At 45.6% G+C, this 249,592-nt stretch overlaps 4 protein-coding genes and 4 long non-coding RNA genes across 15 annotated transcripts; 5 read left to right on the top strand and 3 right to left on the bottom strand.

The window, feature by feature from the left end:
- Positions 1–2,320: 2,320 nt before the first annotated feature.
- On the bottom strand, positions 2,321–16,370 carry TXNL4A (thioredoxin like 4A). Its single transcript, XM_039463778.2, has 3 exons — positions 16,026–16,370; positions 6,296–6,399; positions 2,321–2,753 (listed from the first exon to the last, which is right to left on the bottom strand). The coding sequence occupies exons 1-3, from the start codon at positions 16,176–16,178 to the stop codon at positions 2,582–2,584; spliced, it is 429 nt and encodes a 142-aa protein (XP_039319712.1). The 5' UTR covers positions 16,179–16,370; the 3' UTR covers positions 2,321–2,581.
- An 18,590-nt stretch (positions 16,371–34,960) lies between these two features.
- LOC141580756 (uncharacterized) lies at positions 34,961–52,844 on the bottom strand. Of its 3 annotated transcripts, XR_012513055.1 has the most exons (3): positions 44,663–52,844; positions 36,577–37,598; positions 34,961–35,429 (listed from the first exon to the last, which is right to left on the bottom strand). It is a non-coding gene; the product is annotated as an uncharacterized LOC141580756 (long non-coding RNA). The 3 variants fall into 3 exon arrangements; XR_012513053.1 differs by having other exon boundaries at positions 34,961–37,598; XR_012513054.1 differs by having other exon boundaries at positions 34,961–37,580.
- Positions 52,845–53,936: 1,092 nt separating this feature from the next.
- On the top strand, positions 53,937–66,669 carry RBFA (ribosome binding factor A). Its single transcript, XM_003925972.4, has 7 exons — positions 53,937–54,213; positions 56,864–56,906; positions 57,852–58,028; positions 58,717–58,829; positions 62,602–62,686; positions 64,456–64,526; positions 66,033–66,669. The coding sequence occupies exons 1-7, from the start codon at positions 54,056–54,058 to the stop codon at positions 66,412–66,414; spliced, it is 1,029 nt and encodes a 342-aa protein (XP_003926021.1). The 5' UTR covers positions 53,937–54,055; the 3' UTR covers positions 66,415–66,669.
- Positions 66,670–73,445: 6,776 nt separating this feature from the next.
- On the top strand, positions 73,446–95,555 carry LOC141580755 (uncharacterized). Of its 2 annotated transcripts, none has more exons than XR_012513052.1 (3): positions 73,446–84,931; positions 85,934–86,024; positions 92,677–95,555. It is a non-coding gene; the product is annotated as an uncharacterized LOC141580755 (long non-coding RNA). The 2 variants fall into 2 exon arrangements; XR_012513051.1 differs by lacking the exon at positions 92,677–95,555 and adding an exon at positions 89,787–91,919.
- Positions 95,556–105,975: 10,420 nt separating this feature from the next.
- Positions 105,976–142,015, top strand: ADNP2 (ADNP homeobox 2). 5 transcript variants are annotated; one of them, XM_074383221.1, is made up of 5 exons: positions 114,868–114,953; positions 130,673–130,793; positions 131,368–131,457; positions 133,634–133,803; positions 136,571–142,015. In XM_074383221.1, exons 4-5 carry the CDS (start codon positions 133,777–133,779, stop codon positions 139,748–139,750), a joined length of 3,207 nt encoding a protein of 1,068 aa, XP_074239322.1. In that variant the 5' UTR covers positions 114,868–114,953; positions 130,673–130,793; positions 131,368–131,457; positions 133,634–133,776; the 3' UTR covers positions 139,751–142,015. The 5 variants fall into 5 exon arrangements, with proteins under 5 accessions (XP_039319578.1, XP_074239323.1, XP_074239321.1 ...); XM_039463644.2 differs by lacking the exons at positions 130,673–130,793; positions 133,634–133,803 and adding an exon at positions 105,976–106,187 and having other exon boundaries at positions 114,833–114,953; XM_074383222.1 differs by lacking the exons at positions 130,673–130,793; positions 133,634–133,803 and adding an exon at positions 105,990–106,191 and having other exon boundaries at positions 114,833–114,953.
- Positions 142,016–150,652: 8,637 nt separating this feature from the next.
- On the top strand, positions 150,653–214,938 carry LOC120361654 (uncharacterized). Its single transcript, XR_012513050.1, has 3 exons — positions 150,653–151,460; positions 213,251–213,343; positions 214,199–214,938. It is a non-coding gene; the product is annotated as an uncharacterized LOC120361654 (long non-coding RNA).
- On the bottom strand, positions 159,524–247,357 carry PARD6G (par-6 family cell polarity regulator gamma). Its single transcript, XM_039463643.2, has 3 exons — positions 247,117–247,357; positions 204,431–204,653; positions 159,524–161,934 (listed from the first exon to the last, which is right to left on the bottom strand). The coding sequence occupies exons 1-3, from the start codon at positions 247,186–247,188 to the stop codon at positions 161,099–161,101; spliced, it is 1,131 nt and encodes a 376-aa protein (XP_039319577.1). The 5' UTR covers positions 247,189–247,357; the 3' UTR covers positions 159,524–161,098.
- Positions 161,919–189,871, top strand: LOC141579915 (uncharacterized). Its single transcript, XR_005577806.2, has 2 exons — positions 161,919–182,689; positions 188,938–189,871. It is a non-coding gene; the product is annotated as an uncharacterized LOC141579915 (long non-coding RNA).
- Positions 247,358–249,592: the final 2,235 nt, after the last annotated feature.

Here is a 249,592-nt window from a genome sequence, read left to right as displayed (position 1 = left end):
AGCAACCACTAACCTGTCTCTATGGATTTGCCCCTTCTAGAAAAGCCGTATAAATGGAATCACACAATACGCAGCAACGGGCTTTTCACTTAACCTAATGATTTCAGTGTTCACCCAAACTGTAGCACGTATCAGTACTTTCATTTCTTTTTATGACCAAATAATATTCCGTTGTTTGGATGGACATTTTAAACATTCCTCTGTTGATGGACACTTGGGTTTCCACATTTTGGCTTCTGTGTACAAGTTTCTATGTGGACATAAGCGTTCAATTCTCTTGGGTATGAAACTGCTGAGTCAAACGGTAACACCATGTCCATGAGACAGGGTCTTGCTCGGCTGCCCACGCTGGAGTGCAGTGGTGCAACCATGGCTCCTGCCTCAGCCTCCCGAGTAGTTGGGACCACAGGCACACACCACCATGCCCAGCTAATTTTTTGTAGAGACAGGGTCTCACCAGTTGCCCAGGCTGGTTGAGTACTCCTGGGCTCAAGCAGTCTGCCTTTCTCAGCCTTCCAAAGTGCTGGGAATACAGGCATGACACCTGCACCCAGTCCATGTTTAACTTTTCAATGACCTGCCTGCCTGTTTTACCATTTTCCTACCAGGAGTGTGTGAGGGCTCTAGCTTCTCTACATCCTTGCAAATGCTTGTTGTGATCTCTTTTTGAATCTAGCTGAACTCGTGGGTATGAAGCGGCATCTCACCGTGGTTCTGGGATTTGCACTTCTTAAAAAGCAGTGATGCTGAGTGTCTGTGTGCTTACCAGCCATGTTTCACCTCTCTGGAGAAACACCAGGAGTGTAATACTGAGTGTCTACTCCATGCCAGGTTCTCGAGGTCACTTGGATGTTCTCCCTGGTCCCTCGCTCTGATACGGTGTTACACTCTCTACTTCATACATGGAAAAATCAGCACGAGGGAGATTAAACTGCAGATTTGTGTTTGAATTTTAAATCCACTTAAAAAGCATAGCATACACTCATTTGCATGTGTGAAGAATGTGCTTCATTCTGTAAGTACCTCTATTTTCACAACAGCAATCAATCTACTCACAGCAGTGAGCCCTGTCACCACTCCTGTGCCCAGCAAGCACCATGTGCTTCCCTGTGTTTGTATCTGTGTGCAGGGCAGACACTCTTATCTCCCTTTACCAAGAAGAAAATGGAAGCTCAGAGAAGGTACCCTGCCTGAGGTCACTCGGTGGGGACAGAGCCTGGGCCTGAGGTCAGAGGGCCCCCATCACTTTCACGTCAAAGTGTGAGCATGCTGAGACGGGACACGAAGATCCCAACCAACCCCATCCACACTGCTAGGGTAAGGGGGCAAGAGAAACGTGAGACTGTAATAAGGAAATTTCTTTTTTCTTTTCGTTTTTTTTTTTTAAACAGAGTCTTGCTCTGTTGTCCAGACTGGAGTGCAGTGGTGCGATCTCGGCTCACTGCAACCTCTGCTTCCTAGGTTCAGGTGATTTTCCTGCCTCAGTCTCCTGAGAAACTGGGATTACAGGCACGCATCACCACGCTCAGCTAATTTTTGTATTGTGAGTAGAGACGGGGTTTCACCGTGTTGGTCAGGCTGGTCTCGTGCTCCCGACTTTATGATCTGCCCGCCTTGGCCTCCCAAAGTGCTGGGATTACAGGCGTGAGCTACTACGCCCGGCCAATCAGGAAATTTTCTAACTATAAGAACTGAAAATGCCATGGCTTCTACAGAAAATATGTTTACATCAAATACAATCTTGGGAAAAATAAAAAAATAGATCTCCTACTCCTTAAAGGGAAGGCTCTAAACAACAGTTTATTGTACCGTTTTTATAACCAAAGTAATAAGCCTTTGGATTCTGTCATGGGTTGAACTGTGTAACCCCAAAACCTACATATTGAAGTCTTAACCCCCAGCACTTCAGACTGTGACTTTTGTGGACACAGGATCCTTGCCAAGTGTCATTAGTTAATATGAGACCATGCTGGAGCAGGGTGGCCCCCAATCCAACACAAACGGTGTCCTCAGGAAAAGGGGAGATTTGGAGACCAGCACCCACACAAGGAGGACACCATGTGACCTGACAGTGAAGGCCAAGATGGGGCGAAGCACCCACAAACCAAGGAACGGAAAAGATCGCTGGCAGCCCCCAGAAGCCAGAGAGAGACCTCAGTGGTTTCCTTACAGCCTCAGCAGGAACCCACCCTGCGACGCCCTGATCCTGGACCTCCTGCCCGTGAAGACGTGAAAGCTACATCTCTGCTGAGCCCATCCAGTTTGTGGCTTGCTGTCACACAACCCCAGCAAACAAATCAAGTAGGCAAAACACAAAGCCTTAATGGATAAACACCTTCATTTTACTCCAAGGATAAGAATTAACTTTGACTCGGAAGATCAGTCATCTATTCGGGTTTCCTGGGAACAAACAAGTAGGACTGCTCCTCTCACGTGCTTGTTTATTTCAGTTAGTTAAGGCCACGGAATCAATTCCATCTCAGAGGTCCTCCAGCCCTGGAGCTCCAAAGGCTTTGAATAACTTAAAACATTTCCGCACGAGAACAGCTGCGCAACACTGACCGCGCAGACTGAGGGCGCCTCAGTACCGGTACTTGGTGGAGTAGTCCTTGGGGGACACCACCAGGCCGCGGCCTTTGCGGGCCCCGCGGTACACCGTCTCGATGATGTCGACCATCTCCTGCTTGTCCTCCATGGCCCAGTTAATCTTGTTGTTGTTGCCAGTCCCCAGGTCAATCATGATGTGCTTGTTCCTGCAGAGAAACACGGACATCCATTCTCATGAAACCTCTTTAGAACGTCTGTGTTTGTAAAAATGCAACGCGTTGTCCACCATGCTTTTTCCTGCATTTTTCTGTATTTAGGACAAATACTCTAAGGGGAAGTCAAAAGGTCAAAGGAGGGCAGGCACAGTGGCTCATGCCTGTAATCCGGGCACTTTGGGAGGCTGAGGCGGGAGGACCACTGGAGGCCCAGAGTCCCAGACCAGCATGGATAACAACACGAGACCCCCATCTAATCTGCACTCATTCACCTGATAAAAACTCAGTTTTTCACAGTGCTCTTCTGAGCACTGACATAAATCCTATTAAAATCCCTACAAGGCTGGGCGCGGTGGCTCACGCCTATAATCCCAGCACTTTGGGAGCCCCAGGCGGATGGATCGCGAGGTCAAGAGATCGAGACCATCCTGGTCAACACGGTGAAACCCCGTCTCTACTAAAAATACAAAAATTAGCTGGGCATGGTGGCGCGTGCCTGTAATCCCAGCTACTCAGGAGGCTGAGGCAGGAGAATTGCTTGAACCCAGGAGGCAGAGGTTGCAGTGAGCCGAGATCATGCCACTGTACTCCAGCCTGGGTAACAACAGCGAAACTCTGTCTTTAAAAAAAAAAAAAGCCCTACAACTATGAAATGAAGATGACATTTTGCATGTTTATGGTTAGGGAAGCAAATGACTCTTTACTTTTCTTTCAAGAGACTAGTGCCTTTTCTCAGGAATACTTGGATGTGCTTTACAAGACAATGATATTAACCCTTTGTTGTACTGGCATACATTTATCCTGGTTTGCTGAAGTTTCCTTTTTTTTTTTTTTTTGAGATGGGGTCTCACTGCCGTCCAGGTTAGGGCACAGCAGCAAAATCAACCGCCTGGCCCAAATGATCCTCCCACCTCAGCCCTCCAAGTAACTGGGACCACAAGCATGTTCCACCACACCCAACTAATTTTTAGTATTTCTGTAGAGACAAGGTATCCCTAAGTTGCCCAGACTGGTCTCAAACCATGGCCTCAAGTGATACTCCCACCTTGGCCTCCCAAAGTGCTGGGATTACAGGCATGAGCTACTGCACCTGGCCTGATGATTTTTCTTAGAGACAAGGTCTAGGTTGCTAAGGCTGGACTCGAACCCTGGGTTCCAGTCCCACCCCAGCCTGCAGAGTGGCTGGGCTGCCAGCGTGCCCCACCTGAAGACTTGTTTTTAATTTAACGTTCAACTCCACAAGATCATGCATTTGGCTTCCACCCACTATTCCATGAAAAGTATTCCCTGTGAAGTCTCTAGTTCAGGGAAGGCAAATCTGATCAGGCTCCGGACCCCACCTCTGGCCGCCCCCTCACCCCCCATGCTGCAGGCAGGCCCTGCACACAGCGTGCACCAAGCTTCTTCTACACTGACTGGAAGCTGCCCGTAGTACCTTCCCTGCAGCCCTATCTGACTTGGGTGTACTCCTTCAGTAGTTACATCTCATAAACACCTGCCTCCTTTCACTTCTTCAGTACCCTCTGCTAATTTACTCAGCTGTTTCTTCTATCAGACAAAGTCTTATAAGAGTGGAAACCCTGTCTTATCTGACATTAGGCCCTAGTACTAGACCACAACCTGGTGGGGGCTCAAGTTGTAAGTTTGGTGCATAAAGTACCATTTGTCTTAAAATTCTGAGTCACAGAAACAGCAAAAGGAAGTTTCATCTCCTTTTCTGAGTACACATCAGTTCTGAAAACATCAAACAATACTAAGTGGCTACTGCTGCCACCCAAGGCTGTTCCCTGCAGCCTCCTTGCCCCTCACAGCATCTCCAGCCCCCAGCTGACCTCTGCTGCACACTGTGGGGGACAGAGACCTAAGATGGCCCTCCCTGTTCTCACCTGAAGAATTTTGAGGGGCAAGATAGTAAGGCCTATATTGCCTCAAACGAAATGTTAACATATGGGACTTCGGGAATGCCTGGTGTGAGCTCGGAAGGAAGTGAGGAGTGTGTTACTGGGAAATGGAGAAGAGGGGATCCTTATTACAGAGTGGCCGAGGATCAGGGACATGGGGTCTGCAGTTATGGGAAATCAGAGTTCACAAGCAACACACTTGGGATAGTTAGCTGTGGAAACTTCCAAGCAAAGTCTCGGAGGTGCTGCCTTCAAGAGCAGAAAGAAACAAATTGGTGTAAGAACTATTAGCAAAAGGAAAAAAAATCTTTAAGCCTCTCCAGATGGCCAAACGTGCTGAAATTGAGAAATGGCTGCTGAATGCACAGCAAAGGATGAGGGTCGGTCACGCAACCTTTGCTGAAACCTAGGAAAGATCCAAAGTTCACGAGAAATGCAGGTGCACTCAGATCTTCTCAATCAAACAGGAGGTAGCTAGGAAGCCTGAGGGCATGTCCAGGGGAGGGTGTCCCGACACCCAGAAATGGAAATGCACCCAGAAACACGGCAGTGGCTCACACATTGGCAGCCTGAGGTGGGAGGATGGCTTGAAGCCAGGAGTTCAAGGTTGCTGTGGTCGCACCACTGCACTCCACCCTGGGTGACCCCATCTCAATAAATAAATAAAACGAGGTGATTATCCTGGATTATTTGGGCAAGTCTAATCTAATCACAGTCCTCTAAAATCAGAGCATTTTCTCAGGCAGAACTTTTCGGGAAATCAGAGTCTCTCGCAGCAGAGTGGCCTCAGCTAACAGCAGCAAGGCAGCAGATCCCAGACCCACCACCACAAAGAGCCAGACTCTGCCCACAACCCAAACCAACCCCAAACACTCCAGGTAAGCACCCAGCCCATGGTTCGGACCTTGTGAGACCCTGAGCAGGAATCCAGCAGACCCTGCCTGGATGTCTGACCTAAGGAGCTGTGAGATCAGAAAAGAGTATTGATTTTAACTGCTAAATGTGTGCTAATTTGTTACAACGAGTATAAAACTAATACATATCCTACACAACCCACCTGACCTTCCTCACCAGGTAGGAGGCCTCACTGTAGGAGAATGGACTAATGCACACACAGCTAATTCACCAACCTCTATGGTAACTATGACAAGTAAAAACAGCATCAGATGGTGATTTCTTTCCCAATTAAATTTCCATAATGAAATTTTTGAGCTGTTAAAATAATCTTGTATTTACAAGCAAAGTAATTCAGGTGTTCCTCTTGGGTATAAAAAAAGGCCACTAAAATCAATGATATCATATTTAATACATTAGTTATTTTACAACACATTTTTGATCAACAGATTATAGTTAAAGTTAGCTAAAATGTCAGTAAAATGTCTTTCATTGAATTACACTTTATTTAAGTTCCCGGCAAAGTTATTTCAAAAGGGTAATTTGCTACTGAGTAAATGCTAAAACTAGAATTGTTACTTTGAAAATTATTTAAAGGATTCACACTGATTGCCTGGTGATACAAACAATATTGGAATATGACTAACCAACTTCCTTCAAAATAAAATAATCTAAAGAGATCTTGGTTACATTAAACTGACAAAATTCAATTTCAATAACAACTTTAAGATAACATACCTGAAGAAAAACATGACAGTACATGGATCGTATAACTCATACATTTTGTTGAAGTCAGGTACTTCCGTAATATCCACAAGATAAATAACTGCAAAATTTTTGACCTAAAAGGCGATTAAAAAAAAAAAACAAAAAACTGAAAAAACACACACTTTGCCTTTCACTTTATAAAAGCACACCTGAAAAAACAAAACCAAGAATTTGTGTGGACAGGGCAACTTTTGTTTTGTTTTGTTGAGACAAGGTCGGTCCCTGTCGTCCAGACTAGAGTACAGTGGCGTAATCATGGCTCACTGCAGGCTCAAGTGCTCCTCCCGCCTCAGCCTCCCAAGCAGCTCAGATCACAGGCATGTGCCACCATGCCTGGCTAATTTTTTGTAAAGATGGGGTTTTGCCATGTGTCCCAGGCACAAGTGATCCTCCCACCTTAGCCTCCCAAAGTGCTGAGATTACAGGAGTAAGCCACCATGCCAGGGAAAATTTCAAACTAATTCTTCAACGTTTTCCCAGTGCAGCAAACACGTGAGGAGATCATGAGACTCTACTGGGACCTTGGCCACTGGCTCCTTCTACCTCACGTCACCATTTCCCAGAATAGCCCAGGAATTAAATTTCACTCAGGTACGAGTCATGAAAGCCCTGCAGAAAATGTCCACAGATACATCATTTATGATGATCTAGTAGTTCATCCATATGAACTTTCACAAATTTGTACTTTTATAAATACATAGTTACATGCATGTCACAGCTGCTCTAAAATAGAATGCCTGTAGTATCCTGCCATCATTTCCCCTCAATTAGTTAGGTTTGAGCACTTGCAAATACTAACAGCACCCCCAATAATATTGCATATAACAAATTTTCTGTAATTTTTTTAAATTGCAAGTTTATCAGAGATTTATAAAAGCCAAAAAAATAAAAAGAAAATAAGATCACCTCCAATCCCAACACCCAGGAGTGACTGCTGTTCCTACCTTTTTTTTGGATGTCTCTGGCTCTGCTGCCCAGGTTGGAATGCAGTGACGTCTGAGACCTTGGCTCACTGCAATCTGTGTCTCCTGGGCTCAAGCAATCCTCCCATCTCGGCCTTCCAAGTAGCTGGGACTACAAGCACGTAGTCACAACACACCTGGCTAATTTTTGTACAGACAGGGTTTTGCCAGTTTGCCCAGACTAGTCTTGAACTCCTGGACTCAGGTGATATGCCTGCCGTGGCCTCCCAAAATGCTGGGATGACAGACATAAGACACCACACCCAGCAATATTTTTACTGTATTCTTTCCCATCTTTCTTATGGATATATCTTTAATAATTTGTTCATACTATTTCTGTTCCTACATAGCAAAATGTGGTCATATTGTGATCATACTACAGTATTTTATAGACTGCTTTAATTATGAGCATTCTTTTACATACATTACCTACTTTCCAAAAATGGAAGACTTTTATGGCTGCGTGATTCACCAAATGGCTATGCCATTACTTTACCATTTGATATAGTTTGGATATTTGTCCCTGCCCAAAGCTCAGGCTGAAACTAACTCCCAGTGTTGCAGGTCAGGCCTGGTAGGAGGCACCTAGAGCACGGGGTGGATCTCTCATGATCCTCTTGCTGCTGTCCTCAGGTAAGGAGCTACGGTTGTTTCAGTGTGTGACATTCCGCCCCAGCTTTCACCATGCGACATGCCTTCCGCCATGATTGGAAGGTCCTGAGGCCTCCCAGAAGCAGGTACCAGCACCATGCTCCCTGTAGTCTGCAGAACTGTGAGCCCATTAAATCTCTTTTCCCCTAAGTTTTCCAGTCTCATGTATTTCTTTGCAGAAATGAGAGAAGAGCCTCCTACACCATTCTTCTGTTATTTTCTGATTTTTCATTAACATCAATTATTTACCTGTGAACATTTTCCCCCTTAAATCTGTATACATATTTCACTATTTCCTAAGGACAAATTCCTAAAATTCTGGAACAAAGAATATGACATTTTAAAGTCTCTTTATAAATACTGACTCAATGCCCTTTAGAAAGCTTGTAGCCACTTATATGTTATGAGTTAAACTGTGTCCCCCAAACAGCTGAAGTCCTAAACCCCAGTACTGAGAGCATGACCTATTTGGAAACGGTACTGCGGACGTAGGTAGTTAAGGTAAGCTGAGGTCATCCTGGAGTAGGCGGGCCCCTAATCTGCTGTGACTGGTGTCCTTACAGGAAAATGGGCACGTGAAGACAAATGGCCACGTGAAGGGGCCCTGGGGGCACCAAGGACTACAGTGACGTCTGTAAGCCTAGGAGCTCCAAGAGGCTGCTGGCAGCACCAGAAGCTGGGAGCAGTACCAAGACTCTCCCTGGCAGCTTTCGGAGGGACCCGGCCTGGACAACACCGTGATGTTGGACTTCTGGTGTCCAGAATTGTGAGAAGTTTCTGTTGTTTGAAGCCCCTCAGCTTGCGGCGTCCTATCACAGCAATCACAGGAAATCAACGGGATATGTACAACATTTCTCCACATAAAACTAATTCTTAAAACCTGATTGTAACTTACAGGCAAAATAATAGTATCTGGGATTTGCATGAAACATGCAGCCTAATAAAATGAGGGGTAACACAAGACTAGCCAAACGCCAGCAAGTGTTGAAGTGGAACAACAGGAACAGAGGGGTTCTCCACATTCTCTATTTTTGGGAATATTAAAACAAAATTAAGATGGAAATTTAAAACACGGAGCAGGGTGGGGAGAGGGGGAGTGAGAAAGCTCACACCTCACAAGGACTCTACTGGCCTCCAGCTTTGGTGAAGAAAACAGTATTGGAACTCCAGCATAGGGCACACTGCATGAGCGGTGTCTCGCCATCCACCTGCTTTCAAAACCCCAACGTGACGCCTGTGTTAGACATGGGCCCCTCTGGGTGCGGTCACTCTGACAACACCCGTTTCTGAAACTCTGGTTTCCTGCAATGCCCATGGTGAGAATGTGTTGGTCAGGTTGCCAGAACCCAGTTTTATTTTCGTGGCAAACTAATAAACTGTCTTGGTTTGACTTAAACAAAAAGTACTTCCCTACAGAAGCTAAAATAAATATGCCAATAAAATAAAATTTTCACAGGCATTAGGAAAGTCAAAATAATATTACATTTTTATCCTTTCAATGCCTTGATCAGGGACAGATACAATAAATACCAGTAATGTTAGGTTAACTAATGGAATTACCTTGCAAATATTAAATTACTTGAAATATCATTTGGACAGGGTTGTAAATTGTGTACTTAGAAAAAAGAAAGGTCACAACAAATTTTTATCATCCCTTTTCTTCCATGTAAAAAATAGCAAATATTGTAACTATCTGTGGTTTTCAATAATTTGTAGGCATTTAATAATCAGAGCACAGGGCCAGGTGAGGTGGCTCACACCTGTAACCCAGGTCCTTGAGTTTTCTCAAACTCAGTATGTACATAACTGAACTCTTCAATCTGTGGGACGGCTTTTGGGAGGCTGAGGTGGGCAGATGAGTTGACGTAAGGAGGCTGAGACCAACCTGGCCAACATGGTGCAACCCTGTTTCTACTAATAACACAAAAATTAGCCGGTGCGGGGGTGCACGCCTGTAATCCCAGCTGCTTGGGAGGCTGAGGCAAGAGAATTGCTTAAACCCAGGATGTGGAGGTTGCAGTGAGCTGAGTTACGCCACTGAACTCCAGCCTGGGGGACGGAGACTCCTTCTCAAAATAATAACAGCAGCAGGGGCCGGTGCAGCAACAATAATAACAATGAGAGGGCAACTAAGTAAATGTAACTAAAGATACAAATGTGAATCTCCTCTTGCCTTCAAGCTCTGGCCCACTGCATCAAACCCAAGACAATTCTAACGGAAGCAAACTTCCACGTCAAACTCATGTGCCGCGAGAACCTGGATGTCCTGATTTCAACACAGGCTTCATGAACATTCGAGAATCCACTATGTATCAGGCACTTCTCACTCATGGATTCTAATTCTTTCAACACCTCTAAAGAGACATCGCTGATGTTTTAAGTGAGGAAATTCTGGCTCAGAAACGTCATGCAACACCCGGCCATACAGGGAAGGGGCAGAGCTGCGATGCACCCTGTCTGGCTCCAACGCCTGAGCTCTGGAGACAGATCCTCCACCAAGCCTTGACAGAATCAGCCTACCCACAGGAGGCAGGGGCAGCGGCAGAGTCACGGGGTGGTGGGGAAGAATTATCCATAGAGAATTCCACATGGAAATAGAAAGATACGGGAACAGCAGCCAGGTCTCAGATCCAGCACTGGGGCAAGGAAGCAAAGGTGCAGGACAGTGGGGTGGGGCGCGCAGGTGGTCTGGCCCACAGAGGACCTTTTCCACTTGGGGGATTCTGGGCTATGTATTTACTTACTTCTAAGAAAGGAGAGATTGAAGAGTTCAGTTTTGTACATAATGAGTTTGAGAAAACTCAAGGACATCAAGAGAAAAAGGCCCTCCAGGTAGTGACTGGCCTGAAGCTGTACAAAGAAGTCTGGGCTGGAGAGAGCTACCTTACCGCTGCCACCTGCACCCAGCAATGACCCCAGCCAGGGCGGTGGGTGCCAGGAAAGGCTTGGGAGTTAGTGCTGAAGCCCACTGTAGAGCTGGGGGTAGGAAAGGGATGCCAGGGAGGCAGTCTCCGAAACCAAGGCAGGAAACTCCAGGGAGCTGTGCCGAGTGCCCCAGAGAGGTCACCAAAGGGGACTGGACAGGACAGGGACACTACAGAGGCTGAAGAACTCAGGAACAGAGGACTTCAGCGTGGACAACTTTCAAGAAGCGTGGCTACGGAGAGAGAGAAGTTGCTGTGGGACTTGGGAGTTGAGATAGGAAAGGCTGGAAGAGGCAGGCAGAGGGGAGCTCCCCAGACCCCAACTCCCCTCTTTTCTTGGTGAAATGGCATCTGTGAGGTGACTGGAGAAGCATGAGCTGAGGGCAGACATCAGCAGACATCCAGCAGCATCTGCTGGTGACAGTATTTCCACGGTGACCGAGCACTTGGAGGAGAAGCTGGGTGAGTGCAGCCACACTGCTCTGCCAAATCATCCTGTGACTTCCTCAACAAACGCTGCTTTTTTCCCCCCAGACAGGGTCTCACTCTGTCTCCCAGGCTGGAATGCAGTGGCATGATCTCGGCTCACTGCAACCTCCACCTGCTGGGTTCAAGCAATTCTCTTACCTCAGCTTCCCGAGTAGCTGGGATTACAGGTGCACACCACCATGCCAGGCTAACTTTTTCTATTTTTTTTTTTTTAGTAGAGACAGGGTTCCACTGTGCTGGCCAGGCTGGTCTCGAACTCCTGACCTTGTGATCTACCTGTCTTAGCCTCCCAAAGTGCTGGGATTGCATCTGTGAGCCATCGTGCCTGGCCTGCACGGGCTTTTTAACACAAAAATTAAACACCCCAGGCCGGGCGCGGTGGCTCAAGCCTGTAATCCCAGCACTTTGGGAGGCTGAGGCGGGTGGATCACGAGGTCGAGAGATCGAGACCATCCTGGTCAACATGGTGAAACCCCGTCTCTACTAAAAATACAAAAAACTAGCTGGGCATGGTGGCGCGTGCCTGTAATCCCAGCTACTCAGGAGGCTGAGGCAGGAGAATTGCCTGAGCCCAGGAGGCGGAGGTTGCGGTGAGCCGAGATCGCGCCATTGCACTCCAGCCTGGGTAACGAGCGAAACTCCGTCTCAAAAAAAAAAAAAAAAAAAAAAAAAAAAAAAATTAAACACCCCATTTGGTATTCTCACCCATCATAAGATTTAGGAACAGTGAAGCCCAAAGCACTACTGTGACAAACTTTTCCCACAAAATGGAAAGACAGCTCAAAGGTACAGGAGTGAAACTGTCCCTCTTCAGAACTGTGCATATAATCAGCTGCTAAATAGAAAACTTTTTTTTAATTTTTTTATTTTTGGACACAGTTTTGCTCTGTCGCCCAGGCTGGAGTGCAGTGGTGAGATCTCAGCTCACCACAACCTCTGCCTCCTGGGTTCAAGTGATTCTCCTGTCTTGGCCTCCTGAGTAGCTGGGATTACAGGCATGTGCCACCACACAAGCTAATTTTTGTATTTTTTGTAGCAACAGGGTTTCACCACGTTGGCCAGGCTGGTCTCAAGCTCTTGACATCATGATCCACCCACCTCGGCCTCCCAAAGTGCTGGGATTACAGATGTGAGCCACCGTGCCTGGTCCATCTTATTTTATTTTATTTTTGAGACAGCGTCTCACTCTGTCGCCCAGGCTGGCATGCAGTGGTGCAATCGGAGCTCATTACAGCCTTCAAGTCCAGGACTCACATCCTCCTGCCTTGGCCTACCGAGTAGCTGGGACCCCAGGCACCTGCCACCATGCCCAGCTAATGTTTGCATTTTTTGTACAGATAGGGTTTCACCACGTGGCCTGGGCTGGTCTCAAACTCCTGGGCTCAAGGGAACCACCCACCTCCGCCTCCCAAAGTGCTGGGAACACAGGCGAGTGACACACTGGCCAGCCGAAAACTTTATTTTTTATTATCACTTCATCAAACGAATTGCCCCATGCTTATTAGCAAACCCTAGGCACCTGTGAAATCTTTAAGCATAGCTCTGTTTCCAGACTAATTTTCTTCCTGAAGTTTACAGCTCAACTCTAATCCAGCATGAGGTCAAGTGGGCCCTGCAGAAGCAGCAAATCCATACAACGCATCTAGGAGAAATCCTATCAAGTCCCGCCTGAACATCTGCAACTTTTACTCACTTTAAAACAGCTGGGATATCCAGACAGGACTCATAACAAGATAAGGAAGACTCCTCATTGTCTGCCATTTCTGCACAGGGAAATTTTTAAACAGTTATATTGTTCTTTATACTAAAACCTTACATTTCAAAAAATTCCTGTTGAGCTTCCCCAAAAAGGGCTTCCAGAATCAGGAAGTCATGTTTTACCCATATACTAAGAAGAAAATAAAACCTAATAGCCTTTTAATGCATTTCAGGTTTGCACTTTTTTTTTTGGAGACAGGGTCTCAGTCCTGTTGTCCAGGCTGGAGTTCAATGGTGTAATCACGGCTCACTGCAGTCCTGAGTTCCCGGGCTCAGGTGATTCTCCTACCTCAGCCTCCCAAGTAGTTAGGACTACAGGCATACGCCACCACACCTGGCTAATTTTTTGTATTTTTAATAGAGAAGGGATTTCACCATATTGTCCAGGCTGGTCTCAAATTCCTGGGCTCAAGTGATCTGCCCAAACTCTTCTCCCAAACTGCCACCAGTTTATAAGGGTGAACCACCACGCCGCGCCTAGATTTGAGCTTTTAATAACTAAACTGTAATATTTGCATTAAAAATAAAAGCAACCCAAATTTTTGCACAAAAACAAAAATCATTCTATTTTAAAAGACCAAAAAAAAAAAAAAAAACCAAAGTGAGCTCATTAAGTGTGTGTCCACTATGCATGTCCACTAGTGATAACAGCGATTCAGTCTGTAACCGACATAAAGGGAACTAGGGAAAAAAAGCAAATCTGCCAAAGACCCTAAACACTTACATAAACACCTAAACCTGTTTCCTAGGTAGGAGCATCTTGCTGAGCTCTGCTTGGATGTGATGAGACAAAAGCCCTCACATCTCCAGCTGTCCTAGCCTCAGGCGGCCAGGCAGCAGGATTTGAACACCACCTGGTATTTATGCCACCACTTGCGAGGTAGAAGAGTGAGAGGTTCTAGAACTCATAACTCAAAGTCAATACAGCAGTGATTTACCTATTGGGAAACTGTTCTTAGTCAATTCTTCGCTGGATTTCCAGTATCTGCCCTTGTCCACGACAGCTCAAGCAATGAAAAACTGATGCGGTCGCACTACCTCACTCCTCATCACTAATCCCTGGCTGGCAGGACCCCCAGTGTGTGAGAGAAGTGCTGCTCTCCTGAGTTCCCTAGGTACCTCCTCGAGTGGTCAGCGACCTGGTGTCCAAGAGGAAGGGGCTGGGAGACGGCTGGTTATCAAAGCACTCCTCCTCTGTCCATGACCCCCACTGAAGGGTTTCTCAGTGTGTCGTTCAAAGTCAAGTCACATCGAAATTCCCTGAGGGGCTGCTTCTTTTAAAGAAGCAGCCCCTCAGGGAATTTCAAGGGGCTTCTTTAAAAGAAGCAGCCCCTCAGGGAATTTCGATGTGACTTGACTTTGAACGACACACTGAGAAACCCTTTAGAAGAAGGGTTTCTTTAAAAGCAGCAGCCCCTCAGGGACTTTCTAGACTTCACCCACACCCGTAGAATCAGAATCTCTGATTCTTGTGATAACTAAAGTATATCAACAGCTCCTAACATCATGCCTCTCCTACTAAACAAGAAATAGGAAAAATTAATAAATGGCAGTCCAGATAGTCTTTCCTTTCCTGAATATAAAATATATCCTTTTATCTGTTAGTCTTTACTCAGAGGAGTTATTTTAACCAGCCTACTTTAGCATTTGTGAAATAAAAGATAGCTTCTTTTACTCTTCATTTAAAAGAATAACCTCTCAAATCACTTATGGAAAATTAATATGGCAGGTATTTTATTAACACCCTAGTATTTTTACTCTTTGCCCTATTGCTACAGCTGTAAAACCGAAATAAAAGTCATCCTAAAATTGCTATGAGGAACCAAAGAAAAAGAAACAAACCTCTGGTTATAAAATACTGTCCTACAAGTTTTATCGTTAGCAAGTAAGTGCCAAGGCCACTCAGTGTACTAATATTAGAAATTCAGCCGGGCGCGGTGGCTCAAGCCTGTAATCCCAGCACTGTGGGAGGCCGAGGCGGGTGGATCACGAGGTCAAGAGATCGAGACCATCCTGGTCAACATGGTGAAACCCCGTCTCTACTAAAATACAAAAAATTAGCTGGGCATGGTGGCGCGTGCCTGTAATCCCAGCTACTCAGGAGGCTGAGGCAGGAGAATTACCTGAACCCAGGAGGCGGAGGTTGCGGTGAGCCGAGATCGCGCCATTGCACTCCAGCCTGGGTAACAAGAGCGAAACTCCGTCTCAAAAAAACAAAAACAAAAACAAAAACAAAAAAAACCACAAACATTAGCTGGGCATGGTGGGGCGTGCCTCTAATCCCAGCTACTCAGAAGGCTGAGGCAGGAGAATCGCTTTAACAGGGACCCGGGAGGCGGAGGTTGCAGGGAGCCGAGATCGCGCCACAGCACTCCAGCCTGGACTACAGAGCAAGACTCCTCCGTCTCAAAAATAATAACTGAGAAAACTAGTTCTAACAAAGCATATTTCTATTTTCTCCTGTTTTTTTTTTTTTGCATCTTAATCACTCTAAGCTATATATCATACGACAAAAATCGTGGTGGGATACAGAAAACACCAATAGAAAAACAGACTTCTTACGCATTAACATGGAAGTTCTGCTTCATATATACAACAAATAAATAAGGTGCCAAAAAAATGACACCCTTTTAAAGTAAGGATCCGCGCTCTTAATAAAATCTGCAAGCGTATTTTGTTCACGGCACTATAAGTTTGGGGAAAACGCCTTATCAACGGAAACAATTCATTCATTTGAGGGGAAGGGTATCATAAACCTTTCAAACCGAAAAAATACAGGCGCTCCCCCCAGAAAAAGGCGCGAGCCGCGGGCACAGTCTCCGGGAGCGCTCGCCCGGACGTCCCCGCCCCCGCCCCTCCTCGGGGAACGGCTCGCGCCCCCACGGGAGGCGGGCAGGGCGGGGTCCGGCGCGCTACCTTCTCGGCGATGCTGTACAGGACCTCGTCCATCTTCATGCACGTGGGGTCCCAGTCGTGGCCGAAGCGGATGACGACCACGCGGTCCTCCTCCGACAGGATGGCCTGGTCCACCTGCCAGCCGTTGTGCAGGTGCGGGAGCATGTACGACATGGCGGCCCGCGCGCTCGCCGCGGCCTAAGGCCGGGCGCCAGGGAGCGGGCACAGCCGGCCCTCGTTCCCCGGCCCCCGCCGCCCCGGGGCCGGCGCACTACACCCACTGCCGCCCGAACCAGTCAGCTCCACTGGGACTGCCCCCAGGCGGAAGCTCTGGGCGCCCACGCACCGACGCCGTGCGTGCGAACGTCATGCGCGTATGGGCGCCGTGCGTGCGGACGTCATGCGCTTGTAGGCGCCGTGCGTGCGGACGTCATGCGCGTAGAGGCGCCGTGCGTGCGGACGTCATGCGCTTGTAGGCGCCGTGCGTGGCGACGTCATGCGCGTGTAGGCGCCGTGCGTGCGGACGTCATGCGCGTACAGGCGCCGTGCGTGCGGACGTCATGCGCGTAGAGGCGCCGCGCGAGCGCGTCTTTGGCCGGGTGGGACGCGTTTCGTGCTTTCCTGAAGGTGTCGGAGTGGCGGTTCCTCTCCGGCGTCCCGGCGGCCTGGTGGTTCTGAGAAGCCCGGGCTCGCCCGGCCCTGTCCCAGCGCACCCGCCCCGAGGCCGCCGGCCGCCGCCCGGGCTGCCCCCCGGTCACGGATGGGGGCGTCTTCAGAGGCCCGGCATGGCCGTCCTGGGCGAATTTTCTTCCGTGTCGGGTCGTCTGTGCCGTGTGGTAGGGACGCGGTTCACGCGTGTCGTCTGTGAAACCGGGTCGTGGAGACGGTGTCGTCGTTGCTGCGTGTCCGGCCGCGGCGGGGCGCGGCGGGGCTGGGCGCGCCGTCCTGGGGGAGTGGCGCCGGCGGGCCGGCTGCCGCCGCTCGTAACTCCAACCACGTCGTCGTCTTTGTCTGTTTTCTACAGAAAAAGTGACTTTCCTTTTTGGGACGGAGTCTCTGCCGCCCGGGCTGGAGTGCGGTGCTGTGGTCTCGGCGCCTCCCGGGAGAACCCGGCGGCTCTCACGCCTCAGCCTCCGCGGGAGCCGGGACCGCAGGCCCCGGCCCGGCCGGTGTTTTTGTGCTTGGTAACACGGGGTCTCGCCGTGTCGGCGAGGCTGGCCTCGAACTCCTGACCGCAAGTGACGCGCCGGCCTCGGCCTCCCGAAGCGCTGAGACTGCAGGAGGGAGCCGCGGCGCCGGATCGGAAGCCCCTGTTACTTCACGGCTTCGGCGCAACCTGCGGCACCTCCGGGCCTGATCTTGCCCCGTGGCTTCGCTCACCAGTGGAGCTCCCCAGGCCCTTACCGGTGCCAGGGAACTTTCTCAACGCGGGATGAGTTAACATTTGTCTTTTTAAAATAAAACCTCGAACCTCTTTCTTGTTCTGAGAGCACTTTGGGTGCGTGCTAGAGACGCTCCCTGGCTTGCAGACTGGTGCTGACAGTGGAATCCTGTGTACTCTCTGGCCGTCCTCGTGGTCCTTTGAATGACGCTTAAATCACAGCCGAGCGCTGTAGTTCACGCTTGTAATCCCCGCACGTTGGGAGCCCGAGGCCGGCGGATCACCTGTGGTCGGGAGTTAGAGACCAGTCTGGCCAACAGGGCGAAACCCCGTCTCTACTAAAAGTACAAAAATGTAGCTAGACATAGTGGCGCACTTGCGATCCCAGCTACTCAGGAGACTGAGGCTGAGGCAGGAGAATCGGTTGAGGTTGCAGTGAGCCGAGATTGCGCCACTTCAGCCTGGGTGACAGATGAGACTCCATCTCAAAAAAAATCCAAAAAACACACCACCACCACCAAAAAAATCATGCAGATGCTGCGATGTCTCATATGGGCTGTGGCATGGTGAGAACTGCAGTCTGAGGAGCCTGCTGGCCTGCGGATAAAAATGGGTTCCATGTTTGGTTTCCTTTGGAGCACAACACCATAAGGTGCTTTGATAATATGCACCCACAATTTAAATGTTAGAATCACAAGTGCAGCTCACTGCTAGATTAAGTTTCTTTTTTTAAATAGGGACGAGGTCTTACTATGTTGCCCGGGCTGGAGTACAGTGGCTATTCACAGGCGCGATCCCACTACTGATCAGCACGGGAGTTTTGACCTGCGACATTTCTGACCTGGGCCGATTTCACCCCTCCTTAGGCAATCTGGTGGTCCCCCACTCCCAGGAGGTCACCATATTGATGCTGAACTTAGTGCAGACACCCCATTGGCCTAGCACAGTACAGCCCAGAACTCCTGGGCTCAAGCAATCCTCCCACCTCAGCCTCCCGAGTAGCTGGGACTACAGGTATGCGCCACCGTGCCCGGCCAGATTAAGCTTATTACATAATACAGAATATTTCCAAATTATATACAGAATGCTTTATTGTAGTAAGAATTTCAGGTTGGTAGGGTATTAGAGATCATCTTAATCTCTTTCATTTTACAATTGAGAAAAACAGAGGCACAGAATATAAGCATCGTGGTTGAGGGCTCATAAAGATGTGTTCAGGTTCATCTGTGCCTTGTGTAAGTTATCTCAATAAACTTCAGTTTCCTCATCTGTTAAATGGGATGAAGAAACAAAATCCCCTGTATTTCATAGGCACAAGGTACACACTGGAGAAATCTGAGCCCTTATTAAGGTCAGATTATTGACTTCTAAAAAATTACTTACTGTCATTTTGTTAGTCGTATGGTTCAGATATAAACACAGTTGCTTAACACATCACAAGCATTTTATTCACAGAAGAGTTGTTCCAAGCTAAAGCATAAGAGTCAAATGTTCCCAGATAATTTATTGAAATTCATTTTTTTATTGTGGTTTTATTTATAACAGTATCACCTTAATTTTTTTTTTTTTTTTTTTTTTTTTTTTTTTTTTTTTTGAGACGGAGTTTCGCTCTCGTTACCCAGGCTGGAGTGCAATGGCGCGATCTCGCTCACCGCAACCTCCGCCTCCTCGGTTCATGCAATTCTCCTGCCTCAGCCTCCTGAGTAGCTGGGATTACAGGCACGCGCTACCGTGCCCAGCTAATTTTTTGTATTTTTAGTAGAGACAGGGTTTCACCATGTTGACCAGGATGGTCTCGATCTCCTGACCTTGTGATCTACCCGCCTCAGCCTCCCAAAGTGATGGGATTGCAGGTATGAGCCACCGCACCTGGCCCTATCACCTTAATTTTTAAGGGTATTAAGTACATTCATATTATGTAACCATCACCACTATCCATCTCCAGATACATCTTTAATAAACATTTTGGTTGAGATCTAATCCATGTACTATAAAATCTGCCAATCTAAGGTGAGGTGGTTTTTCATTGTTGTGGAACCAATACCACAATCTGATTTTAGAAGAATGCTGTCACCCCAAAAAAAACCCTATACCCATTAACAGTCATTTTCCATTTGCCTCCCATTCCCTTAGCTCCTGGCAACCACTAATTATTTTCTGCCTCTATAGATTTGCCTATTCTAAACATTTCATATAGATGAAAACACAAAATACAGAGTCATTTGTAACTGAGTTCTTTCATTTAACATAATGTTCTCGAGGTTCATATTATAGCAGACAGCAGCAGCTATTTTTTATTGCTAATTAATGCGTCATTACATAAAACAAAAAAATTTTAAATCTATTCCATTATATGGGTATACTACATTTTATTATCCAACAGTTGATTGACATTTGGGTTCTTCATTTTTCGACTATTATGAGTAGTGAATGCTGTGAACATTCATGTACAAGCTTTTGTGTGAACTTAAGTTTTCTTTCTTTTTTTTTTAAAGACAGAGTTTCACCATGTTGGCTAGGCTGGTCTAGAACTCCTGACTTGGTGATCCACCCGCCTCAGCCTCCCAAAGTGCTGGGATTACAGGCGTGAGTCACCGCGCCTGGCCTGACTTAAGTTTTCGTGTGGTAACTGTTTAACATTTTTATGTACTGCCAAATTGTGTTCCAAAGTGGCTACGTCATTTTACATTCTCACCAGCAATGTGTGAGGGTTTCAGTTTTTCCACATTCTTGCCCATACTTATTATTTATGTACCTGTACCTTGTGAACTCCAAAAATCTGAGACAGGCCTTGATTAATTTAGACAGTTTATTTTTCTGAGGTTGAGGACGTGCCTGTGACACAGCCTCAGGAAGTCCTAACGACATGTGCCCAAGGTGGTCAGGGCACAGCTCGGTTTTATACATTTTAGGGAGACAGGAGACATCAGTCAGTATATGTAAGAAGCAGATTGGTTCAGTCTGGAGAGGCAGGAAGTCTCAAAGCAGGAAAGGGGCTTCTAGGTCACAGACAGGTGAGGGGTGAACAGTTGCATTCTTTTGACTTTTTGATCAGCCTTTCCAAAGGAGGCAATCAGATATGCCTCTATCTCAGTGAGCAGAGGGATGACTGACTAGAATGGGAGGCAGATTTGCCATGAGCAGTTCCTAGCTGGAAGGGACCCAAGATAATTTTCTTTTCACAACCTTGTATTATGGTCATCCTGGTAGGTATAATAGGATATTGTGGTTTTGATTTGCATTTTCCTAACGGTTAGTGATTGTTCCTCAGTGGCCAGGCCTATACATATCTGCCCCAAAGTCAGAGGAAGCTGAGAGGCCAAAGAAAGAGCCTGGCAAATCTAGTTCCTTAGAGAGAAACATTTAATAGGAACTTAGGAACAGAAACCACATCTGTGTCTCTGGCAGTGGTGAGAGAAGACAGTCGATTCCCAACCATCACCCCTAGACCCTGGGCTTACATGCCATGAAAGGAAAATCTTGCAACCCCAAAGTCATTAAGCCAAAGAGAAAAGTTAAGCTGGGAACTGCGTTGGGCAAACCTGCCTCCCCTTTGGTTCCTGAATAAGATGCCTACAAGATGAAAACCTGCGTGCCCCTCACCCCGTATTGTGCCCTGAGGAAATTCAGAGTGAGCTCCAAGATTTTTTCCCTAAGGTGGCTCTGTTAAAATTTCGCCGTGGTAGTGAAAGCTGATAGCTTACCTTTGTAGGTAGTCACCCCCCACACACACCACCAGATGCAAATGGATATCTGAGTGTTCCCCGCCCTGTTTTGTCTATGTTGTCTTATGTAATAATGCAGATTTCTCTGCCCCATTTGTCTGTGTCATCTTATGTAAAATAATAATAATGCAGATTCACTGAGCCAGACAAAGGCATGAATGACTATTTTTCCCTCCCTGCCTCTTGGAAACTGTGTACTTTTCAATATCCCACTCTCCCCTTTGAATCTGAAGGCCTCAAAATCATCTTTGGAGGAAGGCATAGATCTGTCTCCCAACCACAAGTCCTCACCTTTGGCAAATAAGCTTCCTAAAATGACTGAGACTGGTCTCATCATTTTTCTCGATTGACATCTGGTAACCACTAAGGGAACCTGAGTGAAGCTGGCCCAGCCGGCAGCTGCTCTGTTGGTGCTTGGTACTGGTCTGGGCACCTTGTAGCTGTTATATCCGAGCGAGTAAAGAAATGCACAGGTTTGAGTTACAAGTCCTTTATTGCCGGCGACCGAGAGACGGCTAACGCCCAAAATTCTTTCAGCCCACGTTCCCCCTAGGCACTCGCCCACCAGGCTCACGGCCGATATTGGTGGCGGGCTAATGCAGAGGATGCTCCCTTTGGCCACTCACCAACAACGAGGTTCAACCCAGGCTCAACTAGAGACATCTGTTGAGCGGCTGGGTTGCATGCCCATTTTCCTCGTCTCTGCTGCCTTTGCAGAACCATGGGTAACTTTGTCCTCTGTCCCTCCCTCCTCTCCGCTGGCCTGTGCTCTAAAGAACCTCAAGCCTCATCAACTGTCTCCTGACCTAAAACCCAAATGTCTCATCTTCAGTAACACTGCATGGCCACAATACAAGTTAGACAATGGCTCCAATTGGCCAAGAAATGGCACCTTTGACATCTCTATTTTATAAGATTCAGACAATTTTTGTTGCAACATGGGCAAATGGTCTGAAATTCCCTACATCTAGGCAATTTTTTGCACACCAATCCCTCCCTAATCTCTACTTCTTCTCTTCCCTTCTGTCTGCCCCTCCTTCCTCTGCCAATAACCTGGAATCCCCCTTGTCCATCAACCCTTCTGACCTTTCTCCTCCCTGCCTGCCTGAACCAGGCCCTAATCCAGGACCTAACCCCACCCCAGAGCCTTCCTCCTCTTCCTCTGCCCACAACCCACCTCCTCATGCCCCTCCTGTCACCTCCCACCTCATACGCGGCCCGGCTTACAGTTAGTCCTGCGGCTAACTCCGCCTCTGCCCAACAATTCCCCATTCCAGAGGTGACTGGAGCCAAAGGCACAGTTAGGGTGCATGTTCCTTCCCTTTATCTGACCTTTCCCAAATCAGCCACCGGTTAGGCTCCTTTTCATCAGATCCTCCAATGCTTTACCCAGTCCTGTAACCTCACCTGGAGTGACTTAAATGCCGTTCTTACTTCTACTCTTACCCCGAAGAACACTTAATATGCATTTTATCACCCAATCAACCCCAACATTACAAAAAGGTACAGAAATTACAATCTGGTCCTCAAACCCCACAATAGGACTGAAGCAACCTCACCTTCAAGGTGTTCAACAATGGAAAAATCTGCCCGGCGGCACATCTCAGAACTGCAGACGCTGCCTCCTCCGTAGGACAAACCCCAGCCACACCGCCGGCTCACAGAGACTTCAGAGCACCCAGACTGCAGCGCATCCAGCCACCCCTCCCGGACCTTGCTTCACGTGTTAGAAACCTGGCCACTGGGCCCAGGAATGCCCGCAGTCCGGGACTCCTCCTGAGCACTGCCCTGTCTGTGCAGGCACCCCACGGAAAGTCAACTGACTCCCAGAGCTCCTGCAGCTCCAATCCTCGGCTTGGCGGCTAAAGACTAACTCTGCCCTATCTCAGAAGCCCCCTGGACCATCACGGATGCTGAACTTAAGGTAACTTAGAGGGGAGGACAAGTCCATCCCCTTCTTAATCAGCACGGAGGCACCCACCCCACACTGCCTTCTTTTCAAGGACCTGTCTCCTTGGCCTCCATAACTGTTGTGGGAATTGACAGCAAGGCCTCCAGGCCTCTCAGACTCCCCGAATCTGGCATCACTTAGGCCGGCACTCTTTTCCACATTCTTTCCTAATCATCCCCACTGGTTAGGGATGGATAACATGAGAGTCTCATGAGATTGTGATGATCTCCTGGGGGGACCAGCCTGCAGCGTATCCCAGCGAAATTGTCTGCCTCCTTGACTGTTCCTGGGCTACAGCCACACCTCATTGCCTCCCTCTTACCAAACCTGTGCCTCCATCAATAGCTCCCCCATCTTCCCCAACCTTAACCTAGGGTGTAAAACACCGTCTTCCCATCCGTTGCTACAAGTCACTCACCCCTCATCATCCCCTTAGGACCTAACCACCCTTACCTGCCCCGCGCCAGTACCCCATCCCACAACAGGCTTTAAAAGACATAAAGCCTGTTATCACCCATCTGTTGCAACATGGCCTTTTAATTCACTCTCCTGCTTCTTCAGCATCTATACTCAGGGGTATTGCGTATCCTCTTCGAAAGCCCAAATTTCTTCCCCTATCCTAGCTGTCCAAAACACCGGACAAATTCTACAGGCTAGTCCAAGACCTCCCCCTCATCAATTGGATTGTACCTCCCATCCACCTGGTTGTACCAAACCCCTACACCCTATCTTCCATACCCCCTTCCACAACTCACTATTCTGTTCTTGACCTCAAAAATGCTTTTTCTAAAGCCCAAATTTCTTCCCCATCTGTTACAATCTTTCGCCAGCATACAGGAGCTCTCCCTGCCAACCGTATCTAGTTACTTTCCCAAACCCCAACCCCATCCACTAAACAACAGCACCTCTCCTTCCTAGGCATTGTAGGATACTTTTGCCTCTGGATACCAGGTTTTTGCCCCTGTAACCAAACCGCTTTATAAACCTACAAAATGAAACTTATCTAACCCCATAAACCAAAAAAATTTCCCCCATTCTTCTTTCAGTCGCTAAAAAAGGCCTTGGAGACAGTCCCTACCCTCGCGCTCTCCAGCTCCTCTCAACCCTTCTCTAGCTACACAGCAGAAATAAAAGGCTGTGCCATCGGAATTCTTACACAGGAGCCAGGCCCAGAGCCTGTAGCCCTTTTGTCCAAACAACTTAACCTCACAGCTCTGGGCTGGCCCTCATGACCATGCGAGGCAGCAGCTGCCGTCCTGATGCTCTTAGAATCCCTCAGCATCACAGGCTCCGCCCCACTTACCCTCTGTAAAGTTTTCTTTTTACACCGCACGCATTTACTTTCTGCACACACCCTTCACCTTCTCCAGCTTTATGCAGTCGCCCCTACTACTTAAACCACACCTCAGAAAGCCTCTGTTTCTATTATTTTCTAACTGTGCTCAAATTCACTGTACTCATTTACTTTTACATGCCCTGCTTCTGTTTAAGTTGCCAGTTTACACTTTTCCTCCAGGCGATCACAGCTAATATTTCACTCTTCATCTGGCTCAGTTCTCTGCTCATACCCAATCTTGTTAATGAAAGTCCATGGTTACTTACAGATACCCCAGGTTTCCTCACACACCCTGAAAACAAAAGCTCTCCCTCCACACAGTTACCCCACCGAGCCCGCTACAACCTTTAACAGCCGCAGCCATTGCTGGCTCCCTTGGCACTTGGGTCCAAAGCTCCGGTCCCTCAGAACACTCTCTCCCCTTTTCAGTTACACTTCCAATTCTAAGCCAGAGGAAAAAACTCTGTGATTCTTACATCTGCCTTCCTACCAACTGGACAGGCACTTGTACCCTAGTTTTCCTTACTCCTAAAATTCAGTTTGCCAACGGGGACAAAAGCCTCCCTGTTCCCCTTGTGGTCCCGACAGGACGCAAGTGGGTCATTCCATTGATCCCCTTACTTGTAGGTTAGGAATTACTGCTGCACTCAGCACAGGCCTGGCCACTTGAGTGGGCACCTTCTGTAGCCTTTGGTGATTTCTCTGCTCGCATTGCAGAATTAACTCAGTCATTCTTCCCTCAAGGTCAAGTAAATTCCCTAGCTGCAGTTGTCCTCCAAAACCTCAGAAGTCTTAATTTACTGACTGCTGAAAAAGATCGTTGCCTATTTCTAAATGAAGAATGTTGTTTTTATGTAAACCAGCCTGCCCTCGTATATAATGCCATCAATAAATTAAAGACAGAGCCCAAAAGCTCACTAATCAGGCGAATGGTTGTTCTGGACCTGGCTGGACTGGCTGGACACTCTCTCACTGGGAGTCAAGGCTTCTTCCAATACTTAGTCCTCTGATACTATCTTTGTCCTTCTCTTATTTGGACCCTGTGTTTTTCCAATTAATCCCTCAGTTCCTACAAAACCGTATACAAGCAATAACCAGTCAGTCAATACCTCCTACATTCCCTGGACACATTTTCTCATTGTCTTGGTGATTAACATTTGGCTTCTTGCTCACGCATGTAATCCCAGCACTTTGGGAGGCCAAGGTGGGCAGATCACTTGAGATCAGGACTTTGAGACCAGCCTGGCCAACATGGTGAAACCCTGTGTCTACTAAAAATTACAAAAATTAGCCAGATGTGGAGGTGGGTGCCTGTATTTCCAGCTACTCAGGAGGCTGCGCCAGGAGAATTGCTTAAACCCAGGAGGCAGAGATTGCAGTGAGCCGAGATGGTGCCACTGCACTCCAGCCTGGGCGACAGAGGGAGATTCTGTCTCAAAGAAAAAAAAAAGTAGCTCCTCACTACTTATGCAAATTTCAGCAGCTGGCTTGAATTTCTCCACAGAAAATGGGTTTTTCTTTTCTATCTCATAGTCAGGCTGCAAATTTTCTGTACTTTTATGCTCTGTTTCCCTTCAAAAAGTGAAACTCCCAGAAGTGAAAATCAGGATAACTAACATTAGAAACAGGATGAATTGGCTAAAAAGGTTAGACATAGCTGAAGAGCTGCAGTGGCAAGAGAACTGGACTAAATGATCCCGCTTATGTAAAGTTTAAACACAGGCAAAGCCAAACATGACCTAGAGACACAGACATGCAGTAGAACCATGAGGTAGGGTGAGGGCTGGTTGACATGAGAGTCTCATGAGATTGTGATGATCTCCTGGGGGACCAGCATGCAGGTAACACCTGAGGCCAGTGAGGCATCCTGGACTCGAAGGACGTTGAGCAGCGGCCCTGGCCTCCACCTGTCTCTACTGAAGATACAAAAGTCTCTACTAGAGATACAAAATTTAGCTGGCATGATGGTGCGTGCCTGTAATCCCAGCTACTTGGGAGGCTGAGGCAGAAGAATGGCTTGAACTCAGGAGGCAGAGGTTGCAGTGAGCAGAGATCACATCACTGCACTGCAGCTTGGGAGACATAGCAAGACAATGTCTCAATTTTTAAGAAAAAAAAAATAGGAAGAAGCACTTCCTAAAAACAGCTTTAGCTAGGTATGGGAACACACATCTGTAGTCTCAGCTACTCAGGAGGCTGAGGCAGGAGGACCGCTTGACTTTGGGGGTTTGAGACCAGCCTGGGCAGCATAGATCTTGTCTCTAAAAAGTAAACAAGGCCAGGCACGGTGGCTCACGCCTGTAATCACAGCACTTTGGGAGGCCGAGGCAGGCAGATCATGAGGTCAGGAGTTTTGAGACCAGCCAATATGGTGAAACCCTGTCTCTACTAAAAATACAAAAATTAGCCAGGCATGGTGGCACACACCTGTAGTTCCAGCTACTCAGGAGGCTGAGGCAGAATGATTGCTTGAACCCTGGAGGCAGAGGTTGCAATGCACTGAGATCGTGCCACTGCACTCCAGCCTGGACAACAGAGTGAGACTCCATTTCAAAATAAATAAATGAATAAGCAACAAAAACCCAGCTTTATTGAGACATAATTCTCATGTCATACAATTCACTTAAATTCTACAGTTCAGTGGCTTTTAGTGTTGTTTAAAAACATTTAAATAGGGAGGCTGTTCCGCTGGGGTAGCTTTGGTACTGTAAGTTCCTGCCAATGAGTGGAAGCCCAGGGAAAACCCTGAAGCAGAGGCGACGCTTTACCACCAAAGCTGCGGACTGACCTTCGACAGGGGCTGTCCCACCCTCACCAAGCCGCCTGTCTCCCTTGTCTTCCGGGAGGGCCTCTCCACTGTCCCCCTTCTCCCGCTCCCCACCAAGTGCATCTCCTCTCAGATGTCAACAGGGTCTTCCCAGCTGCTGGTGTCTGGCACTGCCCAGCTCATGAACAGCTGAGTCCTCAATCAACCCTTTAACATTGTAGTGTGCTGCAGTTTCTCTTTCAACAGTAGATTCACAATGTGCAGCCACCGCCAGTCAATTTTAGAACATTTTCATCCCTGCAAAAGGAGACCGAGTACTCATTGGCAGTTGCCGCAGGCAACCACTGATATGCCTTCTGTCCCATGGGCCGCCTGTTCTGTACACTTCACAGATGAGGACTCATGCAGTGGCATCTCCTTGGCTGCCTTCTGTCACTTCTGTCATCGTGTGTTGAATGTTGATTGATAACAACTGCTTGCTTGGCCAAACTGTAGTCAGCTTCTGATGCTTCTCTGAGGCCCATGTGTGGACTTTCTTATAAAAACGGGTTTAGCAAATAACAGTGCCAAGGAATCCCCTGGCACCCATGCCTGGTCACCCTCAATATCTTACCAACATTCTGCATTGTGCTCTTGGCGTCTGACCTCCTGACTTGCCTTCAGCAGGAATCCTGTGAGGCTGCTTCAGCAAGAGCCCACCAAAGCCCCCAGACTCAATGATTCCTCAGCACTTTTGCATCTGCCAACCCCCTCCTTGGTCCTCTATCCCCACATATGCATGGTATATTTGGAATGAAGCCCAGTTCCATCCTAGGGTCTCTTCCCTATCTTGATAATCCTGAATAGGCCATCGGGTGTGGTGGCTCACACCTGTAATCCTAGCACTTTGGGAGGCCGAGGCGGGAAGATCACCTGAGATCAGGATTTCAAGACCAGCCTGGCCAACATGGTAAAACCCCTTCTCTACTAAAAATACAAAAATTAGCCGGGCATGGGGGCGGATGCCTATAATCCCAGCTACTTGGGAGGCTGAGGCAGGAGAATCCTTGAATCCAGGAGGTGGAGGTGGCAGTGAGCCGAGATCACGCCACTTAACTACTGCAGCCTGGGTGACAGAGTGAGACTCCGTCTAAAAAAAAAGGAAAGTTTATTAGAAAGGAAGAATACTGCAAAAGGGTGCAGTGGGCACCTCAGAGAGAAGACTCAGTGTACATTGGTAGATTTTCCTTAGGTGCATTTATGGACCTTTAGGCTGGAGCTTAGGGCTGTAAAATGTCTCAGCATGGCATTCCAGAGATGTTTAGAAATTTTATTTCTAAAAGTGGCCAGGCGTGGTGGCTTGTGCCTGTAACCACAGCACTTTAGGAAGCTGAGGCAGGTGGATCACGAGGTCAGGAGATTGAGACCATCCTGGCTAACATGGTGACACCCTATCGCTACTAAAAATATAAAAGATTAGCTGGGCATGGTGGCGGGTGCCTGTAATTCCAGCTACTTGGGAGGCTGAGGCAGGGTAATCACTTGAACCCGGGAGGTGGAGTTTGCAGTGAGCCGAGGTGGTGTCATTGCACTCCAGCCTGGGCGACAGAGCAAGACTTCATCTCAAAAAAAAAAAAAAAAAAAAAAAAAGATTTTATTTACTTATAAAAGTTGAAAGAAACCTGGAATTGAAGCTGTGTCACTTGTCTGGGGTAATACTCAAAGTTCGTTACCTCACTCCAACGAAATTGAGGACAGGGACACAAAAGGAGTAAGTTTAAGAGTGGAAGTGTAATAGGCAAAAAAAGAAAAGTTCCCTTGTGCAGAGGGAGGCGGGTTCTGAGAGGATTTCCCCCTCCGCATTAAGATGCAGGTGGTTTTATAGATGAGCTTGAGGAGGTGGTGGTTAATCTACACTGGGCACAGAGGATTGGTTCGACCAGGTGTGCCATTTACATAGCACCAGAAGAAGCTGGCCAACTCACCCTCTTAACGCAAATTTTTTATGCAAATGGTGTCTCTACTTGGCTGGCACCACAGTGCCTGCTTTTTTACTGCACATGTGGCGACAAAGAAGAGGGAAGCGGAACCTCCATGTTGAGTATACCTGGCTTCCAGGTATCCCTTTTCTGTTGGCACAGCTGCCGGCATTTACCTCTGCACGCTTCCAGCTGGCTTATCTGTGTCTGCAGCTCGATTTTACAGGCTGCTCTTTGTTAGAAGAGAATAATTTGGGGGCTGCTTTTTGTTAAAAGGGAAGCCTTATTGAGGACTCTCTTACCTTCACTAACTGCCTAGATGATTTCTTTTTAGCTTTTGTTATCAGAATCAGATGCTGTCTTTAGATACTAGGGAAGTTTGATTACTTCAAATTCCCCAGATAAGGAGTTTTGCCTGTGGATGATCTGTTTGATGGTCACCAGGTGACCTTTGCTCCCTTCTAAATTGCTCACTTAAGAAGTTTTGTCCCTGGGGCCTGTTCAATGGTCAGCAGGTGATTTCCACCCTCCTCACAGCCTGGGCAACATAGTGAGACCCCATCTCTACAAAAAATACAAAAATTAGCTGGGCATGGCAGTGCACACCTGTGGTCCCAGCTACTCAGAGGGGCTGAGACAGGAGGATCGCTTGAACCCAAGATGTCTAGGTTGTAATGAGCCTTGATTACACCTCTGCACCCCAGCCTGGGAGATGGAGTGAGAGACCCTGTCTCAAAAGAAAAACTTTTTCCGTGTGTTGTGAATGTGTTCTCCTGCTTCCCTGTGACTTTGTTCATTGGAGACTTGGCTAAGTATCCAAATTGTTTTTCAGATTTAAATGTTAGTAGCTCTCATTCATGGAAAGTTTATGGTCTGCTCTTTTAGCCCTGTGGTGTTATCTTTACACCTGTGGCATAAGGCTGGTTAGTTTTATGTTTGAGAAAAATGAGTCTGGGGAAGTGCCGCTGCCATCCCACAGCAAGCAAACAGCCCCCTCCACACTCTCCTCTTCCTCGTCTCGTGCCTGATCCTCTCCTTTCGTCATCTTTTCTTCCCTCACCCCATCCTTGTTGTATCTCTTTTTGTCTCCAAAGTAAAACAGTATTTTAATTGGTTGCATTTTTTTACCACCCGTTTTTAACTTTAAAAATATATTCATGGCTTTCCCCGCCTCTCCCCTTCCTGTCTTCTCTGCATTAAATTCATCCTCTTCGTACTGTTACCTGAGTGCTTCCCCCATTCCCCCTACCCCACCCCACCCCACCCCACCCCACTGTAGGCAATTCGGAGTGGTACAAATGTTTCACATCCATCTCCTGAGACTGTATAAGAGTCTGATTTTCCTTTGAAGTAAACAGTTGGAAGTTCATTCTACTTTATTTTTCTTTCTAGGTCTCAATATTCCAGGGGCTTTAAAGAAAGAAAGTCCTGTATTTAGAGCCTTGAGTCTGAATTTCAACAAAGGTAATGCTTTCTTTTTTTTTTGTAAATCAAGCAATTATCTTACAAGAAGAAAATGACTAACTTTCACGGTTTAGCAGCTCAAATGGAATGGTAAGAGGAACATGCGGAGAGCAGTCAGACAACGTCAGCGCCTGAGCTATCAAACTCTGTTAGGCAAGAGCAAAGCTGTAAACATTCTGACTTTTCCGTATTTCATGGAGGTGCTTATCCTCTGACTGCACAAGACGCAGGTGGTTAATGACACATCTGCTCAGCTGTGCACCCCTCTTGCTGGGAGGTCCCTGCCTGTGGATCCTGTCAAGTTTGTCAGGACAAGACGCCAACAGGGCTGTTACCAGTGGTAAATTTATACGGGTCTGCAGCAACTTTATTCTTGCCTCCTTGGAGGAAATAATTCGGCTGAGGGGCAGAAGTACTTTTAAGGCAGAGGGACAGATCAAGGCCAGATTTAGAGAAAGAGAGAGAGTTTATTACAAAGCTTTAGAGCAAGAATGAAAGGAAGTAAAGTACACTTGGAGGAGGACCAGGCAGGCAACTTGAGAGATAAGTGTCCCGTCTGACCTTGATTTGGGATTTTATGGGGTTTTGTGTTTCTTCTCCCTTGATTCTTCCCTTGGAGCCGGCTGTCTGCTTGTGTGGTGCCCCCCAGAACTTGGGAGAGGCTGTGTGCACCCACTACTTCAGCTGTAAGAATATTGAGAGTTTGTCTATGTTGCATTACTACTGTTTACTGAAGTTGTACACATGCTCACTTGAGGCATTTTTCCCTTAACGGTTGAGTGTTTCTAGAGGAAGGTCAAACACCAGTTAAACCCCACCGTTGTGCCTCTTGGTGCCATGCTTGAGCCCACTCACCCAACTCCTGATCTTACCAGGAAGCTGCTGATCACCAGCTTCAGGTGTTTTCTGTTTTGGAGACTGCCTTTTCCTGGCTCCTGCTGTGACCAGTTATTAAGCAGTGCACCAAGATGTAATCGTTTTTGTTGTTTGAGATAGTAATTGGAGGTTTTTTTACCTCTAAGAAGATTAAGGAGCACAGACACAAAGGTGAAGCTGAAGCGAAGATTTAATAAGCAAAAGAAGGAAGCTCTCTCCCAGTAGAGGGGGGTCCCAAATAGGGTGGACACTATGAGTCTCGTTCTGGGTTCTTTGTGAACTGGAAAGGGAAGAAATGTGCTTAGTCTGCAGGCTGTCTTGGTGAACACGTGACTTAGCTTGGCCCAGGACCAGTTAGAAAGCTTGGCCTGAGGCCAGGTGCAGTGTCTCATGCCTGTAATCCTAGCACTTTGGGAGACTGAGGTGGGCAGATCACAAGGTCAGGAGATCAAGACCATCCTGGCTAACACGACAAAACCCTTTCTCTACTAAAATTAAAAAACTACCGGGTGTGGTGGCACGCACCTGTAGTCCCAGCTGCTTGGGAGGCTGAGGCAGGAGAATTGCTTGAACCCAGGAGGTGGATGTTGTGGTGAGCCGAGATCGCACCACTGCACTCCAGACTCCCGTCTCAAAAAAAAAGAAAAAGAAGCCGGGCGCGGAGGCTCAAGCCTGTAATCCCAGCACTTTGGGAGGCCGAGGCGGGTGGATCACGAGGTCGAGAGATCAAGACCATCCTGATCAACATGGTGAAACCCCGTCTCTACTAAAAATACAAAAAAACTAGCTGGGCGTGGTGGCGCGTGCCTGTAATCCCAGCTACTCAGGAGGCTGAGGCAGGAGAATTGCCTGAACCCAGGAGGCGGAGGTTGCGGTGAGCCGAGATCGCGCCATTGCACTCCAGCCTGGGTCACAAGAGCGAAACTCCGTCTCAAAAAAAAAGAAAAGAAGCCGGGCGCGGTGGCTCAAGCCTGTAATCCCAGCACTTTGGGAGGCCGAGGCGGGTGGATCACGAGGTCGAGAGATCGAGACCAACCTGGTCAACATGGTGAAACCCCGTCTCTACTAAAAATACAAAAAATTAGCTGGGCATGGTGGCGCGTGCCTGTAATCCCAGCTACTCAGGAGGCTGAGGCAGGAGAATTGCCTGAACCCAGGAGGCGGAGGTTGCGGTGAGCCGAGATCGCGCCATTGCACTCCAGCCTGGGTAACAGGAGCGAAACTCCGTCTCAAAAAAAAAAAAAAAAAAAAAAAAAAGAAAAGAAAAGAAAAGAAAAAGAAAAAGAAAAGAAAAAGCAAGCAAGCCAAGCGTGGCCTGAAACCTTGGCCCAGAGCCGATTAGGAGCTGATGATTCATAGAGGCTCCTTCGCTTGGCCCAGGACCCATTAGGAGCTGAGGTGAAAGCTTGGCCCGGGACCAACGAGAGGCCAAACTTACAGTCCAAAACCAGAAAGGAGGTTGCCTACCCAAACCCACCGAAGCCCATTGTGCCCATGCCCACAAAATGAGAAGAAACTTCTTCCTGGGATCCCACCATCTATACAAAGGACAAAGGCGTTTTTATGCCAGGCCTTGTTCCCTTGAGTGAGCCGGAGGTTTGTGCAAGTTTTTATTGAAACGGAGGTTTTTCCATCTGTGTAGCCAGGGGCAGGTCTCTGGGCACAGCACCCTGTGCTGCTTCCCTTATTCATGCCTGCAGCTTCATCTCCCCACACCCCAGGCTGCTTTTATTTTATGTGAGGATGAGGCACTGACGCATGGGCTGGGGACTTTCCAAGGACTAAGACTCCCCTCTGGAGTAGAGACCCTAACTGCTGTTAGGGAGATTAGGCAATGCTTTTTTTTTTTTTTTCTTGCTACTTCCGCTACAAAGGGGCATTGTGTGGGGAAGAGCAGCTAGGATTCCTCCTGGGGTTGGTTTGAGGATTCTGGAAGAAAGGCACATCCATGTGTGGTTTTATTTGGATTACTATTTGGTGCTTGTTAGCGTCTAGGGAGAGGAGACAATTTGGGTTATAGGATTGTGTGTGCAAGCCCCAGATGTTAACATAAAGCATGTAGGGAAAAGAGGTTTTAGTAGGGCAACTAACCAGGTCCAAAACCAAGACTGGAATTTATTAAAAAGGGATTGTAGCCAACTGGGACTAGAGTTTGCTTTTTCCCTTAATTCGTTAATGACTTTAATTTGGTTTTTAAGCACTTGTAAATCTTTCTCTGTAAGTGTTGATCCAGAAACAGCATGTTTTAGTTAAGAGTGCAAAGGCGCCCCCTACTTCAGCTGTGAGGACACAGTTAGTCTATTTTGCATGACGACTGAGGCTAGCGAATTGCTGGATTGCTGTTGTGCTTTTACGGTTGCTACAATGCCTTCCACCCTTGTTGCATTGTGATAGAAAGATGAAACACTGACTTTCTTAAGAAGTGGAATACCACCAAACCAAGATAGGCCTTTGGTTATTGCATGTCCTATTGCTGGTTTTTCTAATACAAGATTGTCAAGTGCATGTCCTTTTTAGTTTTTTCTTTTAGTTAAATCTCCATATGATGGCATAGAAATAAGTGATCTTCTGTTCTGGAATGTGCAAGAGAATGCACTTTCCAGAAAAGAGGCCATATTAGGGATGTTACCTGACAATGCTACCATGTTAGTAGGGCTTAAAAATAACACACTGGGGACCACTGCCACCATAGTGCATGTTCCTCTCCAGTGCCAGGGAAGGATTAAGTGTAGCCAGGAGCCATAGGGAAAGTAAAGCCCTGTCCCCTGAAGGGATGGTTTTATGTTGCGGTTTATGAGGGTTTCAGCTAGATTTAGTCCACGCCTTATTAGGTTGCCTTCCCTATATCTAATGGGAGTATCTTTAGGATAAGGATATCCATTCCTAGTATAGTTATCCACAGTACCACTTGGAACTTTACATGCTGGATGGGAAGAATCTTTTTGGCAAATAGAGTTTTGAAAAATTAGAGACACAATATGCCCTGGCCAGTATCTTAGACAACCCTCCTTACAGGGTCTATTGGTTTAGTCACCCCTGTTAGTCCACAAATTTGCAGATAACTTCCATTAAATATTTTATTATTATTTTTGAAGCAGAGTCTCACTCTGTTGCCCAGGCTGGAGTGCAGTGGTGTGGTCTTGGCTCACTGCAACTTCTGCCTCCTGGGTTCAAGCAATTCTCCTGCCTCAGCCTCCTGAGTAGCTGGGATTATAGGCACATGCCACCAGAGCTGGCTTTTTTTATTTTTTATTTTTTGTATTTATAGTAGAGACGGGGTTTCACCATGTTGGTCAAGCTGGTCTTGAACTCCTGACCTTGTTATCCACCTGCCTCAGCCTCCCAAAGTGCTGTGATAACAGGTGTGAGCCACCGTGCCCAACCTACTTCCATTAAATATTACACAAGGGTCTGGGATTTCATGTGTGGACATCTTTGGGAAGAACTGGATTACTTTGTTTTCATACTGCTGATAAAGGCATACCTGAAACTGGGAACAACAGCAACAGAATAGATTTAATTGGACTTACATTTCCACATGGGTGGGGAGGTCTCAGAATCATGGGAGGAGGAGAAAGGCACTTCTTATATGGTGGCAGCAAGAGAAAATGAGGAAGAAGCAAAAGCAGAAACCCCTGATAAACCCATCAGATATCAAGAGACTTATTCACTATCTTGAGACTAGCACAGGCCCCCATGATTCAATTAACCCCCACCCCCGCCACCATGTCCCTCCCACAACAGATGGGAATTCTGGGAGATATAATTCAAGTTGAGATTTGGGTGGGGACACAGCCCAATGATATCATTCTGTCCCTGGCCCCTCCAAATCTCATATCCTCACATTTCAAAACCAGTCATGCTTTCCCAACAGTCCCCCAAAGTCTTAACTGATTTCAGCATTAACTCAAACGTCCACAGTCCAAAGTCTCATCAGAGACATGGCAAGTCTCTTCTGCCTTTGAGCCTGTAAAATGAAAACAAACTAGTTACTTCCTAGATAAAATGGGGGTACAGTCATTAGGTAAATACAGCCATTCCAAATGGGAGAAATTGGCCAAAACAAAGGGGTTACAGGGCCCATGCAAGTCAGAAATCCATGAGGGCCCTGCCCCTACAGCAAACTTGTGTCTGGGCATCCAGGCATTTCCATACATCTTCTGAAATCTAGGCGGAGGTTCCTAAATCTCAGTTCTTGACTTCTGTGCACTTGCAGGCTCACGACCACATGGAAACTGCCAAGGTTTGTGGCTTGCAGCCTCTGAAGCCACAGCCCAAGCCGTGTGTTGGCCCCTTTCCACCATAGCTGGAGTGGCTGAGACTCAGGTCACCAAGTCCGTAGGCTGTACACAGCACGGGGACTCTGGGCCTAGCCCGCAAAACCATTTTTCCTCCTAAAATTCTGGGTCTGTGATGGGAGGGACTGCCATGAAGACCTATGACATGCCCTGGAGACATTTTCCCATCGTCTTGGGGACTAACATTCGACTCCTTGTTACTTATGGAAATTTCTGCAGCCAGCTTGAATTTCTTCTCAAAAAATAGATTTTTCTTTTCTACTTCATCATTAGGCTGCAAATTTTCTGAACTTTTATGCTCTATTTCCCTTTTAAAACAAAATGCTTTTAACAGCACCTGTCACCTTTTGAATTCTTTGCTGCTTAGAAATTTCTTCCACCAGATATCCTAAATCATCTCTCTCGAGTTAAAAGTTCCACAATTTTCCAGAATGGAGGCAAAATGCCACCAGTCTCTTTGCTAAAACATAACAAGAGTCACCTTTGCTCCAGTTCCCAAAAAATTCCTCATCTTCATCTAAGACCACCTCAGCCTGAATTTTATTGTCCATATTGCTATCAGAATTTTGGACAAAGCCATTCAACAAGCCTCTAGAAGGTCCCAAACTTTTCTACATTTTCCTGACTTCTCCTGAGCCCTTTAAACTGTTCCAACCTCTGCCTGTTATCCAGTTCCAAAGTCACTTCCACATTTTCAGGTATCTTCTCAGCAACACCCACTCTACTGTTACCAATTTTACTGCATTAGTTTGTTTTCCTGCTGCTGATAAAGACATAACCAAAACTAGGAACAAGAAAAGGTTTAATCAGACTCACACATCCACATGGCTGAGGAGGTCTCAAAATCATGGTGGGAAGCAAAAGGCACTTCTTACATGGCGGCAGCAAAAGAAATTGAGGAAGAAACAAAAACAGAAACCCCTGATAAACCCGTAAGATTTCAAGAGACTTTATCATGAGAATAGCATGGGAAAGACTGGCCCCCATAATTCCAGTACCTTCCCCTGGGTCCCTCCTACAACATGTAGGAAATCTGGGCAGTGCAATTCAAGTTAAGATTTCTGTGGGGATGCAGCCAAACCATATCAAGGACCATATGTTATTTATTACCTGATAATAAGGTTGACAAGGGTTGCCATTTCTGGCTAGATGGTTACAGTTTTTCTATAGTGTCTCCCAATGTTTGGTGTCACCCTTGTTCCTTCTTAGTCTCCAGATCTCTGTACTCTTAGCAATTATGAGCACATTTTTGCAATATTTAAGGTTTCCCAAGTATGGTTCTTTTCCTCCGCTTTTAAAGCAGAAGGCATTTGCTATCTTATTAACTTTACCTAGTTTAATGGTGTGAGTCTTACCCTCAGGGGGTGTGGGTTTTTTGGGGGGTTGCATTAAAAATCCTCCCATACCATGTTTTGTTTATATCTATTAAGTTTTTAATGGTTAAACCCAGCAGAGGTAACCCCAAGATAGTGATATGGTTTGGATGTATCCCCACCCAAATCTCATCTTGAATTGTCACAATTCCCAAGTGTCGTGGGAGGAACCTGGTGGAGGTGATTGAATTGTGGGGGTGGGTCTTTCCTGCACTGTTCTCATGATAGTGAATGAGTCTCGGGGAATCTGATGGCTATAAGAAGGGGAGTTCACCAGCACAAGCTCTCTCTTTGCCGGCCGTCATCCACGTGATATGTGTTGTGTTGTGCTCCTCCTCCTTTCCTTGAGGCTTGGTTGGCTGCACAGGTTTGCACCTGTCGTGGACCGTCCGGACGGGTAGGCACGTCTGCCCGGGGGTCTCTCGACCTGCAAGAGGGTCCCAATACCTGGAAGAGGGAGTGCGCCTGAGAAAATAATAAAGACAGAGAGAGAGAAAGCGAGGCGTCTGGAGGGCTGATAGGCTGTGCCTAAACAGCAAATTTTATTTTTCAAATGCCAGGAATAAATACACTTTCTTGGCTTTTGGTTTACGTCATAGCAAGAGGAATGTAAATGTATGCCTCACATGGCCTACACAATAGAGAAATCAGATACACAGTGGTTGCAAGAGGAAATGCAAATGTATACCTTACATGGCCTATACAATTGAAAAGTCAGATACACAATCAGTGGTTGTAAAAAGTAACAGAATTTCCTGTAATCACAAAGCTTGTTTGCATCCAGACATTATTCCTCCTGGCTGCAGGTATCTCCGGTTTGATCTTGTTTTAGAACTGAGATGTGAAAAGGTTTTCTGGTTTTGCTCATCAGAATATCTCTTAACCGGATTCTCCTTTGTCTACTCCTAACTCAACTTAACTCAATTTCCCCATTCAGGAATCTCTGAGTCAGGAATCAAAGCCATCCCTTATGGTGGCATTTGCTTTGCAAATATCGACAGTTAAACCATTAGGCAGTCAGGTAAGTAAAGAAAAGGTTAAAACTTATTCTTAAAAGAGCGTCATAAAAAAGGTTAAAAAGCAGGAACCGGTTGCCGGCAGGGGGTCACTCGGTCTAGCAGCAACGCATAGTTTTAGGCCCAAACGATATTGTGGTTGATATTAGAAACTGATCAATCATCTTTCAGTTCCTATATTCCGGATAGCTCGACTGCCTCCAGTAGGAAACTGTGTTTGGGATCAAACTCACCGTATAGTGAGACTCACGCCTTTTAGGGGTCTCACACGGGAGTGTTCCCCACAGGCACCACTATTTATTTACAATCAGGTTCAGGTTCTCCAGTTTCCTCTGGGAGGAAAGTGGGTGGGTTTGGACAAGGACAGGTCTTTACGTGAGCTGCAGGTTTTTCCAGCAGCAAAGCTTGATATTTGAGGAGGTGATTATCTGTTAGCCAGATACTTCCTTAAGAGAATAGCAGTACAGCTACATTATGGGGTGTGTAAACAGGTTATTCCTCATAGTTAACTCAGCCATGCAACTGCAACTGCTCAGAGGCAAGCTGGCCATTTTTTAGCCACAAGGTTAAGCTTTTTGCTTAGGTAACCAACTGGCTGCTGGGCTGGACCTTGGGCCTAAGTTAAAACTCCCAAGGCTATTCCCTTTCTTTTTGAGACATAAAGATTAAAGGCCTTCCCTATAGGAAGACTGAGTGTGGGTGCTTTAAGTAAGGGTTGCTTTAGCTGATTAAAGGCCTTTGAGCCTCAGGTTTTTAAGTTAGGGAGTGAGTTTTAGCTGCTTGAGTTTCTTTTATAAGGTGATATCAAGGGTGAGCTATTACTTACCCAGGTATTAACAATTTACAAAAACCTGTAATGCTCAAAAATCCTCCTAGCTGTTTGAGTGTTCTGGGAAGGGTAAAGGGGGAAATAGTCTTAATTATCTTCTCATCTAATGTTTTCGTTCTTTCTGACAAGACTAGATCTAGGTACCTCACTGAAGTTTGAAAGAGCTGAGTGTTAGATTTGGAAATTTTATATCCTCTACCTGCTAAAAAATTTAAAAGAACTTTAGTGTCTTCTTGAGAACCCCCTCTGTTGGGGCACAGAGGAGAATATTATCTACATATTGTAAAACTTTAACCTGAGGATGAGAAAACTCAGAGGTTTTTGATCATGCTTGCCCAAACAGGTGGGGGCTGTTTTGGAATCCTTGAGGCAGTACTGTCCAGGTTAACTAGTTAGCCTGGTTGGAGGGACATTTTTATAGCAAACAAGTATTGGGAGTCAGGGTGCAATGGTATTCAGAAAAAGGCATTCTTTAGGTTTAAAACTGTGAATCATTTAGTTCCCGCAGGCATTTGAGATAGCAAAGTATAAAGATGAGGAACCACTGGATGGATTGGAACTATAGCTTTATTAATGGGATGGAGGTTCTGAACCAGCCTCCATTCTCCACTGGATTTCTGTACCCCTAATATTGGGGTTTTGCAACACTCAAGAAGGTTTTGTGCTTTTAAATTATTAATGATAGCTTTTAGGTTTTGTTTTTTCAGCTTTTGGCTTTAGGGGGTACTGCTTTTGGTTAGGGAAGAAGGTGAAAAAAATTTTTTAAGACCGCATTAGGAGTGAACATGATTGCTAAGATGGTGAAATTTTTAAGGTGAATTTGGATCAGTATAGTGCTTGTAGCCTGGCCAGTTTTCCCTTGACTTGCCTACACCTCTGGGTTAATATTGGTTTTTACTAAGGGGAGGACAAAGAGTTTGTTCTGGAGCCATAAGGAAGGTGGCTCCCATATGGGCTAGATTATCTTTACCTAGTAAAGGGGTGGGACTTTTACGCTGATTAAAAACGTATGACTAAATAGCAAGCTCCTCCAACTGCAACTGAGAAGCTGTGAAACACGTTGGGTTAAGGGCTTTCCCAAGACACCCAGCACGGTGGTGCTGTGGGAGGAAAGAAGGGATGAATTGCAGAACACAGGCCGGCTCCAGTGTTGGGAGGGAAGTTCACCTTCCTCCCTTCTACCTTCAGAATTACCCAGGGCTCCTGAATAGTGATGACAGTTTGACCCACTGCAGCCGGGGAATTAATCCCTGGGACTCATTAGTCTTGCTGGACCATTTGGGAAACTGGTTCTGGATCCAGTGACCTATGTCTCTGGGAACAGTTGGACTTCCAGTGGTTTCCACCACAGGCTGGACAGGGTTGAGGTGGCTTCTTCTTGATGTCTGGGCAATCCTTTTTGAAATGCCCTGGTTTGCTACACTGGTAGCCATTAGCGGATGCACCTTGGGGATTCTGGATTTTACAGGCCTGTAATGCAGCCACTAGAGCGTGTGTGTGTGTGTGTGTGTGTGTGTGTGTGTGTGTGTGTGTGTTAATAGTTCCTCTTCTTCTCCTGGGCCTCCTCCAGGTTTTTATTGTAAAAGACTGAAGTGGCCACTTTACAGAGGTTCTTTAAAGTACTATTTGGACCTGTGGCCAGTTTTCTTTTGATATTAAGGGCTTCCTGAGTAATAAATTTATTTTTTAAGATTAACTGTCAGGCCGGGCGCGGTGGCTCAAGCCTGTAATCCCAGCACTTTGGGAGGCCGAGGCGGGTGGATCACGAGGTCGGGAGATCAAGACCATCCTGGTCAGCAAGGTGAAACCCCGTCTCTACTAAAAATACAAAAAATTAGCTGGGCATGGTGGCGCGTGCCTGTAATCCCAGCTACTCAGGAGGCTGAGACAGGAGAATTGCCTGAACCCAGGAGGCGGAGGTTGCGGTGAGCCGAGATCGCGCCATTGCACTCCAGCCTGGGTAACAAGAGCAAAACTCCGTCTCAAAAAAAAAAAAAAAAAAAAAAGATTAACTGTCACTTAACAGAATCAGGAGATTGGAAGGTGTTTTTTAAGCCTTTTAGTATGCACATCAGAAAGTGTTTTTCCCCCCATTCATTTATAGAACTGTTGGGATTCCAATTGGGATTTTCAAGGGCTACTGCCTCCCTCCCTGTTGGGAATAGCGGTTTTGCTGTCAGATCACCTTTCTTTCTTTTAGACTTCTTCCTTTAAACTTTTAGCCAGGCGCGGTGGCTCAAGCCTGTAATCCCAGCACTTTGGGAGGCCGAGGCGGGTGGATCACAAGGTCGAGAGATCGAGACCATCCTGGTCAACATGGTGAAACCCCGTCTCTACTAAAAATACAAAAAATTAGCTGGGCATGGTGGCGTGTGCCTGTAATCCCAGCTACTCAGGAGGCTGAGGCAGGAGAATTGCCTGAACCCAGGAGGCGGAGGTTGCAGTGAGCTGAGATCGCGCCATTGCACTCCAGCCTGGGTAACGAGCGAAACTCCGTCTCAATTCCGTTTTTTTTTTTTTTTTTTTTTTTTTTTTTGCAACAGTTAGTGTTTGGATTAAAAGTAGCATATCATGTTTTTATCATGTTTTTAAGTTAAACACTTGGATTAAATTTTAGAAAGCCTCTATATATTTATTAGGGATATTAGAGAACCTGCCCAGGTCCCCTTTTATTTAAGGTCCTGCAATGAGAAGGAAAGTTAAACCCTAGTAGCATATTGTCCCTTGGACATTTCTTGCAGGGGCAACAGTGAAGTTGGGAATTTCTTGAGGGGCACTATCAGAAGAGCTAATGCTTTGGCTACTGGGAACCTCAAATATATGGGGCAGGTAGGGTACCCAGAAGTTGCATTTGAGGGTTCCCCAGGGTTTGTTTTGACGCCAGGGAACTATCCTTTGAAGGCTTGATGTGACTGCTAAGACAGTGGGGTTAACTGTACAATGCTTAAAGATTTGGGTTTTCTTGCAAGGCAAAGAAAACCTGTACATTGGGAACCGCCAACCATTTGCCCTTTTGCCTACAGAAGTTTTAGTAGTTGAATAGTATAGAAATCAAGATTTTCCTCGGAAAGCCAGGTTTGTTTGTTCCCAAGATGATAACAAGGCCACACCCCTGTGTAATAGAATATAAACCACTTGCTCTGTAGAGTCTTAGGATTAAAGGAGTTCCAGTGATTTAGAATGCACTCAAGGAAAGTATAGACTGCAGATGAAACCCATTTAAAAAGAGAGTGGGAGATGAGGTGTTCCTTAGTCCCCTTCCTCCATTTGGTGTGACACAGGGTGGAAGGACAGAGAGAAAAAATGTTGCACTTTTGCCCTTCTCTGCTTTTGTCCTTTCCTCTGGATCCTGGCAACCTCATAGGTGCTGCCCCACGGATACAAGAGTGACCTTTATTCATGGATCTGGAGGAGCTAGTAGGCATGACTAGTCATGCTTAACTGCTCAAAGCACTAGCTTTTTGCCCTGTTGGATTCTTAGACCCACTCAGCCCAAAAGGCTCCCAAGGTGTCCCACAGGCATGGGAGAGATTATGTAGTAGTTGGACTTGGGCAAGACTCTTTAATGGAGGGAATGTTTTATCACCATATTTGGCATTTAGATTCTCTTGCTATGGCCTCAGTGAAAAACTGGAATCCCACAGAATGGGACTGTTTAACTTCCAAACACAATTTTTTTTTCTTTTTTGGTTTAAATTCCAATGTAGTTGAATGCAGAACAGGTGCCTTAAAAAAATCATTAAAATTGAATGGCTGCCCTTCCTTTGATGGGGATGGTATTGAAGTTAAGACCTGTTTTATTAGGATAGCTTTCTCCTGGCTGTTGAAAGTGGATTTTTTCTTCTGTTTGTTTACAAGTAGGATGTGGGGTCTGATCACTGATAGAGGGACATAAAAGGCAAAAGAATTAGGAAACTAGAGGTTTGGGGAGGGCTGACGAGGCTCCTCGTGGAGAAAAATCTTATTCCACTAGGTGGCGCTGTAGGGTTGCAAATGTTACTAAGTTAAAAACTCTGACTCCAAATTCTTTTCAGGCAAAAGTTAGAAAGAGAGGTTTGGGCGGGGCGCAGTGGCTCTCGTCTGTAATCCCAACACTTTGGGAGACCAAGGCAAGCAGATCACGTGGTCAAGAGCTCGAGACCATAGTGAAACCCCGTCTCCACTAAAATACAAAAATTAGCTGGACGTGGTGGTGTGCACCTGTAGTCCCAGCTACTCAGGAGGCTGAGGCCGAAGAATTGCTTGAACCCAGGAGGTGGAGGTTGCGGTGAGCCGAGATTGCACCACTGCACTCCAGCCTGGCGCCTAGCAACGGAGTGAGACTCTGTCTCAAAAAAATAATAAATTAAAAAAAATGAAATTATTTTCCCACAACTTCTTAGTGCCAGGGGAAAAGAAAGAAAAAAAAAAAAAAGAAAGAGGTTTGGAATTTGATAGGCTGTCCGCATAGCATAACCTGCCTCCAGTATAAGAAAATTAAATTGTCTTATAAAGGAACTATTTAAATTTATTGAACAATGCTCAACTTTTTTTTTTTTTTTTTTTTTTTTTTTAGACAGAGTCTCACTCTGTGACCCAGACTGGAGTGCAGTTGCGCAATCTTGGCTCACTAGAACCTTTGCCTCCTGGGTTCAAGTGATTCTCCTGCCTCAACTTCTTAAGTAGCTAGGATTACAGGCACCCATCACCACACCTGGCTAATTTTTATATTTTTAATAGAGATAGGGTTTCACCATGTTGGTAAGGCTGGCCTCGAACTCCTGACTTCATGATCTGCCCACTTTGGCCTCCCAAAGTGCTGTGATTACAGGCATGAGCCACCATGCCCGGCCAATGCTTTTATATGAAGGAAAAAAGAACCCAAATGGAGAGAAGGATATTCACTTGGGGTGAAGTATCCTCCCATGTGTTACCATGAATGTTTATTCCTGAGGGATAAAGAGACCTTACTAGGTAAAAATTTAGACTGAAATATTGAATTCCCTATTTCTAGGAAGTTACAAAAAGAATAACTTTTTTTTGAGATGGAGTCTTGCTCTGTTGCCAGACTGGAGTGCAGCGGCACAATCTTGGCTCACTGCAACCTCTGTCTCCTGGGTACAAGCGATTCTCCGGCCTCAGTCTCCCAAGGAGCTGAGACTACAGGTGCATGCCACCATGCCCAGCTAATTTTTTGTATTTTTAGTAGAGATGGGGTTTCATCATGTTGGCCAGGATGGTCTCAATCTCTTGACCTTGTGATCTACCTGCCTCGGCCTCCCAAAGTGCTGGGGTTGCAGGTGTGTGCCACCATGCCCAGCCTAACAATAACTTTTTGAATTACATTCCTGATTACTAATACACTGACTTAACTTTGCCCAGCAAAATTATATCCCTGGATTGCAAAACCACCTGCAACATTGCATACAAAGAAGGGATAAGAGACATGATAGCCACAAGAAGAAAGAAGGAAAATGCGATACAAAAAGACTGGTAATCCCTGGGCTGACACCTGACAGGCTGATGGGGACTGGAGTTAACTTAAGGACCTTTAGATAACACCGAAGCATAGTCCCAGCCAGAAATCTTCAGTTGCCGTAGGACCTGCTTCCAATCTCTGATGGCTAGGCCTTCCATGAAAGGAAACTAGATTGGAATAGACAAGAAGCCTTGGAAAAAAGGGTTAAAGGTTTGCTTTTACTCACCCTTCGCATGAATTCCGTCTTTCCAAGACAATGCCCCAAAATATGTTGTAGTCTCAGCAACGCACCAAGATGTAACAGTCTCTGTTGTCTGAGATAATACACAGAGTTCTTTGTCCTACCTCCAAGAAGATTAAGGAGTGCAGGCACAAAGGTGAGGCTGGAGCAACAGTTTAATAAGCTAAAGAAGAAAACTCTCTGCCAGCAGAGAGGAGGTCCTAAACCAGGTGCCTGCCCACTTTAAGGCCCATTCTGGGGTTTTTATGAACTGGAAGGGGAAGATGTGCTTAGTTTGCAGGTTGTCTTGGAGAACGCGTGACTTAACTTGGCTCAGGACCAATTAGAAAGCTTGGCCTGGGACTCTGGCCTAGGACAAATTAGGTGCTGAAGTGATGATTCATAGAGGCTGCTTAGCTTGGCCCAGGACCTATAAGGAGTTGAAGTGAAAGCTTTACCTGGGACTAATCAGGGGCTGAAGTGGTGATTCAGAGGCTGGACTCACAGTCCAAAAAAGGGAAAGAAGAGTGCCCACTGTGCCCATGCCCAAAAAATGAGAAGAAACTTTTTCCTGGGAGCCTACTGACTATAAACAAATGACAAGGACACTTTTATGCTGGCCTTTTTCTTTTAGGAGTGACTCAGAGGTTTGTGCAAGTTTTTATCCAGATGGGCCGAGGCTTTTCTCTCTGTAGCTATGGGCCTATCTCCAGGCACAGCATCCTGTGCTAGTTCCCTTATTAGTGCCTGCAGCTTGATTTTGTTTCCCCAGGCTGCTTCTTATGTTACATGGGGATGAGGCACAAACCCATGGGTCAGGGGCTCTCCAGGGACCCTTCCCTTGTTATATCTATGGCAAGCTAACTAATTCCTTTCATAATCTCCGAAGACTTTTCCGTACTCATCACACCAGCAGGGTTTCCCTTTAGGGTAACCCAGCCAGGGCCACTATGGGCCAAGGGACACACACACACACACACACACACACACACACACACACAATTTTGGGAACCCAATCTTATTTAGCCAAAGAGAAATGTCAAGCTGGGAACTGGATCATGCAGACCTGCCTCCCTTTTGGTTCCTAAATAAGATGGCTATGAGATGAAAGGCTACACCCCTCCCACATTTTGCTGAAAAGAAAATTGCTGGTAAGCTATTAAAACTTCACTATGGCAAAGCGAATTAACAGCTTATCTTTACAGGTGCAGTTACCCAGGCCTGCCAGACATAAATGCTTATCTGATTGTTCCTCTACCCCATTTTGTCTGTGTTGTATCTTACGTAAAATGCGGATTCCCCATATTTTTCCTCTGCTCCCTTTTGTTTATGTGAAAACTGTGTTTCTCAATATCTTGCCCTTTCCCCTTTAAATCTGGAGTCCTCAAAGTCATCTCTGGAGAAAGGCATAGCCCCATCTCCTGAGCACATCCTTAACTTTGGCAAATCTCCTCAAGTGACTGAGATTTGTTTTGTCACTTTCTTTGATTGACATCTGGTAACCATGAAGGGATCCTGAGTGAAAGTGACCCAGTCTGCAGCAGTTTGCATCTCTGTGCTTGGTACTGGCTTGGGCACCTTATAACCTGAACAAACAATTTGCTGAAGTCTGGGACCTCTTTGCTCCAGGGATCCCTGAGCTTCCAACGTTTCTCGGTTGGGGATCTGAGGTTTATTTGCTGTTTAAAAAAAAAAAAACCCTCCTCTTTGTGGGAGTTTTTCCACTTGTTTTCATCAAGAAAGGTGAGTTGTCTGCTTCTGCATTGGCAGAGTGTGGTCTCCAGCTTGGGCCCCGTCACTAGGTAAGAAACTGGTTTGGAATTCTGTCTTGCAAATTCTTTAAACGACCAAAGTTAGCATTAACAACCAGCTCGTGCTAACTTCCTGCTTACACTTGGAGTGCTCAGAAATCATGTTTTGTGTGATCACTGTTAGTTTTGCTTAACTGTTTTTGTTGCGTGTGTGTGTGTGTGTGTCTGTGTGTGTGTCTGTGTCTGTGTGTCTGTGTGTGTCTGTGTGTGTGTCTGTGTGTCTGTGTCTGTGTGTGTCTTGTGTCTGTGTGTCTGTGTCTGTGTGTCTGTGTATGTGTGTGTCTGTGTGTGTGTCTGTGTGTGTCTGTGTCTGTGTCTGTGTGTCTGTGTCTGTGTGTCTGTGTCTGTGTGTCTGTGTATGTGTGTGTCTGTGTGTGTCTGTGTGTGTCTGTGTATGTGTGTGTCTGTGTGTGTCTGTGTATGTGTGTCTGTGTGTCTGTGTCTGTGTGTGTCTGTGTGTCTGTGTCTGTGTGTGTCTGTGTCTGTGTCTATGTGTGTGTCTGTGTGTGTGTCTGTATGTGTGTGTCTGTGTGTGTGTGTGTGTGTGTGTCTGTGTGTGTGTCTGTGTGTGTGTCTGTGTCTGTGTGTCTGTGTCTGTGTGTGTCTGTGTGTCTGTGTCTGTGTGTGTGTCTGTGTGTATCTGTGTGTATGTGTGTGTCTGTGTCTGTGTGTGTGTGTGTGTCTGTGTGTGTCTGTGTCTGTGTGTGTGTCTGTGTGTGTGTATGTGTGTGTCTGTGTCTGTTTTGGTCCTTTTCCTTATCAGATTTGACCAACTCTGAGCCTTGTAGCTCATGAGTGTGGAATCTTCTGCACTGAAGAAACAGAGCACTTTGCTCCCCTCAGTCTTTTAGGGCATTCTCAGGCAACTGAGAATCACATGAGGGTGTCTGGGAGAAACACTCCCTAAGAAGTGCAGCAGCTCCAAATAGGTTTCCCCTTTCAGAAGAACATATTTAGGGTCTAATCTCAGAAGGAACCGACCCTTCCTGCACCTTGAGCCCCTAACACATTTGTGCCAGGTAGCCATGACACAGGTAAACCAAACTGGTTTAGGAGGTAATGGCTTTGAAAATCCAGGTCCACAAGCAGCACATTTTGGGTCCGACACATGACCCGACTTCACCAATTCCGAAGGGGAGCTCTAAATTACGGAGAACAAGGCCTCTAAGACCCCTGCAGCTGCAGAACACAAAACTCCCCATTTAGAAATTCTGGCTGGATTAATGCAAAATACTTATGGCAGATTGTCTTACAAATATTTAACCAAGTGGACCACTAGAACTAAAGCAGATTCTAAGTTACAATGACCTAAATGCGGATCTTTTGAGATGCCCAAATTAGTGTACCTGAGACCCAGAATGGAAAATGCAGGCACAACAAATAAGCAACCAGAATGGGAGAGTTCTTTTCAGTGGCATACAGAGAGTAGCAAAACGGGTGAAGACTGCCTCATCTCTCTATAGGAGGCAAACAAGCAACTTAGAAATACTCAGGAACTCTCTAACCCTTTACCTCTCTTAAAGACATCCTCGAAATCCCTTACTCTCCACTTGGTGACTCCACCTACACGCCCACTCTACCCTGACTTCTGTGACCTTCCCCAGACCAGATCTGTCCCTCTTTTCTCCTTCATGTCTAACACTCGCTCAACAGAAGGCAGTCAGGAGTCTGACTCTGAAGCCCCCACCTGCTGATGATTCCCTGACAACCCCAGTGGCAGTGTCTCATCTGGAAGATGTGGAAAAGGGGGACCCTATAGGGACTTCTCTCATAATCACCCCATTTCAGGAACAACTGGTAACAGATAGGGAAACCCCAGCCATTATCTACCAACCTTGGTCAAAGGCTGAATTATGAGGCATAAAGAATTTCCTGACTCCCATAAAGATCCAATCAGGTTTGCCCAAGAATTTGAGCTCATTATCAGAACCTATGACCCAGGTCATTCAGAACTTTATCAGCCAGTCCACATGTTGGTCTCAGAAGTTAAAGCTAAAGAATGGCTAGAAAAAGTACAATGGGGCTGAGTACAGTGGCTCATGCCTGTAATCCCAGCACTTTGGGAGGCCGAGGTGGGTGGATCACGAGGTAAAGAGATCGAGACAATCCCAGCTAACATGGTGAAAACCCATCTCTACTAAAAAGGCAAAAATTAGCTGGGCATGGTGGCATGTGCCTGTAGTCCCAGCTACTCAGGAGGCTGAGGCAGAATAATCACTTGAACCCAGAGGCGGGGGTTACAGTGAACCGAGATAATGTCACTGCACTCCAACCTGGTGACAGAGTGAGACTCTGTCTCAAAAAAAAAAAAAAAGTTAAGAAAAAGCACAACGGTCAGATCCTATAACAGATTTGACCCCTGAAGGCCCAATAGAGCCACAACAATCAGCCCCCCAAAATCCAGAAGACAGATGTAAAGCCCCATGGGAATGAGCACTGACTCTGCTAAATACTGTTCCTTCAGTGTTCCAAACGGTTGTGGACTAGGAAAAAATCCAGCAATGCCGCTAGAACCCAAAAGATCAGTTTTAGATTATTTCACACGTTTTGATAAAACTTTTAGACAATATTCTGGGATATCAGGTGATTGCACTGAAAACAATAAAAATTATACATTATTAAATGCAAATTTCTTAAGCAGACTAGATGATGATTTAGCTACCCTTGAACAATGCCACAGGATAAATTGGGCCAAAGAAAGAACTAATGAACTAGTTAACTTAGATGACCAATTATCCCACCCTATGATAAAAAGAAAAGCAGAAGATTGCTGGAGTTATGCATGTACAGCTAAAGCAGTTATCTTCTCAAACTTCTTAGCCCCAGAAATATTTTAAACTGTCTTGATCTGAGAACCCTTCCCTCCCAGTCTGTTGCTATTGTAAAAGACCGGGACACCTTAAAAGGGATTGCCTTAGGCTGAAATGAAAGAAAAGGGAGGAAAATACAACTCAAGAAGATTAGGGGTGCTCCGAGGAAGTACAGGAGTTTCACATCTCCAAATATTCTATCCCGAAAAAAAAATCAGGAGAGAATAATATAATAAACCATGAACTTACAAATGCCTTACAGGCATAACTGCATCTCTGATAATTCTCAGCTTATTTAGAAACCGTATTCCTCAGAGTAATAAAAAAGTTAACGTGGTGGGTATGTCTAATAAAACAATCTTCTGCGTTAAATCCAAACCTATACCTTCCCATTTCATCGGGTTCAGCTCCCCCACCACAGGCTCTAAGTGTGACACGCTCTGTAGGTCCCATATGTTTCTTACATGCCCCGCAGCCCTTGTCAAGCTTTTGGGCCATGATCTCCTCAACATCCATAATGCCGTTACCTCTTTTTCATCAAAAGGTGAAATTTTTAAAGAATTGGAGCTGCAGGACCCAAAAAAATAAAATAAAATAAAATTTAAAGATGTCCCAATGATGTACCACAATTTAGTACTAGTAATGTTCAAACATCACCTTGTGACCAGGAAGATGAAATGGAGAGAGAGGAGGAAATATTAGGAGAGAAAAGAAGACATTAGAATTAAAAGTAGGAAACAATAAAACTCCTTTTAGCTTCCCCAATTTTGCTGTTAATACCAGAAGCAGAACACTTGCTCCAGGATGTCCCTTTCCACTTCTGGTCTCAGTGAAATACAGATATAGGGAAAATATTCTCAGCCACTACAATAAAGGTAGAGATAAACCTGAAGAAGCCCCTACCCAAACTTAAACAATGTCCTCTACAGCAGGAAGCCATAGATGGAATCGACCCTATCATACAAGATTATCTGAAAAGGGAACTCAATATTCCCTGCACAAGTCCCTGCAAGAGCCCTATATTCCCAGTAAAGAAGCCAAGTGGGAGAGGATGGAGATTTGTGCAGGACTTGAGGGCAATAATATCAGGATACCCAGACACCCAGTAATCCCCAACCTACAAATCCCTCTATCAGCTCTGCCCACCACCAGCCAGTGTTTCTCAGTTGCAGATCTCTGCAGTGCCTTCTTCAGTAACCCGGTAGCTCCAGCCAGCTCCAGCCAGCCAGTATTTGTTTCCCTTTACTTGGAAAGAACAGCAATTAGTGTGGACTGTAATGCCCCCAGGGTATACAGAAAGCCCTACTCACTTTTCCCAAATACTAAAAGCTGATTTGGAGGATTTAATTTCTCCCCAGGGCTCAACACTAATTCCTTACATAGATGCCCTTCTCCTTTGTTCAGACACACTATCTTCCCCTCAGGAAGATAGTCTATACTCAAATAGCCGCCAAGGGACACAAAGTGTCCAAACACAAACTTCAGCTATGCTTACCACAAGTTAAGTATTTGGGGGCATGTTGTCTCAGTCAAAGGACTGAATATTAACCCTGACAGACTGAGAGGAATTTTAGAATTTTAGCTTTCCCAATGCCTGTCACTAACAACTTAGAGGATTTGGGGTCCTGGCTGGCTATTACAGAAACTGGATACCAAATGTCTTCCTTATGACTCAACCTCTGTAGGCATACCTAAAAAATGAACAACCTGATCCCATCTTGTGGACTCCTGAGGGACAATCAGCTGCACAACAAACAAAGGAAATTCTGACTAATGCCCCAGCCTCAGGGCACCCAAACTACAAATTGCCTTTTTCCCTTTTCATACACAAAACTGGAGGTACTGCATCCAGGGTACTGATCCAGAAACATGGTGATCATCAGAGAACTATAAGCTATTAGAGCCAGTACCTGCACCCTGTGGCTCGAGGGCTGCCTCCTGGTGTGAGAGCATAGCAACCATGGCCTTTCTGTACGAGTCTGTTGAAAAAATAATTATGGGTTTCCCCCTTACCATTTTTGTGCCGCATTCTCTTGAGACCCTGCTAAACTCTCATCATACTCAACATGTCTGTCAACTGGTTAGCCTCTTATTAGATTTTACTTTTACCATCTTCCAATATTACCATTTCCCGCTGTAATAATCTTAATCTGGCCACTGTCTTGCCAGGCCCTTTTGACAAGACCCCTCATGACTGTGTTCTGATGACTGACTGACTTCTCACCCCCAAGACAGACTTACAAGAGATGCCACTGGATAATGCTACGATAGAATGGTATACAGATGGGTCTAATTTAAGAGGAGAGGATGGAAATTTTAGAGTAGGGTATGCTGTGGTTTCCTTACTACAGGTAATTGAAACCTGTCCTCTTCCCCAAGCCAGATCATCTCAAGTGGCTGAACTGATTGCCCTGACCCATTTGTATTTTGTCAATTGGCAAAATACAAAGTTGCAAACATTTACACTGACAGCTGCTATGCTTTTGGAGTTCACATGACTTTGGGATGCTATGGCAAGACAGAGGTTATTTTACCTCCTCGGGGCAACCCATAAAAAATGTACAACATGCATCAGAGCTGTTAGAAGCTATTCTAAAACCAAAACATTTGACAATTATGAAAATCCCAGCCACCCAAAATCAGACACCACAGAAAGGTAACCAGTTGGCTGATGCCACAGCTAGAAGAGCAGCACCAGAGCCATCAGCCCCAATCCAGGAAATGGCCATAAAACCCCAAACACTTAGAAACACAATGAAAAAACCCAGAGCATAGCTTCTACCAAAGAGAAATTTACTTGGAAATGGGTATACTTTTCTCCCAAAACCGAAATATAGTGTGGACCTAATAATAATAAACCCATTATTCCAATGGGATGCCAGGTGTCCCTCATGGAATACATTCATAATCTAACCCATCATAATCCAGATAAAGTGATATCCCGGTATAGACAGTATTACCAGAAACCATCCTTCACAGTGGTACAAAAGATTTACTCTTGATGTGTTATTTGTCTCAAATACAACACAGGAAAGCCCCTCCATGGGGCCTACGGTCATTTTCCCCTTCCAGCTGGACCTTTGGAGGTATGGCAGCTTGATTTTGTTCAGCTGCCATCATCTCCAGATTACAAGTATGTTTTAGTTATGGTCTGCATGTTTTCCCCTTGGGTTGAAGCTTCTCCCTGCAGGCACGCAACAGCCATGGCTGTTGGAAAAATCCTACTAGAAAAAATTATCCCCCGTGGCAAGTCCCATGTGAACTTCACAGTGACAGGGGAATTCACTTTACTGGCCAGGTTATCCAAAATATTTGTAAAACTTGGCCCGTACTTTAACATTTTAACATGTGCCTACCATCCCCAATCCTCAGGCCTAGTGGAGAACCACAACTGGCTAAATAAATTTCCTCAACTGATTGAGACTTGTCTCATTTTCTTCGACTGACCACACACACGCACATACGCACACACACGCGCACACGTACACATGCATGCACACGCACGCATGCACACACACGGACGCGCGCACACACACGCATACGCACGCATGCACACACGCACACGGACGCGCGCACACACACGCACACGCACGCATACGCACGCATGCACACACGCACACGGACGCGCGCACACACGCATACGCACGCATGCACACACGCACACGGACGCGCGCACACACGCACGTACACACGCATGCACACGGACGCGCGCACGCGCACACACACACATACACGGACGTGTCTCACACCACAGCAGCCGCCTCGGGGCGCCGCAGCCCACGCACCCCCAGCGCTGCGGTCACTCTCTTCTCCGGCCACGCCGGGGGAGCGGCTTCCCCGCTGGGCCACGCCGGCTCCGGGGCGGCGGACGGGGCCGGGCCGCCTCTGGGGAGGGCGCCCGCTCTGGGGTCTTTCTCCGCGGAGGAGGCCGCGCAGGAGCAACCCCGGGGGACCAGCGGCGGAAGCGGACGGACGCCTCGCAGCCTCCCGCCCACAGCGGCCCTGCCCGTCTCAGCTTCGCCGCCTTCGCTGCTTTGGGCCGCGCCCGCCCACGTCAGCTCCCTGCTTTGAAGCACAGCGCTCCCTCGCCCCGCAGCGCCGCAGCCGCGCGGTTCCCGCGTTTCCCCGCGTGGCGCACCCTGCGCGCAGTCCACGCGGCCACCCGACGCCGCGCTCTGCCCTGTCCCGCCTAGCCAAGGGCTTCGACCCGCCCCCTTTGCCGCCCGCTCCCAGTCTCCGGCCTAGCGCCGGTCGTCGCCCCGCCCCCCGCTCTCCGCGCCCGCAACCCTCCCCGCACACACCGTGCCGACTCCCCGCCAGCGCACGGCCCACCTGGCGTCGTCTTCGCCCCGCCCATTCACCGCCCACCTCGCGGCAGTCTTCGCCCCGCCCACCCACCCACCGCCCGACTCGCTTTAGTCCTCGCCCCGCCCATTTCACCGCCCACCTCGCGTCAGTCTTCGCCCCGCCCATTCACCGCCCACCTCGCGTCAGTCTTCGACCCGCCCACTCACCGCCCGACTCGCGTCAACTTCACCCCGCCCACCCGCCGCTGGCCTCGCGTCAGTCCCCGCCCCCCCTCCGTCGTCGCCCCGCCCGTCACCGCCCGCCTCTCGTCAGTCTTCGCCCCTCCGCCGTCTTTGCCCTGCGTGCCTTGCGCTCAGTTTTCTCCGCGCCTCGCACCGTCGCCCCGCCCCACACGCCGCCAGGTCGCGTCAGTCGTCGCTCTGCGCCTGCGCCGTTGTCTCCTCGGTGGCGCCCGGGCCCTGCGCCCGGCGATGTGGGCTGCGGCGGGCGGGTTGTGGGGGTCTCGCGCGGGACTCCGGGTCCTGCTCCGCAGCCGCGATGCTGCGCTGCTTCCGGACTGTGCGCGGGGACTGCACGGCTCCGCTGTCTCCTGCAAGAACTGGCTCAAGAAATTTGCCTCGAAAACCAAGTAATGCGGCGGAGGACGGGGTCCCCGGGCGCGCTGTTCCCTGGCGGGGGAGGTCCCCGGGCGCGGTGTTCCCTGGCGGAGGGAGTCCCCGGGCGCGGTGTTCCCTGGCGGGGGGAGTCCCCGGGCGCGGTGTTCCCTGGCGGGGGGGTCCCCGGGCGCGGTGTTCCCTGGCGGGGGGAGTCCCCGGGCGCGGTGTTCCCTGGCGGAGGGAGTCCCCGGGCGCGGTGTTCCCTGGCGGGGGGAGTCCCCGGGCGCGGTGTTCCCTGGCGGGGGGGTCCCCGGGCGCGGTGTTCCCTGGCTGGGGGGGGGGTCCCCGGGCGCGGTGTTCCCTGGCGGGGGGGTCCCCGGGCGCGGTGTTCCCTGGCGGGGGTGTCCCCGGGCGCGGTGTTCCCTGGCGGGGGTGTCCCCGGGCGCGGTGTTCCCTGGCTGGGGGGGGGTCCCCGGGCGCGGTGTTCCCTGGCGGGGGGGTCCCCGGGCGCGGTGTTCCCTGGCGAGGGTGTCCCCGGGCGCGGTGTTCCCTGGCTGGGGGGGGGGTCCCCGGGCGCGGTGTTCCCTGGCGGAGGGGGTCCCCGGGTGGCGGTGTCGGCGCAGCCGCGTTCCCGCCCCACGCGGCCCGGGTCGCCAGCTCCTCGCTGCTGAGGTCTGCAGCAGTTCCAGCCCTCCCTGTCAGCAGTGTCGGTTTTTCTGTTCGTGGGCATGTGTCGGGTTAGAAAGCAGAGCGACAACCTGTGTTTATTTTGATTCTTGTCTCCAGAAGCATTTTTCAGGAAATTAGTTTCAGCAAATGAGGGAAAATGAAAAAATATAAGAATTTCCTTGTTAATGTTGACTTTCTGTGTGGATTTAATTGGAAGACTAACTTGTCATGATAATTAGTGTTTTTAAATGATGAAAGTTAAGTACAATAAAATATATTGACTTTCTGCTAAGTCTGGCAGGGGGGTGTATGTTTTCTACTTTAATACACTACTTTTAAGGCAGTTTTAGACCCTACAGAAAAATTGCAAAAATAGTATTGAGTTCCTGTGTCCTGGCACCCAGCTGCCCGTGTGTTAACGTCGGACTTTAGCTTCTGACGTGGTCGAGTTAATGAGCCGATATCGATAAATCGTTGCTAACTGAAGCCCGTACTTTATTCACGTTTCCTTGGTGCTGCCCGCTGACCCTTCCTATCCTAGGTCCCCACCCACGGTCCACGTTACCGTTACACTGAATTGTCTCCTTAGGCTGGGGTAGTGTCCCAGACTGTCCCTGTTTTTGATGGCTGTGCCAGTTTCGAGGGGTATTGGTCAGATGCTTTGCAGGATGCCCCTCTGTTGGAATGTGCCTGCTTTCCTTATGCTTAGACGTGGATTATGGATTCTGGGGAGGAAGACTACAGAGGTAGAGGCCATTCTCGCACCCTGTCCAGGGTCCACGTTGGCCGTGATCCGCTGGCTGAGGTGCTTGCCAGGTGTCTCCACCTCTTTTTGTCCCCTTTCCCTACTATGCTCGGGGAGAAAGTCGCTGTGTATAGCCCACGCTTAAGGAGTGGGGAGTTTTGCTCGTAAGTGACTTGCATTCTGCTGGGGTCTGCAGCAGTTCCAGCCCTCAACTGTCAACATTGGCAGTTTTCTGTTCGTGAAACTGTGTTGGGTTAAAAAGCAAAGTGACAATATGTGTTTGTTTTGATTCTTGTCACCAGAAGCCTTTTTCAGGAGGTTAGTTTCAAGAAACGAGGGGAAAAAAAAAAAAAAAAGCGGATGTGTCTCTTCTCCGCCATTAATTCATTCATATCACTAAGAACTCGTCTCATCTTACTTTATTTTGTTCAGGTGTTTCTAGCTCTGGCTCTCTAAGCTGCTATGTCCTGTTTGCAGACCCTGTCATTGTGGGGTTTTGCTGGGTTTTTGTGTGCATTGAACACTTTCCTACCTTCTGACACTATAGGATGCTCCAGGCTTATCTTGCGTGTTTCCTACCTCAGCCTTAAAATCAGCCTTTTTGCCGAGGAGCCCTCGTCCCTTTTATTGGAGAGAGATATTATAATTCATGTGTGCCGGGTGTGTTCATTGCTTCTGGGTGTCTGTCTTTTGGGCCATCTCATCTGAGGAAAGAGTATACATGTTTCTGCTAACCCATGTGTAAATATGCACCTGTAAACATTTCTGTGTATAACCATCTGTCTCCAACTCCAGAGCATTCCATGTGGATCATTCTAGCCACCTCTCCTTGCTTATCTGTAAGTCCCACTCCAGTAGTGAGCTGAGCATGACTCCCACCATCCATTTGCTTAAGTGTTCAGTCTCAGTCTGTGCCTAGAACAGTATCAGAATCCTTTACCTGAACTTCCATGGGAAACATCTTTATCAACTAGAGTATAGTGTTTCTGTGCAGTTCGGTAGGTGTCTTTTTAAGATTCCCTCTATATCTTTGGGACTAGAAGTAGAATTTAAGTAAAATTTACAAGGTTGAATTAAAACCATCTTCAGCCTCTTCCCCACAACTCATGTTGTTATCAATTAAGTATTGAAATTTTTAAAGGTGGCCAGTAATATAATGTCTAAGCTTAGCCCCTTACAAACGGTTGTGGTATCATAACCTCTTAAATCGGCTTATGTAACTTTTTGACTTTGCCATGACTAACATAATGTTTATTTTCTCCCCAAAGAAAAAAGTTTTGGTATGAAGGTCCTTCCTTGGGCTCACACTTGGTGAGTATAAGCCATGAGCCACTTTATAATCTTGTTGGGAGTGAGGGTTTAAAAGTTGGCAAAATTGGCTGGGCGCGGTGGCTCAAGCCTGTAATCCCAGCACTTTGGGAGGCCGAGGCGGGTGGATCACGAGGTCGAGAGATCGAGACCAACCTGGTCAACATGGTGAAACCCCGTCTCTACTAAAAATACAAAAAATTAGCTGGGCATGGTGGCGCATGCCTATAATCTCAGCTACTCAGGAGGCTGAGGCAGGAGAATTGCCTGAACCCAGGAGGCGGAGGTTGCGGTGAGCCGAGATCGCACCATTGCACTCCAGCCTGGGTAACAAGAGCGAAACTCCGTCTCAAAAAAAAAAAAAAAAAAAAAAAGTTGGCAAAATTCTTACCTGGAGGTCTTCTATTTCTGTATGAGAGGGGACAGTGTCTGTGTGGATGTGACCAGATGCCATTGGTAACATGGAGCTTTGACCTTAAAAATATATATATACTGACATTAATGTTTTCTGGAAAGTTATATCTTCTATCAGATTATAATATGGTAATGTCCATTCAGTTTTTAGTGTCTGTGTACCATAAAAGTTTATGCAATATATGGCTCCCATTCTGAAAAATAAATACATCACATATGCTAAAAATTACTGAATTATTCCCTTTAATACGGTCAACTTTATGGTATGTGAATTATATCTCAACAAAAACTGTTTTTGAGAAAATATTTATTTGTAGTACTTTTAATCTTGGAGGCTTATCCGGTAAAATCTAAAAGGATCCTGGTTTATAAAAAACAAACTTTATGTTAATGAAAGCCGACAAGGCTGAGAGTAATAGCTGTTGTTTATCTGGTTGCCCATCAAGCCCTTCCCCAGCCCCTGTTGTATGAGTGGGTAAGTTTGGTGTAGAGTTGTAATGCTGCCCTTGGGGTGTGCTCTTCGTCTTGATGGAGACTTACAAACCATCCAAGCTGGAATTCCTCACGAGGAGCACCTCAAAGAAAACCAGGAAGGAAGACCACGTGCGCCTGAGGGCCCTGAATGGCCTTCTCTATAAGGCACTGACAGCACTGCTGTGTACCCCTGAAGTGAGTCAGGAGCTCTATGACCTTAACGTGGAACTCTCCAAGGTAGGCTGCGTGGCCAAAGAGAAGAAATGGGTTGAGACAGCAGGCCCGGCACTTACTTTACCTGGCCCAGTGTTGCCTGACAATTAAAAAAAAAAGACTCTTTAGCATTTATAAAGTTTTAGTTCTGGGTTGCAGAAATGATAGTCTGATCATTGGAGTCCTGAAGACAGATGGTGGGTATTGCTGTGCAGAGGCGGATGTCTCGCTGCAAGGCAGGATTCCTGTGACCAAACAGCATCTGGCACATTGTCAGATAGTAGACAGTCTAAGCCTCCCATGGGAAGAGGGTGCATCTGCATGTACCTCAGTGCAGAGGTACAGAAGATGACTTCCTCCGACCCTCTTAGAGTGAGTTCAGCTAAAGGGAAGTCATCAGGAGAAAAGACAGCTTCGAGCATTTTTGATTAGCGTCTCAGGGCAAGTGGCTGTGAGGCAAGCATGGGGTCACGATTCGGGTATCATTCTGCAAACTGCGGGACCTGGTGAGGAGGAGAGGGAGGTTTTAGTTTCTGGGGCCCTGCTTCACCTTGGGGTGTTGTGCAGCAGAAGGTGGTGGCCTCTGGCACCATGCCAGAGCCCTGTCTTGGGTGAGAGGGGCTCTGCAGCTGTCGTTTTCATCTCCTGGATGTTGTTTGTCTTGAAAAACCATGTCAGCTAAAAAATGACCTGTGTGGGGCTGGGGTCTCAGGTTTCTCTGACTCCAGACTTCTCAGCCTGCCGAGTGTACTGGAAGACAACTCTCTCTGCTGAGCAGAACGCACGCACGGAGGCTGTCCTGCAGAAAAGCGCCGCGCCCATGAGGTGATGCCCTTTGCTTTCTGAATGTACTTGCTTTTGCTCACACCTTAAATTTCTCAGCTGTTTCACTTGTAGATGGACTTTAACTTTTCATTGAGTATTTTTGCTTTTAAGGAAAATTTTGGAAGCATTTTTTTGAGGTTCACAGTATAATTTGCATTTTCATATGAGCCATAATATGGGGTAGCATTTCTCAAAGTGTGCCAGAATCCCTAGGGATCTGGAAATCCTGTCAGGGAGTTCATTAGGGTAAGATGTTATTTTCCCTCTCCTGCTGTGGGTGCCGTGCCGCCTGCCAGTGCTATAGGGGCATCATGCCGCATACCTATAGTAAAAGACAGTGTCATGTTACTTAAGAATATCCCAGATGAGGCTGGACATGGTGGCTGTCGCCTGTAATCCCAGCACCTCAGCAGGCCGAGGCAGGAGGATCTCTTGAGGCCAAGAGTTCGGGACCAGTCTGAGCAAGATGGTGAGACCCTGTCTCTACAAAAAATTTAAAAATTAACCACACAGTTGCAGTACACACATGTAGTTCCGCCTACTCAGGAGGCTGAAGTGGGGGGGTATCCCCTGGATTTCTGTCACCTCTGGAATTTGAAGTGACAGTGAGCCATGATCATGTCCCTGCATTCCAGCCTGGGCAACAGAGCAAGACCCTGTTTCTCAAAAAATTTTTTTAAAAATATCCTAGACAGTTAATTAAAAAATGTTAATTTTATTAAGTCTTGACCCTCGAGTGTGTCTTTTTAATATTCTTTGTGATAGGAAGTACATGTAAATCACGTACATGTAAATCACCTTGCATCTGGAGAGTGCTGAACAGAAAAGCATCAATGAGCAGACTGTTGAGGTTAGGGTGTTTGGCAGACATTCTTTAACAAATGAGCGAGTCAACCTACCACTTTAGGGCAAACAACTGACTCTATCTGTTGCCAGTGATAAAACTGAAGCTTTCAAGTGAAAATCAGAATTTTAGGAAACTTGTATCCACCACTGTGAGCTTCACAACTTCTAGATACTTGAGAGTCTTCTGATGAGATTGGCAGTGACATTAACAAACGTGCTGTTAAATGATAAACTGTGTCAACACTTTTAAAATCTGTGTAACTAGGTGAACCATTGTTTTCCAAATGACCAGTACATGAGGTTACAAAACCATATGCTGAAAGAAGTCATTCAGTGTGAGCCAGATGGTGAGTTTTAATGTAGCAGAGTGTGACAGGTTGGTTGGTGTAGTTTCAGATTCCTCATTCCAACTGACCTTTAATTAATTTATTTATTGGAGATGGAGTCTTGCTCTGTCGCCTAGGCTAGAGGGCAGTGGAGTGATCTTGGCTCACTGCAACCTCTGCCTCTTGGGTTCAAGCAATTCTCATGCCTGAGCCTCCTGAGTAGCTGGCATTACAGATGCCCACGACTAGACCCAGCTAATTTATGTATTTTTAGTAGAGGTGAGGTTTCACCATGTTGGCCAGGCTGGGAGTATGTTTGTTGAGTTTCTGTGACAAGGAAGATCCATACTTTCTAGGGGTTTTAAATTCTCTCTTTCCCAACACATATCTGTGAGGCCTGATTTTCTTCTTATTTTCTTTCTTTTTGCTTTTTTTTGAGACAGGATCTCGTTCTGTCTCTGAAGCTGGAGTACTGGGGCGCAGTCAGCCTCAACCTCCCAGGCTCAAGCAGTCTTCCTGCCTCAGCCTCCCATACAGCTGGAAGCACAGGTGCATGCCATCACACCTGGCTAGTTTTTTTTGTAGAGATAGGATCTCCCTATGTTAGCTAGGTTGCTCTCCAACTCCTGGGCTCAAGCAATTCTCTGGCCTCAAGCAATTCTCTGGCCTCAGCGTACCAAAGTGCTGGGATTATAGGCATGAGCAATTGCACTGGCTTTTCCCAAATTTCAACAAGAGTAAGGACAGGGTGCAGAAGCAGCAATGAGATCCCAGCTGTCTTCCATGAAGCTGGCCTTGGAGAATGTGCAAATATGTAAACAGTGCCACACTTCTCTTTGGTTTTGAGGGGGGTAGAGTGTATACTTTTTTTCATTAAAAATGTCTATGTAAGCGTTTAGTGGGTTTTTAATGACTTTAAAAAGACACAGCTTTTAGATTTCTCAGTTTTAGTTTCTAGTATAGTAAATATTGACAGATATAACCCATATAAACAAAAGCTCTTTGGGATCTTCAGTAATTTTTAAGAGTATAAATGATCCTGAGACCAAAAATTTTGGGAATTGCTAAGCTGGGTGATAATAAAGAAATCATTCCATTTCCTCCTCGGTTTTAAAAAATGCAGAAATTGGCTGGGCATGGTGGCTCACGCCTGTAATCCCAGCGCTTTGGGAGGCCAAGGCGGGCAGATCAACTGAGGTCTGGAGCTCGAGAGCAGCCTGAACAACACGGAGAAACCCTTCTCTACTAAAAAATACAAATTAGCCAGGCATGGTGGTACATGCCTGTAATCCCAGCTACTTGGGAGGCTGAGGCAGGAGAATTGCTTGAACCCAGGAGGCAGAGATCGCAGTGAGCTGAGATCGTGCCATTGCACTCCAGCCTGGACAGCAAGAGCAAAACTCCATCTCAAAAAACAAAACAAAACAAAAACCCAGAAATCCAGCCCACTGACTAGCACTCTCAGAACTGGATTCCTTCCTTCCTGCCTCCCTTCTCATCATGCTCCAGGTTTAGGATGGGGACAGAAGTAGAAAAGGTGACCATGTGTGGGCTTTGTTTCAGGCACCCTGCCTGGCTTCATTACCACCGACACCCAGCATGATGATGCCCAGGAGTCTTTCTTAAACTGCATGTCAGAGAGTGCTCATTCCATTTCTTACTGTTTAACAAAACCAAGAAAATGAGATATTCTGGACAAGTGTTGAAACAGCATTGTTTCAATTTTTAGGTATCAAAAATTCAGTTGAGCCAAATTTCCCTCTTCCCAACTCCTGTGGTCACCCAAGATTTAGGGTCAAGGTTTACCATAGCTGTGTACCAAAGATCTGTGGTCACGGCTTTCATTGATTATATGTGCCGTGCCTGCATTGGCCTAGGTGTGCATTGTGTGATGTGCGTGATGCAGGTATCATTTCTGTGTCTAATGTCTGGGAACCTGAGGGTCGTGTAGTGCCAGTGCAGGTCCACTGAGTGCAGGAGGACACGCTGTTAGTGCACAGACTCTGGGACCCAAGGCTACGGTGATGAGTTCGGATCAGGTTATTTATACAGATCTCACAAGTTGAATTGAGAAAAGTCAAGGCAGTTGCAGTTATGATGCATGTTGCATCCCTTTTGTGATGTGGTAATTGGCTAAAGATGACTTCTTTTTTTTTTTGAGACGGAGTTTCACTCTTGTTACCGAGGCTGGAGTGCAGTGGCGTGATCTCGGCTCACCGCAACCTCCGCCTCCTGGGTTCAAGCAATTCTCCTGCCTCGGCCTCCTGAGTAGCTGGGATTACAGGCACGAGCCACCATGCCCAGCTAATTTTTTGTATTTTTAGTAGAGACGGGGTTTCACCATGTTGACCAGGATGGTCTTGATCTTTTGACCTCGTGATCCACCCGCCTCGGCCTCCCAAAGTGCTGGGATTACAGGCTTGAGCCACCGCGCCCGGCCCTAAAGATGACTTCTGAGCTGACATTTTCATTTTTGAGTAATACAATAAATCTCACTCCTGCCTCTTAGTGACATCTTAAATCTTATGTTCAGCATTGTCACACCTCTCCACTGAGTGTCGTGGTACAGCTGTGAGGGTCTACACATTCTCTCTCCTTAGGCACCTTTTGATGTCCCAGCAGACCCTGAGGAATGTGCCACCAATAGTGTTTGTTAAAGACAAGCGAAGTGCAGCTCTAGCTGAGGTAAGGCTTTCAAAAAAACTTTTTTAAAATTTAAAATTTTAATGTTTTTATTAGAGACAGAGTCTTGCTATATTGCCCAGGCTGGTCTTGAACTCCTGGCCTCAAGTAGTCCTTCTGCCTCGGCCTCCCAAAGTGCTGGGATTAATAGGTGTGAGCCACTGGGCCCAGCTGATAACTAAGTTTTTATACCATAAACATTTATATGAGCAAAATTTTAAATTTAAGTTTTAAATACTGAAAAGATAATGTACAGTTAAAGAGATGAAACCACTGAGAAAGGAACAAATGAAAAGTAATGAAAGGGGATGCAAATGAAAAGGCTCCCCCTTGCTCCCGTGTCCCCATTCCCAACCCAGGTCCCCAGAGGTAATTGCTTTTTCTGCTTTTTATTGTTTTATGCTTTTCACTATAGCTCTGATTCGAAAACACAGTCTCTGTTTCTTTGTGTATAAACTCGACACAGCCAGAGTTGCCCTCCCACGCTTGTCTCCCCCCCTGCCCCCACACACACCTTTCGGCATGGATCTGTCTGCTGTCGTTTCACACCATTGGGGCTTATGAGACTTAGGTCTGTCCTGTAACCATAAGTGCTTTTATCATTATTTTCCTTGCTTTAGAGATGGGTTAACTATAAAGATTTAAAAACATGTAAATATATAATTACCTGGGTGGTAGTTACCTGGTAGTTATTAAGGTATGTTATACCTTCAAAAAGTCAATAAAAAATCAGCAAATAGCGTTTGCAGTGTTATTGTTCGGTTATTGTTATTCACTGTAGGGCTAGACTGCATTTGGATCTGTAGAAGAAAAAGATCCAGTTTGACATTTTTGGTTTTTCTTGATCATTGTACAAGTAACACTGAAAACATTATACAAGTAATGAGCTTGACAGATATGTGATTTCCCTTGCTAGGAAAAGAAACAAAGGAGTGAAGTTATAGTCTCTGCTGTAAGGAATCAAGGACAGTTTAGTTCATGGCAGTGGGCTGTGAGGGCATCAGCAAGGCATTCCCGGGGCGGGCGAGCCAGTCTCTGTCTGAGCCCAGCACCTGAGGCTCCTGCCTTTGTGGAGGGTGGTCCCATCAGGTGTTGTGGCTTCCCTTCCAGCACGGTCACTGGACAGGGGAGGGCGTGTGCTGTGCTTGAAGCAAGGCAAACACAAGGCAGGATGAGGACATCCCCAGAGGTAGGGGACCGGCAGGCAAGGGTTTGGGTGGAATGCAGAATCCAGCAGAGTTTGTGGGCCTTGCCCTGTTATGGGTAGCATCCAACCTGCCCAGATGAGGAGTAGTTTTCTCTTGTAGTTTAGGCGCCCAGCTTTGTGACTGTCCCTATCATCTTTTGCCTTGTCTTGCTGGGAGGCCTTTGTCCCCCCAAGCACACACATTCTGTGGCATAACCGAAGCATTTTACAAAACTACCTTAGAAACTAGTTAACGGTTAGTTGTTTAATTCAACTAACATTTAATTGATTTCTTCATAAATTTGGCTAACATTCACAAGTCTAAAACATAGTTTTAAAAAAGCTTCACTTTGTTATCAGAGAAAATGTGTTGTTAAAGTAACAGTAAGGTATTTGAAAGCACAGGCTATTGAACAGTTCCTAAGTATTTGGGAAGAGTCGATAGAAGGAATTACGCAAAGTCTAATCAAAAGTTCAGTGGTCAAGGCAATACAGGAAGGTGCAACGCTGATGTTACGTGGAGCCCAGCTCTAAGTATGGCGGCGGGGATGTGGCTAACTGGTTTGCCCTCTGTGTTCCTCTGCAGATTGATCAGTTACTGGCAGTCGTAGACTTTGGACCTCCGGATCAAAGAGACGACTTGCGAATTGATTTCAGGTGATGCGTATGGACGCATGTTTTGATTCCCTGGGGTAGATTCCTAGTCATGGAACTGCCGTTTTCCCCAGCAGCTGCACAGTTCCACATCCCCAGTAGCCTGCACGGTCCCCTTGGTACCTGCTCCCAGGGCCGGCAGTCCACGTTCACAGGCTGTGCTGTGGCCTGGCCACGTTTACACAGTGAGGGCGTCAGTGGTCACCAGAAGTGTCTGCCATGAGTCCTCCAGTGAGGAGAGGGTCTCTTGTCCTCTTCAGTCACTCAACACATTGTTATTGAGTGCCTACTGTATGCCTGGTCTAGCACTTCGGCTGCAGCTGTCTTTGGAATCCGCGTTTCACTAGGGGAGGCCGAGAGGAAGCAGTAAACATTCACAGACGGGTCAGTCACACGTGAGGAACGGAGTAGAGGAAGGTGGGGCTTGGGAGAGCAGGCCGGGGGCATGGAAGTTTGGCCTGTGCATGTACACACACATAAACAACTTTTCCAAACAGTAGTGGGAACTGGCAGAGCTTGCAGGTACTGAGGTGTTTGTGGAGGGCCCCATTCCAGGCCTGCAGCTGCTAGAGCAGGCCTTGCCTGTGGGCCTTACACAGCAGTTTCGACATCGCCTGGGCACCTGCAAGAGTCAGGGTTAACCAGCCTGCCAGGTGCATACCTGAGCTGGAAGCAAAGCTCCACACTGTAGCAGGCCTACCCTGACTGGGTCAGCAAGGGGCAGTGTGGGGGCAGCAGGTCAGGAAGCTGAGCCCAGGGTTTTGGAGACTTTCCAGAGTGGAGCCTTGGAGGATACATGGCTGTGGCATGGCTCTGCTTAGGTGTTGTTCACCAAGAATAGACTCTTCATGGAGGTTAATGAGTAGCAGATCTGATAACGCCACCTGTAATTCTGCTGGTTTAACTGATCTGAGGCACTGGCCATGCTTGGAGAAAAAACTTGCTTGGAGAAAAAAGTTGCAAATGCATTTTTTTTCCCCCGAGATGGAGTCTTGTTCTGTCATCCAGGCTGGAGTGCAGTGGTGCAATCTTGGCTCACTGCAACCTCTGCCTCCCAGTTTTAAGTGATTTTCCTGCCTCAGCCTCCTGAGTAGCTGGGTGTACAGGCGCCTGCTACCACACCTGGCTAATTTTTGTATTTTTAGTAGAGGTGGGGTTTCACCATGTTGGCCAGGCTGATCTTGAACTCCTGACCGCACGATCTGCCCACCTCAGCCTCCCAAAGTGCTGTGATTACAGGCGTGAACCACTGCACCCGGCGCAGGTGCATTTAATGCATACAGGACAGGTGCATCTAAGACTGTGCTGGCCAAATGCTTCTAGTGCTGGAGAATGCCAAAACCAAAACCCACTTTCCTTCACTCCTGTCTTCAGTTACCCTCAGACTCTTGGCAGGGTTCACAGGCGAGCAGATGTAGGAAGTGTGTTGCACTGTTGTGTTGTGGCGACAGCACTGGATTGGGGGCTTGGTTTGTGCTTTGTGTGAAGTCCCCTCTTCTCCCTTCCCAGGAACCCTGATGCCCCGCGACCCTGCGGCACCACAGAGCCTGCCACAAGCTCCAGTCTGTGTGGGATCGATCACGAGGCACTCAACAAGCAGATTATGGAGTACAAAAGGAGGAAAGATAAAGGGCTTGGGGGCCTGGTGTGGCAGGGGCAGGTGGCTGAGCTGACAGTGCAGATGAAAAAGGGAAGGAAGAAGGCCAAGCCCAGCCTGGAGCGGGACAGCCCCCTCAAGAGTTACCTGTTGGAAGAGGAGGGCGAAGATGACCTGGACCTGGATGACGCCCCAGAGTACGAATGCTGCGCCCCAGACACAGAGGAGTTGGAGGCTGAGAGAAGAGGTAGTATAGCAGAGGATGGCCGTGGCTGCAGAGCCAGGGGGGAGTAGATGGCGTTGCGTCAGCTCTGGGCATCCCATGTTTGCAGGGAAAAGCATTGGCACGGGATGCAGCATGTTGCTTCATGGAGGCAATTGATGGAGTTAAAACCATCTGCTCTTCTGCTGCTTGGACATTTTCTAGCTTTTCCATGTATGTAAACACAATTTGCCCTAGAAAAGTTACTGTTGTTTTTAACCCCCATACACCATGTGTAATGTAAAAAATAAAGGGCCATATTATTACGGATTCTCACAAAAAGAAAATGGTAAAATCGTGTCTCTGAGATGCTGGCATGGCCACCTCCACCTGCAGAGCCCTGCTAGGTGCCAATGAGTTCTTGGCCCAAGGGGTCAGACCACAGTACTGGCTGGGATGAGAACTGAACCTGCAAACCTGAGGAGAGCAGAGGGTCCCCAGGGTCTCCCGACACCCCCAGAGCTGCTGCACAGGCACGTGGCCCTGGGTCTCCATCTCTGGCCTCTTAAGCACGGCTTTGTGCAACGGGCTCCACCACGTTCAGGCCGTGGTTGGGCAGAAAGCGAGTTGGCAGGTTTGCTGCGGAGGCTTCCTGGACGAGCCTGGCTCCTGGCGTAGTTCCGTCACCTGAAGTAATAACACTTTTCCCCTGGTGGCTATAGCCACCTAGTGTGTTTTCTAATCCATCCAAATATGCAGCTTACTTGGTCTTTGCCTTCTAAAGAGCATGTGACTCGGAGACACAGGCTGTAAAAGGCATTGCTCGTACTGAATTCTTTGTGTCACCTCTAACACAAGGCATCATTTAGCTGTTTATCAGAAGAGAAAACACAGATGCTACCCCTTGTCAGCTACTGTTTAGTTCGGCTTCCCTCTTGATGCCCTGGCCTCTCTCAGCTGTCAGGTTCTAAATTCAGAATTCTTAAACTCTGTCAGGTTCTGCACTATGAGTCAGTGTCATCCCTCCAAGCCCTGGCTTTTTGGTGGTGCAGTGCGGCTGTGAGGATCAAGATGGCACACGGAAAGCATCTGTCCCAGGGTCTGCACATGACAGGTGCCCATGGTGCGGGAGCAGAATCTGTGAAGCAGCAGTGGCTTTAGTCGCTATGCTCCTGCCAGCCTCCTCACACAAAAGGAGAAATGTCCAAGGGATGGCAGACCCACAGCACTGAGCAGCCTGCTGTGCTGACCACTCGATCCAGGCCACGTGCTGCAGACGGTGGCTGTGGGTGAGTGATGAGGCCACTACCCAGAAAGGTGCTTGTGCACTGTGTGGGGTAGGAACTGTAGGAGTGCTGCAAGATGCTGACTTCCTTGTTTTTCATTTCATTTGTGCTCTGGGGCTAAGCTGTGTATAAGTCATCAAATGGCAGAAGCAAGATTTTTCTTTTCAGATCTATGAAATTTTTTGTTTATACTCTACATTCTTCCTATATCGGGATGGGTAGGCCACTGCCTTAGGCCACTTAGAAAGATTTAGGACAATTTGTAAGCATAGATGGAACCCCACATGATGGTATGAGTTGGAGAGAAAGAAAAAAAGGGAGCCAGAAATTAGGCTACGAAGTGTTCATCACACATGGAGGCTCATGCCTGTATTATAGCACGAGGCAAATGCGTAGCTCTAGGGTTTCTGGTAGCCAGTTAAGGGGTGTATGTGTCTGTGGTTAGTCATTATATAGGTCAGGATAATGAGGTGATACTACAGTGACAAACGGCGGATGTCCCTGGCTTAAAACAACCAGTTTGCTTCGTGCTCTCGGTAAGAGACCCTCGTGGGCTGAGGTCAGGTCAAGGCATTTTGTATCTGATGTTAGCGGAACATGGCTATGTGAATTCATTTATGTATAGGAGACCTCGCCATCCTGATGTTGGAAATGCATGGTGATGATTACAAGCACAACATCTTTAAAAATGTTTTTTTAGGCCTGGCGTGGTGGCTCATGCCTGTAATCCCAGCACTTTGGGAGGCCAAGGCGGGCGGATCACGAGGTCAAGAGATTAAGACCATCCTGGTCAACATGGTGAAACCCTGTCTCTATTAAAAATACAAAAATTATCTGGGCGTGGTGGTGCACTCCTGTAGCCCTAGCTACTTGGGATGCTGTGGCAGGAGAATTGCTTTAACCCAGGAGGCGGAGGTTGCAGTGAGCCAAGATCACACCACTGCACTCCAGCCTGGTGCCTGGAAACAGAGGGAGACTGTGTCTCAAAAAAAAAAAAAATGTTTTTGTATTTCCCTAGCAAGATAATGTCAGGTTCTGAGGCTCTGTGCTTGACCATGATGACTCCATGAGAAAACAGCAGAACGCCAGCTTTGCAGGTGCATCCGCAGCACTGCTGGGCTGGGAGCAGGACCAGTGCTTGCACCAGCGCTTGAGGGTTCCACGTGAGGGATTCACATTGCAGCACCACCTGTGGAAGTCAGGCCCTGGAGCACCTGAGCTGAAATGCTGCAAGGTGACTCAAAATGGAGACCGAGCCAGGCATGCCACATTTGGGAGGCTGGGGTGAGTGAATTATTGCACTAAGAAACTTGGGGCCAGGCCGGGCGCGGTGGCTCAAGCCTGTAATCCCAGCACTTTGGGAGGCCGAGGCGGGTGAATCACGAGGTCAAGAGATCGAGACCATCCTGGTCAACACGGTGAAACCCCGTCTCTACTAAAAATACAAAACATGAGCTGGGCATGGTGGCGCGTGCCTGTAATCCCAGCTACTCAGGAGGCTGAGGCAGGAGAATTGCCTGAACCCAGGAGGCGGAGGTTGCGGTGAGCCGAGATCGCGCCATTGCACTCCAGCCTGGGTAACAAGAGCGAAACTCCGTCTCAAAAAAAAAAAAAAAATGTACAAATAGTTATTATATGGAGATCTCAAAAAAAACCCCTACAATCTCATTTACATTTATGTCACTTCTGAAAAATATACACAGGTTTACAGTCCCTTATCTGAAATCCTCAGGGTCTGGGCAGCATGTTGCATCAAAAACGTTAAGATCTACGCAGGTAAATAGTGGCTTAATTAAAGAAAGCCCTTGGGGAAAAGATGACAATGCTAACAAGAATGGTAGTAAAAGCCACCTCGTGCCAGTGCACGCTGGGTGCCAGACACTATTGAGCCTGTCTGTGCACAAACTCATTTCTCACAGCCACCCCATGAGGTCGATACTGGTAGCCCCATTCTACAGTTGAAGCTGCTGAGGCTTGGAGGGACTCAGGAACTTGGCTGAGGCATTCAGGACTGGGACTGTCATGACAAAGGTTCCACTGTTCTCCATGTGCTCCTTGGGGTCTGGGCTTTGTGGCCTGGAGGAGACTAGTCACCCACTTCTTCCTTGCTAACTGAAATCCAGTTGGTTAACAAATCTTCATGGACCTTGGTAGATGCAAGGTCCTCCGTCAAAGCCAAGGCATCAGGGTAGCTCCATTCTTTTTGTTTTTGAGACAGGGCCTCACTTTGTTGCCCAGGCTGGAGTGCAGTGGCGTGATCACGGCTCATTGCAGCCTTGGGAGGATCGCTTGATCCTCCCGACACAGGCTCCTGAGTTCTTGCCAATACTGGGTGTAGAAATGGGCACCTTGGCCTGTGAAAAGTGACTGCCCCCTGCCTCTCAACACTTGCTTGAAAATGTGCCAGTGAGGTGTGAGAGGGCAGAGAAAGCTGGGCCTGGACATCTGAGCCATGAATGAGCTTCCTCCAGTTTCCTGTCCCCTTTCTTCTGTTGGGTGGGATGATGAGGCTCTTTATTGTTTAAGAGAAATTCACTTAGTCCTTTTGTTAGTTGCAACAAAGCATCCTGACAAATAAGATCACTGAGAATTCCCCAATTGATATCCAGATGTGGCAGGGATAGGTATGAGATAACTCATTATTAGACATTTGCACCCAGAGGTAGTGAGTTTATCAGAGAACAGCCTGTCACTTTGGAAAGCAGAGACTGAGGTGCATAGGGGCCGCAGCAGAGTAAAGACAGAGGCTACCATGCAGGATGCTTCACAGGTCAGGCATCGCTGAGTGTTTTGTGTTAACCTGCTCACCGCCCCCCACTTGGGAAAGGTGTTAGACAAGAGGAGAGTGCCCTAAATGCTGTGTCCTTTGCATACACAATGCATCTGATGTGCCCAGGCTATGTTCTAGCAATGTTATTGTGACAGAACAGGTTGTTGCCATCAATTCATCTCAGGTTCCTTCTAGCACATCTGACAGTGACTAGTGTCTAGACCCATGAGGACAGAGACCAGAAGAGACAAAAAGGAGTGGGCAGAGGGAGGGGAAGGCAGAGATAGGCCCAGAGGGTCCCAGGCTGCTGCCCCAGACCTCCACACCAGTGCCAAATTTTGTATTGGCTTCTCACAGCAGTCTTGCAAAGTTGTTCTCAGTTTTCAAATAAGGGAACTGAGGCCAGGGAGCAGTGAAGTGCCTGCAGGGAATCTAACCAGCTGTCAGCTCAGTGCCTCCTACAAAGTGAAGTAGGGGCACATTTCAGAGAAAACTGGCTTAGGCTTCTCTGTTTTTGGTGTGGCCTTCCCTACGAGCAGGTTAGGGACATGAAAGCTCACCCCCTCCTGAATGGGTCCACTCCTGGGGGTTGCCACAGCTCCCCAGATGACATGCATGCACACTAAACACCCAGCAGTTTGGGAGGCACTGATAGAGTGAAGTCCTCCAATCAACCTTATGAGCCTTCTCCAAGCACCTGTAACTGTTAAACTGCTGATGAAACGTGAAATGACTTGACAGGTTTTCAATCTGATAAGCTCTCCTCTGTCACTGTCTCTTACCTTGTTAGTGTTGGTCAGTGGTTCTCAGAGATCAGGGCACATTCCCTGGGGGCTCATAAAACCAGACTGCTGGCCCCTTCAAGCTTCTGGTTCGCTGTGCCTTGGTAATGCAGATGGCCCAGTAGGCAACTCTACAAACATTCGAATATTTTGAGGTAGAGAAGGGAACTTCATCACCCCTTGTAGGCCCCCAGAAAACAGGACCCAACATCCAGTGCAATGCCTGTCAGCCTCAGCTGTGTGTCTGAAACACCTGCATGCTCTCTGAAGACATCTGTGCCTGAAGATGGGCCTGAGCCACTGTGGTAGTCTGAGTATGAGGCCAGCATTAGAACCTCTGCTCTTCAGGTGACTTCCCTAGGCTGACTTTTTTCCAGTGTCATCTTTAGTACAGAATCTCTTGCTCCTATAAGGGCCTGAAACCCTCTGTTAAGAATAGAAGTCCAGTTTTCCTCCTCATTCCATTTGCCCAGAAGGAAAACTTGGTTTTACATCAGAAACTTCAGGTTCATTGAAAATCTGCCAGCTACCTTGAAGGAGAGAGGGCTTGAGTATATTTTGGGGGAAGAATGAGGGGTAGGGAGAAGGGGCAGAGCTAGAAGAAGGACAGGCCTGTGCCACCCAGGCCAGGGTAAGGGGAGCAGAGACCTTTCGGTTACTGGCTTGTGACAGTGAAAGGGAGGGAACTGGGGAGGGCAGGGATCATGCCACTGCACTCCAGCCTGCCAACAGAGCAAGACTCTGTGTCAACAACAACAAAAATTTATTTTTAATTTTCATGAGCACATAGTAGGTGTATATATTTATGGGGTACATGAGATGTTTTGGTAGAGATGCTGTGTGAAAAAGCACATCTGTTGGTGGGGGCTAGGGGAGGGACAGCAGGGGGTGGAAAGGTTGGAGAGAAATAACATGGGGTGAAATGCCAGATACAGGTGACGGGGGGATGGAGGCAGCAAACCACATAGCCACGTATGTACCTATGCAACAATCCTGCATAATCTGCACATGTACCCCAGAACCTACAGTACAAAGAAAAAGAAAAAGGACATCATGGAGAATGGGGCATGCATCCCCTCAAGCATTTGTCCTTTGTGTCACAAGCAATCCAATTATATTTTTAGTTATTTTAAAACGTACAATTAAATTGTTATTGACTATAGTCACCCTCCTGTGCTGCTCCTCCACTGTGGACTCCAAGATCGTAAATGTGTGTGGACACTGTATTTCTAAAAATAATTTTGTAGTTTCTTTTTGCGGAAGGAATATATATTCTTTGTTGAAAAATGTAAAACAGATAACAAAAGAATGAAGGAAACAAAAGCCCCATGTAGCCTCCGCTCCAAGACACTCACTGTTAAATTTTGGTGTCGAGTCAGGTGCAGTGGCATGTGCTTGTAGTCCCAGTACTCAGGAGACCGAGGCAGGAGGATCAGGTGCAATCATTGTGCTTGCAGCTTCAAACTCCCAGACTTGAGTGTGGGACTCAAGTGAGTCTGGGAGTTTGAGGCTGCAAGCACAATGATTGCACCTGTGAACAGTCACACCACTTCAGCCTGGGCAACAGAGTGAGGCCTTGTCTCAAATAAATAAATAAATAACAGAATGTTAAATGAACATGAGTCCCCCATGCCCACACAGACAGCAGCTTGAAAGGCCAGCCCTGATGTCAGTTAATCCTCAGCCCTTTTTGAGGTATGCCATTTGCCCTACGGATGTCCTTTATGGCAGAGGGTCTGGTCCAGAGGCATTTGTTATGTTTACTTGTCCCCTCAATCCCATGCCCTGGAACATCTCTTGGGCTTCCTGAGCCTTCATGGCCCTGACTTTGAGGAGTGTAGCCATTATTTTGTGGAGTGTTCCTAAGTTTGGGCTTGTCTCCTGTTTTCTTGTGATTATATTTAGGACTTGTTTTTTTTGGCAGGAACATCATAGCAGTGATGATGTGCTCTCAGTGTTAGGTTGTACATTCCTGGTGATGTCCACAATGATAAACTGAAGAAAGGGGTGTCTGTTGGGCTTCTTCCTGTGAACTTACTCTTAAGTATGTCTTTTTTGAAACAAATGAGAAGAGAGACACAAGACACCAAAACCTCTGGTATGCAACAAAAGCAGTGCTAAAACAGAAGTTTATAGCATTAAATGCCTACATCAAACATAGAGAAAGATCACAAATTAACAACCTAACATTGCACTTCAGGGAAATAGAAAAATAAGAACAAATAACACTGCCAGGCGCGGTGGCTCAAGCCTGTAATCCCAGCACTTTGGGAGGCCGAGGCGGGTGGATCACGAGGTCGAGAGATCGAGACCATCCTGGTCAACATGGTGAAACCCCGTCTCTACTAAAAAAACACAAAAAAGTAGCTGGGCATGGTGGCGCGTGCCTGTAATCCCAGCTACTCAGGAGGCTGAGGCAGGAGAATTGCCTGAACCCAGGAGGTGGAGGTTGCGGTGAGCCGAGATCGCGCCATTGCACTCCAGCCTGGGTAACAAGAGCGAAACTCCATCTCAAAAAAAAAAAAAAAAAAAAAAAAAACAAAAAAACAAATAACAAACCAAAATCAAAGCCAGTAGAAGAAATAAAAAATATGAGGGCAGAACTAAATGAAGTTGAGACCAAAAGAAAAATACAAAGGATCAATGACATGAAAAGTTGGTTTTTTGAAAAAAGGAAACAAAATTGATAGACTGATAGCTAGATTAACCAAAAAACAAAACAGAAGATTCAAATAAGCACAGTCAGAAATAAAAATGGAGGCAATACAACTAACACCATAGAAATACAAAAGATCATCAGAGACTACCGTGAATATCTCTGTGTTTACAAACTAGAAAACCTAGAGGAAATGGATAATGCCTGGAAACATACAGACTCCTAAGGTTGGACCAGGAAGAAACAGAAATCCTGAACAGACCAATAGTGAGTGGTGGGATTGGATCAGTAATAAAAAGACTCTCCCAGCAACAACAAAAAAGCCCAGGGCCAGACAGATTCACAGCCAAGTTCTACTAGACAAAGAAGAATTGGTACCAATCCTACTGAAAGTGTTCCAAAAAATCAAGAAGGAAGAAATCCTCCCTAACTCATCCTACAAAGCCAGTATCACCCTGATACCAAGCTAGGCATACAACCAAAACAACAACTACAGGCCAATGTCCCTGATGAACTTTGGTGAAAAATCCTGAGTGAAATACTAGCAAACCAAATCTAACAGTACATCAAAAAGGAAACACCACAATCAAGTGAGTTTTATTTCAGGGATGTAAGGATGATTTAACATACACAAATGAATAAATGTGATTCACCACATACACAAAAACAAAAACCATGGCCAGGCATGGTGGCTCACGCCTGTAATCCCAGCACTTTGGGAGGCTGAGGCAGAGAGATTACTTGAGATCAGGAGTATGAGACCAGCCTGGCCAACATGGGGAAACCCTGTCTCTACTAAAAATATAAAAATTAGCTGTGCATGGTGGCACACATCTGTAATCCCAGCTACTTGGGAGGCTGACGCAGGAGAATTGCTTGAATGTGGGAGGCAGAGGTTGCAGTGAGCCGAAATCTCACCACTGCACTCCAGGTTGGGTGACAGAGCAAAACTCTGTCTCAAAAAACAACAAAAAAAGTTCATCTCAAATGATGCAGAAAAGGCTTTCAATAAAATTTATTCACCCTTTATGATAAAAATCCTCAACAAACTAGACATAGAAGAAATATACCGCAAAATAATAAAAGCCATATACTACAAACCCATAGTCAATATCATACTGAATGGGGATACACTGAAAGCTCTCTCCTAAGAACTGGAAAAAGACAGGGATGCCCATTTTGACCACTCTTATTCAACATAGTATTGGAAGTCCTAGTTAGAGCATCCAGACAAGGGGAAGAAAGAAAAGGTATCTAGCCAGGCACAGTGGCTCATGCCTGTCATCCCAGCACTTTGAGAGGCTGAGATGGGTGGATTGCTTGAGCCCAGGAGTTTGAGACCAACCTGGGTAACATGACGAAACCCTGTCTCTACAAAAAAATACCAAAATTAGTTGGGCATGGTGGCATGTGCCTGTAGTCCCAACTACTCAGGTGGCTGAGGTGGGAAGTTCACTTGAGCCCACGAGGTTGAGGCTGCAGTGAGTTGTGAGTGTGCCACTGTGCTCCAGCCTGAGTGACAAAGCAAGACCTTGTCTCAAAAAAAAAAAAAAAAAAAAATCCAAGCTGAGAAAATTAAATTGTCTGTTTGCTCATGATATGATCTTATATCTACAAAACCCTGAAGACTCCTCCAAAGGACTTCTAGATTTGATAAATGATTTCAGTAAAGTTTCAGGATAATAGATTAATAAACAAAAATAAGTAGCATTTCTATACACCAGTAATGATCAAGCTAAGAACCAAATCAAGAAATTCCATTTATAGTAACTATAAACAAACAAAATCCTAAGAATACATTTGACCAAGGAGGTGAAAGACCTTTTCAAGGAGAACTTCAAAACGCTGATGAAAGAAATCATAGGTGACACAAACAAATGGAAAAACATCTCATGCCCATGGCTTGGAAGAATCAGTATTGTTGAAATAACCATACTGCCCAAAGCAATCTACAGATTCAGTGATATTCCCATCAAATTACCAATGTCATTTTTCACAGAATTAGAAAAAAATTCCTAAAATTTATATGGAACCATAAAAGAGCCCAAATAGCCAAAACGATCCTAAGCAAAAAGAACAAAGTTGGAGCCATTGCATTACCTGACTTCAAATTATACTAGAAGGCTACAGTAACCAAAACAGCATGATACTAGTATAAAAATAGATACACAGGTCAATGGAACACAGTAAAGAACCCAGATAAAACCATGTACCTACACCAACTGATCTTTGACAAAGTTGACAAAAATATATACTGGGGAAAGGACATTATGTTTAATAAGTGGTGCTGGAAAAATTGGACAGCCATATGTAGAAGAATGAAACTGGACCCTATCTCTCACCATATAAAAAAATTAAGGTGTATTATGACAAATGTAAGACCTCAAACTGTAAAAATCTTAGAAGAAAACCTGGGACAAACTCTTCTGGTCATTGGTCTAGGCAAACGTTTATGGCTAAGACCTCAGAAGCAAATGCAACAAAAACAAAAATGGACAAATGGGACACTAAAAAGTTTCTGCACAACGAAAGAAATACTCAACAGAGTAAACAACCTATGGAATGGGAGAAAATATTTGCAAACTATGCATCTGACAAAGGACTAATGTTCAGAATTTACAGGGAACTCAACAAGAAAAAAACCCACCTCATTAAAAAGTGGGCAAATGACATGAACCAGAAATTTTTCAACATACAGGCAGCCAACAAAATGTGAAAAAAGTGCTCAACCTCAGTAATTACCAGAGAAATGCAAATTAATACCACAATGAGATGCCATCTTACACCAGTCAGAGTGGCTACTATTAAAAAGTTAAGAAGCAGCAGATGTGTGGATGTGGAGAAAGGAAATGCTTATACTCTGTTGATGGAAATGTAAGATTAGCATGACCTCTATGGAAAACAATGTGGAAATTTCTCAGAGAACTAAAAATAGAATTACCATTCGACCCAGCAATACCACTACTGGATATCTACCCAAAGGAAAAGAAATCATTATACTAAAAAGACACTTGCACTCGTGTGTTTATTGCAGCACTATCACAGTAGCAAAGTCATAGAATCAAGTTAGGTGTCCCTCAACAGATGATTGGACAAATAAAATGTGATTTATATAAAAATACTAGAAGAATTTAGAACATATGTATACACACACACACCATGGAATACTATAAGAATAAAATGTTTTTTTGCAGCAACATGGATGGAACTGGAGGCAGAAACAGAAAGCCATGTTCTCACTTATTAGTGTGAGCTAAACAATGTTTACACATGGACATAGAGGATGGAATAATAGACATTGGAGGCTCCAAAAGTGGTTGGGTAGGAGGGGCATGAGAGATGAGAAATTACCTATTGGGTATGATATACACCATTTGGGTGATGGTTACACCAAAAGCTCAGACTTCACCACTGTGAGATATATCCATGTAACAAAAATTCACTTGTACCCCTAAATCTACTTTTCTACGTATTTCTGTGGAGCTGTTTACAGACTATGTACATGTATATTCCTTATCAAACTTTCATTTTATTTGACCGTTTAATCAGCCTGACTCCAAAGTTTCCTAGTTTATTCAATAGTTATATTCTGTTACTATGTTAATTAATTTTTTAGAGATGGAGTCTTGCTATGTTACTTAGGCTGGTCTCAAACTCTTGGGCTCAAGCAATCCTCCTGCCTCAGCCTCCCAAGTAGCTGAGACTGCAGGTGCACACTGCCATGCCCAGCTAGTTGATTTATCTTCATGCTTAAATTGTCCTCAGTTTGGCAGAGGAGAAACTGTTATTAGTTTCCTGTAGGTGCTAATTACCACAAGTTCAGTGGCTGAAAACAGAAGTTTGCTGTCTCAGGCTTCTAAAGACCAGACAACCAAAATCAAGATGTCAGCAGGGTTGCATTCTCACCTCAGGCTTTGGAAGAAATTCTTTCCTTGTTTCTGACAGCTTCTGGTAGCCTCAGGCATTTCTTGGTTTGTGAGTGTCATTGTTATTTTTGGAAATACAAGCAAATATGTGTATGTGTTTGTATTTCTTTCTTGCAAGGCAGCACATTGCATATTGTTCTGGATGCTGCTCTTTTCACTTCGCATTATATCCTGAGTCTCAATACCAGTAGATAGAGAGTGTCCTTTGAGTTCCATATGGAGTAATTTCCTTAGTCCAGTACGCCTTTGCTCACACCCTTTTTCTTTGTACCATTAAATTGTCAAGTATATTGCATTTCTATACATTATAGGCTCAACAATACATTAGATATACATTGTTTTGTACAATTTCATTTTAAATCATTTATGTGATGAGAGAAGAAAATACAAATTTATACTGTATTTTATAATTACATAATTAACTTTACTGGTGCTCTTTGTGGATTCAGATTTTCATCTGCAGGGCAGATCCCCAGCCCTCTTTTAGCCTGAAGAACTTCCTTTAGTATTTTTTGTAAGGCAGGTCTTCTAGCAGTGAATTATCTCAGTTTTTGTTTATCTAGGAAAGTCTTTATTTCACTTTTATTTCTGATAGTAGCTTTGCTGGATGTAGGATTCTTGAGTGACAGGTGTTTTTTCTTTGAACACTTAGAATATGTTATCCCACTGCCTCTGGCCTGCATTATTTCTGCTGAGAAGTCAGCTGTTGATCTTGTTGAGCATTCTTGCCTTATTTTTCTCTTGCTGTTTTCAAGGCTTTCTCCTTGTCTTTGCCTTTTGGCATTTTTATTATGATGTGTCTTTGGGGTTTTTCAAGATGTATAGATTTGTGTAGATTATTGAGTTTTTGTTGTTAATTTTGGGAAATTTTAGGCCATCATTTCTTTGAATATTTCTCTTCTCCTTTCTCTTTCCTCTCCTTCTTTCTGTCATATGTATGTTGGTGCATTTAATAATGTCCCACATTTCTCTGAGGCATCATTCATTTTTCTTTTCTTCTGATTGCAGGATCTCTATTGATCTGTTTTCTTTTTTATTTTATTTATTTATTTAGAGGCAGGGTCTCTGTCACCCAGGCTGTAGTAAAGTGGTATGATCGTAGGTTACCACAACCTCAATATCATGAGCTCAAGTAATCTTCCTGCCTCTGCATTTCAAGTAGCTGGGACTGTGGGCATGTACCACCACACCTGACTGATTTTTTTATGTTTTGCTGAGACAGGGTTTTGCTATCAATGTGGTTTGGTTCTGTGTCTCCACCCAAATCTCACCTTGAATTGTAATAATCTACACATGTCAAGGGATAGGACAAGGTGGAGATCATTGAATCATGGAGGTGGTTTCCTCCATACTATTCTTGTGATAGTGACTGAGTTCTCACAAGATCTGATGGTTTTATAAGGGGTTTCCAATTTTGCTCAGTTCTCATTCTCTCGCCTGCTGCCCTGTGAAGAGATGCCTTCTGCCATGATTGTAAGTTTCCTGAGGCCTCCCCTGCCATGCAGAACTGTGAGTCAATTAAACCTGTTTTCCTTATAAGTTACCTAGTCTTGGGTATTTCTTTATAGCTGTGTGAGAATGGACTAATACAGCTATGTTGCCCAGACTGGTCTTGAACTCCTGGCCTGAAGTGATTTTCCCACCTTGCCTCCCCAAATGCTGGGATGACAAGCACAAGCCACCATGCGTGGCCTGATCTATTTTCAGATTTACTAATTCTTTGGCCAGGTGAAATGTATTGTTGAGCCCTTCTAGTGAAGTTTTACTTAGACTGTTACACTTTCTGTCTCCGGAATTCCCACTTGGTTCTGTTTATGATTTCTGTGTCATTATTGGTATTCTGTATGTGATTCCGTGTTGTCACATATCTCCTTTTATCATGACTTCTTTTAGTTCTTTGAAAAAACTGTAATGGCTACTTTGTAGGCATTTTCTGTTAAGTCTGACATCCGATCACTCTCACAGGAAGTTTCTGTTGTCTGCTTTATTTCTGGCTTATAGGTCATGCTTTCCTGTTTCTTTGTATGTGCTGTGATCTTTTGGAAACTGGACATTTTAGATCAGGGTTCCTAACCCCTGGCCTGTGGACTGGTACCCATCTGTGGCCTGTTAGGAGCAGGGCAACACAGCAGGAGCTGAAGGGCGGGTGAGCAAGCATTACCATCTGAGCTTCACCTCCTGTGTGATCAGTGGCAGCATTAGGTTCTCATAGGAGCATGAGCCCTACTGTAAACTGTGCATGGCAGGGATCTAGGTTGCATGCTCCTTATGAGAATCTAATGCCAGATGACTGAGGTGGAACAGTTTCATTCCAAAAGCATCCCCTAACCCATTCCCAGTCTGTGGGAAAAACTATCTGCCACAAACCAGTCCCTGGTGCCAAAATGGCTGGGTACTGCTGTTTTAGATGATGTATGTAGCAACTCTGGTTATGAACCCTCTCTCTAGGCTGGTTATTGTAATTTACTTGTTTATTTGTTTAGTGACTGGCTGGCTTATGTTATGGGAATCTGCCTATGCCCAACCCCAAATTCCAATGTTAAATATCTAATGTTCCTCAGGGAACTCAGCCATGAGCATGTCCACAGTCACCCTGGGATTTAGCGGGAGCTCTCTTTGATCAGGGCACGGCTCACTTTTACTCTCTTTTCCTGGCCATACCCAGCTAGACCAGATCCACTAATGGCTCTAGTGTTTTAACAACACTCTGGGTTATAAATCACCCCACATTGTAAACAATCAAATTCAGGATCCTTTGAAGGATAGTTCCTGAGGCCTGTGTTTGAGATTTGTTTTGAACTCAGGCAGGCTCCTCTGGGCTGTCTCTTTTAGCAATTCTCTTGGGCAAACTAGCAGGTCTGCAGTGAGCCTACATCAGCTTTTTGTCCTTTAGCCATCACCTGCACTGTTTTTGGGAGTGCCCTTAGGCTTGCACCTCTCCACACTTTGTTTCAGTGAAATCAATTCCTTTGGGAAGAGATTCTGAGTTATCTGTTTTACAACCTGCTCTCTCCAGGCAAAATCCCTAGAGCTTGGTGGGTGGTGGGGACGGAACCCTGGCAAGCTTCTTTTTGGGTGACACCCATCATCAGTCACCTAGAAGTTGAGATTGGGAGGTGGGGGGTGGGCAGTAGCCTGAGGTCTTCTTGGCTTGCCTCTCCTGTGGTGAAGACACCACCACAACCCCAGTATTTTTAGCGCCCAGTGCCCAAGAGCCTTCATACCACAGATAGAAGCCAGTGTGGAAGGGGACCCTGCCCTTCCCAGGAGGGAACCCTGTCACAGCCAGGAAGGCCCCAGCAGACGTGTGTGTGTGTGTGTGTGTGTGTGTGTGTGTGTGTGTGTGTGTGTAGGAAATGCAAGCCTCTGCACATATCCCTGTGTTTCCAAAATAGCACGAGTGCTTGCCTCTCCACAGTTGCATGGGTGGGACCCTAGAGACAGGGTCAGGGAGACCGGGCATCCCTCCTGAGGGGAGTCTTGAGGTGGGGGTAGGTCACTGGCCTCTCCAGGGTTCTCAGCGCCAGATCCCAGAGTGTGGGGGTTGCAGCATGTTGAGCCCAGCCCCCTGGCTCTGCAGAGCAGACCCCCAGCTGTTGGCCCCATGTGTGGACCCCTGTGGGTGCAGCTAGGAGAGACAGCAGCTGTGTGACCCATGTTTTACAGGAAATTGTCTTCACCTTTTCCGGTACATTTCTCAAAACCACAGCTTTATCCACACCCAAAGCATAGCACTACCAAAACAAGAAAGCAAGCCACCTTCCTCCCTGGGATTCCCCCAGGGCCTGCAGCCTGCCCTCTTGAGGTGATCAGGGCCTTTCCTGGGAGAGTCAGGGCTGCCCATGGGGGCTCAGCTTCCTCTTAGCTTCCCCAAGCACACAGTGCTTGAGGGCTGGACCATGGATGATTCAGGTTTTCTGGGATTTTAGGAATTCTTACATGTGGCCTAAGGGGGAAGGGAGAAATGAAGCCACCATGAGACTGTCTGGGTCCTCTTTCAGCCAACTGTTCAAGTGGTATTTACAATGTTTTTTATTCACCTCACAGTGTTTCTAAGAATATGCTTCTAAATGCAGCTTCTGACAAATAGCAGGAGATAAACATTCATGCATTTCTGGTCTGCATGAAGGGTGTCCTGCAGGAAGAGGGGGTGAAGGGGCCTGGCTTCTGCAGGTGGCCGGGGGCTCCCTGCAGGTGGGAGAGAGGGTGGTGACTTGAGATATGTTTTAGATTTAAGTATTATCATTTATCGTTATTATTTGCATTTCATGGTGCTTACTCAGCATTGGGCAGCATAGATACAGCCGTTACTCTAAGTGTCAGCAAACCCAGTGTCTTATTTTTAAGTGAATGTGTTACAGGAAAGGAGTCCTGATCCAGACCCCAAGAGAAGGTTCTTGGATCTCGTGCAAGAATGAATTCAGGGTGAGTCTGTAGAATAAAGTGAAAGCAAGTTTATTAGGAAAGTATAGGAATAAAGAAAGGCTACTCCATAGACAGAGCAGACCTGAGGACTGCTGGTTGCCCATTTTTATGGTTATTTCTTGATTATATGCTAAACAGGAGTGGATTATCCGTACTTCCCTTTGCAGAGTGTATAGGGTAACTTCCTATATGGAAACCCCTATTCAAGATGGAATTGCTGTGGTTCAAATGCCTCTGACATTTCCCCCCTTCCTTCTACAAGAGAACCCTTAATCCTATGGGTTGCAGAGGGTCACAGATCCATCTTCTGTAACTTCTTCAGGCCGAATGGGGCAATTATATTCCTAACTATTAGGTCTTTTGCATTCAGGGTAGAGAGGAGCTCAGTCAGATGATTCAGTAGGCGAGAGCCATTCATAACTCCAAGTTCTGGCAAAAGATGATATCTGGAAGATTAATAAGTGCTCAATTTAAGAAAACATTCGGTAAGCTTATCCTGCATTCCCACACAGAGCACCACAGCAATATAATCCACAACAGTAAGGCAAAATAAGTAAAATTTTCCCAAGTAAACTAAATAAGAAGGCTTTCCATGAACTGGGCAACTGTTGGAACCAAGCTGATATGGGATCACTAGCTGATTCCAATGTGCCTAGAATTAGAATATTGATTCAGATTTTTATATTACCCATCCCTCTGTTTCTTCTGAGCAGCAGTCAGAGATAACTGGTTGGTTTACAGAAATAAGCAGGGTTAGTCTAAATTACAGGAAAAAAATTCTTAAAAACCACCAATGAGACTAGAATCTAAAAACATGTGTTACCAGTTTTTGAAACATAATTTCTCTTTCCCTAGTCCCCCATTTTCACTAAAGACAAATCATTGTAAAATGGATTTGCTTTATGATACTTGGCCTGATTATTTGTATAAAATGTAGCAAGAATAATTATTTTTCACATAGACTTTTAAAACTGGCTTTCATGGAACTCTGTTCCATAGAAGGAATCTCAGATAAGACTTTTTTTTTTTTTTTTTTTTTAAGCTGAGTCAAGCCATGGTTTTTACCCTCAAATACTTATGAGTTAGGTAAATTTCCACTCCTCTTGAGGTCCCAAGATAACTTGGGGCTCCTAAGCCTGTAATAAAGTGTCATTCTTTACTTATCACAGGTCAGGCACCCTGTACAGGGACTATGTAGACAAGGTATAAGTTTTCCCAAGGGGCTTTTATTGGCTCTGCAAGTCAAGTTTGATTCCTTAAAGGAAAACATACCATTTCAGTCAAAGCATTGGTAAAACAACCAGTTTCTTCAATTGTGTCCTGTTACAAATGAAAACAGATTCTTATTGAATTTATGCAAATAACTATATTGCTAAAAATTAAGAATACTCACAAATAGTTTCCAAATTCTGGAGAAATCTGGTACTGGGAAACAAATATGCTCAAAATTTTGTTCACCGGAATATGCTTTAATTAATTGTTAAAAGCTGCAAATAGCTTAAGTTTCCTTGACTCTGATAAACAAAACAAAGGATCAACACATTTTTTTTTTTTTTTGGAGACGGAGTTTCACTACTCTTGTTACCCAGGCTGGAGTGCAATGGCGTGATCTTGGCTCACCGCAACCTCCGCCTCCTGGGTTCAGGCAATTCTCCTGCCTCAACCTCCTGAGTAGCTGGGATTACAGGCACACGCCACCATGTCCAGCTACTTTTTTGTATTTTTAGTAGAGACGGGGTTTCACCATGTTGACCAGGATGGTCTCGATCTCTTGACCTTGTGATCCACCCGCCTCGGCCTCCCAAAGTGCTGGGATTACAGACTTGAGCCACCGCGCCCAGCCAGATCAACAGCATTTTAAGCAAAGTTGAAAACTACTTCAGACTTCTTCAGTATAGTCCATGCAATTAACTCTAGTTTTGCTTGATATTCATGAACATTTTAACTTTCCATGATTCCTGAAAGTTTTTTCCTCTATTTTAACATCACAATTTTCAAAGTTATCAGAAACCTGCATTTAACTGCTCCTCTCAAAGTCCTGTAGTTGATTATAAAATCACCTTTTAAAGAGGACCAAAACAAGAGAATTGTCTGTGGATGACAAGAATCTTAGGACAGCCACTATTAAAGTCACAATTGATAAGGAAATTTCTGTGGCATATGACAATTTTACATAACAATTATAACTATTAATAACATACACTAAGTCATATCAGAATTATAGAAGTTTCTTACACTTTTGGAACACATACCAATAACATTTATACAAATACAGCCCAAAGAAAGTCAAACATTATTTCATATTTGACAATGCTTCCTGTATGATTTTTATACCTAATAAGCCAAATTTCACCTTCACACTATTTAATATTAATAGCATACAATTAATATTAAACCCAAATCTTAATAAAAACTTATAGACAAATGTATTTAATCTTAATCAGTTTGACCATAAGATTTTTTTATTTTGAGATGGAATTTTGCTCTTGTTGCCCAGGCTGGAGTGCAGTGTCATGATCCTGGCTCACTGCAACCTCCACCTCCTGGGTTCAAACAATTATCCTGCCTCAGTCTCCCGAGTACCTGGGATAATAGTTGCCCACCACCATGCCCCTGCCTGGCTAATTTTTGTATTTTTAGTAGAGACAGGGTTTCACCATGTTGACCAGGCTGGACTTGAACTCCTGACCTCAAGTGATCCACCCACCTGGGCCTTCCAAAGTGCTGGGATTACACATGTGAGCCACTGTGCTCAATCCCTAAGGTAAGATTCTTATACCTTTTATAACCCTTAACGATTTTTTTTTGTTGTTGTTGTTAAAGGGCAGATTATAAGCAGGTTTTTGCCTTAAGAAAAACCTGTCGTGCTTTTATTACAATGTTTAATTTACAGAAAAAGTGAATACCCCTTTAAATTTAGCCAATGTTCATATGCAGAATTTCTTTTACAACTATTTTTTTACAAACCTTCCACAACTTGTTCAAACTTTTAGCTTTATCCTAACTTAAAACAATTCTTCAATCCTTTAGGCAAAAACATCCACATTCCCATTACTTCTTATAATCTTTGTGTAAGAAAGTACATTCTACTTTCCTTACATACCATGGATGTAGAACTGTTTCTTGTGTAGTCTCAAAAGAATGTTAACTCTTAGCAACTTTTACTTTTGGGAAAAACCTTGGTAAGTTAGGGATTTTAATTACATACCAGATGTGGAGCCTAGCCTAGGACCCACCAGACAGAAGTGAGATAAGGGCAGACTCTCCAGTATAGCTAGGGGTGTGGCTCTCCACAAGTCACCATGCCTTATCTAGAGTCAATCTCATCTCTCCAAGGTCGGTAAATTGAACAGTTTTCAAAAGTCAAAGAAGCAGTTTATGACTTTAAAGCATTTAGTAAACTTAATATCTGACCTGCCTAATTTAGACCAAATGTCTTTATCAATAACCTTTAAAACTGTTTTTATTTCCTGAAGATTACTTAAGTCACGTGAACTTAATAAAAATCATTACACTTTTTACTTTTCTGACAAAATATTTGATTTAAGCATTTATTGTTATTAAGCCAATTAATCAAAACTCTTTTATATCACACACACAGCACATATAAATAAAAGATAAAGGACTTGTCCCCTAAGACAGGAAGTGGGCCTTAAACCCGGGCCACCGTTGTGAAAAAAGAAAGGACAGCCGCATAATGACAAGGGCAAGCTCTCAAAGACATACAAGACAAGGGGAAATCTCATACAGGTTTTTTTTTCCCCAGGCATCTGCAACAACGTTTACAACCGACCCGTTTCCTGGGCCGTCTCGAACAGCGGGTTTACAGGAGTCCTGGGCCCGCATTCTGTCCTAAGGTACCCCTCATTATGACAGAAAATACAGAAAGACACATAAAGCACACCAGATTCACTACAGCTGAAGATTAGCCTCATGAATCTTCTTTCCCATTAATCGAAACTTTATGTAGGAGATAAGCAATGATTTTTTTCCCCATTCACTCAACTGGTTTTCAGAGAGAAAGACAAAGAGTGAGCCTAGCACCCGGGAAAGGCTTCTGGGTTCCCTTTCCCTGAGAGACACTAGTGACTGGGCTGGCCGCATCACAGCCCTGGGGGGTCAAGCTGCATCATAAAGGAAAATTATCTTTTCTGCTCTGACCAGAGCAAAATACATGTGACAAAACATAGACAGAAGCCACTCTGCTCAGCACTCCACATCAAACTGGCAAACCTCAAACTTGCCCACAGTTGGACCCCATCATTGTTAATCCAACCTCTGACCAGGAGTTTCAACTTGTGGTTTCCAGACAAGGTGATCATCCTCAGTACCAGAAAAGATGGGAAGCAGAAAGAAGAGAGAGGAAAGAGAGGCAAGCATTGCTGTGGCAGGCCGGGGACGATGAAGAACCCAGGGAGGCCAGAGAAAGATCCACCCATTGCAGTGACATTGAAGCATTCAGGTGGCCGCTTTTCAGTTGTGAAAGGATCTTTTCCAATAGTCCCATCAGCTCTTAAGTTTCTCTTTTGGGGAGAAAAAAGCTCCCCATGTCCCACCATCCTGTACATGCCTGCTTCTGTCACCCATAGCCATTAGCACAGAGTTCAAGACAGATTAATCCAAAGAGAATAGCAGTTAACATCCCCTAGTGCCAAACCCCGTCTTAGCCGAAAGGGACTTTACTAAGAGCGGCCTCTAAACTGCTAAGTTTTAGGAAGGACTCTAACCTTCCTACATTGGGCTTGAAACCCAAGTTTGGTCAAGCGTCCTTGCCTTTTATTAAGAGGGGCCTTTAACCCTCTCTGTCTTAAGAGAGACTCTAACACCCCTAAGTTGGGCCTCTAACCCAATCCCATCCATTACCCGGGTACCCTACCATTTGCCCAAAGTTGGCCAATCAGTGCTACAGTCCATTTCATTTGGGTTGGGGTCTCCTCAGTATTGTCCTTCCGTGGTTCTCCAGAAGGATGTTTCTGGACCCTACCACTTACCCAAAGTTAGCCTTTGGGCCAGAGGTTTCCTTAGTATCATCCCTTCTGTGGTCACCAGAAAGATGTTACTGGAAAGGGGGTCTGGATCTAGACTCTAAGAGAGGATTTTTGGATCTCACACAAGAAAGAATTCAGGGCAAGTCCATGGAGTAAAGTGAAAGCAAGTTTGTTAGGAAAGTGAAGGAATAGAGAATGGCTATTGCATTGACAGAGCAGCCCTGAGAGCTGCTGGTTGCCCATTTCTGTGGTTAATTCTTGATTATATGCTAAACAAGGGGTGGATTATTCATGTTCCCCCCCCCCACCAACACCCCGCTTTGTAGAGCATATAGGGTTACTTGCTGATGTTGCCATGGCATTTGTAAACTGTCATGGTGCTGATAGGATGACCAGAGGTCACTCTCACTGCCATCTTGGTTTTGGTGGGTTTTAGCTGGTGTCTTTACTGCAGCCTGTTTTATTAGCTAGATCTTTATGACCTGTATCTTGTGCTGACCTCCTATTTCATGCTGTGACTAAGAATGCCTTAACTTACTGAGAATGCAGCCCAGCAGGTCTTAGCCTTACTTTACCCAGCCCCTAATCAAGATGGAGTTGCTCTGGTTTACATGCCTCAGACAAATGCTTGAAAGAACATACAAGTCAGTGTCCATGTGCTGGCTTATTGAAAAGTTGATGGTCCAGCCTGGGCAACATAGCAAGACCCCCATCTCTACAAAACATAAAAAAGTTAGCCAGGCATGGTGGCACACACCTGTGGTCCCAGCTACTCAGGAGGTTGAGGTGGGAGAGTAGCTTCAACCCCAGAGGCCAAAGCTGCAGTGAGCCATGATTTCATCACTGCACTCCAGCCTGGCTGACAGAGTGAGACCCTGTCTCTAAAAAACAGTGACAGCCTGGCATTTTTTTTCAATTACATTGTGTCTTCAGAAGCACTAAGCCTAGCAATGATGATAAGTTTATCAGTAATTTAGCAGTAAGTGTTTTCTAATTCTACAATGATATCACTGTAGCTTTTACTAAAATTTCCACCGAGGACCTTTCTGGAAGGTGCTAAAAGGCCCTGAAATGTTAGGATGTCCTCAGCTTATCTCTGTATTCCTTGTTCCTCCTCACGCTCTCCTGACCCTATCTTACCTTGAGTTGTATCATCCTGAAGTGGCAGGAGCACCTGCTTAGTATCTGTGAGCCCTGATGGTTGGGCCAGTGCCTTGATCTTACCCCTTCCAGTGCCTTAAAGGGACAGCCGAGGTTTCGCTAGTGTCTGTGTGGTTGTTAGAACAGAGGGAAGGACAGTAGGGTCAGACGGGCCTTCCCACTGATTTTTGCAGGCCTCCTGCTGAGTGAGCAGGTTCATGGAGTTGCTCCTTTCTGTGCATAACGGAGGCCCATCCTCCCTCACCTGGAGCCTCGTGTACACAGACTGTCCCCTGCAGGCTCCACGTGTCATAATCAAATGTACTACTTTTGCAGCACGATACCAGACAGTTCACATGGATAAATGATAATATTTGGCTCACATCAGGCCAGGTCTCACTGTCATTTAAGAGCTCCAGATTTCCAGAGCTTGCTCCAAGTTGGAACTGTGGACCAGGGAGCCTGAAGGCACGTGGTGTGCATTCCCTTCAGCAGATGAGCTGCAGGAGCTGCGTCCTGTGTGGCTGGCTTCAGATCTGCTTTAGGCCCCTACTTGAGTCTGTTTGTGTCACTGTGACTTGTTGAGAGGATTGTGGTGTCAGCTATGCCCCAGTCTTCCCTCTTTGGGTTTATGTGCATTTGCCGAATGCTGTAAGCAGGAGCTGGAAACCTTTTCTTTCTGGCCTGTCCTGGCTGCCTTCTCCCTTACATCTGCGTGCTGACTGCACACAGGCAGAGGGTCCCTGGCTTCCAGGGCTGGCGCCCCGTAGCTACCTGTCCTCCAGTGCCTGTAACCTGCTGCAGAAGAGGGAAACGTCCCTATGTTTTTGTTTCACTGTTTGCCTGCATTTTCTAGAAAACCTGGCTATCGTTTGTGTTACAAGAAAAACTTGGGGCTGTAACATTCACGCCCTCCCCCCCGACCTGAAACTAGGGAGGAGCGGAGAGGCCAAAGAATGACTGGGTGGAGTCCAGCTTGGCGTGGGCAAGTTTATTAGGACTCACATGTGGGGCACGCATGGCAGCAGCACAGCTCTAGAGATTGGCTAATGAAATATTGGCAAAATAATTGGACCTAAATAAATGGGAAGATATCCCATGTTGAAAGACATTTTTTTTTTAAAAGACAGAGTCTTACTCTGTCACCAAGGCTGGAGTGCAGTGGTGTGATCTCGGCTCACTGCAACCTCTGCCTCCCAGGTTCAAGCAATTCTCCTGCCTCAGCCTCCTCAGTAGTTGGGATTACAGGTGTGTGCCACCACGCCTGGCTAATTTTTGTAATTTTGGTAGAGATGGAGGTTTCACCATGTTGGTCAGGCTGGTCTTAAACTCCTGACCTCATGATCTGCCTGCTTGGCCTCCCAAAGTGCTGGGATTACAGGCGTGAGCCACTGCACCCAGCTGAAAAACTATCTTTTTAAGAGCAGTACTCTCTGAGTGATCTAATGTGCAATACAATCCATATTAAAAGTCCAATGATCTCTTTTGCAGAAATGGAAAGTCTGATACTCAACTTCATATAGAATTATAAAGGGCTCCAAATAGTCAAAACAGTATTAAAGAAGAAAAATAGATTTGGAAGATCCATACTTCTCAATCTCAAAACTACTGCAAATGTCAGTAATGAAAACAGTGTGGTACTGGCATGTGGACATAAGGACCAATGAATAGAATTGAGAGTTCAGAAATAAACCAGACATTTACGGCCAATTGACAAGAGTGCCAAGAACATTCAATGTGAGAAAGAATTGTCTCTTCAACAAATGATGCTGGGACAACTGGATAGCCACATGCAAAAGAATAAACTTGGATTCCTACATCACTCAATATATAGAAATTAACTCAAAATGTATCCACCACTTAAATATAAGAGCTAAAAAAAAAAAAGAGAGAGAGAGAGAGAAAAGATTCTTAGAAGAAAATACAGTGGCAAACTCTATGACTTTGGATTTGGAAATGGATTCTTAGATTTGACACCAAAACGTGAATAATATGAGTAACAAAGAAAAGATAAATAAATTGGCCTTCATTAAATTAAAAACTTTTCTACATCAAGAACATTATCAAATGCCAGGCATGGTGGCTCATGCCTGTAATCCCAGCACTTTGGGACGCTCAGGTGGGCAGATCACTCGAGCCCAGGAGTTTGAGACCTCCTGGGTTCAAGGAGTTCATGAGAGTTAGGGAGTTCTCATGAGCTCTGATGGTTTTAAAGTGGCAGTTTCCCCTGAGATCTCTCTACTGAGCCTGGGCAATATGGAGAAATCCGGTCTCTACAAAAAATACAAAACATCAGCCAATGTGGTAGTACATGCCTGTAGTTCCATCTACCTGGAAGGCTGAGGTGGGAGGATCACCTTATTCCAGGAGGTCAAGGCTGCAGTGAGCTGTGATAACCCCACTGCACTCCTGTTTGGGTGACAGTGAGACCCTGTCTCAAAAAAAAAAAAAAAAAAAGACATGACAAACACAACTGGGGAAAATATTTGCAAAATCATATAGTGGTAAGTATTTAGAATCTAAAATATATAAAAAGAACTCTTGGCCGGGCGCGGTGGCTCACGCCTGTAATCCCAGCACTTTGAGAGGCCGAGGCGGGTGGATCACGAGGTCGAGAGATCAAGACCATCCTGGTCAACATGGTGAAACCCCGTCTCTACTAAAAATACAAAAAATTAGCTGGGCATGGTGGCACGTGCCTGTAATCCCAGCTACTCGGGAGGCTGAGGCAGGAGAATTGCCTGAACCCAGGAGGCGGAGGTTGCAGTGAGCCGAGATCGTGCCATTGCACTCCAGCCTGGGTAACAAGAGCGAAACTCCGTCTCAAAAAAAAAAAAAAAAAAAAAAAAGAACTCTTACAACTCAACAAACAGATAAAAAACCCAAATTAAAAATGAGCAAAGGATCTGAAAAGACATTTCTCTAAATAAGGTATATAAATGGCCAATAAATGCATGAAAAGATGTTCAACATCCCTGGTCATTACGGAATGCAAATTGAAACCACAGCAGGGTACCACTTCATACTAAGATGGTAGTAACAATAATAAAAAGAGCAAAGGTTCACCGGGATGTGGGGAATTAGGAATGCTCATACATTGCTGGTGGAAATTCAAAAATGGTGAAGCCCCTGTGGAAAACAGTTCGGTATTTCCTCAAAAAATTAAACAAAACTACCGTATAATCCAGCAATTAAACACACACACACACGAAATAAAAAACAAAAATATTTCCTTAAAGAAACTTAAATAGAATTATTCATAATAGTAAAATATATAATATAGTTTGGATATTTGTTCCCACCCAAATCTCACGTTGAACTATAATTCTCAATACTAGAGGTGCGGACTGGTGGGAAGTCTTTGGGTCATGGCAGCAGATACTTCATGGCTTGGTGCTGTTTTCACAACAGTGAATGAGTTCTTGTGAGATTTGTTTATTTAAAAGCCTCTAGCACTTCCCCTGCTTGCCTGTGCTTTTGCCATGTGACATGCCTGCTCCCCCTAACACCTTCTGCCATGATTGTAAGCTTCCTGAGGCCTCCCTGTGAGCTGAGCAGAGGCCAGTACCATGCTTCCTGTATAGCCTGCAGGACCATGAGCCAATTAAACCTCTTTATAAATTACCCAGTCTCAGGTATTTCTTTATAGCAATGCAAGCACAGCCTAATACAACATAGAAATACATTCATCAATAAATGACTGGATAAATAAAATGTGGCTTACACATATGACATTATTCAGCCTTAGGAAAGAATTCAGTATTGATTTATGTTACAACTGGATGAACCTCAAAGACATTTTGCTAAGTGTAAGCTGACAGACACAAAAGGTCGTGTATTTTATGATCCCTTTTATATGAAATGTCCAGAATAGGCAAATACTGACAGAAAGATTAGTGGTTGTCAGGGATTGGAGGAAGGGGAATGAGTCATTACTTAGTGGGTAAGAAATGTTCTTCTGCACAATGAAAAGATTTTGAAACTAGAGAGAGGTGGTGATTGCATACCCATTTGAATGTGCTAAATGCCACTGAATCGTACACTTTAAAATGATAACTTGTGTGTTCTGTTTCACCTCAAAATAATTATTACAGCACAGCCTCTGTCTTCGTCTAATCATTTTTACTCAAAATTATAATTTGTCTGATATTTATTAGCCACAACTATACATTGCCATGATCCATTGCTATTTGTTCCCACATTTTCCCCTTCTCTACCTATATAATCAATCTTATAAGGTCCAGTAACTGAGTAAATTATTGGGACTTTTATCAATCTTATAAGGTCCAGTAACAGAGTAAATTATTGGGACTCTTCTGCTGTTTTCCAATCAGTAATGGACAATTACAACCTGTCTTTGATGTTTCCATTCTTGTTCTAGAAATAAGATTTATGGCAGTATTCATGTGACACAGAAGCACATCTGAAAGTAGAGAGAGATATGTTACCCCCTTGCTGGCCGAGTTCCACCACTTTGCTCAGCTATTCACACCTGACATCTTGTTTCATTTTCATACAAAATCTGGACATAATTATTATCCACAATTCTCTGGCCTTAGGCCCCTCCCCATCAGCCTGCCATTGCCACTTCATTCCCTTGGACCTGAAAGGCTCCCGGGCCCCTTGAAAGTACAGGCCCACCAAGAAGAGCATCGCTATCCAGCTTCTGAACCTCCCAAGGAACTTCTAACATCTTGATCTGAGCACAGACCGGAAGCCAACAGAGGGCAGGGGCAAGCGGGTTGCACTGTGGCCGAGGAGGGGACGCTGGGCTTGTGGGCCTCGGAGAGGCAGAGCGGGGGAGGGAGATGAGACTGCACACAGCTTTCGTTGTTTGACATGTCACAGGCCCCCTGCACACGCCACCCAAGGTCTTTTTCATGCCACATCTGGTGCAGGAGGACTGTCTGTGAAATAGCTCTTAGCAATAGCTGTGGATCACTACTGAGAGGGTGAATATACAAATGGACAATGTGCAGACCATCTATGATGGCAAAACCTGGACCCCCAACTTAAAAGTCAAACACATCCTGTGCAGCATCTGGCCAGACTCAGGAATGGGAAGTGACTGCAGCTTCCCTATTTTCTGCTTCTACTTCTAACTAAGAAAGTCAAATATTCTCTACAAACCAACCCCATAAGATGCCTGCTGCCAGGTGGCCCACCCATAGCTTGCTCCTGTTAACAGCCTCTACCCAGGGGACACCCACCCGGGGCCTTCCCATCTTCCAATGGGAAGCTTCCCTCCCCACCCACCTTCGAGGCTGTGCCACGTGCAGTGACAGTGGCTGCCTTCTTGGTGACAGCTTCCGGTGAGCAGCCTCTGCTGTCCTCACTGATGTCCATGGTTAGTGCAAAGGCTCCTCCAGGACACTGCACCACCTGTCGTCCAGACCCCGCCTCTGCCCAGGCACCCTGGCCTTAATGCTGCGGCTCACAGGGAACCCGGCTGGTGACGGAGGCCCAGTCTGAGCCCCTCACTGACGCCATTCTGGACTTCTCAGTTTGGTGCCAGGCCTCGTTCCTGCTTCTCATTCGCTCCATCATGGGGCAATCAGTCCATTGCTCTACTCTTCTGTGTAGTACTTTCTAAAAAGCGGTGTTCATCATAATAAGGAGAAGCATGAGGGGCACACAGGTCAGCCTCACAGACGGGTGAGTCTGCAGCTCTCACCAGACCCTTGTTCACATCCACGAACTGCACTGTGGATCAGCAGGGAAACTGGGCGAGGTTCTGCCATGCAAGGGTTTTGTCCTGAGAACTTGGCTTTTAGAACATTCTTTCTGGTTTTCTGCCTGGGGCTGGGGGTCTGGTTCAGGGTGTTGGGTCTGTGTTTCAAGGAGGCTGTCCGCAGGTTGTGGGCCTGAGACACACTCTGCACTGCTGACCATCACCAGCTCACGGGGCATCCACGTCTGAATCCTCCGCTGACCATCACCAGCTCACGGGGCATCCACGTCTGAATCCTCCGCTGACCATCACCAGCTCACGGGGCATCCACAGCTGAATCCTCCGCTGACCATCACCAGCTCACGGGGCATCCACGTCTGAATCCTCCGCTGACCATCACCAGCTCACGGGGCATCCACAGCTGAATCCTCCGCTGACCATCACCAGCTCACGGGGCATCCACGTCTGAATCCTCCGCTGACCATCACCAGCTCACGGGGTATCCACGTCTGAATCCTCCGCTGACCATCACCAGCTCACGGGGCATCCACGTCTGAATCCTCCGCTGACCATCACCAGCTCACGGGGCATCCGTGGCTGAACCCTCTTCCGGAAAGACTTGTGCTGTTCATGGTCCCAGTTCTCATGCTGATCTTTCTAAATGGCAAAACTTTGCCAAGGGTGACTTGGATTTTCAGTGGCAACTCTGGGAATATTTGGCTTGAAAAACATTGTTTAGTTAAGAGATTCTTTATAGAAGAAAAAGAATAAGATTTCCCAGGCATAAATACAGAGGCCTCCAAATGAATTCTGAATAAAAAAGTATTTTGCTAAGAGATTGTTTGCCCAATGCTAATAACTGACTTGACAAGCTTAAGCAGCCCCTCAGCCGCCTGCCCTCCGTGTCCCCCTGGGCCTAACTCTCCTTCTGTCCCTCATCCTTTCCGGTTTCTCTCCTTCCACACTCCCATCAATTCCTTCCCCCTCTCCCCTGTGTCCAGATGCCCTACCTTTTCTCAACAACTCTCCTACCACGCTGTAACCTAAACTTCCTCTGTATTCCTTGAAGCCAGAAACAGAGGGCTGACACCGATCACTGAAGGCCTTGGATCCAAAGGCCTTCTCCTGCACATCACCAGCCTGTGTAACACCCTGTCTTGCTGGTAAAGGAACCAGATGGATGAGAATGTTGATTTTTCAGGTTCTCCAGGCCATCAGCAAAATTGTTCTCTCTCACTTCCCAGTGGCTCCTAAGCTAAACTCCTTCCTTCCATCAACTTCTCCTGAAGCCACTTGCCTTCGTGATAGAGATTCTTTGTCTTTTTCAGTGTGCCCCTATATAGAGACATTCAGTACCTTTTGTCCTCATCTGAGTAGGACAAGAGTATACCTGGACACTTATGCCTTAGAGACTCAATGATGACCCTTCCTATTTTTTGCAGGTCCTCAATTAAGACTTAAAAGACAACCAGGTGCAGTGATTCATGCTTGTAATCCCAGCACTTTGGGAGGCTCAGGTGAAAGGATCACTTGAGTCCTGGAGATTGAGGCTGCTGAGCTATGATTGCACCACTGCACTCCAACCTGAAATACTCAGAGTGACAGAGTGAGACCCTGTCAAAAAAAAAAAAAAGACATGAAAGATCAAAATTTCCATGTGATTTGGTTCTGACACTATATATAGATGATCTCCTACTTTTCTCAGAGAACAAAGAAACCTGTGAAAAAGATTCCATTGACTTTCTCTCAGCCTTAGTAGAAAAGAGACATAACATTTCAGAAGACACATTACCATTTGGCCAAAACATAGTTACTACTTCGGACATGCCCTATCTAAGGAGGAAAAAGCATTCTCTTCTCACTGACTAATGACTACCCAAGTTTATTCTAGATCTCTCACAGAATGACAGTTGAGAGGATTTCCAGGTTTAGTTGGATATTGAAATGAGCGCAAAATTTTTCTAAAGTTGCAACACTTTCTTTTGTAAATTGACTAAGGACTCAGTAAATTTGCTTTGGGAGCATAAACAGGCACAGGCCTCTGGAGCCCGAAGGAGGCGTTTCAGTGGTCCCTTCCCTTGGCATCCCTAACTGCAGAGCTTCCCGTGGTCTGTTTTGCAGAAGCAATATGCACAAGCGCTTGGGGTTTTTACTCAACTTCCTGGGAACCATCGAAGACCCTGGATTCACTGTGGCTTTACCCTTGATCTGGGTGCAAAGGCTTATTCTCCTTGTCTTAGTGCAGTAGCTGACACTGAAAACTTTTTGAGGCTTCTGATGAACCAGTTTGTATTAGTCCATTTTCACACTGCTATAAAGATACTACCTGAGACTAGTAATTTATAAAGCGGTTTAACTGACTCACAGATCCTCATGGCTGGGGAGGCCTCAGGAAGCTTACAATCATGGCAGAAGGTGAAGGAGAAGCCGGCACCTCATACGGTGGCAGGAGAGAGCAAGAGAGAGCTCAGTGGAAACTGGCACTTTAAAATTCTCAGCTCTTGTGAGAACTCCCTCCTCATTGTCATGTGAACAACGTGGGAAACCACACCGATGATCCAGTGACCTCCCACCAGGTTCCTCCCATGACACAGAAGGATTACAATTTGAGATGAGCTTTGGTTGGGGACACAGAGCCAAACCATATTACAGTTCTCGTCTCCCCATTTGACCTCCTTATTCCTTCTTCCATGCAGACATTGCTGCTGCCTGGGAATGTACACTTCCCAGCCAGCCAATTCGCCTCCTAGGAGATCCTGCTCCTCTCCCTCTCCCCTCACTGTTCACGCTGCAGTGCCCCGAATCCTGCTACTCTCACACCCCTGCCAAGGAAAGGGAGCCTCAAGGCAGTGCTACCTCCGCCAGGGAGCCTTCTGTATTTTTTAGTTTCACTGGAGACCTCGATTGAGAACCCTGACCTAATACTATTTGTGGATGGACTGTAGCTTGAAACTGAAGCTGGAGGTGGTCAGGTAGGACATGCTGTCACCGCTCTATATTCTTTGTTAAGGATATCATCAAAATGATATAGGTAAAATCAACCCTGATGGCCAAGCTCACTATGCTTACCAGAGATCGTCGAACAGCAGAAGTCCAGAGTGGCTGCATACAGAGGCAGCAGGTGGGCTTTGGGAGCAGCACACCACTGTGGGAAGCTTTGGAAACAGAAGAGGTTTCTCACTTCTGCTGGGATCACCATCCAAAATGGGCACATTCAGCAGCTTTTAGCTGGACTCTTACTTCCTAAAGAGGTGAGGCTTCTCACTTCTATTAAAAAGATTGAGGCCTAGGCCAGAAGAGACACCGTGGAAACTAAAGGAAGCGCTAGGTCCTCATGCCAAACAGCTTTAACAAAGGCTGTGATCCTGATCTAAACCTCTAAAGAATAAACCCCTGGCGGGAGTCAGAGGCCATTATAAGATAGCCACTGTTATGGAAGCAGCCTGGTTGTGCTGCTGCTTAGATAATCTCTGGCACTTCCGGCAAGGCCTGTTAGTGGTACTAGATGATTTCAGATGAATATTGGCTAAATTTCTCAATGAAACTACTGTTCACAGTAGAGACAAATTGGTTACAATCTTAAATCAATATTGGTGGGAGAACTTAAAAAAATAGTTGAAGTTATTTTAGGCTTGTGTTATGACCTGTTACAATATAATCATGAAAAAATCCATAAAGATGGAACATGGCCAGGGACTACAATCCCAAGAGCCCTAGGAGCATCTTCAGATGGAGATATGGTTTGGCTCTGTGTCCCCACTGAACTCTCATCTCGAATTGTTCTCCCTAATTCCCACGTGCTGTGGGAGGGACCCTGTGGGAGGTAACTGAATCATGGGCGGTTTCCCCCATACTGTTCTCATGGTAGTGAATAAGTTTCACAGGATTTGATGGTTTGTTAAGGGGAAACCCTTTTCACCTGACTGTCCTCTCTCTTGCTGCTACCACATGAGACGTGCCTTTCACCTTCCACCGTGATCGTGAGGCCTCCCCAGCCATGTGGAACTGTGAGTCCAATAAAACTCTTTCTTCTGCAAATTGCCCAGTCTTGGGTATGTCTTTATCAGCAGTGTGAAAACAGACTAATACGGATGAATTTTACCTGTTTCTGCCCTCCATGAGAGTTGAGGATGTTTTACTTATTGCATGTCTACTTTCAGGGTGGGTTAAATATTTCCTTACCAGAAAGCACAGCCTTTACAGTTCCTAAAAAGCTGCGTGCTTTCATGTTTCCAACCTGGAGCATCTCAGCTTTCACATCAAGTGACCAAGACAAACACTCTATGAAGCCATTATAGGAGAATCCTATAAAGTGTTACCTCCTACCTCCAAACCACAGGGCCTTCACTACCCATATATTCTGAATAGATTGAGAGAGCCAATGGCATCCTTAAAGGTAGGAAAATTTTAAGAAACCCTGGAGCTCCTTTGGCCAAAGGTACTCCCACTCCCCTTCTGGCCATATGGTTCCCTCCTTCAGGGGAAGATCAGTTACCCTCTGAACTGGTTGCTATAGACTGAATGTCTCACCAAAACTCCTACGTTGAAATCCTAACATCCAATATGATTGCATTAAGAGTGGGGTCTTTGGGAAGGGATTAAGTTATGAGGGTGAAGCCCTCACAGATGGGATTAGTGCCCTTATAAAAAGAGGCCCAGGGGAGTCCCATCACTTCTTCCACTGTGTGAGGGTTAGAGTGAGAAGATGTCCTTCTATGATGAACTAGGACCTCACCAGACGCTGAGTCTTATCATTACCTGGATCTTGGACTTCCCAGCCTCCTGAACTGGAAGAAATAAATTTCTGTTGTTTATAAGCCACCCAGTCTGGTAATTTGTTACAGCAGCCTGAATGGACGAAGACAACTTGTAATGCATTTAGGGATTTCACCTCTGATACTAGCCTCTGCCCTGTTGCACCCAGACGAGCAAAACATTGGTGATGTTTAATATTCAACAGCCCCCTTCTAGCACATCTTTCTAAACAGCTTCTTCATGATCTTCATCCTGGAGGTTTTATCTGTTGGAAGAGACATCTGAGAAAATTGCTCTTAAATTTTGTTGGAAAGGACTTACCATCTACGTTAACCACAACCACAGCAGTGAAACTCCAGTCACATTTCACAACTTGCTAAATAAGCAATCCGGAATACCACACAATTGGAAGCCTAATCCAAGAGCAGACCTCAAGCTTTAGAGACTCCCCAGAAGCAGCCCATCTGAGGAAGTAGGCGTCTGACTCAAGACCTTTAGAGCAAGCTCAAATCGTGGAAAGGTTCTGCTCAAGACATTGGATCAAGACTCTGATTCCTGTTTGAGTTTTCATCTTTTGCCTATGATAATTCTTCCAATTTTCTATAGGCCCCTTGCTGCTGTCCACTCATGATGAACCCCCTTTTTTCTCATTTCTTCCTGTTTGTGATAAAGTTAGATCAGAAAATAGTCTAGCACCATTCTCAGATTACTCCAGACAGTAGTCAGTGACCTCAGTCTTACTGACTACAGGGCATGCCACCACATTTCACTGATTAAAAACCTTGAGGCAATTCTGGTTTTAATAAATGAGACACAGAGATTCACAGCTGATGGTGTTTCCACTTGCACCTACATGGATAAAAAGACCTAAAACTAAATTTGTATTCAACAACCTTCATAGAGTGATGAACCAATACTTGCCATCTTAAAGATACCAATAGAGACCCAATTAGCATAACCCAGCTAATGTGAAATCTTGGTTCCAACCTAGTGTCACAGACAGATCCCTTTTTACCTGGATTTCCATGGACCCCTATTGGATACTACTTTCTTTAGGTCCAGGGTTTTTGATGCTGATTGCTCTCATGAACTTTATTTTTTATTTTTATTTATTTATTTATTTGTTGAGACAGAGTCTTGCTCTGTTGAGCAAGCTGGAGTGCAGTGCTGCAATCTTGGGTAGCTGCAACCTCTGATTCTAGGGTTCAAGTGATTCTTAAGCCTCAGCCTCCTCAGTAGCTGGAATTACAGGCACCCACCACCACCCCTGGCTAATTTTTGTGTTTTTATTTTTGTTTTTTTAAAATTTGTTTTTTTTTAAATTTTGTATTTTTAATAGAGATGGGGTTTTGCCATGTTAACCAGGCTAGTCTCGAACTCCTGACCTCAGGTGATCTGCCCACCTTGGCCTCCCAAAGTGCTGGGATTACAGGCGTGAGCCACCTCACCCAGCCTCTCATGCACTTTAGGAATAGAATTCTGAGAATTGTCTGTATATAGAGACTCTAATTTTAGAAATCACCAAAGCTGGACATCCAGCTGATCATTCAGGAACTATACCTGGAGAAAATAGGTTGATACAAACCACCAGAGCAGTGTTGCCAGAAGTAGGAATCATGCAAGTAGAGGAGACTTTGAGAAAATTACTAGTCACTCTGGCAGAAGTATGAACACCACCTCCTGTGCACTGGATGGAACACAGGCCAGTCTCAACTCACTGGTATTCAGGGTGATGAACGAGCACATTGCTCCAGATTTCTTGTTGGCAAGTCATGGCATCTAGCCTAGTGCTGCTGCTAATACTTCTCACTGTACCTGGATGAATGAAACAGGCAACGTCGAAGCGACTATACGATGCCATAAGGAAAAAACTATTTGTCTCTTTAAGGCTGATCCTCATGGCCTATGGGATTTGTTCTCTTGCCCTGGGATGGGCAACGGGTGTTCCCAGTTCAGAAGCATTTTATGAGAACTACTACTCGGTCTTGTTTCGTCATAGAGGTCATGATGCTGTTGGTTGCCTCCTCTGCAGAGTCTGCAACGCTTTTGTGCAGCTGCTCTGTCATCAGATGATCTCCGTGGTGCTACAACAACACAAAGAACAGAGTTCTCATGAAATGATTGCCTATGGAGGCAACCAGACAACCCCCAAGCTGTGAAGACCTGGATCTCTAGCCTCCTCTGAACTGTCCAAACTCTCCAGGGAGAGAATGACTAAAAGCAGAAGGGAGACCAAACTGAATGTGCAGACAGACAACGGTCTGACTGTATAAGATGATCTCTGACCTATGCCTCCGCAGCAATCCACCCAGAATGGCCAGGACTTAGTCAAAGACTGCCAGTTTTCCATGCTCTTATTGTTTCCACTTCCAACTCAGGACCAACCAGAGAAAGCCAAGCATATTTCCAAAGCCAGCAAGCCCACCAAAACAAGTGCTCACCTCTAAAGGCTGCTTCCATCTCTCCATGCCAACAACTGCAGGTTCCCTCCCCTCCGAAGTGTCTCTCAAGGCTGGCCATTCTTTTCATCTTCACTGCTACCACCCTAATAACAGCTCTCAGATGTCATGATCCTCCACCAGGACTGCTCCAGCAACCTCCTCTTAAGCCTCATCCCCTTCCTCAGTCAACATTCCTTTCTCCATAGGACAGCCCTGCTGTCCATTTCAAATGCAAATCTGACCCTATCAACCCAACCACTGAAAACACTTCCTTGGCTTCTCCTTGGTCTTAATAAGATCCAAATGTCTTCCTAGCCTGGCCCCGGCCTCCCCTGTGGTCCTCTTCTTCCTGTGGCCTGCACTTTGGCTGTTCTGGTCTGGCTGTGCCAGCCTCCCTCAGGTGCAAGTCTTCTTGCGGGCTGCCCTCTGCCTGCACGCACTCCCTCTCTGCCTCTCACAGCTCTGCTCTGCCAGTGTCTGCTTATCCTCTGATCCCAGACCTTGCTTCTTTGAGACTGCTGGTTTACATCGCATTTCTGGGTCACAGGCATATGTGGAGATTCCTTTCTCAGGAGCATTGACCAAGGTTTATAATTATATTTTCATTGTGTATTTATTTCACAGATGCCTTTCTCCTCCACTAACCTAAGGAGAGCAGGGGTGGAGTCTGTTCGACACTATTATTGGCGCCCGGTGGACCTACACAGAGCGTATGTAGAATAAAGGGGAGAAATAACCTGGGGTGGTGGCTCACGCCTCTCATTCCAGCACTTTGGGAAGCTGAGGTGGGAGGATTTCTTGAGTCCATGAGTTCGAGATCAGTCTGGGTAACATAGTGAGAGCTGGTGTCTAAAAAACCCCCAAAACTTAGCCAGTCATGCTGGTGCATACCTGTAGTCCCAGCTACTTGGGAGGCAGAGGTGGGGTGATCCCTTGAGCCCAGGAGGTTGAGGCTGCCGTGAGCTATGATCCTGTCACTGCAGCCTGTCTCTAAGAGTAAGACCCTGTCTCTAACAGAAAAAAACAAAAACCCTCAAAAAACGAAGTAGAGAAAGGGTACACGTGAGTTGTTCCCAAAGCTCTCCATTTCTGTGACTCATGGTTTCAGATGAACTCAGCAGTTTCTTAGATTGTACACATGCACCTGCACAGTCGGCTCTGTGTGTAGGCTCATCGGGCTGCTGACTATAGTTGTACACACTTGTGCTTTACACAGAGCCAGTGGAGTGGGAAGCAGGAGCTGAAATCCAGCTCACTCTGTTCACGTAGGTCAGGGCCCTGCTGTGGGGCTGGGTCTGCACAGAGGCAGAGGAACGGACACTGAAACACACATCGAGGCACCTTCATCTTGACCAGCCAGGGCCCAGAGGGCAGCGCACACCCGGAGGGACCCTGCTTTTCTGATTCGCACAAAGGTTCCTTGGCTGCCACAGTCAACTCGTGGGCTCCCTCTGTTCTGAACAATTATCTTACAAATGCCGATGCTGGTTATAGGGAGACCTAGATGAGAGAGTGGGAAGCTCCATGGGCCATCTTCCCCTTTAACCCTCGCTGAACAACTGGAGTCAAGGAATGTACTCTTATACTGCCACCAAGTCTGTGGTCTTGTTACACAGGAGAGGCTGTGCAGAATAAACCGGCATGAGCTGTGACTCGCCTGGTAGATACACCCTGAGGTCCAACTTGTGCCTTTGGTTTGATGACTTCAGTGTCATGCACTTTCCTGAGTCTCTGAAAAGGATCTTGACAAGTCCCCAGGTCATATTGCTCATTCCTTCTGCGGTGGGAGGCACAGTCCCTTTAATCTCAGAGCTGTGGATGGTGGTTTTATACTTGCTTTATTCACCTCTTGAATATTTGAATAGATATGTGATAAAGCAAGTAAGCAAATGTTAATTGGAAGAGCTAAGGGATGGTGTTCCTGAACCATTATTTCAACTTTTCAGTACATTCAACATTTTCATAGCAAAATGCAGGGGAAAACTTAATTCATTTAACATTTAAATCTTATTATATTTACATTCATTAAAATTTATTCTATTTATGACAGTGTTGATGTTGTATTTATTAAAGTAGGCATCAGGGATACAGTGATGAATGAGACGTGGTCCCTATTGGCGCTGCCCTAGAGAGACAAGCAGTGAGCAGATTAACAGTAAACAGGATGGTAAGGGCAGCAGGAGACACACAGAATGTTCTGGGAATGTCAAAAAGTACCTACCACATTTTGGCGTGTGTGTGTGTGTGTGTGTGTGTGTGTGTGTGTGTGTGCTTGTGTTCAGGGAGCTCTTTCTGGGAGTGAGGCCAGCAGAGCTCAGCCTTGAATGGCAATGGAATGAAAATTAGCTCAGGGGGTGGGACAGGAATCCCATGAACAAACACCATGTGGTGTTTACAGGAGCAAAATGGGGCTGGGGACTGACTGGTTGGTTTTGGAGAACTTGTGTGCCATGCTGACCAGCTGGGTTGATTCACTCTCTAAAAGGGCTGACTGGGGAAAGTACCCGAGGCATCAAGCTGGAGGTAAGGTGGGAGCTTGTGCAGGTGTTGCAGGCAGGGGATGACCTGCAGGCAGGGGTGGTGGGGCTGCACATGAGGGAACAGATCTGATGAATATTTGGGATGGAAAACTGGAAAACTGGAGATGGGGAACACACTGCTTGCTGTAGGAGAGGCTGTTGAGGAGAGAACGATGGGCTTAGGTTTGAATGTTCTGAATCTGAGTTGCCTGTGGGACTCTGAAGTGGAGCCAGAAAAATAAAACTGAAATGTAGGAAAGAGGTGGAGATAATGATTTGGAACTGAAAGAACAAAGTTTTAATCTGTGGTCGAAATTAACAAAGGAGAAAACGCAGAATAAAAATGAAAGGTGTGGGAGTTCCAGTACCCAGCACGGTGCCTGGCACACAGGAATCGAGGAGAGCGATGTGCTGCACGGTGAATGAAAACGCCAGCAGGATCCCAGAGAACACGCATTCAAGGATGGGCTGAGGAAGAGATGCAGGCGAAGATTACGAAACAGTTCGTGAGTATGGAGATTAAAGAGCACGTTTGGGGAATATGGGGATGCGGGTGCGGGTTGCTGGGGAAAATCTGTAGGAAAGGGGGATTGGTCTCTACTAACAAATGGAACATACATCCAGAAAGATGGGGCCTAAAATCTGTTTTGGGCCCAACAATTAGGAGGGCACTGGTGACCAAGGTGTTTCTGCAGAGTGGTGAGGGTGGGGGGGAGAGGCGGGCCGGGGGCCAAGGAGACAGACACAGGGACTGCTGTTTTGAGAAACATGATAAAATAAGAGGTCACTAGGGGATCAACGGGAGACTGCAAAGCTTTAACCACATTTTTTCTCCCACCCATAATTTTGCAAGGAAGATATATAGGGACATCATACCCATTTACCACTGTAAATCGTAATAAAATAAAATCATAACTCATAGGCAAACATAAAGGGTGAACTCTCCTTCAATTATGACTTGTATTCCTGTAGGAAAAAAGCAAATTGTGGTCAGGTCATATCGGCCCACCATTTAACACAATTTTAAAACGTATATGGACATTTATTTAGTGCCTATTATGTTTTTAGTCACTGGGCTAAACTGATCAGATGGCTCCCATTGAGAGGGAAAAGTTGAAGTCATGGGTGAGTGGATGGTGAAGAGGGCTGTGAGCCCAAGGCCCAGCCTGGGCACGGCCTCTGCCCCGCGGCGGCTACAGTGGGCCTCAGGGCTGGAGGGTGGCAGCGGGTCGCAGCGGCTCGGTGCTCTGAAAGGAGGAGACCTTGTGGCCTCGTGCTGAAAGCAGCAGGTGTCCTCCAGGGGGCTTCCCCAAGAACGAAAGGCCTGGAACAGCCACCGAGGGCGCGGCTGGGTTAGGGTTAGGGTTGGGGTCAGGGGAAGGAACCCTGGGGGAGGGTTAGGGTCAGAGTCAGGGTTAGTGCTAGGGCGACGTTCAGGGGCAGGGGCAGAATTAGGGTTAGGGTTAGAGGCACTGGGGGAGGCGCTGCCCTCGTGGCCGCTCCCACATGCTCTGCGCCACGAGGGCGTCCGCCAGAGGCCTTAGGACTCTACCGAAGACCTAGAGCCATTTTGAAAGCCCCATGTTTCCACTCATTCTGAGGAATAAACTATTACTGCTACACAACTGATAAAAACCTGTACAAAAGTGAACTTTTAGGTTGAGAGTCATACCAATGTATGCAATTAACCCTCTCCCCACACAACTTACAGTAGAGCTAACTAAAAATCAGAATTCTCAAGAAAAGGTGTCATCCTTTCCCATAGGAATGATGAAGTCAGGGGACCCCAGCCAGTCGGTTCACCAGGACATGTCAATCATGGCACTCTTGTCCCAGTTCTGGGAGCCAAAGTTCTGTCCTCCAATGGCAAGGCAGCATTACCACAGCTGGGCTCCCATTGGCTCTGAGATGTGGGCGGGGCCACCACTCCTGGAGCTGCCACTAGCTCCACCCCCATTCCATGCAAATGAAGTCAAAGCTGTGGTGAGTACATGTGATTGGTCACATGGTTGATGACACACTCTCCCCACCCCTTTAATGACGTCATCACCCACTCAAACTCTCACGAGAGTTTGCACAGATGTGGAGGGGAACTGGCAAAACAGTTCCCTGGGCGAGAAGGGAGTCAGGGGGCCCAACAGGGGGCCCCCATTACCATTTCAGAGCCTCGAGTCCGGCTTTAGCCAGGGGCCCCCGAGGGGCCTGTGGGAAGTGCCAGGGGCCCCAAGCACACTCTGCTCCCATTGGCTGGCAGCGCCGACATGCAAATGAGGGCCAACGTCACTTCCTGAGGCCAATCGAGCGCCATTTTCTCTTTCTGGCTGCGCGGGAGGAGGGGACGAGTCGCGCCGGGGGTGGGCGCGCGCTGAGGCGGGGGTCCCGCCGCGCGGGGCGGAGGCGCGGGCGGGCGCAGGCGGCCCCACGGGACGCGGCGGCGCCCGGCGGAAGACGCGGCAGCGCTGCGATAGGCGGCAGCGGAGACGCGGTGCTCCTTGGGCGCGGAGCGGTAGGTACGGCCCGGCTCGGCCCCGGCCCGCGCGGCGACGCCCCCTGCCCCAGTCCCGGCCGAGCCCCGCCCACGCCGGCACCCGGCCCGCACCCACGCCCGCCGCCTGCCCTGGCGCTGCCCACGGCCGCCTGGGGAATCCCGGGACGTTCTCGGCGCGGGTTCGCGGCCCGAATGGTGCCCGTCGTCCCCCGACGCACCCGCGGCCCGCCCCGCCCGCCGCCGGTCACGTGGGAGCGGGTGCCGCCCCGGGAGGGCGGAGAAGGGGACGGGGACCGAAGGGGAGAGGAGGAATCGGAGAAAGATGGGGACGGGGATCGGGGGAGGGAAGGGGGTTGGTGAAGGGAACGAGGAGTAGAGGGAGACGGAACAGGGATGGAGGAGGAGAGAGGGGGCGAGGAGGTGGGGTCACCCCCGTGAGAACCCCAGAAACGGCCTGCCCGCCCGCCGCAGCCCCGAGCCCGGGTTCTCCTGGAGGAGGGTTGAGTGGCGGCAAATGTAGGGCAGGAGCTGACGGTGACACCTAAATCTGCCCAGGTTTTTTTCCCCGTAGAACGGTTTGAAGAACAGCTGATAACGGGGCCGTTTCTTCACCGTTGAGCTTTTGATGCGAGTATCAATAATTGATATGCAGATGTTGACTTTAAAATAACTTTTCATCTGCCGTGGCTGGTTGCGTTGAAATAGATTACGTTTACAAAATTTCTTCCACATTTGGCTTTGGAATGTTAAAAATTTTAACTGCCCTTTTCAATATTGTACAGATGCAGAATGAGAAGTAATTAAATATTTTTAAAGTGTTTTCTTTGAACAGAAGACGTGCCTGAATACTTAAAACTTACTCTATTTTCATGGGTAATCACTGCCTCCTGGGATCTTGAGGAATCTACTGGCTGTAGGGGAGTGGGGTGGGGTAGGAGAAACGGGTAAGCAGATAACTGACAATGCAGATTGGCAAGTGCTGCAGCAGATACTTGTAGAGGACTGTGGGCATCTGCCACACGCAGCTTTTATCAAAAAAGGGGATTTGGAGTCTGAGTACAGTTTGTGGTATTGAGCAGTCATTAGTGGGAGAGAGGACCACTTGTAAAAAGGTAAGAGCTGTGTAAAGTACATGTTCAGCTATGCTTGGAAGTCGGTAATGTATGTGTAACTTATTTAGAGATGTTCCTGGAGAGTTGGCCATGTATGAGTGTGTTTTAATATTTCAGTTAGAGTTAGGACTTCACTCTGAAGACAGGATTGAGCCCATGGTCCTTAAACATGAAAGTGACAGATGTGTGTTAAGAAGGAAGTGCAGGAGTGGAGATGAGACAAGAGGTTGTCCTACCAGCCCTCTAGTTGAGGAGGAACAGTGAGGGTTAGGACATGTCTGAAAGAGTTGATCACTGTTTACGGGGGGAGATGGCAACTATGCTGGATTTTCAGCTGAAGAGATTCTGGGATTTGGGAGACACCTTTTTTATTTGAACCCAAGTTTGTATGCTGTTCGTTAATTTATGATTGCCCTCATAAGTTCACCAACAGTATGCTGCAAACTTGTGTTCTGCCCTGCCCTTTACACTCCGGCCACACCAGACCTGTTAGGGCAATGTGTTACATAGGTGGAAACAGGTATCTCCCAGTGATTTGAACCCAGATCTTCTTAATGTATGATCCAAATAGTCTGTGTTTTAAAAGTTAAAACAACTTTAAAAACGCAGACTATTTGGATCATACATTCCAATCGTTGGGACATTTCATTTAGTTTTTTGGAGTTAGTTAATAGCAAACTCAGTGCTTATGTGCTATTTTGCATGTATTATTAACTCATTTATCCTCATAGCTATGCTGTGAATTAGGTCATACTTGCCCTGTTTTAGGGAAGAGCCAGCTGAGGCCTAGAGAAAGTGATTTGCTGAAGGTTATGTAGCTCCTAAACGATAGAGCTGATGTAAACTCGAGGAACACAGCTCCGGACCATCGTTTTGGTGACCATTGTTTTGTGCAATTTCAAAGGAACTAAAAATAGCCCCGTGGCTTAAAAAGTATGATTTATTACTATATTATCTGAATGACTTTTTTTTTTTTTTTTTTTTTTTGAGACGGAGTCTCACTCTGGTCACCTGGCTGGTGTGCAGTGGTATGATCTCAGCGCACTGCAACCTCTGCCTCGTGGGTTCAAGCCTCCCTGTCTCAGCCTCCCTAGTAGCTGAGACTACAGGCACATGCCACCACGCCTGGCCAATTTTTTTTTGCAATTTTGGTAGAGACAGTGTTTCACCATATTGGTCAGGCTGGTCTTGAACTCCTGACCTCAGGTGATCCACCTGTCTCGGCCTCCCAAAGTACTGGAATTACAAGCATGAACCACCATGCCTGGTCAACATTTTTTTTTTTTTTTTTTTTTTTAGAGTGTATTTGTTTTCTATAATAGAATATCCTTAAGAGATCATTATACTAAAAATAAAAAAAAGAGAGAAATCCTTTATGTACCCTTTTGGAAAGTAATATTTTCTTGTGCATATCAGTGGAATTTTATGGTAGTTCCATGCCTACCACAGACTTTGGGAATTTAGACTTATTTTGAATTGAGATTGATAGTTTAGTGCATGATAGGTAAACAGTTGGCCACCCTAGTGAGCCTGCTGTTTTCTAATGGTGAAAATACAGATTTTACTGAGCACTAAGAATCTATGGAGAACAGTATGTATAGAGGATCTATACATATGAAAACATTGAATTATTTCCTAGTTAATTCACCACTGGGCATTTTATATGGATCATATATCTTAGGATTGATAAATTATGGTGTAAGAATGGATCTAAGAATGAATAAATTGTGGTAGCTAAGAATGGATAAATTATGGGTAAAAGTCAGCTTCCCTTCCCCAAAGTGATTGGTAACAGTTATGAAACTTCTGTAATATACTTGCATTTTTTAAAATCCTCTGTTGATTTCCCTAAAGCAGTTAGCAAACCGCTTTAAAAAAAAGGGAAACTCCCACCCCCCACCTTTTTTTTTTTTTTTTTTTTTTTAATGAAAAGGTATTTGTGTGTTTTTGTTTAGGAGGACCACAATACCAGTGATGAAATAATGAGAGCACTTTTATTTGAGAACAAAAAGTCCTATTTTTCAAATTCAAGGAAAAAAAAAAAAAGATCAGATTGACAGCTCCTTAGACCTAGTCCCAAGCCTTGAACAAGTAACCACAGAACCCTGCCCAATCGCTGAGAGCCTCATTTTAGTAACCTCTTTCTGAGATTCATGTTATGTACAACCTTGCTTACGTGAATCGGCCAATCTCCAATCACTCTGCTTTAAAAGTCCACCATGTTTCTCAAAACCCTTTGATAAGATCAGCTCTTGCTGTGTGAGTTGAGACTTTCTTGGAAGCAGTAAATATAGCTTCCATGTTTCAGAAAAATATGGGTGATGATCTCTACTTTAGACAATCCTGTTTGTCAGCCAGCTTTTGTAGAAGAACCCCAGAGGATAGAGAGGATAGTGAAACTTTAAGGAAGAAAGAAATCAAGTCTGATAGCGTCTGTGGAAAGCAGCTAGCAAAATTTTTGTTGAGTTTGGCTCTGGCCAAAGAAGCTGGTCTGGGCTAAAAAGTGAGCTTGAGCGTAGTGTTTACAAGTGCATAATGCGGTTATGGCAGCTCTTCTACGGGAGGGTCAGCTTTTGAAGGCTAGAACCCAAATCAGTGCATTTTATTAAATAAAATTTTCATTCTATTTCCTATGATTTTTATATCCTCCCAGTTCTACAATGCTAATAATGATCGTTAAATCTCTCCTTTGGCTGAGACCAGGATACATTTTTCACATAGATAACTTTTAAAAGAAATTTAACCCCTCCAAAACAGCTTCTCAAAAGCTTGTTTGCTTGTTACCCACCAAAAATTTCTCCCTATTGTATGTTAACCCTTTCTGCCTCCCACTCCTTTCCCAGTTTGATTCCAGTCTACCTTTTTGATTTTACTTTGGCTAAATAAATTCAGATGTTTTCTCCTTTACCTCAATCATCCTTTAATGCTAATTTATTCACCTTGTATGTCTTGGGCACCAGCTTTCCATAGCCATTCCCTCTTTTGAACCCCCAGCACTTTCTGCATATCTTATGGTTCTTATCCTGTTTTATTTTATGTCTTTAGTTCATTAGTGAACATTTGCTATGTACTGTGCCCTGTGATGGGACCCTCAAGCAAATATAACATGATTTCTGCCCTGGAGTAGTTCAGCTCAATATGAGAAATAGATATATAAGTAGATAATTGCAACATGGTGAGTAGTGCAGTGGAGTGCTTTTGTGCCAGGTCCTAGGGAGGGATCACTAAGCCTGTCCTTGGGTGGAGGGTACAAGAGAGGAGTGTAGAAGTAGAATTGTTTACTCAGAAATTGTCCTTGAAAATCGTAAGAGGGCCAGGCATGGTGGCTCATGCCTGTGATCCCCGTACTTTGAGAGGCTGAGGGGAATGATTGCTTGAGCCCAGGAGTTCAAGACCAGCCTGGGTAACATAGGGAGACCCTGCCTCTACAAAAAATTTAAAAAAAATAGCCAGATGTGGTGGCACATACTTTAGTCCAGCCTACTCAGGAGGCTGAGGGAGGAGGATTGCTTAAGCCTGAGAGGTTGTTAAGCTTGGGAGGTTGAGGCTGCAGTGAGCTGTAATCAAGCCATTACACTCCGGGCCTGGTTGACAGAGCAAGACCCTGTCTCTAAAAAAAAAAAAAAAAAAAAAAAAGTCTTGAGAGATACTGTCAAATTGCCCTGTAAATGTGTAAAAATTATAATTTTTCTGCTTTTACTACCACCAGATGTTACTAATCTTAATAGTTAACTGTTTTGTTAGTAAAAAATTGATATTTTAAATGTTATTTCTTTATTAGTGAACTTGAATAACCAAATGTTTGCCACTTCAGTTTGACTAATACGTATTTTAGCGTGTATAACCTACACTTTTAAATGTTTTTTGAAATAGTTGCAGATATATAGAAAAGTTAGAAGTATATTATTAAGAATTTTTTTCCCTGAATCATTTAAGTTGCCAAAAAAAGTTGTCACATTGCCCTAAATACTGTTTCAAACAAGAACATTCTCCTATATATCCATAACAAAATCATCAAACTCATTCGAGTGGGTTATATTGCTGTATACCAAACCACCCCAAACTTAGTGGAGTAAGACATTTTACTTAGAAAGCTCATTAGTTCTGTGAGTCAGTTCTATTCAGACAGGGGAGGGAGATGGTTTGTTTCTGGTCCACAGTGTCTGGGGCCTCATCTGGGAAGACCTAAAGGCAGGGGGTGACTTGACAGCTGGGGGCTAGAATCCTCAAGAGGCATCTTCACTCCCATGCTGATGGTTGCCATGGACCATCTCCACATGGTGTCTCTGTGGGCTAGTTGGCACTTCCTACAAACGTGGTATCTGGATTCTGAGCATGATCATCCTGAGAGGTATGTGGCATTTTTATGATCTAGTCTTGGAATTCTCATGGCATTATTTTCTCCTTACTTTATTGGTTAAAGCAGCCACAAAGTTCTGCCCACAGGTCAAGAGGAGGGGGCATAGATGCCCTCACTTTCAGGAGGAGTTTAGGGCCATATTGTAACAGCGTGTGGGTTGGAAGGTATTGTTGTGTGTTTGGAAAATTCACTTTGCCACAGTTTATATCTGTTACTTGATATATGCCCAAATTGTCTCATATCTGGCCTGTGGGAGCCCTTTCAAGCTGGTTAGTTTTGTGTTTTGTTGACATGCCTCATTGAGCGGCTGCTTTATGTTCTGGCATAGGATGTTCTAGGCTCATCTTGTCTTTACCATGGTCCAGCCATTTTCCAAAGGGACTCTAGTTGTTTTTAAAAGGAAAGTAGTATTTGGGAATTAAGATTTGAGCCCTACTTGTGCCCACTGCTACTGGGCGTATAACTGCATCCAGGCACTCTCAGTGGACAGAGCTATGAATGTATGTATGCTCTTTAACTGTCTTTATTTTTATATCTGTGTTGAGAACAGTGAGTTCACTTCAGTAACCCCTAGTCTGGTCAAGTACTACAGAGTTTACTTTAATTGTATGCCTTTTTAGATATTGTTTTTAACAGCTTGAGATACAATTTACATACCATACAATTAATCTATTTAAAGGGTACCGTGAATAGCTGTGAGCATATTCACATCATATATACATCACCACATTTGAGCTCAGAATGAAGAAGCCCTGCTTCCATCACTTTCTAGCCTTGGCAGCCACTGTTGTGCTGCTTTATTTTTGGTGGGGGGGGGAAGGGGGGGAGGGCGGAGGGGGGCGGAGTTTCAGTCGTTGCCCAGGCTGGAGTGCAGTGGCGTGACCTCGCCTCGCTGCAACCTCTGCCTCCTGGGTTCAAGTGCTTCTCCTGCCTTAGCCTGTGGAGTAGCTGGGATTACAGGTTCCCCGCTAATTTTTTATATTTTTAGTAGAGATGGGGTTTCACCATGTTGACCAGGCTGGTTTTGAACTCCTGACCTCAGGTGGTCCACCTGCCTCAGCCTCCCAGAGTGCTGGGATTGCCGGCGTGAGCCACCCTGCCCGGCTTACTGTTGTGCTTTCTATGGATTTGCCTGTTCTGGACACTTCATATAAATAAGTCATACAATATTGTGGTCCTTATGTCTGGCTTATTTTACTTAGCATATTTCCAAGGTTTATCCATATTGTAGCACGTATGTATTTCATTTCTTTTATGGTCAAATAATATTCCATTGTATGGATATCCAGTCATCAGTTGAGGGGCATTTGGGTTGTTTACACATTTTGGTGATTGAATAGTGTTGTTATGAACGTCCTTGTGTAAGTTTTTGTGTGGATGTGTGCTTTTCGTTTCTCTTGGGTGGAATTGCTGGTTCGTATGTTACCTATATTTTTAATCTTTTGTGGGACTGCCAGACTGTTGTCAAGACTGGCTGCACAGGTTACATTCCTATTAGAAATGTATGCGAGTTCCAATGTCTCCACGTCCTTGCCAATGTGTTTCCTTTTTTTTTTTTTTTTAATTAGAGATATCCTGATGGACATAATATTTCTTTGTGGTTTTGATTTGCATTTCCCCAAATGGCTAATGATGTTGAGCATCTTTTTTGTTGTGTTTTATTTTATTTTGTTTTGTTTTGAGACCAGGGTCTCACTCTGTTTCCCGGCTGGAATATGGTGGCATGATCAGACTCACTGCAGCCTTGACCTCCTGGGCTCAGGTGATCCTCTCACCTCAGCCTCCTAGATAGCTGGGACTACAGGTGTGCACCAGGATGCCTGACTAATTTTTTTTTTTTTTTTGGTAGATAGAGGGTTTCACCATGTTGCCCAGGCTGGTCTCCAACGCCTGAGCTCAAACAGTCTGCCTAATCTGCCTGCCTCAGCCTCCTGAGGTGCTGGAATTGCAGGCATGAGACACTGTGCCTTGCCTGAGCATCTTTTCATGTACCTTAATGGACATTTTTCTTTGGAGAAATGTCTGTTCAGATCCTTTGCCCATCTGTAAACTGGGTTATCTGTCTTTTAATTATTGAGATACAAGAGTTCTTTATCTGTATTCTGCTTATAAAGTTCTTTTTTTTTTTTTTTTTTTTTTTGAGACGGAGTTTCGCTCTTGTTACCCGCGATGGCACGATCTCGGCTCACCGCAACCTCCGCCTCCTGGGTTCAGGCAATTCTCCTGTCTCAGCCTCCTGAGTAGCTGGGATTACAGGCACACGCCACCACGCCCAGCTAATTTTTTGTATTTTTAGTAGAGACGGGGTTTCACCATGTTGACCAGGATGATCTCGATCTCTTGACCTCGTGATCCACCCGCCTCGGCCTCCCAAAGTGCTGGGATTACAGGCGTGAGCCACTGCGCCCGGCCATAAAGTTCTTTATCAGAAATATGACTTGCAAATATTTTCTCCCATTTTGTTGATTTTTTGCTTTTTTGATGGTGTCCTTTGAAGCACAAAAATTTTTAATTTTGAAAAAGTTCATTATACCTATTTTTTCTTTCATTACTGGTGCTTTTTGGTGTCATATCTAGAGATTTCTTGTGAAATCCAAGGTCATGAATGTTTATGCTTATGTTTTCTTTTTTTTTTTTTTTTTTTTTTTTTTGAGACGGAGTTTCGCTCTTGTTACCCAGGCTGGAGTGCAATGGCACGATCTCGGCTCACCGCAACCTCCGCCTCCTGGGTCCAGGCAATTCTCCTGCCTCAGCCTCCTGAGTAGCTGGGATTATAGGCACGCGCCACCATGCCCAGCTAATTTTTTGTATTTTTAGTAGAGACGGGGTTTCACCATGTTGACCAGGTTGGTCTCGATCTCTCGACCTTGTGATCCACCCGCCTCGGCCTCCCAAAGTGCTGGGATTACAGGCTTGAGCCACCGCGCCCGGCCTATGCTTATGTTTTCTTATGAGAGTTTTATAGTTTTAGGTCTTACATATAGGCGTGTGATCCACTTTGAGTTAATATTTGTGTATGGTGTAAGGAAGAGGTCAACCTCATTCATTTGCATATGAATGTTCACTTGTTCTACAACAATTCGTTGAAAATTGTACTCTATTCCTAGAGTTTTACCAACCTTGTTAAAAAAAAATCTTTTTGTGTGTTATATATATGTACTTATTACAGCTTCATTTTCTTTCCTTTTAAGGAAAATTTCAAAAATGTTTCAAATTCCTGTGGAAAATCTTGACAACATCAGAAAGGTGCGAAAAAAGGTGAAAGGTATTCTTGTGGATATTGGGCTTGACAGCTGCAAGCAGTTACTGAAGGTAAGAGGAGATCAGTAGTCAATTGAAATTTGGAGGTGAGAGTTGAACTGGGGTTTTTTGAAGAGTGGGTAAGCTTCCTCAAAATGGAAATTGCTATTATTATACTTCAGATGGCTTTGTGAACACCTCCTTTTGTCTTTATGACATAAAGTGAGCTATTTAAACCCTTCAAGTTTTTAAGCTACTTTAAGGAAGGGATTTTTCTAGTCATTAGTTACTAAAAAATTGTTTTTGATGTTTGAGGGAAATGTATTGATTTATTTATTATTTTAGCAAAAGAAAACTAAATTTCCCAGTATTAGAGTGATCAATAAATGGGCATGCATACATGAAATGATAGAGTGCTTTTTTTAAAAAATTCTGATTTGTGTATTTGTATATATGGTCTCAGAAAAGTTAGTTTTCCTAAAATTTTGTCTGTCCTTTTAACATTGAGAATATATAGTTGGCATATATAGTTTTTAAAAACATTAAATAAGAGTTATTGTACATCACGCCTGTAAAATCTCAGCACTTTGGGAGGCTGAGGCGGGTGGAGTCAGGAGTTGGAGACCAGCTTGGCCAACATGGTGAAAGCCTATCTCTACTAAAAATACAAAAATTAGCCTGATGTGGTGGCGGGAGCCTGTAGTCCCAGCTATTCAGGAGGCTGAGGCACAAGAATCACTTGAATCTGGCAGGCGCAGGTGGCAGTGAGCTGAGATGAGTGCAGTGAGCTGGAGCCACTGCACTCCAGCCTGGGTGACAGAGTCTCTGTCTCAAAGAAAAAAAAAAATCTCTTGTATATCCTTGTAGTCATTGGTAATGATATTTTTGTCTCATGTAATCATTTGTACCATTGCGTTCCCCTTCATTAATAAATCTAGTCTAGGACCAGGTATTGTATTTGGTTGTCAGGTCTCTTTAGCCTCTTTTGAATGTCAATTCAATTTTTTAAAGTAGAATTCTGTTAGGAAATGTGTTTTATTTTTAGATAAAATGTCAGTAACAACAAAAGTTTCTCATTCTGGAGTCCTTTGTTTTTGACTTGACTGGAACTGAGCATTGCTCATGAACTTTTGCTTCCTTAGCCTGAGAATGTGCTTACTCATCTGAATTTGTTCACGACTGTTTACTTTTTCTTTCCAACACTTTATCGACAGAGAGATACAGTACTTCACAAGGGAAAATTAAGGGATTTGAATGGCTTAAAACAGATTAGCTGTTGAATTAATAAAACATTATTTTGAGGATAAATTTTTATTATTAATTTGTAGTTAGGCCTATATATTATGAAATTTTTGAAAATTTAAGCAATATGGAAGTTTTTTATAGAAAAATTAGAAACCAGACACAAACAAGAAAGTAAGACTCATGTAAACCATTACCCTGAAATATCCAGAATTAACATTGTTATGTATCTACAGATTTTAAAAAATGGGATGTATTCACATTTTTTTCCTTAAAAGGATATGATCAAATTGTGTAAGATACCATACTAGTGTTTTTTCTTTTTCACTGAACCTCATAGTAAGAACCTTTTTCCATGTCAAGTGCATTTATCCTTAATCCACTACAGCAATTAGAGTTCTTTGTTTTCAAGCACCAGAAACCAATCTGGCCAATTTACACAAAAGGAGCTTTATTAGAAGCCTCTTGGGGGGCTTATGAATCCAAGCTGACGGGAGAACCAACATTGTAAAGAGAAGGAACCAAGGGAACAACCTGTCCATTGTCCTCACCGTGCCTTGCTCTGTATTTCAGATTTCAGAGTGGTATGTCACTCTGCCTTCTCATAAGATTTCTACAGCACATGTGACTTCAGGCTTAGCAAGAGTTAACACCTCCAATAGGAGGCTATTCTTGTCAATAGCCTGGCTGAGAAAAGAAAGCCTTAGGAAAGGCAGACTCTTCGAAGAACCTTGTCTTCTTTTCTAAAGTATGTCTAAACCCTGCTACACATAGAAACTCTTCAGGAGTTGTTTTTTATAAAAATTAACATCCGATCAGAATTTAAATTGGGTCTGGGTTGGGCGAGGGATCCTTGTCAAGTTGCCTGCCAAACATACATTGGTGCCATCAGTACAGGACAGGGATGGTTGCCACCTTGCTGCACACTGGGATGCTACAGCAAGTGTATTCAACCACCTCCCCATCAACCCCTCAATCTGTGCTGGTCCCCTGTTTGGGGCTGCAGTGGAATATGGACCATTTGACAACTTGGTATAGTCCCAGTTGGAAGATGTGAGTGGGAGAGTGGTTATAGGGCTGGGGACCAGGAGGCCAGATGGGCTTTGGGGTGAGGGTAAGGCAGAGAGCAGTATCAGACCTGGGCCTGTAAAGGATAAAGGAGGCAGACCATGTGTGAGCTCCGAGGCTCCAAGCCCTTGGCATATGCTCATGTCCCATGAGAGTTCACTTTTATAAAACACAGATTCAAAGATAAATTGTTAAGAATTCATGATGCTTACCACTGAGCATGAAATCACTTGAATGCAGGCTTTGTGCAGCTGTGCTAGTTGCATGCCCATGGAGCTGGCCCCGACTGATCTTTTTTTTGAGACAGGGTTTTGCTCTTTTACCCAGGCTGGAGTCCAGTGTTACAATCACGGCTCACTGTAGCCTCAATTTCCTGGGTTCAGATGATATTCCCAACTCAGCTTTCTGAGTAGCTGGCACTACAGGTGTGCATCACCGCACCTGGCTATTTTTGTGTGTGTGTGTATTTTTTGTAGAGTCGAGGTTTTACCATGTTGCTCAGGCTAGTCTCAAACTCCTGAACTCAAGTGCTTCACTTGCCTTGGCCTCCCAGAGTGCTGGGATTATACGTGCGAGCCACTGCACCTGGACCGACTGGTATTTCCCAAGACCTTCCCAGGTCTTTTTTTTTTTTTTTTTTTAAATATAATAATTTATTTAAGCTAACATATTAAAATATCATTTCAAGGTGTAATTAATATAAGATAAGCAATTAAATGTTTTCTCCTCTTTCTCTTCTAAGTATATTAAAAATTTTTTTTGCAAAGTATGTAACAAAAGTTTCCATTTTTAAGTGTACAATTCTGTAGCATTGATTACATTTACAATGTTTTGCAACCATCACCTTTATCTAGTTCCAGAATGTTTCATTAACCTCTAATAGACACTGTAATTTTTAAGTAGTAACTTCCTACCCACACTCCCCACCACCAGTCCCTGGTAACTTCTAATCTACTCTTTTGTTTCTTTGAATTTGTCTTTTGTAGGTACTTGATAAAAGTGGGCTCATACCATATTGGTGCTTTTGTGTTTGGTTTATCTGTCTAGCATAATGTTTATAAGGTGCATCCATGTCATATGTATAAAAATGTTATTCCTTGTTATGAGTCAGTAATACTCCATTGTATGAATATACCACATTTTTTTTTTTTTTTTTTTTGAGACGGAGTTTCGCTCTTGTTACCCAGGCTGGAGTGCAATGGCGCGATCTCGGCTCACCGCAACCTCCGCCTCCTGGGCTCAGGCAATTCTCCTGCCTCAGCCTCCTGAGTAGCTGGGATTACAGGCACGTGCCACCATGCCCAGCTAGTTTTTTTTGTATTTTTAGTAGAGACGGTGTTTCACTATGTTGACCAGGATGGTCTCGATCTCTCGACCTCGTGATCCACCCGCCTCGGCCTCCCAAAGTGCTGGGATTACAGGCTTGAGCCACCGCGCCCGGCCGAATATACCACATTTTATCAGTTCATCTGTTGGTGGACATTTGGATTGATTCCACCTTTGGCTCTTGTGAATAATGCTGCAACGAACATTGGTGCACAAGTATGTTTGAGTCACTGTTTGCAGTTATTTTGAGTGTGTATACCTAGGAATGGAATTGTTGGGTCATATAGTTACTCTGTTTAGTTTTTTGAAGAACTGCCAAACTCTTCACAGTGAAAGTACACCATTTTATATTCCTGCCAGAAATGTGCAAGAATTCAGTCTATTCACTCATTTCCAACACTTATTTTTTTCTTCTTCCTCCCTTCCCTTTTTTCCCCCCTCTACTTCCTTCCCTCTGTCTTCCTTTTCCATCTTCCCTCTCTTACTTGCAACCCTAATAGTGTGAAGGGGAATTTCATGGTGGTTTCGATTTGCCTTTCCCTAGACAAATGAGTTGGAGCATCTTTTCATGTGCTTATAAGCCATTTGTATATCTTCTTTGGAAAAATGCCTGTTAAGATTCTTTGCCTGTTTTTTAATTGGGTTGTTTGTCCTTATGTTGTTGAAATACAGTAATTTCCTTATTCTGGATATTAAACTGTTATCAAATATCTGATTTGCAGATATTTTCTTCTATGGGTTGTCTTTTTACTTTCTCGATAACATCTTTTAATGCACAAAAGTTGTTAATTTTGATGAAGTCCAGTTTATCTATTTTTTCTTTTGTTGTTGGTGTTTTTTATGTCATGTCCAAGAATCCATTGCCAAGTCCAAGGTCATGAAGGTTTTCTCCTGTGTTTTTCCTAAGAGCTTTATGGTTGTAGTTCCTATGTTAGGTTGCTGATCTGTTTGGAGTTAATTCTTGTATATTGTGTAAAGTAGGATCCCGGTTTCATTCTCTTATATGTAGATAGAAATTCGGTTGTTTCAGCACTGTTTCTTGAAGAGACTGTATTTTCCATATTGAATGGACTTGGCACCTTTATTGAAAATCAGTTGGTCCTGGATATATAGGTTTATTTCCTTACTCTCAATTAGATTCCATTGATCTATATGTCTGTCCTTATACCAGTCCTGTACTGTTTTTTTGTTTGTTTTGTCCTCCCCCCGACCCTCCTTTTTTGAGACTGTGTCTCACTCCAGGCTGGAGTGCAGTGGCACCATGTTGGCTCACTGCAACCTCTGCCTCCTGGATTCAAGTGATTCTCCTGCCTCTGCCTCCCAAGTAGCTGGAATTAGAGGTGCCCACCACCACACCTGGCTAATTTTTGTTTTTTTAGTAGAGATGGGGTTTTGCCATGTTGGCCAGGCTGATCTCAAACTCCTGACCTCTGTGATCCACCTGCCTTGGCCTCCCAAAGTGTTGGGATTATAGGCGTGAACCTCCGTGCCTGGCCCCTATACTGTTTTGATTTAAACAAATAGTCATTTTATAGGTTTTGAAATTGGGAAGTGTGAGTCTTCCAATTTTATTCTTTATGTCAGTATTTTTCTGACTTTTTGGGGCTACGTGTAATTTCTTTCATATGAATATGAGGATAGACTTCCACTTCTGCAAAGAAGACTGTTGGAACTTTGATACGGATTGTGTTGTACATTACTTTGGGGATTTATTGACATCTTAACAATATTGTCTTCCTATTTGCGAACATATTTATTCTGTTTTTTTAAGCCTTTAACTTCTTTCAACAATGTTTTGTAGTTTTCATTGTGTAAGTCTTTCACTTCCTTGGCTAAATTCATGTAATAAACTCATAGGTATTTTGTTATAAGTAGAATTTTGTTCTTAATTTCCTCTTCAGAGTTTTCAGTGCAAATGTATAGAAACACAGTAGATTTTTGTGTGTTGATCTTGTATCATGCAACTGTGCTGAATTTATTATCAACTCTGGTAGCTTTCTTGTAGATTCTTTGGGATTTTCTGTGTGCAGAGAATCATGCCTTCTGCAAATAAGGTTTTCCTTCTGTTTTCAATTAGGATGCCTTTTATTTCTTTTTCTTGTCTCATTGCTCTGTTAGAACATACAGTACTATATTGTGTAGCAGCAATAGAAGTGGGGTGTCCTTGTCTTCATATTAGGAGAATTTTTGGTCTTTTACTGTTGAATATGATGTTAATGGGTTCCTCAGAAATGCCCTTTATCATGTTGAGGAAATTTCCTTCAATTCCTAGTTTTCTGAGTGATTTTTTTAAATCATGAAAAGGTGTTAAACTTTATCATATCCCTTCTTTGTGCAAGTTATGATAACCATGTGATTTTTCTTCCCCGCTTCATTCAACTAATGTGGTGAATTACATTGATAAATTTGCTTATGGTTGGATCCCCCTTGCATTCCTGGGATGGAACGCACTCACTTGGTCGTGGTGTATAATTGTTCTAATACACTGTTGAATTTGGTTTGCTGTGTCGTTTTGCTAGTGTGTTGTTAAGGATTTTTCATCTGTGTTCATAAGGAATATCAATCTGTAATTTTCTTGTGATGTTTTTATTTGGCACTGTTATCGGTAATGCTGGCTTTAAGAATGAGTTAGAAATTGTTTCTGCCTCTTCTATTTTTTTGTGAAGAGTTTAAGAAAAATTGTTGTTCTTCTTTAAATGCTGTTTGTGTAAGATTTATTGCCAAGGTAAAATGAGGAAACTGAGGCAAGTATAAGAAAATGAGAAGCTAATTTATTCAGCTCCCCAGCCAGGTTCTGTGGTCCAGGGAGTAGCCAAGGAAGTTGCTCCTGGCTGTTTAGGTCATGGGATTTTATGGGGAGGGAAGGCGATTGATTGGCTATTGGGGAAACAAAGCAAAGGCAATTTTATTGGCTGTCAGGAATCAGGAAATAACTGGAACTAATTGCCATTGGTAGGCGGGTGGGACTTTGGGTAAGTGGGCCTTGATTGGTTGTTGGGGAGACAAAGTGAAAGCAATCTTATTGGCTATTAAGAAACAGGAAATGGCTGGGCGCGGTGGCTCACGCCTGTAATCCCAGCACTTTGGGAGGCGGAGGCGGGTGGAGCACGTGGTCAACAGATCGAGACCATCCTGGTCAATGTGGTGAAACCCCGTCTCTACTTAAAATACAAAAAATCAGCTGGGCATGGTGGCGCGTGCCTGTAATCCCAGCTACTCGGCAGGCTGAGGCAGGAGAATTGCCTGAACCCAGGAGGCGGAGGCTGCAGTGAGCCGAGATCGCGCCATTGCACTCCAGCCTGGGTAACAAGAGCGAAACTCGTTTCAAAAAAAAAAAAAAAAGAACAGGAAATACCTGGAGCTAGTGGTCATGGGTAGACGGGCAGGACCTTTGGGTAAGTGGCCTTCCAGGGGCATACAGAGCAGACTGCTACTGGGCAGGGTCTGATGGGGCTTCTTTAAAAAATTTTCCTGCAGGGTTTATCAACAGTGGGCTGGGGGTTGAATGCATAATTTAGTGCTGAATGTGGGCTTGGATCTGGTATGCGGAGGTGGGTGCGGGGAGGCCCTGCGACAGGGCCAGATAAGGAGGTTGGGTGGTGATGTAGTTATCAGAGGCGGAGAGAGATGGATGTGTCCGTTTAACCCTCTGCAAAGCAGCCGGCCTTACAGGTTTTTTTTTTTTTTTTTTTTTTGGAGACAGAGTCTAGCTCTGTCGCCCAGGCTAGAGTGCAGTGACGTGATCTGAGCTCACTACAAACTCCACCTCTGGGGTTCAAGCGATTCTCCTGCCTCAGCCTCACAAGTAGTTGTGATTACAAGTGCCTGCTACTACACCTGGCTAATTTTTGTATTTTTAGTGAAGACGGGGTTTCACCATCTTGGCCAGGCTGGTCTCGAACTCCTGACCTCAAATGATCTGCCCACCTTGGCACCCCGAAGAGCTGGGATTACAGGCGTGAGCCACCATTACCCAGCCTTTAAATGTTTTTTAGGATTCAACAGCAAAGCCACCTGGTCCGGGACTTTTCTTCGTTAGGAAGTTTTTGATGAATTCAATCCCTTGTTACAGAATTTTGAATTTTTTCCATTTCTTTATGAGTATGAATCAGTTTTAGGTAATTAGTGTCTTTCTAGCAATTTGTCCATTTCATCAAGTTAATTTTGTTTGTTCATATACAGTTGTTCCTAGTAATCGCGCGCTCTCTCTGTCTCTGTCTCTGTCTCTGTCTCTGTCTCTGTCTCTCTCTCTTTTTTCTGAGATGAAAATAATCACTCTATGACAGCTCTAGCCACAGGTGGTTTTACCTGTGTTTTTGACTGGCTGGCTATAAACTAATGTGCCCACAACTCCCTCCTTGGATTTGATTAATTTGCCACAGTGGCTCACCAAACTCAAAGCGATGCTTACTTACATTTACTGGTTTATTACAAAGAAAGGATATTAAAGAATCTCAGTGAACATCAAAGAGATCGGTAGGGCAAGATACAGGGGAAGGGGCCAGAACTTCCAGGCCCTCCCCGGGTACTCCACTCTCTAGGAACCTCCATGAGTCCATTTATCCAGAAGCCCACCAAACCCAGTCCTGTTGGGGTTTTTATGGAGGCTTCCTTATGCAGGCATGATTGATCAAATCATCTTAACCTTCACCGTCCTCCTTTTCCTGGAAGCTAGCTGAAAGTCCCTACCCTCTAAACTTGCTTTGGTGGTCAGCTCCCATCCCTGCAGCTACCCAGGAGCTGCCAACCACCAGTCATCTCATTAGCACACAGAAAGACAAAAATTAACAATACTAATTCTGGATGTTTCAGGGTAATGGTTTACAGGTAAGTATTCTTGTTTCTGTGTCTATTTTTAAATTTTTCTTTGAAAACTTCTATATTCCTTGAATTTTCAAAAATTTCATAACATATGGGCCCAACTACAAATTAATCTCACTTAGGAGATTCCAAGGATTTTAGGAGTTGTATGCCAGGAAATAGGGATGAAGAACAAATGTATATTTTGGAATATCATACATGGCATATATTTTTCTATTTTTAGGCCTTTAATCCATAATGACTTTATAGTTAAAGTTTTAATAGCACATAATTGGTCTTGCTTTATTACTCAACCTGTTAATCTATGCCTTTTGAGTATCTAGACCCAGGGGTTGGCAAACTATAGCCATGGGTCAAGTTGGGCTTGCTCTCTGTTTTTGTAAATACGGTTCATTGGGGTGGGGTGCAGTGGTAATCCCAGCACTTTGGGAGGCTGAAGTGGGAGGATTACTTGAGGCCAGGTGTTATAGACCAGCCTGGAAAACATAGCAAGACTCTGTCTTTAAAATAACAAATAAATAAATTAGTCAGGTATGATGGTATTCGCTTGTAGTTCTAGGTAGTCCCAGCTCCTTGGAGGCTGAGGTGGGAGGAATCCTTTGAGCCCAGGAGTTCAAGGCTGCAATGAGCCATGATTATGCCACTGCACTCCAGTGTGAGTGACAGAGTAAGACCCTGTCCCTAGAAAATTTTTTTAAATTAGAAAAAAATTTATTGGAGAAGCTATTCTAATTAGTTTAATATATTGTCTAAGGCTGCTTTTGTGTACAGTGTGGCAGGATTGAGGAATTGTGTAAGACACTCTGTAGGCAGCAAAGCCTAAACCAGGCGTCCCCAAACTACGGCCTGCGGGCCGCATGTGGCCCCCCGCCGTACTTCAGGAAGGGGCACCTCTTTCATTGGTGGTCAGTGAGAGGAGCACAGTATGTGGCGGCCCTCCAATGGTCTGAGGGACAGTGAACTGGCCTCCTGTGTAAAAAGTTTGGGGACGCCTGGCCTAAACTATTAATAACTAGCCTTTTACAGCAGAAGTTTGCCAGTCCTTGTTATTTAATGTGATAATTGATTTGGTGTTTGGTTTTTTTCACTTGTCTCATCTGTTCTTTATTTTTCACTTTACTTTTGGATTGAATTTTTTTTTTTTTTTTGAGACGGAGTTTCGCTCTTGTTACCCAGACGATCTCAGCTCACTGCAACCTCCGCCTCCTGGGTTCAGGCAATTCTCCTGCCTCAGCCTCCTGAGTAGCTGGGATTACAGGCACGCGCCACTATGCCCAGCTAATTTTTTGTATTTTTAGTAGAGACGGGGTTTCACCATGTTGACCAGGATGGTCTCGATCTCTTGACCTCGTGATCCGCCCGCCTCGGCCTCCCAAAGTGCTGGGATTACAGGCGTGAGCCACTGCGCCCGGCCAGTATTTTTTATGATTTCATTTTATCTCCATTATTAGCTTACTAACTATACATCTTTCTTCTGACTTTCTTAATGTACTATGCTTCATCTATAGTATAAGAACCTTATAGCAGTATGCTTTAATTTCTTCTTCGAGCCTTTGTTCTGTTGTTGTTATACAGTTTTTCTTGTACATGCTAGAAATTTTACAATATGTTGTTACTTTTAAACAGTAAAAAAGAAAATGTTGATCTACATGTCATTGATGATACTCTTCATCCCTTTGTGTAGATGTGTATTTCCATTTTGAGTCATTTCCTCTGTCTCCTGAAGGACTTCATATTTCGTAGTGCTGATACGCTTAATTTTTTTTTTTTTTTTGAGACGGGGTTTCACTCTTGTTACCCAGGCTGGAGTGCAATGGTGCGATCTCGGCTCACCGCAACCTCCGCGTCCTGGGTTCAGGCAATTCTCCTGCCTCACCCTCCCAAGTAGGTGGGATTACAGGCACGCACCAACATTCCCAGCTAATTTTTTGTATTTTTAGTAGAGACGGGGTTTTACCATGTTGACCAGGATGGTCTCGATCTCTTGACCTCATGATCCACCCGCCTCGGCCTCCCAAAGTGCTGGGATTACAGGCTTGAGCCACTGCGCCCGGCCCTTGATATGCTTAATTAACTCACTATACTGTCTCTAAAAAGGCTGTGTCTTTCTCTAAGGAAAGGAAAGATATTTTTGCTAGGTGTAGAATTCCAGTTCTTTTTCCCTTTTAATATTTTAAAGATTTCACTTATTTTCTGGCTGGCATTTTTTTCAAACAATGTATTTTCTGTCATTTTTGTTCCTCTGCATTTTTAGTACACTTTGACTATAATGTGCCTTGGTTTGGTTTTCTTTGTGTTTCTTTTGCTTGGAGTCTGGTGAGCTTCTTGAATTTGTGGGTTTATAGTTTTCATCTGATTTGGAAAATTTTGTGGCTTAATTTCTTCAACTAGTTTGCTTCCCCTCCCTCCTTTGTCTCTGATACTCAATTATACACATAAAGTAGTTCCCCCGTATCCTCAGTTTTGCTTTCCAAAGTCAACCATGGTTTGAAAATATTAAATGGAAAATTCCAGAAATGAGTAGTTCGTATGTTTTAAATTCCATGGCATTCTGAGTAGTGTCATGAAATATCGCTCCACCGAGCTCTACTACTTACCTCACTTTATCATGTCACATGAGGCGCCACACAGGTATTGTGTCATCTCACATCACTCCAAGAAGGGTGAGCACAGTACAGTAAGATATTTTGAGGCTGGGCGTGGTAGCTTGCCTGTAATCCCAGCACTTTGGGAGGCCAAGACTGGTGGATCACAAGGTCAGGAGTTTGAGACCAGCCTAACCAAAATGGTGAAACCCTGTCTCTACTAAAAACACAAAAATTAGCTGAGCTCAGTGGCTGGTGCCTATAATCCCAGCTCTTCAGGAGGCTGAGGCAAGAGAATTGCTTGAACCCAGGAGACGGAGGTTGCAGTGAGCCGAGATTGTGCCACTGCACTCTAGCCTGGGCAACAAAGCGAGACTCCGGTTAAAAAAAAAAGATATTTGAGAGACCACATTCACATAACTTTTATTACTGTATATTGTTACAATTGTTCTATTTGGTGGTTGTTAGTATCTACCTGTACCTAATTTATAAGTTTTATTTTTATTGTAGGTATGTCTGTATAGGAAAAAACGTAGTGTGTGTAGTGTTTGGCACTGTCCACAGTGTCAGGCATCCACTGGGGCCTTGGAACATGTCCTGTGCAGATAACGGGGCCTCCTGTATGTTAGGCTCCTTGATGTTGTCAACGGCTCATTGATGCCATTGTTGGAGTTTTTTCAGTTTTTTTCTCCCATTCTCTCTTTCGTTTTGGACATTTCTCTTACTTTGTCTTCAGATTTACCAGTCTTTTTTGGCAGCATCTAATCTGCTTCTAATTCCATGCAATGTATTTTTCATGATAGTGCATTTTTCATTCGTCAAAGTTCAATTTACTATCTCACTTTATTCCACTTCTTTCCTTGCATTATATTTTCTGTAATTTCTTGTTCTCCTGGTTTTGGGCCTTATTTTTCTGCTGCTTTGTATGACTGGCAGTTTTTATTTTTTGGTTTTTGACTGCATGCTGGACATTGAGTTTTATCGGTGTTAGATTTTGTGGTTTCCTTTAAATATATTTGGGCTTTGTTCTACAACATGTTTAAGACACTTGGAATTTTTAAGCATTGCTAGGGTGGGTCTGGACAGCCTGGGACTGTGAAGACAGACCTTGCTATGAGGGCTTGACTCATGTCCCTGTATTAAGGGGTCATTCCCCTCTCCCGGTGGACTCTCTGGCATTTTGACAATTGTTTTACCTTCTCTTTTCACTAGTTCCCACTAGTGAACCAGTGGAAAAGTCCCACTGGTTTTCTCACATGAGAGCATCAGTGCTCAGAAAAAGTCTTCAGGAGACCCTGTGTAAATTTATCACAAGGTCAGTGTTGTGGAATGCCCCTTTTTAATAGTAGTTTATTTCTTTTATCTATTTTAAAATGGTGAATTCTTGCTTTCTATCAGGTGATAGATAATGATTTCATAATTGCTGTGGGGCTCTTAATTCCAGCCATCTTTATTTATTTCTCCTGCTCTAGCAGCATCTTTTAATTGGGTTTAGATTCTTGTGTGTGCTGGTTTTTAAGATGTACTTGAAGTTCCTTTGTATTTCCTAGTGTTTATGCTTATTTTTCTTTGTTTCAAATATTTTTGCTGTTTGTTAGAACCAGAATAAAGGACATGTGTGTTGTATACTTCATCTTTTAAGGTAGTTCATTTTGAAAATAACCTAATTTTCAGTAGGAATCTTTGTAATAACTTGGCTAGGCACGGTGGCTCATGCCTGTAATCCCAGCACTTTGGGAGGCCCAGGCAGGTGGATCATGAGGTATAGAAAAATTAGCCAGAGCCAGGTGTGGTGGCACCACCTGTAGTCCCAGCTATTCAGGAGGCTAAGGCAGGAGAATTGCTTGAACCCTGGAGGTGGAGGCTGCAGTGAGCCGAGATCAGGCCACTGCATTCCAGCCTGGAAGATAGAGCCAGACTTCATGTTAAAAAACAAAGAAAGAAAGAAAGAAAGAAATCTTTATAATAACTTCTTTTTCTTGTTAGTTCTGAATTGACTTGGTAAGCCACATACTAGTGTAGAGTTGAAGGCAATTGTATTAACTATCTTTCTGTAGCTTAACTTTTTTTATGTTAAAAGTAATGATTGTTATAAAAACAATACGATAAACCATGAATGTTAGAAAATGTAGGTAACCATTTCTAATTAGAAAATGAAATTTAAAATGTCACGTTTCTACCATTCAGAGGTTGCCACCATTAACATTGTATTGTTTACCCTTTTCTTTCTGTGTGTTTATTGTTCTTACCCTGAGATTGTATTGATTAGCTATTTTATCACTTGCTTTTTTCACTTTTCTCTGTCTTGTCGTGTATTACATGTTCATCTTATTTAATACCCAGTTCACACTCAGATTTCTTCAGTTTTATCAGGACATTTTTTACACTTGGTTTGTGTAAGCTGGGATTCATTGTGGACCGTTACACCTCGTGGTCGTGTTTGCAGTGCTTTCCCTGACTGTTGGCCACACCAGCCTCTTGTCCTGCAGAGATGCCGCTCCTTCCAGGTCTGTCTGGTACTTCCTTGTAGTGTTGTTTTCGTTTAGTTCCCTGTCCCTGAGCTTCTTTTAAATGAGGTGTTCTACTGAAAGGCCCTGTTGATTCAAGTGAAACATTTTGGCTTAGAATATATAATATATGATGTTCTATGCTTCTTGTCACTGCAGGGACCCCAGTCATTTCGTTGCTTCACTACAGTAGATGGCAGTGTGGCCTTTGTGTGCATTACATTCTTTTTGTGGACTAGAATGTAATGTGTTTAATGCCCGTTGAGAATCCTGGTCCTAGGAGGTAGTTTTATTGGGGGCCTTGCTGTGAATGAGGTCTTTCTGAATGTCTGCTAACAATCACTTGTAGATTGTTAGCAGACATTCTTCTGTAAACTCTTGTTTTACTCAGCAGTTGGGACTGTTTGGTTTCTCTGAAATATAGTGCCTCTGGGAAAGGCAGGATAGTTTTATCCTTTCTTTTGAGCTATCACTTTTCAAAGTGAGTAGTTAGTTAACCTTTCCAAGTGGTGATTCCTGAAATTCGTTTTTTTTCTGAGTTTCTTGGCATTTCTGTGATTCTCCTGTGACTTCGTGTGTTAGGGTTTCTATAGCCATTTGTCTTTTTGGTGCTCAAATGTTACAACATTCTGGTGCTCCTGGTGCTTTTGTCACGACCCCTCCACTAAAGGGCCTATTGAGGATGGGCCCATGCTTTGAGAATTTGTCTCATCTGTCTTTGAGCATTTGTACTTGTACTTTTCTGTAGGTTCTGAAGTTGGCGTCATGAGCTAATTCTGAATGCACTGTCACCTGTCAGGACTGTTCACACCATGAGATTATGGACTCGATACCTCTTTATCCTCCCTCCTTAATACAGTTTTAAGTGAGTCAGCTGTGCTGCACAGGTGAAGCTTCTGCATGCGTTGGGAAGTAGCTGAGAGCAAAGCAGGAGTAGATTTTTACTTCTTTCAACTCAGAGAAAAAAAGTTATCTTGGGCCACACGGACTTTAAAATTTTAACGAGAAATGGAAAATGTTTTTCTTGTACACCTTCTCACTTAGTGTCTGATTTTCACTTTTTGAGACAGTTTTATTTAAAAGCCTCTGCTGCCCTACACTTTATCAGCATTTGGGCCCAGGCCTTTTTGTTTCTCTCTCCTGTCCCCTCCCTGTCATGTTAGCCCCCCCACCTCCCCACCCCCCACATCATACTCAGGTCAGGCAGACACAGTTGGAACTCTCTGCTTTATACTCCTTTACCACTTCACTGTCATTATTCATAGCACTTATCACACATGAAAAACAGTAATTTCTTGTGAAAAAATTTTTTTAAAAATACCTGTGTTTCTCAGTTGTGAAACTGAGAGATCGGGATCCCATCTGGCCCCAGAGTCCAAAAGGAAATATTTGAGGGTTGAGTCAGTGATGATCACAAAAGGATGAGGTAGATTACTGTTCTGTGGAGCTTGTAATGATTTTGTCTTAGGCCGTTTTACCTGCATGCAAGATGGAAGTCTTCCTTCTACCTTTCCTCCCTTCCCCACCTGTTGCCAGCAGGCTTTGGAAGTCAGCTGTTGAACCCCTGCTCTGAGGATGCTGCTGCTGTGGGAGGTCTTGGCTCATGCATTTCTGGCCTCTAGACCCCTTTCCAGGACCTACCTGCTCCTCTTCTCTCCGTGTTCACCTGCCCCTGAGAGTCTCTAATATGCACTGTGTTTCTCACACTACTGCCTCTTTCAGCTGATTGTGAGGTTTTCCTTAACACCCTTGTCTACACTATAGGTCTTTTGCATAATTTTCTTGGCTGTAGCAAGTATAACTTTTTGAGTGAAAAATGATGGATGCTGTCTGAGAAAAAACCCTCTACACATTCTAGATCTTGTTTAACTTCTTTGAAAAACATTTAAAGAGTAAGATAAAAATATACTTTGCTTTCATTCCCTAAGGCAAATGGATTGAACAGTAGTGGTAAAGTATTGTTTAAAAAGAGTGTGTTCAAGGTAAAGATTCTTTTACTTTGAAGTATTTTTTTTGTTTCTTTGTATGTACTCATGAAGCTACATGGGTTTTGGAATCCTTATGTTTAGGCTTTGCATACATATAAAGGATGTAGATATTTATTTGTTGGGAAGTTTCCTCTTTATTTCTTAGGAATCTGTAATTTTAACTTGGATTATTTCAACCTCTTCCTCAGTTCTCATATTAAAGGGTATTCTGTCAAAACTTGCTGAGAGCTTTGTAGTCTGTCTTTTGTATCCAGGGGTTCTGCATCTGTTGATTCAACCAACTGTGGGTCAGAAATATTTGGGGGAGAAAATGGATGGTTGCATCTGTACTGAACGTCTACAGACTTGTTTTCTTGTCATTATTCTCTAAACAAAGTAAGTAGGAAGATGTGCATAGGTTACATGCAAATAACTACAACATTTAATCTGAGAGATTTAAGCAGCCTTGGATTTGGTGCCTGCATGTGGTCCTGGAACCAGTCCCCCATGGATACTGAGGGATGACCATACTTTCATTTCTCTTTTCCCATGTAGATTTCTTAGGTACCAAGTAATCTCTTAAGGTGTTTTTTTTTTTGTTTTTTTTTTTTAAGACAAGAGTATTGCTCTGTCTCCCAGGCTGGAGTGCAGCTCACTGCAACCTCCACCTCTTGGGTTCAAGCAATTCTTCTGTCTCAGCCTCCCGAGTAGCTGGGAGTACAGGCCTGGGCCACCATGCCCGGCTAATTTTTGTATTTTTTAGTAGAGATGGAGTGTCACCATGTTGGCCAGGCTGGTCTCAACCTCCTGGCCTCAAGTGATCTACCCTCCTCAGCCTCCCAAAGTGCTGGGATTACAAGTGTGAGCCACTGTGCCCGGCTTTGTAATCTCATCAGGTTCTTATTAAATATTGCTTTATCTTCTGAATTTACATAATGATCTTTCTCTTTCTTTTCTCCCTTTTTAAAAGGACCTTAAAGGCTTTGATCCAGGAGAGAAATACTTTTATAACACGTCATGGGGAGATGTTTCTCTCTGGGAACCTTCTGGAAAGAAAGTGGTATGTATTTTTTTGTATTTGGTTTTCATGTTTCCTTAAAAGTGAGGAATGAATGTAATTGTGGTCTAAAGAACATCACATGTATTGGGGTTTCCTGGTGAGCGAATGGGGAGGAGGCATAATGTAGCCTTTCAGGGAAGTGGCGAGAAACCAAGTCCAGTATGTGTTCAGGCAGGGTTAGTGATGCTCTGAGATTTTTCTTTGTAGTACAGAGTTGATACAGTGATACAGTGAAACTGTTGTTTGTCCTTGATTATAAGATGGCGTTGCTGTAAGAAGGACGTTTGATTTAATAACTGTTCTGAGTAAAACAAAATGCCACTACATTAAGTGCATACAGTACATCCTTGTTTCAGAAACTAAAGTAAAAATGTTCCTTTTGAATCAAGGAACAACATTTTAAGTAATTAGAAACTTCAAACTTTTAAGCAAATTCAGGCTAAAACATGAGCCATACTGCTAAGTTCTCATCAGAGTGTTTCTGGGATACCTTTTCTATCAGTTGTTAGCACCTTCCTTGGTATCAAACTCAGCTCATCTCAGACTCGATTTGGCTGTTTCCTCTCACCAGCTTCTGTTGTCAAAGTCATGCTGGCCTTGGGAATTTGTACTTTAAAATATTTCTGTGATTAGTTGTTGTCAGAATTTTTTTTTTTTTTTGTGGGGGCACGGGGTCTTGCTAGCACCCGGGCTAGAGTGCAGTGGCGTAATCTTAGCTGACTGTAGCCTCAACTTCTTGGGTTCAAAGTGTCCTTCCACTTAAGCTCCTGAGTAGCTGAGACTACAAGTGCATGCCGCCATCACCAGCTAATTTTTTTAATTTTTATTTTTTGTAGAGGTGGGATCTCACTGTGTTGCTCAGGCTGTGCTTTGTCAGAATTTTCTGTAAAGATATTTTTGTAAGCCACTTTCCTTGAGTCCCATTTTTCAGTTTCTACCCCAACACTCTCCTCTCTACCATGAGATACAAGATTCCTTGAGACCACTGTGATATAGTTCTCCTCCACCTGAGCATAGCTCGCGGCTGCTACAGGATGCCTAATTTAGCTGATCTTGACTTCATGAATCTTAAGCCTCATTGTTTTTCTTTTTCTTTTTTTTTTTTTTTTGAGATGGAGTTTCGCTCTTGTTACCCAGGCTGGAGTGCAATGGCGCGATCTCGGCTCACCGCAACCTCCGCCTCCCGGGTTCAGGCAATTCTCCTGCCTCAGCCTCCTGAGTAGCTGGGATTACAGGCACGCGCCACCATGCCCAGCTAATTTTTTGTATTTTTAGTAGAGACAGGGTTTCACCATGTTGACCAGGATGGTCTCGATCTGTTGACCTCGTGCTCCACCCGCCTTGGCCCCCCAAAGTGCTGGGATTACAGGCTTGAGCCACTGCGCCCAGCCGCCTCATTGTTTTTCTTACCTGAATTCTTACAATATCTTGTAATGTAACTCACAGCATATATAAAATTACATACTTCTCATTAAGAAACATTTTTTGAAATCCTGCTGCAAAGCAGCTAACAATTTTTGAGTGCTTGGTACAAAGAGGAGGTAAAGTTAGGATTGTTTTCCTCAAATAGTTTATGTTCTTGTTGGAGTGAATAGGGCCTTAGGCATAAATAATTTGAATAACAAAGTTATTAGTAACAGATAGATAATAGAAATATTAGAATAGAATAATAGAAATAGATAATATAAATAACAGAATAAATAACAAAGGTAAATAACAATTTGAAATAATAGAAATTGAATGTATTAGATACCACAGTCAGAATAAAGTAAAAGCACTGTTGCCTGGAGTGATGGGAGACTGTGGTATCTGCTAGTTTTAGGGTCGTCTTTCCTAATTGGTCTTCCTGCTTTAATTTCTCCCTGTGGATATAGGACTTAGGAACAGAGACATTTAGGGAAACATAGCAGGAAAATTGTGTAATCATGTTGGATTATGAGGTTCACACTACAGTGAGATCCTCAAGGGCTCATAGGAACAAGTGAGACTTTGAAGTTTTGAGGGCAGACAGGCTTGCTTAGGTGATTATGGGACTTCCTTACCATGGGAGTCTAGAGGAGCAACAGGCAGGTGTGGTGGAGAGATTACACACTAGTCAGCAATCATTGTTTTCTGACAGCAAAGAACTATGACTCCACCACTTCTCGTTAATTATGTCTTCTTCCTCTATTACCAGTGAACTAATGTCTCACACTCGACTGTTTATGATTAGTCACTGTATTAGGCCATTTTTGTGTTGCTATAAAGAAATACCTGAAGATGAGTAATCTATAAAGAAAAGAGGTTTAATGAGGACATGGTTCTCCTGGCTGTACCAACATGGCACCAACATCTGCTCTGCTTCTGGTAGGTTCTTCAGGAAGCTAAAATCATGGTGTAAGCTGAAGCAGGAGCAAGTGAAGTGGGAGGTACTAAAAAATCAGGTCTTGGGTGAAACTAAGTCATACTTCTCAGAGTATGAGAACTCTGAGAGCTCAAGGAGTGAGGACTGAATGATCCAGTTATTTCCTACCAGGCCCCACCTTCAACATTGGGAATCACATTTCCCCGTGAGATTTGGAGAGGAGAAACATCCAAACCATATCAGTCACTGTCCTAGAACTTTAACATGGAGGCTTTTTATATGAACATGTGCTTCCATTTCTCTTGGGTAAATGCCTTTGAATGGGATTGCTGGGTGGTATCACAAGTGAATATATATTTAACTATATAAATGAACTGCCAAACCATTTTCCAGAGTGATTGTACTATTTTATTAATACTTTCCTACCAGCCTTGTTAGAGCTTATTTTAATAGATGATCCTTTGGTTTAATTTGCATTTCACTAGTGCCTAATGATGTTGAGCATGTTTTCATTGTTTTTTGACATCTAGATAGCTTCTTTGGTAAAATGTTCAAATTTTTTGCCCATTTAAAAAAATTTTGGGTCTTTTGTTTTCTAGCTTGTTTTTATACTGAGATTTGAGCATGCCTACAACAAATATGATAGAGATAAATCCTTTATTAGACAGGTGGTTTGCAATACTGTCTTTCAAAGAGGAGAAACTTTTTTATTTTCATGAAATACAATTTATCATTTATTCTTTTGTAGACCATGTTTTTGGTGTCACGTTTAAGAAATATCTGCCTAACCCAAACAGTTATTCAACACTGACAGATATTAACATGCCGTTTCAATAATTTCTGCCAGTTCTTTCACTGAGTATAGTTTTCTTGGAGCATACAGTTTTTCAGTACTATATTTCATTGAGTATAAAACTCACCAGTTTTAATGAACCACTCATAAAACCAAATGATACTTAAACTGTGTTGCAATATGAACGATCAGTTGTAAGGAACTTCCAGATTTCAGAGATGTTAAAATACGAAAAAATGTGTCTCTTAGAATCAGTGAAATAGGTTTTTATTTTAGTCTGTGAGGTCTAGTGTTGTGGCTATTGTCCTAGGCTTATTATATATCCTACCAAAAGTATTAGAACCTAAGATTTTGTGAACTGCTGATAAGACAGTAATGTGTTTTGATAATTTTTCTGATCTGTGACCCAAGAGGAAAAGCTACATGAATAGGGAAGAGGTAGGATGGCAAAATGTTGAAGAGGCCGGGGGTGGTGGCTCATGCCTGCAATCCCAGCACTTTGGGAGGCAAAGGTGGGCAGATCACTTGAGATCAGGAGTTCGGGACCAGCCTTGGCCAACATGGTGAAACCCCACCTCTACTAAAAATACAAAAATTAGCTAGGTGTGGTGGCCCATGCTTGTAGTCCCAGTTACTTGGGAGGCTGAGGCAGGAAAATTGCTTGAACCCGGGAGGCATAGGTTGCAGTGAGCCAAGATCACGCCACTGCACTCCAGCCTGAGTGACAGAGTAAAGACTCTGTCAAAAAAAAAAAAAAAAAAAAAGTAGAATGGGAGTGTGTGAGTGATAATGAGCACACAGATTTAGGAAAGGATGAGAATTAACCCTTGATCACTGTGATGGTGCACAGCCAACTCTTGGGCCTTAGATGAAGCTAGGTCTTAGCTTCCTAGTTTGTGGAACTGGGGTGCAGGTGTTTTGTGGTTCACCAGCTCTGGGTTCTCAAGACTCTGTCATGAGACCAAAGACTTCAGTGTGCTCTCAAGTTATTGCAAACCAGCAAGTCTTACCAGATGTTAGAACAGATTTGCACCTAGTTGTATGAATGTCTGTTTTTAGGCCCTGAACTTGTTAAATTCCCTGAAATGTGCCTTAAATAGAAATTCCATATGGTCAGTGTTGCATTCTGTGGCCCTACCCTTATCTTGGGGTCATCCATAGTGTGAATTTAGGCTTAGTCAGACTTTCTTTACTGTTTATCAGATAGTTTATTGGGTACCTGCATGGGCCAAACACTGTCCATTTCACTTCTACCTTCTCTAGAAATGGGGGCAATAAAAAGATAGTAATGATGGGTTTAATAGTTTGAAAGCTAGGTTAGTTGTAGATAAATTCCAGAGGTTTTAGAATTTGGAGCAAAAAGAACATTGGAATTAAGAGAAATGGGATGGGGGGAGAAAATAACTTTTTGTTGTAGAAAATTAATGAAACTTTAAATATTAATGCTGTTATTAATAATTCAAAGTTCAGGGCTAAGTAATTATATTTGTGGTTTGAGTAGATGACTTAAAATAGGGGTCAGCAAACTACGAGTTGTAGGCCAAATCCTATATTTGTATGAATTAACCCATGAGCCATGTGGCCTATGAGCAAGGAATAGTTGTTAGGCTTTTAAATGTTTAAGAAAAAAATGACAATACTATTTTGTGACATGTGGAAAGTATATGAAATTCAAATTGGTGTCTATAAATAAAATTTTATTGGAACATTAATTAAAAATTATTTTGAGGACTTTTGTACAACAATGTCAGTGCTGAGTACTTGCCACAGAGACTGTACTGTATGGCCCGCAGTCTTAACATATTCAGTCCCTGGCCCTTCACAGAAAAAGCTTGCCAACCCCTGGGTTAGAAACACTAAGTCAGGTTAAATGCCTAGCACATTAGAAGAAAAGTGATCAAATCCTCAGGGACTGTGGAAGGTTGGCATCTGACAGTTTATTCAACTATGCTTAAGACTTTCTTTTCTTTTAACAGAGATATCGAACAAAGCCATACTGTTGTGGCCTCTGTAAATACTCTACAAAGGTGCTTACTTCGTTCAAAAATCATTTACATCGCTACCATGAAGATGAAATTGACCAAGAGCTGGTGATCCCTTGCCCAAACTGTGTATTTGCATCTCAGCCCAAAGTTGTGGGAAGGCACTTCAGAATGTTCCATGCGCCTGTCCGGAAAGTCCAGAACTACACAGTGAACATTTTAGGTGAAACTAAGTCATCTAGGAGTGATGTGATAAGTTTCACATGTCTAAAATGTAACTTTTCAAACACTCTGTACTACAGCATGAAGAAGCATGTGCTGGTCGCCCATTTTCACTACTTAATTAACTCCTACTTTGGCCTGCGAACTGAGGAAATGGGTGAGCAACCGAAAACTGACGATACGCATTCTATAGAGAAGATCCCACCACCTGACAAATACTACTGTAAAAAGTGCAACGCCAATGCCAGCAGCCAGGATGCATTAATGTATCACATTTTGACATCAGACATACACAGAGATTTGGAGAATAAGCTTAGATCTGTGATTTCAGAACATATTAAGAGGACTGGACTCTTGAAGCAAACACACATTGCTCCAAAACCAGCGGCACCTTTGGCTGCAGCAGCAAATGGCAGTGCTCCAAGCACTCCAGCTCCGCCTCCTTGCTTTCATCTTGCTTTGCCACAGAACAGTCCAAGCCCAGCCTCCGGGCAGCCAGTGACTGTGGCCCAGGGTGCCCCTGGAAGCCTCACTCATTCCCCGCCTGCTGCTGGCCAATCCCACATGACTCTGGTCTCCAGCCCTCTGCCCGTGGGCCAGAACAGCCTCACCCTGCAGCCCCCAGCCCCTCAGCCTGTCTTTCTTTCTCATGGGGTCCCACTTCATCAGTCTGTGAATCCTCCTGTGTTGCCCTTGAGTCAGCCAGTTGGACCTATCAGTAAGTCTGTTGGAACTAGTGTCCTCCCCATAAATCAGACTGTCCGCCCTGGGGTTTTACCCCTCACCCAGCCTGTGGGGCCCATAAACAGACCTGTTGGGCCTGGTGTTCTTCCTGTGAGTCCCTCTGTCCCCCCTGGGGTCCTGCAGGCTGTCTCACCAGGGGTGATTTCTGTGAGTCGGGCAGTCCCGTCTGGGGTCCTTCCTGCAGGCCAGATGACTCCTGCAGGGGTTATCCCTGGGCAGACAGCAACTTCTGGGGTTCTTCCTACTGGCCAGATGGTTCAATCAGGGGTTCTCCCTGTTGGCCAGACAGCTCCATCACGGGTTCTTCCCCCTGGCCAGACAGCCCCATTGAGGGTTCTTGCTGCAGGCCAGGTGGTCCCATCTGGGCTTCTTTCTCCCAACCAGTCAGTTTCCTCCTCAGCTGTTGTGCCTGTAAACCAGGGTGTGAATTCTGGGGTTCTTCAGCTTAGTCAGCCTGTGATGTCGGGAGTTCTTCCTGTGGGCCAGCCAGTGAGGCCTGGGGTTCTGCAACTCAACCAGACTGTCAGCACCAACATTCTCCCTGTGAACCAGCCAGTGAGACCTGGCGCTTCGCAGAACACCACTTTCCTAACATCAGGCTCTATTCTTAGACAGCTCATCCCTACAGGGAAACAAGTGAATGGGATTCCGACCTACACGCTGGCTCCCGTGTCTGTCACTCTGCCAGTTCCCCCCGGAGGCCTTGCAACTGTGGCTCCACCCCAGATGCCCATCCAGCTCCTGCCGTCAGGCACCGCTGCACCAATGGCCAATTCCATGCCCAGCATGCCTTCTCCTCCAGTGCTGGTGAATGCTGCTCAGAGTGTGTTTGTTCAGGCTTCCTCGTCTGCAGCAGACACAAACCAAGTGCTGAAACAGGCCAAGCAGTGGAAGACCTGCCCTGTCTGCAACGAGCTCTTTCCATCCAATGTCTATCAGGTTCACATGGAGGTGGCACATAAGCACAGCGAGTCCAAGTCTGGTGAGAAACTTGAGCCTGAAAAACTGGCAGCGTGTGCACCATTTCTAAAGTGGATGAGAGAGAAAACGGTGCGATGCCTATCTTGTAAATGCTTGGTCTCTGAGGACGAGTTTATACACCACTTGCTGATGCATGGCTTGGGGTGCTTGTTCTGTCCATGTACCTTCCATGATATCAAAGGTCTTTCAGAGCACAGCAGGAATAGGCACCTGGGGAAGAAGAAGTTACCCATGGATTATAGCAACAGAGGTTTTCAGTTAGACGTCGACGCCAATGGCAACCTGCTCTTTCCCCACCTTGATTTCATTACCATATTGCCAAAGGAGAAGCTTGGGGAGCGGGAAGTCTACTTGGCAATCCTGGCCGGGATACACTCCAAGTCACTGGTGCCTGTGTATGTGAAGGTGAGGCCTCAGGCCGAGGGCACTCCCGGGAGCACCGGCAAGCGAGTGTCCACCTGCCCCTTTTGCTTTGGCCCCTTTGTGACAACTGAGGCCTATGAGCTGCATTTGAAGGAGAGGCACCACATCATGCCCACAGTCCACACAGTCCTGAAGTCTCCCGCCTTCAAGTGCATCCACTGCTGTGGGGTCTACACTGGAAACATGACTCTGGCTGCCATCGCTGTCCATTTGGTGCGCTGCAGAAGTGCTCCTAAGGACAGCAGCTCAGACCTTCAAGTCCAGCCGGATTTTATTCAGAACAGTGAATTGCTTTTAGTCAATGGTGAAGTGATACATGATTCCAGTTTTTCTGTTAAGAGAAAACTGCCTGATGGCCACTTAGGGGCTGAAGACCAGAGGCACAGGGAGGAGCAGCCTCCCATCCTAAATGCTGATGCAGCCCCAGGTCCAGAAAAGGTGATGAGTGTTGTGCCTTTTAAAAGACAAAGGAATGAAAGCAGAACCGAGGGACCGATTGTCAAGGACGAGGCTCTTCAGATTTTAGCATTAGATCCTAAAAAATATGAAGGCCGTTCTTATGAAGAAAAGAAACAATTTCTTAAAGATTATTTCCATAAGAAACCATATCCTAGTAAAAAGGAAATGGAACTGTTATCCTCACTCTTTTGGGTGTGGAAAATTGATGTGGCTTCATTTTTTGGAAAAAGAAGGTACATTTGCATGAAAGCAATAAAAAATCACAAGCCTTCTGTACTTTTAGGCTTTGATATGTCTGAACTTAAAAACGTTAAACACAGATTGAACTTTGAGTATGAACCATAAAACTTGTAAAAAAAAAAAAAAGTAACTAAAGTAGTAGATAGATTTTCTTCAGTTGAAATTTCACAGTGTTTTCCTCACTGTGTTGGTGAGTCAACCTCAGTGGTTGCTGTGCTGCTCTGCAGAGTTATTTCAGGTGCTGGAGAGACCCCTGTTACCAAGAAGCTAGTAGTAATTTCACGTCTATTGTTTCCTGCAGTTTGATTTGTAACAGTTGTTTTCAGGTTTTTTTCCTCTGTCGTGTAAATGAAATTTTTTGATATTTTATGCACGCCTTGTTTTCCCAGTAGTGTCAGTGTCATATGATAAGAAATTGAAATCTATAAATAATTTTTTTCATTTAAGGAAATTTTAGCCTTTTTCAGAATACTTGATTTAACTGCGAGTGGAAGCATCGATCTCCTTCAGCTTTCTCTGTAGCAGCAGATGATACAGTGAGTGTTCAGAGATGTGGGTACAACTCCCTGTGATGTATAAGGCTCCTTGAGGATGCATTGCATTGCATTAACTTATGCTGATTTCTTTGTCAGATCTTTGCTTATAGATTATAATTTTGTTCTATATTTTTTTAGGCTTGTTCTGATAGCTGCCTTTTTTTTTCTTTTAACCATAATTCATAGAGAATCAGATGTTTTTATTTGTTAAAAGTAGACTGAATCTGACATCTGGTATGCTAGTATGTAGCTCATAAATTCAAGAGTTATTTTACAAATAAAGTTATTCTGTAGATGCAGAACTATTTTTCGGTGTAGATTTTCCCCTTCTTTTGATATGCAGAGTCATTTCTCCATCCAGAGGTAAAACAATAAATTTTTAGTGCCTTTAGAATAAACATTGAAAAAATACACCCAAAAACTCTTCTCCTAACCTAACTACTTATAAACTAGTGAAAGGGAAGGACTATGATACTCAGGAATAAAATTGTCGCCCCTGAGTATGGATATTAACTTAAATTGTAGCATAGATTTTCAGGGGACATGGCGAAGTTTGCAGACTGAGATCTAAGTCTCCATGGTTGGTACAGTAAGTCTTTGACGACGTTTTCTGAAGGTCATGTTTGGTAGGGAAATGGGCTTTTCTTTCTCCGGTTCAGGCAGGAAGCTGTGTCTGGGTGGATGGGATAGCATATTGTTAAACAGTCTCCACTGTTGTCACTGTCCTATTGATGGTAAACCTCGTTTTTCCCCCACACGATATGAAAAAGACTTAAAGCACCAGAATCAGTCATGGAGACCAGCCAGTTTAGACCGTAAGTCCTATTTCTGGTGATACACAGCAGAGGAATCCCTTTACTTTAGGTAGAAATATTTGGAGGATGTGACAGCCTCTCAGAAACTATGATGTGGATTTAAAAAAATATAATACTTGCATGTAATTGCTATACTGTGCACATTTGAGGCAGTTGTGAAACTGGTTTGTGATTGTTGGTGTACTCTGTTGTAAATTCAAAGAGAGCTTGTTGAACTTTATTATTTTTTTTTACCTGTTGTTTTCAGAGTGTCTATTTTGAATTAAAGTTTGTTATACCATTGCAAATAGAACTGTTTAATTCTTTTAAAAGTTAAAACATTATGAATCATAGGAATAACCTCACTATGGGAATAGATACATTTATTTTCTGAAAAACATTACTTACCATTTGTGTGAAAATAAGAACATAACCCTAAAATGCTTAATTACTGGGTCACAAAATATATGTGACTAGAGCGTCCTGATGAGTCTATACTGAGAGCACCCAAAGTGCCAAAGCAGGTGTCACTGGGGTGTCGGTGCTGCCGAGTGTCCGTCCCTGTGTCTGTGTTCAGAGTCAGTGTGGAGGAGGTGCCAGTGAGGAGGCAGCTGCTATCTGATGTGGTTTAATCCTCACTCTTGTGTTGTGCATGTTAGGGTTTCCCAGCCTCAGCACTGCTGATGTTTTGGGTCAGGTAATTCTTTGTCTTGGGTGGTTATTCTGTCATGCAGGATATTGGGCCGTGTCATTAGACCCTAGTAGTGCGTGTGCCTCTGCCCGCTCCCCAGTTGTTGCCACCAAAAATGCCATTGCCACATGGTCCCTGGGAGGGCAGGATCTATCTCCTTGTCGGAACCCTGGTAAAAGAGTTCTGCTTTCTTGGTGCACTTTAGCTGCGGTAGAACTGTTCATGCTGAGTCCTTAATGTTATGCTACTTGCTGGTTACAAATTTTTTTTTTTTTTTTTTTTTTGAGACGGAGTTCTGCTCTTGTTACCCAGGCTGGAGTGCAATGGCGCGATCTCGGCTCACCGCAACCTCCGCCTCCTGGGTTCAGGCAATTCTCCTGCCTCAGCCTCCTGAGTAGCTGGGATTACAGGCACGCGCCACCATGCCCAGCTAATTTTTTGTATTTTTAGTAGAGACGGGGTTTCACCATGTTGACCAGGATGGTCTCGATCTCTCGACCTCATGATCCACCCGCCTCGGCCTCCCAAAGTGCTGGGATTACAGGCTTGAGCCACTGTGCCCGGCCTTTTTTTTTTTTTTTTTTTTTTTGAGACGGAGTTTCGCTCTTGTTACCCAGGCTGGAGTGCAATGGTGCGATCTCTGCTCACGGCAATCTCCGCCTCCTGGGCTCAGGCAATTCTCCTGCCTCAGCCTCCTGAGTAGCTGGGATTACAGGCACACACCAGCTAGTTTTTTGTATTTTTAGTAGAGACGGGGTTTCACTATGTTGACCACGGAGTTTCGCTCTTGTTACCCAGGCTGGAGTGCAATGGTGCGATCTCGGCTCACGGCAACCTCCGCCTCCTGGGCTCAGGCAATTCTCCTGCCTCAGCCTCCTGAGTAGCTGGGATTACAGGCACACACCAGCTAGATTTTTGTATTTTTAGTAGAGACGGGGTTTCACTATGTTGACCAGGATGGTCTCGATCTCTTGACCTCGTGATCCACCCACCTCGGCCTCCCAAAGTGCTGGTATTACAGGCTTGAGCCACCGCGCCCGGCTGGTTACAAATTTTTTAGGCTTAGAGATTAAAATGTGATAGAAGCCGAGCTTCAGAAAGTACATGTGGGAGTTCTTGGAAATGTGAAAAATAAATTTGTTTTTGGAATATGAAAAAGTAACAGATTAATAGTTGTGAAAAAATTTTAAAGTGATAAATTCCAGAAGAAAAGTTTTTGAAGTACAAAAAATTGTGTACTTTATGTATTTAATCTACCTATATAGCAGCAGCTTTAAAAATACGATACACTTGAAGTCTATTCAGGTAAAACACATTTAAATATATCATACTATTTTAGCTTCTCTGAATTTTGTTGCTCTTTTTGTTTTTTGAGACGGAGTTTCACTCTGTCACCCAGGCTGGAGTGCAATGGCACGATCTCAGCTCACTCCAATCACCACCTCCTGGGTTCAGGTGATTTCTTCTGTCTCAGCCTCCCTAGTAGCTGGGATTACAGGCTCACACCACCACTCCTGGCTAATTTTTGTATTTTTGTAGAGATGGGGCTCCACCATGTTGGCCAGGCTGGTCTTGAACACCTGACCTCAGGTGATCTGCCTGCCTCGTCTTCCCAAAGTGCTGGGATTACAGGTGTGAGCCACCGCGCCTGGCGTAAAATTTTTTATTGTAGTTGGAATCTTGTACTGGTGCCCATGCTGGAGTGCAGTGGTGTGGTCATAGTTCACTGCAGTCTCAAACTCCTGGGCTCAAGCTGTCCTCTTGCCTCAGCCTCGTAAGTAGCTGAGGTGCATGCCCACCATGCCCGGTTATTTTAAACATTTTTTGTAGTGATGGAGTTCTGCTGTGTCGCCCAGGCTGGGCTAAAACTCTGGGCCTCAAGCCATGTTGCCACCTTCCATCCTCCCAAAGTGCTGGGATTACAGGGATGAGCCACCGGGCTGTTACCCTTTTTTAGCAGACATTTTAGTCTGATGACTGTTGTGTGCAGTTTTATATTTTTTAGAGTCACTAAACAAAGCAGCAGTTAACTCACTAAATAAGAAAACTTAGCCCCCAAAGTAACCTGGTTTTTAAGGTCTTTTAGAAAATTGCACACATGTATTAACTGTTTGATATTGCTAGGAAAGGGGCTGAATACAGGATAGTCATCCCTGCTGCCTGCTGTGCCTGTGGCATGGCCATGAGCATACTTTCTCACAGTTAGTCTCACAGAGTGAGTGATGGTCTCCCTTCTCTGACCTAGAAGATTGAGGCATGGAGGTAAGTACTTACCTGAGGTGGAGGCCGGTGAGGGTGGACACTGCCAGAGTGATAGCTGAGTGGCTTCTAACATGTATTATCCCATTTAAATTTTACAGTAACCCTATAGGTATTAAGTTGTCTGTGTTTTACAGCGGAACAAATGAGCTCAGTGGCAGAGTTGGCTAGCTATCCCCGTTTGCTAAGAACTTGAGCAATTTCTCTGGACTTCAGTGCTAAAAAGGAAGCTGTTACGCAGAGGGGCAGGCTCATCACTCCACTTAAATTTCAGTTTGCCCAGGATGACATGTTGCTTAGCAGTGGTGCTAGGCTGTCGTTAGACCTGTACGTTGCCCTTTGGGTATCAGGGTGAATTGGGCATCCTGATCCTAGACATCCTTTTTCTGGTGGTAATGTCAACAATAACAACATAAAGATGGTTACCAGAGCAGTTCCTGTGTGCCAGATGCCATTCTGAATGTTTTGCATGTTAAATTTGATGGTGACAATATATTAGTGATGAAGAATGATAGTAGCCCTGGCTGAGTTTGTGAAAACAGCAATAAAAGAAATGCATGCAGTTTTGCTGTTTAGATTCTCTCTCTGTTGAATGTTCATGAACTAAGCAACAAAACTTCCATCTATGAAGTATTGCTGGAAATTTTTTTAAGCTTTCAAAACTTGAGCTGAATTTCTCTTATGGTTGTTATATGTGCAATTTCTTCAAGCTAATTCCTTTTCACAGGTGGTGAAAGTAAATGTTACATGCTTCTGCTTGTAAAGGTTTGCTGTGTAGCACACCTCCTAACTTAGGCTTTTGCGATTAGGCTTTCCATTATGCAGATATTATGAAACAGCTTTAGAATTCTGATTTTTTGACGTTCTGTCCTAATTACTTAGTCTTTAATATTAACTACAAGTTTAAATATATTTTGGCAATATAGAGGTTAAGTAGGGAAGCTATTTTCATATTTTGTGAATGTGCCATAAGAACACACTGCTTAGAACAATACCCAGCAAACACTTCACTTTCTTTCAGATCCTAAACTCAGGAGTTTCTTAATTTATGATCAATGAAAAGTGTAAATATGTGACCTAGAAGGTTGGAAAAATGTTAAAGTCTAGAATATCATCAAATTTTTCATAATATACAGCTAAAATGAGAATTTACATACACTACCAACCTCAAAGACCTATGGTGTCTGAAAGGGATTTTTAAGCTTATCATAGTGTCAGGTTTTAATAAATATTAAAACCTGAATGAATATTAATGAATATTAATGAAACAAAAATGAATATTAATACCAGTCATCCACACAAATGATTCAGATGTACATTTTGAGAGAAAAATATATGTAACGCTGCTAATCAGTAGCTAGTGGTGTTCTTCATGGCCTTTTAAATACTGTGCTTCGGACCCACTTACCTTCATGTTGCTCATAAGATCACCAGCAACATGATTTCTTTTTTTAGCATGTCCATCTCTGAACCAAACATTACTTTTTTTAAAAAAGAAAATACGTAGGGAAGCTTTTCAGAAGGGAAGCTTTCCAATAAGAAGTTAAGGTATTTCAAGTCTAAACTAAACGCGGCCACACAGACATGTTTGCTGTGTACAAACTAAGATTGTGAGGTCATACTTTCAAATACAAATTCAGAATTAATTGCAGTGAATCAAGGTATTTTTTTCAGAAATCGTGCACATCCTACAGTTTTGAACCCATGATATGGAAAGTTAAATGTTAAATACTTTGCCATTCACGTAAAAGTACACTAGGAAAAATAGAATATTAGCAATGAATCATAGGCTTTAATGGTTCAGCGGTTTTTCTGAAGGTAATCGTTTTGTGTTAGATGTATGTATATCTTGAAAGGTAGAGCCATAAAATTCATAAAAACATCCTGTGAGAGTCACAGATCCTGTTCACTCGTTGCACTTCCTGGCCGCCTACCAGGCAGCTTGTTTAGAATGGGAAGACTGATGATACAGAAAAACCATACAAGACAGTTTACTGAAAAGAAAAACAATGCACACTTCAGACATCACAATATATATATAAATAGGATCTCAAATTTGGACTCTCATAAGCTACAAATAAATGCTCTAAAGCAGGTGTCCCCAGATTTTTTACACAGGGGGCCAGTTCACTGTCCCTCAGACCGTTGGAGGGCCGCCACATACTGTGCTCCTCTCACCACCAGTGAAAGAGGTGCCCCTTCCTGAAGTGCGGCGGGGGGCCGGATAAATGGCCTCAGGGGGCCGCAGTTTGGGGACGCCTGCTCTAAAGAGTCCCTGTGCAGGCCCAGATTGGAGGTCTCATTTCAAGGAAAGTGATCTTCGATCCTATAAAGGATGGAAGATTCATCCACCATTTATATTATCTTGTGGAAAACAACTTCTGAAAATAAATGGGAATTTATAAGAGGTAATTTTAAAGAGATTAGGCATTTCTTAGGGAAGATTATTTTTGGTTACTAAAGCATTTTTTATAGGTTTTATATGTGCTTTCAAATGATTAGGTGTATCAATAAGACTACACGAAAGGAGAGGACAGAATTGAAGGTGAGGGCAAGGATTTCTGGAACGCGCTTGGGAATCCCAAGTTTAGCCCCGCCCTGTCCCCTGCTCCCATTCCAGCCCCTTTGGGATGAAGCAGCTCGGGTGTCTAATTGTGTTAGTCCTGAGGCTGGCACTCTCCTGGTGATGTCTCACATGTTAAGAAAATGGGTGACCTCATCCCAGAACTGCCCTTTGCATTCACAGTGGTTCTCTGTGCCCCATTTCCTAGTCACCAACTATTTCCCTTTGTTTTTATTCATAGGTGTTAGCAGTGATCGTCTTTGTCTAATAAGCTCCTGATTTAGAAGTGAGCAGAATACATATATGTCAGCACCCAGTGCTGCACATTTTCTAGCCATTTCCTAGCTATTTATAGCATCAGATTTTTTTTTTGCTTTGATATGATATTCCATGTTTAATTGGTTTGATGAAGGTAAAAGTTGAGATACTAAAAATAGATGTGTTGCTACTGAAATACTAAGCATGGTTTCAATTCAGTATCTATGAAAAAGTTCGGTATGAAATCTGTTTAATAATAAAGTTAGACTGTCTAGGGATATCACCATGTCTATCAGTTCTTACCTATTTGAATCCTACTTAGAAATCCTTAAAACCATTTTTAGAATGTACGTGGTTTTATCCAAATGAAAATTGTAGTTTCCAGGGTCAAAATACTTATCCATAATGTCTGAAGGACTTGGTATAATTTAACAATATCCTCAATCTAATTTCTCAATGCCAAAGAAGTTCTGAGTATGACTACGTAACCACCTTCTACATCTGAGACCTTGTGCCAAGTTCTTGCCACACTATACCCGCTTTTCTGTTTACAAGAAGGTGGGGGTGGGAGCAGCAGGATGGTTCCTTCTGTGTTTCTTAAAAGATGTTCTCCATATAATCATGTTTTATTTTCCATGTGCTAGAAGGGGAGAATGGATCTTTGCCATTTCTTGAACAGTTAATTAGCAAGTTGCTTACCTGCAGTGATCTGCAAATTCATTGGTGCCACACCCTGATCTCCTGAAGGGTTGCCATGGTGGCAGCAGGCCAAGACTCCACAGATTCAGATTCAGAGTTAAGAAAACAGCATATTCCTGAGCAGGACTAGATGTCTTTTTGCTTTCTAATATAAAGTCCATCTCAATCCAGATCATTTGAACTGAAAACTACAGGGATTAGTGTAACTGTCTTGATTGAGAAGTTTTCTTTACACTTCTCTGTAACAAGGTCTTTCTGTCTGTGGTTGCCCCTGGGAGAAGTGATGTGCAGAAGAGAATACCAGGAAGTACATGCCAGAATGATTGTTTTTATTTAAAATCTACCATCCATTAACTTAAAATTTAAGCTTCCACCTACATTTGGCAATGTTATATGCTTCTAACAGTGTTTTCTCACTGTTAAATGTGGGTAACCCCCCATGTAGGCACCGAGGAATGAGAGCTAAGCAGAACCCTGGCAGTTAGGGCTTGAGGAATATCTCACTTTATAGTGTTACTACTCAGCGATTTCCTTTTATATAATCCTTTACATAATCATGTATTAGTTTATAGAAATAGGGCTTGAAGTCTCCCTTTATATAATCCTCTATATATAATCATTACTTGTTGATAGTATGAGTGCCTGAAGAATATTTCCCTACATATATACCTATAATTATATTTTAGTTCATAATCGGAGGAATGCCTAGAGTTGGACACAGTACAGAGCATAGATTAAGGAATAAGCAGCTTATAATTGGAGGAATGCCTAGAGCAGACACAGTGCAGAGCATGATTTAAGGGAAAACAGTTATACCAGGACAAGAATCCATGGCCCAGGCGGCAGCATTCAGTATTGTAAAGATATCCGCTGTGTGGCAGGCTTGGGGTGAGAGCCACTCCTCCTGATAAAGATAAAGGAGTTGTAGGACCTTGCTCCAGTTCTTGTGGAAGGCTGCCCTCAGAACGGCAATCCACCTTGGGGACTGTGAACTTTATCAGCTCTTGCTACTGTGCTGCTTGAAAAGCATCTTCCCATAGAAGCCATTGGAAGCTGCCAGAAGGCGGCGGTAACCTTGACAGCTCTGTCACTGCTGTGTGACTTAAAGCATCCTCCTATAAATCTTCTTAGAAATAATGTTCCCATAGATAGAAGTATTGCACACGGCACCCTCTTCACTGCGCCCGGCCCACCTTCAAGCCTCGGTGACGTAAGGGGGTGGACCCCTTACTGCACACGGCCCTTGCCTTCATGGGAATGGGACCCTTGCCTTTGTGGGAATGGGCCCCTTGCTGTGCACTGTCCACCTCCTGGCCTAGGTGACTTAATGGGGGTGGACGCTATGTTTTATTCCTCAAGCCCTAACTGTGTAAGGGTTCTGCTTAGCTCTCATTCCTCCGTGCCTATATGGGGGGTTACCCACAGTTAAAACATTGGTGCATATGATTTAAGATTATAGAGTACACATACTCTATCATTTACCAGCAACGGTATAAATATTTTACCATAGGGCTAATACTGCAGACCTTTCTTCCTAAAGCAGTAAAATATCTTGGACCACATTTTCCTGGTTATATTACCAGATACACTTATCTCTTATTAAAGTTTATATTGATTCTAGATAACATTTCCAGTAGTAGAAAGATGCTAATGAAAATATAAAGGGCAACTTGGGGCCCAATAACACGATGAGGTGCTTCAGCTGTTGAACACAGTGAAGTAACTGCTGAGCTCGTTATGTTCCTTGTGATTTTACTTGTGTCATTTGAATCTTTCTAGATATGTTGCATACCCCAAATTGGCCCCTGTGTGTCTACTTTGTTTCAGCGGCCTTAGCGTACCCTTTCGTTTATGAGATTAGGAATACCACAAATCTAAAACCTAAGAATAAAAGGTGAGGTTAAAGCAGGTTACTCTGACTCTACATCGTTTTGGGTAAAATGTAATCTTCATTACTACTGTCACATGTGTAAGTTTCTAAAATGTGTTGAAATCGGTCATTAATGTTGGACCGTAAGAGTTCAGGTGGATTCATCTGTCATCACTGTGGGCTCTTGGGGATATGGCTGGCTTGAGTCTGTTTAGATTGCTTACAAGCCCTTTCCGTTGATTTTGTCCATTTTCACTACAGCCCCCATGTTAACTGGTGTTACATTGCTAAGGACCAAAAACGCACGAACTGCCCTAGAGATTTAAATTCTAATATTTGTTTACTTGCCAGGCACTAATGGAAAAAATAATAACCTAAAATGAAAATATAGTAAATAGATCAAATAGTTTTTTTTTTTTTCTGCTGTGAATTCAGTTGGCGTCTGGATATTTGAATAGCCCAATTAAAATCCAACGATCTTGGCAACTTCATTGCTACATTTTAGTGTTTAAATTACAATGGTATTAGAGATAAAAACCAGACATACCTTATCTAACATCCCCCAAACCCATCAATTCTAGTTAGAGAGTCTTCAAGACTCCTATAGACAACTTTGATTTGTAATAAATAGGAGTAACTGTGTGCATTTATGAATAGAATTTTTAACAGTTCTTAAGGACTCTGCAGAGAATCACAGGTTATTTGACGATTTCGTTAAACACGTTTTTGAGGCCGGTCTCGCTGTGTCGCCCGGGCGGGGGTGCGGTTGTGCGGTCTCCGCTCACCGCAGCCTCCGCCTCCCCGGCGCACGCGGGGCCCCCGCCTCGGCCTCTCCACGTGCTGGGACCACCCGCGTGCGACCGCCCGGCCGGCGCGAGGGCTTGGACGGCAGGCCTGTCCTGCAGAACGCTTGCTCTAAGCAGGTAAAGTGTCTAAGGAGAAGTGACCTTAATCCACCTCGCTAAGCTCGGTGGTGTCGCGTCCTCGGTGAAGCCCGACAGCAGGGGCGGCCCGCGGCGCGGTGCTCGCGTGCGCGCGTTCCGAAGCGTCCTGGAAGCGTCGACCGCGGCGGCGCAGCCGGCAGCGAGCGGGCCCTGGACCCCCGGCCTGGGCGGGGCCGCCGCCTCCGAACGCGTCTCTCCGCCTCCCTCGGAAGAGGCGGCCAGAGGAGAGACCGGCCGGGACTGCGCTGTCGCCGGACGGCGGGTGGCGAGTTTCGGTGAAAATGCAGGTGCTTCTGAAGCCCCCACAGAACCCGCTTCCGAGCGACGCGTTTTGCGTCTCCGGCACTCGCGGGGGCGCCCGTCTTCCGACTCCGCCGCTGAGCTGGAGGCGGGACGGGGCGGGGAAGCGGGTTTCCGTAAGACCCACCTCCTTGGGGACCTGTCAGTTTGTCGTTGCCATGGCAACGCCCGGACGAGGCCGCCCCTTTCCATGGCAACAACCTGAGGACCTGAAAGGTACCACCCTTATTCTAGAAATATCTGCGTAATCCGTCGTTTAATTTGCATATAATTAGCTGGGTATAAATGTGAGCGCGGCCCCGCCGCGGCTCCCCGCCGCCCGCCTGGGCGCGCTGCCCGAGGGGTCGCTGCGGTCGCTCCTGCGCTTCGGGGGGCCCGGAGGCCGCGGGGAGGACGCGCTGCCGAGAGAAGCCGCGGGCCGTCGGAGGCTGAGCCGCGGTTCGGGGGCTGCCCGCCCGGCGTCACTCTGAGTCCCGTGCAGGAGGCCAGTCAGCCGCGCCTCCCCAGAGTGAGCACCTGTGGCCCCGGGCCAAGGAAAGGGCTTTTCCCGGCTCGCGGGGCCCTCGCTGGGAGAGGCGGATTCGGCTCCGGGCTCCGTTCCCAGCATTCGCTACCCCAGGGCGGAGACGAAAATGCTGTGACATGTTTAATTCTATGGTGACAACCCTCGTGAGAAAGGAAAGGGAGCGCTCCTGAGGAAGCCCCGCGCCCGGCGAGCGCCCCGACGGGAGAGGCCGAGCCGCGCCGGCGCCGCCCGCGCCGGGGGTGCACCGCGGCTGCGCTTTCCACCGCTGACAGCAGCCGGGCCGCGATGCAGCTCGCATTTGGCTTTCGCGTTCTCCAGCAACCGTGTTCTTCAGTCTGGGAGGCGTAGAAGATCCTGCAGAAGGAAAAGTCACAGGTAAGGAGAGTTAGAAAATCGGGTCATTTCACGGTGGGTGCAGCCTTGCAGCCCACATGAACTTCAAGCTCCAGTTTGAAAGCTGCTGCAGAGGCGATTGCAGGACCCCACGTGGCGGCCCGGGCGGGGAGCTGCTGCCGGAGGAGGCCGGCCGGAGTGCGGACTGAATTTCAGGTAGGAGGACGCCAGCGCTTCCGGAGCCCTGGGCCTCGAGCTGTGCCCTGCGTTCACACGCACTGACTCGAAGCCTCCCCAAGCCGTGGCAGTGCGAGCCTCTCCCTCCCCCAGCTCAAGGCCTCTGGGCCCCCAGGACAGGGGACAGGAGAGGAGACAGCGCCTCCTGGCGCGGGGGTGCCGGGAGCCCTGGATGGCTGCTGTGCCTCCCCTGAGGTTCCAGGTGAGAGCTGGGACTTCTGTTCCGGCCACACCAGCTCCGTTTGTCTCCAGGCGGTGTCGGTCTCGTTCTTTAAACCCTTCTGAGTGCAGCACAGGCCCCGCCTTTCACTGGAAAGGCTTGTTGCCTTGTGTCAGGGACTTTTTATTCTGGGCGTTTCTTTTGGATATCAAATTTCCTGTCCACTCTTGCTTGTCACTCCGATCTTACAGCCCTCTCCCTCCCTTTGGAACACTCTAGTCATTCCTGTTTTCAACTAAGATCCAGACACATTCATGTGGAGAAATTAATGATCCTTGGGTGTGGTCAGCAGACAGTATCAAACCATGCAGTCTTTTAAGGTCCATTCAAACACAGACCTCCAAAATGATTTATTGTTCCACATATTCTTGTCCTAAGGTGTTTTCAGATCATAGGCAAACAGAGCAGTGTGTGTATACAAAAGAATGATTGTGCCCAGAAGTCTTGGTAAACAGGTCAGCTAAGAGTCCAAAATAGATTTCTAGAGTGCTTACATCCAGAAGTGAGTGCTGATTTGCCTTTAATTAATATTTGGAATGTATGGCGTGCCAGGAGGACCCAACTCTGACGTATGTATGTGGGTGGTGAGACTAGGAGTGATTTTGTTGTGTTTTTTTTTCATATTTTACAAATTTTCTAAAATGAATGTGTGTTTAGTCCTCTAAAAATGTAAGTGGTGTCCCAGTTAGCAGTGCTACCAGTTGGAAAAAGTGATTAACCCCATTCACCCATTAATTTATTGTATATAAAGTTGTTGCTGTCATTGTTGAAATTAGGTGCTGCTAGATTGTGCAAGTATCAAAGCTTCAAGTTCAAGAAGCGAAAAATAAGTGGGTCATCTGACTGGTTGTTGATCACTCCAACAGCAAAGTTCTAGGCAATTAATATTTTTGTTACTTTTGAAACATAGTGCAAGGAATTAACAAAAGTGTGCAGGACAGGGACAACTCCTCCCTCACCAGCCTCATAACAATGTTCTTGAAGTCTGCTTTTCTTCTCTACCACTTGCATTTTCTAAGTAGAAAGTGCTGGGGCTTGTACTCCACAGGAGTGGTTCAGAGGTGTTGCTGCCCCTCCATGGCTGCCCTGGCCCCAGCAACCTGAAGGGAGAAGACCACATTGGGGCAGGCAAGGGGCCAGGAGACAGCAAGCAAGTATTATTTTTCCTGTGTGTAGACTCATATTTAATAATTGTTGAAGAAAAAAGCCTTAACACCACATGTCAAGTTTGAATAGAGTTGTCTGATGACCTTGGTCCCATGGCTGACCGGTGACCACCATTATGCCCGCAGAGATGGGATGCTGAGCCATCATTTCTCTTTCCTCTTTCCTGAAATTAGTTCTTATACCACCAGTGGCTTGGTCTCTGAGATCCTGCCTAATGCTGGGGATAAAACATAAATGAAATGGAGTTACCCCTCAAAGAGCTCCCAGCTTTAAAGCCATGACCCTGTGCTCCATCAATGCACAGGAGCAAGGGGAAAGCGGACGTCATGGGAAGAGCAGAGAATGCTTCACAGAGGGAGGCACCACAGCCGACCTCAAGTGTGAAGGGAAGCTGCAGGGGAAGTGCAGAGTGGTCCCTTTCAGGCCAAGCAACAGCACAAAATACCTTGAGATGTAGACATGAGAGGCACAGTTTGAGGACCATGGAAGAGTTTAGGGGCACAGAATTGAACTTCAGGGTTAAGTTCAGGACTTGGGATCAGTCTGATAAGTTTAAACATTCTTGAAATAATTCTGGTAAATAAATGTGGTAAGACAGTGCAGCACTACAGGTGCAGAAGCTTCAGAAGTCTTCCTCTTTCTCCTCTCATCCTCTTCCTTCCCTCTTACCCCTAAACTGAGGCAGAGCAAAGAGGGCTCCAGCTGGCAGAGGGAAGGACTACTGGTGCTTGGAGTTGGCTGTGGAGCCAAGGTATATGCACTCATATGTTTAATGCTATTTACAATAGCAAAGATACGAACGTGAGCCTGAGTGTCTGTCAGTGGATGACTGGATAAAGAAATTGTGGTGTACTTGGTAGAATACTGTTCAGCCATAACACATAACATTGTCTTTAGTGACATGATGGATGGACTGGAGGTCACTATCTTAAATGAAACAGGTCAGACTCCAAAAGACAAATATCATGCGTTCTCACTCATAAGTGGTAGCTAAAAAATGTGTGCACATGGATGTGAAGAGTGGAATGACAGCTGTTGGAGACTTGGAAGGGTGAGAGGTTGGGGCTGGGTGGTTGATGAGAATTTAAGGGATACAATGTTATCTGGGTGACAATATCCTAAAAGCCCTGACTTGACCAGCACACGTTGTATGCATTTATCCAATTATGCACAGACCGCCCCCCTTTTTTTTTAAAAGATCATCAGCTATTGTTAGTGTTAGTGTATGCATGCTGAATAGGGTATCCAAAACTATGCTTGTACCCCACAGATTTATACAAATAAAAAGTGGTTACTAGTAAGGATGACTCTGAGATTTCTTCTTAGATTATTATTGTAGTAGCATTCACCTAAGATACTGTTTCTCCAAAATACTTTCAAATACCAAAATCATGATTCCAAGAAAGTGAAGAAACAGGATGCTTAGAGAAAGGATTGCCTGTTTCTCACTGATTATCTTTCTATGGGTCAGTGGTCCTGAGCAGGGAATATTCTCTTTAATATTTTCAACAGCAACTTTAGTGACCCTTTACGTGTAAGGAGACTTTCATATCTAATTTTTGACAGAGAAATGAAGTCACTTGAACTGAATGACAGTCTGCCTACTGCTGGCTAGAACAGATAGTGAAGGTACATTCCAGAATAAAAGGTGGTGGATGGTGTCTTTCCTTAGCTAGAATTGTGTGGATAAACATTGCGTTTTTAGTTTTTTATTTTTTTGAGACGGGGTCTCACTCTGTTGCCCAGGCTGGAGTGCAGTGGTGTAGTCACACCTCACTGCAGCCTTGACCTCTTAGTATCAAGTGATCTTCCCACCTCAGCCACCTGAGTAGCTGCGACTACTTTTTTTCTTTTAGGCAAAGAGAATACACTTGGCTAATTACCAAAAAAAAAAAAAAAAAAAATTGTAGAGACAAGGTCTGTGTTGCCCAGGCTGGTCTTGAATCCTTGAGCTCAAGAAATCCTCCCACGTTGGCCTCCCAAAGTGATAGGATTACAGGCATGAGCCACTGCACCTAGCCTGCAGTTCTAAAAACAGATGGGGTGAGAAAAACATCAAACAGGTGTGAAGTATGGTTCTGAAAATTATTTGTGTGATACTAGAAATATCAGTCTGCCTTCATTTTCTCATCTGAAAACTAATGGTAAATGGTAAAAATTTACAATATCCTCTTTCTGGCTGTTTTTCTTCTCATTTATTGATAAACAAATTATGTGTTACTGTTTGTTGCCTGTTTCTGAAGCATGAGCTCGAAGGAAACGTTGTTCTACTCATCTGCAGTAAGTAGGATCATTAGTAACTGAACATCAGAGAAAATACGACAGCCTCTGAATAAAGCGCTTATGTTGGCATGGGAAACAAAAAACAAAACCGTAGTGGCAAGCAGAGGACGTGAAGTGGGGTTTCCTTATATGGAAGTAGATTTGGGACTCTGGTACTCTCATCAGTGTCTGTGGTGCTTCTGCGGCGGCCTGGTTCTGAGAAGATGAAGTGGGGATGTGCAGCCCAGTAACTGAAAGTAGATTTGGGGCTCAGATCCCATTATCCATATATGTGGTGCCCTGTGCAGTCTGGTTCTGTGTAGTTCTTTTCATGACTGGTAGTCTCTGTGCCCCAGTTCTGTGATGGTGGTTTTCCATCTCTGATTCTCATCAGTGTGTGCTCATCTTTGGAGTCTGGTTAATTGGAAATTGATTTTGGATGTTATCCTTATTCATGTGTGGTGCTCCCTATGGTCTGGCTTTGTGGAAGTAGATTTTGGATGCTGACCTGTCATACATTTGGCATTACGCAGTCCCATCATATGAGGTATGTTTGGCCCTGTGCCCCTCTTTGCTGCAGTCTTATCATGAGAAAGGAGATTCCATACTCTGATCCTCTCATCTATACATTTGGGTCTCTGCAGTCTGACTTCAGGTGGGTTTCACATAGGGTGTGTAATTTGGCTCTAAAGTGGCAAGACAGACTTTTCTGTCATCACGTCCATGTTGCTTAACAGCTCACATGACAGTCTACCGGAAGTACAATTCTTCTAAAAGAGCTTTTGCCTGGCACTTTGTCTTGGGAGCAAGGGGACTCAAATCAAGAAATAATGTGTTTATCTTCAAAGCTCACTGGGAAAGCAAATTGGAAAATGGCACTCATTTTTCTGTGTTGCAAGAAGAATGTTGAATCATTTCGTTTGATTTTTATTACTGTTTCAGAGTTTATGTCTCTCCTTGGGAACATGTCTCAGTATTGAAAACATTCTCAATACTTTCAAGTTCTTTTCTTTCCATAAGGATAAAGGAGAATAAAGCACAAGATAATTGAGGAAAGGTAAGAGGGAAAAAAGAACGTGTATATTGATTTGGAGTGTCTTCAGGAATAAATAGGAGATATTCAAGGCAGAAAGGAAAAGTTAAGATGACTAGGTTTATCGATGTGGCACCAGAATGGTGGTGGTGGGAGATAATTCAAAAAACGGTATTTGTGCATTTAGGAAATACTTTTGCAGGTTACCTGATGTTAAATTACAATATTGATACCAGCACATAATATCTTAGAGGGAAATCCTATGTGCTTGTTGGATAGGGTCTTGGTCATCAAGTCCAAGCTTATAGGCAAGTCCTATAAGCTTGGGGAATTAGCCAATAGTTCTCAAATGTGATTCCTGCACCAGCAGCGTCAGCATCTCCTGGGAACTTGCTAGAAATGAAAATTCTCAAACCCCACCCAAGATCCTTAAATCAGACCCTCTGTGGGTAATCCAAGCAATCTTTTTTGTCTGTTTGAGACTGAGTTTGCTCTGTCACGCAGGCTGGAGTGTAGTGGTGTGATCCTGGCTCACTGCAACCTCTGCCTCCCTAGTTCAAGCGATTCTCCTGTCTCAGTCTCCAGAGTAGCTGGGATTACAGGCACATGCCACTGCACCTGGCTAGTTTCCCCCCCCCCCCCCCCCCCATTTTCAGTATAGCGAGCATTTCACCATCTTGGCCAGGCTGCTCTTGAACTCCTGACTTCAGGCGATCTGTCCTCCTTGGCCTCCCAAAGTGCTGGGACTACAGGCATGAGTCACTGTGCCTGGCCAGTAGGCACTCTAAACAAGCTGTTTGAGGGGACGAGTATTCATCCTCTGATCTGTTTGAAACAGAAAGTCCCTGAGCTCACACTGAGCAGCTTACTTTTCCAGAAAAGAGCAAGCTGGAAATCAGCTAAGTAGGTTCATACTTTCAGTAGGATGGTACACATTAAGTATTTTAGTGCATTTGGGAACTGTCCATTAGTATAGCCTTATACCTTTTTTTTTTTTTTTTTTGAGATGGAGTCTTGCTCTGTCGCCAGGCTGGAGTGCAGTGGTGCAATCTCAGCTCACTGCAACCTCCATCTCTTGAGTTCAAGCGATTCTTCTGCCTCAGTGTCCCGAGTAGCTGGGACCACAGGTATGTGCCACCACACCTGGCTATTTTTGTATTTTTAGTAGAGACAGGGTTTCACCATGTTGGCCAGGATGGTCTCGATCTCTTGACCTCTTGATCTGCCCACTTCAGCCTCCCAAAGTGCTGGGAATACAGGTGTGAGCCACCACACCCGGCCAGCCTTACACCTTTTTAATAAACTATTCAGACCAGGTGAGTTTTAGTGCTGCCATAAAAAACTTAATACTAGTGCCAGCTTTTAAAATTCAAGGATCAAAAGTTGACCCTATCACATCTGGTTCATACTTGCATCCTTTAAAAACATTCCACAGAGGTACAAGTAACTTACATGGCCTTCTGTTGGAAAATTTAGATTTTGGCTAAAATGGATTTTATAAAACTATCATGGCATTTTCTGAATACTTTTGCACCTTGCCATAAAACTCCCACTCCCTGCGATCATTTCATGTGAAACCATAAAATATTAAATACCCTCACCAAATTGTGAATAAATTCACAATATCACTGCATACTCCGGGGTTTATGATATGGATTATTGGGTCAGGGAAACCCAGCCCTGAGGCCACACCTGGCCAGCAGCCAGGTGCACATGTGGCCTCTGTTCACACTTAAGCCTTGCATCTCATCCTGTGCCATGTGTCTCTGAAACTGGTCATTAGTTTTGGAGTATGTACCCAGTGTTGGCACTTTACCTCTGCCCCATCAGCTCCAGCTCATCAGACTGGGAGGGGTCAACTATCCAGCCACCGGTTTCCCCACCTCTGAACTGCAAAGGCTGCCCACAGTCCAGAGTTGCTGTTCAGACTCAGCAGGTGGCGAGTACTTGTCAAGTTCCTAGTGGGGTGTCCGCGCTGCTTCCAGGGTGCTGGTGCTCCATGAGATCTCATCTATAACTTGCTGAGTAATCGCATTTGTCATTGTAATTTGAATCTTGATGGTGCCAGAACAAGTGTTAATGAAAACTTTGCCAATCAGGGCATATTTAGGAAGTACTGTATAAATATTCAGAAAAACTTTTTCAAAAAGTCTTTGAGAGAGGGTTCTGGACTGCCATCTGTCTATCTGAGCTTGGGCCCATTTTCTCATCTACTTGCCTCAGAGAATGTGTGCAGAGTCAGTGAAAAAAGATGGCACATGATAAGCACTTTATAAATCTGCCATTCTCTTTTTGAGGGATTACTTTATCTCTGGTATTCTCTTCCACTTAGAACACAGCTGAACTATATCATTAATGCATTTTGTTTACTCAAAAGTCAAAAAAGTTTTTATTCTCTGATATATAAAACCAAGGAAATTTTAATACATGATATGACAGTTTTGTGTAAAAGGAAAAAGTGGCAGAAGTACAGTCCTGTGTAGAAAAATACACTTAAGTAGCTGTTCCAAGCAGTTTGTAATTTCTAAAATTATGAATAGCACACAATTCTCAGAGAAAGCCTTATTTCTTTAAAAAAAAATTCACATTTGCTTAAAAACTTAAAATTTGATAAGAAATATAACTTTCCTTCTTGATAGCAGACCCAATTATACAACAGACATTCAGTAATCAGCAATAATTTAGTAAAAGAACATTTCCTTTGCGAGAGCAAGGGCATTAGTTTTAGTTCCACAAAAACCGCTTCTGACTGCTGGGGCACCGAAAGACATGCCTTTCCAGTTCGTCAGAGAGCAAGTCTGGCGGGATGTGGATCCTCACTGGAGAGGTCACCGGGAGGCATCTTTGGTCTTCTCTGTACTTAGGAACAAAAGGCCAGCAATCCATTGCATACAAATAACATCAAACACAGGTGCGGGAATTCACAAGTCCTCAGCAACAGCTATTTCTTACAAATAAATAGCATTCAAGAAGAAAATAATTTGCTTTTCACTTAACAATCAGAAAAAATGAAAATGCTGAGATGCAGTTTTCCCTGTTAGCAGCCCCATGTTCACGAAGTCAGGACAGTTCCGCCACTGACCAGCAGGTGGTGCTGGGCCACAAGGAGAAGCAGCAGGATGTGCGTGGCTCCGACAACCTAGAAAAATATTTTTACCTGTATCTGTATGAAAGATTTGGTCAAAGTTCTCAAAGTGTGAATGTAACATTTTATTCCCAACATTGTATTCAAGCAAAACACATTATATAAAATTTAATTTTAGCAAATATGAACTTCTGAAATTACTAAATGTATAAATGTTGCTGGAGAACAAAGGATGAATTCAGTATTTGTTAAAAATCACTGAATTCCACATGACTTATTACAGTTAAAAATAAGAACTGCCAGTGACCATCTAACCTAGAAATGAAAATTAGCATGTATTAATTGTGACTTACAAAAAGCAATGTCTGTTTCAAGGACAAATATGAGAACTCACATGCAAATGACTGCATTGATCAACGCCTTTGCTGGAGGTGTGTGATGCTTATCCTTCATTTCTGCTGAAAACATTTCAGAAATTTCCCTCAGAGTCAGTCAACCCACAGAATAAGACTGGTTGTCATCTCAGAGGCAACAGAGGCTTTGATCCCAAATGGGACTGCTGGGCCCTGCCTTCCAGTCCAGCAGAGCCACTGCTTCCCACCATGGATTCCCCCTTGAGGCTGAATGGTTCAGCTGTGTGAGTCACAAAAACAGCCCCTGGCCAGGAGTGGTGGCTTACACCTGTAATCCTAGCACTTTGGGAGGCCAAGGTGGGTGGATCACTTTAAGTCAGGAGTTGGAGACGAGCCTGGCCAACATGGTGAAACCCCATCTCTACTAAAAATACAAAATTAGCTGGGTGTGGTGGCATGTGTCTGTAGTCCCAGCTCCTCTGGAGGCTGAGGCAGGAGAATCTCTTGAACCCAGGAGGTGGAGGTTGCAGTGAGTCGAGATCACGCCACTGCACTCCAGCCTGGACAGAGAAAGACTCTGTGTCTCAAAACAAAACAAAATAAAAAGCCCCGGGGATAGTATCACAGCTGTGGGAGATCTCCTGTCCCAGCTGAATTATGACTATGAACAGTGTGAAAATCTGGAATTCATTTCCATGGTTGTACCTATGACAGGTTTGGGTGCATTCATTTTTTTCTCTTGAGACAGAGTCTTGCTCTGTCACCCAGGCTGGAATGCAGTGACACAATCTCAGCTCACTGCAACGTCTGCCTCCTGACTAGCTGGGATTTACAGGTGTCCGCCATCACACCTGCCTAATTTTTGTACTTTCAGTAGAGATGGGGTTATCAGCACAGTCCTCACCTGCAAGTTAGAGCAGAAAGCACGGTGAGAATGCTGAGGCATATTTTGCATGGGCTAAGTTAAAAATGTGAATTTGGTACTTTTAAAAAGTAATTTTAAAGCTTCATTTTAAAAACAAAGTATTTTTGTAAAATTTAAAAAAGCATTTTTTGCATTTGGTCAGATCTTTCCTATCACTTTGCAAAGGCGCTAGGACCTGCACTCAGGCCTGCTGCAGAGTGGGTCTGTAGGCGTTCGTTTTAAGTTCTGTGGAGAAATTCTATAAAAATAGGCAATATTTGTGTTTTCTATCCAGAAGTGGAAGTAAAGAACAGGGTTTTTGTGATCACATAAACAAAATAGGAGGGGGCGCAGTCTGCAGATCCTGTCCCTGTCCTTACCAGGGAAGCGGAGCTAAGATCTGGGGGCCTCTCCGGAGTCTAGAGGGTGACTGCGGGCCCGTGCTCCTCCACGCCGCCTGGCGGCAGTGCCAGGCTGTGGCGCGGGTCGGCCCGCAGGGAGCTGAGCAGCCGCTGGAGGCTGCCATCCAGGGCCAGGTCCCGCTGCAACCGCTGCGCCAGGCCCGCACCATTGACCCGGGAGAGGCTGCCTGCAGGCGCGCCCGGGGCCTGAGAGGACCGCGCGGGCTCCAGCATGCCCTCGATGACGACGTCGTTGTCCTCGTCACTCTCCGCCTCGTCGGGGTGGAAGTTCTGCAGGATGCGCGGGGTGGGGGGACCCCCGAGGCCTGCGATGCTGTCCGAGGGCGGCCCCGAGCTGCCCAGGGCGCGGCCGCCACGCACCACGTTGTTGCGCTGGTTGGCGGGCTTGACGGTGACGATGAGGTTGTGGCTGTTGGCGATCATCATGTCCGTGACCTGGTCCAGCGTCTTCCCGGCCACCTCAATGCCGTTCACCTCCAGGACCTCGTCATTCACGGCCAGCAGCCCAGTGCTCTCCGCCAGGCCCCCGGGCACCATGCGTGAGATGAAGATGCCTGGCACCTTCTCCAGCCCATGCGGGGTCACGCGCACGCTGGCACCATCTCGGATGTAGAAACCCAGTGGCTTCTCACAGCCGTGCCGGTGCAGCCGTACTCGCCGGTGCGTCTCGGGGACCAGGTCCACGTCGATGATGGACGACACGGGGCGGAAGTCGCGCGGGAGGCCAATGTCCAGGTGTGCGCGCCGCCGGGGTCCCTCGTCGCGCAGCGCGCCCAGTGCCCGCCTCCGCCTGCAGAGTGAGCCCGCGCCAAGGCTGCCACGCTCTGCCTCCTCTGTGGGAGAGAGGGCAGTTAGAGGGGACACACAACCGAGCCCCGCCTGAGCCCTCTGCCATGATACACCTGGCACTGCTGTTCCATCCACATGATGCATAAACACCCCAGGTGCATGGGAGTGTTCCAGACCCGCAGGCTGAGCTGAAACCAGGCAAGCTTAAGTGCAGTCCCCTAAAATGGACTCTCTAGCGCTCTCCAAACTGCTCCACAGACACCAAACCAAAGGACCTACAGGCTAAAAGGTGCTAGCAGGCACCTGAAGCAGAAAGAATCAGTGGCAAGTGGAGGGTTTGGGGCATGGCGGACTGGCCAGTGCCTCTGCCTTCAGGGAGGCAGCAGTCTGGACTGGGGACTTAAGCTTTGCCGATTCTCCCATATATTCCTTCTCTCAACTGTAAGACAGAGATTTGTTTAAGGTTAATCACAAGTAAGAGACCCTTCCTGCTTTCTTCTTTTCTTCCTATGTGCAAGCCCCACACAGTGTCTGCTAGCCAGCATTCTAGGCCCCCTGAAGGTGATGCTGTGAGGCGTGTGAGCATTTCCATGCATTTTTGGTTAGCAGCTGATGAGGGGAGATGAGTAGAGGAAGGAGTGGGAGTGGGAGCAGAGGACAGCTGCTTCCCTTCTGTGAGGTCCTGCACACAACTGCCAGCGCGTGGCATGACACATTTGTGGCAGTGTGGAAACTTTACCCTAAAGTTAGGCTACTGCAAAATAAAACCAAAGTCCACTGAATTAATCAAGCAGAAACGTAAGGAGCTTAGTCTAAAGTAAAAATTTTAAGCAAAGAGACTGGTGGCATTTGGAAACTATGAAGAAGGTATTTTCCTCATCTCAGAAAAAAAAATCTTGTTTTATCACTTTTATTTTTATTTGCAGCATCTTTAGTTTTTGACACACAAGGCTCTGTGAGACAGGTGTCTTGGGGAGCAGAGGGAATGGCTTGCTCCAGGAGGGTTGGTCCTGTGGAGTCTGCTGCATTCACGGTGGCCTGCTTCTGGGGCTGGGGAGGCTCACGTCTTTGCTTTGCCAGTGAAAGCCAGGAGGACTGGGAGCCCAGGCAGAAGCAATGTCATCAACAGGCGCTCCTCAGAGCAGAGACCTCCAGGCTCCAGGGGTCAGTCTGGCTTCTACATTTCAGTGAGCAGGCATTATGACTTGCTCTGGGGATGGGGAATGCTGGTTGACAGTTCTGGAAAGGACTTCAAAGACAAATCACTTCCACCATGGAGGCAACATTCAGGCAGCTTAGACAGGAGTACAACGCTCAGGCATCTCGTCTCAACCCAGCAGAGCCCATGGCTGTCCAGACAGCGAGAAGGCCCTAGCACAGGCTCTGGAACATGCTGCAGGCAGCAGGGTGAATGCACTCTGGAGCCGGGATGACCCAGCATGAGGACTGTCTTCCTGGGAGCTGGCATCCCAACCAGCACTCAACGGGTACTGCTCAATGATGGAACCCATCCATCATCACTTATCAGCATAATTTATTACTCACTGACACAGTAAGGTCTGGAAGGACTTTTCAATTAAGATGACTTTTAAAACGACACCTGTAAGCCCTGTTTACCCTGATGTGATTATTACGCATCGTATGCCTATATCAAAATATCTCATGTAACCCATAAATATATATACCTAATATGTGCCCACAAAAATAAAAATTTTTTAAAATAAAATTAGACTTGTAATACTCCTCAGCTGTGATCAGCTGGGCTGAGTGTGCATATGTCTATCGAGTCATTTCCTGCACACTCACAGGAACACATATGGATATGGTTGTCTGTGGTTCTTTTATAGAAATGGGATCTCAGTACCTGGCCAGCAGCCAGCCTCTTCGCACCTCACACTCTGCAAATGCTAAGTTGGTGACTTCGAGGACACAGATGAGTCGATAAAGTCCCTGCCCTGAAGTAGCCATGAAGCTAGTGGGAGAAAGAAGTAGACTGAATTTTACATACGGCCACACAGAGAGCCCTGTGAGACTGGATGTGCCCAGGGTGATGGGAACAGTGTGGGGGCATCAGGGGAGGCGGCACATTTACACTGCCCAGGGGTGTGGGGACCAGCACTATAAAGGTCAAGAGAAGGTGTCAGAGAGTGAGGGGCACAGAGTCCCTCTTCATGTGAAGAAAGACTGTGCCTGTAGGGTCCGTCTGGTCTGGCTGCTGCAGCAGATTGGATTAACCAAGAGCCTGGGACAGAGTGGGTTCTCCCTGGACTAAAAGCTAAACCCAAACAAAGGCATCGGCCTTATGATGTGCTCATTCTAAATGGGAGGGATGTGGATCCACAGGGCACAGATGGAGGTGTGGCAGCTTCCGAGGCAGTGCTCTGCCTGGTTTCCATGGCATGGGTTCTTCCCAAGGGGACTCCTTGGATGACAAATTATACATTTTTAAGAGGGCAACCCCTCTGGCAAACCCATGCCTGCAAGAGCACTGTGGTGTACGTGGCCACCCCCATGTTCCTCCTTTGGGATAAGCCCTGTGCTCAGGGCCATTTGGGGTCACCAGCCCTGGTCTGACCTGAGGCAGGAATTGGGGCCACCCAAGAAAGGTGAGGCCCAGGGAGGAATGGCCTAGGAGAAGAGACTGAGGTTTTATGCAGGGCAGGTGAGGCCTGAGATGCTGAGGGTAGGGAAGTAAGAAATGGCACATGTCCATGTGTGAAACAGCCCGGCCGCCTGTTTCACACACGGGCAGAATGTGGTGAGGCTGGGCCCGGGAGAGGTGACACTTAACTGTTCTAAGCATCCTCTTTCTCTCCACCATTGACTCAGAGTTTCAGACTCGATTCCACCTCCCTCCACGAGCCACTAGCTTTCATGGCTACTTCAAAGTCTCAATTCATGGCCAGCCCTCCCGGGAGCCCCACTGCTGTTCTGCATGGTGCATTCCCTTCCACCAAAACCATGAACCTGTCTGTGTCACAAGAACCAGATGACAGCATCTCACTTATCCCCACAGGGCAGCAAGTGCTTTGGTCGTGGTGCACAGGGGACCAGATTCAGGTTCAAGCCCAGAACTGTGGGATGCAGAGGAGGGCACAGTGGGGACCCTCCTCGTCAGGGGCTTATAAATCACTTAGGTAGACTAGGGTTCCCTGCACCAATAAAAGCAAGTGTGTGGATTTCTGCTTCCCAGAAGTCATGTAGTTCTTCCAATCCCTCCTGCAAAGTGCAACAAAACCCTGGATGTTACATACAAAACAAGCTATGACGCAGGAGAGAACTCACACTAGCTGGGGCCTCAGGACCCGAGAAGCAACATGGCAGCAGCTCCCTGAGTTTTAGCCTCGTCATCCCAGACTTTGGAACTGAAGGCACCAGCAACCTGGCTGCACTAACGGGCACAGAACAGATAGCTCCAACAAAAATCTGTCTGCTCTGTCTATACAAAGATCAGAGAGAGGCACCCTAAAAGGATGGAACACATGTGGACAGTAACTGCCCTGCCTGCTGCACCCCACACACAGCCTGGACCCTAACCTCCTCGAGGCTGGAATGGGTGCCCAACAGCCCCTGACCTTGGCTCCGGTGCTAGAGAGACTAAGCAGGGAGTGAGAACCTGGACTTTTATCTTTTCTCCATGGGCCCCACAGTCCTGAGGGGCCTCTCCTGCCTCAAAACACTCAGGGGCCATCCTAACACCCCCTCCTCCCAGCCAAGTCCCAACTACTCCAAATCCCTTAGCTGTACTCCAGACCTTGAGGGGTATTGCCTCTGTGATGTGCTCTCCTTGTGTCTAACCAGCTTTTAACTTTCATGGTTGGGTGTTTTCCGCTGGGTCCATACTACTCTTCACGTCACATCTGAATGTTGTGTCCACAGTAAGAGGATGAAACTGTTGGGTACTGGGCCTTCAAGGACTTGAGCAGAGGGGAGCCTTGTTTACCCACCAAATGATAATGTAAAATATAATTCTAGCCAACTACAAATCAAACTGTTTGAAGATAGGTCTTTGCCTCTAAAACTTTAGTAAAGGTTTTTTATAAAAACAAAACATGGTGTTGAATTCTTAACCTCCAGGAATTTGCCAGAAAACATTATAATTTGTCATTTCTGCCGGGCGTGGTGGCTCACACCTATAATCCCAGCACTTTGGGAGGATGAGGCAGGGATCACCTGAGGTCAGGAGTTCGAAACTAGCCTGATCAACATGGTGAAACTGATCTCTACTAAAAATACAAACATTAGCTGGGCGTTGTGGCATCTGCCTGAAGTGCCAGCTACTAGGGAGACTGAGGCAGGAGAATTGCTTGAATCCGGGAGGCAGAGGTTGCATAAGCTGAGATCATGCCATTGCACTCCAGCCTGGGTGACAAGAGCAAAATTCTGTCTCAAAAAAAAAAAAAAAAAAAAAAAAAAAACCATTTCCACTGATTTCCTAACAAAGCTACCACTTTGTCCCCATCTGGACCTGCAAACAAATGTTGTGACTGTTCCCTTGTATTTTTCTTTCTGAGATGAAGGCAGGCTGTGTGTCAGTGGCACACAGCCTCCGCTCATGGACACCATATGGTCAGGTTGGCACCTACACAGCACACCACCCCAATCATTAGTGTGTTCCTCCTCTCCGAAGCACCCAAAGCAGAGCAAAGGCCCAGATGCAGGGCTGTGAGCATCTCTCAGCAGCCATACCTGGGTGCTGGAAAGGCCCCACTGTATTCTGCCAAGCAGGCAACACAGACTAGGGCATGTGTGGCATGGCAGACGCTGCTGGTGCGACCCTCAGTCATGGGGGCATCAGGACACCTTATGTCAGTGGAAACTTTCCACCTCTCTTAGAATTTAAAGCCATCAACCAGTTCACCGAAAGCGATTGATTACAACCTTCCCAATGGTCAGATCTAGTCACCCCATATGAAACACAAGGGCTTCGTGGTGGCTTTTTTTTTTTTTTTTTTTTTTTAAAGAGTAGTAGTTTAAATTTTCTGGTAAATGTCCCCTGTAGAGAGTGTCAGACAAGGAGGGGAGGTGCGTGTCCCTTTCATCCTGTCCTGGCTCCGTACATCCTGAGAGCGAGACAGCCCACAGGGCACTCACTCCACACATCCACCTTCCCAGGGAACTTCAGGGGAGTGCACTGGCCCTCCTTGCAGATCAGGAAGGTCTGATCCTCCCTCTACCACAAGGGGGCTGTTCTCACAGAAGTCCCTTCAGGTCCCCTTCTCCATACCACGGCCACCTCTTTGTTTAGGGGCCCCACAAATGGAAACACTTGAGGACCCAACAAACTGGAGCCCCCTTGGATCTTGGTCATCCTGGCCAGACCCTAACATCCCATGCTGACCCCTCTGGCCTTGGCCCTGTGCTCCAAGGGAGTTTCAGTGAATCTACAGGTGTAGAGCTCAGTGTGTCACCATATGGGATAATTACCACTTTTCAGTGCAAGACACTAATCAATCAAAACAGTGAAAGTCAATAATTACAAGTGACTCTCACTGGGCCTTATGGGCCACATCGCCACTCTGGGTCCTCTGTGTGGTTCCTGCCTGAGAGCATCATGGACGTGTGTGCGTGTGGACGTGCGTGCAGGATAACACACAGGCAGTGCTCAGGACAGGGCACAGCTCTTCATGCAGCAGCTCACTCAGGGCAGAAGCTTGGAGCAGATACTCCTGGGGACACAGGCTCAGGGGGTTCAGGGGCCTGGAATGGCCTGGAGAGGGAGGGTACTGTGTGCAACACCCATGACAGGCGAGGCAGCAGCAATGCTTCACCATGTTTCCAGACAGACTTGGGGTCCTGGGAGGAGGTGCTGCAGAGGGTGGAGCTGGGGCTATGAGATGTGCCCAGGCCTGTCCTCACTCCCTCCCGCAGTGTCTCTGATGCTCTGAGCCATGTAGGGAGATGCTAACAAGCACGGGAACATGGCCCAGGATGAACGTGCAGGGAATTTTCGAGCAGCAAGGAAATGTGTCTCCTTATGGTGCAGCACCTCTCAGCAGCAGGCATGCAGACCACCCTGTGCAAAGGCAGGTTCTGAACCCCTGGGCCTTGGTTGCAGCTTGAGGACACTTGGGTGAGGTCAATGCTGTGGGTTCATAAATTAATTCTGAATAACGGGAGGCTAACGAGCTACAGAATGTCTGTTACTGTCAAATGGCTGTGTATGCTGAAAGATGAACACATCTGTAGGCAGGGGGCAGAAGAGCAAGTGGCTCAGTGGAGGAAACGGGCCGACACCCCACAATGAGGAGGGCCAGCAAGTGCAAGCAAGCGACTCTGGTCCTTCCTGAACTCTTGAAGAGATGGGCCGGCCATGGGCTGTACCCTGAACCTCCTTCCCAGCATCCAAGGGCCCAGAGCGTCTTTGGCTCCAACCATCCTGACTGCTTCCAGTGAGAGCTGCGGCTGGGGTGAGAGAACAAACACATCACCTTTTCCTGTCTGCAGAGGGAGGATGCAGGAAAGAAAAGCGCTCGGTGTACAGCTGCTCATACCGCAGCTGACCGCTCACCTGGCATGGGGGTGAGGTGATTGAATTTCAGACAACAATCTATTTCTCCATCTCTTTAAATATAAACCATTGCATATGGACTTCATTAGTGAAAAATTTCAAACTTTCTTAGAAATAAAATTTGTTTTAAAGAATACTGCATTTCTAAAATTCCAACTTGGTTTCTAAAATACCTTTTTACAAGAAAAAAATTGTCGCTGCTTCTTTTTCAAGAAATATGGTAAATCTGTTATTTTCCACAAAGTAAACAATTTGAGGAGTCACATTTTTTAGGCAACTGTCCCACCCTCTCCCCATATCCTGTTTTCAGTCAAATTAAATTATATGTATATGTGTGTGTGTGTGTATATATATATATATACACACACACACATACATATATATACATATAAATTTTTTTGGACAGCCTCACTCTGTCACCCAGGCTGGAGTGCAGTGGCACAATCTCTGCTCACTGCAGCCACCGCCTCCTGGGTTCAAGTGATTCTCATGCTTCACCCTCCTGAGTAGCTAGGATTACAGACATGCACCACCACACCTAGCCATCAAATTAAATTATATTTTCTCCTTCCATTTCTATTTTGAGGTATCCAAAACAAGAGGGGAAATTGAAGTCTGGTCCTCTGAAGCTTTCATGGTTATAAGTTTTCAAAGTAAAGATTTTCTAGGAAACATTTTCCTACAAACAACCCCTTCTGTCACATAAGGGCTTAACCTGACTTAAAACTATCTTGACTCTCCAGTGAGGAACAGACCAATGGAACAGAACAGAAGCCTCAGAGGCAACGCCACACATCTACAATCATCTGATCTTTGACAAATCTGACAAAAGCAATGGGGAAAGGATTCCCTGTTAAATAAATGGTGTTGGGAAAACTGGCTAGCCATGTGTAGAAAGCAGAAACTGGACCCCTTCCTGACACCTGACACTAAAATTAACTCCAGATGGATTAAAGACTTATAACATAAGACCTAACACCATAAAAACCCTAGAAGAAAACCTAGGCAAAACCATTCAGGACATAGGCAAGGACTTCATGACTAAAACACCAAAAGCATTGGCAACAAAAGCCAAAATAGACAAATGGGATCTAATTAAACTCCAGAGCTTCTGCACAGCAAAAGAAACAATCATTAGAGTGAACTGGCAACCAACAGAATGGGAAAAAAGTTTTGCAATCTACCCATCTGACAAAGGGCTAATATCCAGACTCCACAAAGAACTTAAACAAATTTACAAGAAAAAAACAAACAGACCCATTCAAAAGTGAGCAAAAGGTATGAACAGACACTTTTCAAAAGAAGAGGCCAACAAACATATGAAAAGATGCTCATCATCACTGGTCATTAGAGAAATGCAAATCAAAACTACACTGAGATACCATCTCACGCCAGTTAGAATGGCAATCATTAAAAAATCTGAAGACAACAGATGCTGGAGAGGATGTGGAGAAAAACACTTTTACACTGTTGATGGGAGTGTAAATTAGTTCAACCATTGTGGAAGACAGTGTGGTGGTTCCTCAAGGACCTAGAAATAGAAATTCCATTTGACCCAGCAATCCCATTACTGAGTATATAGTCAAAGGATTATAAATCGTTCTATTATAAAGACACATGCACACCTATGTTCACTGCGGCACTGTTTACAATAGCAAAGACCTGGAACCAACCCAAATGTCTATTGATTATAGACTGGACAAGGAAAATGTGGCACAAATACATCATGGAATACTATGCAGCCATAAAAAATGATGAGTTTCTGTCCTTGTAGGGATATAGATGAATCTGGAAACCATCATTCTCAGCAAACTGACACAAGAACAGAAAATCAAACACCGCATGTTCTCACTCATAGGCTGGTGTTGAAAAATGAGAATGCATGGACACAGGGAGGGGAGCATCACACACTGGGGTCTGTTGTGGGGGACTAGGGGAGAGACAGCAGGAGGTACGGAGGTTGGGGAGGGATAACATGGGGAGAAATGCCAGATATAGGTGATGGGAATGGAGGTAGCAAACCACATTGCTCTGTATGTACCTGTGCAACGATCCTGCATGTTCTGCACATGTACCTCATAACCTAAAGTGCAATAAAATATATAAAAAGTAAATAAATAAATAGAGGTCAATTTTATGTAGCTTCATGCAGCCAAAGACCAAAATATCTACCTAAATCACTTAATAAAGTAAAAAAAAAAAAAGGATGCCACTTCCAGAGGTTTCCAGGGTTCTTCTCCTGGATGGAGCCTGTCCAACTGCACTCTGGGGAAGGGAGAGAAACAGGAAAGCATCCCCTTCATGCTCCGGTCACTCAGGAAGGCAGCTCTGCACGCCTGACGGAGTGCGTGGTGTGCAAGTAAGTGACTGGCAGCTCTTGGCCAAAGGCCCCTTTCTGTTTTCCATTAGCCATTCCTGGAAAAGGTGCACAATGTGCATCAAGAGTCCCTCAAATTGCCGCAGCATCTCACAGCTACAGACGGAAGGCCCCAGAGAAGCTGGCTCATTGGTGCTACCTTGTGCCCTTCCCTGTGAAATCACCCAGCCAGGTGTCCAGCAGCTCATCAGAGCTGCTGAGGACACTACTACTTCTCAGTACCAATACCCTAGTACAGAATCCCCTTGACAACGTTGGCCTCTTCCACCCTGGGATCCTAAGCTGCATCAGACAATGGAACATCCAGAACCATCACAGACCACTGTCCAGGACTCATTGGAGCTCCTGCCCATTTGGACAAGCTGTTTCTAAGTGACTGGGGAGGTGTCAAGCCCTCCCCAGTTACTTAGGATGTAGGTTCTGGGGAACTGCCCCCAGCCCCAGCACCAATGTGGGCAAAGCAGGGGCTGTTTTCTGCTTCCCAAACCTTTCCTCTCTGTTTCTCCCATGCCTGGTGAACTCATTGTGCCCAGTCTCCTGAGTTATGAAGAAATGTGAGTGATATGCAGAGTGTGAGCCCACATTATCTCTAAGTAAGGGGCCCTCATGGTTCTCGAAGACTCATTTTGGATTCCACATGAGAAAAAAACAAATTTGCATTTGGAGATTAGCTGCTCAGCTGCTACTGTTGTCCTAACTAGCAGTGGGTCGTATACAGCACTACAAATACCCAAGCTGAGGACACTCAGGGCCAGCCATATGGGTGGGTAGTACTTAGTGACCACCAATAATGGCATCATCACCACCACCATCATCATCAGGACATTACCAAACCTTGCATCACCCAAACCTACTGTATCTTGTGCATTTATCCCAGAGATGATGGAGCAGCACTGAGGCGAGCTGCAGCTCTGCTTCCCTCCTTCTGGCTGGCCAGTCACTCCCAGCACCCAGTCCCTGTTAACGGCTACAAATGAACACAGCTGGAGGCTGACAGATGAACGCATGGCCTGTGCCAGTGGTGCAGACTTTGCTGTCCCTAACACAGGTGGGAGCTTTCTAGCAGGGAACATGCTCTTGAAAAACACAACCAAGAAAGTTCAGCTGACTCAGGTTATGCATGGCCAAACACAAGCATGAAAACATGGGATGCAGCAGCCAACCAGCTGTTCATTCCAGCCCAGCCAGGGCCTCTGCCCCCAACTCAGGACTGCAGGGGCCTCTGTTAACGAGCTTAATGCTTGTCTTTTTTTTTTTTTTTTTTTTTTTTTTTGAGACGGAGTTTCGCTTTTGTTACCCAGGCTGGAGTGCGCGATGGCGCGATCTCGGCTCACCGCAACCTCCGCCTCCTGGGTTCAGGCAATTCTTCTGCCTCAGCCTCCGGAGTAGCTGGGATTACAGGCACGTGCCACCACGCCCAGCTAATTTTTTGTGTTTTTAGTAGAGACGGGGTTTCACTATGTTGACCGGGATGGTCTCAATCTCTTGACCTCGTGATCCACCCGCCTCGGCCTCCCAAAGTGCTGGGATTACAGGCTTGAGCCACCGCACCCGGCCAATGCTTGTCCTTTTTACAAGAATAAATGGCTAGGGACCCAAGCTAGAATGGGCAAATAAATTCAAGTTGGTAGATGGGTCCCTCTGGGAAGAAGTTTTACCAGATTCACGGAGGGGGGAAAATCATACATCTGCAGTTGTCTAAGAATTCCCAATGAAAGGTTGAAATATTTAGTTTTAATAGGTAGACTAGCCAAATACTTTTCTCTTTTTAACAGTTAGCTGTTACAGGAATCTTACGACCAAAAAAATGGCTTACAAGTCCAATCTGCTCACTGTTCTGTGTCACAAAACACACTGACGTGGAAAAGGAGCACCTAAAGGCACAAGCTTACAGCTTGCTCTCAGACTCTGCAGGAACCCAGACAGAGCACCCCAGCCTTCTAGCCTGAAAGTCCCTCCATCAGGGTGGGGAGAGGCAAGGGGTCAGGGGTCCGAAGAAGGGGGTCCTCTTCCATCTGACTGGGATGAGCACTTGCTCAGGCCCTGACCTCAGAGGAAGGCTCATGCAGGGCTACTGGAGAGGATGGAGGAGGTTCCTAGGCAGGGCTGCAGGGACGGCAGGCAGGGAGGCAAAGACAACAGAGGGGGCATGAACCCCAGGGCAGGCGAGACCTCCACAGGTGGAAAAGGGGAGTAGGTGCTTGCACAGCCACCCTCTGAGCCCCAGGCCAGGCATGGTGCATGGGACACTGCCTTCAGCCCCCTCTGGGGCCCACTGGCCTCCCACCCTGAGGCCACAGCAGGGATGAAGCTCATCTAGTCTCTACCACTGAGCCATAGCTCTGTTGGGAAGGCCCCCGGGCCCACGGGGCTAAAGGCAGGGTCTTCATTGGCCTCCAGTATCATCTACAAACACATCACGCAGCGTCCTCTATCACACTGGGATGTCTCAGGCAGCGCCCTCCAGTATGCAGGGATGCAGCATGCGGTGCTCACAGATATCACACGGGTACGTGTCAACGCAGCTCCCTCAGACATGCGGGATGCGTCACACAGCGTCCTCCAACATCACGTACAGATGGATGCCTCAGGCAGCGCCCTCTGACATCACGCTGTATGCCTCACAGGGCGCCCTCAGACATCCTCTTCATGGGCACTCTCACCCCAGTTCCTGATCTTCCCAAGTCTGGCTCTCAGTGTTCCTGTTAAACCACTCGCTTTACTGCTTCTGATTCAACTTTTCATTACCTAAAGTAAGAGATACAGCCTCTTTCTTTCCCACTTAGGATCAGTTAGTCGGTTTTAACTCACCATGGAGAGGAGTAGTAAGTGCTCACTCATCTGCCACACTTGATTTCAAAAGAGGAGCAGCTGCCAGTCGCTCTGCCGTGAGCCACCATGGTCACCTGGCGAATCACCCCGGGCCAAACGCCATGGTCTCGCCTGCCCATGGGCAAAGTGGCTGCCAGCTTAAAATGCAAGAAATTAAAATAATAAAGAAAGGAAGGAAGGAGGGGGGAAGCCTAGGGGAGAGCACGTCTCAGTCTCTCAGTGATGCCATCAGGACGCGCCACGCCCGAGACTTCAGCTGCCAGATCAGCGTGGCCTGTTAGGGCCTTGCCTAGTCCCAGCTTGTCCATGGGTGGTTAAGACCAAATTCCCTCCCCATAATTAAACAACATGTAGACACATACAAAAAATACTGCAGAAGAACTACACTACTGGGTCAAAACACACGCCAGAACAAGATTTCATTTTTAAAGACGACATAAATGTTAACATTTTAAAAGTCTGCCACATAAGGTGAAAAACAAAACATGTTGTGTATTAACAAGAAGTCTCAGAACTCTTTGGTAGTTTTATCTTTTCCTCAAAACTTGAAACCCCAAGGCCTCTCTCCTTGTGGCATCTCCACAGGCATGTTCTGCAGCATGAATCCTCAAGGGATTCTTCTGGGCTCACCTGGCCATGATTCCCAGCACAGAACAGCTCAAGACTACTGTCTGCCCCCCAACTGCCAGAGCAAATCTATTTCCCACCAAGACCAGGACTTTCGGCTCTCAGTCATGAAGGGTGCCCAGGTTGATGAGGGAAGTGACAGCACCTGCTCCAGGACCCGTGTGCACAGCAACAGGCAGCCTGCAGGGCGCATGCCAGAGGCTGGGGTCTGAGCACCACACACAGCGCTGCCCAGGTGGGTTCTGTACCCTCGCAGTAAAGGACAGCCTCAACCAATGAAAACACCACACACTCAAAGACCTAGTTTCCCTCTAAGAAGTGTTTTCGGGAACTTTAAGCAATGTTTTGTTTTCCACAAACATGGGGAAAAGGAACCCTATGGTGCATAATTCTTGATTTACTTTAGGTGCTGTTTCTGGACACAGTGGACTCAAGTGTAGCCAGGTCTAATCTGTGTACTTGCCTCTGGAATGTTCTGCCAACGCCCTTCCCCCAGCAAGATGCTGTGGGCAAGGAGAGGAGGATATTCCTGACCCTGACCCAGGAAGACAGACAGTAACGGAATGAGCAGAATCGAGTTTAAATTTTCATTAGAAGTATTTAAGAAACATTGCATGTTGGTCCTGGTTCTCTATTATTTCTCTCTATTAAAAATACCACCCCAAGTAATCTGTACTCACTACAGAAAAACTGGAAGTAAAAATAATTCAAAATCCCCGAAGCCATAACTCACTCCTAGGTTACTGTAGTCAACATTTGCTGTGTCTTCCCCAAGAAGCTTGGATCACCTCAGGAAAGAAGACTTGGCCATGCCCACTGCCCTCCCTCCAAGCCCCCCTCCTGTGGCGTTCCTGCTTGGGCAGTGCTGCCTTTTGGGAGGTCACTCTGGGTGGGGGTTTCCACTCCTGGGAAGTTTCTGCAACAAAAACCTTCCCCCAGTTCACGTGGGGCCAGCAGGGAGCGCCACAGCAATCCAGCAACAGACACCTGGTTGCTGACATCACTGGCCCATGCTCATTCCCTGCGCATTTTGTTTAAAAAGATTTGAAAGAAAGTTTATATAACATAAAATTAACCATTTTAACCATTAGGAAGTGTACAACTCAGTAGTTTTAGTATATTCACAATATAGTGGAACGAACCATCACCACTAATTACAGAACATTTCCATTATCCTAAAAAGAAACCCCGTACCTCCAGCCTGACACCATTCATCTACTTTCTGTCTCGATGGACTTCCCTGTCCTGGACACTTCATATACGTGGAATCTTACAACACATGGCTTGTGTCTGGCTTTCTTTCACTTAGCACCATATTTTCAAGGTTCATCCACATTGTATAAGGAATTCAGCATTCCACTGTGTTGATATACCACGTTTATTCATCCATTGATTTAATTTGGGTTGTTTCTAGTTTTGGGCTATTGTGAATAATGCCATTGTGAACATTCATGTACATTTGATATGTGCATTTATGTATGCTGTTGTGTACATTTGATAAAGGGGGAAGAATGACAGCATAGTTTGGATGTTTAGTCTGGGCTTTGCAGAGAAGCAGAACTAAGTTTTCGTGTGGACATATGTTTTCCTTTCTGCTGGATATATACCTAGGGGTAAAACTGCTGGGTCATACGGTAACTCTATGTCGAACTTTTTGAGGAACTGCCAGACTGTTTTCTACAGTGGTTGAAACATTTTGTATTTCCAATAGCAGTGTCTGAGGGTTATGATTTCTCTACATTATTGAAAATACTTGTTTTTGTCTGTCATTATCAGCCATCACAGTGGGTGTGAAGTGGTGTCTCAATGCAGTTTCAGTTTGCATTTCCCTGATGACTGGTGATGAGCATCTTTTTGTGTGCTTACTGGCCACTTGTGTATCTTTTTTGGAGAGAGGTCTATTCAGATCCTTTGCCCATTTTCAATTGAGTTGTCTTTTTGTTTTTTTTTAAAATACAGTCTCGATCTGTTTTCCAAGCTGGAATGCAGTGAGGTGATCTCGGCTCATAGCAACTTCTGCCTCCCAGACTCAGGCCATTCTCATGCCTCAGCCTCCTGAGGCTGGGATTATAGGTGCCCACAACCACACCTGGCTAATTTTCGCATTTTTAGTAGGGACAGGGTTTTGTCATGTTGGCTAGGCTGGTCTCGAGCTCCTGACCTCAAGTGGATCTGCCTGCCTTGTTCTCCCAAAATGCTGGGATTACAGGCCTGTGCCACCATGCCTGGCTGTGCTGTCTTTTCTATTGCCATGAGTATTCTTTACATATTCTGAATACAAGTCTCTTGTATGAAAGATGACTTACAAATGCTTTCTTCCATTTTGTGAGGGGGTTCTGTTCATTTTCTCAATAGTGTTCATTGATATACAACAGGTTTTAATTTCGATGAAGTCCAACTTACCTAATTTTTCTTTTTCACTTGTGCTTTTGGTGTTATATTTAAGAAATCATTGCCTAATTCAAAGTAACATCCCTGTGCCATTCTAAGTAAAGTAGCAAATAACATTATCTGTTGCTCTGGTAAAAACAAGCAAACAAAAAACCAGAAACATATGCTTGGGGCCAGGCTTATGAGAACATTTCCATCGGCCTTGGAGAAGAGAGCCCTGAATACCAGGCACTATTAGAAGTTGTCCAGAACCAGCATGACATAAAAGTGAACAAACCAACTATCCAATGTAGAAAGTCCTAATTTAAGAAATTAAGTACCATCATGTTTAGCCACCAGGTTCCCAACATTATGAGCGTGTGATGCATACCAGGAAGCACACTGTTTGGGGCTGCAGAAAAAGTTTGTCATGGCGGACAAAGACAAGACTCAGAACTACAAGGGCAGGGGTCATGGCCAGACACCAACCCAACCTGCTTGGAAAGGGGCAAACCAGCTGGGCGTGGTGGCTCATGCCTGTAATCTCAGCACTTTGGAAGGCTGAAGCGAGTGGGTCATTTGAAGTCAGGAGTTTCAGAGCAGCTTGGCTAACACGGTGAGACCTCATCTCTACTAAAAATGCAAAAATCAGCTGGGTGTGGTGGCACACGCCTGTAATCCCAGCTACTCAGGAGGCTCAGGGAGGAGAATCGCTTGGATCCAGCAGGTGGAGGTTGCAGTGAGCCGAGATTAAGCCACTGCCACTGCACTCCAGTCTAAAAAGAAAAAAAAGGGCAAACCCTGGGGAGACACCACCTAGAAAGGGGCAAGAAGGCAAACACTGATGCTGTTCTTTTTTTCTGTTAAATGAGTTTCTTCAAACAATGGTTCTTTCCTAAAAACCCCTCAAAGTAAAAATAAAGCAAACTCAGACACACTTTTCTCTGCCAAAAGGTAATGATGCCTCAGTTAGAGGTGGCCCCGGAACTGCTCCCCAGCGAGTTTGCTAAGCCCCCTTCAAAGCACATGGCTATTGCCTCACAGAAGCCACTGTGTTGTTAGTCCTGGGGCAGTTTCCAGGTCACAACAGGTCACTAATGCTCAAATTTCCTTGGCTTTGTGGCTTTAGGATACAGGGAAAGGCAGTCAGTCTGTAGAGTCAGGGAAGCTTAGCCTAATCCCAGAGCCACCATCTACTGCCCGGACCAGTTCTAAGCCCAGTGTTAATATCTGTAAAATGGGATGCCCCACCCTCATTCCCACAGGGCTGCTGTAAAACCCCAAGGCTGTGCCTAGAGCCCTCATCTTCTGCACTGCAGCAAGTTCATAGCAAGCCTATTCTTTCCAGGCCCTGCATCCCACCAGGTCCAGGATCCAAGGGTTGACATGGGGGATGAGCTCCCACCACCTCGGGAAAGTCCCAGAGGCTCCATAAAACTTTTCCACCCATTTCCTCCTTGGTCTTCCCAGACCTTGAGGCCAATGACAACTTCCTTTGACAGAGCGGGGAACTGAGGCTGGAGGCCAGTAGGTGACAGCAAGGTGACAGACAACTCCTGGGCTCAAAGTATCCTCTCATCTCAGCCTCCCAAAGTGCTGGGATTGCAGGCATGAGCCACTGCACCTGCCCACAAGTGCTTTTAATCAAGTTTTCCACTATGTCCGCCTGGAGGAAGCTGACACACCGAGAAAGGACTGATGGATGCAGCCCACATTTCATTTATACTCAGGGGTAACAGCAGGACCCAGGTGCTCAGACTCCTGCACTCGGTGATGCAGGAGAATAATCTCTCAAAGCCCACACCCCTTTGCCAAAGTAAAAAATGTTCATTGTAAAAACTCAGACACAATCTCTCATGCATTTGTCCTTTCATTCCTAACCAACACTCAGGGAGTGCACCCAATACGGTGAAGCCTTCTCCCACATGCTGGGATCAGAAGACTAGAGAGCCTGGAGAAAATGGATTAAACAAAGCAGAAAGAAAATGCCCATAATCCTTCTTCCTAACAGTCTAGTACACACTTCCCCACACTATTTAGTGCAACTAACACATACTAGATAGGAAACGCACACTTTAATAATTGTTTTGTTGCGTAAGTATGAACACAATGTGTGTCTTAGCTCCAGCTGCCATAACAAAATACCACAGATGGCACAGCTTAAAGTAAATGCATTTATTTCTCACAGTTGTGAAGGCTGGAAAGTCTAAGATCAAGGTCTGGCATGGTCAGTTTCTGGTGAGGGCTCTCTTCCTTGCCTACAGACAGCTGCCTTCTTCCTGTATCCCCACGTGGCAGGGAGACAGAGATCTCTGGTGCCTCCTCCTCTGCTTATGACACAATCTGATTAGGTCAGGGCTTCATCCTTATGATCTCATGTAACCTTCATCACCTCCTAAAGACCCTGTCTCCAGATACAGTCATACTAAGGGCCAGGACTTCGACATAAGAACCTGAGGTAACACGATTCTGTGCACTACACACACTGTTTCATAACCGTTCTCTTGCTGAGCGTATCTGAGTCACGTTCTCTGTCAGGGCACATCCCTCGTTCCACCACTGCAGGGACGTGCCTCTACCTATTCAGCCCCTAGCAGGTAGGTGTTTGGGCTTTTGCCAGATGTTCACCATCACAAAATAACACCACAGTGAACCACTACACAGATCCGCCGCTGAGGTCCACGTTGTTCACTTCCTAGATGCAGAACTGCTATATTTTACATTAGTGTTTTCTGAGGGCCACTCTCGGGCTTGTTTCTGTGAGATTCTGCAGATGGTACCTGTAAATCCAAAACCTCCAAATGTCCACCAGATCCAGTCACATTGGAGGTGAGTGCCCTGCTGGGATATCATGCTGGTAAGAGGGTGGCAAGTCCTGAGGCGCTTCCTGGAGGAGATGGCTTCCAAAGGGAGAAGAGGCTGGCTGTACCCTGAGGGCCTGTGGTGTGGGGACCCAGAGGTGGAGGAGGACAGAGCTCCAAGACCCAGGAGGAAGAGAGAAAGGTGGAGGTAGGGGCAACTGGTACTTCTTGAAGCAGACAGAAATTCACATTTTTTCCCAGAAAGTATCAGTGGTATAGAGAAGCACGTTGAAGAGGAGGGAATAACATTGTAAAATAGGAATTGGAGCAGGTAACCGGATCAGGTTTAAAGTATGCACATGTGCTTTAAATCAAGTTTTTCCTTGTGTCTCTACCTGAAAGGACTCAACTCACTAAGAAAAGGCTGATGGACACATCGTATGTTTACTTTATACTCAGAATATATATGTAATTTTCAAAACCAGTACCTCTTTTATTTCAACTCCAGACCTAATGTCCAAGTAAGTGCCAGCTTACAATGTATACTTCCTACTCCCTTCAAAATTAAAAACGGAACAAAGGCCCTAGAGCTGCCACACAGCATCTGGTCCTGGGTCTCAGCTTCCACTCAGGTCTTAGCCTCAAGAGAAAGGCAGGCGATAGTTAATGTTGGCCAGGGTAGGGAGAAGGGCGCAGTTTGCTATGGAAGCGGGTGGAGGCAAACATTTCTGTGTGGAACTGGAAGGGAAAAATGGGAAGGAATAAAAGTACAAACCAGCCTTAAAGAAAGCCTCCCCCATATTGCCTGCCGTGCAGCCAAGGCCAAGCTCCCGACAGGGCAAATAGCTCACTACAGCGGAAAAATGCTCCCCCCGGTACCACAGTGGTCACAAGCAAAACATGATCTATGTAAACAGTCCTTCACGATCCTTAAAAACCAAACAGGACACACACACACACACACACACACGTGATAAATTGCAGTCCAGGTGGGGAGTGTGTACACACATGTGCACACACACCCACATGGGATAAGTCAGTCCACATGGCAGTGTGCACACACGTGCACATGGGATAAATCACAGTCCAAATGGGAAGCACGCGTGCGCACACACACACAGACACACACGATAAATCGCAATCCAAATGGGAAGCACACACATATGCGTGAGCACACACCCACGTGATAAATCACATCCCAAATGGGAAGCATACATACACATATACACACAAACACACATGCACACAAACACAGCATAAATCACAGTCCAAATGGAAAGCACACACACATGTACATGCACACGTACGCACACACACACTGGATAGCCCAAATGGGAAGCACACACATATACACACAAACACTCAGACATGCAAACACACAGGATAAATCACAGTCCAAATGGGAAGCACACACACGTGTACACGCACACACACACATGCACACACACGTAGGATAAATTGCAGTCCAAATGGGAAGTACATGCATGGATAAATCGGCAGTCCAAATGGGAAGCACATACATGCACACACGCCCACCACACATGCATGAAATAAATATCAGTCCAAATGGGAAGCACATGCACACACACCTGCACAAGAGAATCACATTTCAAATGGGAAGCACATGTGTGCGTGTACACACACACACACACACACACACACAGGTATGGAATAATCGTGATCCAGCAAGACCACATATTGCCTTAGACAAGAAACTTTCTTTCCGTGCTTGATTCTTCCAGATACAGCTGTGTCTTGCTCCTAAGATCCACCCAGCAGACGAGACAGTACAAGTGAGATGGGGAGACCTGCATTGCATCCCCATGTCTGTCCCAGTGGAGATATCATTGGAAAAGCTGCAGTGATCTCTATAAAAATCTCAAGCACCTGCTCCCAGTAGGTTCAGCGCTGCACCCTAGGAGAACAGGTCTGACTCCTCAGGGAGATGCCTCTGGCCCAAGCTTTGTAAACTTGTACCTTCCAGCCAGACTCCTCTAGAGCTCAGTGTCTGTGGTTGCTGGGCTGAGGGGAGCCCCATTCCTTCACTGGCGATTCCTGCTCCTGGCTGCACCTGCCCTTCCAACAGTGTCTTCCCTCAGGAAAGGCAGAATCCTCCAGCCTTCTGTGCCTGCATGCTGAGAACCCACAGAGAGGAGCATCCCTGAAGAATCCCAGCTTGCAGCCATCCTCCTTGAAGCCCATTTCCAGTGTCCAGTCTGGCTTTTGGTCATTTTTGCGTTAGGGATGCCTCCAACCGTAGCACTTCGGTAAAACCATGTCCCAGCCCCCAGACTCCCTAGCAATGCTGGCTCTTGCCCCAGATTTTCCTGCTAGGATGAGAGAGTGGAGCTCACAGAGTATGAAGGAGTGCTACCTTCACATGGCACAAGCGTCTTTATCTACAGAACACACAAGGCAGAAAACAGATGTCCACAAATCTGTGCAGACGGACACTATGCCGATAGCATGGCAAGGTCGCCTCTCTTAGCCCTGCCCCATCACTTCCTCCCAGGTGTAGGAACAGGTCAACCCAAAACAGCATGAAGGTTTCAAGTCAGTGGCTCCTATTCCAGGGAGAGAGTGAGAAAGGAAGACTAGGAGACAGGCAGAAGAGCCCATCAGGTGGGTGGCGTCCTGCAGGGAGACAGAGCCCAGGGAGAGCACTAACCACCACCGACAATTTCCCATTTCATACAATGTTTTTCAGAGGCCATGAAGAGAAGGAGCTTGTCACAAAGTGCCAATGGGAACTCACTGCCCACCCCTGAGACCTCCCAATGCACCAGCTGGTGAGCACCAGAGGCTGGCCCAGTGCCCACAGCCAAGGTCACATGGTGTGGCCCATGGTGCCTTCACAGGAAGGGCCTGAGGGCTGGCTGCAGTTTTTTTTTTTTTTTTTTTTTTTTTTTTTCAAACTAAAGGGGAACATTTTTCCCTGGTAATCCCCCGGCGCTGAAGTCACTCAGGTGAGCCTCGGTGAAAAGGCCTCAGACACTCAGCAAGTCCCAGGGAGGATGAGCTCATCTCTGGCAGCCGGGCTGGCATGCCCCAGACTGCAGCAACATGCTCTCCCGCCCATGCCTGCTCCTGTGCCAGGGCGTGTCCTGCCTTCAGCAGGCCACTGGCCCCCAAATCCACCACAGATGGCCAACGGGACGTCCGTGACATGCCAGTGCCTCCCCCCACCCAGGAGGCTTGCTTCAGGGTCCCCTACTGGCCTGGACCCAGGTGAAATCAGCTGTTCCATGTAAAGACATGCAGAACCAAGAGGAGAGGTGCAGGTAAGCTATTAGGAGCACGGGTTCTACAACGGTTGGCCTTGCTACTGTCCCTGGCCACTGCCTGTGCCTTCTGGACAGTGACTGCAACTCCTCCTCAGTTAATGAGCACAGTGACAGATCCCCATGCCATGGGTTCCATGCATGGCAGTCACCATCACCACACTAAGTCCAAGAGCAAGAACTCTGCCAAGACACTATTATCATTAAAAGCAAATGGTTTGGGTAATGCAAAATCCAGAGTGATCCTAAAGTTTATGCTTTGGTTAGGAATACGATGGTCAAAGAACTGAAGCCACACGAATGTGCCGTGAGCATGCTACCTGACTCATCTCAGAGGGGCTCCCGGCTGCCAGGAGCTACGCTGTAGCTGGTCTCACCTCCGTCAAGGGAGGCAGAGCCTTATGGGAGAGCCCACTTGTGCCTCGGAATGAAAGTTCAGGGATCTGCAGAGAGGATGGGAAAGGGGAAGCTAAATGTCCTGTGGAAAAGTGGGATAGAGGCCTGGCTGGGCAAACCAGGGCCTGAGCTCACTCCTGGTGATATACTCTCAGCAGCCCAAGTGGCAGAGGGGGCAAGGAGTGCCTGCTACCTGAGGCCTCTGCTTGGGAAGTTCCCGGCAGGAGAGCCAGGCAGGACGTGGGCAGTGACAGCTGGGGCTGGCAGGCAAGGACACGCAGTTGGGAGGGGCGCAGCCGGCAGCACCTGGGAATGCAGCACCATGCTCACAGAGGCTCCACATTGCACTGGAGGGGGCTCTGCTCCACGGTGTATGCCCTCCAGTCCTCACAGGGGCCCTTCCAGGACCAACCCAACCAGTGTCGGGAGTCCTCACCCTCTGCCAGCTGGGGCACACTGCGGCCCCTGGGTGTTTTCAGAATGCCAATCACATTCTCAAGCTTAACTGTCTCTATGGCACTTTAGTGGTGAATGGCAGGGCTGCTCGCCATTTCCTGGAGGAGGTAAGCCTAACGGCAGTTCCCACCAATAAGCTTGGCATAGGCATCACATGCTCCTGGGTCTCACCTTGTACAAGCTTTGTTGGGGGCCAGACGTCCACCTGCAGGTCCAGCCGTTTCTCATCACAACAGACAGCCCACCACAGGGACAGCCACAACTTAGCCCCATGGTTCTGCTCCCAGATGTGGACATCTGGGGACATTCTAGTTGTCACAAGTTGGGGGATGCTCCTGGTATCTAGATGGAAGAGGCCAGGAGCACCGATAAACAGCTATCCACTTGCAGATGCCCCAGGAAAGAAATGGCCGGCCCAGAAGATCCGCCGTGCTGAGGGTAAGAACCCTGGCCTCACATGCACGTTTCCAGCAGGTTGGAAGGTGGTTCCTACAGAGTCAGGCTGTTCAAAGGCCTGAATCTCATTTGCAGTCTTGACATTAGAACATGGGCTGCAATTGGAGAAGGGAGATAAAGCCAAAGGGAAGATTTTTGCAAAACAAGCTGCAGGTGAGCTTGGAGAAGGGCAGAGCCACACACCCAGAGTGGAAAAGTATGCTGATCTTCCCAGTGGCTCTAAAACAACAACCAAAAGACAAAAAACCACCAGCATCCGTCTTCTTCCTTTACAGCCAGACAAATCTCCCTGGCTCTAATGGGTTTCAGGCAGAGATGGCTTCCTGAGGGCAGTGCCAGTCAGAACGGGTGGGGCAGGCCCTGGAGTTCTAATCGCCCCAAGCTGAGTCCCCCATGGCTCAGCACATGATCCTTCGTGTGGCACTCACAGCCCCAGCTTGTGCACTGTGTGGTCGTTCTCTCTCCAAGTACTCTCTGCCTAGGAGCCTGCTTCATCCTGCTTCATGTCTCTGAAGCTGAGAGAAGCCCCTTGTGTGTTTCTGCAGACATTCGCTTGGCTTCAGCACTCACCGCTCCCCAGACCACAAAGGTATATGGGTTTAGCAAAACCCGTCATAATGATTTTTCTTGATCAAAAACAGCCCTAACAATTTTTATACAACTTTTAAATAAAAACAAATGGAAAACACAATAAATAAATCCTCTAAATAAAGCTGTGGTATAAAGTTTAAATTCCCCAAGTCAGAAGTCAGTTGGATGTCCCCGTCTGAGCTGAGAGCACATGACATATAACAAAACCACATGGACAGACAAAACCCCAAATTATAATTCCAGTGTCCTGTGTGCAGTGATGACCACACTGCTAAAAGCACTTTAATTCTTGTTTCTACAAACTTTCTTTTTACACATATGTTAGCAGTCAAAGAGTTCTGTTTTTCTTGGTCCTTTTTATTGTCCAAACTGGAGGAAATTAAGAACCCACCCCAATGCATTTGCCCCTGATGTGAAAACGAAACACTAGGGCTTCAACCAGATGAGGGGCATTTATGAAAACCCACAGCTAAGGTCACACTCAATGCCAAACCCTGGGCACCTCCAACTAAGGTCAGGAACAAGACAAGGGTGTCCGCTCTTATTCCTTTTAGCCTAGGCGCTGGTCATGTGGCAACTCTATGTTTGAGCCTCTGAGGAACTGCCAGGCTGCTGTGACTCCACGTGATCTCACAGAGTCATATGTGAGTATTCACGGCGGCATCATTCATGGTGGCCAAGAGGTGGAAACAACCACAATGTCCATCAACTGATGAACAGATGAACACAGTGTGGTCCATCCATACAGTGGGGTCTCATTCAGCCACAAGCAAGAGAGAGGCACTGAAACAGGCCATGACACGGATGAGCCACACCACAGATGACGACACAAATGATCCACGACATGAATAAGCCATAACACAGATAACACCACAGATGAGCCACTAAAGCATCCGAGTGAGCCACTCACTCACGCTGAGTGAGAGAGGCCAGGCACACAGACCATGGACTCTGTAATTCCTTTCATGTGAAATTTCCAGAACAGGAAAACCGAGAGAGACAGAAAGCAGGTTAGAGGTTCCAGGGGCTGGGGGTTGGGGAGATGGGGAAAGACTACTTAACAGGCACAGAGACTTATTTTTGGGGTGATGAAAATGTCCTAAAACTGACTATGGCATTGGCTGCACAACTCTGAACACACTAAGAAACACTGGATTGGACAAGTTAATTGGCTGGATGCTGAATTATGTCTCAATAAAGCTGAAGAATAAGATGGCTCCTTCCAGCTTTGCAGGAACCTAACTGCTAGTCCCACAAACTTGCCCTCCTAATTGTTGTAACCTTGAATGCCTTCCTAAGAATGAGAGATTTGTGAGAGAGCCTAACCTTTTCCCTGCTTTTAATCTACTCTCCTTCAGCAAATTAAGACTAAAATCTACATTAATGAATTACGATCTGAAATGTGTTCCTTTCCTATATCATCTAAGGGGAGTTACCAGCATGTCCCTTGCTATATCATGGGTGCCTTCCTATATTCTACCCTTAAAGGGGGTCACCTTTTGCCATTTCCCAGGATGAGGGCCTCACCAATGCAGGCGACAGGTTGCCACCAGGAGGCGACCGACGGCTGCACGGGCTGGTCCGGACCGCAGTGGGGACAGCGCCCGGAGTGTGGCCTGGGAAGCCTGTGCAGCGTGCAGACACTGGGACGGTGTCATGAACCACAATGAACTGACTTAGGACACATTTCTCAACACAGTGGCCAGACATTTTTATTATTTTTTCTTCTGACAACTTTGGGTTGCTTCCATTTTTGTCACAAACATGGAGTTTTCAGTCATCCCAGACAGTTCTGCCCTGGCTTCTGTGCAGTACTTCACAGCTTTGCAGAGGGACGGAGCAGTACTTGGAGGATGAACCCCAACCGCTGTCTGCCTGTTATTTTCAGCCCATGGCAAGACAGAAGGAAGAGTGGCAGGAAGAGCCAGCACATCGCCACAGCTGCGGGGCACTAGAATGCACGGGCCCTTGCTTCTAGGTGCCCTCGGTGATTTGCCCAAGTTGTTTCCATAACTCTGACAGCACCTTCATCAGATAGCAACTAAGATGAAAATAAACCAGGAGGAATTAAGGGAGCACATTTAGAACTGACTCAAGTCTGGAATGGACTATCAGGAAAAAAAGATCAGTTTTTTGGTCCCTCCAAATCCATGGTTTTAGGAAAGTTCTGTCACCGTGGCAGCTCTGAGAGCCACGGTCTCAGGCCTAAGCCTCCACCACTGCCTGCTCCTGAGCGTCCACTCAGCCTGCCGACCACCTGACTCTGCCTCCCCATCCTGCCTGGCTGTGGACACGAGGCCGCCTTCCACATGGAGACATGTCTAAGCGCAGCGGCTCTGCCCTGACTGCCACCGAACAGCTCAGGAGACACATCTAAGTCACATCAAGATCTAACGAGACAACCACCTGTCTGCTGAAGCAGCGGAAGGAGGTGAAAGCCACTGGTGGGAACACAGACAAAACCAGATGACTCTGCCAGGCTTATCCCCAGGGATACTTTCTCAGCTTGACTGTGGCGATAGACTCCCAGTGGGAACCAGCAGTGCACTAAGGATGGCTTGAGCTCAGACAGTGCCTAACCCTGCAGCTGTGCGAGGCAACCCCTTTATCCTAGGGTTTGCCTTGGGCTGTAGTCACGCTGCTCGAGGGTAACTGCTCTTTCTGAGATGATGTTAGAAAATCACGCAATCTACAACTAACTGAAACATCCTGTACTCTCTAGGTTCTCAGCCTGGGTATTTTCCAGTACAATATTGCACACACTGACCTTGCATAGTGGGAATCTGGTAAGTGTGATGTGCTTTGCTGGGAGGAGTGGATCATTCCCACAAGCATACAGGTGGCACACTCACAGGGTCTTTCACATACTTATCTTCAGAAGCTGATTTAATTTTTTTTAGAGGCAAGGTCTTACTCTGTTGCCCAGGCTAGATGTGAACTCCTGGGCTCAAGCCAACTTCCTGCCTCAGTCTCCTGAGTAGTTGGGACTACAGGCATGCACCATCATACCGGCCTAAGCTTTAATGAATTAAGAATGAAATTAACTTTTGTTGTCTTTCCTATCTAGTTAAATTTGGAGCCAACATCACCTGAATGTCACACAGCCTAGATGAAATTATTCCAGGCACATGACCAGCAGCCCTGGAACACAAGGGATACACACATGTTCACACCTTCACACACACATGCACCATCACACACATGTACTCTCCCACACGCATACACCCCTACACACACATGCACCCCCCCCACACACATGCACCCCCCACACATACACCCTCACACATGCTCGCACACCCTCACACACTCATGCACCCACACACACTCATACATGCTTGCACCCTCACACATGCTTACAACCTCATACATGCTCGCACACCCTCACATAAACCCACCACGCACGTGCATGCACCCTTACACCTTCACATATGCACCCCCACACACGCATGCCCCTCACACACATGCACCTACATACACATGCACCTCTCACACATGCACCCCTCACACACACGAATCTTTAAACATATGCACCCTCACACATGCATGTACCCTCACATGTATTAAGCACTCATACTCCTCATGCACGTGTGCATCCACACATGCATACACCCTCACACATGCTTGCACTCACACGCTCACATGCCCACACACACATACACCTACACATGCACCTACACACACCCTCATGCACACATGCACCTACACACACATGCACCTACACACACATGCACCTACACACTCATACACCCTCGCACATGCATACACCTCAGCACATGCTCACACACCCTCACACAGGCATACACCCTCACACAGGTATACACCCTAACACATACACTCTCACACACACAAGCATCCTCACACACGCATACACCCTCACACATACATGCACCCTCACACAGGCATACATCCTCACATGCATACACCCTCACACAGGCATACCATAACACATACACCCTCACACACACACCCTCACAGGTGCTCACACACCTCACATGCATACACACTCACACACATATACCTTCACACATGCACTTTACACATGCATACACCCTCATGCATACACACACATGCTCACACACCCTCACACGTGCATGCACACACAGCCCTTGCACACACCCCCAAAGGATGTACACACACATATCTCTGTGCACACACAGACTCATAGCTGCTGTTCTCAGTTGATGTGATAATTGAGGGGTACACATGATGACGTGATATGCAAGCAAGTGCTAATCAGTATTTTGTCTGTAGCTGCTGTTCCTCCAGTTTTAAAAGTAACATAAAATTTTACCCTCTGCTCCTCAAATCTGCATGCTAACCAGTATCTTCTCATCTTTTCTGGTCTTCAGAACCACTTTAAGAAACCAAGGAAGATGTGTGTGAGAACTGTAGTGAAAAAATAATGATAAAATCAAGGAAGAATCCACTAGGAGTCACTCTAATAGCCTGTTGCCAGTGGGGCTGCTTCCAAGGACATGGGGCTGGCTGCTTCAACTTGTTCTCTGGTCCTGGAAGGTCAATGTCCTGCTTTGCACGACTGAGGGGATGGCACACATGGGTGGATGCTGTCAGGTTCTCCCCAGCAGACTCCCTCCTAGTAAGAAATACTCTCGGAACACTGGGCTGAACTGTTTCTCACATTTTGCTTCAGAGTAGACAGAGCTGTGTCCCTCAGGCTAGACATAAGGCCTGTGTGTGAGAAGGAGTCTACCAACTGTGGACACACGTGACCAACACGAGCTTCAGCAAGGGGGACACACAGCATCCACAAAGCAGCCCTCAGTACACCTGGGCTGCTCCGGTTAGATTCAGTTGTGAATCACCACAACTCAGGCATTGTAGGAGAGTCACAAGGAACAGAGGAGACTCCGGCCCCTTCCCTCTTGGTGTGTACGGGCCCCCTATCCACCTCCTGGCTGTCCCATGCTGTACTCACATCACCTACTGTGAGAACAGCACCTGTCTTCACCTGCGGGCTTCACCCCAGCTCATGGATGACCACTGCTGACCTGTAAGATGCTCTGCAGGGTCAGGCACGGTTCTAAGAGATTGCCACATATGTTCTGAGAAAGGCATCATTAAGCAACTGGTTGTTATGCAAACATCCTAGAGCGCACCCAGGCTACCTGGAGTAGCCCATTGCTCTGCGACCACACACCCACACAGTGTGTTACTGTGCTGAATATACTAGGCAACTGTGACACAATGGTGGTTCTCTGTGTATCTAAATGCTTCTAAACATAGACTAGGTGCAGTAAAAATAAAATCTTACGGGACAACTACTGCCTACGTGGTTGTCATTGACGGAAATGTTACGTGCTGCACGACCGTACTCAATATTAGAAGTGAGACGCCTTGGACACAGTAATATCCCTCTCATTTTATAGTATTTCTATCCCTCCTCAGTCTCTGCTACAGTTTAATTAGATACAAATTTATTTAATTATGTGACCCTTCTCAGGACCCATGGCTGGCCCCACCCTGGCCTCTCCTAAGGCCCTGGAGGTGGCCTTATCTCACTGTCTGCATCAGGGACTCAGATTCAAAGAGTGAACTTACATGGGTGTCTTGGGGAACAGAGACTTGGATCCCAGTGCAGGTGTCTCTTCCAACAAGAACACTTTCTTGAGGAGCACAGATGGTCCTGGGCACCTCCTCGGGGTGCCTTCCACCTGCAATTCCTGTCCTGGGCAGCAGCAGTTCTGATGGCCCAAAACCTGGCAGGACCCTCCAGTAATGAACAACAGAAAGAGACCCCTGCTGTGTCGCAGCCCACTAACCTGTGCAGGTGCCTGACCCAGACTGTGCCAGCACAACCACTGCAGCCCTCTTCAGATGCCCAGTTGACCAGAGGAAGGGTCTCTCCATTTCTCCACCTATTGCTCTTGAGTTTTTATGATGAAGGAAAAGAGAGGAAACATGGGCCCCTAATTTCCTACACAGATGCAGTGCAGAGTTCACGTGGCCTCTCAGGAGTCTGCGTCTCAGGAGATGGGCAGCTCCTTGGCCAGTTGCCCTGGCCTGGGATGGCTAGGGTATAGCAAGTGCCAGGCACTTGGGAGAAACCAGCCCATGGGATGACCTTGCGGGGAAGTCGAGCAGGTGCAATCCCTATCATTTCCCCATGTTCATGAGGGTGGTGTGGACTTGCTGGGGCATCTGAACACAAGAGTGACCTCAGGTGTGAGTGCGGACATTGGAAAAATAGTGCCCATCCCATCAGAGGCAGCAGGGCAGACGGTGCCCAGCCTGGGCTGCCTGTCACGCTCTGGGGCAGAGAACCCGGTTCTAGGGGCTGTCCACGTGTCACTTCCACCCCAGATCTGGATTCATGGCCTGGTTGTGATTCACCCTGTATTTATACAACACTACAGCAGTTAGCAAAGAGCACAACTGTAATTCAAACAACCAAAAATAACCATTGGCAGAAAAGCCCATATTTAGAGAAGACCTCCTTCAGCAATTCCCATGGCCAGCATTCAAGACCAAATTTTGCCAGCACATCAAACCAACGGTTTTCTTCTTTCTTTTCAAAGGATATCTCAGAAGCCCAACAAAGAAGAGGCCTGGGGCATGTCAGTGTGGTCCTCCTTGGACTGGCCACTGGTCCCTTCCTAACTCAACCAAGGGCCACCACCCTACCCCAGGTATGGGACCATATCTCTAGATGATAAGCTGGGTCCTACACAAACACAAAGTAAGCTCTTTCTAGCAGAGGACACCAGGCAATTGCTCCTGGGGCTCCTCAATAGGCCAGCCTGAAACACCAATGGGCAAAACACCCTTTTTCCTCCTAGTCTACCAAGAGGACTGCTAACTCCAGAGGTCGTGTCTTACCCACTAACATACACCACGTCAGAAGCCCACCAGGCCAGGCAGGTCACCGTAGCCCCACAGTCCTCTGTGTTGATCTCCCTGCCTGGCTCACAGACCCTTTAGACACAAACAGCTTCAAGCACGCCCCTGAGAGTCCCCCGTCAGTTGCTGGGGCTTTTCTTTCATCTCCAGATGAGACCATCCCTCTCCTTCCAGAGAGAAGGTCAAGCACCAAGCAGAACTCATCAGTTTTTAAACACCCAGATAGAGGCTCAAAGCTAAATCAAATACTATCAGAAGAATTTTTAAACAGCTAGCTTGAGATATCAGGTAGGATAGGATTTATCTACCAAAGAGGTCACTATCTTAAAGTGTACAGTTCGATGCTTTTTAGTATATTCAGGACTCTGCAACCCCCGCCTAATTCTGGAACATTTAATCACCTCAAAAAGAAACCCCAAACCCATTAGTCACTCCCCATCCTCACCTCATCCCAAGAATGCGACTTTCAATAGGTTCATAGATTATTCCAGAGTCTATTCACGCAACTTACAAGTGAAAGGGAACACAGATGCTTATTCTATCCTTTTATTGTACGGGTCGTGTATCATACACACCATTCTGCCCCATGTTTTCCACTTAATATCTTCAAGAGCCTGGATTTTAAAAAAGAAACAAGTCACCTTCTTGCCATTTCTCAGAAGCTGTCTACTATACCAGCAACAATCCAGGCTCATGTAGACAAACCCACAGGAGGCCAGGGGAGGGTCCTGAGGGCAGAGCCTCCTCGGACGGGCAAACTCTGGCAGGGCTGAGAGGGCTACTGTGTACATTGCTTCTCGTCCAGAGTTTGTTCCCAATAGGCACTCTGTAGTCCAAGGAGGCGTCCCTTTAGGCCTCCGACCTGTGGGCCTGATGTGCACAGGCCCATTATTCCACCCCTGACCACCTGAACACACAGCTGCTTCTCCACCCGTAAGTCCAACTGTGGGGAGAAGGCATGGAAGCAGGCCCAGACACAGATCCTGGTCAGTCATCTGATGGCCGTGTGGCTCTGAAAAGTCACACAGCCTCTCCAGGACTCATTTTTGTTCTATATAAAAAGGGCAGCCACCCCTACCTCCGAGAGGAGGTATTGAAGACCACAGACTTGAGGAGTGGAGGGCAGGTGGGCAGCTATTGGTATAAGGTGGGCTTAGGAGGCCTACGGAGAGAACTCCTCTGTGAGGCCTGCAGCCCTCGGAATTCTTTCTTGGTCTCCAGGCAATAAAACAAAATCACCGACCATGAGCAGGAAACAGAGCTCATTAAATCCCATCCTGCAACAACAGACCCAGAAGCTATTTGCCCAAATTCTCTGTGAAATGTGCAGGGTTTCTCCATCTCCCTCCACCTACAGCCCTGGGAACAGGGGACAGGCATTCTGGAGGCTCCATTATACTCCTCTCATCTAACCGTAAAACAACCATGGCAGCATCAGAGTGTAAGAATTCACTGGCTCCATAACACCAGGTAGGTGAGTATTTTAACAGTAACAAAGGGTAAAGCAGAAGTAACTTTAATTTCAGAAGTGCCTGGCAATAGGCAGGAAGGTCAGTGAAGGCTTATTCAAGGGCTTCGTCAGCATATCCCAGATATCTCTAGAGGATCCAGAGCTGAGCACCTGTTAACTTCAAACTGGCTACCTCCCTAGGACCTGCAGAAGAAAATGCTGGGGCAGCTCCCCGGCCACAGCCCAGGCCTGACAGAGCTGCACAAAGCGATGCCTTTGTAGAATTCTTATCTTTCTTTTTTTCCTCCTCTCTGTATGGTTCTTTGGGCTTTATCAATTCTGAGGAAAATCCCAGATTGTGACAGGGTCATTCCACTCTGAGTGCTGACCATAGCTCACCACCAGGAGCCCCCAGGTATGTCCCTGGGCAATGATATGGAGACATAAATTTTCTGCCACAGATGATAGGTTGCAGGCAGCTCAGACATAGGAATTCCTACTGGTTCTTTTATCTGCTCACAATAAATTTTCTTGAAAAATATTTTAACCATTTAGGCTTTGGTTTACAAGAAAACCAAGTCTACAAGGGCCTATGCCACAATTCAAATCTATTTGTCAGACACTTAAGTGGAAGCCTTGGACTCAGCCTAGCGTGGTGTTTGGTTCCTTACCTGTAAAGAAGAAAGCTAGTTTGGATGACATTTAAAATTCCTTCAATTTCGGATTCCTATGATTTTAACATAGCAGGAGACTCAGTGTTTATTAACTAAATGTGCTTAGACGTATACATGTGATAATAAGGGTAGCCAGAAAGAATCATTTGTTGGGAAAACTGTTTAGGTTAGAAAAGACTTGTTCCAAGGTAGGGATTATTTTCCTAGTGCTAACAAACCAGCCTCCAAAGCCAAATCTAAAATTGGTCAAAGGTATCTAACTCTATCGTGATGATTCTGAACATCAAAAACGTGCTTTTTTCATGTTTTCAATGTACAAGAAGGTCAGTGCTAACAACAGAAATAGTTTTCACTTGATTATTAAGGAGTCACTAAAAATCCTGGAGGTGTTGGGGTCAAAAGGCGGAGACTGCACACTCTCTACAAGACACGATATGATGGTGGCCCCTTTGTTCATTCCTGAGAAGCAAGAACATCAATGAACACTCTCCTTTGGTGGTCTCTGAGTCTGAGCCTGAGGTGGGACATACTGCAGGCAGAGGGGCCATATGGCCTCAGCTCCAGATCAAGGGGGCCTTGTTTAGCTGCCACTTGGGAGCAGATCTGTTTTGGAGCCCTTAGGTGAGGCATTCAACTGAATGCCAGCTCTAACTGAAGCCACTGCCCAGTGGGAGCCCAGGTGACAGGGGAGAGCAGATGCTACAGGGGGAGCCTAAAACTCCACAACTGCCGAGGCAGCCCCGGGGACCTGAGTGGGACTGTCACAACACACTGAAGGGTACACTGTACTTTGTAAGCCTCGCAGTGGCCCAGAACACCAAAGACAAGGTAGGACAGAGGGAAGAAGGGTAACAGTGACAGAAAAGCACACCTGGCCTGGAGATGAGGGTCAACCAGTCCCAAATCTCCACTGTTCACAGCTCCTCACAGTCCGCACACCGTGGGCAGGGCCCCTCCTGGCTTGCTGGCTGTGGTAGCTGGGCTGTCAGACCTCGCCTTGCTCCTGCGTGGAGGGTGGAGAGGTGTCTGCAGGGAAGCTGCTCTGCAGCAATGTCTGGCGGATGAAGCACCAACACGTCCGCGTCCTCCTGCCCCTGCTGCCAACATGCAAACACAGCACAGAGGACTGACATCTCGAGAGAGAACTCGCGGTCTAGTGCAGAAAGGCCCCAAGCAGACGGTGACTTAGGCCTCTGAGCTGTGCTCTTTCCTAAGGAAATTTAACTCAGAGACCCACCCAAGCCCAGGGGGCACAGCCCCTCCTCAGCACCAATGCCAGTGCCATGGAAGGCTTGCTCCTGACTCCCGACATCCTCCTCACCCAGGTCCTAGGAGCCTCTGGCCTGGGATGTGGTCAGTGCACAGTAGCTAGGAGCAGCAGCCAGGGGAGGAGGGTCAGCCTCACACCTGGCCTGGGGAAGGGTCCAGGAGCTCCCCAGAGACTTGACAACTCCATCAGCAAGGGAAAATTCTTTCATAAGTGATTTGCTTTTTGAAAAATTATGATCCCTCACCCTTTGATCTGAAATTTCTAGCAAGACTATAGATACATCAGTTATAAACATGCCCCAAAGACATTTTATAGAAATTTATACTTATAGGTACAGAGCTGTTTTCTGGAGTTTGATTTCAATGCAACAAAAAGACAAAATGCTTCAATAGGTACAGTTTCAGTTTGGGAAGGTTAAAACACTCTGGAGACAGATGGTGGTGACGTTTGTACAATGTTCCTAACGTACTTAATGCCCCTAAACTATATACCTAAAGATTGTTAAAATAGTACAATCGACATTACAAGTATTTTACCAGTACAAAAAGTAAGGCATTCACCTCTGATACTGGTTAACATCTTGGTGTTGACACTCTCCTCCACCACAGCCACCCCCACCCCCTAAGAAGTGGCTCCGAGTGGGATGCTGAGGAGTGCTGGCAGGAAGGTGGGAATGCCCAGCACCCCAGCCCTACAAACCACCACAGAGGAGTAAACGGCTCCAGCTCCAATGGCACCTCTCACTCCCAACTCTGTGTATGTGTCGAGTGTTACAAAAACAGTCGGGGTTTCTGGGAGCCTGGGTACAGGTGGGATGTGCTGCACGTGGTGACCTCCAGGCTGAATCATTTTCCAACAGGAGAGGATGGAAAGTACAGAGATACGGGGCAAAAACAGGAAAAGAAACTGCTGTGCAAGAGGAAATCCAAATCTTGCTTACGTTTCTGGAAAAGAAAAAAGTTCACAGTGGAAATTTTTATGTCTCTGGACTCCAAACTCATATCATTTCGAAATGATATAGGCATATCATTTCTAAAATGAGCTACTTTTCATTAACGCACTACTGAATAGGGATCCTCCGGGCCGCAGAAAAACAACATGGGCTTAGTCTGACAGTGCCAGTAAATCAATCCTTGGTTCTGAGCACCGGCAAGCGAAATGTGAATTCATCATTGTGAGATGCATGCCTGTCACTGCCTCTGCATCCTCTACATAAAGGTGCCCAATGAGCCCTAACTCATGGGTATGTGAACTATATTCACCATGTCTGACCTTTCCTGAAGCATCAGAGTCATCACGTGTAAAAGGGGGAAACTTACACAACTGGTTACTTGTGAGAGTCACATGGTAATGTTTAAAATCCTTGGTTAACAGTAAAACACTAACTGTTTCTGAGAACACGCTAACTGTTCTCAGGCAGATGTTCATCACCCTCAAGGTGCATGAGCCTTGGACCTTCGCCTCCCCGATAATCTTAGTTCTGTGGGGTAGGGGTGAGCTCTGGCCTTTGCATATTTCATAACCCTGGTTCAAAATGCTGGTGCAGGAGGACCCTATGCCACATGGGGAATTATTTCTAAGGATTTCTGAAGTAAAAATGGTAACAGAGGTGAATTCTAGGAAGTAAAGGATGTTAACTCGATGAGAGACAGACGTAACTGAGCGGGGAAATGATACCCGTGGGGACAGAGAAACCCATGAGGTGTCAGCATGAGGAGACCAGGGGCTCATGTTAGCCCCTCCGAGGGGCTGCTGTGCCACAGTGGAGACGTGACTAGAGGTGCCCCTCCTGGGCTCACTGCTAGAGAACAGCAGCACTGCTCTTGGGTATCACTGTGCGGCCGGGGAATAAAACAGCAGGAGGAGGAGGGGCAGGAAACCAGCACTGCCAGCCAGAGTCCCAGCATGGACTACCAGTCACTTGGGCTCAAGATGATCACTGGCCTAATATGAAAAGAAAGCCCCAACCTGTGCCTCCATGCTTGGCCTCATTTCCATCACACTGTAGCCACACAAATGTGTTAATCATCACACAAGACACTCTGACATGACAGAAACAATGACATGGCCATTTTTATCACACAACACTCTGTTCAAGGGAGAGGTACGATTTGCTCACGGCAGCATCTTCTTTGCTAAACTTGAACTCTGCAGACCTACAGCTCCTCACCCACGAGGCCGAGCTGAGCGTCCATGAATACAAAATGCCAGGTGCTTGGAGCAGGTGGGAATCCCTATTCTCAGGGCAGGTGGCCATCCATCTGGCCCTGCTCAGTGCTGTTCTGGCAGGAAAGCAGCCTTCCCCGGCACCCCAGGCCAGACCCTTGCCGGCCTTCAATGCAGCATTCGAGAGGAAAAATTCAAAGAGCATGAGTTCCATACAATAAGAGTCTTCAAATATGTATTTTTTTTCTTTTCTGGCTGGGTGCAGTGGCTCACGCCTATAATCTCAGCACTTTGGGAGGCCAAGGTGGGTGGATCACCTGAGGTCAGGAGTTGCAGCCTGGCTGAAATGGTGAAACCCCATCTCTACTTAAAATATAAAACAATTAGCAGGGCGTGGTAGTGCGTGCCTGTAATCCCAGCTACTCGGGAGGCTCAGGCAGGAGAATCGCTTGAACTCGGAAGGTGGCCACGTCAGTGACCCGAGATGCCACCGCTGTGCTCCAGCCTGGGTGACTGAGTGAGAGTGCATCTCTTAGAAAAAAAATGAAATTTTTTTTAAGTAAAAAAGAACCAATTCAAATGTTACCCCAGAGCCCTACAGAAGAGTGGTCCCCTGGCAATATATATTTTAGTTCAAAATACTCATACCTTTTAACCCAGCAAGAACATTTCTACTAGTTTTCCCTAAAGAGAGAATCTGACAAGTATATTAAAATACACAACACAGTTTATAATAAAATTATAACAATTTAATTAACAATTAATAAGGACTTGGTTGTATTTTGTTAGTCATGTAACTGATATATCCATCATAAAAGGGTGATGTATGTCTACTTGCATCTACTAAAAGACAAAAAATATGGTGCTAGATTAAAAATAATTGCTATGCCTCCAAGAAAATCACATTACACAGGAAAAGAAAATTGCTACACCTTGTATATTATGACCCTGTTTATGTAAAACTACACCCAACTAACCGCATCTATAGTGAGAGGCCTAGAATGATTTTACCAAAATGCTAACAGTCATTGCCTCAGAGTTGTATGATTATTTCCATGTCATCTGAATCTTGTTTTACAAATGTTTTAAACGGAAAAGCTTTTTTTTAAAAACAACAAAGTTTTATGAAGAATTTAATGTCAGGATAGGCTTATAATATGTTAGCTCTTTAAAAGTAATCCAAATTATAAATACATTACGAGTTTAACTGTTAAGAAAAGTAAAAAAATAACAGGTTCCAATTCCGTCAATATACACTCTCACCATTTACATACAAGGTGTTTTGCTTGGATTTCTGAAGATACAAGTCAGTCATCTGCTTCCCTCAGTGTTCCCATGGGCTCAACTGGAAGAGAATCAAGGCAAAGAGCAGGTTGGCTGCTCCCGACAGCGCCTGCAGAGCCTGGCTTCATGTGGGCGCCCTGGAGGACAACCCTGGATTCTTCTGGAGGGGGTGCCTCTGGCTCTGTTTCTTTTTGACAAGCTACATCAGCACATTTTCTCCTCCTTTAACACACTCCTACTCTAGCGTGAACGCGGCTGCAGGAATTTTATTTTCTCCATGTTCCCACGGTGGAGTGGGAGACTTTTTTCTTTTATTGAAAAAGAAAGAAAATCCTCCAAACACACAAACTTCCAGGAATCTGTGGCAATTAAAGCAGAAAACGTGTTTCATGGAAAAGCTCCTCTACAAGACAGCAAAGCCCACATTTTATGTCTGTTCCCATAAGCACAGGGACACAGTGAGGCTAATTCAGCAGAAATATACCTCTCCCCTGACCCCAAGACACACAACCTCAAACCCTTAGGTGGTGTCTGAGGAAAGAGACTGTACCAGACGTGAAATGCAGAAATTGAATTCTGATGGCTTAACTGAGGGCTTCCTGATAAGCAGTGAACCCTCAATTTAAAAACCAAACATACTTCTAGCTACTTACCTAGGAATCCAAGAAAAACAATTATAAGCAGGATTTATATGCTTGATACTTGAAAATCCTGCCAGTGTCCACAACGAGATTCTCAATCATTCTATGTTTTACTTTGAAGAACACCCCTTAATTACTTTTCTGGTAACTCACTTAAGTGAAATCACAGCATAATACACTCCATCAGGCAACTTCTGATAAATCGAAAAGTTTACAACTGTGTTCTCTTCATTCTAGGAACCCAAAAGAATGCCCAGAACGTCAAGAACAGTTACCAGGTACATGCAAATGTGCAACATTTACATTATCTTTAAAAGTAAGGAGCTCAGAGTAGCTGTGCTAAACATCTTTCACTGTAATTAAAACTTCACATTTCAGAAGGAGCTGCTAGCCTTCACCACACACCCTACCAAGTCCTGGGCTGAGCCTGGAGGTCAGTAACCAGACCACAGGGAATGCTGGCATTTGCAGAGTTTATTTGATGGATAAGCAGTGAAGTTACTGTTTGTACTTCCTGTTTATCCTGCTAAACATAGAAAGAGATGCTCCAAGCATCAACTTGGTTCTGCATTCTCTGGCAAGGGCCAGCTTCCCAAAACATTTCTGAACCCTTGGGGAGGCAGGGGAACAGAAAAGTGGGTCCTTAACACACACTGTTTGCAACCTATATATGCAGACTCAAGCGCAGACCCTCTCATCGCAGCCAATCCATTCTGGTAACTCTGTTCTGATTACTTAAATGGGCACGGTGATACAGAGAAGGGCAATGTCAGCTGTCGTTTGTCGCAGGGAAAAGCCCACGACTTTTCACAGTCCCTGGGCAGACGCAGCAGAAGCCTAGTCAATGCCGAAGAAAGGCAGCGAAGGCCAAAGCCCTATTGCCCCCAAATGCCACGTGGCCATCGAAGAACGTTCTGTTCATCCCAGGAGGATGGAAGCCAAGTCACGCCTGGCCTGTCGTCTCAGTCCCCCATGCAGCCTCTCTACAAGTGGGGCTCTCAACCTGGTATAAGCCAAGAGCCCTTTAGCAATCTGATGATGCTTGGGAACCCCTTTCTCAAAATGACATTCTTAAATGCATAAAGTGACACACAGGGGATCATAAAGGAAATTATTTTGAAGACAAGATCACAATCGTAAAGTAAATGTGTGGCACATTACTTTATGTGCATTCTTATTCATGCATTAAATAACAGTGTGTACCATTGTTTTTAAATAATGATTACTGCAAATTATATTTAGGATATCAGAATGCAACTACCACAGAATATGAAAATATCTGTGATTTCTATTGGTAACAAAGTGACAGGCCCAGCTAATCCCACTGAGCTGGGCTGTGTGCATTCCCAGTGAGGACAGGGAGGTAGCTGAGGATGTCACGCTCCTGCCCCCACCGGGGACACTCGTTATGCCTGGAGCCCTCTCAGAGAAGCACAGGAAGTTTCCTATTACGGGGGAAGAGACGATTTTTAAAGTTTTGAACAAACATGTTTATTACAACGTCAAAGTAGTCACACATGGAGGATGGGAGAACTTTGGAAATTAACGGCTGGAGACAAACCGAGAAAACATCATCCAGGGCTATGGCTCAGATCCAGGGGTCTCTCAGCAGCCTGTCCCCCCTGGTCAGGCAGATAGTCCTTTCTATTTTTGACAGCTTTATCGAGATATAATTCATATATACTTCCCCCATTTGAAGTTTAATTCAACAACTGTTGGCATCTTTACACAAATCTCTAAGCTCTAGAACATTTCTATCACCCCAAAAAGAAACCCCACCCCTCCCAATTCTCCCAACCTCTCAGCCCCTGGCAACCATGAATCTATGGATTTGCCTATTCTGGACTTCGCACATGACAGAGGATTCTTGCAACACGTGGCAGTTTGTTCTCTAAACTCGACACAGTCAATGAATTACCGAGCATGGAACCATTGCTTCCGGGGGAAATACAGGGTTAGGTTCCTGTGAGCCTCTGGCCACAACATTTTCATCAATACACAATCCTTGAATAATGAGAATCTACTTCTCTCACTAAGCATAAAGTTTCTGAGGTTCATCCATCTGTAGCATGTTGCAGTGCATCATTTTATGGCTCAATAATATTCCACTGAATGACTAATACACACACGTGCACACACAAGCATGCACACACTTTGTTCACCAGCTGATGGATGCGTGGGTTGTTCCCGCCTTGTGAATATTGTGAATAATGTTGCCATAAACATTTGTGTACTTTTTCTGCGGCTGTATTTTTCTATGTGCTACTATTTTGGTGAAGGGTTTTTACACCTACATTCATAAAGGAATGCTGTCCTGTAGTTTATCACTATGTCTTTGTATGGTTGGAGGAAGAGATTATTTTAAGCAACAGATTAATGTTATTTTTTGAGATGGAGTCTTGCTCTGTCACCAAGCTGGAGGGCAGTGGTGCAATCTCAGCTCACTGCAACCTCTGCCTCCCAGGTTCAAGCGATCCTCCTGCCTCAACCTCACAAGTAGCTGGAACTACAGGCGCATGCCACTACATCTGGCTAATTTTTTTATTTTTTAGTAGAGATGGGGTTTCACTATGCTGGCCAGGCTTGTCTCGAGTTCCTGACCTCAAGTGATCCACCTGCCTCGGCCTCCCAAAGTGCCGGGATTACAGGCATGAGCCATCATGCCCTTCTTAGCAACAGATTACTTTTTTAAAACATAGTTGTGGGTTTATTTCAACATGTTAGAAGATTACTGACATTTTTCCTTTGTGACAGTAAATTCCCTCTTAAAATATATTTAGATAAAATATGTCTATGTACAGAAAGTTATTAAGCAAATGACAGAGTAGGTACGGTTGCAACAGAATCATGAAAATAGCACAACACTGACTGACCCCTCAACATGCCTGCTGCAGTAAAAAGGCTGTGGGATTGAGTGTTGCCTCTCAGGGGACCTCAGCTCTGTCCCAAACACACAGATTACTAAACACCCACACAGATTACTATGCCAGGAGGGCGCCTGACTGTGCACCGGATACAACTGCCCCTGACCGCCACCTGGAATGTCGTCATCCTTACAGTCAAATCCACTGAGGATAGTGAGAGGCAGCTCAGATTTTCCCAAAGACAGGACTGAGGGGCCAGTGATGTATAGGCAGGACCAGCTAAGGGCTTGTCATCAGCAGGTTTCTCTATTAAGCCCTGACAACAACAGCAGAGGGCAGGTGCTGCCACTCGTAGTACAGAGGAGGACATTAGAGCTCTACGGGGCAAGGCGTGTGTTTGTGTCACAGAGCCAGGGAGAAGGTGGGGTCTGAGTTCGGGTCTCCCTAGCTCCACACAGCAACATGACAGAGAAAGACAGGGGCTGCTGGCGACATGCTCATGCTAAAACCACGAGAGACTCAGAAACCCTAAGCCAGCTAGTTAAACTGAGCTACTACTCTGAGGGCAGAGGAAGAAGGAAAAATAAATGATGAAGACAGAACACAGGGCTCCAGCCAGCAAGCTGGAAGAGGCAGAGCTGTCTGAGCTGCTGCTGGATGTTAAAGCATTCCCACTGGCAACACACAAGCCCGCTTTCCGGTCCCACCCCAGCTTTGGTGCATCCCACATGGAGGATGCCAAGACTCCTGGGGCCAGCCTCCAAAGGGCAGAGTGCCTCTGCCAGTCTTCACCCCAGCTCCAGTCAGTGGGACAAAATGAGCAATGAGCCACAAAGCCTGTGTGCACATCTGCAGTTTATACCACATTTTCTTTACACCATTGCTCAGCCTACACATGTAAGCAAATGCCATGACCTGGATGGCAGGGGCACAGCCAGGAACACACCCCACCCTACGCTCCTGGTCTGGTGGAGACGGACGGCAAACCAGCCCTGGGAACAATGGACAGGGCACAGAGGAAGCCAAGTAAGAAGACAGAGGATGGGGGGAGGGGAACACGAGCGCCTCAGATCAGGCAGCTGAAACCAGGCCTTCCTGAGAAGGCAGCCTGTGAACAGATACAGACGCCCAGGCACTGTGAAGGGGTGGAGAGTTCCAGGTCGGGGGGCAGGGGGGCACTCCATTCCAGGACCAGCCAAGCAGCAGGTGGCCACTGCAGAGGGCAGCATGCGGAGGACTGAGGTGCGGCATGCTCGAGGCTATGTACAGCCATGCAGAGAAAGCGAGGGTGCTTGTCCCCCAGCAACCCTGAGGGACTGATGAGGAAGCTGAAGCTCAGTCCACCCCCCAGGCCACTGTGAGGAAGTGACAGCTGTGTTGACTTCTCAGCGCCATCAGCAGGATACCCAGGCCCAGCGAGAACTGCAGATGCAGACTGTTCTGATCTTGTGCCAGAGAATCTGCCTCAAGTGAGGTCAACGAGTCTCCTGCCGTTCCCTTCATCACCACAAATGGGAATAACAGCCATAGCTAATATTTACAGAGCAGGGCTGAGGAGCTGGTGGCACGCTACTCAGCATCACCCTGGTAGTAACTGGATGGGGGCTAAGATCAGTACCCTCGTTCTGCAAAACAGGACACTGGGGTGAAGGAGGCGGGGGGGCCTCGTCTGAGAACTCGCCCAGCCCACTGCCTGCCTAGCACCCTGCTGCTGCTTCCTCTAGTCTCAGCTCAGGCTTTCCTCTGGGAAACCTCTCCTAGCTGTCCCAAAGATTCTGGCAGCATATCCACAAGGGCAGATAGGGCACACTGCAACGTCACTTTGCAAGTATCGCCACTTGCTGCCTGGCTCCATGAGGTGGTCAGTGTTCACTACGTCCACTGCAGGGCCGCCCAAAGAAGGAGAGACGGTCAGTTATAAAAATGCCATTTTCCCAGTATCAAGCCTCACCTGTAGGTGTTTCTTTCCTTCAGCATATCGTTTTGAAACAACAAGGTTTTCTGAAGTTTGGAGATGAAAAAAATATCTAAATGTAGTTCAGAGACGTGAGTAGTATGAGGTCCCACAATAAGTCAGCAGCAGGGTACCCCTTCCCTTTCAGGCATTACCCTATGTTAGTAATTTATTTTAACATAAAATGATATTATTATTTATAGCAAAACTGGGGCTCAGAGCTAAAAGCCAGTCAAAGTTATTATCTAAACTAACACTTTCCCTGCTCCTAAAGAGATGATGGAAAGCATGCACCAGTAATCCCAAGTTTCATTCTGAGGCCACTGACTCAAGCTTCCTTATCACTGAGTTATCTCGCTTCTAGTTAAACTGGAAATATCAATATTATTCTTTCTTCAGTATTTAAAAGTTAGAATTCAACACCATTTAAGGTAGAAAATGCAGTTTAAGTATTTTAAGTCTAATAAATTAATATTGATCAAACAAATTTTTATTTCTTTAATCTCCTACTACAGGTTAGAAAATAGAATCACATGGTTCTGTAACGACAAAAAAATATTTTAAAATTCAGAAAGCTCAGTTCTCACAGAGCTCACAGGGACTAAATAAGAAATATTTTAAAACTGTATTTTAAAAATGATTGCTCAACAAGACCAGCCAGCCATTCAACCACGTCAGTACCTCGTTTCTGGATGAAGACCCTGAGCAGGGGATTTGCACTAGAAACCGCCTTGCAGAAGTTGTCATCGTTGTTGATGGGCAGCAGGTCTCCGTGCACATCTGCATAGCCAATAGTTACGTCACTGTTGGAGATATGGTGGGTGTGCACAACCAGCTTGTAGAAATCTTCAAACTTCCCAGGCTTATGACGGTCCAGAGAGAACCTTCGGAATTCCGCCCCAAACTACAATGCAAGAGACAGGGTTGGGGGGGATGGGCATTAATAAACACCAGAGAAAAAGCCAGAAATAAGGTGTGGTTAGTATACTTTACAAACAAGTATTTATAGTCCATATTTTCTTCAATCATCCACTGACAGACGCTTAAGTTGATTTCATCTTTGTTATGAATAGTGCTAGAATGAAGACATAAGTGCAGGTATCCTTTTAATACGATTTCTCTTCCTTTGGGTAGAAACACAATAGTAAGACTGCTGGATCCACTGGTAACTCTATTTTCAGTTCTCTGAGACATTTCATACTGTTTGCTATAGAGACTGATGAATTTAAAATGTTGTATTAAAAGAACAAAAATACGATCTCGGCTCGCCGCAACCTCCGCCTCCTGGGTTCAGGCAATGCTCCTGCCTCAGCCTCCTGAGTGGCTGGGACTACGGGCACGCGCCACCATGCCCAGCTAATTTTTTGTATTTTTAGTAGAGACGGGGTTTCACCATGTTGACCAGGATGGTCTCGATCTCTTGACCTCGTGATCCACCCGCCTCGGCCTCCCAAGGTGCTGGGATTCCAGGCTTGAGCCACCGCGCCCGGCCCAATATTCACATTTCAAACAGCCAACTTATATTGAAGTCTACTATATAACACTGCTAACTTGAAAATTTAAATTATCACAAAATGATTTGTCATAAAAGCATGTATATTTTACAAGTTTCAGCTTTGTCACACTTTCTATTCAATTTTTAAAAACAATTTCTGGCCCAGTCAAATGCATTTGCCAAATTTAGTATTTAATGATTTGGATTCAATTCCAAAATAATTTACATTCAAATTCTTGTTATATGTACTTTTGACATAACTGGATTTGAAAACTAAGAAAAAACGAAAGTGGGCCGGTCACGGTGTCTGACGCCTGTGGTCCCAGCACTTTGGGAGGCCAAAGCGGGCAGATCCACTGAAGTCGAGACCAGCCTGACAAACATAAATGAAACCCCGTATCTATAAAAATCCAAAATTGGCTGGGCATGGTGGTGCATGCCTGTGATCTCGGCTGCTCAGGAGGCTGAGGCAGGAGAAACGCCTGGATCTGGGAGACGGAGGTTTCGGTGGGCCAAGATCTGCACTGCACTCCAGCCTGGGAAACAGGATCGAAACACCATCTCAAAAAAGAAAAGAAAAAAACTGAAGTATAATTTTAAAGGTTCAAGGGACTTAAGCTTAGTGGCACAAACGCTGTAGTAAAATAGAGCCTCATCTTTTTATCAATAATATTTTAATAGTTTTATGTCTGAGCACTAATGCATCAATAACAGAACTTTGGATATGTTAGGGAATATTTAAATGGACAAAGTAGAAAGTGATCACGGAAGTCTAATAAGTGATGGATACAGCAACCTAATACTTTTCAAAACCATTCAGGGTATGTTTGACAAACAAGAAGGTTACATAGGAGCTGTATGATTAATGTAAAGTGTTCTCTCTCTAACTTTAGTCTTTATTCTCAACCTTACAAATATCACATACTCACATACACAGAATAAGAAAAATTAAGGCGGGTGTTGAACAGTTAGAACACATGGTGGACACAGGGAGGGGAGCATCACACACTGCAGTCAGTTGGGACTAGGGGAGGGACAGCGGGGGTGGGTAGGGTGGGGAGGGATAACGTGGGGAGAAATACCAGAAACTGGTGACTGGTGGGGGTGGTGGTGGTGAGGAAGGCAGCAAACCACCTTGCCATGTGTGTACCTATGTAACAATCCTGCACGATCTGCGCGTGTACCCCAGAACCTAAATAAAACAAAATCTGAAAAAAAAAAAAAAAAAAAAAAAAAAGAACAAAAATATAAAAGGACAAGCATTTATTAATTCTCCACGAGGCCCAGGGGAGATAGTGGCAAACAGCTCTGTTCTCACAGAGCTCATTAGTCACAGTCTCACAGTGACTAAATAAGAAATTATAATACAGGAAGAGGGACCCTAAAAAATTAAAAGCAGTAGTGACTCAGGCAGCAACTCTCTCATCCATACTGACCCAACCCAGGACAGCCTTCTCATCCATAACTGAGGGACAGCCCAGTCATCCACACAGATGAATATCCTGAGGACAGGATAGGACAGGCTGTGTAGCTCATGTTGTAGGAAAAAGCAACATCAAAATTAATGTAAATTTTTTGGGTGGCATGAAAAAAGAACCCTTCCTTAGCAAGGTCCCTTGCCTCATCTGAGGTTGCTGAGAGGGCATCTGCACAGGTCTGCTCAGGGCTTAACTCAGAGGCAAGAGGAGGACGCAAGGCCAGATGAAACCTCGGGACACTTTCCCAAAGGCAAAAGACCATCTTACGGGTCTTAATTTTAAGCTAGGAAGTGTCTATACTTGATTTGCATTTTAGTAAGACCAAATGGTTACATTTCAAAAGGATCAGAAGTAGAGGTAAAATTGCAATAAACCTGGTAAAAATCATGCAAGTCCAAGGGAGACAGGATGATGGTCTGGTCTCTTTCCTGAAGGCGGCACGTATTCTCCCCTCCAGAGCTGTCATTAGGTGGTCCAGGTTCAGGAAATGTCTAGGGACTAACCTGTTTCCCAGCAGACTCTGGCCCTGGCTGTGAGCTGCCAGCAGAGCTCCAGGATGCCCTTCAAGAGAGGACCCAGGGGAACACGAGGTTAGGGTCATGCCCAAGGGTTCTAGCTCCTGTCATTCCTCATTTGGCAATTAGGGACCTGTATTCATCAGGTGGCACATATTCTGTGCTCTTTAGTGTAGTTGAAAACAATTATATTGGTTCCAAAATATATAAAAATTAAGTGTCTAATGTTTATGGAAAACTAGTCATTATATCATCTAGACATTGTATCAATGAGTCAGGTAAAAGCATCTAAAATCATACGTTTATGTCAGGATCACCTGGAGGCCCCTAGAGTTCTGGGTTTGGTTGTGCTCGGGTATAGCCCAAGAATCTGCATTTTTAACAAGGTCCTAGAACAGGCGTCCCCAAACTATGGCCCACGCCGCATGCGGCCCCCTGAGGCCATTTATCTGCCCCCACCCCTTGCACTTGAGGAAGGGGCACCTCTTTCATTGGTGGTCAGTGAGAGGAGCACAGTATGTGGCGGCCCTCCAACGGTCTGAGGGACAGTGAACTGGCCCCCTGTGTAAAAGGTTTGGGGACGCCTGTCCTAGAAAGAGCTGATGCTACTGGTCTGGGGACCACACAAAGAGAACCACTGGTTTTATGGAATCAGCCGCTAGACCTTAACCTCTACAGATTCTTTGTGAAACTGAATTGCCTGAGAACAAATCTCCTTTCCTACCTCCCTTTCAAAATGCACTTCCCCCAGGTTACCAAAAGCAAAACAAACCTCTTACTCATCATGCATTGCCCTCAGCAATTAAAAAAAATATCCAGGGCTCACAACAATGGGACAATTAAAAATACTGGCTTGGGGCAGGCGAGGTGGCTCACACCTATAATTCCAGCACTTTGGGAGGCTGAGGCAGGCGGATTACTTGAGGTCAGTTCATGACCAACCTGGCCAACATGCTGAAACTCCATCTCTACTAAAAATATAAAAAAATGAGCCGGGTGTGGTGGTGCACACCTGTAATTCCAGCATCTCAGGAGTATGAGGCAGGAGGATCGCTTGAACCTGGGAGGTGGAGGTTGCAGTGAGCTAAGATGGCATCACTGTACTCCAGCCTGGACAACAGTGAGACTCAGTCTCAAAAAAAAAAAAAAAAAAAACAAACCACTGGTTTGGGAAAAGCCACTTTAAATGACTAATCAAAACCCCTGTAATGTGCTGTCTACATACTCAGTAAGGGAAACAGTGTGACCCCAGAACCTGACATCTGGACAGTTACATGCTCTAAACACAGCTGCACCCTAGAAAAGGCAGAGGGAACGGCTCTCCTCTATCTCCTGCTATTGTCAGAAGTGTAGAGCAGAGCAAACCGCTGAAATCCCTTTCCATTATTCAAAGGGAAGCATTACATTTCTGCTCAGTGTTCACCCAAGGATGCTGCTGGCATGGCATGTGAGCAATGCATATTATTTCCCACACAGGGGCTCCAAAACTTCTACGACAGACACATAAAGCCTACAGCATAAGTTTTATGTGGTATCTTTCAGATCGGTTTCCAATAAAATCACAAAGCATTTATTTCACTAACATTAATCCTCGTCTTTCCCGTCTCATACAGCTCATATATACTGACATGGTTTGCATCTGTGTCCCCACCCAGAGCTCATGTTGAATTGCAATCCCTAGTGTTGGAGGAGGGGCCTGGTGGAAGGTGACTGGATCATGAGGGTGGAGTTCCTATGAACGGTTAAACACCATCTCCTGGTGCTGTTCCGGTGATGGTGAGTGAGTGATCACGAGATCTAGTTGTTTTTTAAGTGTCTAGCACCTTCCCCGTCTTTTAGTCCTGCTCCTGCCATGTAAGATGCCTACTCCCATTTTGCCTTCTGCCATGACTAAAAGCTTCCTGAGGACTTCTCAGGAGCAGACTGCCACTATGTTTCCTGTGCAGCCTGTGGAACCATGAGCCAATTAAGTCTCTTTTTGATATAAATTACCCAGTCTCAGGCATGTCTTTATAGCAATGTGAGAAAGGAGTAATACAGAAAATTGGTACAAGGAGTCGGGTGGAAGCAACTCTGGAATTGGGTAACAGGCAGAGGTTGGAAGAGTGTGGAGGGCTCAGAAGACAGCAAGATGAGGGGAAAATCTGGAACTCCCTAGAGATTGTTGAATGATTGTGACCAAAATGCTGACAGTGATATGAATAATGAAGTCTAGGCCGAGGAGGTATCAGATGAAAATGAGGAACTTACTGGGAGCTAGAATAAAGGTCACTGTGATGGTTAATACTGAGTGTCAACTTGATTGGATTGAGGGATACAAAGTATTAATCCTGGGTATGTCTGTGTGGGCACTGCCTAAAGAGATTAACATTCAGTAGGCTGGAGAAGGCAGATCCACCCTTAATCTGGCAGACACAATCTAATCAGCTTCCAGCGTATATAAACTAGGCAGAAAAACTTGAAAAAGAGAGACAGGCCTAGCCTCCCAGCCTACATCTTTCTCCTGTGCTGGATGCTTCCTGCCGTAGAACATCATACTCCAAGTTTTGGGACTTGGACTGGTTATCCTTGCTCCTCAGCTTGCGGACAGCCTATTATTGGACCTTGTGATCATATAAGTTAATACTTAATAAACTCATACACACACACATGCACACGCGTGCGTGCGCGCACACACACACACACAGCCCCTATTAGTTCTGTTCTTCTAAGACAACCCTGACTAATACTAATATAGTCACTTTCGCTATGTTTTAACAAAGATCCTGGCTGCATTTTGTGGCCCTGCTCTAAAGGATCTGTGGAACTCTGAAGTTGAGAGTGATGATTTGGGGTATCTGGTGGAAGAAATTTCTAAATAGGAAAGCATTCAAGATGTGGCCTGGCTGTTTCTAACAACCTATGCAAAGAAATAACCTAAAACTGGAACTTAGGTGTAAAAGAGAAGCAGAGCATAAAAGCTCTGAAAATTTGCAGCCTGGCCACATGGTAGAAAAGAAAAGCCCACTTTCACGGAAGGAATTCAAGAATGCTGCAGAAATTTCCATAACTAAAAGGAAGGCAAATGCTGATAGCCAAGACCACAGGGAGAAGGTCTCCAAGGCATTTCAGAGACTGCCATGGCAGCCCCTCCCAACATAGGCCTGGAGGCCTACGAAGGCTGAATGTATTTGTTGGGCTGACCCAGGGACCCACTGTGCTGCGTAGCCTTGGGACATTGTTCCCTGGTTCTTGACATGTGGCTCAAAGTGGCCCAGGTACAGAGGGGCACTGCTTCAGAGGGCGCAGGCCATAAACCTTGTCAGCTTCCACATGGTGTTAAGCCTGTGGGTGTACAAAATGCAAGACTTGAGGCTTAGAAGCCTCTGTCTACATTTCAGAGAATGTATGCAAACACCTGGATGCCCAGGCAGAAGTCTGCTGCAGGGACAGAGCTCTCATGGAGACCTCTACTAAGGCAGTGCAAAGAGGAAATGTGGGGTTAGAGCTTCCCTCTCCCCGCCCCGACAAAGTCCCCACTGGGGCACTGTGCAGTGTGAGAAGGGGACCACATCCTCCAGATCCCAGAATGGTAGATCCACTGACAGTTTGCACCATATGCCTGAAAAAGCCACAGACACTGAACACCAGCTCTTGAGACCAACTGCAGGAGTTGAACCCTGCAAAGCCACAGGGGCAGAGTTTCCCAAGGCCTTGGGAGCCCACCCCTCAAACCTGTGTGCCCTGGATGTATGGCAAGGAATCAAAGGAGATTATTTTGGAGCTTTAAGATTTAATGACTGCCCTGCTGGGTTTTAAACTTGCATGCTGGAGATGATGTGGAGAAACAGGAACGATTTTACACTGTTGGTGGGAGTGCAACCATTGTGGAAGACAGTGTGGTGATTCCTCAAGGATCTAGAACTAGAAATACCATTTGACCCAGCAATCCCATTACTGGGTATATACCCAAAGGATTATAAATCGTTCTATTATAAAGACACATGCACACGTATGTTCAGTGCAGCACTGTTTACAGTTGCCCATCAAGGATAGACTTGATAAAGAAAATTTGGCACATATACGCCATGGAATACTCTGCAGCCCTAAAAAAGGATGAGTTCATGTCCTTTGCAGGGACGTGGATGAATCTGGAAACCATCATTCTCAGCAAACTGACACAACAACAGAAAATCAAAAACCACATGTTCTCACTCATAAGTGGGTGTTGAACCATGAGAACACATAGACACAGGGAGGCAAACATCACACACTGGGGTCTGTTGGAGGGTGGGGGGCTAAGGAAGCGATAGCAGTGGGTGGAGAGGTTGGGGATGGATAACATTAGGAAAAATACCTAATGTAGGTGAAGCAGGGATGGAGGCAGCAAATCACCATGGCATGTGTATACCTATGTAACAATACTGAAAGATCTGCACGTGTATCCCAAAACTTAAAAGTATAATAATAAAAAAGAATTTTAAGAACAAGTGTAAAGGGGATAATGTATTTTTAAGTTAGCATCTAATTTTCCTAAAGATAAATAGCTGCAGAGGATCTAATTTCTAGCATGTTGTAAAATTTTCACTTAAAAATAAACCTAAAAATACAGATGGCTTTTCAAAAAAACAAAACACTGCTCCTGGGTCCCTTTCACAAAGGACCTTACTAAGTGACTAGGAAATTCAATCAACTAGTTTGAAGTAAATGTTGATAATCTCATTTGTCTATTAGTAGATAATATTTTAACAGAGGCTTTCTATGTACTGACTCAAAGGAATGACTAATAACCTGTGTTTGGGAATGCGAGGTGGGGAGGTTTTGCCAGTCATATCACATAAACAGCTGCTTTGAAAATATCTCTACTTTCAGTGGTTTTAGGCAAGTTACTCATTGTAAGTTTATTAAAGTAAATGCTTTGTTTCTGGCCAGAGGTGTAAAATTGGCAGGGAGTATGCAATAATTATTTGTTTGTAATTATTTAATCGTTCCCTTTGTAGATAACCTATGTTGGTCCTATTAACAAAATAAATTTGGCCCATGAAAAAAATAAAAATAAAAATAAAACTTTGATCATATTATCTTTAAATGTTAAACAGTTGATGCTGACTGTTTTCAACAAATGCCCCGGAGACAGGGCTTTTCCCACTGAGCCTGACTCTGTGAGTAGGGCTTTTCCTGGAGCTGCCAGACAGGTCTGACAATGGAGTGTGGGCTTTGGGGGACTTCCAGATTGGTTCTGCTCCTTCCCAGGCTGTGAGGCTGCTGGATTTCACAGTTGAGGAGAAGTGGATAGGAAGTGAAAGCACTACATGTCTTGCTGCTCTTACTGAGATTTAGCTGCTTTTCTAGAATAAACACTCCTTGGATTGTTACAAGCCATTGATTAATTTCCACACTTCTCTAATAGTTGGTTTTGACAATTTTTCCCAGTATTCTTGCTTTAATGGATAAGCAGAGTTTTGTAGGTCCTATTCTTATTCTGGAAGTGCTTGGAGATTAACTCTTACAACAGCAGTTTCCTGTCATGCTTCTCAGGCTCTTAGCTGTTTTGGGTTCTCTATGGAACACTACTTTTATCACAAGTGGCTCCCAGGTATTATTCATTCAACAAACACTTCTCAGAGCTCTATCCCTTCTTCTGGAAGGGAAAGAGTCAAAATTGTGATGAGAAGTTAGAGAGAGTTGAGGGAATAGATAGATATGAGTAATAGAGAAAGGGATTGATATGATGATATAGGTGGATAGATGGAAATTCTATTTTATAGTATAATGACTGTTATTATCATTGAATACATTTTAAAGAGGATAAAAATGATCTGCATTTAGAAGCTTTTGATATACTTTGTATTTTTTGAGATGGGTCTTATACTGTCATCTGGGCTGGAGTGCAATGGTGCAATCTCAGCTCACTGCAGGCTGCACATCCCAGGTTCAAACAATCCTCCTCCTACCTCTGCCTCCTAAGCAGTTGGGACTACAGGCATGTGCCACCATGCCTTGCTAATTTTTTGTATTTTTTTTTTTTTTGTAGAGACATGGTTTCTCCATGTTACCCAAGCTGGTATCAAACTCCTGGACTCATATGATACACCCACCTTGGCCTCCCAAAGTGCTGAGATTACAGGTATGAACCACCACGCCTGGCCAGAAGCTGATACACTGTTGCTTATTGGTCTTGGTATTTTGTATTTGAAATAATTTTTAATAATTGTAAAAGATGAAATCTCCCCCCACCCCATTTTTTAATATTCTGTTGTAGGAATAATAGTAGGGTCAACTACAAAATATAGTAATTATAATCTAAATAATGAAGGAGGGTTCATATAGCTAGAAGCACTGAAGAATAAGGATTTGCACACCTGTGAATTTTCCAACAACAAATAATCTTATTCTTTAAAAATAAAGATGGGATTCATAGGCTTACGTACATTTCTTGCCATATACCTGGAATTACCCATTTTGCCTAGGAACCCTGAGTCCTTTTAAGAGGCTATGATACAGCTCATAGTCAGGGTACTGGTGAGGGAAAGGTGGTCTTTTTTTCTTTTTCTTTCTTTCTTTGAGATAAGAGTTTCACTCTGCTGCCCAAGCTGGAGTGCAGTGGTGCAATCTTGGCTCATTGCAATCTCCACCTCCCATGTTCAAGCAATTCTCCTGGCACAGCCTCCCAAGTAGCTGGGACTACAAGCACATGCCATCACATCTGCCTAATTTTTTATTTATTTATTTATTTTTATTTTTAGTAGAGACAGGGTTTCACTAAGTTGACCAGACTGGTCTCAGACTCCTGACCTTAAGTGATCTGCCTGCCTTGTCCTCCCAAAGTGCTAAGACTACCGGCATGAGCCACCATGCCTAGCCAAGGTGGACTTTTGGATGTAGTTATCTATTAACTTGCTAGTAACCTAGGCCAGGCACAGAAGTGCAGTCTTTTTTTGGTAAATTTGATTTTTTTTTTTTTTTTTTTTTTTTTTTTCAGAAACAAAGTCTTGCTATGTTACCCAAACTGACCTAGAACTCTGGGGTTCAAGTGATCCTCCTGCCTCAGCCTCCAAGTAGCTGGGACTACAGGTGTATACCACCATGCCTGGCTTAAGTATTGACCTTTCATTGAAATTGGTTACTGGTTTGGAGTAAGGAGGTGACTTCCCAGGACATGATGGCTCCCGTTAAGGCATTTTACGTGCGCAATAGTAGGTGAATGAACAAAGTCCAGCAGATATTGAAGCAGCTGCCCTGTTGTAAGCCCTGCTATATGAACAAACACCCACATGAAAAACAATGAAAATATTAGGGAGTGGCAAGTCCCTTGCTAACCTTTAATGATGGTTTAGGCATTTCACAGTGATCCCTACATTCTAATGTGTAGTGTTCTTCGAATGCCATATGCCCACTAAAAAAATTTTGGAAAACTACTACTATAAAAGAGGATGATATATTTTTAAGTTGGCACCTGATTTTTTGTAGTGAATATAATAGTTGCAAAGGATATAATTTACAGCATGCTGTAAATATTTCATATAAAAATAAAGCTTTTAGTGCATGAGCTTCTAAATATAGCAAATGAAATCTAAATGCTGTGATTTTATACTAACATCATGCATTTTAAAATAGGATAAACAGGGTCTTTTTTTTTTTTTTTTTTGCCACTTTCCTGACTATGAAGAGCTCTTTTCTAACCAGAAATTTTACATGGCTTCTTTTTCTCTTTGATTTCTTCTTCCCATATACATATTTCTGTTGCAGAGAAAAGTTACAGGGTAATCAAACATAACTCTGTAACTTTTCTCTGCAACAGAAATATGTATATAAATGGAAGTTCAAACATTTTTCTCTTGTGGCCATGAAGCTCTATTTGTTAAAAATATTTTAAAGTTGTTTACCAGCAAAGGGTTCTAGTTTTCAAGATGAAAAGCAGTTTAGAGATTGTGTGCATAGCAATCTGAATGTACACTCCTGAACTGTACACTTAAAAATGGCTCAGATGGTAAATTTTATGTGTTTTACCACAATTATAAATGAAATAGATTTTTATAGTAAAAAAAATTTCTAGATTGAGTTATGAAAATCATGATCAAATGGTGATTCAAACATAGTTGTGTGACTTGATAAATAATCATTAGCCACCCAAGGTAAACATTAAAAAGAGTCTTTCATTTACTGTTAAGTATTTATTGCTAAATGAGGTAGGCTGGCACCAATTGTTTTGTTATTTTTGTTGTTGGGTGTCAACACTGTGAAACTTCATTTGCACAGTCAGGTAGATGAGATTGAAGGCCCCTAAGCACAGCTCAGTTCTTTGAACTCTTAACAGGTCATGTGACAAAAATAAGAGACTCATCGGTCAAAATTATTTTGATAATTAGCTGACAGTTTAATTAGAACAACTTTCTATTTTGTTGAAAGCAAATAATTGGAAACTACTTGACTTGCAAAGTTTATAGCCTGGTCATTAGAGCCATTCACTGTTTCAGTTTCTGGTAAGTATATTAAAAATGGACTTTACCAACACGTATATGATAATCAATTACAACTGTTAATTCCTTCATTTAGAGGACTCTTGTTTAATCTGATATGATGGGGAAATAAAAATATTTAGCCCTCAATACAAATATGATTTTAAAAATGCTTTGTGTATGTGTGTGTGTATGTATGCATGCATATATACATATAAATTGCACTTTAGGTTCTGGGATACATGTGCAGAACATGCAGGATTGTTGCATAGGTACACACATGGCAATGTGGTTTGCTGCCTCCATTCCCCCGTCACCTATATCTGGCATTTCTCCCCATGTTATCCCTCCCCAACCTCCCTAACCCCCACTGTCCCTCCCCTAGTCCCCCCCCAACAGACCCCAGTGTGTGATGCTCCCCTCCCTGTGTCCATGCGTTCTCATTGTTCAACAAGCACCTGTGAGTGAGAACATGCAGTGTTTGATTTTCTGTTCTTGTGTCAGTTTGCTGAGAATGATGGTTTGCAGATTCACTTATGTCCCAACAAAGGATACAAACTCATCGTTTTTTATGGCTGCATAGTATTCCTTGGTGTATATGTACCACATTTTCTTTGTCCAATCTATCATTGATGGACATTTGGGTTGGTTCCAGGTCTTTGCTATTATAAACAGTGCTGCAATGAACATATGTGTGCATGTGTCTTTATAACAGAATGATTTATAATCCTTTGGATATATACCCAGTAATGGGATTGCTGGGTCAAATGGAATTTCTATTTCTAGGTCCTTGAGGAATCTCCACACTGTCTTCCACAATGGTTGAACTAATTTACACTCCCACCAACAGTGTAAAAGTGTTCCTATTTCTCCACATCCTCTCCAACATCTGTTGTCTCCAGATTTTTTAATGAGCACCATTCTAACTGGCGTGAGGTGGTATCTCAATGTGGTTTTGATTTACATTTCTCTAATGACCAGTGATGAGGAGCATTTTTTTCATGTTTGTTAGCCACATAAATGTCTTCTTTTGAAAAGTGCCTGTTCATATCCTTTGCCCACTTTTGAATGGGTTTGTTTTTTTCTTGTAAATCTGTTTTAGTTCTTTGTAGATTCCGGATATTAGCCCTTTGTCAGATGGGTAGCTTACAAAAATTTTTTCCCATTTTGTTGGTTGCCGGTTCACTCTAATGATTATTCCCTTGCTGTGCAGAAGGTCTTAAGTTTAATTAGATCCCATTTGTTTATTTTGACTTTTGTTGCCATTGCTTTTGGTGTTTTAGTCATGAAGTCCCTGCTTATGCCTATGTCCTGAATGGCACTGCCTATCTTCTTTTGGAGTATAAGTGATACTTGCAGATTATAGCATTATGGTGTAGAGATCACCATGACAGTGCCTGAGGCATGGTTACCAGTTGGGGCAAACAAGAATTGGACAAACACATTTAAAAGACAATGCTGGGATGCATACCCATTAGGATGGCTACTATTGAAAAACCAAAATAATAAATGTTGACAAGTAAGTGTGGAGAAATTGGAATCCCTGTGCACTACTGGTGATAATGTAAAACAGTGCAGCTGCTGTAAAAAATAATATGGTGGTTCCTTTAAAATATTACAAATAGAATTACCATATGATCCAGCATTCTATCTCTGGGTATATAAGTAAAATAACTAAAGGCAGAATCTCAAAGAGAGATTTGTGTACCCATGTCCATAGCAGCACTATTCACAATAGCTAGAATATAAAAACCTAAGTGTCCATCAATAGATGAATAGGCAAAACATGACCTAAACATACAATGGAATATTATTCCATCTTCAAAAAGAAGGAAATTCTGACATGTGCTACAACATGGATGAACCCTGAGGACATTATTCTGAGTCAAAAAGGCTGGTCACGAAAGACAAATACTGTATGATTCCATTTATATAAGTAGAGTACTCAAAAATCAGAGAGACAGAAATTAGTATGGTGGGTGCCAGGGCTTGCGGGGAGGAGGAATGGGGAGTTTGAATGCACTGTTTCAGTTTTGCAACGTGAAAAGAGCTCTGGAAATGGGTGATGGCTGCATAACACGAATATACAGCAGGCCCTCAAATAATGTTTCACTCAATGTTATTTCATTATAATACTGATAAGAAAACAAAATCCATTCCCAGCCAGGATCACTGTCTTTGTGGAGTTTGCACATTCTCCTCACATCTACATAGATGTTCTCCAGGTACTACAGTTTCCTTCCACATCTCAAAGATGTGTACATTAGGTTAATTGATGTGTCTAAAGTCCTTGTGGGTGTGTATGTGAATGTAACCTGTGATGGAATGGTGTCCTGCCCAGGGTTGGTTCCTGACTCATTCCTTGGGCTGCTGGGATAGGCTCTGGTCACTTATAATCCATGAATTGGAATAAATGGGTTGGAAAATGGGTGAATGAATACATACAAATTATTGTAAAATAAAAAACTGTCGTCACACAAATATGTGGCAATAAATGATACAGTATAAAGGTGCTCAGTGAGCCTGCTGTATTTGCTATTGTTTGTTTTTGAACTGCATGGTGGTGGGAGGTGCTCATTACAATTTTCTCTCTGCAAACAGTCCTTGATTTAATCCACCACCACTACAACCAGTCATCGATTCACCAAAAATTAGGTAAATGATTATCTTGTTTTGGCAGGGCACAGTGGCTCACACCTGTAATCCCAGCACTTTGGGAGGTCAAGGTGGGTGGATCACAAGGTCGGGAGTTTAAGACCAGCCTGACCAATATGGTGAAACCCTGTCGCTACTAAAAATACAAAAATTAGCCAGGTATGGTGGCCCGCATCTGTAATCCCAGCTACTCAGGAGGCTGAGGCAGGAGAATCGCTTGTACTTGGGAGGCAGAGGTTGCAGTGAGCTGAGATCACACCACTGCACTCCAGCCTGGGCAACAGAGTGACGCTCCGTCTAAAAAATAAAATATCTTGTTTTTATCAATCTTTCTTAAATATATAGCTCACATGTATTTCAATGTTTGATATGAGAAAAATTTGGGGTCATTATTCAGAAGTTTGGTGATGTTTTTGTGACCAGAAATATGTTGCAGGAACTTAACTCTTGTTTATATCAATTAGCCCATGGTAAATTGGTTTTATTGCTAGTGGTTTTGCTTAAAGTTACAGTTTCCAAGAAGCTATCAATGATAAGTGAGGACTTACTGGACTTAATACTACTGAACTGTACACATAAAAATCATTAAGATGATAAATTTTATGTGTATTTTGTCACAATTTTAAAAAATGAACAAAAGAAATGCTGGGGAAATGAGATGTTCAAAGAAGGTTGTGAAAAGCTCTGATATATTCTAGAGATCTTGACAGCTACATAAGGGCATGCAGGGCTTTGTGCATGGCCATAAAAGACCTGAGGCAGCTATGATCTTTTACATCTGACTCTGGGGTTCTGTGCAATCAGAAAGTAAAGGCCAAAGCAGACTTGGACTGCCAGAGTGTTGAAGGTGCATCCCAACACATATAGAACCATTCTACAAAGGCTGGGAGACTTAAAGATTCAAGGCATTTAAGGAAATCTCTAATTACTTGACCACTCAGCACATTATGCAAAGATTGAAAGCCATACACGACAAAGAATACAGACTTCATAGAATTAGTCCAAGGAAGTCACTAAAAAACCCAACAGCAACAACAAAACCCTTGAGATGAAAGGGTCTGATTTACCAAGTTACCACATCCTATTCTTTAAAATGTTCAGTTTTGAGCAAAATTATGAGATACACAAAGAAATAGAAATAAAAGGCCCGTGGAGAGGAAAATAAAGCAGTCAATGCAAATTGTCCATGAGGGAGCCCAGATGTTTTACTTCCTAGGCAAAGATTTTAAAATAGCTATTATAAATATAAGAACTAAAGGAAACCATTTCTAAAGAACTAAAGGAATGTATAAGAATGACATCTCATCAAACAGACAATACCAATGAAGAGATAACAATTATAAAAGAAGAACCAAGTAGAAATGGTAGAGTTGAAAATAATAAAACTGAAATACAGAATTCACTAGAGGCACTCAACAGCAGTTTAGAGATGGCAAAAGACAGAATCATCAAACTTGATGATAGGTACATTGAGATTATCCAATCAGAGGAGCAGAAAGAAAAAAGACTAAAAAAAGAGCCTCAGAGATCTGTGGGATATAATTAAACAAATCTGGACATCCCAGAGGAGAGAAAGTGGACAAAAAAGACAGAAAGCCTACTTGGAGAAATTATAGCCAAAATTTTCCATTAAACTTTTCATTTAATGAAAATTTAATCTATATATTTAAAAAAGTTTAAGTGTATCCTACCTACAGTTTGTTAGCGGTCCATACGTAGACACATCATACTCAAACTGCCACACACACAAAAAAAGAGAGAATCCTGAAATCAGCAAGAGAAAAACAACTTGTCTGTATAAGAGATCATCAGTAAGATAAACAGCTGACTTCTTGTGTAAAACAAACAAACGAACAAACAAACCCACCCACCCATGGAGACCAAAATGCTGTGAAATGACATATTTCAAGTTTGGGGAAGGCAATGGGGTGGAGAAGAATGCCAACAAAGAATTCTATATCCAGCTAAACTATCCTTCAAAAAATGAAGGAGAAGAAAAAGGACAAATGAGATATTCCCAAATTAATAATAAACAACACTGAGATAGGCTCAAAATAAAGGGATGGAGGAATAATTATTAAGCAAGTTGAAAGCAAAAAAAAAGGAGGAGCTGCAAAAAACAGACTTTAAACCAACAAAGATCAAAAGAGGCAAAGAAGGGCATTACATAATGGTAAAGGGATGAATGCAACAAGAAGAGCTAACTATTCTAAATATATATGCACCCAATACAGGAACACCCAGATTCATAAGGCAAGTTCTTAGAGACCTACAGAGAGACCTAGACCCCCGCACAATAGTAACGGGAGACTTTAACACCCTACTGTCAATATTAGACAGAACAACAAGACAGGAAATTAACAAGAATATCCAGGACTTGAACCCAGCTCTGGACCAAGCAGGCCTAATAGACATCTACAAACCTCTCCATCTCAAATCAACAGAATATACATTCTTCTCAGCACCACACTGCATTTATTCTAAAATTGACCACATAATTGGAAGTAAAACACTTCTCAGCAAATGCTGAAGAACAGAAATCCTAACAGTCTCTCAGATCACAGTGCAATCAAATTAGAATTCAGGATTAACAAACTCACTCAGGCTCATGAGGTCAGTTTAATACCAGTCTGGCCAATATGATGAAACCCCATCGCTTCTAAAAATACAAAAAATTACCTGGGCACTGTGGTGTGCACCTGTAGTCCCAGCTGCTCAGGAGGCTGAGGCAGGAGAATTGCTTGAACCCAGGAGGCAGAGGTTGCAGTGAGCTGAGATTGTGTCACTGCACTCCAGCCTAGGCAACAGAGCAAGACTCCAACCACTGTCCCCCTGCCCACCTGCCCCACAAAAAAAAAAAAGAAAGAAACTCACTCAAAACCACACAACTATGTGGAAACTGAACAACCTGCTGCTGAATGACTATGGGTAAATAACGAAATTAAGGCAGAAATAAAGACACAATGTACCAGAATCTCTGGGACACATTTAAAGCAGTATGTACAAGGAAATTTATAGTACTAAATGCCCACCAGAGAAAGCAGGAAAGATCTAAAATTGACACCCTAATGTCACAATTAAAAGAACTAGAGAAGCAAGAGCAAACAAATGTAAAACCTAGCAGAATACAAGAAATAACTAAGATCAGAGCAGAACTGAAGGAGATAGAGACATGAAAAACCCTTCAAAAAAAAAAAAATCAATGAATCCAGGAGGTGGTTTTTTGAAAAGATCAACAAAATAGACCACTAGCCAGACTAATAAAGGAGAAAAGAGAGAAGAATCAAATAGTCGCAATAAAAAATGATAAAAGGGATATCACTACCGATCCCACAAATACAAACTACCATCACAGAATACTATAAACACCTCTATGCAAATAGAGAAGTTCTTCCAGAATCAGGAGGAAGTTGAAATTCCTGCACACATACACCCTCCCAAGACTGAACCAGGAAGAAGTCGAATCCCTGAATAGACAAATAACAAGTTCTGAAATTGAGGCAGCAATTAACAGCCCATCAACCAAAAAAAAGTCCAGGACCAGATGGATTCACAGCCAAATTCTACCAGAGGTTAAAAAAAGGAGATGGTACTATTCGTTTTGAAACTATTTCAAACTGTAGAAAAAGAGGGAATCCTCCCTAACTCATTTTCTGAAGCCAGCATCATCCTGATGTCAAAACCTGGCAGAGACACAACAACAACAACAAAAGAAAATTTTAGGCCAATATCCCTGATGAACATTGATGCAAAAATTCTCAATAAAGTATTGGCAAACCGAATCCAGCTGCATATCCACCACAATCAAGTCAGCTTCATCCCTGATATGCAAGGCTGGTTGAACATACGCAGATCAATACACGTAATACATCACATAAACAGAACCAATGACAAAAACCACGATTATCTCAATAGATGCAGAAAAGACCTTTGACAAAATTCAACAGCACTTCATGCTAAAAACTCTCAATCAACTAGGTATTTATGGAATGTATCTCAAAATATTAAGAGCTATTTATGAGAAACCCAGTCAATATCATACTGAATGGGCCAAAACTGGAAGCATTCTCTTTGAAAACTGGCACAAGACAAGGATGCCCTCTGTCCCCACTCCTATTCAACATAGTATTGGAAGTTCTGGCCAGGGCAATCAGGCAAGAGAAAGAAATAAAGTGTATTCAATTAGGAAAAGAGGAGTCAGATTGTCTCTGTTTGTAGATGACATGACTGCATATTTAGAAAATCCCATTGTCTCAGCCCAAAATCTCCTTAAGCTGATAAGCAACTTCAGCAAAGTCTCAGGATACAAAATTGATGTGCAAAAACAACAAGCATTCCTATACACCTATAACAGATAAACAGAGAGCCAAATCATAAGTGAACTTCCATTCACAATTGCTACAAAGAGAATAAAATACCTAGGAATACAACTTACAAAGGATGTGAAGGACCTCTTCAAGGAGAACTACAAATCACTGCCCAAGGAAATAAGAGAGAACACAAACAAATGGGAAAACATTCCATGCTAATGGACAGGAAGAATCAATATCATGAAAATGGTTGTATTACCCAAAGTAATTTATAGATTCAATGCTATCCCCATTAAGCTACCATTGACTTTCTTCACAGAACTGGGAAAAATTACTTTAAATTTTGTATGGAACCAAAAAAGAGCCCATATAGCCAAGATAGTTTTAACCAAAAAGAACAAAGCTGGAGGCATCATGCTACCTGACTTCAAACTATGCTACAAGACGACAGTAACAAAAACAGCAAGGTACTGGTACCAAAGCAGATATATAGACCAATGGAATAGAACGGAGGCCTCAGAATTAACACCACACATCTACAACCCTCTGATCTTTGACAAACCTGACCAAAACAAGCAATGGGGAAAGGATTCCCTACTTAATAAATGGTGTCAGGAAAACTGGCTAGCCAGAAAGCTGAAACTGGATCCTTTCCTTACACCTTATACAAAAATTAACTCAAGATGAATTAAAGATTTAAATGTAAGACCTAAAACCATAAAAACTCTAGAAGAAAACCTAGGCCAAACCATTCAGGACAAACACATGGGCAAAGACTTCACAACTAAAACACCAAAAGCAATGGCAACAAAAGCCAAAGTAGACAAATGGGATGTAATTAAACTAAAGAGCTTCTACACAGCAAAAGCAACTATCATCAGAGTGAACAAGCAACCTACAGAATGGGAAAAAGTTTTTGCAATCTATCAATCTGACGAAGAGTTAATATCCAGAATCTACAAAATTCAAGCAAATTTGCAAGAAAAAAACAAACAACCCCATCAAAATGTGGGTGAAAGATACGAACAGACACTTCTCAAAAGAAGACATATATAGCCAAAAAACATATGAAAAAATGCTCATCACTGGTCATTTGAGAAATGCATATCAAACCACAGTGAGATACCAATCTGAAACCACATCTCATGCCAGTTAGAATGGCGTTCATTAAAAAGTCAGGAAATAACAGATGCTGGAGAGGATGTAGAGAAATAGGAACACATTGTTGGTGGGAGTGTAAATTAGTTCAACCATTGTGGAAGACAGCATGGCAATTCCTCAAGGATCTAGAACTAGAGATACCATCTGACCCAGCAAATCCTATCACTGGGCATATACCCAAAGGATTATAATTCACCCTACTCATGTACACAAATGTTTATTGCAACAGTGATCACAATAGCAAAGATTTGCAATCAACCCAAATGCCCATCAATGATAGCAACTAGATAAAGAAAATGTGGCATACATACACCATAGAATACTAACCAGCCATAAAAAAGGATGAGTTCATGTCCTTTGCAGGGACATGGATGAAGCCGGAAACCATCATTCTCAGCAAACTAACACAAGAACAGAAAACCAAACACTGCATGTTCTCACTCATGAGTGGGAGCTAACAATGAGAACACATGGACACAGGGAAGAGAACATCACACACCAGGACCTGTCGGGAGTTGGGGTGGGCTGGGGAAGGGATAGCACTAGGAGAAATATCTAATGTAAATGACGGGTTGATGGGTGCAGCAAACCACCATGGCACATGTATACCTATGTAACAAATCTGCACGTTTTGCACATGTACCCTAGAACTTAAATTATAGTAATAAAAAAAAAGAAAACTACAGAATATTGTTGAAAAAATAAAGAAGTTCCAAATTAATGAAAAGACATTTCATGCTCATGGATTAGAAGACTTAAGTTTTCTTTTCTGTTTTTTTTTCCCCCCCCAAAATGAAGTATTGCTCTGTCACCCGGGCTGGAGTGCAGTGGTGCAGCCTCAACCTCCTGGGCTCAAGTGATCTTCCTGCATCACCCTGCTGAGTAGCTGGAACTCTAGGCATGCACCACCATGCCTGGCTAATTTGAAAAAAAAAAAAAAAAAAAGTTGTAGAGATGGGTCATTCCTATGTTACTGAGGCTGGTCTCGAACTCCTAGGCTCAAATGATCCTCTTGCCTTGGCCTCCCAAAGTGTTGGGATTCAAGGCTGGGAGCCATGGCGCCTCACCAGAACACTTAATATTGTTAAGACAGCAATACTCCCCAAATTGATCTACAGATTCAATACAATCCCATCAGAATCTCAGCTGTGTTTTCTGTAATCAGCAAGTTGATCCTAAATTCAAAGGACTCACTATATCCAAAAGAATCTTGAAAATGAAAAACAGAGTTGAAGAGCTCACACTTTCCACTTTCAAAACTTACACATAGCACATATAGACACATAAATGACCAGTGGAATAGAGAGTCCAGGGGAAAAAAAAACAAACCTTACGTTTGTCATCAGTTTATTTATTCACTTTTCAAGACAGGGTCTTGCTCTGTCACCTAGGCTAGAGTGCAGTGGCATGATCTCGGCTCACTGAAACGTCCATCTCCTGGGCTCAAGCAATCCTCTCACCTCAGCCTCCCAAGTAGCTGGGACTATAGGTGGATGCCACTACATCTGGCTAATTTTTGTATTTTTTATAGAGACAGGGTTTCACCATATTGCCCAGGCTGGTCTCAAATTCCTGGACTCAAGCGATCCACCTGCCTCAGCCTCCCAAAGTGCTGGGATTATAGGCATGGGCTACTGCACTTGGTAATCTATGTTTTTTTTTTATAAGAATGTTGAGATAATTCAATGGGAAAAAAATAGTCTTTTCAAGAAATGGTGCTGGCACAACTGCATATCCAAATGCAAAACAATAAAGATGGACTCCTACCTCATGCCATGTATAAAAAGTAATTCAAATTGGATTACAGACTAAATGTGAGCTAAAATCATAAAACTCTTAAATATGTAGAATTAAATTTTCATTACTGGAGTTAGGCAGTATTTTATTAAGTATGATGCCAAAAGCATAAACCACAAAAGAAAAAATAGATAAATTGAACTTAAATTAAAAAACCTTTGGCTTCAAAGGACACCATGAAGAAACTGAAAAGATAATCTATAGAATGGCAGAAAATATTTGCAAATCAGATCTCTGACAAAGGACTTGCACCAGGCATATTAAAAGGAAACTCTTAATAATAAAAGACAACCCCATTAAAAAATGGGCAAATAATTTGAATAGACATTCTCTAAAAAAGATATACAGATTACGAAAAAACACACGAAAAGATGCTAAACCTCCTTAGTCACTAGGGAAATGCAAACCAAAAGCGTAAGAATTACTATTTTGAACTCACCAGGATGGCTGTAATAAAAAAAATAACGCGTTGATAAGAACGTATAGGACTCTGAACCTTCCTACATTTTTGTTAGGAATGTAAAATGGTGCAAATGATTTTGTAAACAGTCTGGCAGTTCTTTAAAACGTTAAATGTAGATTTGCCATATGACGCAGCAATTGGAGGGTAACTAGAAGCCATGTTCAGAAACACGGAAACCCCGAGGATGCATGGCAGCACTCAGTGGAGACTCTGCTTTTGTTCCAGGCAAACAGAATGTACCAAGGGACCAAGGGAGGCCAGCTCCTGCTGTAAGCATACAACCTATTCAGAAGATGAAGAGTTAAGAACTCAGGGAAGGCTCATGCCTCATTACTGCTGGGCCTTACAGAGGAGGCACAGGGTATGAGGTTTGGTCCAACCAAGCTGGCAGGGCTGGCTTTTCCAGTTAAAATGGGCCCAACAGTGTTGGCTAGGTAAGGAGGACAGAGGGCAGGCACTCCGAACAGGGTAGAACTTGCCTGCCCTCACATGCCTGTCTCCACCCTGACCCCAAACTACAAAGGTCCTTGGTCCTTTTTCTCTAATTCAGAAACCAAAACTGTGTATGAATGATATTTCTGGAGTCACAGGGCTCTGGGAGTATAAATCTACTTTCATCATTCAACTTCCATACTGAAGGATAATTCGTCACCATTACCATGATTATGTCTTATCTTCCAGGTTAAAAGATATTGTAAACAAAATTTTCTTGATACTTAAGAGGGTCTATCTAAACTTACCATACATTTAAACAAATCCAAGCATGAATGACTCTACATGGTATAAAATTCTTTTTCTGTCTAAAATAGAAATCCAAAATCCTCCTGGCCTGCCTGACTGCCTGGGTCCTGATTCAGTATGCTCTGGACAAATCTCCTAATCATGCGAGGTTCTCTCACTGTCAGCACAAACAGGGCTCATGTTTGGTGTGTACTTCCAGGCTGGATATCGGTCTTCATGTAATGAATTAAATCATAAGCTTCAACTGAAAGTGACCTTCTAAGCCTCTGTACTGATGGCTGAGAAAGGCTGAGAGACTTGCCCAAAGCCACAGAGAAACTTGATTACATGCTGGAAGTAAGACCCTTATTTCCTGACTCTGGCCCAGCATTCCAACTGCGTATGCATTCTTCTTACCACTGAAAACATAGTCTCCTGCTGGGGACTCTGTTATGAGTTTAATCTTAAACTCACGCAGCTACTATTGACTTAAAAACTTTAAGATGTCATGTTTTTGCTGATCAAGGTGCAGCTGCAGCTCAGAACCAACCCCAAAGGAACCGCGGCACCGTTTCTCAGTCAACGCACAAAGCAGCCATCACCCATGCGTTGGACATATGTCTGCATTTCCTTCACAAAGTGTCCAAAATAATGAAGAGGAGAATTTTAACAGTGTTTTCTTGTCACCTGGGTCCTTTCACACTATGGAGGACCCTTAAGGCCTTGACCCATGTGATGTTCTTCAACAAACCAAAGGAAGGGAAGCCATCCTGGCCATTTCCATCACTTACGCAAAGGCCCATGCCATGTTGCATTTCTCATAGCTACATGAGGCATGAGATGCATATATATATTATTTTTAATCGTTAAGCCACTTGAAAGATGTAGTGTCCCCTTTATAGAGGTAGACAACTGAATACCCCATTCACGGTCATCCTGCTCACTCTCTGCCACCGTGCCTGACTCAATTCCCTCCCAGCTCACCTCCCCCTTCAGGCTGGTTTTCACAAAAAAGCAAAATTAAACTTGAAGGGAAAATGTTTCTGACACTACATTTCTACTGTCCTTTGTTATTTCCTCAAAATACTCTTGCTGTTTCTTAAAAGCCTTCTTTTCTCTTCTGTATCCAAATCAAGGTAGTGTTGCCTGAAGTAGTTGGAGAAGCTTGGGAAAGTATTCATTCTGGAGAAACCAGCAAGTTTCAGTCTAGATGCCCCCTCCCACATGTACAACACAAACAAAGAGGAAAGTCCAGGTCTAGCTTGATACCCAGGGTGCTGCCAGAGGACAGGAAGATCAGAGTACACCTAGTCATCTCTGGGCTGGCTCACGAGGTCTCCACACATGGACTTCTAACTCTGCACATCACCCCACCAAGCAAAAAACCACTCTAATGTGTTAGAAGACATTATTCCAGGCTTCAACATGTTTGTTTTTTAAAAATTAGAATCATATGTCGTTATATTTTTCTTTATGGTTTCAATAGGGCTATATAACCACATAGCTCAACATTCGAAGGGTATCTAGTGAAATTTCCAGCTACCCAGTCTCCACCCCACAGGAAACCAATGACTTCAGCTTTTCATGTGCCTTTCCAGAGACATCTTATGCATAATAAGGCAAACATATGTGAATTGTGTCTATCTTCCCTCTTTCCTAAAGAATGGTAGCACACTACCCACACTGGTCCACTTCATGCTTTTTTCACTTAACCGGTATATTTTGAAAATAGTCTTTTGCTGGATGTTCATAGTCCTACTGTGGCAATACCCCTGATTCACAGATGGCCCTGAACTGGAGAAAGATTACATCTCATGATTATAAGGTGCCCCCAGAGACACGACAGGCTCTTGTCACACCAGCCGGCGAAGAACCAGGCTGAAGAACCAGGCATTAATTTATGAGTCAAAATCTGCTGAGGAACAGGTCACCTCTCAGACCCCAAGCAGCCACAAATCTAAAATTTTTAATTGCCTTATCATGAGTAGCAGGAAACTGTTGTGGCTTACCACTGACTACAAGCACACAGCAGGCACTTGAATCTTCACCGAATTAATGAAATAAACCTGTTGACCAGTTTGTTTATTTGTTTTTCTGGAGACACGGTCTTATTCTGTTGCCCAGGCTGGAGTGCAGTGGTGGCTCACTGCAGTCTGAACCTCCCAGGCTCCAGCAATCCTCCCACCTCAGCCCCTCTACTAGCTAAAACTATAAGCTCACGACCACCACACTCAGTTAATTTAAAAATTTTTGTTTTGTAGAGACAAGGTCTCACCATGTAGCCAGGGCTGGTCTCGAATTCCTGGGCTCGAGTGATCCTCATGCCTCAGCCTCCCAAACTGCTGGGATTACAGGCGTGGCCTGGCTTGACCAATTTCACAATAAACTCTAGAATTTTATTAAATTGACGTTGGCTGACAATGTCACAAAACAGGAAGACAGGATGAGGTTTGAGCACAAAGTCATGAAATGTGTTCCATGACCCTTACAGAGCAATAAGTCCCACCAGTCCAGCCCTGTAGACACTGCACTTGCCATAATCTTCCCCCATCTGGAGCCAAATGTCAACATGCAGGTAAAGATGTTTTTAAAAAACAAGAACAGGGAGGTAATGTTTCAAAAATATAACAACATACTTGCACACAGGTGACAAGAAGCTTTGCTATGTTTTCTTGCAAAAGTAATTTGCTTCCAAATTACTCAAGAAGGAAGCATTGAATTGCTCGACCAGCTCCCCTTCCTCTTCTGGTCAAACGTGGGTGGGAGCCACTGGGTCACACACATAGGGTTGTGTTCCACTGGAGACTGCACGGCAGGCACTGCATCTGTTGCAGGCAGGTGGATTCTCCTGGGAGTCTGGGGACTTCCCACCCACTCCCCATCCCACATCCTTCCCTTCAGTAGAACAGACTCTAGAAAGAGAAGAATGTCGGAGAAACCCCATTCACAAGAGGGTAACCCCCGGAACCACCAGGCTACCAGGGCTTCAGAAAGGCCAGGAGGTTTACAGAAGTATCCTTTTGAGTGGCCGTGTCTCTATTTGAACTCACTTCTTCGAGCCAGGTAGAAACATACGAATTGAACCCATATTTTCCTGTGCTGGGCTGGACGGTAAAAGAAAAATGTGGTCTCTGTCTTATTTCCGAGATAGCTTGGTATACAATAGATACTAAAAACATTTGCTGAACAAGTGACCAGCATGAGGCAGGCCCCACCTTTGTTCATCCGAGGAGTGGTTTCAAGGCCTCTGGTTGCAGCAATTACAGGGCCGGACCTGGTGCTCAGGAAGTCACATCCCACGGGGTAGACGGCAGTGAGACCCTAAGTGAACTGCGGAAGGTGCTGCAGGGAGGAGAGGGAAGGCCATGGGAGGGGCGCTCCCAGATGCACAGTCCTGGGGAACACAGGCCACATGCACGAGCCCACCCCAGGCCCTCCTACATTGACCCCCAGCCTCCTCAAGCCAGCCCTGCTGGGTGAGTCTCAGGCACCAAGTGCCCCTACAGTTCACGCTCTCTGCTAGGGGTGCCTACCCCAACAAGGCCCACCCACCCTAGGCCTGCCCCCAGGTGTGCAGACTGTTTCCCACCTAAGGTCCCAGACACCCAACGGTCTTGGCTCCTAGGCCCACAGACGGCGCCTCCTACGACGCGGCCCTGAAGCCCCACCCCTATCCCATCCACAGACGGCGCCTCCCATCTAAGGCCCCTCTCCGCCAAGGCCCTGCCTCACACCCCCAGGGGCCTGCCTCCCATCTAAGGCCCTCACCCCAGGCCTACAGGTGAGAACAGTGAACCCCTGCAAATGATCAGAGACAGAGACAGAGATTCCCACAGAAAATGCTCATCAAAATACTTACGATTATGACAAATGGAAACAGTAAGTACATCAAACACATGAAAGCACATTTCCAGGCTCTGATCTGATGAAGATACCAGAAGTGATTAAAAAAAAAATTTTTTTTTGAGACAGAGTCTCGCTGTTGCCCAGACTGGAGTGCAGTGGCGCAATCTCAGCTCACTGCAACCTCCACCTCCTGGGTTCAAGTGATTCTCTTGCCTCAGCCTCCTGAGTAGCTGGGATTACAGGTGCGTGTCACCACACCTGGCTAATTTTTGTATTTTTAGTAGATAGGTTTTCACCATGTTGGCCAGACTGGTCTCAAATGCCTGACCTTGTGATGCACTCGCCTCAGCCTTCCAAAGTGCTGGGATTATAGGCGTGAGCCACCGCTTGGCCAGAAGTGATATTTTAGAAGGGTTTAAGGGCTCAAGGAAGTCTTTACAATATAGTAAATTTAAAAACACACACACAAGAAAACAACGCCGAATCTACAGTGTGGTCCCAATTAGGTCAGAAATTACTTTGGCACAACACAGCACAGATGGGAAAGGCTCCTGGCTGGAAATCCTGTCTGAGCCAGGAGCTCCTCAGGCCAAGAAAGTCAGGACCTCTGGGCTGGGCCCAGGCAAGGTCTTTTAAAAAAAATCTAGCTCCTACACTTCAAGGCTACTTCTTGAACCAGAAGCATTCCCGGGAGCCAGCTGGAGATGCTGAACGCCAGACCTGGAGTCCAAATCTGCATTCTCACAAGATTCAGGACTCTTATATGTGTGTTTTAAAATTTACTATATTGTAAAGACTTCCTTGAGCCCTTAAACCCTCTGGCCAGGTGGTGGCTCACGCCTATAAATCTCAGCACTTTGGGAGACCTTCATGGGGCTGATGGTTTGCTCAATCTGGGAGTTAGACAGTAATCACACATGCAAATATGTAATTTCAAACTGTGAGAGACACAAACAAAGACTGTAAAACACAGGCCCTAATTTAAACTGGGTATAAGGACTGGAAATAATCGTGTGAAGTGTGAGGACAGAGAGCATTTCATCCCATGGCACAACCAAGGAGCCTGGACAGCCCCAGGAACTAGGAGAGCAGTGTGGGCAGCCAAGCAAGCAGGACCTTGTGTGCGTCTGAGATACTCCAGGGAAACCCTGACACAGGGAGTTGGCTCCAGGATGTGCTGGGGGACCTCAGATGTCTCCCACATTCCCCCACACATCCAGGTGGGTCATAGGGTCACAATGTCACCACATCAGAGGAAGAAGACCCTCAAGTCTCACTGTTAGGATGCGGTCACATGCCCAGCTTTAAACCATTCACTGGGGATGAGTCTCACCTTAGACTATCAGAGCCCCTGGCTTAGAGCAGGGTCTGTTGGGAAGCGGTGGCGACACTGGCCTACCATCCAAACCTAGACACATTCCAACTGTAAAGGATCTCACGTGTGTGCATGGCAAATGTGAGCCGCCTCGGACCTTCAAGCCAGGGAGCACATGTGCACACCGGAGCCCTGCAGGAAACTAAGAAACACAGAAAAGAGAGTGTAATGGGTCTTAAAAGACATACAGGCTGTCATCCTTAGGAGGAACCTGTTGGAGCGTGGGACTCAGCAGTCATTTGCTATGGAATGACTTCCTGGGCTGACACGCTGGGACAGTTTAAAATCGGACCACAAACCTATGAGTCAGATGAGGTGGAGCCTGGTGCCTGCCAGGTGCTGTCCACCCAAGATCCAGAGTGATGATGGTGCAGCCGTTGGCACTCGCAGAACTGCCCAGACAAGCATTGTGTTGGACTGCCCAAGGTGATGGCTAAACCCACTGCACCCTGTGGTCCCCTCTAAGCACAGTCCCTGCAGAGAGCATGCCACTCTGGTTCATGCATGTGTTCTGCATCGACGCACCCAGCACTGCTAAATGTAGGAGTCAGGCAGGAGTAGAAGTGGAAGACACAGAGGTCTATGAATGTGGTCTCCGTCCAGAAGGGCTTTACCGTACAGGAGGGAAAACAGTCTATGCCAGACGTGTGTGCATGCTCTCTTTAACCCTGATGGCAACCCCAGGGAGGTGTCACTGTTCCCACTTTACAAACCAGGAAACTGAAACCTAAAGGGTCCATAGTGTCAAGGCTAGTAAATGAAGGAGCTGAGGCTGAATTCAAAAAGGGAATTTAGAAAAGACCTAAAGTGCTACAATGATGGGAGAGAAAATTCTAAATGGAAGGTTAGGGACAAGGGGTGCCCTTTGTTGGAAGGAGCACCCCAGGTGTGAGGGGATGCCCCTCACGGAGGGAACGGCCCATCAGCAAGGGAGTAGGATGAACGGGCCAGGGCTGCTCCAGAAGTAAGTGAGGGCTCAGTAGACTCTAGTGCTGAGAGGTAGGGCCAGGGGAGGGGTACTAGGGGGTTGGCCTGGGCCCAAATGTGTGGGGCATGAGCACGGGCTGCTCATCTGTCCCTGCCTTCACAAGACTTTCCTGAAAGGTAAATTCACTTAGGCAGATGCCTAGAACTCCAGCCTGTGGAAGAAAATGGGGTCCCATTCCGATGTGAGCTCATGACCCATGGATTAATTAGGCAGTTTCTAGATTGGATTCTGTATCTGAGCTGTGCTGCCCACTGGGAGGGGCTGAGGGGATGCAGGCTGGGTCACTGGAATTGTACAGATAGAGACAACACAGCAAAGCTGCAAATTTTCAGGCTCTGAGTGGACACACCTGAGTTCCAATCCTCACCTGTATTGGCTGTGAAATTCTGGATAATTTTTAAACTTCTCTGATCTTGTTCCTCCTTTGTAAAATGAATAAAAACATTCATCTCAGGGTTGTGGTGAGAATCTAATATGAATACATGTTCTGTGCTCAACATAGGTCCTGGTGAGAGAATAAGACCCCAGCCAACGGGAGCAGTTCACTCGCTCAACTTGCTCACCAAGCTGTTTTTCTCCCCCAGGCTTAAAAATGGGTGCAGTATCTCACAGCCATCCACAGGGATGGCTGCTGAGCCCTTCTCAAAAACCCAAAGTTGCAAGCACAGTAAAGGGAGACCTCTTGCATGTATGAAATTATAATAGTGCAGAATAGTAAGTCTGTTTTGGGTTCACACCGTGGGCCTGAGCTGTTGGCAGATTCAGCCTTCCTGCAGCTGAACCACAAACCCTAATCTCTGAGGAGAAGCCACTGCTTTCCTAGGCCTGTCCCCTCACTGCTAGCAGGTGGCTGTTTTTCAGGGCATTTTTAAAAAACAAAATAATCTTTTTATAATTCCATGAGCAAAAAGTTGTGCTCATGAGTGTGACCAGAGTTTGCAGCTCTGGGTAGAGATAAAGAGTCATAGGTTATGCACCCGCCAAACCACACAATTCAACAGGCCTCTGCTAGGTGATGTCTACACCACTGACCAGGGTGGGGCAGGGGCGGGGGTCCCCAGGAGTACCCTGACCTCCACGCAGAAAGTCTGCTGGGGGGCTGCTGAAGGAAGTGGATGAGGTGGCCAGGCCTGCAGTCCTGGGCCTGTGCTCCCTGCATGTATTAGTCTGTTTTCACACTGCTGATAAAGACACACCCAAGACTGGGGGAAAAAAAGAGGTTTAATTGGACTTACAGTCCCAAACGGCTGGGGAGGCCTCAGAATCACAGTGGGAGGTGAAAGGTACTTCTTACATGGTGGTGGCAAGAGAAAATGAGGCAGATGAAAAGCAGAAACCCCTGATAAAACCATCAGATCTCATGAGACTTATTCACCACCACGAGAACAGTGTGGGGGAAGCAGCCCTCACGATTCAAATTGTCTCCCACCAGGTCCCTCCCACAACACATGGAAATTGTGGGAGTACAATTTAAGATAAGATCTGGATGGGGAGACAGAGCCAAACCACATCAATCCACCCCGGCCCCTCCAAATTTCACATCCTCACATTTCACAACCAATCATACCTTCCCAACAGTCCCTCAAAGTCTTAAGTCATTTCAGCAGTAACCCCAAAATCCACAGTCCAAAGTCTCATCTGAGACAAGGCAAGTCTCTTCCGCCTATGAGCCTGTATAATCAAAAGCAAGCCAGTTACTTCCTAGGTACAATGGGGTACAGGTATTGGGTAAATACAGCCATTCCAAATGGGAGAAACCGGCCAAAACAAAGGGGTTACAGGGCCCATCCAAGTCTGAAAAACAGCGGGGCATTCAAATTTTAAAGCTCGAAAATGATCTCTTTTGACTCCAGGTCTCAAGTCCAGGTCACGCCGATGCAACAGGTGGGTTTCCCATGGTCTTGGACAGCTCCGTCCCTGTGGCTGTGCAGAGTACAGCCTCCCTCCCAGCTGCTTTCATGGGCTGGCATTGAGGCTCTGCTGCTTTTCCAGGGGAATGGTGCAAGCTGTCAGGGGGTTCACCATTCTGTGCTCTGGAGGATGGTGGCCCTCTTCGCACAGCTCCACTAGGTAGTGCCCCAGTAGGAACTCTGTGTGGGGCTCCAGCCCCACATTTCCCTTCAGCACTGCCCTACCAGAGGTTCTCCATGAAAGCCCCACCCCTGTAGCAAACTTGTGACTGGAATTTCCATACATCTTCTGAAATCCAGGCAGAGGTTCCCAAACCCAAGTCTTGACTTCTATGCATTCACAGGCTCACCACCACATGGAAGCTGCCAAGGCTTGGCGTTTGTACCCTCTGAAGCCACAGCCGGAGCTCTACATTGGCCCCTTTCAGCTACAGCTGGAACAGTTGAGATGCAGGGAACCAAGTCCCTAGGCTGCATACAGCTCAGGGACCTGGGGCTGAGCCAACCAAACCATTTTCTCTTAGGCCTTTGGGCCTGCGATGGGAGGGGCAGCTGTGAAGATCTCTGATGTGCCCTGGAGACATTTTCCAATTGTCTTGGGGATTAGCATTCCGCTCCTGGTTACTTAAGCAAATTTCTGCAGCCAGCGTGAATTTCTCCTCAGAAATTGGGTGTTTCTTTTCTATCACATTGTCCGGCTGCAAATTTTCCAAACTTCAATGCTGTTTCCCTTTTAAAACTAAATGCCTTTAACGGCACCCAAGTCACCTCTTGAACGCTTTGCTGCTTAGAAATCTCTTCCTATAGATACCCTAAATCATCTCTCTCAAGTTCAAAGTTCCACGAATTTCTAGGGTAGGGGCAACTAGTTTTATAAAACATAACAAGAGTCACCTGTGCTCCAGGTTCCAACAAGTTCCTCATCTCCATCTGAGACCACCTCAGCCTGGAGCTTACTGTCCATATCACTATCACGCTTTTGGTCAGAGCCATTTAATAAGTCTCTAGGAAGTTCCAAACTTTCCCACATTTTCCTGTCTTCTTCTGAGCCCTCCAAACTGTTCCAATTCCTGCCTGTTACCCAGTTCTAAAGTCGCTTCCACAGTTTCAGGTATCTTTACAGCAACGCCCCACACTACTGGTACCGATTTACTGTTATTAGTCCATTTTCACACTGTTGATAAAGACATACCAAAGACTGAGAAGAAAAAGAAGTTGAATTGGACTTACAGTTCCACATGGCTAGGGAGACTTCAGAATCATGGTGAGAGGTGAAAGGCACTTCTTACATGGTGGCGGCAAGAGAAAATGAGGAAGATGTGAAAGTGAAAACCCCTGCTAAAACCATCAGATTTCATGAGACTTATTCACTACCATGAGAACAGTATGAGGGAAACCGCCCTCATGATTCAAATGATCTCCCACCGGGTCCCTCCCATAACACATGGGAATTAGAGTACAATTCAAGTTGAGATTTAGGTGAGGACACAGTCAAACCCTATCACTGCACCTGCTCCATCTCCACCAGACTGACTGGACACAGGGCCAAACACATACACACCAGCATTCATGGGCAGGAACAGAGGCTCAGGCTGCTGAGGAGAGGGTCTAGGATGCATGAGGGCATTTAGGAAGCAGTTCATCCCTGAGTGGTGTCCCTCCCACAAACCATGGGGCCACATCCCTGGGGAACTGCTACCAGCTCACGGTGCAGGACAGCTGAGTGTGGGCTCACAGGTAAACCTTCCCAAGGGACAGATCTCCTTGCACACAGGAATCTGGGGCTTCTCATCTTCTGAGGAGTGGAGTGGGGCCTCCTCAAAAGTGAGACCTTCAAGGGACAGACCTCCATGCATGCTGGGACACCAGCTGCTCATGTCCTGAGGAGTGGAGTGGGGCTTCATCAAGATACCATTCATCTCAATTGCATCTCTCTGACGTCTGCTGCTCCTGTCCATGCAGACACATAGTGTCACCTTCCAGGCAAACTATCCCACCTCTGGCAAAGGAGCATATTCATGCAAAGTTTTTAAACAAAACAAAGCCATCTGAAGTGGTGCAGGATTTAACACTCAGCACCAACCACTCGTGTGCCATCCCACAGTCAGGTGACTGGAATCCTCAGGCCTCACACAGAGTCCAGGGGGCTTCTCCCTGCAGCTGGGCCAGCACTCCCTCTCATCTCTGCACCAAATAGGTGCTGACGGGCCCAAGGTGACCACAGGCCATGGCCGTCAGTGCCACGTCTCTCTGTCATGAAGGACCACTTTGAAGACAGAGAAGTTTGTTTTGTCCCAAGGAAATAACCCCTTATTATTGCCGACCAGCAAGGGATGAGGTCAGGACTGTCTGTGGAAAGTCAGGCATTGAGGCACCTGAGCCACGGGACACAGGTGCTGACACTACTTTTGTTTCCAAATCCTCTAGAACAGCTGACCACCTAAAAGTGACAGCTGTGACAGCCCCAAACTCCTCTTTCACAGCCTTAACCGGGAACCTCAGGGGCCTCGCACATGAGCTCACGTCCTCAGAAAGAGGCCTCTTGAGGGCCCATGCGTACACGTACCATCCATCCTGTATCAGACGCAAAGGCAAAAAGAGAGATCTGATACCACAGAACTGACCGATTTGTAATCTAGCTTTTGACAAGTGTACTGATGTGATAAGACAGAAAATAAATGCACCCACTCACCGGTCAGGCTTTTAGAAGGAGCAGAGAAATTCCCACAGTGCTCTGACAGCCCTCGAGATACAATGGCTTCACAAACACCCTTCCGTAAGTGTAGAGGGGATGAGCTACCAGCAGGGCAGACCAGGCAAACCTCCCAGGCTGAAGGTGGAGTGGAAGCTCTTGGCCCTGCGGGTGTCCACTCCGTGTGAGTGAAGCTGCAGTGAGATCTTCCTTCCATACGTGAAGCTCAGGTACTTTTTCCAAGAAAGATTGTCCAACTTTCATTGTACACAAAGAACCCCAGCACAATGATGTCCTGGGACCTCTGGCACAGTGCCAGGTCTCTTTTCATCTCAGGTCCCAGCTTCTCCCACAACACCTGGCCCACCAGAGGGGCCCCAGAGATTGGTCAGCTGGTATGAACTCAGGAAAGCCAGGAAATACATAAGAATGGCCAATCAAACCAAAGAATTAGAGGGGTTGTTAAAGTCCTTCACATACCAGCAATGGGGACCTTAAATTCTGTAACACAAAGGATCTTTTCTGATTTTGATCAATCGACAAATAGCTAATAAGCTGTGGTTCAAGGCCTCCAGGACCTACAACTGTCCAACCCAAAATCCAGACGGGGTCACAGTCTCTGTGTACACTGCAGCCAGGAACAATCCCAATGCTGAGTCATAGGTAAGATCAATGACTGAGATCATCCCACAGGGCAGATATGCATCACTGAAAGCCAGTACTGGTGGGGCATGGTGGTGTGCACCTGTAGTTCCAGCTACTCGGGAGGCTGAGACAGGAGGATCACTCGAACCCAGGTGGTCGAGGTTGCCATGGGCTGTGATTGTGTCACTGCACTCCAGCCTGGGCAACCGAACAAAACCCCATCTTGTAAATAAAGCCATCCTCCTAGGTGGCTAAAGGTCATGAGCATGAGTTTCTGAGTCAGTAGTCAAACAGTGTGTTATGTGCTGCAGAGAAGCATGTGCATGTGGCCACCAGAGAACATGGGCTAGAACATCTGCTGGGAACAGCCCCACCTCCCTCCATCAGCAGGACACATACACAAGCTGCGGTTCATTCACACAATGGAAAACTATCCCGCCATGAAAAATAAGGTCTACTGACACATACAACACAGATGGATTGTGCAGACATAACGATGAACTAGAGAAGACAGACAGCGCTCAGCCTAATAATAAAAAACTGGCAATAGAGACCCCAATAGTGGTTACTTAGTGGGTAGTTACTCACTAGAAAAGGGCGTGAAGGAAACTTCCTGGGCACTGGAATGTTCTACATCTTGATCATCAAGCTGTACAATTAAGATGAGTGTACTTCACTGTAACATACATACTCACTGAACACAGCACACACTGTCATTGAGTTAAGGGGGTGTGGGACAGCTTCCTGAAGAGGCAGTGATTTGAGCCCTGAGGTAGGGAGGCAGGGCTGACCTTCCACTGCCAAAAGTAGGAAAAGATCGGTTTGCTGGGAGGTCACAGAATGAGTGGGAGGCTGGGGGGAAGGGGCGGTGGGGGTAGGTGGGAGGTGACAGACAAACATGTAGTTTAATGTAGGCTGGATCACGTGGGAGGGCCTGGCTGCCCAGGCTGAAACACTGCGCTACAGTGCTTTTCAAACTTTTTAAGCAGCAAAAGCCCTTTCTTCTCCCCAAGTAAACTGCTACACATGTACCTCAAAACAGAGCTGATCTGCTCTGACTGGGAGCTGGGAAGTGGAGCCCTATGCTCTTAGACTCCTCTACTTCTGTCTATAAAGTATGGGATGGATGACTGATGTGAAGGGAGAATAAGGGAGAGGCGGAGCAGAGGCCAGGTTGCAGGAGAGCACATCCCCAGACCCCAAGAGCATGGGAGCAGCAGGAAGAAGAAGGGGGTCAAAGGTATCTGACGACAAAGCTGAGGGTGCCCAGGCAGCTCTGCAAGAAGTGTGTAGGGTTGATGCTTTACAACAGGGATGTCCAATCTTTTGGCTTCCCTGGGTCACAACAGAAGAGAAGAATTGTCTTGGGCCACACATAAAATACACTAATGACAGCTGATGAGCTAGAAAAAAAAAATCACAAAAAATAATCTCATAAAGTTTTAGGAAAGTTTATGAATTTGTGTTGGGCCACATTATTCAAAGCCATCCTGGTCCACATGTGGCACACAGGCCACGGGTTGGACAAGCTTGGTCTACAAGGAAGGGGCACAAGCACCCCTGGAGCTACAGAGCTGGCAACAAGCATGCTCCCGCCCTATCTTTGAGCAGTGAGAAACTCAGGAGATGCCAACAACAGAAATAGCCATGTGGGCTTTTAATTTCCAGAGTACCTCACCTTCTTCCGTCAGCTACAGCACTAGTGTCACTTACCTTTAGCTTACGGAGAGGGCAAGGCCACCGACACCTCTCAGGGATGTCCTGGCAATAAGCCAACTGGCACATCAACATATCAATATATTTTAATTGGTAAAGAAAAGCAGCTTATTTGGCTTACAGTTCTGCAGGCTGTACAAGAAGCATGGTGCCAGCATCCGCTTCTGGGGAGGACTTCCAGCTGCTTCTACCACAGTGGAAGGTGAAGGAGAGCCAGCATATGCAGAGATTGTGTATCAAGAGAGAAGGCAAGGGGGGAGAACCCAGGCTCTTCTTAACAACCAGCTCTTGCTAGAACTCATAGAGCAAGAACTCACTCATTACCATGAGGATGGCACCAAGCCATTCATGAGGGATCCACCCCCATGACCCAAACACCTCCATTTAGGTTGTACCTCCAAAACTGGGGATCAAATTTCAACGTGAGGTTTGGATAGTCAAATATCCAAGTTATAGCATTCTCCGTCTCCCCCGAATCTCATGTCCTTATTACACTGCAAAATATAATCATCCCTTCTCAGTAGTCCTCAAAGTCCTAACTTGTTCCAGCATCGACTCAAAAGTGCAAGTAGCTGTCACTTTCCTCAAAAAGCAGTTATTTTCTAAATTTGCTTAATTGACCATTTCTGAACCAGTAGCTTTCAGGAAAACCCACTTGTTTTTCATCTGAATTCAACCCAAGGAACACTGATTGTGTCCTGCTATACACAAAGCACTGCTCTTCCCACCTCCAATGCTGAATTCTTCCTTGTAGCACACTGTTGAGAAGTGTGGCTAGGGTCCTGAACTTGCCCCATAAAAACGTGTGGGGAGGATTAAAGATCCCCAAATGAGTACAAGTGAGGACTGTAGCCCACCTGCTTCTGGGAGCTATGGAGACCTGGCCTAGCGTCTCAAACCACCTCACATGGGCATCACCATTGCCAATGCAAAGACCATCAGAGCAATTTCAGGGGAGCACCAGCACACTGACCGGTCTTGCTGGGTGGTGGGATGACTGGGCTGCACTGGAAACCTCTGTTTTCAAGGACACGTGAAGCTGTGGATTTGGTGACAGTTTGATTATCAGGACAAAGGACATTCCATCCCACCCAAATCGCCCCACTAACCTGACTGAACCTTTACTGGTGCTTTTAAGGTAGGGATGTTGTATTTTTTACTCCAGCACAAGCCCTAGGCCTGGCACACAGTAGCTGCTCAGTAAATGAGTAAACAAGTGCATGGATGAGATCAGATTTTGAAAGAACAGCTACTGATGACAGGACTTCCCTTGAGGCCATACAGCAAGAACCTTCTACAGTAATGCAAGAAAAATAAAACTTCTCCCCACAAAACACAAGACTAAATCTCCCAGCTGTTTCTTGCAAGCTCCAGATTCAGACAGCTGAGGCGGTCTCTCATCCTATGCACGGTGAGCTGGGAATGTGTGCACCTGTATCCTGGTTTGGATTCCATGGCTTGTTGGATCCTAAGAGGGGCCTGAGCCCTCTTCCACCAGGCATGGACAACTGGTAGTACCCATTATAGACTTTAGAGCTAGACTACCTGGGTTCCAACCCCTTTTATGAGCTTTATGACCATGAGCAGGTCAGTAAAGTGCCCTGTGGCTCAGTTTCCTCTTCATTTGCATAGTGGGTATGATAAAGGAACCTATCTGACAGGATTGTGATGGGCATTAGTGAACTATCTGCAATTGCAATGTATTTAGAATGGTGACTGGCACATATATACACATATATTGGAGGGGCATTAAGTAAATGTTACTAATATCTCAGAACCCAACCTCTGCGACGCAGGCAGTGTCCAGCCTGGGGACATCGAAGCAGGGCTGTGGGGTGTGTGTTGGGAAGAGGCTGGGGACTACACAGGAGCATGTACCTCTCACGGCTCCCCAGGGTCATGGTGCAGTACAAACTTGCCCAGAGGAAGTAGATTTGACATGTAAGCAGCCAGGTGAACTAGTCTAACCACCTGGGAGGTTCTGCTGCTGTCATGCCAGGCTCCCTTCTTGCTGCCTCTAAAAGTCATGAAGACCCCTTTATGGGAAAAGATCAGGATGCCTCTCCCCTTTGCGCTAATTCTGGACATGATTCACGAACATCAGTGCTTCTGATACCTAGCATGGCTGCATCTCCCAATTCCTGACATTCCTTCACTCCCCTGAAATTAGGGCCTTCTATCTGAAATGCCATGGGTCCTAGGAAAGCACTCAACCCCCTGGCAAGCTGGGATGCTCCACACCCCACCCCAAGAAGGCCATCAGAGCATTCTGCTTCTCACAGGCCACAGACCTACAAGAAATTGGCAGCCTCGGGTCCCTGGTAAGTCTCCCCGAGACGTGACTTCCCAAATCAAGTTACTGAACCTGTTTAAACACAGACATGCACAAATACAACAAAACTGGAGTCTTAAAAGGGTGTAGCTGACACATACAGGTGAGTCAAACCATGTCCAGGCAGTTCTCAACTGGCCCACAGAAGGCAAGTGTCAGCCACCCAATGGGGAGGCCTGGCCTCAGCTCCATCCCACCAGCTGTCGCACATCACACAGGTGGAAGAGCATGTTCCTGCAGCGCCATGGCGGCCAACAGCCTCAGCGGCAATAAGATCCTGGGGTTCAGAGAAGATACACTGACATAAAACACTCCACGCCTGGCTGTTCCCCGCAGAACCTGGCCAGCCAGTCCAACGGCCAGCCCACCAACAGGCTCCTCATACCCTTGTCATCCCGGAGGGCCCAAGTTTAATGCCTGGAGGCAAGGTCACAGCACTCTTAAAGCCAGTCATCCTCAGCACCATCTGCACTGACTGGAAACTTACTGTGAACAAGAAGCTCCCATAACTTACTAACTCCAAAGAAAACTAACAAAGTCAAAGGATTCGGGACAAAACCAACCAGTTAAAAATAAATATACAAATGACCAATAAACATGAAAATTTCAACTCACTTATAACTTAAGAAATACAAATTAAAACAATGGGGTATAATTTCACTTATCTAATTGGAAAAGAATGAGAAAATGACCAGTGCTAGGAGGAGGAAAGAAGAAAGGGATGGGGAGAAACAGACAGATAAATGAATAGATATGAAATAGCAGCTATAAGTTGGCAAAATAAACTTTCCATAAAAATAGTAGAAATACATATTCAAAACTTTTAAAGGTACATACCTTTTACCCAGTAATGTCACTTCTAGGAATTTGTCCTAAAGATCAGTAAGAATCTCGTATTGCTTTAATATAATCAACAGTCTTCACATACTTTATGTGTATATTCTATATATAATCTTTATATAAAGACAATGATATTTACAGCACTGTTTACTATGGAAAACTATTGGAATTAACTTAAGATACTGGTTAGTCATGGTTTAGACATGAGCAGAAATAATATGCAGTCATTTTTTGTTTTTTTGTTTTTTTGAAACTGAGTCTCCCTCTGTCGCCAGCCTGGAGTGCAGTGGCACAGTCTCGGCTCACTACAACCTCTGCCTCCAGATTCAAGCGATTCTCCTACTCCTGAGCAGCTGAGACTACAGCCATGCACCACCATGCCCAGCTAAATTTTGTATTTTTAGTAGAGACAGGGTTTCACCATGTTGGCCAGGATGGTCTTGATCTCCTGACTTTGTGATCTGCCCGCCTCAGCATCCCAAAATGCTGGAATTACAGGTGTGAGCCACCATGCCTGGCTATTTTTTGTTTTCTAAAAATATTAATGACATGAAAAAACACTTGCAATACAAACACTGGTAAGTTGGAGGAGGAAGCTGGCTACACCGTGACATGCCTATTTGACCCAAATTCTGTAACACAAGAGTGCGTGCATCATACGTGCACATAAAAGACCAGAAGGCCGGAGGCTTTAACAGTGGCTCATCTTTGGACAGGAGAGTTACCAATGGTGTTTGCTCTCACTTCTTTGTGCTTGGCTGTTTCTAAACTTCCTGTGATGACACTGTTTAGAATCCAAAAAAGTCTCAACATCATCTAATAAGGAAGCACAAATGGGATGGAAACCTTCTCCCCCTGACAGACAATTGGTGCTCCAAACATAACTGTGGCACCAGCATCATGACAAATGCCGTAAGATAACCAGAAACACCAAGAAGCGGTCGGACAGAGAAAGCCTGGTCTGTCACAGGCATGCAGAATGACTTTGCAGAAGAGGGAGCTGTCTAAAAAGGTCCTTAGGATAGGGTAGATTCCCAGAGAAAGCATTTCAGGTAGGGGAATCCACAAACTAGGGACACGCAGGCCAAAGAAAGCCTGGGCTGAGGCCATGAGGGGTGGGTCATCTATGCTCCAGTCTGAAGGAACAGGGCTCTGGGCTGAGCACGCTGCTGCGTGGGCATAAGCTGTGTTTCTTTGGATTTTTCAAGCCTATGCTGATGACAGTGGAACTGACGAAATACTGATGTAGTTAAAAGGCATTGCTAAGTTCATAGTGGCACATTGCTTGCTATCTGTTCCTCATAGGAAAATTCATCTACATTTACTGCCCCTTCAAACCCATCCCAATCCCAGCATCAGCCTTTCTGCTACTTTCTAAAGTGGCCAAGGACACTTGCTTTCCTCAACCTGAAACACCCTAAACATCTGTATAGCTCCCCACTCCCCATTGCAGGTCCTGTGGAAGGATAGGAAAAAGTCAAAGGTAAGTGGGAGAAAGGGTAGTCCCACGACCAGAACCAGAAGTACATGCTGCTGGTTTGGCGAGGAACAGATGAATCACTGTAATTAAAGTAAAAACGGTTGGAGAAGCATAAGGGGCTGCAAAATGGGGAAGAGCCACCAGGTCAAGATCAAGAACACATGCCCCCTCACACACGCACACCAGAATCCTGTCCCTAAGCACTGGGGACTAACTGTGGTAAATAGTCAATGACAAAAACTCTGAGAGAACATAAGGCAGTTTCCCACCCAATATCTTAAAATGCCAAAGAATTCTGACCTGCAATATTTAACTCAAAGTGCTCTTGCATTCATTGTATTTCATCTTGAGAGGTAAGAAGAAAAGATATCACGCCCATTTTATAGCTGAAATACTTGAACCAATGCTTGGCATGTGAGGCAGCACCCCTTCTTTGCCAAGTGGAGCCGGCAGAAGCAGACAAGTTGACATCCCCAGGAAGGCAGAGGCAGCCTCTGTAGTGTTAGCAGCCCAGACTGCAGGACGAGACCTGGTGAGTGCATGTCCTCCAGACCTACCCTGGGCCTGGTTGAGGCCTCCGATTCTCTGGAGCTGTGTGTGTGAGGAGGCAGCCACCCTCTGCACAGGGCTAACGAGCCCAGACTAAGTCTTTAACGTTCATGCTAACCAGTCGTCCCTGGTTAAACAGTCACTGTGAAGGACAGCAGGAAGGACCCTAGGATGAAAGGAGGAAACTGTTCCGCACCTTGAATGTGTTAGTGGTCACACAACTGCACAGACCTAGGCATACACGAATGAGCGTTTTACGCTGCTGAGACCCGGTAACGTCTGTGTCCAAGATATGACGGTGTGCTAGTCACACAAGATGTCACCATCAGGGAGGCTGAGCAAAGTATACGTAGACCTCTATATTCTCTCACAACTGCTTGTGAATCTACAATAATCTCAAAATAAAAAGTTAAATGAGATTACATACCATATGTGCTTACTGGCTACTATACTAGACTGCAGCTGTGTTCCCACTGAGTTAAAGTAACCTCCCACCCATGCTTGTGGGTTCTTCCCCTCACCTAACCCACAGTTGGCACACTTGATTTGGGGGAGTTGGGGGGCACTGCTGTGCTCCAGAGAAGATGGGTGTGGGGCCGAGGTCATGGGGCAAGGATAAGGACAGGATCTTAGGATAAATCAGAGATTCATTAAAAGACCGTGTACCCGCAAGTAAAGAAGAATCCTGCAACTCACTGTAGCAGGCTGGAGAGGTGGCTGTCCTGTTGCTGGGACACAAACCCCCAATCCTCTGCGGACACCCTGTAAATCCTACACCAAAGGTCAGAGCAGCACAGGGAGTGGGGGCTGTTAGACTTGCCTCCCCAGAGACCGGGAAGGGAACACCCGCCCTGCACCCAAGATAGGCGAGTTGGGTGTGAGGGCTCCCGCTCCGCTGTTAGGAGCCATTCTCACAACTCTGGGAACAGGGATGCAAAAAGAGAAAGGGCAAGAGGGCCGCTCAACTCCCAGAGAGTAGCCAGGGAAAGGCTGGAGGCCCCCCCGCCGCAGGATCCCCCAAGAGCTGCAGCTCCTCCTCAGCCTGCGGGGTCCACCACGGAGACCCTCACAAACAATAGCATCTACAGCGAAGGAACCACCCCCGCAAAGGGCAGAAGCGCCAGATCCTATCAGCCAATTACCCAGACGCGCACCGCGACCCGCAAGTTCGGGCACGCTCCGCCCGGGCGCAGGCAGCGGGAGGGGCAGGGCACGCCCGTGAGGGTGGTCTGGGTCCGGGTCTGGGCCGGGGGCGCGCCCAGGAGGCGGCTGAGTCGGGGGCGCGCCCGGGAGGGGTCTGGGTCTGAGTCAGGGGCGCGCCCGGGAGGGGTCTGGGTCTGGGGCGGAGACGCGTCTAGAGGTGGGGAAGTCTGGGTTGGGGGCGCGCCCGTGGGGGTGGGTTGTCTGGCCCGGGGACGCGCCCGGGGGCGTGGTCTGGGTCTGGGCCTCCCGAGAGCCCGGTGGGTGCCCTCGGTCTGGGCCGGGGAGCGCGCCTGGTGCCTGGCGTTTGGTACCAAACGGGTGGGGGACGCCCAGGTCGGAGCCGGCGCCTCCTTTGCAGCACTGAAGGTGCCTCGGCCAGGTCCATCCCCCGGCCCGGGCCCCCACAGGCCCCTCCACGGCCCCGAATGCGAGCAGCCCCTGGTCCTCCATTCGCCCCGGAAAGGCCACCCGCCCCTCCAGTGTGCGGCGCGCCCCGGTCGCCTCTCGCTCGTGGAACAAAAGAGCAGCTCCCGCGGCGCGGGTCCAGAGCCTGCACGGTCTGTCGACGGCCCTCGGCCCCCCGAGCGCCGCGGCCGCCGGGCTTTGTGTCCGCGCGGGGGGCGGGAAGGACGGCCGGGGTCCCGGTGCGCGTCCGGCAGAGCGGCGCGCGGCGGCCGAACTCGAAAGTTGCCGCCGGTGCCAGTCGCCTCCGCGGGGCGCCCCATTCATTAGCCAGGAGTCGGGGCGCGGGGGGCTCACCTTGCTCTTGACTTCCACCGCGCTGCAGTCGTAGAATCGCAAGGTCTGAGACTTGTGAAAACTCCGGTTCATGGTTTCGGCCCCGGTCAGCCTCGCCGTCGCCCTCGCTCCTCAGGGGCCGCAGAGACTCCCGGGGGCGGCGCCCCCAGGCCCCGGCCCGGCCCCTGCTCGCTCGGCCGCCGGGCTGCTCCCGGTGCTGCGGGCCGAGCTGGGCTGGCCGCGCGCCTCGGGGACTCCAGGGGCCGCGCGCGGGAGGAGCGCCGGGGACGCCGGCGCGCGCCGCCCCGCCCCCACGCGCCCCGCCCCGCCTCCCGGCGCCCCGCCCCGCCTCCCCGCGCCCCGCCCCGCCTCCCGGCGCCCCGCCCCGCCCCCACGCGCCCCGCCCCGCCTCCCGGCGCCCCGCCCCGCCCCCACGCGCCCCGCCCCGCCTCCCCGCGCCCCGCCCCGCCTCCCCGCGCCCCGCCCCGCCTCCACGCGCCCCGCCCCGCGCCCGGAGGCCCCGCCCCGCCCCGCCCCCACGCGGCTGCTCCGCGGAGCCCGGCCGGTAGGTGCGCGCTCTTTTCTCCACAGTCCCGGAGCCCGAGGAAAGAAGCCTCGCGGCCAGCCCGGGGCGGCTCGTTTGGATCCGCTCCACTGAGCGACCTAGGAGAGGGGCTGAGCCTTGCGGTTGTTTTGGGTAACGTTCGGGAGAAGAATGCTGACGAGAACCGCTGGAGACCCAAAGGCATCACCTGTCAGTACTAACGTCAAGTTGTTGACGGCCTGGGAGAAAGGTTTTATCAAACGGGCTTAGGGCAGCCTGGATAATACGGCGAAACCCCGTGTCTACTAAAAGTACAAGTTAGCCGGGTGTGGTGGTGTAGGGAGGCTGAGACCGGAGAACCGCCGGGACCCGGGAGGCGGAGGCTGCGGGGAGCCGAGGTCGCGTCGCCGCACGCCGGCCTGGAAGGCAGAGCCAGACTCCGTCTCGGAAAATGAAAAGTGAAAATAAGGGCTTAGAGGGCTGTGTCAGACAGCCTGTCCCGGGGAGACCATCAGAAGGCCCTGTGGACGTGCGCGATGTGCGAGGAGACTTTTTGTCTAAGGCAGCTGGAAGAAGAGAACGTGTCACGACAAGGAATCAATGGCTAGCAGCATCACTGAGCAGTTATCGATCAAGAGGCGTCTGAAACCAAAGATGCAGTCCTTGCCCTGACGAATTTGTGATGAAGTGCGGGAGACACGACCGTTTTTTAAAGGGATCATTGTAAAGCATACTATGAATTGCAATTTACAAGTTATGTAATTATAAATCTCATCATAAATTCATTTCAAAAGAAACCTGCAGAATACAAATAAGTGAAAAAACTGTGAAAAGTACCTGCAGCCATGCAATTCAGCAATGAATTATATTAACCTTTGGTGTATTTTATTTTCACTTATTTTTCTGCATATATATTTCTATATTTTACAAAATTGTGATAATGCTGTTTATTTAGCTTTACAACCTGCTCTTTTCAGCTTATGCTATATAATGAACTTTCTTTCCCTCTAAAAACAGGCTCTTGCTATATTGCCCATGCTGGAGTGCAATGCCGCAATCATAGCTCACTGCAACCTCAAAATTCTGGGCTCAACCCATCCTCCCACCTCAGCCTCTTGAGTAGCAAGACCACAGGTTTGTGCCATGACACAGACTAATTTTGTGTGTGTGTGTGAAGATGGGGGGTCTCTATGTTGTCCCGCTTGTCTCAACTCCTGGCCTCAAGCAATTCTCCCACCTCTTCCTCCCAAAGTGCTGGGATTACAGGTGTGAGCCACTACACTTGGCCATATTAAATGTTCTTAGATATTTTCTAAAAGGTGCTTATACGAATATAAGCATAATTTATAATCATTTCATTATTGTTGGATATTTAAGATGTTTCCAATGTTTAGCTTTTATATCATACTGTGTTTTTAAATTTCTTATATTTGATGTTTTAGATTAACTTTTAAAATTAGAACTGCTAGGCCACAAAGTACACACCTCTAAAGCTTTTAATACAAATTGCTTTCATAGAAATCTGATTTTCCTTTAGTTTTGTTAAGTATTTACCCTGTTACATGGTGGGACTTAGTGCCAGGGAGTACCATTACAAAGGCACTGAGTTATAATCACTGCCTTTTACAGAAACACTGGGCTGGTCAGAGGACCGGATATGTAAACAGAGTTCAAAAACACGGCAAGTGTGCAGTAAGCAAGCAGACAAAAAATGCCAAGAGACACACACTTGGCAAGCAGACTGTGGACACAGATGCTGACATTCTTTCAAGAGGAATTTCCTAAACTGAATACGGATCTTTGGACTTGAGAAAAGTCACAGGCTCAATGCTGACTGCAAGTTGCTCATTACAGACGGCAGCATTGTTTTGTGGTTAGAAAAGGCTCAATAACATCCTGAGGGTAAGCTCCAACTCACACATTTTGAGAAATGGAGAGGCAAAGGACAATGTG

This window comes from Saimiri boliviensis, chromosome 13 (assembly GCF_048565385.1).
Source record: "Saimiri boliviensis isolate mSaiBol1 chromosome 13, mSaiBol1.pri, whole genome shotgun sequence".
NCBI classification, from domain to species: Eukaryota; Metazoa; Chordata; class Mammalia; order Primates; family Cebidae; genus Saimiri; species Saimiri boliviensis.
Note: the sequence above shows the minus strand (reverse complement) of the source record. Positions and strands in the feature narration are given on the sequence as shown.

Coding starts and splice junctions, on each gene's coding strand:
- TXNL4A (XM_039463778.2), bottom strand. CDS start 16,178: ATGTCGTACATGCTCCCGCACCTGCACAACGGCTGGCAGGTGGACCAG. Junction 6,400..16,025: donor TGTACAGCATCGCCGAGAAG/GTAGCGCGCCGG, acceptor ATCGCCTTTTAG/GTCAAAAATTTTGCAGTTAT. Junction 2,754..6,295: donor ACTGTCATGTTTTTCTTCAG/GTATGTTATCTT, acceptor GTTTCTCTGCAG/GAACAAGCACATCATGATTG.
- RBFA (XM_003925972.4), top strand. CDS start 54,056: ATGTGGGCTGCGGCGGGCGGGTTGTGGGGGTCTCGCGCGGGACTCCGG. Junction 54,214..56,863: donor AAATTTGCCTCGAAAACCAA/GTAATGCGGCGG, acceptor TTCTCCCCAAAG/AAAAAAGTTTTGGTATGAAG. Junction 58,029..58,716: donor TTAACGTGGAACTCTCCAAG/GTAGGCTGCGTG, acceptor CTGGGGTCTCAG/GTTTCTCTGACTCCAGACTT.
- ADNP2 (XM_010336712.2), top strand. CDS start 111,529: ATGCTGATGGTTGCCATGGACCATCTCCACATGGTGTCTCTGTGGGCT. Junction 111,633..114,832: donor GAGCATGATCATCCTGAGAG/GTATGTGGCATT, acceptor TTTCCTTTTAAG/GAAAATTTCAAAAATGTTTC. Junction 114,954..131,367: donor GCTGCAAGCAGTTACTGAAG/GTAAGAGGAGAT, acceptor CCTTTTTAAAAG/GACCTTAAAGGCTTTGATCC.
- PARD6G (XM_039463643.2), bottom strand. CDS start 247,188: ATGAACCGGAGTTTTCACAAGTCTCAGACCTTGCGATTCTACGACTGC. Junction 204,654..247,116: donor CGGTGGAAGTCAAGAGCAAG/GTGAGCCCCCCG, acceptor CTTGCATTGTAG/TTTGGGGCGGAATTCCGAAG. Junction 161,935..204,430: donor GGTCTTCATCCAGAAACGAG/GTACTGACGTGG, acceptor TCTCTCCCACAG/AGGAGGCAGAGCGTGGCAGC.